The 288,358-nt window shown below is 45.9% G+C and overlaps 5 protein-coding genes and 1 long non-coding RNA gene across 12 annotated transcripts in view; 1 reads left to right on the top strand and 5 right to left on the bottom strand.

Moving 5' to 3' along the window:
* Positions 1 to 64,971, bottom strand: part of LOC135541322 (E3 ubiquitin-protein ligase RNF123) — a 268,130-nt gene extending 203,159 nt beyond the window's left edge. Inside the window, exons 1-27 of one of the 3 annotated variants that reach the window (XM_064967483.1) lie at positions 64,784 to 64,971; positions 63,569 to 63,712; positions 62,922 to 63,009; positions 57,031 to 57,110; positions 55,331 to 55,428; positions 54,877 to 54,931; positions 54,647 to 54,732; positions 53,898 to 53,984; positions 53,735 to 53,802; positions 53,319 to 53,559; positions 52,840 to 52,944; positions 49,521 to 49,646; positions 49,133 to 49,225; positions 44,714 to 44,787; positions 44,086 to 44,203; positions 43,355 to 43,445; positions 41,790 to 41,851; positions 41,392 to 41,463; positions 40,814 to 40,934; positions 38,482 to 38,583; positions 23,191 to 23,291; positions 22,250 to 22,442; positions 21,782 to 21,927; positions 12,591 to 12,674; positions 10,877 to 10,984; positions 1,910 to 2,087; positions 1,346 to 1,420 (exon numbers count right to left, since the gene is read on the bottom strand). In XM_064967483.1, coding sequence (XP_064823555.1) covers positions 1,346 to 1,420; positions 1,910 to 2,087; positions 10,877 to 10,984; positions 12,591 to 12,674; positions 21,782 to 21,927; positions 22,250 to 22,442; positions 23,191 to 23,291; positions 38,482 to 38,583; positions 40,814 to 40,934; positions 41,392 to 41,463; positions 41,790 to 41,851; positions 43,355 to 43,445; positions 44,086 to 44,203; positions 44,714 to 44,787; positions 49,133 to 49,225; positions 49,521 to 49,646; positions 52,840 to 52,944; positions 53,319 to 53,559; positions 53,735 to 53,802; positions 53,898 to 53,984; positions 54,647 to 54,732; positions 54,877 to 54,931; positions 55,331 to 55,428; positions 57,031 to 57,110; positions 62,922 to 63,009; positions 63,569 to 63,653 — 2,737 coding nt within the window. In that variant the 5' untranslated portion in view covers positions 63,654 to 63,712; positions 64,784 to 64,971. The other 2 variants (XM_064967484.1, XM_064967485.1) reach the window with 2 other exon arrangements.
* A 288-nt stretch (positions 64,972 to 65,259) lies between these two features.
* terf2ip (telomeric repeat binding factor 2, interacting protein) lies at positions 65,260 to 77,037 on the bottom strand. Of its 2 annotated transcripts, XM_064967481.1 has the most exons (8): positions 76,955 to 77,013; positions 73,129 to 75,094; positions 72,323 to 72,652; positions 69,111 to 69,864; positions 68,574 to 68,689; positions 67,963 to 68,295; positions 67,623 to 67,803; positions 65,260 to 67,280 (listed from the first exon to the last, which is right to left on the bottom strand). In XM_064967481.1, the coding sequence occupies exons 2-8, from the start codon at positions 73,159 to 73,161 to the stop codon at positions 67,144 to 67,146; spliced, it is 1,884 nt and encodes a 627-aa protein (XP_064823553.1). In that variant the 5' UTR covers positions 73,162 to 75,094; positions 76,955 to 77,013; the 3' UTR covers positions 65,260 to 67,143. The 2 variants fall into 2 exon arrangements, with proteins under 2 accessions (XP_064823553.1, XP_064823554.1); XM_064967482.1 differs by lacking the exon at positions 73,129 to 75,094 and having other exon boundaries at positions 76,955 to 77,037.
* A 28,830-nt stretch (positions 77,038 to 105,867) lies between these two features.
* lmcd1 (LIM and cysteine-rich domains 1) lies at positions 105,868 to 131,192 on the bottom strand. The gene is made up of 8 exons (XM_064967480.1): positions 131,026 to 131,192; positions 118,871 to 118,968; positions 117,833 to 117,953; positions 117,591 to 117,716; positions 111,492 to 111,641; positions 110,839 to 111,066; positions 108,460 to 108,675; positions 105,868 to 106,542 (listed from the first exon to the last, which is right to left on the bottom strand). Exons 1-8 carry the CDS (start codon positions 131,050 to 131,052, stop codon positions 106,405 to 106,407), a joined length of 1,104 nt encoding a protein of 367 aa, XP_064823552.1. The 5' UTR covers positions 131,053 to 131,192; the 3' UTR covers positions 105,868 to 106,404.
* A 1,355-nt stretch (positions 131,193 to 132,547) lies between these two features.
* gmppb (GDP-mannose pyrophosphorylase B) lies at positions 132,548 to 143,885 on the bottom strand. 2 transcript variants are annotated; one of them, XM_064967477.1, is made up of 9 exons: positions 143,699 to 143,885; positions 142,745 to 142,966; positions 140,765 to 140,845; positions 140,604 to 140,652; positions 139,464 to 139,606; positions 138,964 to 139,122; positions 138,030 to 138,236; positions 137,150 to 137,332; positions 132,548 to 134,811 (listed from the first exon to the last, which is right to left on the bottom strand). In XM_064967477.1, the coding sequence occupies exons 2-9, from the start codon at positions 142,871 to 142,873 to the stop codon at positions 134,680 to 134,682; spliced, it is 1,083 nt and encodes a 360-aa protein (XP_064823549.1). In that variant the 5' UTR covers positions 142,874 to 142,966; positions 143,699 to 143,885; the 3' UTR covers positions 132,548 to 134,679. The 2 variants fall into 2 exon arrangements, with proteins under 2 accessions (XP_064823549.1, XP_064823550.1); XM_064967478.1 differs by having other exon boundaries at positions 143,723 to 143,885.
* On the top strand, positions 137,278 to 139,794 carry LOC135541319 (uncharacterized). The gene is made up of 2 exons (XR_010455959.1): positions 137,278 to 137,359; positions 137,634 to 139,794. It is a non-coding gene; the product is annotated as an uncharacterized LOC135541319 (long non-coding RNA).
* Positions 143,886 to 149,482: 5,597 nt separating the features above from the next.
* LOC135541317 (inositol hexakisphosphate kinase 1-like) lies at positions 149,483 to 246,979 on the bottom strand. Of its 3 annotated transcripts, XM_064967476.1 has the most exons (7): positions 246,353 to 246,979; positions 203,630 to 204,090; positions 185,992 to 186,196; positions 182,402 to 182,583; positions 164,721 to 164,896; positions 158,347 to 159,208; positions 149,483 to 158,238 (listed from the first exon to the last, which is right to left on the bottom strand). In XM_064967476.1, exons 2-7 carry the CDS (start codon positions 203,886 to 203,888, stop codon positions 157,538 to 157,540), a joined length of 2,385 nt encoding a protein of 794 aa, XP_064823548.1. In that variant the 5' UTR covers positions 203,889 to 204,090; positions 246,353 to 246,979; the 3' UTR covers positions 149,483 to 157,537. The 3 variants fall into 3 exon arrangements, with proteins under 3 accessions (XP_064823548.1, XP_064823546.1, XP_064823547.1); XM_064967474.1 differs by having other exon boundaries at positions 149,483 to 159,208; XM_064967475.1 differs by lacking the exon at positions 246,353 to 246,979 and adding an exon at positions 239,374 to 239,705 and having other exon boundaries at positions 149,483 to 159,208.
* Positions 246,980 to 288,358: the final 41,379 nt, after the last annotated feature.

The following is a 288,358-nucleotide window of genomic DNA, read 5'->3' as shown; positions in this document are numbered from 1 at the left end:
GCTCAAAACAGACCCGTCTGCCTGGAGCTCAAAACAGACCCGTCTGCCTGGAGCTCAAAACAGACCGGTCTGCCTGGAGCTCCATTAAAAACAGACCCGTCTGCCTGGAGCTCCATTAAAAACAGACCCGTCTGCCTGGAGCTCCATTAAAAACAGACCCGTCTGCCTGGAGCTCCATTAAAAACAGACCGCTCTGCCTGGAGCTCCATTAAAAACAGACCGCTCTGCCTGGAGCTCCATTAAAAACAGACCCGTCTGCCTGGAGCTCCATTAAAAACAGACCCGTCTGCCTGGAGCTCCATTAAAAACAGACCCGTCTGCCTGGAGCTCCATTAAAAACAGACCGGTCTGCCTGGAGCTCAAAACAGACATTTCCTTTCTTTTACTCTTACTGCCTGGAGCTCAATTGTAAAAACTTGTAATTATCCATTCATAGTTAGAAATTAATCCTGGCGAAAAATAGCAGTACCGGAGGCTATATTAAGTCTATGTTTCCCATTAAAATAGCTTGTAACAGATGACTCTGTCCTCTTCTGTTACCGCGCAGCTTTGTCCTGCAGCTCCAGGTAATAGCAGAGACAGATATGTGTGGGAACCATAGGGCTAGGGTTCAAAAGCACTGCACTACGTAGGGAATAGGGTGCCATTTGGCATGTAGCCAGGCAGAATAATTCACATTGCTGCTCTACAAATGAATGTGTCTACTACAGTATGTAGTTGGGCGGGATCCTTCTTAAACCAGTTAGCTAATAAAAAGTACAGTATGTTGTCTCTCAGGTATCCTTCTTAAACCAGTTAGCTAATAAACAGGAAGTACAGTATTTATTTTTCTTACCTTTATTTAACCAGGCAAGTCAGTTAAGACCAAATTCTTATTTTCAATGACGGCCTAGGAACAGTGGGTTAACTGCCTGTTCAGGGGCAGAACGACAGATTTTGTACCTTGTCAGCTCGGGGATTCGAACTTGCAACCTTTCGGTTACTAGTCCAACGCTCTAACTATTAGGCTACACTGCCGTATGTAGTTGGAGGGATTCCTCTTAAACAGAAATAAATGAGGCTTTAGGTGAGGCGCTGACTAACGGAAGAGCAACTGCACAGATGAAAACCAGAACACACTCTTCTTATCCCTTCCTTGGTGTGCATTGATAAATAGGGCCATGCATTTTGACGAGAGCAGGCAAAACTCCAGGGCTGAGTAACTCAGAACCCAGATTTCTTCATGGTCAGGTCGATTCTCTTCAGTGACGTGGTTCAGGTATAACCCCGGGCCCCTACTAGTAAATGCCAGCGATGTATCATTCGTTTTATACTATGATGGCTATCTGTAATTGCTTCCACTCACCTGTTCCAACGATGCGAGGGTCTGCAAAGTGCTTAGCGAGGATAGCAGCGAGTTGAGTGAGGGTGTCCTCGTAGCCTGGGGAAAAGACAACAGTCAACAAACGTCTCCGGGTTGTTGTATTTCTGCATGCTCGTTAGGGCTCTAAGCCGGGTCGCTGTATTTCTGCATGCTCTTTAGGGTTCCTGAACAAGCATTTCTTGATAACTGCAGATGTGAAAATGGCCCTTAATAAAATATGATGAATAAATAATAGTGACTGTGTCAACAGGCAGGAGGCGATATTACTGGCACGAGATCACAACCTTTAATGTGTATGCAAATTCAGTTATCACAACAAAAACGGACAAAAAGGGTCTACAAGAAGTGGAAGAAAACCGAGCAGTTAAATTCCTAAAACTATCATCTGCACGGCATCTGTAGTCTTTAATAGGAGGCTCTGGACAAACGTCATGAAATATAATGGAATAAGGCTGCAGCCTTAAGTGTGTTGTGGTCATCTGACAAAGTAGCAGTTCATGGCCATAAAAAGCAGCCTTTAAAGCAGGCGGGCGGGCGGGCATTTACCTGGCAGTTGGTCCATGCAGTTGGAGGGGCTGAAGTAGTTCTTCAGAGAGCTATAGCTGTTCATGGCCACGTTGAGGTAGAACTCTGGGGCGAAGGCGAACAACGTTCCCGTGTTGTCAGCGTGCTGGATGGTGAGTATACACACCCTCAGAAGCCAGTACACATCCAGCATCTTATCCTGGAACACACACAGAGTGATACGTTTTAAACAAGCAGAACAACACCTTCAGTATAGTAGTAGTAGTAATTCATGTTGCTTTTCCTTGAACGAGCAGAACAACACCTTCAGTATAGTAGTAGTAGTAATTCATGTTGCTTTCCTTGAACGAGCAGAACAACACCTTCAGTATAGTAGTAGTAATTCATGTTGCTTTTCTTGAACGAGCAGAACAACACCTTCAGTATAGTAGTAGTAGTAATTCATGTTGCTTTTCTTGAACGAGCAGAACAACACCTTCAGTATAGTAGTAGTAGTAATTCATGTTGCTTTCCTTGAACGAGCAGAACAACACCTTCAGTATAGTAGTAGTAGTAATTCATGTTGCAGAACAACACCTTCAGTATAGTAGTAGTAGTAGTAATTCATGTTGCAGAACAACACCTTCAGTATAGTAGTAGTAGTAATTCATGTTGCAGAACAACACCTTCAGTATAGTAGTAGTAGTAATTCATGTTGCTTTTCCTTGAACGAGCAGAACAACACCTTCAGTATAGTAGTAGTAGTAATTCATGTTGCTTTTCTTGAACGAGCAGAACAACACCTTCAGTATAGTAGTAGTAGTAGTAATTCATGTTGCAGAACAACACCTTCAGTATAGTAGTAGTAGTAATTCATGTTGCTTTTCTTGAACGAGCAGAACAACACCTTCAGTATAGTAGTAGTAGTAATTCATGTTGCAGAACAACACCTTCAGTATAGTAGTAGTAGTAATTCATGTTGCAGAACAACACCTTCAGTATAGTAGCAGTAGTAATTCATGTTGCAGAACAACACCTTCAGTATAGTAGTAGTAGTAATTCATGTTGCTTTTCTTGAACGAGCAGAACAACACCTTCAGTATAGTAGTAGTAGTAATTCATGTTGCAGAACAACACCTTCAGTATAGTAGTAGTAGTAATTCATGTTGCAGAACAACACCTTCAGTATAGTAGTAGTAGTAATTCATGTTGCAGAACAACACCTTCAGTATAGTAGTAGTAGTAATTCATGTTGCAGAACAACACCTTCAGTATAGTAGTAGTAGTAATTCATGTTGCAGAACAACACCTTCAGTATAGTAGTAGTAGTAATTCATGTTGCAGAACAACACCTTCAGTATAGTAGTAGTAGTAATTCATGTTGCAGAACAACACCTTCAGTATAGTAGTAGTAGTAATTCATGTTGCAGAACAACACCTTCAGTATAGTAGTAGTAGTAATTCATGTTGCAGAACAACACCTTCAGTATAGTAGTAGTAGTAATTCATGTTGCAGAACAACACCTTCAGTATAGTAGTAGTAGTAATTCATGTTGCAGAACAACACCTTCAGTATAGTAGTAGTAATTCATGTTAACCTTCATGTAATTCATGTTGCAGAACAACACCTTCAGTATAGTAGTAGTAGTAATTCATGTTGCAGAACAACACCTTCAGTATAGTAGTAGTAGTAATTCATGTTGTAATTCAGAACAACACCTTCAGTATAGTAGTAGTAGTAATTCATGTTGCAGAACAACACCTTCAGTATAGTAGTAGTAGTAATTCATGTTGCAGAACAACACCTTCAGTATAGTAGTAGTAGTAATTCATGTTGCAGAACAACACCTTCAGTATAGTAGTAGTAGTAATTCATGTTGCAGAACAACACCTTCAGTATAGTAGTAGTAGTAATTCATGTTGCAGAACAACACCTTCAGTATAGTAGTAGTAGTAATTCATGTTGCAGAACAACACCTTCAGTATAGTAGTAGTAGTAATTCATGTTGCAGAACAACACCTTCAGTATAGTAGTAGTAGTAATTCATGTTGCAGAACAACACCTTCAGTATAGTAGTAGTAGTAATTCATGTTGCAGAACAACACCTTCAGTATAGTAGTAGTAGTAATTCATGTTGCAGAACAACACCTTCAGTATAGTAGTAGTAGTAATTCATGTTGCAGAACAACACCTTCAGTATAGTAGTAGTAGTAATTCATGTTGCAGAACAACACCTTCAGTATAGTAGTAGTAGTAATTCATGTTGCAGAACAACACCTTCAGTATAGTAGTAGTAGTAATTCATGTTGCAGAACAACACCTTCAGTATAGTAGTAGTAGTAATTCATGTTGCAGAACAACACCTTCAGTATAGTAGTAGTAGTAATTCATGTTGCAGAACAACACCTTAGTAATATGTAGTAGTAGTAATTCATGTTGCAGAACAACACCTTCAGTATAGTAGTAGTAGTAATTCATGTTGCAGAACAACACCTTCAGTATAGTAGTAGTAGTAATTCATGTTGCAGAACAACACCTTCAGTATAGTAGTAGTAGTAATTCATGTTGCAGAACAACACCTTCAGTATAGTAGTAGTAGTAATTCATGTTGCAGAACAACACTTCCTTCAGTATAGTAGTAGTAGTAATTCATGTTGCAGAACAACACCTTCAGTATAGTAGTAGTAGTAATTCATGTTGCAGAACAACACCTTCAGTATAGTAGTAGTAGTAATTCATGTTGCAGAACAACACCTTCAGTATAGTAGTAGTAGTAATTCATGTTGCAGAACAACACCTTCAGTATAGTAGTAGTAGTAATTCATGTTGCAGAACAACACCTTCAGTATAGTAGTAGTAGTAATTCATGTTGCAGAACAACACCTTCAGTATAGTAGTAGTAGTAATTCATGTTGCAGAACAACAAAGACTGGGTTCACAGGATGTTTTTCACATTTTTGTTTCAATGTCCCTCGGTTGAGGATGTTGGTCCCCCTTTTCATTCAAGCCTGGCAATGAATGAGAAGAAACTCCAGCCTTGATGCTTCAGTCTGAAAAGATGAGGGCTGAAATGTGCTGGGTAGCGTCTCTATCCTACCTGACAGTAGATGTGCTGGGTAGCGTCTCTATCCTACCTGACAGTAGACGTGCTGAGTAGCGTCTCTATCCTACCTGACAGTAGATGTGCTGGGTAGCCTCTCTATCCTACCTGACAGTAGATGTGCTGGGTAGCCTCTATCCTACCTGACAGTAGATGTGCTGGGTAGCGTCTCCTTCCTACCTGACAGTAGATGTGCTGGGTAGCGTCTCCATCCTACCTGACAGTAGATGTGCTGGGTAGCCTCTCTATCCTACCTGACAGTAGATGTGCTGGGTAGCCTCTCTATCCTACCTGACAGTAGATGTGCTGGGTAGCGTCTCTATCCTACCTGACAGTAGATGTGCTGGGTAGCGTCTCTATCCTACCTGACAGTAGATGTGCTGAGTAGCGTCTCTATCCTACCTGACAGTAGATGTGCTGGGTAGCCTCTCTATCCTACCTGACAGTAGATGTGCTGGGTAGCGTCTCTATCCTACCTGACAGTAGATGTGCTGGGTAGCGTCTCTATCCTACCAGACAGTAGATGTGCTGGGTAGCGTCTCCTTCCTACCTGACAGTAGATGTGCTGGGTAGCGTCTCTATCCTACCTGACAGTAGATGTGCTGGGTAGCGTCTCTATCCTACCTGACAGTAGATGTGCTGGGTAGCGTCTCTATCCTACCTGACAGTAGATGTGATGGGTAGCGTCTCTATCCTACCAGACAGTAGATGTGGTGGGTAGCGTCTCTATCCTACCTGACAGTAGATGTGCTGGGTAGCGTCTCATTCCTACCTGTCAGTAGATGTGATGGGTAGCGTCTCTATCCTACCTGACAGTAGATGTGCTGGGTAGCCTCTCTATCCTACCTGACAGTAGATGTGCTGAGTAGCGTCTCTATCCTACCTGACAGTAGATGTGCTGGGTAGCGTCTCTATCCTACCTGACAGTAGATGTGCTGGGTAGCGTCTCTATCCTACCTGACAGTAGATGTGCTGGGTAGCGTCTCTATCCTACCTGACAGTAGATGTGCTGGGTAGCGTCTCTATCCTACCTGACAGTAGATGTGCTGGGTAGCGTCTCTATCCTACCTGACAGTAGATGTGCTGGGTAGCGTCTCTATCCTACCTGACAGTAGATGTGCTGGGTAGCGTCTCTATCCTACCTGACAGTAGATGTGCTGGGTAGCGTCTCTATCATCCCTGACAGTAGATGTGCTGGGTAGCGTCTCTATCCTACCAGACAGTAGATGTGCTGGGTAGCCTCTCTATCCTACCTGACAGTAGATGTGCTGGGTAGTCTCTCTATCCTACCTGACTGTAGATGTGCTGGGTAGTCTCTCTATCCTACCTGACAGTAGATGTGATGGGTAGCCTCTCTATCCTACCTGACAGTAGATGTGCTGGGTAGCGTCTCTATCCTACCAGACAGTAGATGTGCTGGGTAGCGTCTCTATCCTACCTGACAGTAGATGTGCTGGGTAGCCTCTCTATCCTACCTGACAGTAGATGTGCTGGGTAGCGTCTCCATCCTACCTGACAGTAGATGTGCTGGGTAGCCTCTCTATCCTACCTGACAGTAGATGTGCTGGGTAGCGTCTCCATCCTACCTGACAGTAGATGTGCTGGGTAGCGTCTCTATCCTACGACAGTAGATGTGCTGGGTAGCGTCTCTATTCTACCTTACAGTAGATGTGCTGGGTAGCGTCTCCATCCTACCTGACAGTAGATGTGCTGGGTAGCGTCTCTATCCTACCTGACAGTAGATGTGCTAGTAGCGTCTCCATCCTACCTGATGATGTGCTGGGTAGCGTCTCTATCCTACCTGACAGTAGATGTGCTGGGTAGCGTCTCTATCCTACCAGACAGTAGATGTGCTGGGTAGCGTCTCTTTCCTACCAGACAGTAGATGTGCTGGGTAGCGTCTCTATCCTACCTGACAGTAGATGTGCTGGGTAGCGTCTCTATCCTACCTGACTGTAGATGTGCTGGGTAGCGTCTCTATCCTACCTGACAGTAGATGTGCTGGGTAGCGTCTCTATCCTACCTGACAGTAGATGTGCTGGGTAGCGTCTCTATCCTACCTGACAGTAGATGTGCTGGGTAGCGTCTCTATCCTACCTGACAGTAGATGTGATGGGTAGCGTCTCTATCCTACCAGACAGTAGATGTGGTGGGTAGCGTCTCTATCCTACCTGACAGTAGATGTGCTGGGTAGCGTCTCATTCCTACCTGTCAGTAGATGTGCTGGGTAGCGTCTCTATCCTACCTGACAGTAGATGTGCTGGGTAGCGTCTCTATCCTACCTGACAGTAGATGTGCTGGGTAGCGTCTCTATCCTACCTGACAGTAGATGTGCTGGGTAGCGTCTCTATCCTACCTGACAGTAGATGTGCTGGGTAGCGTCTCTATCCTACCTGACAGTAGATGTGGTGGGTAGCGTCTCTATCATCCCTGACAGTAGATGTGCTGGGTAGCGTCTCTATCCTACCAGACAGTAGATGTGCTGGGTAGCGTCTCTATCATCCCTGACAGTAGATGTGCTGGGTAGCGTCTCTATCCTACCTGACAGTAGATGTGCTGGGTAGCGTCTCTATCATCCCTGACAGTAGATGTGCTGGGTAGCGTCTCTATCCTACCAGACAGTAGATGTGCTGGGTAGCGTCTCTATCCTACCTGACAGTAGATGTGCTGGGTAGCGTCTCTATCCTACCTGACAGTAGATGTGCTGGGTAGCGTCTCTATCCTACCTGACAGTAGATGTGCTGGGTAGTCTCTTTATCCTACCTGACAGTAGATGTGCTGGGTAGCGTCTCTATCCTACCTGACAGTAGATGTGCTGAGTAGCGTCTCTATCCTACCAGACAGTAGATGTGCTGGGTAGCGTCTCTATCCTACCTGACAGTAGATGTGCTGGGTAGCGTCTCCATCATCCCTTACAGTAGATGTGCTGGGTAGCGTCTCCATCATCCCTTACAGTAGATGTGCTGGGTAGCGTCTCTATCATCCCTGACAGTAGATGTGCTGGGTAGCGTCTCCATCATCCCTTACAGTAGATGTGCTGGGTAGCGTCTCCATCATCCCTTACAGTAGATGTGCTGGGTAGCGTCTCTATCCTACCTGACAGTAGATGTGCTGGGTAGCGTCTCTATCCTACCAGACAGTAGATGTGCTGGGTAGCGTCTCTATCCTACCTGACAGTAGATGTGCTGGGTAGCGTCTCCATCATCCCTTACAGTAGATGTGCTGGGTAGCGTCTCCATCATCCCTTACAGTAGATGTGCTGGGTAGCGTCTCTATCATCCCTGACAGTAGATGTGCTGGGTAGCGTCTCCATCATCCCTTACAGTAGATGTGCTGGGTAGCGTCTCCATCATCCCTTACAGTAGATGTGCTGGGTAGCGTCTCTATCCTACCTGACAGTAGATGTGCTGGGTAGCGTCTCTATCCTACCTGACAGTAGATGTGCTGGGTAGCGTCTCTATCCTACCTGACAGTAGATGTGCTGGGTAGCGTCTCTATCCTACCTGACAGTAGATGTGCTGGGTAGCGTCTCTATCCTACCTGACAGTAGATGTGCTGAGTAGCGTCTCTATCCTACCTGACAGTAGATGTGCTGAGTAGCGTCTCTATCCTACCTGACAGTAGATGTGCTGGGTAGCGTCTCTATCCTACCTGACAGTAGATGTGCTGGGTAGCCTCTCTATCCTACCTGACAGTAGATGTGCTGGGTAGCGTCTCTATCCTACCTGACAGTAGATGTGCTGGGTAGCGTCTCTTTCCTACCTGACAGTAGATGTGCTGGGTAGCCTCTCTATCCTACCTGACAGTAGATGTGCTGGGTAGCGTCTCTATCCTACCTGACAGTAGATGTGCTGGGTAGCGTCTCTTTCCTACCTGACAGTAGATGTGCTGGGTAGCGTCTCTATCCTACCTGACAGTAGATGTGCTGGGTAGCGTCTCTATCCTACCTGACAGTAGATGTGCTGGGTAGCGTCTCTATCCTACCTGACAGTAGATGTGCTGGGTAGCGTCTCTATCCTACCTGACAGTAGATGTGCTGAGTAGCGTCTCTATCCTACCTGACAGTAGATGTGCTGGGTAGCGTCTCTATCCTACCTGACAGTAGATGTGCTGGGTAGCGTCTCTATCCTACCTGACAGTAGATGTGCTGGGTAGCGTCTCTATCCTACCTGACAGTAGATGTGCTGGGTAGCGTCTCTATCCTACCTGACAGTAGATGTGCTGGGTAGCGTCTCCATCATCCCTTACAGTAGATGTGCTGGGTAGCGTCTCCATCATCCCTTACAGTAGATGTGCTGGGTAGCGTCTCTATCATCCCTGACAGTAGATGTGCTGGGTAGCGTCTCCATCATCCCTTACAGTAGATGTGCTGGGTAGCGTCTCCATCATCCCTTACAGTAGATGTGCTGGGTAGCGTCTCTATCCTACCTGACAGTAGATGTGCTGGGTAGCGTCTCTATCCTACCTGACAGTAGATGTGCTGGGTAGCGTCTCTATCCTACCTGACAGTAGATGTGCTGGGTAGCGTCTCTATCCTACCTGACAGTAGATGTGCTGGGTAGCGTCTCTATCCTACCTGACAGTAGATGTGCTGAGTAGCGTCTCTATCCTACCTGACAGTAGATGTGCTGAGTAGCGTCTCTATCCTACCTGACAGTAGATGTGCTGGGTAGCGTCTCTATCCTACCTGACAGTAGATGTGCTGGGTAGCCTCTCTATCCTACCTGACAGTAGATGTGCTGGGTAGCGTCTCTATCCTACCTGACAGTAGATGTGCTGGGTAGCGTCTCTTTCCTACCTGACAGTAGATGTGCTGGGTAGCGTCTCTATCCTACCTGACAGTAGATGTGCTGGGTAGCGTCTCTATCCTACCTGACAGTAGATGTGCTGGGTAGCGTCTCTTTCCTACCTGACAGTAGATGTGCTGGGTAGCGTCTCTATCCTACCTGACAGTAGATGTGCTGGGTAGCGTCTCTATCCTACCTGACAGTAGATGTGCTGGGTAGCGTCTCTATCCTACCTGACAGTAGATGTGCTGGGTAGCGTCTCTATCCTACCTGACAGTAGATGTGCTGAGTAGCGTCTCTATCCTACCTGACAGTAGATGTGCTGGGTAGCGTCTCTATCCTACCTGACAGTAGATGTGCTGGGTAGCGTCTCTATCCTACCTGACAGTAGATGTGCTGGGTAGCGTCTCTATCCTACCTGACAGTAGATGTGCTGGGTAGCGTCTCTATCCTACCTGACAGTAGATGTGCTGGGTAGCGTCTCTATCCTACCTGACAGTAGATGTGCTGGGTAGCGTCTCTATCCTACCTGACAGTAGATGTGCTGGGTAGCCTCTCTATCCTACCTGACAGTAGATGTGCTGGGTAGCGTCTCTATCCTACCTGACAGTAGATGTGCTGGGTAGCGTCTCTATCCTACCTGACAGTAGATGTGCTGGGTAGCGTCTCTATCCTACCTGACAGTAGATGTGCTGGGTAGCGTCTCTATCCTACCTGACAGTAGATGTGCTGGGTAGCGTCTGTTTCCTACCTGACAGTAGATGTGCTGGGTAGCGTCTCTATCCTACCAGACAGTAGATGTGGTGGGTAGCGTCTCTATCCTACCTGACAGTAGATGTGCTGGGTAGCGTCTCTATCCTACCTGACAGTAGATGTGCTGGGTAGCGTCTCTATCCTACCAGACAGTAGATGTGCTAGGTAGCGTCTCTATCCTACCTGACAGTAGATGTGCTGGGTAGCGTCTCTATCCTACCTGACAGTAGATGTGCTGGGTAGCGTCTCTATCATACCTGACAGTAGATGTGCTGGGTAGCGTCTCTATCCTACCTGACAGTAGATGTGCTGGGTAGCGTCTCTATCCTACCTGACAGTAGATGTGCTGGGTAGCGTCTCTATCCTACCTTACAGTAGATGGTAGCGTTGATCCAGGCCAGTCTCCTACTCAGGTGATTCAGCTTCTCAGCAAATACCTTCTGGCTCTTCTGCAGCTCCTCCAAGATGTCTGGTCTCTAACATGGACAAGACAAGGTGTAACACAAATAACATGTCTAGTAAAAAAACAAATAACAAAATATTTATTCAACTTCAATAACGCTGTTCATCGCCGAAAGCAATAACAAAAGACTGTTCATTCAGACCTTAGTCGTACACAGACCTTAGTCGTACACAGACCTTAGTCGTACACAGACCTTAGTCGTACACAGACCTTAGTCGTACACAGACCTTAGTCGTACACATAAAGCCCAGCCCTAGCCACTGGTCATGTTTCCTACTGAGAGAAAAATATCACAGAACATTTAAATAGAAATAACAACTGCCACACTGGTGTCAGATGTACATATCATGACTATTATACTAAACATGATAGAAAATAACATTACACTAATGCAACTATTAGGTTGTACAATAATATAAATGGTTTTGTGTAGTTTATACTACTATTATACCAGTACTATTATAGAGTTCCTATTACATTAAAACATAGTAGATGGGGCGGCAGGGTAGCCTAGTGGTTAGAGTGTAGAGGCGGCAGGGTAGCCTAGTGGTTAGAGTGTAGAGGCGGCAGGGTAGCCTAGTGGTTAGAGCGTTGGACTGGTAACCGAAAGGTTGCAAGTTCAAACCCCCGAGCTGACAAGGTACAAATCTGTCGTTCTGCCCCTGAACAGGCAGTTAACACACTGTTCCTAGGCCGTCATTGAAAATAAGACTTTGTTCTTAACTGACTTGCCAAGTAAAATAAAGGTAAAATAAAAAAAAATAGCAGTAGTACTACATTATATACAGACTATGATTAAGGCCCAGTGTTTTTTGGTTGATCGTGTCACATGACCTGAATATTACCCTCTATTTAAAGCTTTTTTTTTTACAGAAATGAGAATTGCACCAAAATATGCAAGTTGACTGAAAAATTAAAAAAAGGTTAAAAATCACGTGACAAAACACATGCCCCTAACTACGATACATAACAGATTGATAACATGGACAGTGTATTTAGTCTGCTGGGCCCAGATTGATGATAACACAGACAGTGTATTTAGTCTGCTGGGCCCAGATTGATAACACACAGTGTATTTAGTCTGCTGGGCCCAGATTGATAACACAGACAGTGTATTTAGTCTGCTGGGCCCAGATTGATAACACACAGTGTATTTAGTCTGCTGGGCCCAGATTGATAACACAGACAGTGTATTTAGTCTGCTGGGCCCAGATTGATGATAACAGTGTATTTAGTCTGCTGGGCCCAGATTGATAACACAGACAGTGTATTTAATCTGCTGGGCCCAGATTGATGATTAAATACACTATATTGTCTGCTGGGCCCAGATTGATAACACAGACAGTGTATTTAGTCTGCTGGGCCCAGATTGATAACACAGACAGTGTATTTAGTCTGCTGGGGCAACGTGCTCTTTTCCTCTGTGTCCTTCAGAACAACAGCATATTCATGTACGACTATACTATTAAACTATTATACTCGTTAGATAAATCGATGATAATAGGTAGTATTATTTGTATTCTTCCGGTTGGGCAACGTGCCATCTTCTCCTCTATGATACTAAACAGACTGATAATAGCTCTATCACAGATGTAGAACAGTGAGTGGTGTGCATTTACTCTTGCTGGGCAGCGTGCTATCTTCTCCTCTGTGTCCTTCAGAGCCACAGCGTATTCATGGACGTCATCTGACACCACCACCATCTGTAGGGAAAGGTGTGGTACACAGATTAGTGATATATACAGAGCATTCGGGATGTATTGTGAACCCTTGATGTTTTCCACATTTTGTTTTGTTACAGCCTTATGTTATAAAATGGATTCCCGCTCAATCAATACACAATACCACATAACGACAAAGCAAAAACAGGTTTAGACATTTTTTTCCTAATGCACTACAAATTTTTAAAAAAGTAAAAAAAATTGAAATATAATTTTTACATAACTTTTCAGACCTTTTACTCAGAACTTTGTTGAAGCACCTTTGACAGGGATTACAGCCTCAAGTCTTCTTGAGTATGATGCTACAAGCTTGGTACACCTGTATTTATTAAATCAATTTTAGAATAAGGCTGTAACGTAACAAAATGTGGAAAAAAGGAAAGGGGTCTGAATACTTTCCGAAAGCACATCGACACAGTTTGGTGAATTCTTCTTAATCGCCATATTAGTACAGAACAGGAAATAGACATTACATATTTCACTGTTTATCATCATATATAATATATATAATAATATAAATAATATACATTATATATATATATATATAATGAATATTTTTTTTTATAAGTATTAAATTATAAGGGGCGGCAGGGTGGCCTAGTGGTTAGAGCGTTGGACTAGTAACCGCAAGGTTGCAAGTTCAAACCCCCGAGCTGACAAGGTACAAAATCTGTTGTTCTGCCCCTGAACAGGCAGTTAACCAACTGTTCCTGACTTGCCTAGTAAAATAAAAGGTAAAATAAAAAATAAATAAATAATAAATAAATACTACAATAATTAAAGTTTCTGATCTTGCGTGCAAATAGAGCTCAATATATCATTTCTATAAAGCCAATCAAATAGTCCTAACATTGAAAAACTCTAAGCTAAACAAAAATACTGTCAAGTGTTTGGTGAAAGTATTTGACATTTGACTCCAGTCTGGTGCTGTCGTCAACTCCTCTAACCTCCTCTAACTGTGGCATGGCATTCATGTCCACAGCGTATTCCTACAGGGCTGAAGACTGCAGTACATATAGAGTAGAAGAAGTGCACCAGACTAGATACAGGCTACAACAGCCAAGCACAATTCCGATAATTTGACACTATTTGTTTTCCTGACCAATCAAAATCCTATATTTTGAAAATCCCTCAAGATTCGGAGCCTGCCAGGAAGGGTTGGACCTGCGGACGCCAGAGCCCACAGATGAGAGACCATAGTATACAAGGAAATACTCAAAGCTGCTAATGAGAACCTTGACAACCTTGTACCGAGCCGGTATGGATTCTGGTGGGGTGCCCCCCCCACCCACGCAGTGGCAGTGCTGGCAACACTAGCTGCAGTAACCCACAGGGAGGAAGGGGGGGGGGTCACACTCTGACATTCAGAGGGGGCATATTAGTGGCCTTGGTGGAACAAAATCAAAAGGTCTGAGATGCTTGGGAATATGGTCTCTACGGGGGATCATGTGGGTGTATCTGATCTCCATCATCTAGCGCGTGACAATGGTTCATCAAATCTCTCCATTTCAGTCAATTATTTTATTTTTTGTGCTCAGTCTTGCAGGCCTTCTCATACAGCTGCAACTGTATATACATTCGTAAATCAAGACCTTTCTTGAGTTGAGCTTCGGGACGGTGCAGCTTTTGAGAATCTATGGTTGCTGTGTGAGGAAAGGGTTGAGTGTGTATGAGGGTGTGTTGCAGTGCATCTCCTCCTCATGGACTGCACCAGATTTGCCAGTTCTTGCTTTGAGAGGTTACCCCACTCTTCCACCAAGGCACCTGCAAGTTCCCAGACATGTCTGGGGGGGGAATGGCCCTAGCCCTCACCCTCTGATCCAACAGGTTCCAGACGTGCTCAATGGGATTGAGATCCGGGCTCTTCACTGGCCATGGCAGAACACTGACATTCCTGTCTTGCAGGAAATCACACAAAGAACGAGCAGTATGGCTGGTGGCATTGTCATGCTGGAGGGTCATGTCAGGATGAGCCTGCAGGAAGGGTACCACATGAGGGAGGAGAATGTCTTCCTTGTAATGCACAGCGTTTGCCTGCGATGACAACAAGCTCAGTCTGATGATGCTGTGACACACCGCCCCAGACCATGATGGACCCTCCACCTCCAAATCGATGGAGTACCGGTCAGCCTCGGTGTAATCCGGGGAAAAGGGCGAGTGCACGACTGCAAACTTGTCAGTCCTGTCTGGTCCAGCAACGGTGGGTTTGTGTTGTTGCCGGTGATGTCTGGTGAGGACCTGCCTTACAACAGTAAGTGACCTAAGTTCATACCTGTGACCTTAATTGCCTTCCATCTGTAAGCTGTTAGTGTCTTAACGACCGTTCCACGGGTGCATGTTCAATAATTGTATATAGTTCATTGAACAAGCATGGGGAAACAGTGTTTAAACCCTTTACAATGAAGATCTGTGAAGTTATTTGGATTTTTACAAATTATCTTTAAAGGGTCCTGAAAAAGGGAAGTTTCTTTTTTTGCTGAGTTTATATAGGGAATAGGGTCACATTGAGGACAGTGACAAGGCCAAGAGCAGAAAGACAAGTCAGCGGCAGAAATAACCTTCCCTTTTAACGTTGATAGATCGTCAACTTGTAAAGAAGAGAACCATTCTGAGGCAGGAAATTACACAAGACACGTTCATACCTACACAGTATATGCTGGTCCCAAAAGTAGTGCACTATACGGGGAAAAGGGCGATTGCACTACACAGGGAAAAGGGCGAGTGCGCTATACGGGGAAAAGGGCGAGTGCGCTATACGAGGAAAAGGGCGAGTGCGCTATACGGGGAAAAGGGCGAGTGCGCTATACGGGGAAAAGGGCGAGTGCGCTATACGGGGAAAAGGGCGAGTGCGCTATACAGGGAAAAGGGCGAGTGCGCTATACAGGGAAAAGGGCGAGTGCGCTATACAGGGAAAAGGGCGAGTGCGCTATACAGGGAAAAGGGCGAGTGCGCTATACAGGGAAAGGGCGAGTGCGCTATACAGGGAAAAGGGCGAGTGCGCTATACAGGGAAAAGGGCGAGTGCGCTATACAGGGAAAAGGGCGAGTGCGCTATACAGGGAAAAGGGCGAGTGCACTATACAGGGAAAAGGGCGAGTGCACTATACAGGGAAAAGGGCGAGTGCACTATACAGGGAAAAGGGCGAGTGCACTATACAGGAAAAAGGGCGAGTGCACTATACAGGGAAAAGGGCGAGTGCACTATACAGGGAAAAGGGCGAGTGCACTATACGGGGAAAAGGGCGAGTGCACTATACGGGGAAAAGGGCGAGTGCACTATACGGGGAAAAGGGCGAGTGCACTATACGAGGAAAAGGGCGAGTGCACTATACGAGGAAAAGGGCGAGTGCACTATACGAGGAAAAGGGCGAGTGCACTATACGAGGAAAAGGGCGAGTGCACTATACGAGGAAAAGGGCGAGTGCACTATACGAGGAAAAGGGCGAGTGCACTATACGAGGAAAAGGGCGAGTGCACTATACGAGGAAAAGGGGCGAGTGCACTATACGAGGAAAAGGGCGAGTGCACTATACGAGGAAAAGGGCGAGTGCACTATACGAGGAAAAGGGCGAGTGCACTATACGAGGAAAAGGGCGAGTGCACTATACGAGGAAAAGGGCGAGTGCACTATACGAGGAAAAGGGCGAGTGCACTATACGAGGAAAAGGGCGAGTGCACTATACGAGGAAAAGGGCGAGTGCACTATACGAGGAAAAGGGCGAGTGCACTATACGAGGAAAAGGGCGAGTGCACTATACGAGGAAAAGGGCGAGTGCACTATACGAGGAAAAGGGCGAGTGCACTATACGAGGAAAAGGGCGAGTGCACTATACGAGGAAAAGGGCGAGTGCACTATACGAGGAAAAGGGCGAGTGCACTATACGAGGAAAAGGGCGAGTGCACTATACGAGGAAAAGGGCGAGTGCACTATACGAGGAAAAGGGCGAGTGCACTATACGAGGAAAAGGGCGAGTGCACTATACGAGGAAAAGGGCGAGTGCACTATACGAGGAAAAGGGCGAGTGCACTATATGAGGAAAAGGGCGAGTGCACTATATGAGGAAAAGGGCGAGTGCACTATATGAGGAAAAGGGCGAGTGCACTATATGAGGAAAAGGGCGAGTGCACTATATGAGGAAAAGGGCGAGTGCACTATATAGGGAAATGGGCGCACATCCGGTGCCAAAACTTTCTTTAGTTAAAGGACAAAGGAGTTATCACGAAGTGAAGGGAGGAATGACCAGACAGGCTGGTATGACGACAACTAACCGTTATCTAAAGGACTCTCAGTCCAAGACAAACATTTCCTGCTCAACTGTGATCATCCCAAATGTTAACCTACTTCGTGCACTACGTTATAGGGTTCAGGTCTAAAATAAATTGGGCAACAAAAATTGTGATGAAAAAGGGTGTCAATTGGAACAAATCCCAAATATAAAACTTTGAAAGAAAAAGACAGTCCAGCACACTGCCGATATAAAAGCTGTTAAAGACAGATGTGCAAAGGCTTTAATAGAACCAGGGATATTGGCAACTGCAGTGCCAGATATCCTTTTCTCAAATGATCAGACAATAACAGGCGATACTAGGAGGGTGATTGTCCAAGGTCTTATACCTATATACTGAACGAGAGGGAGGTGTGTGTGTGTCTGCGCGCGCGTCTGCGTAATGTGGAGGAAGACAGGCAGAGCTGGCATTGATATAGCAGTTGTAAAATGTTTTTGCTGACACACACACTTTTCTTCCATGAAATATGTGCCAAAAGTATAGTATATACCTATATACTGAACGAGAGGGAGGTGTGCGCCTACTCTGCGCGCGTCTCTGCGCGCTGTCTCTGCGCGCCGTCTCTGCGCCCGTCTCTGCGCTACTCTGCGCGCGCCTACTCTGCGCGCCGTCTCTGCGCGCGCCTCTACGTAATGTGGAGGAAGACAGGCAGAGCTGGCATTGATATAGCAGTTGTAAAATGTTTTTGCTGACACACACACTTTTCTTCCATGAAATATGTGCCAAAAGTATTTTTTTTTTAATGCTTTGATCCTTTCTGACAATGAGAGGAAAGAAGACATTAAATGACGTCATGTATTTGGTTTGGGAACATGGGAACTCACTCCTGAAGAACGACACAGGAACGTGGTACAGCAGACAGACCACGGGATAGACCCCAACATGAAGAGGAGAGGACCACACGTGATCAGAACGACCACAACATTGTAGCAATAACAAGGAAAGCCAAAATAGCAACAGATTAGGGCTAAAGTCATTTAATAAGAGATCATACAAAATGTTCTCTCAGGATTCATTTGATGAAGACGTAAAACATGCATGTTGGTTTGATGTGTATGAGGAAGAGGATGCAGTTGTACACCAAGAAGTATTGGTAAAATGATTCACGGCAATTGTTGACCAGCATGCACCTGTTAGATTCTTAACAGAACTGTTAGAAGCCCCTGGGTTGACGTTGAATTGAAACATTGTATCGTTCAAAGAAATGATTCAAAACATGTAGCAAACTAGTCAGTCATGCTGAGCTGATTGGTTGATATACTCTACATTGAGAAATGGTGTTACTAAATGTAACAACACAAATAAAGTATATTAGCCAACCAAGATAACTGACATAAAACACAAAGGGGAAAGAAAAAGACTGAGTACCTTAAATGATATCATGGGGCAGAAAACCTCATCTCCATCGTTCATTGAAGTTGATTTTGTCAAGGGATAGATCATTTATAAAGAAAAACCGTATTCCATATTGCCAATCATTTCAATGACTAATTCACTGGTAAACTGGAAAAACACAGAAGTGAAATGACACCTCATAATTTTGTAACAAAGACCTATTAAATGATCGAGAAGGACTGCTGTTGTGAATTTGGTCAGGTTAATGTGGGAGAGGTGGGAAAACTATTGTTATCCATCAGGTATAAACAACCTTCACGGGGAACTAAGAATAGAACAAAGACCTATTAAATGATAGAGAAGGACTGCTGTTGTGAATTTGGTCAGGTTAGTGTGGGAGAGGTGGGAAAACTATTGTTATCCATCAGGTATAAACAACCCTCATGGGGAACTAAGAGTAGAACAGACTATTTGCTATATCTTTAACCAAAGCCTAAAGAGAGAGGGGGGGGGTGTACACAGGCTTGGTAGGAAGCTAAAGTAATTCCACAAACTAAAAATAGCAAAATCGCCCTTTGCTGGCTCTAAAAGCCACCCAATCGCCCTTTGCTGGCTCAAAAAGCCACCCAATCGCCCTTTGCTGGCTCAAAAAGCCACCCAATCGCCCTTTGCTGGCTCAAAAAGCCACCCAATCGCCCTTTGCTGGTTCTAAAAGCCACCCAATCGCCCTATGCTGGCTCTAAAAGCCACCCAATCGCCCTATGGTGGCTCTAAAAGCCACCCAATCGCCCTTTGCTGGCTCTAAAAGCCACCCAATCGCCCTATGCTGGCTCTAAAAGCCACCCAATCGCCCTATGCTGGCTCTAAAAGCCACCCAATCGCCCTATGGTGGCTCTAAAAGCCACCCAATCGCACTTTGCTGGCTCTAAAAGCCACCCAATCGCACTTTGCTGCGTGATAGAGAGAATTGTGTTTGAACAAATACAAATGCTATTTTTTATTTTTGAGAACAAGTTACGTACTGACTTTCAGTATGCATATAGAGAAGGGCACACAATTTCTACTGACTCAAGATGACTGATGATTGGTTAAAATAAATGGATAATAAGATAGTTGGAGCTGTATTGTAGGACGTCATAACTGACTTGACTAGTTAAATAAATAAAATGTTAAGATTTTAATGCAGCCTTGTCCTAATGAACGCCCCCAATAGCCTTGTCCTAATGAACGCCCCCAATAGCCTTGTCCTAATGAACGCCCCCAATAGCCTTGTCCTAATGAACGCCCCCAATAGCCTTGTCCTAATGAACGCCCCCAATAGCCTTGTCCTAATGAACGCCCCCAATAGCCTTGTCCTAATGAACGCCCCCAATAACCTTGTCCTAATGAACGGCCCAAATAACCTTGTCCTAATGAACGGCCCCAATAACCTTGTCCTATTGAATGGTCATATATTCCCTGTCCTGTTGAATGGTCCCCTGCCACCGTGTCCTATTGGTCATCTATTCCCTGTCCTGTTGAATGGTCCCCTGCCACCTTGTCCTATTGGTGCTTGCCTACGTAGCTGTGAGGGGAACGGCACCGCAGTACCTCCAGGCTCTGATCAGGCCCTACACCCAAACAAGGGCACTGCGTTCATCCACCTCTGGCCTGCTCGCCTCCCTACCACTGAGGAAGTACAGTTCCCGCTCAGCCCAGTCAAAACTGTTCGCTGCTCTGGCCCCCCAATGGTGGAACAAACTCCCTCACGACGCCAGGACAGCGGAGTCAATCACCACCTTCCGGAGACACCTGAAACCCCACCTCTTCAAGGAATACCTAGGATAGGATAAAGTAATCCTTCTCACCCCCCCTTAAATGATTTAGATGCACTATTGTAAAGTGGCTGTTCCACTGGATGTCAGAAGGTGAATTCACCAATTTGTAAGTCGCTCTGGATAAGAGCGTCTGCTAAATGACTTAAATGTAAATGTCATCTATTTCCTGTCCTGTTGGAATGGTCCCCAGCCACCTTGTCCTATTGGTCATCTATTCCCTGTCCTGTTGAATGGTCCCCTGCCACCTTGTCCTATTGGTCATCTATTCCCTGTCCTGTTGAATGGTCCCCTGCCACCTTGTCCTATTGGTCATCTATTCCCTGTCCTGTTGAATGGTCCCCTGCCACCTTGTTCTATTGGTCATCTATTCCCTGTCCTGTTGAATGGTCTCCAGTGGACACAATTACACCTCAACCTCTTACCTGGAGAGCATTTCAAATCTCAACACAGCGGCTCCATTACGGTTCCGTATTGACCTCAACAGATCCCTCAATTCCCTTTATAGTGCACTGCTTTAGACCAGACCCCCACGGTGCACTGCTTTAGACCAGACCCCCAGGGTGCACTGCTTTAGACCAGACCCCCAGGGTGCACTGCTTTAGACCAGACCCCCACGGTGCACTGCTTTAGACCAGACCCCCACGGTGCACTGCTTTAGACCAGACCCCCACAGTGCACTGCTTTAGACCAGACCCCCACGGTGCACTGCTTTAGACCAGACCCCCAGGGTGCACTGCTTTAGACCAGACCCCCAGGGTGCACTGCTTTAGACCAGACCCCCACGGTGCACTGCTTTAGACCAGACCCCCACGGTGCACTGCTTTAGACCAGACCCCCACGGTGCACTGCTTTAGACCAGACCCCCACGGTGCACTGCTTTAGACCAGACCCCACGGTGCACTGCTTTAGACCAGACCCCCACGGTGCACTGCTTTAGACCAGACCCCACGGTGCACTGCTTTAGACCAGACCCCCACGGTGCACTGCTTTAGACCAGACCCCCAGGGTGCACTGCTTTAGACCAGACCCCCAGGGTGCACTGCTTTAGACCAGACCCCCACGGTGCACTGCTTTAGACCAGACCCCCACGGTGCACTGCTTTAGACCAGACCCCCACGGTGCACTGCTTTAGACCAGCACCCCACGGTGCACCGCTTTAGACCAGACCCCCACGGTGCACTGCTTTAGACCAGACCCCCACGGTGCACTGCTTTAGACCAGACCACCACGGTGCACTGCTTTAGACCAGACCCCCACGGTGCACTGCTTTAGACCAGACCCCCACGGTGCACTGCTTTAGACCAGACCCCCACGGTCCACTGCTTTAGACCAGACCCCCACAGTGCACTGCTTTAGACCAGACCCCCACAGTGCACCGCTTTAGACCAGACCCCCACGGTGCACTGCTTTAGACCAGAACCCCATGGTGCACTGCTTTAGACCAGACCCCCACGGTGCACTGCTTTAGACCAGAACCCCACGGTGCACTGCTTTAGACCAGAACCCCACGGTGCACTGCTTTAGACCAGAACCCCACGGTGCACTGCTTTAGACCAGACCCCCACGGTTCACTGCTTTAGACCAGACCCCTACGGTTCACTGCTTTAGACCAGGTTCCCTTGCCCAGCAGACGGACGCCTCAGCCCCTTACCTTGCCCAGCTGTTGATGAACACTCAGGTTGTACATCATCACAATCCCATCCAAAATCTCCAGCAGGGACTTCTCTGTGATTGGATGGTCGGGCTCTTCCAACGGTCGCCCCAGCAACAGGCCGTCGTTACCATGGCTTCCCTCGACTTGAGGAGAGGAAGGGAAGAAAGGAAACATCATGTTCCTAACCTGGTGTTCTGTTCAGTACAATAACTAGACACCCAGGTAATAATAGGTCAAAAAGTACTAGACCATTTCTAGAGGTGAGGAATACATTTTCACACTCATCCGCAGATAATTGGCACCCCAGTCCATTTTCTGTACTTTAGCCTTGACATCTGTCGACATAAACTCTATATTTACAGTGGTGGTTGAAAGACAGAAAGCGAGAGGAGTGAAAGACGGGAGAAAGAGAGTTAAATGTTCTCAATACACCTCCATGTATATTCAAGGTAAAAAGCCACTCACTGTCCTCCTCCGTCCTCTGCTCCACGGCCAGGGTGCGAACTTTCACTTTCTCCGGGGGTGCCAGGGGTCGCCTGGGAGTCATGAGGCTGACAGCAGCAGTACTCAGGAAACGATTGGCTCGGCCCAGAGTGGGAGAACTGAGCCAGCTGGGTCTGGCCAGGGCACCACCCATAGCCACCGCTCCAAAAGGCCTCTGTAACAGGACAGATAGACATGAAGCGTTACAATACATAGAGACATGTTGGTAACACTGTATAATGACAGTAAGTCACGCATCACTGTATATGGGGGCGGCTGGAAGCCTCGTGGTTAGAGCGTTGGGCCAGTAACCGAAAGGTTGCTGGATCGAATCCCCGAGCTGACAAGGTAAAAATCGTTCTGCCCCTGAACATGCAGTTAACCCACTGTTCTTGTAAATAATAATTTGTTCTTAACTGACTTGCCTGGTTAAATAAAGGATGGATTAAAAATAATAATAATAATAATAAATAGACCTGTCAGCAACTAGTGTATCTGAAAGAGCTGAATCCACTCATTTGAAAGGGTGTCCACATACTTTTGACAATGTAGTGCATTACCTCAATTACTACCTGGTACCCCTGCACATTGACTCGGTGCCGGTGCTCCTTGTACATAGCCTCATTGTTATTTTATTGTGTCACTATTTCATATTTTTTCTTATTTGGTCATTATTAGAACTTTTTAACTCTGCAATATTGGGAAAGGGCTTGTAAATGAGCATTTCATGGTTCAAGTCTACACCTGTTATATTCGGCGCATGACCAATAACACGTGATTGATAACGCTGTACCCCAAAAAAAGGGAGGATTTAGACTTGAGAACAGCAATATGGGACAAGTCACAGTCAAATCAAAATGTATACAGTCTCGGTGGATGATATCCTAGAACATGAGTGTAGAGGATGACACCTTAGTCTGTACCTGAGCTGAGCCACTCTCCTCCTCCTCATCCAAATCATCCATAGAGGTAGCCTGGATCTCAGCCGGGTCCATGAGGATGTTGGCTTTGGAGGCCAGGTCATCTAGAAGCAGAAACAGACAAACACAGCACAACAATTACATCATAATACAACTTCCCAGTCTCCAGGCGGGCTGCGCCCCAGTCTCCAGGCGGGCTGCGCCCCAGTCTCCAGGCGGGCTGCGCCCCAGTCTCCAGGCGGGCTGCGCCCCAGTCTCCAGGCGGGCTGCGTCCCAGTCTCCAGGCGGGCTGCGTCCCAGTCTCCAGGCGGGCTGCGTCCCAGTCTCCAGGCGGGCTGCGCCCCAGTCTCCAGGCGGGCTGCTCCAGGCGGGCTGCGTCCCAGTCTCCAGGCGGGCTGCGCCCCAGTCTCCAGGCGGGCTGCGCCCCAGTCTCCAGGCGGGCTGCTCCAGGCGGGCTGCGTCCCAGTCTCCAGGCGGGCTGCGCCCCAGTCTCCAGGCGGGCTGCGTCCCAGTCTCCAGGCGGGCTGCGCCCCAGTCTCCAGGCGGGCTGCGCCCCAGTCTCCAGGCGGGCTGCGCCCCAGTCTCCAGGCGGGCTGCGCCCCAGTCTCCAGGCGGGCTGCGCCCCAGTCTCCAGGCGGGCTGCGCCCCAGTCTCCAGGCGGGCTGCGCCCCAGTCTCCAGGCGGGCTGCGCCCCAGTCTCCAGGCGGGCTGCGCCCCAGTCTCCAGGCGGGCTGCATCCCAGTCTCCAGGCGGGCTGCTCCCCAGTCTCCAGGCGGGCTGCGCCCCAGTCTCCAGGCGGGCTGCGTCCCAGTCTCCAGGCGGGCTGCGCCCCAGTCTCCAGGCGGGCTGCATCCCAGTCTCCAGGCGGGCTGCGCCCCAGTCTCCAGGCGGGCTGCGCCCCAGTCTCCAGGCGGGCTGCATCCCAGTCTCCAGGCGGGCTGCATCCCAGTCTCCAGGCGGGCTGCTCCCCAGTCTCCAGGCGGGCTGCGCCCCAGTCTCCAGGCGGGCTGCGCCCCAGTCTCCAGGCGGGCTGCTCCCCAGTCTCCAGGCGGGCTGCGCCCCAGTCTCCAGGCGGGCTGCATCCCAGTCTCCAGGCGGGCTGCGCCCCAGTCTCCAGGCGGGCTGCGCCCCAGTCTCCAGGCGGGCTGCGCCCCAGTCTCCAGGCGGGCTGCGCCCAGTCTCCAGGCGGGCTGCGCCCCAGTCTCCAGGCGGGCTGCGCCCCAGTCTCCAGGCGGGCTGCGCCCCAGTCTCCAGGCGGGCTGCATCCCAGTCTCCAGGCGGGCTGCTCCAGGCGGGCTGCGCCCCAGTCTCCAGGCGGGCTGCGCCCCAGTCTCCAGGCGGGCTGCGCCCCAGTCTCCAGGCGGGCTGCTCCAGGCGGGCTGCGCCCAGTCTCCAGGCGGGCTGCGCCCCAGTCTCCAGGCGGGCTGCGCCCCAGTCTCCAGGCGGGCTGCGCCCCAGTCTCCAGGCGGGCTGCGCCCCAGTCTCCAGGCGGGCTGCGCCCCAGTCTCCAGGCGGGCTGCGCCCCAGTCTCCAGGCGGGCTGCGCCCCAGTCTCCAGGCGGGCTGCGCCCCAGTCTCCAGGCGGGCTGCTCCAGGCGGGCTGCGCCCCAGTCTCCAGGCGGGCTGCGCCCCAGTCTCCAGGCGGGCTGCGCCCCAGTCTCCAGGCGGGCTGCATCCCAGTCTCCATACAGACTGTATCCTGTCACCATTATCTTTGGTTTCAAACCATTAGAATGTTTAAACCAGTTCTGACCACCAGGAGGCTACCCTCTCCTGCCAAGCACAACCAGTTCTGACCACCTGGAGGCTACCCTCTCCTGCCAAGCACAACCAGTTCTGACCACCTGGAGGCTACCCTCTCCTGCCAAGCACAACCAGTTCTGACCACCAGGAGGCGACCCTCTCCTGCCAAGCACAACCAGTTCTGACCACTAAAAAGAGGAAAACGGACTGAAAAAGGGACAAATTGAGTGTGTGAGGAGGCGGAGTGACCAAACAGAGAATTAGAAAGTACTGGAAGACCCACCGTGGACAACGAAATACAAATCAAATGTCATGTGAACACCTTACAGTGAAATGTTGAATACAACAGGTGTAGTAGACCTCACAGTGAAATGTTGAATACAACAGGTGTAGTAGACCTTACAGTGAAATGCTGAATACAACAGGTGTAGTAGACCTTACAGTGAAATGCTGAATACAACAGGTGTAGTAGACCTCACAGTGAAATGCTGAATACAACAGGTGTAGTAGACCTCACAGTGAAATGCTGAATACAACAGGTGTAGTAGACCTCACAGTGAAATGCTGAATACAACAGGTGTAGTAGACCTCACAGTGAAATGCTGAATACAACAGGTGTAGTAGACCTCACAGTGAAATGCTGAATACAACAGGTGTAGTAGACCTCACAGTGAAATGCAGAAGACAACAGGTGTAGTAGACCTCACAGTGAAATGCTGAATACAACAGGTGTAGACCTCACAGTGAAATGCTGAATACAACAGGTGTAGTAGACCTCACAGTGAAATGCTGAATACAACAGGTGTAGTAGACCTCACAGTGAAATGCTGAATACAACAGGTGTAGTAGACCTCACAGTGAAATGCTGAATACAACAGGTGTAGTAGACCTCACAGTGAAATGCTGAATACAACAGGTGTAGTAGACCTCACAGTGAAATGCTGAATACAACAGGTGTAGACCTTACAGTGAAATGCTGAATACAACAGGTGTAGTAGACCTCACAGTGAAATGCTGAATACAACAGGTGTAGTAGACCTCACAGTGACATGCTGAATACAACAGGTGTTGTAGACCTTACAGTGAAATGCTGAATACAACAGGTGTAGTAGACCTCACAGTGAAATGCTGAATACAACAGGTGTAGACCTTACAGTGAAATGCTGAATACAACAGGTGTAGACCTTACAGTGAAATGCTGAATACAACAGGTGTAGACCTTACAGTGAAATGCTGAATACAACAGGTGTAGTAGACCTCACAGTGAAATGCTGAATACAACAGGTGTAGTAGACCTCACAGTGAAATGCTGAATACAACAGGTGTAGTAGACCTCACAGTGAAATGCTGAATACAACAGGTGTAGACCTCACAGTGAAATGTTGAATACAACAGGTGTAGTAGACCTCACAGTGAAATGTTGAATACAACAGGCGTAGTAGACCTCACAGTGACATGCTGAATACAACAGGTGTAGTAGACCTTACAGTGAAATGCTGAATACAACAGGTGTAGACCTCACAGTGAAATGTTGAATACAACAGGTGTAGTAGACCTCACAGTGAAATGTTGAATACAACAGGCGTAGTAGACCTCACAGTGAAATGTTGAATACAACAGGTGTAGACCTCACAGTGAAATGTTGAATACAACAGGTGTAGACCTCACAGTGAAATGTTGAATACAACAGGTGTAGACCTCACAGTGAAATGTTGAATACAACAGGTGTAGACCTCACAGTGAAATGTTGAATACAACAGGTGTAGACCTCACAGTGAAATGTTGAATACAACAGGTGTAGACCTCACAGTGAAATGTTGAATACAACAGGTGTAGTAGACCTCACAGTGAAATGTTGAATACAACAGGTGTAGACCTCACAGTGAAATGCTGAATACAACAGGTGTAGTAGACCTTACAGTGACATGCTGAATACAACAGGTGTAGACCTCACAGTGACATGCTGAATACAACAGGCGTAGTAGACCTTACAGTGAAATGCTGAATACAACAGGTGTAGTAGACCTTACAGTGAAATGCTGAATACAACAGGTGTAGTAGACCTTACAGTGAAATGCTGAATACAACAGGTGTAGACCTCACAGTGAAATGCTGAATACAACAGGTGTAGTAGACCTTACAGTGAAATGCTGAATACAACAGGTGTAGTAGACCTTACAGTGAAATGCTGAATACAACAGGTGTAGACCTCACAGTGAAATGCTGAATACAACAGGCGTAGTAGACCTTACAGTGAAATGCTGAATACAACAGGTGTAGTAGACCTTACAGTGAAATGCTGAATACAACAGGTGTAGTAGACCTTACAGTGAAATGCTGAATACAACAGGTGTAGACCTCACAGTGAAATGCTGAATACAACAGGTGTAGTAGACCTCACAGTGACATGCTGAATACAACAGGCGTAGTAGACCTTACAGTGAAATGCTGAATACAACAGGTGTAGTAGACCTTACAGTGAACTGCTTACTTACAGGCTCTAACCAATAGTGCAAAAAAGGTATTAGGTGAACAATAGGTAAGTAAAGAAATAAAACAACAGTAGAAAGACAGTGAAAAATAATTGAGGGGCTATATACAGTAGAGAGGCTACATACAGTCGAGAGGCTACATACATTAGAGAGGCTACATACAGTAGAGAGGCTATATACAGTAGAGAGGCTCTATACAGTAGAGAGGCTCTATACAGTAGAGAGGCTATATACAGTAGAGAGGCTACATACAGTCGAGGCTACATACAGTAGAGAGGCTATATACAGTAGAGAGGCTACATACAGTCGAGAGGCTACATACAGTAGAGAGGCTACATACAGTAGAGAGGCTATATACAGTAGAGAGGCTACATACAGTAGAGAGGCTACATACAGTAGAGAGGCTACATACAGTAGAGAGGCTACACACAGTAGAGAGGCTACACACAGTAGAGAGGCTACATACAGTAGAGAGGCTACATACAGTAGAGAGGCTACATACAGTAGAGAGGCTACATACAGTAGAGAGGCTATATACAGTAGAGAGGCTACATACAGTAGAGAGGCTACCTACAGTAGAGAGGCTACCTACAGGCACCGGTTAGTCAGGCCAATTGAGGTTGTATGTCTTGAATGAATAGTTAAAGTGACTATGAATATATGATAAGCGTAAGAGAGGGGTTTAGGGGGGGAGCCATTTGATTACAGTCATTATTGTGACAGTCTAGTGATGTTGATAGGTTGATTGCTATGGTGATATAGAGACTTCATTACAGCGTCAGTGCTGACCTCTAAGTGTCTGGATATTGTGGCTTACACTTCTGATCGAACCAGAACCATCGTAAATATACAAGTCTATTAAAATCAGATCAGAGGACGTGTCCATGAATCTAGAACCGGTCACGTGTATTAGCAGGGCCAGGTTCCACCACCCAGTACTATGGAACAGAGGGGACACGTTGTTCATGGTCAGGTGGGGAGGCCACTGCTGCTGCCGTCGACGAATCCAGGTCCTAAACTACTCTAACTTCAAATCCATCACATGAGAGGGCTAAGTCCCAAAACGCACCCTATTTCCCTACACAGTGCACTACTTTTGACCAGAGCTCTCTAGCTATTGGTCAAAAGTAGTGCACTATGAAGGGAATATGGTGCCATTTGGTACTCAGCCCACGTCACAAACAATCCATCGCCAGCTTCTCCTCCTCCTCCACTACAGGGGTTGAGCTGCTCCTCCTCCACTACAGGGGTTGAGCTGCTCCTCCTCCTCTACAGGGGTTGAGCTGCTCCTCCTCCACTACAGGGGTTGAGCTGCTCCTCCTCCACTACAGGGGTTGAGCTGCTCCTCCTCCACTACAGGGGTTGAGCTGCTCCTCCTCCACTACAGGGGTTGAGCTGCTCCTCCTCCACTACAGGGGTTGAGCTGCTCCTCCTCCACTACAGGGGTTGAGCTGCTCCTCCTCCACTACAGGGGTTGAGCTGCTCCTCCTCCACTACAGGGGTTGAGCTGCTCCTCCTCCACTACAGGGGTTGAGCTGCTCCTCCTCCACTACAGGGGTTGAGCTGCTCCTCCTCCACTACAGGGGTTGAGCTGCTCCTCCTCCACTACAGGGGTTGAGCTGCTCCTCCCCCACTACAGGGGCTGAGCTGCTCCTCCCCCACTACAGGGGTTGAGCTGCTCCTCCTCCTCCACTACAGGGGTTGAGCTGCTCCTCCTCCTCCACTACAGGGGTTGAGCTGCTCCTCCTCCTCCACTACAGGGGTTGAGCTGCTCCTCCTCCTCCACTAAAGGGGTTGAGCTGCTCCTCCTCCTCCACTAAAGGGGTTGAGCTGCTCCTCCTCCACTACAGTGGTTGAGCTGCTCCTCCTCCACTAATATATAATAAATAATATATCCCATTTAGCAGACGCTTTTGTCCAAAGCGACTTACAAGTCGAACTACAGTGGTTGAGCTGCTCCTCCTCCACTACAGTGGTTGAGCTGCTCCTCCTCCACTACAGGGGTTGAGCTGCTCCTCCTCCACTACAGGGGTTGAGCTGCTCCTCCTCCTCTACAGGGGTTGAGCTGCTCCTCCTCCTCTACAGGGGTTGAGCTGCTCCTCCTCCTCTACAGGGGTTGAGCTGCTCCTCCTCCTCTACAGGGGTTGAGCTGCTCCTCCTCCACTACAGGGGTTGAGCTGCTCCTCCTCCACTACAGGGGTTGAGCTGCTCCTCCTCCACTACAGGGGTTGAGCTGCTCCTCCTCCACTACAGGGGTTGAGCTGCTCCTCCCCCACTACAGGGGCTGAGCTGCTCCTCCCCCACTACAGGGGTTGAGCTGCTCCTCCTCCTCCACTACAGGGGTTGAGCTGCTCCTCCTCCTCCACTACAGGGGTTGAGCTGCTCCTCCTCCTCCACTACAGGGGTTGAGCTGCTCCTCCTCCTCCACTACAGGGGTTGAGCTGCTCCTCCTCCTCCACTAAAGGGGTTGAGCTGCTCCTCCTCCTCCACTAAAGTGGTTGAGCTGCTCCTCCTCCACTACAGTGGTTGAGCTGCTCCTCCTCCACTACAGTGGTTGAGCTGCTCCTCCTCCACTACAGTGGTTGAGCTGCTCCTCCTCCACTACAGGGGTTGAGCTGCTTCTCCTCCTCCACTAAAGTGTTTGAGCTGCTCCTCCTCCTCCACTACAGGGGTTGAGCTGCTCCTCCTCCTCCTTCTCCTCCTCCACTAAAGCGGTTGAGCTGCTCCTCCTCCACTACAGGGGTTGAGCTGCTCCTCCTCCTCCTTCTCCTCCTCCACTAAAGCGGTTGAGCTGCTCCTTCTCCTCCTCCACTAAAGCAGTTGAGCTGCTCCTTCTCCTCCTCCACTAAAGCGGTTCAGCTCTAACTTCACTCCAACCCTGTTCCTGGAGAGCTAACATCCTGTAACTTGAATCCAACCCTGTTCCTGGAGAGTTTACGTCCAGTAACTTCACTCCAACCCTGTTCCTGGAAAGCTAACATCCTGTAACTTGAATCCAACCCTAATCTATCACAACTCATTTGAATAATTAGCTGGTTGATAAACTGAATCATCCTAGTTCCAGCTGTGGTTGAGTGGTAGGAGACCGGTCGGTAGAGTAAATACTGAGGGGAGCAGGATTTCAGATGAGATGGATGAAAGAGAAGTAGCAGTGTTTCTGAAGTATGACATGAGGTCTTAGATACATACCCAGTTAAGAGTCTTATAAAACACATGTAACAGTAGGAGTAGGCGTTTACACACACACAAACACGCGCCCCCACCCCCCCCCCCCCCACAGACTCCCGCCACACACACACACACGCAAGCACTAAAATAAGAGCACTTTATTGTCCATTGTACTTACAGTTCACAGAAATATGTATTTTTTTTAAATCAAGCTTTCCACAAGGCCTCACTCAGATTGAAGCTGTAAAAGCCACTGTTAGACTGCTCTATAGAGCTGGAAAAACAGGCATTTTGTGGGTGGGAAGGACAAAGAGTACAACTCCCTCTAGTGGTTCTCATAGGCAGCACACTATTCCCTATAGAGTACGACAGCATGAGTCATAATACCCATAAAACCTAGCGGTCACACAAGGAAAAGGTTCCAAATCGTTTTTCCACCATTCATGTGGATTTTAGAAACACTTCAAATAAGGGCTGTGTTTCGTGTACCCTGGCGTGACGCTTTGATAACAGTGTAAAATCGCTCTATGACAATATAGTCGCCTGTATTTACCTCCCAAAAATGTAACGCTAATTAGCTGCTAATGTGGCTATCATATAGAACTATAAATGCTTGTCTCAAGAATCACGTCACTCAACAGGGCCCATAATGATCTGGACGATGCTTCCTAAAGTAGCCATTTTAAATGCATGATTTAATTTATACAATTTATAAAAACAAGTCCAGCTTTCTCGTTAAATATCTAGCTAACTTGGAGAAGCTAGACGTTCTTGATCATGTTCGTTTGTGTATGTGGGTGAGGGGACGGGAGCCTACTTTCAAGTACTACTTGACTTGAAGCTACACTAGCTAGCGGTATTATTTTGGTCTGGCGTTTTGAGAGGTTTACTTTGAGACATTGACCTGTTCGCTGGTACCCTCTGGACAGCAGATCATTAGTATAGCCAGTAGACAAGGTTGTGTCATCTTATTTAGTCCTATCTGTTATGGAGGTTTTAAATGTATTGGGTATTCACACATTTATTTTTGAGGTAGAATTACTGTCGTCATGTTATTGATGTTTGTTTTTTTAGGTAGAATTACTGTCAATGTTATTGATGTTTGTTTTTTTAGGTAGAATTACTGTCATGTTATTGATGTTTGTTTTTTTAGGTAGAATTACTGTCATGTTATTGATGTTTGTTTTTTTAGGTAGAATTACTGTCATGTTATTGATGTTTGTTTTTTTAGGTAGAATTACTGTCATGTTATTGATGTTTGTTTTTTTAGGTAGAATTACTGTCATGTTATTGATGGTTTTTTTCGTCGCCTCTCAACTAGATCAGCTGTTTCAACCTGGAACACTATTCTCCTTATTTGGTCTGCTAGCATGTTAGCAGATAACATAGACTTCCTGAAAAACAGGAGTGTGTTTTCAAAAAGTATCTCAAATACATCCCCCCCGTGGTTACGTGGTTACTTAACCCAATACTTTTACCCGCTAGGCTGCCTTCCGCCCAGGACGCAGACATTCAAGCGGGACACTGAGAGCATCCCAAGTCTCCTGTGGTCCCAGTACTGGTTGATGTACAAGCCTACGTGACCACACATACTCTTCCATCATTCACACACAGCGGACACAGATCACCATAGTAACTATGATTACTAACCTGGGACACAGATCACCATAGTAACTATGATTACTAACCTGGGACACAGATCACCATAGTAACTATGATTACTAACCTGGGACACAGATCACCATAGTAACTATGATTACTAACCTGGGACACAGATCACCATAGTAACTATGATTACTAACCTGGGACATAGATCTATAGTTCATTATGGTGCTCTATGATTACTAACCTGGGACATAGATCTATAGTTCATTATGGTGCTCTATGATTACTAACCTGGGACATAGATCTATAGTTCATTATGGTGCTCTATGATTACTAACCTGGGACATAGATTTATAGTTCATGGCTCCCGAGTGGCGTAACAGTCTAAGGCACTGCATCTCAGTGCAAGAGGCATTACTACAGTCCCCGGTTCGAATACAGGCTGTATCACATCCGACCGTGATTGGGAGTGCCATAGGGCGGCGCACAATTGGCCCAGTGACATCCGGGTTTGGCTGATGTAGGCCATCATTGCAAATAACAATTTGTTCTTCCCCGACTTGCCTTGTGAAATAAAGGCTACATTTAAATAAAAATAATAAAAAAAACATGCAGCAACTGCAGCACAATCAATAGGAGGTGAACAGTGCCTGGTGCTGAAAATATAGCTACACTTGTTATGCAAGTTTTGCACACCAACAGATGGAGAAAACCTACACCAGTGCAGCAATGCAATCTTAATTTTAATGTGACTTTACAAAACAACAAGAGGGCTTAATTGGAGTCTATTTCCCAGAAGTTTCTGTCCATAACTGATGCAACACGAAAAAGCATTAAAGACCGAGTTAATGAGTACTTGAGGTCACGAAGAAAGTCTGGACATGGCCTGCTCTCCCTTTTGTAAGGAATTAGGCACTTTCTCATGTTTACTACAGTATGTACTGTAGGCTATGTTTATTTGTCACACTGCACAGTAGCCTAATTAACAAATGAAGGTGGCTTATGACTTCAAAATGCTTTCAGAACAAAAATGTAAAAGCATATTGTACAGTCCTGTATTTCATCATCTTTATGCTTCGTTAATAAAATTATAAAAATACTCTTTCAAATGCAGATGTTGATTTAGTTACGGATCGATAACAAATGACTAATGGAATAAATATCACTGATTTACATAAATATTGGAATAAAGTTGTCTAATGAAGGCAAACAATGTAGAATCCTGCAATCCTGTAGCCTACACCCGACCGTCACATTGTACAGCGCCATATTTTCCATTCCATCCACACGGAAACCCTGAGGGTTTCGTTTTTCTCTGAATAGAAACACCATAATATTAATCAAATTAATTAAACGAAATTTATTAAAATCAATCCCAAATACTATGTTGTTACAGAAAAGGTCTTAAAGTCTCTGGTAATGCCAATATGGAAGACTATCAAATGATTCTCAAAGATGCCCTCTGGTGGGCAAACTAGCACTAACTTGCATTAATAGAAAAAAATGGCTGACAAGTAAATAACGTGCCACAGAATGCTGCAGCAGCCCGTAAAATGTGCTGCAGTTTGACAACTATTAAAAGAAGGAACCACTGATTAAAGTCACCTTGTCTGAGAGAGATTTAAAAAGCTATCAAAACGTCACGCCAGGGAAAGCCTCCAACACAGATCTGGTTTGAAATGGTTACATTAAAAAAAATGGTGGGAAAAAAATGATTGGAACCAGTTCTGTGATTGCTAGGTTTTATGGGTATTACGACGTGTCCACTGTGGGGCTCTATATAGTGCTAAGTAATTAACCAAAATGTTATTTTTGTATAGAATTTTTTTACTAATTGACCAATGTTCTGTAAGTGCAATGCGAAGTGTCTCTTGAGATAAATCAAAACAACTGTGCCGATGTAGTAGGGCGTTATAGTTTCCAACAGGCCAATATTTGACAAAATTAGCATGTTTTCTGCGCTAAACTAACTACAATGACCATAATACATTGCGCGCCCACTTGTCCGGTCTGTGTGGGCGGAGTGGAAGTGGTGAATGCTATTTTACAGTAAACAAACTGACAGACTCAGTACGCTCATAGGGAGGGACAATCAACAAGCAGAGCACTTACACAAATGACTAATGATTGGCTGAGAGAAATTAATGCTAAAAAAAAAAATTGTGGGGGCTGTTTTGTTAGACTTCAATGTGGCATAACATTATTGATCGTAGTCTGCTGATGGAAAAAACGTATATGTTATGGCTTCACATCCAAAGCGTTTTGGGGCACTGTAAAGTCCATGGAGAATAAGAGCACCTCCTCCCCGCTGCCCACAACTGAGCCTAGGAAACACGGTCACCACCAATAAATCTACGACAGTCGATCATTTCAAACAGCATTATTCTACGACTGGCTACGCTTTCCACCTGGCTACCCCTACCCCGGCCAACAGCTCTGCACACACTGCAGGAACTTATCCAAGCCCCCCATGCTACTCCTTCACCCAAATCCAGACAGCTGATGATCTGAAAGAGCTGCAAAATCTGGATCTCTACAAATCAGCTGGGCTAGACAATCTGGACCCTCTCTTTCAAAAATTATTCGCTGAAATTGTTGCAACCCCTATTACTAGCCTGTTCAACCACTCTTTCGTATCGTCTGAGATCCCCAAAGATTGGAAAGCTGCCGCAGTCATCTCCCTCTTCAAAGGGGGAGGCACTCTAAAACCAAACTGTTATAAACCTATATCCATCCTGGCCTGCCTTTCTAAAATCTTCGAAAGCCAAGTTAACAAACAGATCACCGACCATTTTGAATCCCACCGAACCTTCTCCACTACGCAATCTGGTTTCCGAGCTGGTCATAGGTGCACCTCAGCCACGCTCAAGGTCCTAAACGATATCATAACCGCCACCAATAAGAGACAATACTGCGCAGCTGTATTCGTCGACCAAGCCATGGCTTTCGACTCTGTCAATCACCACATTCTAAATCGTCAGTCTCAATAGCCTTGGTTTCTCAAATGACTGCCTCGCCTGGTTCACCAACTACTTCTCAGATCGTTTTGACAAACTGAACTCTGAAGGCCTGTTGTCCGGACAGTAACTATGGGGTAACTATGGGGGTGACACAGGGTTCAATTCTCGCGCCGACTCTTTTCTCTGTTTATATCAATGATGTTGCTCAAGGTCCTAAACGATATCATAACCGCCATCAATAAGAGACAATACTGCGCAGCTGTATTCATCGACCAAGCCAAGGCTTTTGACTCTTGTCAATCACCACATTCTTATCGGCAGACTCAACAGTCTTGGTTCCTCAAGTGACTGACTCGCCTGGTTCACCAACTACTTCTCAGACAGAGTTCATTGTGTCAAATCGGAGGGCCTGTTGTCCGGACCTTTGGCAGTCTCTATGGGGGTGCCACAGGGTTCAATTCTCGGGCCAACTCTTTTCTCTGTATACATCAATGATGTCGCTCTTGCTGCTGGTGATTCTCTGATCCACCTCCATGCAGACAACACCATTCTGTTTTCCTCTGGCCCTTCTTTGGACACTGTCAATAAACCTAAAAATGGGCTTCAATGCCAAACACTCCTTCCGTGGCCTCCAACTGCTTTTAAATGCAAGTAACACTAAATGCATGCTCTTCAACCGTTTGCTGCCCGCACCCGCCCGACGAGCATCACTACTCTGAACTAGAGGTCGACCAATTAATCGGAATAGCTGATTAATTAGGGCCGATTTCAAGTTTTCATAACAATCGGAAATCTGTATTTTTGGACACCGATTTTGACAATTATTATTATTTTTTTACACCTTTATTTAATCTTTATTTAACTAGGCAAGTCAGTTAAGAACACATTCTTATTTTCAATGACGGTCTAGGAACGAACGGTGGGTTAACTGCCTATTTCAGGGGCAGAATGATAGATTTCACCTTGTCAGCCCGGGGGTTCCAATCTTGCAACCTTACAGTTAACTAGTCCAACGCAATAACGACCTGGCTCTCTCTCGTTACACTCCACAAGGAGACTGCCTGTTACGCGGATGCAGTAAGCCAAGGTAAGTTGCTAGCTAGCATTAAACTTCATATAAAAAACAATCATAATCACTAGTTAATTACACATGGTTGATGATATTACTAGATGTTATCTAGCGTGTCCTGCATTGCATATAATCTGACTGAGCATAAAAGCATACAAGTATCTGACTGAGCGGTAGTAGGCAGAAGCAGGCGCGTAAACATTCATTCAAACAGCACTTTCGTGCGTTTGCCAGCAGCTCTTCGTTGTGCTTCAAAAATTGCGCTGTTTATGACTTCAAGCCTATCAACTAGCTAGTTAGCGCGTGCTAATAGCGTTTCAAACGGCAGGAACTAATGGGGATCCATTATAAACCCCTGGAAGAGTAGCTGCTGCCTTGGCAGGAACTAATGGGGATCCATAATAAACCCCAGGAAGAGTAGCTGCTGCCTTGACAGGAACTAATGGGAATCCCTAATAAATACAAGTAGTGAGAGATAGCCCAATGCGTTTCTATGGGTTTATTTTGGACTTTAACTTGCCGCCTGTCTTCCTTCGGGACAACTCCTCCCATTTTTAGGGCGGAGACATGAGCATCTCGTCATTATATAGAGATATCTGGTGGGGGGGCAGACACAGCGACGAAGAGAAGAGAGAGAACATGCGATCGAGAGTGATAGCATAGGTTATGCTGCAGCAAATGTAGGTCTCTCTGTCACTAGAAAAAAAACAATTACCATGATGAGATGATACATGCATTGTGAACTGCACTCAATGTCCCCAACCTGAGCGTTAATGATTGATCATGCAAATAGCAGCCAGAAAGCCGTAGCCAGTAGTGAAGTCCGATTTAGTCATTGCATATTATTTAACAGTTCCTGTTACGCCATGCTGTTCATTTAAATTAATTAAAATAATCGGTTTCTCGCAATTATTTATACCCGGGAAAAGGGTTTGGGCTTTAAATCTCAGTAACAAGGTTCCCACTATTCAACCCTAAACAGTATATGAATAGAAAAGGTGTGTACAGCAGTAGTTGTTATCTAGGATGAGCCTTGACAATAATACAGTACACACACACACAAATTAGGTAAAACCGTATGTAAACATTATTCCAGTGACCAGTGTTCAATGACTATGTACATGGGACAGTAGTCTCTTAGGTGCAGGGTAGAGTACCGGGTGTTAGCTGAGCTGGCTAGTAACAGTGACTAAGGTTCAGGGCAGGGCCCTGGGCGGAGGCCGGCTAATGGTGACTACAGCCTGACGGGTAACAGCCTGACGGGTCTGGAGGCTTGATGCACCTGTACCATCTCCGTGATCATGCTATGACTCGGGTGGCGGGGGTCCTTGATCATCTTCTTGGACATAAAGACACTGGGTGCTGTAGATGTCCTGGAGGACAGGCAGTGTGCCCCCTGGTGATACGTTGGGCTGACCGCAACTCTAGAGAGCCCTGCGTTTGCGGACAGTGCAGTATCACAGGTAGGGATTCAGACTCAGGGTGTGAAAGGCTGAGCTGGAGTCAATGAACAGCATTCCTCCTGTACGGCGCGATGGAGTCGTCTGTGGTTCTGTTGGGGCGGTATGCATATTGTAGTGTGTCTAGGATGTCGGGTAAGATGCGGGAGGTGATCCTTAACTAGCCTCCCAAAGCACTTCAGGATGACAGAAGTGAGTGCTACGGGGCGATAGTCATTTAGTTCAGTTACCTTCGCTTTCTGGGATACAGGAACAATGGTGAACATCTTGAAGCAAGTGGGGAAATCAGACTGGGATAGGGAGAAACCCGAAACGACCTCAAAAAACACTAATAGTGCACTACTGTATGTGGCTTGGGCCAAAACAAGTTAATTTCATAGGGAATCGGGTACATTTCAGACTTGCCTCTATTCTCAAAGCCATTTCTGTATCACCCTGTGTCAGAGGGATTTGAGAACTTGTCTTGAGCTGATATAATTCCTGAAAGTGGGTGAACTAAACACATTTCCTTACAAACCAAGTACATCCATATCAAAAACACATTATTTTCAGCACGCTAGCTTTAGAACTCTTTTCAGAACTCTAGCTTTAGAACTCTAGCTTTAGAACTCTAGCTTTAGAACTCTAGCTTTAGAACTCTAGCTTTAGAACTCTAGCTTTAGAACTCTAGCTTTAGAACTCTAGCTTTAGAACTCTAGCTTTAGAACTCTAGCTTTAGAACTCTTTTGTCAGTCAATAGCATTCTTGTGGACATATTTCTCTGGATCAAAAGAAAAGTAGAAGACTGTTGTTACAAACCTTTGAGGGTTTTCTTCAGATGAGAGAGAAGGCCTCCAAGTCGCTGCAGGTCAAAGTAGTCCACCTTCCCATTGTAGAAGAGCTGAGGTGGAACATAGGCCTCTGGAGAGGGAGAGGAGGGGAAGAGAGGAGAGGAGAAAATAATTAGCATTACCATTGAGATGGTAGATGAAGACAGGGCTATTGTGGGTAATTACCCGTAAAGTAATTAAGATAATCATAAACTCAGTCCCCTGAGCAATAGGATGAGAGGGGGAAAAAAATGATAAAGGACACATGGCTTAGGAAAAGCTTTTCTGTGAAATATCTCCCATGTCCTAGTAATACCAGGGGACGAGATGCCCTTCATGTAGTTGGCTAAGAGTATAATGTGTACAGGGGAAAAGTGAGCAGAGCGTTTAGTACAGGACAGGGTTCGTACAGAGAGTGGCAAGTCAAATTCAAGACAAAGCTAACTAGCGTTAGGGCAATGATTAGAAGTATATGGTAACAGCTAGCATGCTAACACTAGTTTAACAACTTCCTTCAAACTTCCACAGAGGCTGAAGGGTTTCAATTGTTAAACAGCCACCACTAACATTGAGTGGCTGCTGCCAACAACTCCAGCCACTTTAATAATGGGAAAATTGATGTAAAAAAAATAGATCACTAGCCACTTTAAACAATGCCACTGTTATATGTTTTATATACCCTACATTACTCATCTCATATGTGTAATCTGTACTCTATCATCTACTGCTTCTTGCCATCTTTATGTAATACATGTATCACAAGCCACTTTAAACTATGCCACTTTATGTTTACATACCCTACATTACTCATCTCATATGTATATACTGTACTCGATACCATCTACTGCATCTTGCCTATGCCGTTCTGTACCATCACTCATTCCTATACGTTTATGTTCTTCATCCCTTTACACTTGTGTGTATAAGGTAGCTGTTGTGGAATTGTTAGGTTAGATTACTCGTTGGTTATTACTGCATTGTCGGGAACTAGAAGCACAAGCATTTCGCGACACTCGCATTAGCATCTGCTAACCATGTGTATGTGACAAATACAATTTGATTTTATTTGCCAAAAGCCTGACGTATCCCTTTAATAGAAGTAAATTGACATTGTATTCTAGCTCAGCCGTAAGGGTTTCCCCTAGACACACTGGTCCAAGATCAGCTTTGAGGGCTTTGAACGCTCCTCCAAATCATGCATTATCCCACTGTTGGTATAATAGAAGTAACTTGACATTGGGCTGTTGAATTCCCCCGCTCGAAGTTTGAAGTTGGGTCGTTCTTGAAATACAGTGGCATTTGGGTATGGCGTTTTGATTTTATATAAAAATTAAAAATAACTGTGGGTACATTTACCCATTCTAAATCAACTAATATGGTAGCTTAATGACTAAATCATTTCTACCATTATGATAACATTGTGTAACCAGTAGGAGTAGTAACGCCGACGATGGTAACGCCGACGATGGTAACGCCGACGATGGTAACGCCGACGATGGTAACGCCGACGTCACATTTTAGGAATATTTTCTGAAATGTAGGCCACAAATCTTCAAATCAATTTGGAGCACACTTCCCCATTCCAATTGCACATAACGGTAGGCAGGCTTCAGCGCGTCGCACACCACTTCGCAATGAGCTGGAGGCAGTAGACATCGTGAAAACACGTACTTGCCTCCTTTTAATATGCAATAAAACGTTCCGGAGTTAAGTTTACCTTGTTTCAAAGTAGCCTAGCCAAAATATAGACCAATTATTTTAAAGACTTCCATATGCCATTGTAAACCAAACGTTCTGATCTGTTGCATCAGACTAATTGTTTTATTTGTAGATGTAGCCTTGGCTAACGGATTGTATGAATTTGGAATATATCTCATCCCACAACTGTAGCAGATTTAGTTTGGAATAGGTCATTTCTTTCTCCCAGAGAACAGCAATCTGTCCAGTAGTATAGATAAACTTTTCTACTATGGGGGGGGGGGGGGTAGTAGATAGACATAAGCTAGTGACTTTGCTGTTCGTTTCTCGTCTTGTTGGCAAAAGTAAAATGTGGGGAGGTATTGTAACATCTTCAAATGCACATCTAAATTTGAGAAGAAGACGCTGTTTCATGTTCTGTTCATATGAATTACCAAAATGTCAAATGAGATCTCTGTCATTCTGAGCACTGTGGATGGACACCCTAATCAGGTTACGCACCCAATGCATATGGGTCTGGTAAATTACTCAAACGTACGGTAAATTTAAATGCTGCTGGTGAAATGGCCGGCGCCACATTTTCCTAACAAAAATCCTGGTCTGCCCCCCCCCCCCCCCCTCACCGTCGCTGCTGACGCAGCCAGGGTTCCTCATCTTCCCTTCGTCCCAGTAGCTCCTTACGGCCGTGATGAGCCGATGCAGGAAACACACCATGTATTCTGGAGGACACAGTGCTGTGGGGTGCTGAAACACACACACACACACAGGAAACACACACACAGGAAACACATCATGTATTCTGGAGGACACAGTGCTGTGGGGTGCTGAAACACACACACACACACACACACACACACACACACACACAGGAAACACACCATGTATTCTGGAGGACACAGTGCTGTTGGGTGCTGAAACACACACACAGGAAACACATCATGTATTCTGGAGGACACAGTGCTGTTGGGTGCTGAAACACACACACACAGGAAACACATGTATTCTGGAGGACACAGCGCTGTGGGGTGCTGAAACACACACACACACCTGAAACACACCATGTATTCTGGAGGACACAGCGCTGTGGGGTGCTGAAACACACACACACACCTGAAACACACCATGTATTCTGGAGGACACAGCGCTGTGGGGTGCTGAAACACACACAGCATCCGTGTAACACAGGAAACACATCTCTTACCCCTCTGTTGCTGGCGTTCTCCTGTAGAAACTTCCTGAACTTATTCAGGAATATGTACCGCGATGCTTCACCCTGTGAGAGACAGAAGCAGCGACGGTCAGTGAGAGAGTTGGAGACGTTTTATAAACAGAAGAAGTGGAACTGCATTATAAAAATCGGAGGACACCAGAAAACAACAGCAGTCAACGTTGAGTTTTCCCAGATATCCTGAACACGAGGTAACGTGTGTTCCTCTCCTCGTGAAGCCAACGGCCTCAATGGTGCATCTCCAACGAATAAGTGTGTCGACGTTGACATATTCTGTATCTACATTTTCAGCGGTTTAAAAACCAATTGGTTAAAAAAAAAAAAAAAAATGGGCAAAAATGAACGTAAAAAAAAAAAGAAAAGGGACGTACCGTTCCTTTGTCCTTGTTGTTAAGCATCAACTTCAGGATCTGAACCTGCAACTCCTCCACCACTGACAGGACAGAAGAGACCGCACAGCTGAGCCAGAGCATCATCATAATATTTATTTTTTTACATCAGCAGTTGTCAAAGAGCTTTCACAGAACCAGGCCTAGACCACAGAGAGCTTTCACAGAACCAGGCCTAGACCACAGAGAGCTTTCACAGAACCAGGCCTAGACCACAGAGAGCTTTCACAGAACCAGGCCTAGACCACAGAGAGCTTTCACAGAACCAGGCCTAGACCACAGAGAGCTTTCACAGAACCAGGCCTAGACCACAGAGAGCTTTCACAGAACCAGGCCTAGACCACAAAGAGCTTTCACAGAACCAGGCCTAGACCACAGAGAGCTTTCCCAGAACCAGGCCTAGACCACAAAGAGCTTTCACAGAACCAGGCCTAGACCACAGAGAGCTTTCCCAGAACCAGGCCTAGACCACAAAGAGCTTTCCCAGATCCAGGCCTAGACCACAAAGAGCTTTCACAGAACCAGGCCTAGACCACAAAGAGCTTTCACAGAACCAGGCCTAGACCACAAAGAGCTTTCACAGAACCAGGCCTAGACCAGAGAGCTTTCACAGAACCAGGCCTAGACCACAGAGAGCTTTCACAGAACCAGGCCTAGACCACAGAGAGCTTTCACAGAACCAGGCCTAGACCACAAAGAGCTTTCACAGAACCAGGCCTAGACCAAAGAGCTTTCACAGAACCAGGCCTAGACCACAAAGAGCTTTCACAGAACCAGGCCTAGACCAAAGAGCTTTCACAGAACCAGGCCTAGACCACAAAGAGCTTTCACAGAACCAGGCCTAGACCACAAAGAGCTTTCACAGAACCAGACCTAGACCACAGAGAGCTTTCACAGAACCAGGCCTAGACCACAGAGAGCTTTCACAGAACCAGGCCTAGACCACAAAGAGCTTTCACAGAACCAGGCCTAGACCACAGAGAGCTTTCACAGAACCAGGCCTAGACCACAGAGAGCTTTCACAGAACCAGGCCTAGACCACAAAGTGCTTTCACAGAACCAGGCCTGGACCACAGAGAGCTTTCACAGAACCAGGCCTTGACCACAGAGAGCTTTCACAGAACCAGGCCTAGACCACAGAGAGCTTTCACAGAACCAGGCCTAGACCACAAAGAGCTTTCACAGAACCAGGCCTAGACCACAAAGAGCTTTCACAGAACCAGGCCTAGACCAGAGAGCTTTCACAGAACCAGGCCTAGACCACAAAGAGCTTTCACAGAACCAGGCCTAGACCACAAAGAGCTTTCCCAGAACCAGGCCTAGACCACAAAGAGCTTTCACAGAACCAGGCCTGGACCACAAAGAGCTTTCACAGAACCAGGCCTGGACCACAAAGAGCAAGCAGAACAGGAACAGAAGCATACGAAAGGAGGGGAAAAAGAAGAAAGAAAACTCCCAAGGAAGAAAATGTAGAGAGAAACCCAACCCCTTCTGGCTGTAGACAGGGAGACAAATGTGATGGGGAATTTGTAGTGGACATGACTAACCCTCGATCCTCTTCTTAAGCCTCTGACAGCCTCTCTCGTAGGCCCGGCGCCTCAGCCTCTCCTCTGCACTCTCATCTTTAGACTCCTTTCCCTAGTCACACGAGAGGGGACCGATTGTACTGTATTGCATACAACCACAGTTGTTGTTATCAATTTGTTACACTCTTAGAAATAAGCAGTGCTACCTAGAACCATAAAGGATTCTTCAGTTGTCCCCGTGGGGAAAAACACCTCTGGAAAATAAAGATTTTTTTTTAGTTCCAAGTGGAACCCTTTCACTAACAGAGCGTTTCCCTAAACTCGGTCCTCAGGACCACAAGGGGTTTCACGTTTTTGGTTTGTGTCCCTAGCACTACACAGCTGATTCAATTAACCAACTAATCATCAAGCTTTGATCATTTGAATCAGCTGTGTAGTGCTAGGAGCACAAACCAAAAACGTGCACACCTTGGGTACCGAGGACCGAGTTTGGGAAACGCTGCATTGAGACAAGGTTCCAAAGGGCTCTACCTGGAAGCAAAGGGGTGATCTCCTATGGGGACAAGCAAACAACCCATCCTATGGGGACAAGCAAACAACCCATCCTATGGGGACAAACAAACACTTTTTTTGTAGATAGAAATGTTATGCGCTTCTGAAACAAAACAAAAAAAATGGTAGCCAAATCATGACATCCTTTTCAGAGCTGTGATAGGCTGCACCTCTCAGAGGAAAGCCGTGATAGGCTGTACCTCTTTGTCGAAGCGTGTGGGCCACCAGGTGGTGGGGATGAGTTCCTCTAGTCCCGCCTCCTTCACCCTGAGAGGAGTCTTAATGTAGAAGAACACCACTGAGCGCAAAACATCAAACGTGTTGAGAGTTAAAGACAATAAAGATTATATACACATGCTAACACACGCCCGTCAACACGCGCCAGACAACACGCTAACACGCGCCAGACAACACGCTAACATCCGCCCGACAAACACGCTAACACCCGCCCAACAAACACCCGCCTGACAAACACGCTAACACGCGCCCGACAAACACGCTAACACCCGCCCGACAAACACGCTAACACCCGCCCGACAACATCCTACACATACCAAGCAACGCAGCGTGCAAGATTAAACAGTTGAAGACTACACAGACAATCAAAATATACTGTAAACACATTTCACATGGGAAAGTGTTAGGGGTCCAAGGACAGAGCCATAGGGGACGTGTCGTATGGCAGAATCTTATCCTGACCAACTAAAGAGCATTTAAAATTGATGAAACTAACTACATTGTCTCAAACTCATGCATCGCAAGTACATGACCACTTAGTGTGATAATTATGAAGCATAATAAGCACTTCCTTAACCAATGAAAGGATATAGAACATTGCTGAGCAGATACTTCCTGGACTTCTCATGGCGCAGAATAGCTGTCGTCAAACGAAGGTAGTGAATCTGGAGAATGTCATAGAAGACAAATTACAAGTCATATGCAGAGTCACAATTACCATTACAATACATTGAATATACACACCACAAACCCACTCCCCAGGATCCACCCACTCCCCAGGATCCACCCCCTCTCACCCCCCCAGGACCCACCCACTCCCCAGGATCCACCCACTCCCACCCCCCCAGGACCCACCCACTCCCCAGGATCCACCCACTCCCACCCCCCAGGACCCACCCACTCCCCAAACCCACCCCCACAGGACCCACCCACTCCCCAGGACCCACCCACTCCCCAGGCCCCCAGGATCCACCCACTCCCCAGGATCCACCCACTCCCCAGGATCCACCCACTCCCCAGGCCCCCCAGGATCCACCCACTCCCCAGGATCCACCCACCCCCAGGACGCACCAACCCCCCAGGACCCACCCACTCCCACCCCCAGGACGCACCAACCCCCAGGACCCACCCACTCCCACCCCCAGGACGCACCAACCCCCAGGACCCACCCACTCCCACCCCCAGGACGCACCAACCCCCAGGACCCACCCACTCCCACCCCCAGGACGCACCAACCCCCCAGGACCCACCCACTCCCACCCCCAGGACGCACCAACCCCCCAGGACCCACCCACTCCCACCCCCAGGACGCACCAACCCCCCAGGACCCACCCACTCCCCAGGCCCCACCCACTCCCCAGGCCCCACCCACTCCCCAGGCCCCTCAGGACACACCAACCCCAGTAAATAACAGCGGAGCTGCTGGACATTTTTAACCACCTCTCTCAGATTGTAACCTCAACAAGCTCTCCTCTGCTAAATGTGACAAGGACGAAATGAAACAGATCCTACTCCTAAACACACACACACACACACACACTCTGCTCTGAACCATGACAAGGACAAACTGAGAGACACCCAACTCCTTCACAAACACAGCTGCTCCTTTGACGCATCTAAGGTTAAACATCAACGTCGTAAATTCTTTTTTTTAAATTTACGAGGTACTTTTTGAATTAACCAGCTATGTATATCACACCAAGGTGATATCTGATTGACTGTTTATCATCTCCTCCTCTGTGTCCTTCATGTGTTTCAAATGACACCCTATTCCCTACCGAGTGCACTACTTTGACTAGAGCAACATAGGGCACAGGTCCAAAGTTGTGAAAATTGAGGCCCTGGACAGAAGAGGCAGGCAGGATCAATGCTGTAGGATTGATTTGAGAAGGCCGACTGGAATATGTTCAAAAAGATTCATCCACCCAGGACTCATCCTTCCACATTGAGGAATATACCTCGCTAGTCACAGGCTTCAATAGGAAATGTGTTGATGATGTGCCCACAATAATAATCATCATCATGAACCGGACATACCCCAACCAAAAACCCTGGATGAACAGAGATATCCGTACCATGCTGAGAGGCAGCACTGCAGCATTCAGTGTCATCAGGGTTTGTTCTGCCGACTTGGTGGAGCGACGCGTTCAAGGCAAGCAGGTACGAGCTCCACAAATCCATTAGGGACGCATAGAGCCACGACAGACTCAAACTTGAATTGATGTTCGACAAACTCAGACTCCGCATTGCATGATGCAAGGACTACAGACTATCCATGACTCTTCTCATCTTTATTGAAGACTCATCTCTTCAGTAGGTCCTATGATTGACTGTAGTCTGGCCCAGGAGTGTGAAGGTGAACGGAAAGGCACTGGGAGCAACGAACTGCCCTTGCTGTCTCTGCCATGGCCGGTTCCCCTCTCTCCACTGGGATTCTCTGCCTCTAACCCTATTACAGGGGCTGAGTCACTGGCTTACTGGTGCTCTTCCATGCTTCCATGCATCTAATTATCTCTCAGAGGACCTGAGCCCGAGGACTATGCCTCAGGACGACCTGGCCTGATGACTCCTTGCTGTCCACAGTCCACCTGGCTGTGCTGCTGCTCCAGTTTCAACTGTTCTGCCTGTGGCTATAGAACCCTGACCTGTTCACCGACGTGCTACCTGTCTAAGACCTGCCGTTTTCAAATCTAGAGACAGCAGGAGCGGTAGAGATACTCTCAATGACCGGCTATGAAAAGCCAACTGACATTTACCTCTGAGGTGCTGACCTGTTGCACCCTCAACAACCACTGTGATTATTATTATCTGACCCTGCTGGTCATCTATGAACGTTTGAACATCTTGGTCATGTTCTGTTATAATCTCCACCCGGCACAGCCAGAAGAGGACTGGCCACTCTCTAGGTTTCTTCATAGAGGTTTTGGCCTTTCTAGGGATTTTTTCCTAGCCACCGTGCTTCTACACCTGCATTGCTTGCTGTTTGGGGTTTCAGGCTGTGTTTCTGTACAGCACTTTGAGATATCAGGTGGTGTAAGAAGGGCTTTATAAATACATTTGATGTCTCAATTGTCTCAATGCTTAACAGTCCTTTAACTTGTCTCCTCCCTTTCATCTACACTGATTGAAGTGGATTTAACAAGTGACATCAATAAGGGATCATAGCTTTTCACCTGGATATACCAGGTCAGACTAAGACATGGACCGAGCAGTTGTTCTTAAATGTTTTGCACACTCAGGGTATACCATGCGTATCCTGTACATTGGACTACTAAAACTAGGAACTAGTGTGACAGTGGACCCACACCTGAAAACTCTCCCTCTGCTGCTGTTATACTTTACCTTGCGAAAGTATTCGGCCCTGAAAGAACTGAAAACTGCTGTTCACAAATGCTCTCCATCCAACCTCACTGAGCTCGAGCTGTTTTGCAAGGAGGAATGGGAAAACATTTCAGTCTCTCGATGTGCAAAACTGATAGAGACATACCCCAAGCGACTTACAGCTGTAATCGCAGCAAAAGGTGGCGCTACAAAGTATTAACTTAAGGGGGCTGAATAATTTTGCACGCCCAATTTTTCAGTTTTTGATTTGTTAAAAAAGTTTGAAATATCCAATAAATGTCGTTCCACTTCATGATTGTGTCCCACTTGTTGTTGATTCTTCACAAAAAAATACAGTTTTATATCTTTATGTTTGAAGCCTGAAATGTGGCAAAAGGTCGCAAAGTTCAAGGGGGCCGAATACTTTCGCAAGGCACTGTACATAGCTTACAATTGGCTCATTCAACCCACCCTCCTCTCGTTTGTAACTATGTCCCCAGGTCATTGCTGTAAATGACAATGTCTTCTCAGTAAACTTACCTGGTAAAATAAGGGCTAAATAAATTTAAAAAATAAAAATTAAAAACATTGGACCCACAACAGAGAATTCTCCCTCTGCAGCTGTTACACATAGTGCCATTGTAAAAACACAAACATGACAGGATGGGACTCACCTGTGTGAGAATGCAGCCAAGGACTAATCTCAGTCTCTCAGACAGGAAATTACTACAGGGCTACGCCTCAAACACGTAAAAAAACAAAAAAAAACACACCCTTCTCCACTTGGCCTTATGGGGGATACCCTGCGGTCAGGGGAAGTTGGCAACGTTGAGCCCATCAGCCCTCATTTGTGATTGAGTTTGCGAGTGTACAATTATGTTCACGTCGAGGCCTGAAACGCCCCATAATTCAATTCGCGATGATTGTACATCCGCTAAGAGTCAGCCAAAAATTAAAACCTCCACGTCAATATGGAGAAGTCAACATACAAGTGTAAGTAAAAACTAAATGTAAATCAGTTATAGACGGTGCTACTAATGCATGATGGCACAAACACGTCTCGTAAAAAGTAATGGTGTTTTTGTTTGGTTAGCTAGCGCATAAAACTTTCCCTGTCATCACACTAATACGCTGTCATTTTGGATTTACCTGATATCGTCGGATGGCTAGCATTCGATGTCCGCGGATGCTTCGTCTTCGAGCCAAGATATGAAATGCAATCATAATTGAGAGCAGAGGATATAAACCACACACACAATCGCTACCGGTGGTACCATGACGACTGAAAACCACAACCGGTGGTACCATGACGACTGAAAACCACAACCGGTGGTACCATGACGACTGAAAACCACAACCGGTGGTACCATGACGACTGAAAACCACAACCGGTGGTACCATGACGACTGAAAACCACAACCGGTGGTACCATGACGACTGAAAACCACAACCGGTAGTACCATGACGACTGAAAACCACAACCATAGGACAAACGAGTGACATTTCAATACACGTCATGATATGTAAATCAGAAGTGTCCACTCAATTTGAGAGCTGAGGGGAGAGGGTGTGTCTTGTGTGTTTGGAATGCAGCCCAGGTATGCTATGGAGGGGGTGGGGGCCGGAGTCTAAGACAGGAAGTAAATCCACAGGTATGCTAGAGTACGGTCCGTGGGTGTGGCATCCTACCTGGAAGCCCAAGTCTGGGATGATGGGGGAGAATCTATAGGCCCTCAGCAGTGACATCATCAGCTGCTTCAGACACTCGTTCACCTCATAGTCCTGTACGGGCAGAGTCATTGCATTCAGAAAAAGATTACATTTTGCACATTAGGCCCCAATCCTACCTCGAGAGCCGCACGCATGACTGAGTTAATTGCACAAAATCGACCATTGCCATCAACGCATCATTTACACAAACATTTGAGTTAAGCGATAAAGATTTTCAAACTAGAATTGGCCAAATGCAGGTGCAGGAGATATGTTCAGCAAAGACTAGCTAGCGTTGGCTACATGCTAGGCCAGAGGCTCACCTCACCTTAGGGTTAGAGGTAAAGGGTAAAGGGTAGGTACTGACCTCCATGAGAAGCCAGAAGAGGTCCAGAAGCTGCTGGATGAGAGGGTGTTCGTCCACTGAGCCACCCCCCTCCAGAATACCCAGCAGGAAGTTCATCAGCACATCTTCTACTAGATACACCTTACACTGTGGAGACAGATATTCAACATGTCACACTGTGGAGACAGATATTCAACATGTCACACTGTGGAGACAGATATTCAACATGTCACACTGTGGAGACAGATATTCAACATGTCACACTGTGGAGACAGACCCTCAAACATATTACACACAAGACTAGAGACAATAATACACACAAGATAAATGATGACATGAACACCATTTGATTCCGATTGGAATACATTCAACTGACCACAATGAATCAAATGTCCAAATCATATTGTCCCAAAAAAGGACAAAATGTACACCAGTTTCTTTTGCAGTCATTTAGCGGTGGGAATGCACAAAACCCCAAAAAAATACAGAGAAAAAAAAACAACTAATCTGTGGAGGCACACTTAGAAGATGCTATATAAAACAGTCCACATTTACTGTTTCCTCTGCAAACATAACAAGTAATGAATAGAAACAAACTGACAAGCCAATAGTAGAACAGTTGATTAACCTAGTCGGCTTGTTGTTGTGCGTTCTATGCCAGAGAAATATCCCTCTCGAGGCGCGTTTCGAGTGTCATAGGGAAGGAAACACTCATTCAGACAAGACACAACAACTCATAATACCATCGTGGGAAAATAGCAGTTTTAATGGCATTGGTTAAAAAAAAAACTTTAAAAAGACAAGCCCAGATTTCCATTCTTACTTTATCAATTTCTCAACTCCTTAAAACCCAGAGTTTTTAGCAGCGGTATGGTTGAGTACATGACTGCCACAATTCGCATGAGTGCATAATATAGTTTAGCAAGAGTAGTGGCAGCCAGGGAAAGGATTGAGGGAAAATGGTGACATTAAGTGTTTATTTTTGTCTGTGAGAAGTACAGGCAGGGGACGCGTTACCCTACCGGGTGATGGGTTACCCCAAGTTACCCTAAAAAAGGTAGGCCTACAATTACATTCACTGTGTTTATGCATGTGTTTTCGGGACATAAAATAAATATAATGCTAACGAGTTAAAATATCACATTTGGGATCTAGTTAATGATTAACCCAATAGGGTAAATGCAGATAAATGGGCAACCCTATGCTTCAGCCAATTTATAACTGTATCAGTTGGGCTTCAGGTGATAATGCTTATTGCTTATCATATTGTTTATTTCACCTTTATTTAACCAGGTAGGCCAGTTGAGAACTAGTTCTCATTTACAACTGCGACCTGGACAAGATCAAGCAATGCAGTGCAACAAAAACAGAGTGACACAGGAATAAAAAAAAAACACAGTCAATAATACAATAGAAAGTCTATATACAGTGTGTGCAAATGAGGTAGGATAAGGGAGGTAAGGCAATACATAGGCCATAATGGCAAAGTAATTACAATTGAGCAATTAAACACTGGAGTGATAGATGTGCAGAAGATGGATGTGCAAGTAGAGATACTGGGGGTGCAAAGGTGCAAAATAAATCAAATAAATAACAGTATGGGGATGAGGTAGTTGGATGGGCCATTTACAGATGGGCTATGTACAGGTGCAGTGATCTGTGAGCTGCTCTGACAGCTGGTGCTTAAAGTTAGTGAGGGAGATAGGAGTCTCCATCTTCAGTGAATTTTGCAGTTTGATCCAGTCATTGGCAGCAGAGAACTGGAAGGAAAGGCGGCCAAAAGAAGAGTTGGCTTTGGGGATGACCAGTGAGATACACCTGCTGGAGTGCGTGCTACGGGTGGGTGCTGCTATGGTGACCAGTGAGCTGAGATAAGGCGGGGCTTTACCTAGAAAAGACTTATAGATGACCTGGAGCCAGTGGATTTTGCGATGAATATGAAGCGAGGGCCAGCCAACGAGAGCATACAGGTCGCAGTGGTGGGTAGCATATGGGGCTTTGGTGACAAAACGAATGGCACTGTGATAGACTGCATCCAGTTTGCAGAGTAGAGTGTTGGAGGCTAGTTTGTAAATGACATCGCCGAAGTCAAGGATTGGTAGGCTAGTCAGTTTTACTAGGGTATGTTTGGCAGCATGAGTGAAGGCTGCTTCATTGCGAAACAGGAAGCCGATTCTAGATTTAATTTTGGACTGGAGATGCTTAATGTGAGTCTGGAAGGAGAGTTTACAGTCAAACCAGACACCTAGGTATTTGTAGTTGTCCACATATTCTAAGTCAGAACCGTCCAGAGTGGTGATGCTGGACGGGCGGGCAGGTGCGGGCAGCAATCGGTTGAAGAGCATGCATTTAGTTTAACTTGCATTCAAGAGCAGTTGGAGACCACGGAAAGAGAGTTGTATGGCATTGAAGCTCATCTGGATGGTTGTTAACACAGTGTCCAAAAAAGGGCCAGAAGTATACAGAATGGTGTCATCTGCGTAGAGGTGGATCAGAGAATCACCAGCAGCAAGAGTGACACGCTCAACACGCCTGCTAGAATCTTGACTAGAACCAAAAAATGTGATCATATTTCTCCAGAGCTAGCCTCCCTACACTGGCTTCCTGTTAAGGCAAGGGCTGATTTCAAGACTTTGAATAGTGGTGTGGAGGTTGTGCTTTGGCAAAGTTTGTTTGGCCCTGTCCGGGGTATCGTCGGATGGGGCCACAGTGTCTCCCGACCCCTCCCGTCTCGGCCTCCAATATTTATGCTGCAATAGTTTGTGTTGGGGGGCTAGGGTCAGTCTGTTATATCTGGAGTACTTCTCCTGTCATTTCTGGTGTCCTGTGTGAATTCAAGTCTCCCCCTCCCCCCTGGCCTGATGACTCCTTGCTGTCCCCAGTCCACCTGGTCTTGCTGCTCCTCCAGTTTTCAACTCTAGAGACAGCAGGAGCGGTAGAGATACTCTGAATGATCGGCTATGAAAAGCCAACTGACATTTACTCCTGAGATGCTGACCTGTTGCACCTGCAACAGCCACTGTGATTATTATTATTTGACCCTGCTGGTCATCTATGAACATTTGAACATCTCGGCCATGTTCTGTTATGATCTCCACTCGGCACAGCCAGAAGAGGACTGGCGACCCCTCATAGCCTGGTTCCTCTCTAGGTTTCTTCCTAGGTTTTGGCCTTTCTAGGGAGTTTTTCCTAGCCACGGTGCTTCTACACCTGCATTGCTTGCTGTTTGGGGTTTTAGGCTGGGTTTCTGTACAGCACCTTGAGATATCAGCTGATCTAAGAAGGGCTTTATAAATCAATTTGATTGAAAAGTAGACAAGTTCAACGACTCTTCACTCACCATAAGTGGGGCAAAGTAGTTAAAGATGTGTGCCAGAGTCACTAGGGTGGTGGGTTCTCCATGTAGGCTCCAGCAGGCACTGTCTTTCTCCAGCACCTTCTCCTCCTGTTGGGAACGGACAAAGGGGAGAGAACGGTTGACATATGATGGCCAAACAATTCTGGAAACTTCCACAAATGTAAATGGTTTATCAAAAAAAATCCCGGTTATTGGATTCCCGGAGAAAGGAAAATAAGCAGGTAATCCTCTAACCGGGGATTTCATGAACATTATTTAGACACAAATGTATCGTAAGATATATTAATAAATTACCATTTTAAAACAGTATTCACTTATATAGTACTCATACTATCGCATTTGGTAAATACCCTGCACGATGAAGCAGAATTGAGCACTCTAAAACCTGCTGTTGAGCAATAAAATAGTGAATTGACCGCTTTGTTGATGTTTGAATCCAAGATAAACCCCTTCAATATTACCTGTGTGTCTAAGGTGGTAGACAGGACTGTCTTGATATAACCTAGCAGTTTGTGAGCCCTGAGCAGGTCTGCAGTTGGAGGGTTCTGGAGGGGCAGGTAGCCCTCTACAGGGTATCTGAGGGGGCGACTGCCGAAGTTGAACGCCACGGACTCTTTAAAGGACAAGCTGATAGCAGGGAAATAGGCCACACCTGGACCCATCTTAATGTTACTGAACGCTGTGCCCAGTGACTGGCCATTCCTGAGAGAGGGAATTGAAGAGAAGAGAATAAAAGCTACTTTAATATCCAATTTACAAAATAAATGAACATTACAATATCTCAAAACATGAGAATACGGTAAACGAGCAGATAAAAAATGTAAACAAAAAAAATAAAACATCACAATAATGTGATTAGAAAACAGTGATAACTTACAGACAGAATGTGATGGTTCCCTCGTCAAGGTCTATCAAACAGCTCACTATGTCTCCAGCTGCCCATGACTACAAAACAAGAAACATGTCAGGACATTACATTAGCTAGCACACGACCCCATAATAAAAACGTTAAGCTTGATGAACCATTGAGACCTTCTCACCTTGCCATAGTTAGTGGTCGTTACGTTCCACTTCCTGACTCGGTTTCCATCGTAAGCGTACGAGTCTGGAGTGTCACCCACACCTTCCTGATAAAGAGAGAGGACACACATGACAGTACCACTATACACCAACGGAGGATGCTGAGGGGAGGACGGCTCAGAAGAACGGATGGAACAGAGCGAATGGAATGCCATCAAACTCATGGAACAACGTGCAGGATTCCATTCCCTCCTCCCCAACTAAGGTACCACCAGCCTCCTGTGCTATACACACCCTCCTGATGAAAAACAAAACATATGCTGGACACAACATATCAAAAGTGTTGGTTTCATGACCTGAAATAGAGCCCAGAAATGTTCAATATGCACCGAAAGCTTATTTTGCTCAGTTTGTGCAAACATTTGTTTACATCCCTGTTCGTGAGCGTTTCTCCTTTGCCCATATAAATTCATCCACCTGACAGTTTTGACATATCAAGAAACTGAAGCATGATCATTACACAGGTGCACCTTGTGCTGGGGACAATAAAAGGCCACTATGAAATGTGCAGTTGTCACACAACGCCACCGATGTCGCAAGTAGAAGCGTGCAATTGGCATGCTGACTGCAGGAATGTCCACCAAACCTGTTGCCAGAGAATTGAATTGTCACAGGTTGTCCCAGTGCCCCTACTGTACCTCCAGGTTGTCATAGTGCACCACCCTATCAGTACCTCAGCATACGTTTCTGGTTATAAGAATGATCTTACCTCCTGGTTGAACCTGCAGTTCAGAGTGCACCATCCTATCTGCATCAGGCCCTGTGACGAGATCAGCACCTCGTACGCCCATTTCCCTGGAATCCATGGTACAGTAGTCAACGTTAGACATGCTTCTGTACCAACATGAAATGTGCCTGATTTAATTAAAAAAATATTAAGATCTGTACATTCAGTGAAAATATGATAGTGTAGAATTGTCTTGATTCTGAAGCATTTACCTCTGTATACACAGGTAGTAGCTCTAATGGAACTGAAATTGCTATGACCTATGACCTGGAAAGAAGAAGAAAAAAACAGTGACAACATATGGAGGGGGAGAAGAAAAAAAACAGAAACAGATTTTTTAGGTACAACATAAAAATTATTCTAGATCACTTCGAGTTGATTCTTAGAATGTATTCCAAAATTCTAGTAAACGTATTCCAAAATTCTAGTAAACATATTCCAAAATTCTAGTAAACGTATTCCAAAATTCTAGTAAACATATTCCAAAATTCTAGTAAACCCAACCATTTTATCATTTAGCAGACACTCTTATCCAGAGCAACTTACATTTTGAGAGCATACATTTTCATAAAGGTCCCCCCTGTGGGATTTCAGGAACCCATAACCCTGGCGTTGCAAGCACCATGCTCTACCCACTGAGCCCAACCCCAATGCTATGTTTCTCACCCCCAGCAGATCATCATCCACGAACAGGAGGCCCTCGAAGCCACTGGTGTGATCCAGGACCACGGTCAGAGGACCTAGACAACCATCCACTGGCTGATCTGGAGGACAAGGACAGGCTCTAGTATCAGTTTGGTGAGGGCCATGTACAGCACCAGTCAAAAGTTCTGACACATCTACCCATTCAAGGGTTATTCTTTAGTTTTTTTTAAACTATTTTCTACGTTGTAGAATAATAGTGAAGACACAAAATCTATGAAATAACTCAAATATTTTAACAAATCAAAATATATTTTAGATTATTCAAAGTAGCCACCCTTTGCATGGATGACAGCTTTGCACACTTGGCATTCTCTCAACCAGCTTCATGAGGTAGTCACCTGGAATGCATTTCAATTAACAGGTGTCTTTTTATAAATGTATTTGTGGAATTTCTTTCCTTATTAAACGCATTTGAGCCAAGCAGTTGCGTTGTGACAAGGTAGGGATGGTATACAGAAGATGGCACTATTTGGTAAAAGACCAGCTCAAATAAGCAAAGAGAAAGAACAGTCCATCATTACTTTAAGACATGAAGGTCAGGTAATGGGGAACATTTCAAAAACGTTCAAAGTTTCTTCAAGAGCAGTTGCAAAAACCATCCAGCGCTATGATGAAACCGGGTCACATGAGGACCGCCACAAGAAAGGAAGACCCAGAGTTACATCTACTGCAGAGGATAAATTCATTAGTTTACAGCCTTAAAAATTGGCAATTAACAGCACCACAGATAGCACCTCACAGAGATCAAGTAACAAACACATCTCAGCATCAACAGTGCAAGAAACATGAGCTGTCGTTTGGTCTGAGGAGTCTAAATTTGAGAATTTTGGTTCCAACCGCTGTGTCTTTCTGAGAGACAGAGTAGGTGAACAGATTATCTCCGCATCTATGGTTCCCACCGTGAAGCATGGAGGAGGAGGTGTGATGGTGCGTTGCTGGAGACACGGTCTGTGATTTATTTAGAATGCAAGGCACACTTAACCAGTATGGCTACCACATCATTCTGCAGTGATACGCCATCCCATCTGGTTTGCGCTTAGTGGGACTATCGTTTGTTTTTCAACCTGACAATGACCCAACACACCTCCAGGCTGTGTAAGGGCTATTTGACCAAGAAGGTGAGTGATGGAGTGCTGCATCAGATGACATGGCCTCCACAATCACCCAACCTCAACCCAAGAGATGGTTTGGGATGAATTGGACTGCAGAGTGAAGGACAAGCAGCCAACAAGTGCTCAGAATATGTGGGAACTCCTTCAAGACTGTTGGAAAAGCATTCCAAGTGAAGCTGGTTGAGAGAATGCAAAGCTGTCATTCAGGCAAATGGTGGCTACTTTGAAAAATCTAAAATATATTTGGATTTGTTTAACACTTGTTTTGGTTACTACATGTTTCCATATGTGTTCTTTTTTTTTTGGGGGGGGGGGGGTTAATTGCAATCCAATAACCAATTACTTCATAAATAAATGCCACCGGCTAGGGTGGAGAAGACAATAGTCTTTACACCATAAACACAAACTGATAGCTTTATGAACATATGGGTGTGGTGTCCTCAGTAGAATAGTGTGTGTGTGTGTGTGTGTGTGTGTGTGTGTGTGTGTGTGTGTGTGTGTGTGTGTGTGTGTGTGTGTGTGTGTGTGTGTATGTATATATACACACACCTCTGGTGTCCTCAGTAGGCTCTCCCTCAGTTAGCAGCCTCTCCAGATGAGCACCCAGGTCCTGGAAGCCCAGAGGTTTCCTAAGGATGGAAAAACAAACATCAGACAACATTCACCCCCTACTTGGCCTGATAGTGGTTTATTGTTGTTTTATCGGTTTGTGGTTGAATGTACTTATTTTATTTGTAAAGGAAGGTTCCGGAAAAGTGCATTTCTGACACGTTTCGTTGACAATATTTTGTTGGGTACAAGTACTTACTGTCAGTTGTTCTGTAAAAGTGTTAGAGAAACCTTTCCACAGAGACCCCTCCCCCCAGATGTTTCGTAGCCCTGAACTGGCACACCTGATTCAACTCGTCAAGGGTTTGATGGTAATATTTTCACATGTTAATTATCAAGTAATCTGTGAGAAAAAAAAAAGTTGTCCCACCTAATTTAACTTCTTGAAACTCCCCATCCCGGATCCGAGATCGTGACTAAAGCCTCAGGCTCATTTGCATAACGCAACGTTAACGATTTCTGAAAATCGCAAATAAAATGAAAATAATGCGCCTGCTCTCAAGCTTAGCCTTTTCTTAACAACACTGTCATCTCAGATTTTCAAAATATGCTTTTGAACCATAGCAATTCACTAATTTGTGTAAGAGTATGCTAAGCTAGCTTAGCATTTTGAGTAGCATTTAGCACGCAACATTTTCACAAAAACCAGATAACCAAATAAATAAAATAATTTACCTTTGAAGAGCTTCGGATGTTTTCAATGAGGAGACTCTCAGTTACATACCAAATGCGCAGTTTTTCCTGAAAGCGTCTGTGTGTAGGAGAAATCGCTCCGTTTTGTACATCACATTTGGCTACCGAAACGAAACGAAAATTCAGTCACCTACAACGTCAAACTTTTTCCGAATTAACTCCATAATATCGACCGAAACATGGCAAACGTTGTTTGGAATCAATCCTCAAGGTGTTTTTTCACATATCTCTTCATTGATATATCGTTCGTGGAAGCCTGCATTCTTCTCTGAATTCTGTGGAAAAATACTTGCAGCTGACTTTTGCGCACCAATTTCGGCACAGGACACCAGGCGGACACCTGGTAAATGTGGTCTCTTATGGTCAATCTTCCAATGATATGCCTACAAATACGTCACAATGCTGCAGACACCTTGGGGAAACGACAGAAAGGGCAGACTTACTCCTCTCGCATTCACAGACATATAAGGAGACAATGGAAAACAGCCTCAAAAATCCTGCTCATTTCCTGTATGCCGTCTCATCTTGGTTTTGCCTGAAGCTCACGTTCTAGGGCACGCACAGAAAATATCTTTGCAGTTCTGGACACGTCAGAGTGTTTTCTTTCCAAAGCTACCAATTATATACATAGTCGAGCATCTTTTTGTGACAAAATATTGCGCTTAAAACGGACACGTCTTTTTATCCAAAAATGATATAGCGCCCCTAGAGTTTCAAGAGGTTAAAACACTATAAACTTAGTAAGCGCATAGTCATGCTGGTGACTAGTGATTCGCAGGTCAGCTGTTTGGTCACCGTCACCCACCCTCAATTGCTAATAACCAATAAGCAATAATAATAAAGCACGAATATATGGTTTATGTAATAAAGTGAGAATCTGACGCCTACAGCCGACACGAACACCCAAATAGGCCGATAGAAAACGTGCTGTACGATCAGAGCCGGGGTTGCGGCCTCTCTTTTTAAAATCCTAATTTAGATAAACTTATGTTTCTGATTATAATTTCAGACATTTTGTTAGGCTGTGTTTGTCAACTTCTCTATAAATAGAAACATGCAGCTTCTCTTCGGTCTCTACTGCCTTATAAGACAAACTTCTTGGTCACCAGAATAATGTCGTTAAATCGATGAGTGCGTCATTCTAGTTGACGTCGGGAATGTTCTCTCTCATCTCTGCTTCTCTCATGCAGAAGAAGTTTAGAAATACAATAATTAATAAAACAGGAATGATTTTCTGTGCTAAATTTCCAAATGACATTAGTTTGACCAGTTAAGGAAATTTAAAACAGTGAAAACGACACGCGTTTCTGAAAAGATTTCATATTTTATATGGTTGAAAAACAAGTCATTTTATGATGCTGATAAAGATTGTACCTTTACAGACGGTCCCTAAATGTGATTGAAATACTATCAGCTTTAATGATACTGATAAAGATAGCACCTTTACAGACGGCCCCTAAATGTGATTGAAATACTATCAGCTTTAATGATACTGATAAAGATAACACCTTTACAGACGGCCCCTAACTGTGATTGAAATACTATCAGCTTTAATGATGCTGATAAAGATAATCACATTTAGGGACCGTCTGTAAAGGTGCTGAAATACTATCAGCTTTAATGATACTGATAAAGATAACACCTTTAAAAGACGGCCCCTAACTGTGATTGAAATACTATCAGCTTTAATGATACTGATAAAGATAACACCTTTAAAAGACGGCCCCTTACTGTGATTGAAATACTATCAGCTTTAATGATACTGATAAAGATAATCACATTTAGGGACCGTCTGTAAAGGTGCTGAAATACTATCAGCTTTAATGAAACTGATAAAGATAACACCTTTAAAAGACGGCCCCTAACCGCACATTCATTCTCTCAAAATGCTGAAAGAAATCATTTCTCCACCCCCGGACTCATTTTACATCAATAAATACTTAATTCTGCAGGAGTTCATATTATATTAGACTATGTGAGAGGTCATAGACCTACAGTCAGTGTCAATACTTCAGACAGTTTCCTATTCCAATTAACCCATCTGAACAGTAGGTCAGAGTTCAAATATGGCACGTCAAGGGGCGGCAGGGTAGCCTAGTGGTTAGAGTGGAGAGGTGGCAGGGTAGCCTAGTGGTTAGAGCGTTGGACTAGTAACCGGAAGGTTGCAAGTTCAAATCCCCGAGCTGACAAGGTACAAATCTGTCGTTCTGCCCCTGAACAGGCAGTTAACGCACTGTTCCCCGGTAGGATGTCATTGAAAATAAGAATTTGTTCTTAACTGGTTAAATAAAGGTAAAATAAATAAAATAAAAGTCCCCATCTTGCACCTTCACAATAATCACACATCAATCTCTTTTACCACTTCACCAAATTGTTCCCAAACATTATGTTCTGGCCCTTCACTTTGTATTCAGCTGACCATTTCACAGCTTTTCTCTTATTGAATTTGTGACATCATCTTCTTTAACCTTTATCTATGCAGGAACTACGAGGGACACTTGGCAAAAGGAGATCCAGAGAGCAAGATCCAAAAAAGCCATCCCAACGTTTCCTCATCAACAAGTAGTGTTAGAGGCAGTTCATCTTTCCTCCTGGTCTGTCTTCATACCCTATCTATAGAGCCGCGGCGTGTGGGGGGGAACCCGACACTGAGCCCCCTGGACTAGTGGGGAATGGGGACACATGGGTTCAAACAGTATCCGTTTTGTCCCCCAATTTATTTACTTATTTATTTTACTTGGGAGCGTTTGCTTTTGCTTGATAGCCTGATGGAACGAGGTAGCCGGTTCACACTCTTGGGACCATTTCCATTAGCTCCATTGCGCCAGAGTAAACTCAATTCAGCAAGGTTATTAAAAAAAAACAAAGACTTGAAAAGAAAACGAATACTATTTGAAGTTCGGTGGAGACGTGGATCAGTTGCTCCACGCCTCTATGATGTCACACACACACATCAACGTTACTTTCAACATCTAAAACTGTTGCTTCATCCTAACACATAGCACCACTAGGCTGCTTTGACAGCAAACTGGAAAAGGACTGGAGTCACATCACAAATGTCACTCTAATCCCTACACAGTGACCTGGGACCAGAAGTATCAAGTGTCTCTGAGTAGTAGTGCTGATTTAAGATCAGTTTTGCCTTTTAGAGCAGGGATTTTTTTCTACCATTGGAAGCGTTTTAAAATCGGGTCGCCTTTATCCGAACAGTTAAAATAATAATGATAATTGTATTATACATTTTCAGGATGGAAAAAAAACACTTCCGTGTGTAAACTTAAACAACTACAAAAAAAAAAAGTACGGAGAATTTGACCTAGGTGGGCCTCCCGAGTGGCGCAGTGGTCTAAGACACTGCATCGCTGTGCTACCTGTGCCACTAGAGATTCTGGGTCAGAGTCCAGGCTCTGTCGCAGCCGGCCGCGACCGGGAGACCCATGGGAGAGGCACACAATTGGCCTAGCATCGTCCGGGTTAGGGGGGGGTTTGGCAGTCAGGGATGTCCTTGTCCCATCGCGCTCTAGTGACTCCTGTGGCAGGCCGGGCGCAGTACACGCTGACACGGTTGCCCGGTGTTTCCTCCGACACATTGGTGTGACTGGCTTCCGGGTTAAGTGAGTATTGTGTCAAAGAAGCAGTGCAGCTTGGTTGGGTTGTTTCGGAGGACGCACGGCACTCGACCATCGTCTCTCCCGAGTCCGTACGGGAGTTGCAGCGATGAGACAAGACTAACTACCAAATGGAAACCACGGAATTGGGGAGGTAAAAAAAAATCAAAACATTTACAGAAATTAAACCGACCTGTGTGTGTTTTTTTATAATATAAACTTTGAGAACAAGCAATTACCAAAATAGAAGTTACACAGTCAGGGAGAATTGAAAACTCCAAAAACAATCAATTTAGCAGTATTGATTTTGTTATTATGTTTGAGCAAAAGCCTCCACTGAGAAATGTCTAACATTTCAGAAAACTGGCATAAAAATGCAAACATTTATTTCATGCCTCCAAAATAAGGGCCTTAAATTCTCTAGTTTAGCCGTGCTGACCGGGCCGAAAGTGTTCATTGCCACGTCCACCACCTCAACCCCTTTTTGATGCAGAAAGAAAACCCTGTAGATCACAACTAATTATATCACACGGACAGGAGGGGGGTGCCTGATCCTAGAACAGCACTCCTACGCTGAGATATGTCCCCTGATCCTAGAACAGCACTCCTACGCTGAGATATGGCCCCTGATCCTAGAACAGCACTCCTACGCTGAGATATGTCCCCTGATCCTAGAACAGCACTCCTACGCTGAGATATGTCCCCTGATCCTAGAACAGCACTCCTACGCTGAGATATGTCCCCTGATCCTAGAACAGCACTCCTACGCTGAGATATGTCCCCTGATCCTAGAACAGCACTCCTACGCTGAGATATGGCCCCTGATCCTAGAACAGCACTCCTACGCTGAGATATGTCCCCTGATCCTAGAACAGCACTCCTACGCTGAGATATGGCCCCTGATCCTAGAACAGCACTCCTACGCTGAGATATGGCCCCTGATCCTAGAACAGCACTCCTACGCTGAGATATGGCCCCTGATCCTAGAACAGCACTCCTACGCTGAGATATGGCCCCTGATCCTAGAACAGCACTCCAAAGCTGAGATATGTCCCCAGAGCCCACGGTCAAAAGGAGTGCACTACCTAGGGAATAGGCCGGGTGTCATTTGAGATGCAGACTGAGATTGCAGCCAGGAAGGGCACCATGCCACATGGTGTGGTAATATGGTTTGTTATTATGGGACATTGCAGCATCACTGAAATCTAAGGTCATAGAGAAATAAACACTGAATAGTATCTGTTGATGTAGCGTATTTTCTTACACACAAATAGAATCATAGACACCATAGATTTTATTTCTATAGCACATGCATCACAACCAAAAGTGTAAACACACTACAAGGGCCAGTTTCCCAGACACAGATTAAGCCTAATCCTAGACTAAAAAAAGCATGCTCAAGTGGGAATCTCCATTTAAATAGCTTTTTAGTCCAAGACTGGGCTTGATCTGTGTCCGGGGAAACCTCCCCTCTGAGAGTAGTAGACATTGGTAGAACAGAAGAGTTGTAGACAAGAGTCAGACAGATACCTGAGGGAAGCCAGTGGGGGGCGTGGAAGGTGAGAGGCAGGAAAGACATGGTGTAGGTAGTCACTCAGTAATTTCTCATTCACAAGACCTGAGAGAGAGAGACAGAATAACCTTTATCCTCCAAGTAAATGTACCAGGAATATGACCTGTTGAAAATGGTGCCGACCACAATAAACAAGACAGAATATGTTGATGTATAATAGAGCCACTCAGTGTTCTAACAATACCTGAGAAAGACAGAGACCAAGTCCAATGGGGAAAGAATGTGAGAACAAGATGGAGGTCTACTAGGCTGGTTCCAGAACAGTATCTGATCAGCTGTCTTGTCAACTCTAATGGTCATATTCACCTGAAAACAATGACCATAGGAGTTGGCATGACAACAAAAACAGATCTGGGACCAGGCTACTGTCTGTCCTTTCACTGTCTATCTATCCACCAATCCCTCCCTCCCCTCCTCTCATTTAAAAACCTCATTTTTCCTCCATCTGTTCCACTCCTCACCTGACTTGACTTTTGTCCTTCCATCCCTCCCTCCAACCTGTCCTCTCCTCCTCTCATTCCTGCGCCGCCTGTCCTCACCTGACTTGACCATCTCTCCCTCCCTTGTCCTCTCGCCACCCCCACCTGCTCCCCCATCTCCTCACCTGTGACTTTGGGCTTGTCTGTGTCGGAGGCCAGTCTGTAGTTTCGTCGGGTCAGAGCTGTGCTTCCTCCCCCCTTAGAACTCATTCTGCCTCAGTGGGTTGGTCAGGAGATGGGTTTACCTGCCGACGTTGACCCATGCACGGCTAGGAAAAGACCACCACACTCATAATGAACCACCTTGTCGCATACTGAGAAAAACATACATTGTGCGTCTCAAACGGCACCCTATTCCCTTTTAATTGCACTATGGACGGCGGGACTATGGGAAAAAGGAGTGCACTGTAATAGGGAGGCATTTGGGTCGTACCTACTGCATGCATAAACAATGCTCTCATAAAGAGGAGCTGCTGGGAACTACGCCTGGGTTGGGTGACACCGACTAAACATTTGCTCTACTCTAAGTTAGTTAACATCGTATTACCAATGCTATAGCTTTGCATGGAATGGAGTTGACAATTTTGTTATATTAACTCGGTAGCTACGTATGTGGAATTAAGAGCAGTAACGTTTCCTGTTAACCTGTACTACAATGCAATACAATTGTGTATTGGAGTGTATACAACGCGTACGTACACAGCAGGTGTGTAAGAGCAGAATAGGGCGTAGGCAGACACACCGTACAAGACAATACCAGTAACGTTCATTAACGTTCGCTTGCTAACTCGCAAGGCAAGCACATTTCAGCCTGAGGAGAGGCTACTGTTGCTAACTAGCAAGCTTGCTAACGTTAGCTAGCCAATGAGCCACGCTAAGTAACTGCCTGGTGCAACGTGAACAGGTAGCTAAACTAAAATGACTTTTACAGCGAAGATAACCAAATCACGACCGTAGTGCAAATAGATTACACATTGACTACCCACACATTAAAGTCATTGTACCTAGTTGCTAAGTTAGCCAGGTGTTGTATCCAGGGTTGCAAAACAACATTAGCTTGCTAGCTAGTTGCTAAGGATTGTGCTGTTGTGCACAACAAAAAATAACACTCACATCTCAATCAAATAAACGAGCTACAGTAGCTATGTGAATAACCCAACATGTCAAATGGAGTGACTGACTACGGCACTGATAAAGTACTTTAGCATATGATTATTTAACGATCTTGTTCTCGGTTATATTTGCAGTACACGATCAACCCTTGGTTACACGGGCAGTGACAGCCATCATTGGCTTGCTCGCGTTAGCTGCTAAGTAAACTGTCTGGTTTGACCACTTACCCGGTTCCCTTTCAACAACTCAAAAGACCTCAAAAAAAAAAAAAAAAAAAAAAAAAAACAACGTTAATTTAAATATCAATTATGCTTGTCCGGACAAAAATGTGCTGTTATGCAGCCAGACGATCACTCCCCCCCTTTTAAAATGTTTAACAATCCTATTATTGTCAAGCGATTCCAAGTCACGGAGTACCAGATGGTCCAAAATAGATCTCATTGCAGAACGCGAATGGGCTGATGAGATATATATTCCGTCGGGGTAGTAGATTGTGGTCCAAAAATGACACGGTGATGTGTTGTGTATGGTAGGTAGTATTGTTGCCATTTGTCATATATTTTGCACAAGCTACTAAATATTCTTAAAATACTGGTACTATTCGGCAACCCATATACCCAAAACTAATATGACCCATCTCCAACTAATTCACTCAAAATGCATATTATCACTAAATTGGCTACAGAAATCAAGCAAGTTAAGATTACTTATGAAGCGAATTACATCAGTTATTTTATTACATTGGCAGATTGTCACAAATCATCATATGCATACAGTATATTTCACATATGTAACATGTTTATTACTATTGCAAAAAAAAAAAAAATAGCACATTTTGAATTCCAAACAGACACATTACAAAAGTTAAAATATTACAAGTTAAAATGTGCCATCTCACATGGGACATGGCATTTCATAGCCCATAATGGACTGACTATAATGAGCCCAATGTTACTCCTTAGTCCAAGGACCTAACATGTTCTGTTAAAGGTGAAGTGGCCCTGGAAGCCAAAACAGTCCATCTAAACGTGAATCGATTCTCAATTGCGGTACGGTTCTAGAAAAATAAATCCCTCTACATTCACATCACGTCCAAAAATAATTTCACAATTTCAAAATACACACTTACACGGTTTTAACACAGTTGCATCCGGCCATATTTTATAGTGACAACACGTTTGTGGTGTCCATCGTTTACACACAGGAGATGAAGCTATCTAATTAGCACAGGTAGTCCACTCTGTCTTCCGTAAACAAGCTCTGTAACATGGAAATATGGCATTGTGGGAACACTAACCCTAAAACAGTGTGTATCAAAGCAACTTTTATTTTTTTTTAAGATAAGGTCCTTACGCTTCTGAAAACAGTACCATAAGTGATGCGTGTTAAATGTTCAGACCGAGGGTCGGGGGGAACTTAACAAAACTACCCCGTGACAGAAGATGCCTTCCTCCAATGATTAGTGTGCAATGTAATGGAACAGAATAAAGATTAAAAACATTTCCTGTAGCACAAACTGTACGGTTATATTAGCATCCACAATCAATCAATAAAAATAAACAACTTTTCATGTCAGAGACAAGAAAGAAAACGATTTAAAATTGTATAACACTTTGATAACTATTATTCTTGTCTTGACAAGTTCAGGTAGTCCTAGCCCTTACAATAGACTAAAGGAGCCCAATGTTATTCCTTATAGTCTAATGACTTTACGTGTTCTATTTAAAGACGAAGTGGCTCTGGAAAATGGCCAAATACTCCCAACTAAACATGAATCGATTCTCAATTTGCGGTACGGTTATAGAAAAATAAAAGTTCTCTACTTTACATATCACAGCAACATAACTTCTCAAATGCACAAATACACAAAAGAAACACTGTACTCCGTTTTAACCGGTTTCAACACAGTTGCAGCCGACAGTATTTTTCAGTGACAACACCGTGTGTCATCTTCCATTTACACACAGGTGTTCTGAGACGCTGATAACTAACTAGCACAGGTAGTCCACTCTGTCTTCCGTATGTTTTCCCTAAACTTGTGCTTAAATGGAGATACGACCGTGTGTGAACCCTATAAAAGGTGTGTATGAATTTAGCCTTCTTGCTGAAATGAAAGATAAAGTGCTTATGCTTCCAAAACCATACCGCAAAACGATGCTCGTAAAATGTTCAGACCGAGCGTCGGAACTATTAACGAAACTCTCCCGTACAGAACGCGCCTTCGTCCAACCACTCTTATTTTATAATACAATAGAACTGCCAGTCATGATCGAGGGCTAAGGTAATCCTGACTGTTTTTATCCATTTGGTTAATACAACACAGGAACGCTTTCAGTAGGAAACAACATTGTAACTATTGTTAGCCCAGAGGTACGATTGTTTATGGTGTGCTGGCAACATGAAATTTTGCGATTTAAAATGGTAATGTCAGACCCATATTGATCAGGCCACACCGACCAAACAGGAGCAATCATACCTCAAAGAATGTTGAAGAACGGTGGGTATCTTTTTTTTGGGGGGGGGGGGGGGACGTGTTGTTCAGAACTAAAGGTCACACAACGTTGCATACTATTGAACCCCCCCAGTGTCACTCTGAATAGAGGAAAGCCATCCTCTTGGCCACACCCTCTTCCCCAAACTTGTTCTGGAGTTCCGAAGGATCAGCCGAGAGCAGCAGGCGGTCGTCATGACGTTCCCATTGAGGGCCCTGATGAACCCCGTTCCCTACAATAATACAATATGACTTTAGTGTTCATGTGTAACAGTGAACAATAGGTGTCTTCTGTTCATTAACACCCCTCCCCCTCCCCCTCCCCCTCCATACCTACATAGCATACACAGTTAAGAGAAGCACAGGGTCAAACAGCAGTGAAGCGACCCTGGATAGAGCGCATGTTATGGGTTTACATGCCTTGCTCAATGTTTTTTCGGGGGGGGGGGTTTGAACCCAGCAGCCCTTCAGATCAAATCATCTTCATTTCTCTCCCCCCCCCCCCCCCCAATCACCAGTCTGGGACTCAAACCGGGCAACTCTACCGCCACCTCCTTAGTCACTGGGCTACCTACCTACGTTAGGCATCATCAGTGGGTCTGTCAGGGCAGCGGAGACATCTCCACTGTTTTTCAGGAGGGCCTTGGTGACAGCGACCAGCCCCCGTTTGGATTCCCTCATTAGGCTGAGGACCAGCCGCTTGGCCTCCTGGAGCTGGAGTTGGGTGAAGGGCTGGGAAGGCTCCTCTTCCTCCGCCTCAAATCGTATCAAAACAAATTTTACAGTACATTTTTACAGTAAAATAATACGAAGTAAAAGCAAACAAGAAACAGTAAAAGGGAAAATAACCACAAAAAAACACAATGTGTAATTAAAACAGCATCACTGAAGCTAATGGACTCTGCCCCTTCTTACCTGTTGGGAGTCACGCTCAAACAGGAACAGGTGAGGAACTGTCGAAGTGGACAGGATAGCAGGGTCTTTCGGGACATGGATACTCGTTGCAGGTGCATTTGGGACCGTTGGTGCATTTGGGGCCGACCCACTCATTGCGGGACCACTGGCTTCAGGTAGTTGGCCCTCAGGCTGGGTCTCTGAGCTCTTCTCTTGGGCTGCAGGCTGGGGCTGTATCTGAGCAGAGCTATTCTCCGTCTGGTGGGCAGCTACTGGTGTCTGAGTCTCCCGGCCTGGGACTGGTGCAGGGCCAGCAATCTCAGCCAGGTCTGGAGTATCATCGTCATCCCCTGACTAGGAAAAGGAAACAACTGTCAGTACAAGGAACCAAACCCGACAGTAACGTTTGTTTTCATTTTCTGTTGCAAAACCTTTGCTACATTGTGCACAAATGAATACAACCACTGACATTCTAATACAGGTCCATGTTCAATAGGCTAAACAATAAATACAGTCAGCTTTTGTATTCAGTATGAGTGAGGACAGGAGGTTTTCCCAATCTGTCCAGGGTTCTTCCTGACTCTTGGTCCTACATGTGTAATAACTAGCCTAGGTGTCACAGATTATCATACCTCATCTGACCCCTCGAATTCTCTCACTGCACTCTCGAGGATGCCCAGTTTTCGCTTGTTGGCCTTTTTCTTTCCCAGCTGCCCCTCTGTCGTGTTGGAGCTTGTTGCCTTCTCTCCTGAAGTAAGAACAAAATACATTTTATAACTACAGAGAGAGACAAAGAGAGAGAGAAAGAGAGAGAGACAGAGAGAAAGAGAGAGAGAAAGAGAGAAGGAGAGAGAGAAAGAGAGAAAGAGAGAGAGAAAGAGAGACAGAGAGAAAGAGAGAAAGAGAAAGAGAGAGAAAGAGAGAGAGAGAGAAAGAGAGAAAGAGAGAGAGACAGAGAGAGAGAAAGAGACAGAGAGAGAGAAAGAGACAGACAGGCAGACAGACAGAGACAGAGAGAGAGAAAGAAAGACAGAGAGACAGACAGACAGACAGACAGAGACAGAGAGAGAGACAGACAGACAGACAGAGAGAGACAGACAGACAGACAGGAGTCAGAGAGACAGACAGATCGAGAGAGAGGGGTAGTCTTATCAGTTGTTCAACCCTACCTGACGTAACAGCTGAATCCCTTTTCTCCAAGACCACCACCACTGCTCCACTATTTAACCTGGCTCTTTTAAGTGAGGGGCTGGCTGCTGCCTCCTCAGTCTGGGGATGGGTGTGTTTGCCCCCAGGAGGAGAAGGCTGGTGGAGTCTCTTAGAAGGGACCAGCTGGGGTGTTGTAGTGTCAGACTGGGCAGGGTCTGCTGGTGGCTCTAGCTGGGTCGAGGGATCTCTCTCTGGTTCCACAGTTGATTCCTCTGTTCCAGGTCCTTCAGGACAGCACTGAGCCTGGTCTTTCTGAGGGGACTTCTGTGGGAGTTGGAGACCAGTGTCTGATGATGATGATGATGCCCGAGGGAGTTTGGATTCAGAGGAAGTCTTTGAGGCGTCTGACTCTTGGGCCAACGGCTGTCGAGAGTCTTTCTGAAGTGAGGAAGTCTGTGGTGGGATGTCTTTCTCTCTCTCTTTCTCAAACGAGTTCCCTCCTTTCTCCTCCGAAGAAGCAGTAGCGACAGTTTTGTTCCTTCCCCTGCCGTCCCGAGGCTCAGGTTGTCTTTTAACGAGCTGTTTAAGGTAACGGTCCTTCATCGACTGCCAGCTGTGACAGGTCAGACCATTCTTCGCCATCTCCTGCCATACCTTGTTCCCATGCGACTCACGCTTGTGCTCACAGATGTACGTCATTATGGCCTTATCCTCCTCCAGAGTGTAGCCCATTCGTCCGATTCTCTGTTTCGCTGACCTGGTCTGGACGTTCGCCTGTACATAGGGAGAGAGTTGTTATTGTTATTGTAATGGTGAGATGTTAGCATGTCTTGGAGGTATGATATAACATGCTAACCTCCCCTGTTATTGTAATGGTGAGATGTTAGCATGTCTTGGGGTTATGATATAAAATGCTAACCTCCCCTGTTATTGTAATGGTGAGATGTTAGCATGTCTTGGAGGTATGATATAACATGCTAACCTCCCCTGTTATTGTAATGGTGAGATGTTAGCATGTCTTGGAGGTATGATATAACATGCTAACCTCCCCTGTTATTGTAATGGTGAGAGGTTAGCATGTCTTGGAGGTATGATATAACATGCTAACCTCCCCTGTTATTGTAATGGTGAGATGTTAGCATGTCTTGGAGGTATGATATAACATGCTAACCTCCCATGTTATTGTAATGAGAGGTTAGCATGTCTTGAGGGTATGATATAACATGCTAACCTCCCCTGTTATTGTAATGGTGAGATGTTAGCATGTCTTGAGGGTATGATATAACATGCTAACCTCCCCTGTTATTGTAATGGTGAGATGTTAGCATGTCTTGGAGGTATGATATAACATGCTAACCTCCCCTGTTATTGTAATGGTGAGATGTTAGCATGTCCTTGGTCGGGGTATGATATAAAATGCTAACCTCCCCTGTTATTGTAATGGTGAGAGGTTAGCATGTCTTGGAGGTATGATATAAAATGCTAACCTCCCCTGTTATTGTAATGGTGAGAGGTTAGCATGTCTTGGAGGTATGATATAACATGCTAACCTCCCCTGTTATTGTAATGGTGAGATGTTAGCATGTCTTGGAGGTATGATATAAAATGCTAACCTCCCCTGTTATTGTAATGGTGAGAGGTTAGCATGTCCTTGGAGGTATGATATAACATGCTAACCTCCCCTGTTATTGTAATGGTGAGATGTTAGCATGTCTTGGAGGTATGATATAACATGCTAACCTCCCCTGTTATTGTAATGGTGAGATGTTAGCATGTCTTGAGGGTATGATATAAAATGCTAACCTCCCCTGTTATTGTAATGGTGAGATGTTAGCATGTCTTGGAGGTATGATATAACATGCTAACCTCCCCTGTTATTGTAATGGTGAGATGTTAGCATGTCTTGGAGGTATGATATAACATGCTAACCTCCCCTGTTATTGTAATGGTGAGAGGTTAGCATGTCTTGGAGGTATGATATAACATGCTAACCTCCCCTGTTATTGTAATGGTGAGAGGTTAGCATGTCTTGAGGGTATTATATAACATGCTAACCTCCCCTGTTATTGTAATGGTGAGATGTTAGCATGTCTTGGAGGTATGATATAACATGCTAACCTCCCCTGTTATTGTAATGGTGAGAGGTTAGCATGTCTTGGTGGTATGATATAAAATGCTAACCTCCCCTGTTATTGTAATGGTGAGATGTTAGCATGTCTTGGAGGTATGATATAACATGCTAACCTCCCATGTTATTGTAATAGTGAGATGTTAGCAAGTCTTGAGGGTATTATATAAAATGCTAACCTCCCCTGTTATTGTAATGGTGAGATGTTAGCATGTCTTGAGGGTATGATATAACATGCTAACCTCCCCTGTTATTGTAATGGTGAGATGTTAGCATGTCTTGAGGGTATGATATAACATGCTAACCTCCCCTGTTATTGTAATGGTGAGAGGTTAGCATGTCTTGGAGGTATGATATAACATGCTAACCTCCCCTGTTATTGTAATGGTGAGATGTTAGCATGTCTTGGAGGTATGATATAAAATGCTAACCTCCCCTGTTATTGTAATGGTGAGATGTTAGCATGTCTTGAGGGTATGATATAAATGCTAACCTCCCCTGTTATTGTAATGGTGAGATGTTAGCATGTCTTGAGGGTATGATATAAATGCTAACCTCCCCTGTTATTGTAATGGTGAGATGTTAGCATGTCTTTGGTCTAACTTTGTCACTCATCATTATCGCCGATCCAGTCAGGACTATCCGTAACTATGGTAGCATCCACGTTAATGTATTAGTGTTTGGAAACATATTCTATTCTTTTTTTGTGTGTGTGACTCCAAAATGTCACAATACAGTATTTACAATGAATTTCTTTTGAAATACAACTTAAAAACAAACAGCAAAGTTTGTAGAGTCACCAGCTTGATGTAATCATTGTGTGCTAGGAATATGGGACCAAATACTACAATTTTGACGACTTTAATAGACATATAAGTGAATTTGTTCTAATACTTTTGGTCCCTTAAAATGGGGGGGGGGACTATGACCATGGATGGAAATACTATCAAATAAATCAGCACTTTAACCTCAGTAATTTTATCATCGAAGTACTGGAGTACAGAGCCAAAACAACACAAAATGTGTCACTGTCCCAATAGTTTTGGAGGCCCCTCCCCCTTGTTAAATAAATCCTGGGGAGAACCCTTCTCTATATCAAGTTACCTTTCCGTTGTCAGGCTTGAAGCGGTAATCCTCCACCTCCAGCTGCTGGTTCTTCTCCATGCAGTCCCGGATGTACTGGGTGGACACGTACCAGTGGGCTGCCGAACCCGCAACGGACCCCATCTCCTCTGGGTCAATCAGTAGGAAAGCCCCAGGCTCCTGGGCCCTGCACACCAGGCCTCCACCAGCCTTGATGACGGGCTGCAGTCGAACCTTGGTGGGACCGGGGCGTAGGAAGAATCTCATGGGTTCACCATCTACCGTCAGGAACAGGACAGGGGAGATGGGAGAGGACCTACCTCCTAATCTGGACGACATGGTTGAAGGAGCCTATGGAAGAAGAAAAAAAATACACATTAACTGCAGTTTCAATAATATGGATGAAGTTCGGATAAATAATAGCAAGTGCTCGACTTGTTTGAATAAGGAAGGATAAGAGCGTCTGCTAAATGACTTAAATGTAATGTAAATGTACAGTAAACATTGCTACGTGGAGAGAACTGCCTGCAAACGATGAAGTAGCTAGCTAACTTATCATCTCTATTTCAGAAACGGTAACACTGCTGTAAACATTTTTCAGTTTTGATATTGGGAATATTGCCTAGTTAAATAAATGTTAAATAAAACATTTAAAATATATATCCACACGGTAAGAGCGCCACCTAGTGGAAGGTATATACAAACAAAGTACAATATTGTAAATATTTTTCACAATTAGAGTTCAAAGCCATCTGGATGTAGAGTTAGAGAACATTTGATCTGAATAAATAACCAGAGTTGTAAAAGGATACATATTTAAAAAATACCCCACAACACCTGTCTGTAGACCTGTAGCTCATCAGGACAGTGATCTATTGAAAAAAAAAACACCCATAACTGAAAAGTCATGTAAAAAAAAAAATCTGTGCAATTCTAATGGGTCAATGACCTAACATGGTTTTACAGGTAGGCATATGTCATTGAGATAAAAAAACTATTGAAAATGAGATGTGTACGTAAAAAATAAAAACACATTTGTTCTATGTCATTTCACCAAGATATTGTTTAGATTGTTCTGAAATTGTTTCTGTAGTTAGAAACAGATAAGATTGGTATTTCTGAAACTTTATTTGGTGGAAATTAAATGTTATCATCTTGGGGAAATTAAGCTCACTGATCCAAATTGGCCATTTTAATTTATAGAATTCAGATCATATTTAGTCAACATAGTACCAAACATCCAATTCAGACCAAACTTCATCTGACTCGGGATGTGACAAATTGACATTTTTTCTTAACATTTAAACAGCAATTTATTTATTTTTTAATGATAAGAAAAATTGATAACATTTCATGTGAATTCACAATGCAACCGCACTGCTGCCAGCAACGGTTTGGGTCTCACGGTGTGTCCCTTTCAGATGGCTAAGCATTACTGAACCTGTCCTACCACTACTGAACCTGTCCTACCACTACTGAACCTGTCCTACCACTACTGAACCTGTCCTACCATGACTGAACCTGTCCTACCACGACTGAACCTGTTCTACATTACCGTACCTGTCCTATCACTATTGACCTGTCCTACCACTACTGAACCTGTCCTACCACTACTGAACCTGTCCTACCACTACTGAACCTGTCCTACCACTACTGAACCTGTCCTACCACTACTGAACCTGTCCTACCACTACTGACCTGTCCTACCACTACTGAACTTGTCCTACCACGACTGAACCTGTCCTACCACTACTGAACCTGTCCTACCACTACTGAACCTGTCCTACCACTACTGAACCTGTCCTACCACTACTGACCTGTCCTACCACTACTGAACCTGTCCTACCACTACTGAACCTGTCCTACCACTACTGTACCTGTCCTACCACTACTGAACCTGTCCTACCACTACTTAACCTGTCCTACCACTACTGAACCTGTCCTACATTACTGTACCTGAATTCTTCCACAAAGTTTGCATTCCTTCTCATTTAACTTCTCAAAGTATTGCATACAGGACTTCGCTGACTCCAAAATAATTGATTCCTCGACTCCATGCACATAGAAACACATTGTGCTTATTGTGGACAGATTTTGGCGAGCCGTGAGAGTGAAACCTCTCGCTTCGCTTCTTCCTCTCTGACGAAGTTGACTACAAATACTAAGTTGCCAATGACTTTGCAATTGTTACAAACAAGTGAAACAGTTTTTAAAAATATGTCTGCATTAAAAAGATACAAAGTACAGGCTTTTGGCCTATATATTTAAATCTTATTGAGTTATATTTTGCTAATTATAGGCTACTGTCAAATTTTGGTCTCAATATATTTCATGATGTGTAACGTGTGCAAATGTTGATGTGCTAAATCGTGACTTAGTGCGTTATAGGATAAGCATTACAATACTCCGCCTCAATATTTGCAGTCATAGGTGATAATACTGTATCTCTCGAGGAGCTGATCCATCCTCAGTATAGTGCAACGATTCTAATGCAAAGGTAACATCTGAGTGGAGAAAGCATTGCCGTTCTTTCCATCCTGTTAGTATCGACACATACTTCAACGACGTTCGCTCTCCACGGAGGTTTGGGAAATGCCCTTGTAGGAAAGTTCATCCACCTCTGGCCTGCTCGCCTCCCTACCACTGAGGAAGTACAGTTCCCGCTCAGCCCAGTCAAAACTGTTCGCTGCTCTGGCCCCCCAATGGTGGAACAAACTCCCTCACGACGCCAGGACAGCGGAGTCAATCACCACCTTCCGGAGACACCTGAAACCCCATCTCTTCAAGGAATACCTAGGATAGGATAAAGCAATCCTTCTCACCCCCCCCCTTAAATGATTTAGATGCACTATTGTAAAGTGGCTGTTCCACTGATGTCAGAAGGTGTATTCACCAATTTGTAAGTCGCTCTGGATAAGAGCGTCTGCTAAATGACTTAAATGTAAATGTATGTAAATGAAAGATGCATATTTAAAAACACTCGTAAACCTAAATTATATCGCTATTGGGAAGCCGGGCCCTGTGCGTTAGAGAAGAGACAAGTACCTGTGTGAAGCTAGCCACAATAAAGATAAGACACAATAGTGGAATTTGCATTTTGCCTTCAGGTCCCCCATTGAAAGTGATTCAAACGGATACAAATAGTGTAATCGTGCCATATTTGGACTAGATAATGGTAAACAAGGTTGGAATGCTGTTATATAAATTAAACAAAAGACAATCATTTTACACAAAAAAGTTTTGTTTTTTTAAATCAGTTTTGTTGATTGTTGATGTATTAGACTTCAGAATTGTAGTGGGGGCATACTTACATCGTAATTTTCGCATTTCGCTACACTCGCATTAACATCTGCTAACCATGTGTATGTGACAAATAAAAATTTGATTTGATTTAATTTAATGTTCAGCCTTCCCTGTGGATCTTGGGTCCATACTTACATCGTAATGTTCAGCCTTCCCTGTGGATCTTGGGTCCATACTTACATCGTAATGTTCAGCCTTCCCTGTGGATCTTGGGTCCATACTTACATTGTAACGTACAGCCTTCCCTGTGGATCTTGGGTCCATACTTACATCGTAATGTACAGCCTTCCCTGTGCATCTTGGGTCCATACTTACATCGTAACGTACAGCCTTCCCTGTGGATCTTGGGTCCATACTTACATCGTAATGTACAGCCTTCCCTGTGGATCTTGGGTCCATACTTACATTGTAACGTACAGCCTTCCCTGTGGATCTTGGGTCCATACTTACATTGTAACGTACAGCCTTCCCTGTGGATCTTGGGTCCATACTTACATCGTAACGTACAGCCTTCCCTGTGCATCTTGGGTCCATACTTACATCGTAATGTACAGCCTTCCCTGTGGATCTTGGGTCCATACTTACATCGTAATGTACAGCCTTCCCTGTGGATCTTGGGTCCATACTTACATTGTAACGTACAGCCTTCCCTGTGGATCTTGGGTCCATACTTACATCGTAATGTTCAGCCTTCCCTGTGGATCTTGGGTCCATACTTACATCGTAATGTACAGCCTTCCCTGTGGATCTTGGGTCCATACTTACATCGTAATGTACAGCCTTCCCTGTGCATCTTGGGTCCATACTTACATCGTAATGTACAGCCTTCCCTGTGGATCTTGGGTCCATACTTACATCGTAATGTACAGCCTTCCCTGTGCATCTTGGGTCCATACTTACATCGTAATGTACAGCCTTCCCTGTGCATCTTGGGTCCATACTTACATCGTAATGTACAGCCTTCCCTGTGCATCTTGGGTCCATACTTACATCGTAATGTACAGCCTTCCCTGTGGATCTTGGGTCCATGAAATGGGAGTAAAGTTACTAGCTAAGTGACAACTCTTCACAGTTGTTTTCTGTAGGTGTCATTGATTAGGCTGATAACCAATTTCATAGACCCGAGATCCATAGGTAAGACTGTAATTTGCCTACTGCACAGACAAGAAGGGTAACCTATAAATATATTTGGATACTGGAGCAGTAGCGTTAGGTCGCTAGCTAACGTTAGCTAACTAGTGGCTAGCTCGCAAACACTGAAAGTTGTAGATAGAAGCTGCAGTACGAAAAAACTGTTAATCATATCAAACAGCTAGAAATTAATTCGTACAAGTGTTGCAGAAAACCTACCTGATGTTTTCAAAGATTGATCATCCAACTCGGAAAATATCAACAACTTTCAAATATCACGTCCGAGGTGAAATGCGCATGCGTCATACTTTTCTTCTACATTGACGGACGGAACGTAACATGTCGCAGACCTGCTGTATGCTGACTACCGCCACCTTGCGTTAACTTAATGATTTCAACCACTAGATGGGGGCAAAAGTAAATCAAATCTCAGCCCATTTACTGACGATTATGGGTAGTATTCATGAAGTGTCTCAGAGTATGACGACTGATTCCACCCCCACTAACCTGTCAGAGATGTGATTACTAAGAGGGGATTTAATGTTTGTTTTGGTTAGGATGAGATACCCCCTGCTGACAGAGCAGGTAACACAACTCTCGACCCTGGATTTACCTTCACCAACAGTCTAAAGATGTTCTGACTCTCACACACACACACAGAACGCACGCACACACACACACACACACACACACACACACACACACACACACACACACACACACACACACAGAGCGCACGCACACACACACACACACACACACACAGAGCGCACGCACACACACACACAGAGCGCACGCACACACAGAGCGCACGCACACACACACACACACAGCGCACACACAGAGCGCACGCACACACACACACACACACACACACACACACACACACACACACACACACACACACACACACACACACACAAAGCGCACGCACACACACACACACACACACACACACACATAAACACACACACACACACACACACACACACAGAGCGCACGCACACACACACACACACACAGCGCACACACACAGCGCACACACACACACACAGAGAGAGAAGCACATGGACACACACGTGCGTGTTACATCATGAGGTGTCACATATACTGTTTCCCAATAGATCATGCCCACTGCCATAGCCTACCGAAGAGAATGACCACGTCCCAAATGGGGCCCGATTCCCTATATAGTACACACGTTTTGACCAGGGTCCATTGGACCATGTAGGGAAAGGGAGCAGCCATTGACTCCTTATGGAAAAAAATATTAAAACGAAATGTGAGTAACTAAAGTGTGAGTGAGTGTCTGGACATAATGAGAGATTTTTATTTAATTTAACTCAGTTAAGAACAAACTCTTATTTTACAATGACAGCCTACCGGGGAAACAGTGGGTTAACGGCCTTGTTCAGGGGGGAGAACGATATATTTTTACCTTGTCAGCTCGGGGATTAGAGCCAGCAACCTTTCGGTTACTTGACGAACACTCTAACCAATAGGCTACAAGTAGTACACTTTTTACTGAACCTGTAATCAAAATAGGATGAGGTTGAAATAATGACTCAAACATCAAGGGGCATCATATAGCAAGCAATTGGTTCCTTTAAGATGCCCTCTGTGTGTTTAATTGGTTCCTTTAAGATGCCCTCTGTGTGTTTAATTGGTCCCTTTAAGATGCCCTCTGTGTGTTTAATTGGTTCCTTTAAGATGCCCTCTGTGTCTTTAATTGGTTCCTTTAAGATGCCCTCTGTGTCTTTAATTGGTTCCTTTAAGATGCCCTCTGTGTCTTTAATTGGTTCCTTTAAGATGCCCTCTGTGTGTTTAATTGGTTCCTTTAAGATGCCCTCTGTGTCTTTAATTGGTTCCTTTAAGATGCCCTCTGTGTGTTTAATTGGTTCCTTTAAGATGCCCTCTGTGTGTTTAATTGGTCCCTTTAAGATGCCCTCTGTGTGTTTAATTGGTTCCTTTAAGATGCCCTCTGTGTGTTTAATTGGTTCCTTTAAGATGCCCTCTGTGTGTTTAATTGGTTCCTTTAAGATGCCCTCTGTGTGTTTAATTGGTTCCTTTAAGATGCCCTCTGTGTGTTTAATTGGTCCCTTTAAGATGCCCTCTGTGTGTTTAATTGGTTCCTTTAAGATGCCCTCTGTGTGTTTAATTGGTTCCTTTAAGATGCCCTCTGTGTGTTTAATTGGTTCCTTTAAGATGCCCTCTGTGTGTTTAATTGGTTCCTTTAAGATGCCCTCTGTGTGTTTAATTGGTTCCTTTAAGATGCCCTCTGTGTGTTTAATTGGTTCCTTTAAGATGCCCTCTGTGTGTTTAATTGGTTCCTTTAAGATGCCCTCTGTGTGTTTAACTGGTTCCTTTAAGATGCCCTCTGTGTGTTTAATTGGTTCCTTTAAGATGCCCTCTGTGTGTTTAATTGGTTCCTTTAAGATGCCCTCTGTGTGTTTAATTGGTTCCTTTAATTCGGCCCCCTTGAACTTTGCAACCTTTTGCCACATTTCAGGCTTCAAACATAAAGATAGAAAACTGTATTTGATTTGATTACACACAGGTGGATTGTATTTATCATCATTAGTCATTTAGGTCAACATTGGATCATTCAGAGATCCTCACTGAACTTCTGGAGAGAGTTTGCTGCACTGAAAGTAAAGGGGTTGAATAGTTTTGCACGCCCAATTTTTCAGTTTTTGATTTGTTAAAAAAGTTTGAAATATCCAATAAATGTCGTTCCACTTCATGATTGTGTTCCACTTGTTGTTGATTCTTCACAAAAAAATACAGTTTTATATCTTTATGTTTGAAGCCTGAAATGTGGCAAAAGGTTGCAAAGTTCAAGGGGGCCGAATACTTTCGCAAGGCACTGTATTTGCTTTTGCTACTATACTTATAGTATAGTATATTTATATTTAAAACCAAATACTTTTGGCCTTTTACTCAAGTAGTATTATACTGGGTGAATTTCACTTTTACTCGAGTCATTTTCTACTAAGGTATCTTGACTTCTCCTTAAGTTTGATGATTGGGTACTTTTTCCACCAATCCATTTAACTGTAGGGCACTCCCACATCAAATTAACAAATGTGCCTACCTGATTTACGGAACACACTGAACAGCTGGGAGTTGAAGCCAATTTCCTTGGTATTAAATACAGTCTGTGAACAAACTTAAAATGTATAAATCGATGGTTACTACATGATTCCATATGTGTTATTAAATAGTTTTGATGTCTTCACTTTTATTCTACAGTGTAGAAAATAGTAAAAATGTCAGAAAAACCCTTTAATGAGACAGTGAGTTCAACCTTTGACTGGTTCTGTATATTTGATCCTTCTCTACATACCTACCAGTCAGACTGACACCAGCCAGGAAACATCCCTACCAGTCTGACTGACACCAGCCAGGAAACATCCCTACCAGTCTGACTGACACCAGCCAGGAAACATACCTACCAGTCAGACTGTCACCAGCCAGGAAACATACCTACCCATCTCTTCAAACTTTTTAATTTTAATTCCTCAATCTCGTCTTCATTGTTCATTTTTCTCCCCTTCCCTACCTATAGAACCTATTGCCTCCAACAACAAACCCATTGTGATTGCTGGCCAGTTTCCCTAAATCCAGCTGGAGTAGCCATCTGGAGGATGAGTTCTGGTCTAGAATTCATAGTTCCATACTCTAAAGCAACAGCTGGCGTGGGATACAAATACCAGGTCTGTACTGTGGGCCTGTGAGGTTGTGACATGTTGCTGTTGGCTGCTGTGGTCTGAATGTTGGGTCTATCTGTCTCCACTGGCTTCAAGGAAAGACCACTTGCGATAAAGGGCTGATCAACCTTCCTTTCTTTCCTTCCAGTTCTCTGGTGTCAATGACTGGATCGAACTGCAAAAATCTTTGAAGCTGGAGACTCATATCTCCCCCACTAGCATTAAGCACCAGCTGTCAGAGCAGCTCACAGATCACAGCACCTGTACATAGCCCATCTGTAAACAACCCACCTATCTACCTCATCCTCGTACTGTATTTATTTATTTATCATTCTCCTTTGCACCACAGTATCTCTACTTGCACATTCATCTTCTGCACAAATACTATTCCGGTGTTTAATTGCTATATTGTAATTACTTCGCCACCATGGCCTATTTATTGCCTTATCTTACCTCATTTGCACTCACTGTATATAGACTTTTTGTTTTCTTTTGTTCTACTTTATTATTGACTGTATGTTTTGTTTATTCCATGTGTAACACTGTGTTGTTGTATGTGTCGAATTGCTACGCTTTATCTTGGCCAGGTCGCAGTTGCAAATGAGAACTTGTTCTCAACTCGCCTACCTGGTTAAATAAAGGTGAAATTAAAAATTAAAATAAAAATAAAAACCTCTGATCTGCTGTGTGCTGCTACAAGACTGTGTTAGCCCACTGAGCTAATCATTTCTCTTACCATCCTCTGAGAGTCCAGTGGTATGATATGACATCAGCAAGCTTCTCACCTGAGCTGGAAATAGATCATCAACAGGGAATAAAGAACATTCCGTCTCCATTATGCCATGCAGTTCACCCAAAATAGCAGCCAGCATAGTTCCATTTCAATCATATGAAATGCGATGATCGTTCATTTGTCTTGTTTTTTTTCAGGAAGTGAGCGAGGTCTGGTTACCGGTAATTGTGGATGATGTAATGACCGTAGAATGTAGAATGTGGAATAGTTTGGATAGAACGTAGAATAGGTTCTAAAAAGGGGGAATATCTGGGATTCTTACTGGGGCTATGTCAACACACACTGGTTATTGTTAGCCCCACGGGCATTCATCAAAACACTAGTATGAGATTAGGGTCTGAGGTAGCTTAACGCTTGCCAGCAACTCTGTGTGTGTGTGTGCGTGTGTGTGTGTGTGTGTGTGTGTGTGTGTGTGTGTGTGTGTGTGTGTGTGTGTGTGTGTGTGTGTGTGTGTGTGTGTGTGTGTGTGTGTGTGTGTGTGTGTGTGTGTGTGTGTGTGTTAAATCAAATCAAATGTTATTTGTTACATGCTTTATAAACAGGTGGAGACTTAAAGTGAAATGCTTAGTTTATGGGCCCTTCCTGGCAATGCAGAGAGAAAGAAAATAGAGAACTAATAGAAAAATAACATGAGGGATAAATCTACAATGAGTAACGATAACTAGGCTATATTACACGGGGTACCAGTACTGAGTTAATGTGCAAGGGTACCAGGTAATTTTGTTACGTTACAACCTTATTCTAAAATTGATTAAATTGTTTTTTCCCCCTCATCAATCTATACACAATACCCCATTATTGACAAAGCAAAAACAGGTCTTCAGAAATGTTTGCTATTTTTTTTATTTTATTAAAAAACAGAAATATCACTTTTACATAAGTATTCAGACCCTTTACTCAGTACTTTGTTGAAGCACCTTTGGCAGCGATTACAGCCTCGAGGCTTCTTGGGTGTGATGCTACAAGCTTGGCACACCTGTATTTGGGGAGTTTCTCCCATTCTTCTCTGCAGATCCTCTCAAGCTCTGTCAGGTTGGATGGGGAGTGTCTCTGCACAGCTATTTTCAGGTCTCTCCAGAGATGTTCGATCAGGCTCAAGTCCGGGCTCTGGCTGGTCCACTCAAAGACATTCAGAGATGTGTACTGTTTTGTCTTGGCTGTGTGCGTAGGGTCGTTGTCCTGTTGGAAGGTGAACCTTCACCCCAGTCTGAGGTTCTGAGTGATCTGGAGAAGGTTTTCATCAAGGATCTCTCTGTACTTTGCACCGTTCATCTTTCCCTCGATCCTGACTAGTCTCCCAGTCCCTGCCACTGAAAAACATCCCCACAGCATGATGCTGCCACCACCATGCTTCACTGTAGGGATGGTGCCAGGTATCCACCAGACCTGACGCTTGGCATTCAGGCCAAATAGTTCAGTCCTGGTTTCATCAGACCAGAGCATCTTGTTTCTAATGGTCTGAGAGTCTTTAGGTGCCTTTTGGAAAACTCCCAAGCAGGCTGTCATGTGCCTTTTACTGAGGAGTGGCCTCCGTCTGGCCAGTCTACCATAAAGGCCTGATTGGTGGAGTGCTGTAGAGATGGTTATCTTTCTGGAAAGTTCTCCCATGTCCACAGAGGAACTTTGGAGCTCTGTCAGAGTGATCATTGGGTTCTTGGTCACCTCCCAGATCAAGACCCTTCTCCCCCGATTGCTCTGTTTGGCCAGGCGGCCAGCTCTAGGAAGAGTCATGGTGCTTCCAAACTTCTTCCATTTAAGAATGATGGAGGCCACTGTGCTCTTGGGGACCTTCAATGCTACAGAAATGTTTTGGTACCCTTCCCCAGATCTGTGCCTTGACACAATCCTGTCTCGGAGCTCTACGGACAATTCCTTCAACCTCATGGCTGTGGAACCTTGTATAGACAGGTGTGGGCCTTTCCATATCATGTCCAATCAATTGAATTTACCACGGGTGGTCTCCAATCAAGTTGTAGAAACATCTCAAGGATGATCAATGGAAACAGGATGCCCCTGAGCTCAATTTTGAGTCTCATAGCAAAGGGTCTGAATACTTCTGTTTTTTTTTTTTTATACATTTGCCAAAAAATGTCAAATAAACTGTTGTCATTATCACTTTGTCATTATGGGGTATTGTGATGTCATTATGGGGTATTGTGATATCATTAGGGGGGTATTGTAATGTCATTATGGGGTATTGTGATGTCATTAGGGGGGTATTGTGATGTCATTATGGGGTATTGTGTGTAGATTGATGAGGGGGGGGGACAATTAATCAATTTTAGAATAAGGCTGTAACGTAACAAAATGTGGAAAAAGTCAAGGGGTCTGAATACTTTCCGGATGCACTGTAGGTAGGGCTAAAGTGACTTAGCAACAGGATAGATAATAAGCAGTAACAGAAATGTACAGTATTTGATGAGTCAAAATAGTTAGTGCAAAAAGGGTCAGTGCAGATAGTTCAATAGTTAACCAATAGCTACCCGGACTAACTATTTAGCAGTCTTATTGGTTCGGGATAGAAGCTGTTCAGCGTCTTGGTTCCAGACTTGGTGCAATGGTACCGCTTGGCATGCGGTAGCAGAGAGAACAGTCTATGACTTGGGTGGCTGGAGTACATGTTTAGGGCCTTCTTCTGACACCGCCTGGTATAGAGGTTCTGGATGGAAGGGAGCTTGGCACCAGTGATGTACTGGGCCGTACGCACCACCCTCTGTCGCTCCTTATGGTCGGATGCCGAGCAGTTGCCATACGAGGAGGTGATGAAGCCAGTCAAGATGCTCTTAATGTTTTATTTTTCCTTTGTTTAGCAAGGCAAGTCAGTTAAGAACTACATTCTTATTTACAATGACTGCCTACACCAGGCCTAACCTGGACGACGCTGGGCCAATTGTGCACCGCCCTGTGGGACTCCCAATCACGGCCGGTTGTGATACAGCCTGGATTCGAACCAGAGTGTCTGTAGTGCTCCACTCGGGAGCAGCTGGATAACATTTTGAGGATCTGAGGACCCATGCCGAATCTTTTCAGCCTCCGAAGGGGGAAGAGGTGTTGTCATGCCTTTAACACGACTGTGTTGGTGTGTGTGTGGACAGTGGACCATGATAATTCCATAGTAATGTGGACACAGAGGATTTTGAAGCTCCCGACCTACAGCACACCACTACAGCCCAGTCGATGTGGATGGGGGCGTGCTCCGTTTCCTCTAGTCCACGATCAGCAGCTTTGTCTTACAGACGTTGAGGGAGAGGTTGTTCTCCAGGCACCACACTGCCAGGTTCAGGGCCACCAGCCCAAATGCGGCAGGTAAGATGTCTATTCCAGCAGCCATGTTGGCAGATGGTCAGGGCTCCCACAGCGCCATTTTGCCACAACTTTGTAAGTATTGTTGGGGTATTGTCCATTTGGAAGACCCATTTGTGACCAAGCTTTAACTTCCTGACTAATGAATTGAGATGTTGCTTCAATATATCCACATAATTGTCTTTCCTCATGATGATATCTATTTTATGAAGTGCACCTGAAGTGATCTTTGTCCCCATAAGCAGTTGCAAACCGTAGTCTAGCTTTTTTATAGCGGTTTTGGAGCAGTGGCTTCTTCCTTGCTGATTGGCCTTTCAGGTTATGTCGAAATAGGACTCGTTTTACTGTGGATATAGATACTTTTGCACCTGTTTCCTCCAGCATCTTCACAGGGTCCTTAGCTGTTGTTCTGGGATTGAGTTGCACCATTTGCACCAAAGTACGTTCATCTCCAGGAGACATAACACGTCTCCTTCCTGAGCGGTATGACGGCTTCGTGGTCCCCTGGTGTTTGTACTTGCATACTAGTGTTTGTACAGATGAATGTGGTACCTTCAGGTGTTTGGAAATTACTCCCAAGGACGAACAGACTTGTGGAGGTCTACCATTTTTTTCTGAGGTCTTGGCTGATTTCTTTTGATTTTCCCATGATGTCAAGCAAAGAGGCACTGAGTTTGAAGGTAGGCCTTGAAATATAAATCAAAATCAAATCAAATCAAATTTATTTGTCACATACACATGGTTAGCAGATGTTAATGCGAGTGTAGCGAAATGCTTGTGCTTCTAGTTCCGACAATGCAGTAATAACCAACAAGTAATCTAACTAACAATTCCTAAACTACTGTCTTATACACAGTGTAAGGGGATAAAGAATATGTACATAAGGATATATGAATGAGTGATGGTACAGAGCAGCATAGGCAAGATACAGTAGATGGTATCGAGTACAGTATATACATATGAGATGAGTATGTAAACAAAGTGGCATAGTTAAAGTGGCTAGTGATACATGTATTACATAAGGATGCAGTCGATGATATAGAGTACAGTATATACGTATGCATATGAGAAGAATAATGTAGGGTAAGTAACATTATATAAGGTAGCATTGTTTAAAGTGGCTAGTGATGTATTTACATCATTTCCCATCAATTCCCATTATTAAAGTGGCTGGAGTTGAGTCAGTGTCAGTGTGTTGGCAGCAGCCACTCAATGTTAGTGGTGGCTGTTTAACAGTCTGATGGCCTTGAGATAGAAGCTGTTTTTCAGTCTCTCGGTCCCAGCTTTGATGCACCTGTACTGACCTCGCCTTCTGGATGATAGCGGGGTGAACAGGCAGTGGCTCGGGTGGTTGATGTCCTTGATGATCTTTATGGCCTTCCTGTAACATCGGGTGGTGTAAGTGTCCTGGAGGGCAGGTAGTTTGCCCCCGGTGATGCGTTGTGCAGACCTCACTACCCTCTGGAGAGCCTTACGGTTGAGGGCGGAGCAGTTGCCGTACCAGGCGGTGATACAGCCCGCCAGGATGCTCTCGATTGTGCATCTGTAGAAGTTTGTGAGTGCTTTTGGTGACAAGCCGAATTTCTTCAGCCTCCTGAGGTTGAAGAGGCGCTGCTGCGCCTTCTTCACGATGCTGTCTGTGTGAGTGGACCAATTCAGTTTGTCTGTGATGTGTATGCCGAGGAACTTAAAACTTGCTACTCTCTCCACTGCTGTTCCATCGGTGTGGATAGGAGGGTGTTCCCTCTGCTGTTTCCTGAAGTCCACAATCATCTCCTTAGTTTTGTTGACGTTGAGTGTGAGGTTATTTTCCTGACGCCACACTCCGAGGGCCCTCACCTCCTCCCTGTAGGCCGTCTCCTCGTTGTTGGTAATCAAGCCTACCACTGTTGTGTCGTCCGCAAACTTGATGATTGAGTTGGAGGCGTGAGTGGCCACGCAGTCGTGGGTGAACAGGGAGTACAGGAGAGGGCTCAGAACGCACCCTTGTGGGGCCCCAGTGTTGAGGATCAGCGGGGAGGAGATGTTGTTACCTACCCTCACCACCTGGGGGCGGCCCGTCAGGAAGTCCAGTACCCAGTTGCACAGGGCGGGGTCGAGACCCAGGGTCTCGAGCTTGATGACGAGCTTGGAGGGTACTATGGTGTTGAATGCCGAGCTGTAGTCGATGAACAGCATAGGTATTCCTCTTGTCCAGATGGGTTAGGGCAGTGTGCAGTGTGGTTGAGATTGCATCGTCTGTGGACCTATTTGGGAGGTAAGCAAATTGGAGTGGGTCTAGGGTGTCAGGTAGGGTGGAGGTGATATGGTCCTTGACTAGTCTCTCAAAGCACTTCATGATGACGGAAGTGAGTGCTACGGGGCGGTAGGCGTTTAGCTCAGTTACCTTAGCTTTCTTGGGAACAGGAACAATGGTGGCCCTCTTGAAGCATGTGGGAACAGCAGACTGGTATAGGGATTGATTGAATATGTCCGTAAACACACGAGCCAGCTGGTCTGCGCATGCTCTGAGGGCGCGGCTGGGGATGCCGTCTGGGCCTGCAGCCTTGCGAGGGTTACCACGTTTAAATGTTTTACTCACCTCGGCTGCAGTGAAGGAGAGACCACATGTTTCAGTTGCAGGCCGTGTCAGTGGCACTGTATTGTCCTCAAAGCGGGCAAAAAAGTTATTTAGTCTGCCTGGGAGCAAGACATCCTGGTCTGTGACTGGGCTGGATTTCTTCCTGTAGTCCGTTATTGACTGTAGACCCTGCCACATGCCTCTTGTGTCTGAGCCGTTGAATTGAGATTCTACTTTGTCTCTGTACTGACGCTTAGCTTGTTTGATAGCCTTACGGAGGGAATAGCTGCACTGTTTGTATTCAGTCATGTTACCAGACACCTTGCCCTGATTGAAAGCAGTGGTTCGCGCTTTCAGTTTCACGCGAATGCTGCCATCAATCCACGGTTTCTGGTTAGGGAATGTTTTAATCGTTGCTATGGGAACGACATCTTCAACGCACGTTCTAATGAACTCGCACACCGAATCAGCGTATTCGTCAATGTTGTTATCTGACGCAATACGAAACATGTCCCAGTCCAAGTGATGGAAGCAGTCTTGGAGTGTGGAGTCAGCTTGGTCGGACCAGCGTTGGACAGACCTCAGCGTGGGAGCTTCTTTTTTTAGTTTTTGTCTGTAGGCAGGTATCAGCAAAATGGAGTCGTGGTCAGCTTTTCCGAAAGGGGGGCGGAGCAGGGCCTTATATGCGTCGCGGAAGTTAGAGTAACAGTGATCCAAGGTTTTTCCACCCCTGGTTGCGCAATCGATATGCTGATAAAATTTAGGGAGTCTTGTTTTCAGATTAGACTTGTTAAAATCTCCAGCAACAATGAATGCAGCCTCCGGATAAATGGTTTCCAGTGTGCAAAGAGTTAAATAAAGTTCGTTCAGAGCCATCGATGTGTCTGCTTGGGGGGGGGGGATATATACGGCTGTGATTATAATCGAAGAGAATTCTCTTGGTAGATAATGCGGTCTACATTTGATTGTGAGGAATTCTAAATCAGGTGAACAGAAGGATTTGAGTTCCTGTATGTTTCTTTCATCGCACCATGCTTCGTTAGCCATAAGGCATACACCCCCACCCCTCTTCTTACCAGAAAGGTGTTTGTTTCTGTCGGTGCGATGCGTGGAGAAACCCGTTGGCTGCACCTCTTCGGATAGCGTCTCTCCAGTGAGCCATGTTTCCGTGAAGCACAGAACGTTACAGTCTCTGATGTCCCTCTGGAATGCTACCCTTGCTCGGATTTCATCAACCTTGTTGTCAAGAGACTGGACATTGGCAAGAAGAATGCTAGGAAGTGGGGCACGATGTGCCCGTCTCCGTAGTCTGATCAGAAGACCGCCCCGTTTCCCTCTTTTTCGGAGTCGTTTTTTTGGGTCGCTGCATGCGATCCATTCCGTTGTCCTGTTTGTAAGGCAGAACACAGGATCCGCGTCGCGAAAAACATATTCTTGGTCGTACTGATGGTGAGTTGACGCTGATCTTATATACAGTAGTTCTTCTCGACTGTATGTAATGAAACCTAAGATGACCTGGGGTACTAATGTAAGAAATAACACGTAAAAAAAGAAAAAACTGCATAGTTTCCTAGGAACGCGAAGCGAGGCGGCCATCTGTGTCGGCGCCGGAAGTAACAATATATCCACGGGTACACTTCCAATTGACTCAGATTATGTCAATTAGCCTATCAGAAGATTCTAAAGCCATGACATAATTTTCTGGAATTTTCCAAGCTGTTTAAAGGCACAGTCAACATAGTGTATGTAAACTTCTGACCCACTGAAATTGTGATACAGTGAATTATATAATTGAAATAATCTGTCTGTAAACAATAGTTGGTAAAAATGACTTGTGTCATACACAAAGTAGATGTCCTAACCGACTTGCCAAAAACTATAGTTTGTTAACAAGAAATTTATGGAGTGGTTGAAAAATGAGTTTTAATGACTCCAACCTAATTGTATGTAAACTTCTGACTTCAACTGTACGTACAGTCACTGTGAAGCCAGTGACCGAAGTGTTAAATTGTTATCGAATGAATCCTGGAACATATTTCAGAAAGTTGTTGGGGTTTGTGGGTTTGTATGTATGAAGTTTGGGTTTTAGGTGTCTTATTGCTTGCGAAGGGAATGGAATCCAAAAACTGTGAAATCAAACAAAAGATTCCTGCATGTTTATGATTAGCTGGTTGCTCTGGGCAGTGGCACAGAGTAAAATGGTTCATGTTCCAAGCCAGCAACACACGCACCAATTATGCACACACACACACACGCATATATGCGCACACACATGCACGAACGCACGCCGAGTACACACACACGTCTGCACACACTCACAGTTTGCTGACAGGTACCAGTTGATCTCATGCAGCAATCAAGTAGCACCGTTTTAATGTCTTGGGCGCTGTAGCCACAGAGTGATGTGGATATTTAGACTACGGGGGCCCAAGCAGGACATTATTGTGGCTGACGATAAAAGCAGACATCCTATTGGTGACAAGTGCCAGAAGGTTATGAGGTCTGGGGATAAATAAACCGCCTTCTAAAGTGAATGTCAAAACCTACAGAACAGGCTGAGTCCCCGATGTCTGTGTCCCAGAGTGCACTAATGACTTTAGGGCCCATATTGTCTCTGATCAAAAGAAGTGCACTCTATAGGGAATAGGGTGCCATAGGGCCCTGGTCTAAAGTAGTGCCCTATGTAAGGAATAGGGTGACATAGGGTTCTGGTCTAAAGTAGTGCACGATATAGGGAATAGGGTGCCATGGGGCTCTGGTCTAAAGTAGTGCACTATATAGGGAATAGGGTGCCATAGAGCTCTGGTCTAAAGTAGTGCACTATATAGGGAATAGGGTGCCATGGGGCTCTGGTCTAAAGTAGTGCACGATATAGGGAATAGGGTGCCATAGGGCTCTGGTCTAAAGTAGTGCACTATATAGGGAATAGGGTGCCATAGGGCTCTGGTCTAAAGTAGTGCACTATATAGGGAATATGGTATTATTTGGGACTCCAGTCAGCTTTACCAGAGAGTCTGAAATGCCCCTCATATGACTTAGATATATGTACAACTGTACATTCAAAATCAAATGTGTTTTTTGGGGGGTTGGAATTGAAGTGAGAGATTTTTTAACAACTCTTGGTTCAGTAAAAATTATTAACCAATATTTTCTATATTATATCTGGTACTATCCCCAAGGTTTGGAAAGCGGTCCATGTACTTCCCTAAGGAGGGGACCCTTGTGACCTAAATAAATATTGCCATATCTCTACACGTTTTTTGCCTTGTTAAAATTATTCTCAGCTAATATCTTTCTTATCTTTGAAATGTATTCTAAATGTCAAGGCTTTTGGGTAAATGGCGAAAAGGAGTCAGGCGCAGGAGAGTTGAGATGCGTGGACAAGGTATTTAATACATGAAAAAACACGGGTATAGAAACAATACAACGGTGCGTGAAATATACCGGTACCACGAATAAACTGGCGTTCATACAAAGCCCAGCAACAAAAGACCATCCGTCAGATACAGCCATCAACATAGAACACACACGGTCACAAGCATGGGGGAAACCAGAAGGTGAAATAATGAACATGTAATGCAACCAGGTGTGTAAAAAAAAACAAAGGCAAAACAAATGGAAAATGACAAGTGGATCGGTCATGGCTAGAAGGCCGGTGACGTCGACCGCCGAACGAAGCTCGAACAAGGAGAGGCAACGAAGTCGTGACACTAAATGTACATCAGTCGGGATTTATACCAGGTTCATAGCATTATCTCTACTGCATCCCAAGTTATAAATGATGTCGTTATAATTGTATGCATAAATGGCATCATTCTGCTGCCCTCTTCATTGACCTGTCAAAGGCTTTCGATGCTATTGATCACTCACTGCTAATACAGAGGCTTTCCTCAATTGGACTAGACCAGGCTGCATGGAACTGGTTTAAACATGAACTCAACATGTATCTACAGACGGTATTAAATCAGGTTTCTTGGATATTACGAAAGTGGTCCTGCAGGGGTCAATTTTGGGTCCCGTATCTTAAGGACAAAGCAAGCATTTCTGCAAATGTATAAAAAAAATTAAAAAACAGAAATATCTTATTTACATAAGTATTCATACCCTTTGCTGTGAGACTCGAAATTGAGCTCAAGTGCATCCTGTTTCCATTGATCATCCTTGAAATGTTTCGACAACTTGATCGGAGTCCATCTGTAGTAAATTCAATTGATTGGACATGATTTGGAAAGGCACACACCGGTCTATATAAGGTCCCACAGTTGACAGTGCATGTCAGAGCAAAAACCAAGCCATGCGGTTGAAGGAATTGTCCGTAGAGCTCCGAGACATGATTGTGTCGAGGCACAAATCTGGGGAAGGGTTCCCAAAAATGTCTGCAGCATTGAAGGTCCCCAAGAACACAGTGGCCTCCATCATTCTTAAATGGAAGAAGTTTGGAAGCACCATGACTCTTCCTAGAGCTGGTTGCCAGGCCAAACTGAGCAATCAGGGAGGTGACCAAGAACCCGATGGTCACTCTTCTCTTACAGAGCTCTGGAGTTCCTCTATGGAGATAGGATAACCTTCCAGAAAGACAACCATCTCTGCAGCACTTCACCAATCAGGCCTTTATGGTAGAGTGGCCAGACTGAAGCCACTCCTCAGTAAAAGGCACATGACAGCCCGCTTGGAGTTTGCCAAAGGCACCTAAAGACTCTCAGACCATTAGAAACAAGATGAATGGAGCAAAGTACAGAGAGATCATTAATGACAACCTGCTCCAGAGCGCTCAGGACCTCAGACTGGGGAGAAGGTTCACCTTCCAACAGGACAACAACCTTAAGCACACAGCCAAGACAACACAGGAGTGGCTTCGGGACAAGTCTCTGAATGTCCTTGAGTGGCCCAGCCAGAGCCTGGAATTGAACACGATCTAACATCTTTGGAAAGACCTGGAAATAGCTGTACAGCAACACTCCCCATCCAACCTGACAGAGCTTGAGACGATGTGCAGAGAAGAATGGGAGAAACTCCCCAAATACAGGTGTGTCGAGCTTGTAGCGCCATCGCTGCCACAGGTGCTTCAACAAAGTCTGAATACTGATGTAAATGTGATATTGAAGTGTGATGTGATGGTGTCCAGATTGATGGTGTCCAGATTGATGGTGTCCAGATTGATGGTGTCCCAGATTGATGGTGTCCAGATTGATGGTGTCCCAGATTGATGGTGTCCCAGATTGATGGTGTCCCAGATTGATGGTGTCCAGATTGATGGTGTCCAGATTGATGGTGTCCAGATTGATGGTGTCCCAGATTGATGGTGTCCCAGATTGATGGTGTCCCAGATTGATGGTGTCCAGATTGATGGTGTCCAGATTGATGGTGTCCAGATTGATGGTGTCCCAGATTGATGGTGTCCCAGATTGATGGTGTCCCAGATTGATGGTGTCCCAGATTGATGGTGTCCAGATTGATGGTGTCCCAGATTGATGGTGTCCCAGATTGATGGTGTCCCAGATTGATGGTGTCCAGATTGATGGTGTCCCAGATTGATGGTGTCCAGATTGATGGTGTCCAGATTGATGGTGTCCAGATTGATGGTGTCCCAGATTGATGGTGTCCCAGATTGATGGTGTCCAGATTGATGGTGTCCCAGATTGATGGTGTCCAGATTGATGGTGTCCAGATTGATGGTGTCCAGATTGATGGTGTCCAGATTGATGGTGTCCCTGCTTACTAATATCTGGGCGTCTGTGTAGATGAAAAGCTGTCGTTTAAAAAAAAGCTTATTGACAAGTTGAGAAGCTGAGAATAAAATCTATCTTCTATGGAAGTAGGTCCTGCCTACTTCGATAAATAGCAGAAAGCAGATTATTCAGTCGACGTTCCTGTCTGTCCTAGACAACATCATCTATATGAACGCAGCTGCTACTCCATTAGAGCTGTTAGATGCAGTTTGTCATAGCGCACTGCTCTATATTACAGGCGACAATACTAATCACTGCATTCTCTACCAGAAAGTTGGTTGGACCGCTTTGATATCTCCTGAGTGACGCAGCGGCCCTGCATCTCAGTGCAAGAGGCGTCACTACAGTCCCTGGTTCGAATCCAGGCTATAATCATACCCGTCTGTGATTGGGAGTCCCATAAGGCAGCGCACAATTGGCCCAGCGTCGTCCGGGTTGGGCTAGGGTAGGCCGTCATTGTAAATAAGAACTTGTTCTTAACTGACTTGCCTAGTTAAATAAAACTTGTACTTTTTTACACGTAGGTTGATATATTACTTGTTATCATTTAGAAAAAGGTATTTTTGTTAAAGTCCCACTGTACTTAAAACTTTAGACATATGAGTGATCAAATCACATTTATTTGTCACATACACATGGTTAGCAGATGCTCATGTGAGTGTAGCGAAATGCTTGTGCTTCTAGTTCCTGACAATGCAGTAATAACCAACGAGTAATCTAACCTAACAATTTCACAACAACTACTTTATACACACAAGTGTAAAGGGATAAAGAATATGTACATAAAGATATATGAATGAGTGATGGTACAGAACGGCATAGGCAAGATGGTATAGAGTACAGTATATACATATGAGATGAGTGATCACACCCAGTCTTAGGGAAATTCCTTTGGTCTCTGCTGAGGTAGGTAAATTAGGTAAATCAACATTTAGTTTCCTTGCACTTTATTTATGGAACAATCTTCAAAAATGTACTTAAATGTGATGTTTTGGGCCTCCTGGGTGGCGCAATGGTTAAGGGCGCTGTACTGCAGAGCCCAGGCTCTGTCGTAACTGGCCGCGAGGTCCGTGGGGCGACGTATGGCCAAGCGTCGTCCGGGTTAGGGAGGGCTTGGCCCGTAGGGATATCCTTGACTCATCGCGCACCAGCGACTCCCGTGGGCCGGGCGCAGTGTGCGCTAACCAAGGTTGCCAGGTGCACAGTGTTTCCTCCGACACATTGGTGCGGCTGGCTTCCGGGTTGGATGGCACTGTGTTAAGAAGCAGTGCGGCTTGGTTGGGTTGTGTATCGGAGGATGCATGACTTTCAACCTTAGTCTCTCCCGAGCCCGTACAGGAGTTGTAGCGATGAGACAAGATAGTGTTTTTTTATGATCGTGTTTTTCTTTCTACATTTTGTATTTATATTGATGTGTGCATTTTCTGTAATTTATTCTAATTCAAGCTAAGCTCAGCTGTAAAAGAGACCTTGGTCTCAGTACGACTCTCCTGATAGAATCTGATTTTATTGAATGCACAGTTTTAAGGAAATATGTTATTTTCAAAGGTTTGGTGTTAGCATTTGAAAGTCATTGAGTCCACATGTTCTGGAGTCCTGGTGCCTCAGAGGCAGATAAGATTGTGAAAGGAATTTGTTAACTTCTCTCAGACAAGACGCGAGACACTTTGAGATATCAGCTGATGTACGAAGGGCTATATAAATACATTTAATTTGATTTGATTGTGAGAGGAATTTTTTTACTTCTCTCAGACAAGACGTGGTGACAAACCAGACCAAGTCAAAGATGGTAGGAAGAGTTTTTTTGGGGGCACAGAGTTATTTTTGGTGCCCTCCATTCTGTAACCAAATAGGCCTAACCTACCCCTCCTAACATGTGTCTTTCAATTCAATTCAATTCAGACAACTTTATTGACATGGGAAACATATGTTTACATTTCTAAAGCAAGTGAAATAGATAATAAACAAAAGTGACATAAACAATAGCAAATTAACAGTAAACATGACACTTACAAAAGCTCCAAAAGAATAGACATTTCAAATGTCATAATATGTATATATACAGTGGTGTAACGATGTGGAAATAGTGAAAGTACCCTCTGAGGTGCCTTGCTGCACCAGGCACTGATGCAACCGGTCAGTCCTTGGTTCCAAATATTGGGAATGATGCCAGAGCTGAGGATGATGTTAGAGTTTAAGTATTGCCAATTGGAATTTGTGGTCTGTATATTTTATAATTTAATTTAGGATACCATCAACACCACAGGCCTTTTTGGGTTGGAGGGTTTTGTATTTTGTCCTGTTGTTCCTTCAATGTAATTGGAGAATCCAGTGGTTTAAGGTAGTCTTTATAGCGGATTCTAAGATTTGTGTTTGATTATGTATGTGTTTTTGCTGTTTGTTCTTTATTATAGGGTTAAAAAGATTGGAGAAGTAGTTTATCCATACAGTGGGGAGAACAAGTATTTGATACACTGCCGATTTTGCAGGTTTTCCTACTTACAAAGCATGTAGAGGTCTATAATTTTTATCATAGGTACACTTCAACTATGAGAGACGGAATCTAAAACTACCATCCAGACAATCACATTGTATGATTGTTAAGTAATTAATGTGCATTTTATTGCATGACATAAGTATTTGATCACCTACCAACCAGTAAGAATTCCGGCTCTCACAGACCTGTTAGTTTTTCTTTAAGAAGCCCTCCTGTTCTCCACTCATTACCTGTATTAACTGTATCATCTACTCCCCTTGTATATCCCCGTTTCTCTCTCTCCTTCATTCTCTCTCTCATTTACACTGTCATGTCTTTGGCATCATTAAACTGAAGACTTTGTTTTTCAAATCAATTCTCTGTAATTATTAATATATAACTAGGAAGTTGGGGCACCAAGGAAAATATTCAGATTACAAAGTTATACTTTTCCTAATATAAATTTCAGATATTTTAATATTTGATCAATTAGTCTTCTAATTAATGATTTATTCGTTACCTCATGTTAGTCTCATTCCAAACGTCATAAATTGTTCGTTATCTGCACGAACCCAGTCTTCACGGTGAGTCATCCATACATCAATTGTCTCAATCATTTATTTATTAACTAACTAAACAATCACAGAAATGCACAAACAAACAAAGTAGATATGGTTGCAAGGAAATGATAGGGGATTATGGTTTGGTAGACAGAAGGGAAGTGGGGGGTCGACTGAGAAAGGCGGGAAATACGCAAATTAATCACTACACACTTGATAATTCTAACAATTGAAATGATAATCCTTTGCACATGAACGCTCATTCGGGAATAATTGCAATCGATATACAGTATACATTTACTCTCAGTGTGTGGTTGTGATCTCTGTTGAAAAGTTTGTTACTGTTGGACAGTTTGTCCGCCCTCTCTCTCTCTGCTAGTGGTTAGAATGGATAGTTCAGAGTAACATTCAGCAATGTTGTTATAGAATAGATGTTTCGCCGTTTGTCGGTCCTCGCATTCACGGGTACATTCTGTTATAATCTCCTCCCGGCACAGCCAGAAGAGGACTGGCCACCCCTCATAGCCTGGTTCCTCTCTAGGTTTCTTCCTAGGTTTTGGCCTTTCTAGGGAGTTTTTCCGAGCCACAGTGCTTCTACACCTGCATTGCTTGCTGTTTGGGGTTTTAGGCTGGGTTTCTGTACAGCACTTTGTGACATCAGCTGATGTACGAAGGGCTTTTATAAATACATTTGATTTTGATTTGACATTTCTAGCTGCAGACTAGTAATTAGTATCAAAGTGTAGCTCTTATTCTGTCAGATCGATAGTCTCAGAGTTTAACCACGTGGTTAAAAGATTCAGCAATCTACTCAAACCTTAGTTTATACTCTGGTTTATGGTCTCTTCAAACCTTAGCTTATACTCTGGTTTATGGTCTCTCCTCAAACCTTAGCTTATACTCTGGTTTATGGTCTCTTCAAACCTTAGCTTATACTCTGGTTTATGGTCTCTTCAAACCTTAGCCCTTTCGTGGTAATCGAGGTAAGCTGGTCTGAAGGGAACTCCTCCCAAGGTGGGGGTTATATTCGTAACAGTAGAAAGGTGCTGTCCCATGATGCCAGATCAATGTCTGTGCTCATGGGGCGGGCCAATGATTTAGTTGAACTCGGAAGGGAATTGGAGTTTCCTTCATTAAACAGTTTGAAATCACATTACGTAATTTCACAAATAGTTTCATCTTTACTCATTCATTTTATACAACAATTAGAAGCAAGCCTCACAACTGAGACTCTTGTATAAACAGAGTTAGGGTAATGTATTTCCTGAGGTCACCAAATTGTACCAATCGGACCAGTTCATAGCTGGCTACTTCACCGACCGTTTACACATTCTCCAGAACATGAATATTGTTCAGTTCTCAAGTTCTGTGATGTGGAAGAAGTTTCATTGTTCTCTATAAAAAAAACTCACTCTTTCTTATACTCTGGCCATGAGGAGAGAACTCCTCTAAGAATTTATGACCTGCCTAACAGAGCCTGTTGGTAGGGGGAAGAGAGAGAGGTGGTGAGAGAGAGAGGAGGGTGGTGCAGAGAGAGGGGGATTGTAACGGTCGTCGTCTGATGAGGAAGAATCGGACCAAAGTGCAGCGTGGTAAATGTTCATGACTTTTATTAAACAAAAATAACAAAGTGGAAAATGAAACCGAAACAGTCCTGTCAGGTGCAGAACACTTAAACAGGAAACAACTACCCACAAAACATAGGAGGGGAAAAAGCTACCTAACGATAGTCAGCTGTCCCTGATTGAGAACCATACCCGGCCAAAACATAGAAATACAAAACATAGAAACAAGAACATAGAATGCCCACCGCAAATCACACCCTGACCAAACCAAATTTTAGACATAAAAAGCTCTCTAAGGTCAAGGCGTGACAGGGATGGTACTCGCTATCCCCAAAGAGGGCAACGTCATGACAACTTTCTCTCTCTCTCTGAGCGTGGAGACTGTGGAGAATGTAGACTGGGATTTATCATTGTTGATAGACAACATTACTGGTTAGGAGACTGAAGACTGGGATTAAACATGAGGAGACTGTAGACTGGGATTAACCAGTAATGTTGTCTATCAACAATGATAAACCACTGGATTCTTGGATGGAAAATTACTGAGAATAATAGCAAACAATATCTTCAATTTAAACCTACTAGAAAGTTTGTGCCCTCAGGCCTGAAGGGAAGCTAAAGTCATTCCGCTACCTAAGAATAGTAAAACCCCATTTACTGGCTCAAATAGCCGACCAATCAGCCTGTTACCAACCCTTAGTAAACATTTGGAAAAAATTGTGTTTGGCCAGATACAAAGCTATTTTACAGTATACAAATTGACGACAAACTTTAGGAAACGCTTATAGGGAAGAACATTAGACAAGCACATCGCTTACACAAATGACTGATGATTGGCTGAGAGAAATTGAAGATACAAATATTTTGGGGGCTGTTTTGTTAGACGTCAATGCGGCTTTTGACATTATCGATCATCAGTCTGCTGCTGGATAACAAGTTACCTGTCTAACAGAACACAGAGGGTGTTCTTTAATGGAAGCCTCTCCAACATAATCCAGGTAGAAAAAGGAATTCCACAGGGCACCTGTCTAGGTCCCTTACTTTTTTCAATCTTTACTAAGGACACGCCACTGGCTTTAAGTGTATCTATGTATGTGGATGGCACAACACTATACACGTCAGCTACTACAGCGACTGAAATGACTGCAACACTTATTAAAGAGCTGCAGTTAGTGTCAGAATGGGTGGCAAGGAATACGTTAGTCCTAAATATTTTGATAACTAAAAGCATTGTATTTGGGACAAATCATTCACTAAACCCTAAACCTCAACTAAATCTTGTAATAAATAACATGGAAATTGAGCAAGCTGAGGTAACTGAACTGCTTGGAGTAACCCTGGATTGTAAATTGTTATGGTCAAAACATATTGATACAACAGTATTTAGATGGGGAGAAGTCTGTCCATAATAAAGCGCTGCTCTGCCTTCTTAACAGCACTATCAACAAGGCAGGTCCTACAGGCCCTAGTTTCTACCTTCTTAACAACACTATCAACAAGGCAGGTCCTAAAGGCCCTAGTTTCTACCTTCTTAACAACACTATCAACAAGGCAGGTTCTACAGGCCCTTGTTATGTCGCACCTGGACTACTGTTCAGTCGTGTTGTCAGGTGACACAAAGAGGGACTTAGGAAAATATCTATTGGCTCAGAACATGGCAGCATGGCTGACTTCATCACTACTTGTATTTGTGAGAGGTATTGACATGATGAAAGCACCGAGCGGCCTGTTTAAATGACTAGCACACAACTCAGACACCCAAGCATACCACACAAGACATGCCACCAGAGGTCTCTTCACAGTCCCCAAGTCCAGAACAGACTATGGGAGGCGCACAGTACTACATACAGCCATGACTAAATGGAACTCTATTCCACATCAAGTAACTAATGCAAGTCATATCCCAGTTTACCTATTTGCCTATGGTCTTGCCTTGCGAACAGCTATTTAAATTATATGAGAAAAAAATATTCAATTTTATTTGCAACGGCAAGCCAGACAAAATTAAAACGGGTCTATTTATATAATGAATATGAATTCGGTGGGGCAGAAATGATTAAATATTAAAGCATTAGACCTTTCACGAAAGGCATCAGTCATACAAAAGTTATACGTAAATCCTAACTGGTTCTCAAGTAAATTGGTAGGAATGTCTCATCTTATGTTCAAGAATGGCCTTTTTCCCTTTATTCAGATTACACCTGCTCACTTTTGGTTGTTTGGAAAGGAAATCATCTCCAAAATATAGGGATTTATTTTTTAAAAGCCTTAGAAAGTTGGTTGTAATTTCAGTTTAATCCACCTGAAAAGACAGAACAAATAATACAACACATATTGTTGTTAAACTCAAATATACTAATTTAATACAGTCTCCTCCTGGTTAATACCAGTCTCCTCCTGGTTAATACCAGTCTCCTCCTGGTTAATACCAGTCTCCAGTCTCCTCCTGGTTAATACCAGTCTCCTCCTGGTTAATGCCAGTCTCCAGTCTCCTCCTGGTTAATACCAGTCTCCAGTCTCCTCCTGGTTAATACCAGTCTCCTCCTGGTTAATACCAGTCTCCAGTCTCCTCCTGGTTAATGCCAGTCTCTAGTCTCCTCCTGGTTAATACCAGTCTCCTCCTGGTTAATACCAGTCTCCAGTCTCCTCCTGGTTAATGCCAGTCTCCTCCTGGTTAATCCCAGTCTCCTCCTGGTTAATACCAGTCTCTAGTCTCCTCCTGGTTAATACCAGTCTGCAGTCTCCTCCTGGTTAATACCAGTCTCTAGTCTCCTCCTGGTTAATACCAGTCTCTAGTCTCCTCCTGGTTAATACCAGTCTCCTCCTGGTTAATACCAGTCTCCAGTCTCCTCCTTGTTAATACCAGTCTCCAGTCTCCTCCTTGTAATCCCAGTCTCCAGTCTCCTCCTGGTTAATACCAGTCTCCAGTCTCCTCCTGGTTAATACCAGTCTCCAGTCTCCTCCTTGTTAATCCCAGTCTCCAGTCTCCTCCTGGTTAATCCCTAGAACTAACGCTGCTGCAAATAGCAATACTGGGTGATTTGAAAATCCATAGTCAATCAATCAATAATGTAATTATTTTAGCAAAAATATATATTTTTAATTTACAATCTGTAGAAGCTATGAGAATTGAAAGGTTCAGGACTTTTGTGAAGCATCACCGAACAGTAAGTGTTCATTAGTAAATGTGTATAAAATGTGTAAACTGAAGGTAGAAGCCTGAGTGTGTCACGCCCTGGTCTTAGTATTTTGTGTTTATTTGGTCAGGCCAGGGTGTGGCATGGGTTTTTGTATGTGGTGTGTTTTGTATTGTTTTTTTCACATGTATTGGGATGGTAGCTTAGTGGGGTGTTCTAGGTGAATCTATGGCTGTCTGAAGTGGTTCTCAATCAGAGGCAGGTGTTGATCGTTGTCTCTGATTGGGAACCATATTTAGGCAGCCATATTCTTTGAGTGTTTTGTGGGTGATTGTCCTTATGTCCTGATGTCCTTGTTCTGTGTTAGTTTACACAAGTATAGGCTGTTTCGGTTTCTGTTACATTCATTACGTTTATTGTTTTGTAGTGTTTAGTGTGTTTGTCATTAAACATGAATCGTAATATACACACCGCATTTTGGTCCGACTCTCCTTCCCACAGCGAAAGCAGTAACAGAATCACCCACCACAACAGGACCAAGCGGCGTGTCAACAGGCAGGAGCAACAGGAGAAGCAACAGCGGCAGCAGGAGCAACAAAATGAGGAATGGACATGGGAGGATGTTTTGGATGGCAAGGGTTGCTACACATGGGAGGAGATACTGTCTGGAAGAGATCGCCTCCCATGGGAACAGGTGGAGGCACTTAGGAGAGCAGAGGCAGCCGGAGAGAGGAGCCGGCGTTATGAGGGAACACGGTTGGCAAGGAAGCCCGGGAGTCAGCCCCAAAAATTTATTGGGGGGGCTCACAGGGAGTATGGCGACGCTAGGTAGGAGACCTACGCCAACTTCCTGTGGTTACCGGGGGGCTAGAGAGACCGGGCAGGCACCGTGTTATGCTGTGGTGCGCAAGGTGTCCCCAGTGCGGGTGCATAGCCCGGTGCGGTATATTCCAGCTCCGCGTATCGGTCGGGCTCGATTGAGCGTCGAGCCAAATGCCATGAAGCCGGCTCTACGCATCTGGTCCCCAGTGCGTCTCCTTGGGCCGGCTTACATGGCACCAGCCTTGCACACGGTGTCCCCGGTTCGCCTACATAGCCCAGTGCGGGCTATTCCACCTTGCCGCACTGGCAGAGCAACCGGGAGTATTCAACCAGGTAAGGTTGGGCAGGCTCGGTGCTCAAGAGCTCCAGTGCGCCTGCACGGTCCGGTCTACCCAGTACCACCTCCACACACCAGCCCTCCGGTGCCAGCTCCTCGCACCAGGCTTCCTGTGCGTGTCCTCGGCCCAGTACCACCAGTGCCAGCACCACGCATCAGGCCTACAGTGCGCCTCGCCTCTCCAGCGCTGCCCGAGCCTTCCTCCACTCCTGCGCTGCCGGAGTCTCCCGCCTGTTCAGCGCAGCCAGAGCCTTCCTCCTCTCCTGCGCTGCCGGAGTCTCCCGCCTGTTCAGCGCAGCCAGAGCTGCCAGTCTGCATGGAGCAGCCAGAGCTGTCAGTCTGCATGGAGCAGCCAGAGCTGCCAGTCTGCATGGAGCAGCCAGAGCTGTCAGTCTGCATGGAGCAGCCAGAGCTGCCAGTCTGCATGGAGCAGCCAGAGCTGTCGGTCTGCATGGAGCAGCCAGAGCTGTCGGTCTGCATGGAGCAGCTAGAGCTGTCAGTCTGCAAGGAGCTGCCAGTCTGCAAGGAGCTGCCAGTCTGCAAGGAGCCGCCAGTCTGCAAGGAGCTGCCAAAGCTGCCAGTCTGCATGGAGCTGCCAGAGCTGCCAGTCTGCAAGAAGCCGCCAGAGCTGCCAGTCTGCAAGAAGCCGCCAGAGCTGCCAGTCTGCAAGAAGCCGCCAGAGCTGCCAGTCTGCATGGAGCAGCCAGAGCAGTCAGTCAGTATGGAGCAGCCAGAACCGCCAGGCAGCATGGAGCAGCCAGAAGCGCCAGTCAGCATGGAGCAGCCAGATCCGTCAGTCTGCCAGGATCCGCAAGTCGGCCAGACTCTTCCAGATCTGCCAGTCAGCCAGACTCTTCCAGATCCGCCAGTCAGCCAGACTCTTCCAGATCCGCCAGTCAGCCAGGATCCGCCAGTCAGCCAGACTCTTCCAAATCCGCCAGTCAGCCAGACTCTTCCAGATCTGCCAGTCGGCCAGACTCTTCCAGATCCGCCAGTCAGCCAGACTCTTCCAGATCCGCCAGTCAGCCAGGATCCGCCAGTCGGCCAGACTCTTCCAGATCCGCCAGTCAGCCAGGATCCGCCAGACAGCCAGACTCTTCCAGATCCGCCAGTCAGCCAGACTCTTCCAGATCCGCCAGTCAGCCAGACTCTTCCTGATCTGCCAGTCAGCCAGGATCTGCCAGACCCGCCAGCCAGCCAGGATCTTCCAGAGCCAACCACCTGCCTGAGCTTCCTCTCAGTGCTGAGCTTCCTCTCATTGCTGAGCTTCCTCTCAGTGCTGAGCTTCCTCTCAGTGCCGAGCTTCCTCTCAGTGCCGAGCTTCCCCTCAGTCCCGAGCTGCCCCTCAGTCCCGAGCTGCCCCTCAGTCCAGTGTGGTTCTGGGTGAGGACTACTAGGCCATGGTTGGCGGCGAGGGTGGACTATCCAAGGACACGAGGAGGAGGGACTAAGACTTTGATAGAGTGGGGTCCACGTCCCGCGCCGGAGCCGCCAACATGGACAGACGCCCACCCGGACCCTCCCCTATGGTTTTTGGTGTGCGTCCGGGAGTCCGCACCTTGGGGGGGGGGGTTCTGTCACGCCCTGGTCTTAGTATTTTGTGTCTTCTTCATTTATTTGGTCAGGCCAGGGTGTGGCATGGGTTTTTGTATGTGGTGTGTTTTGTATTGTTTTTTTTCACATGTATTGGGATGGTAGCTTAGTGGGGTGTTCTAGGTGAATCTATGGCTGTCTGAAGTGGTTCTCAATCAGAGGCAGGTGTTGATCGTTGTCTCTGATTGGGAACCATATTTAAGCAGCCATATTCTTTGGTGATTGTCCTTATGTCCTTAGTGTCCTCATGTCCTTGTTCTGTGTTAGTTTACACAAGTATAGGCTGTTTCGGTTTCTGTTAAGTTCATTACGTTTATTGTTTTGTAGTGTTTGTGTTTAGTGTGTTTGTCATTAAACATGAATCGTAATCTACACGCGGCATTTTGGTCCGACTCTCCTTCCCACAACGAAAGCCGTAACAGAGTGTTATTGTTTCTTAGTTTACTCCAATTGGGGGAAGGATGGTAAGGTTTGTGGGGACCAATAAAGGTATATTCTTTAAAAAGTATGTATGTATATATAGGTATGTGTATTTATATATATGGACATATACAGTATTTACCCCAAAAATATATGGGGGATTGGAAATGATGCAGACAATTACATTGATGGAAGCAACAATATTTCCCCAATATTAAGCTGATCCACTCCTTCATTTAAAAAACTCATGCGGTAAAATTTCATTGAAAGAAAAGACTGGGATTAACAAGGAGGAGACTGGAGACTGGGATTAACAAGGAGGAGACTAGAGACTGGGATTAACAAGGAGGAGACTGGAGGCTGGTATTAACCAGGAGGAGACTGGAGACTGGTATTAACCAGGAGGAGACTGGAGACTGGCATTAACCAGGAGGAGACTGGCATTAACCAGGAGGAGACTGGCATTAACCAGGAGGAGACTAGAGACTGGTATTAACCAGGAGGAGACTGGAGACTGGCATTAACAAGGAGGAGACTGGAGGCTGGTATTAACCAGGAGGAGACTGGAGACTGGTATTAACCAGGAGGAGACTGGAGACTGGCATTAACCAGGAGGAGACTGGCATTAACCAGGAGGAGACTGGAGACTGGTATTAACCATGAGGAGACTGGAGACTGGCATTAACCAAGAGGAGACTGGAGACTGGCATTAACCAGGAGGAGACTGGAGACTGGCATTAACCAGGAGGAGACTGGCATTAACCCGGAGGAGACTGTCATTAACCAGGAGGAGACTGGAGACTGGTATTAACCAGGAGGAGACTGGAGACTGGCATTAACCAGGAGGAGACTAGAGACTGGCATTAACCAGGAGGAGACTAGAGACTGGTATTAACCAGGAGGAGACTGGAGACTGGTATTAACCAGGAGGAGACTAGAGACTGGCATTAACCAGGAGGAGACTAGAGACTGGCATTAACCAGGAGGAGACTAGAGACTGGTATTAACCAGGAGGAGACTGGAGACTGGTATTAACCAGGAGGAGACTAGAGACTGGCATTAACCAGGAGGAGACTAGAGACTGGCATTAACCAGGAGGAGACTAGAGACTGGTATTAACCAGGAGGAGACTGGAGACTGGCATTAACCAGGAGGAGACTGGCATTAACCAGGAGGAGACTGGAGACTGGTATTAACCATGAGGAGACTGGAGACTGGCATTAACCAAGAGGAGACTGGAGACTGGCATTAACCAGGAGGAGACTGGAGACTGGCATTAACCAGGAGGAGACTGGCATTAACCCGGAGGAGACTGTCATTAACCAGGAGGAGACTGGAGACTGGTATTAACCAGGAGGAGACTGGAGACTGGCATTAACCAGGAGGAGACTAGAGACTGGCATTAACCAGGAGGAGACTAGAGACTGGTATTAACCAGGAGGAGACTGGAGACTGGTATTAACCAGGAGGAGACTAGAGACTGGCATTAACCAGGAGGAGACTAGAGACTGGCATTAACCAGGAGGAGACTAGAGACTGGTATTAACCAGGAGGAGACTGGAGACTGGTATTAACCAGGAGGAGACTAGAGACTGGCATTAACCAGGAGGAGACTAGAGACTGGCATTAACCAGGAGGAGACTAGAGACTGGTATTAACCAGTAGGAGACTGGAGACTGGCATTAACCAGGAGGAGACTAGAGACTGGCATTAACCAGGAGGAGACTAGAGACTGGCATTAACCAGGAGGAGACTGGCATTAACCAGGAGGAGACTGGCATTAACCAGGAGGAGACTAGAGACTGGCATTAACCAGGAGGAGACTGGCATTAACCAGGAGGAGACTGGTATTAACCAGGAAGAGTTTGTAGACTGGTATTAACCAGGAGGAGACTGGAGAGTTAAGCTTCTGATAAACTAACTCTACCTTGGATACACACATTAACACTGTCATAGATTGTCTTGTATACGCCCTGGATATACAGTACTCTACATCCTACTACTGAAGAGGTGAGCTGCTGATCAAACACATTCCACCCTAACTATTACACCATACAGACCGACTGTTTCTAAACCAGCTCCGTTGATGACATTACATACTGAACCAATAACTTTAGACCTCTTTGGGATTGAGTCTTGATTTCGTGTGTATATGTGTGCGTGCGTGCGAGTGAGACCAATATAAAGGACCATTAGCGAGTACTAAGAATTAGGATGGGATCAAAACAGTTTTATAACATCAAATATCTATAATGTATATGTAGGAAATGGATAACCGGACATGAACTACTAACTAGACAAACAAAATGGATAACTGTACTTAAATTAGTAACTCGACCAACAAAATGGTTAACTGTACATTAACTACTAACTAAAACAAAATGGATAACTACTTAAATTAGATTAAAATTAACAGAATCATCTACTTCAACAAGGCAGAAATGGTCAAATTGTTAGCATAAGAGCACAGATAACAGCCATTTTAAAAACAAACAAATTATCTTTATTTATTCTCTATAATCTAACAAGATAACAAGGCATTGAACTAATTTAACTAATAAAAAAATAAAAAAATCAGCATTACTATCATTACACTGTTATTACATTTTAAAATAATTATTGCATATACATATATTTATAATTACACGTTTAGGTCCAGGGGACCTAAACAGGGCTGGGGCAGGGTGTTTGGGGGCAGGAACAGGGGCTGTCCAGACTCTGTCCACACTGCCAGCAGCAGTAATGGTCCTGGTGCCACGCCCGACTGTCTATTCCCTTCTTGTAGTCCTCACAGAAGATCAGCTGCAGACAGGACGAGAAAAGGCAGAATATGTTTAAGGGTTCTTTATTGTGACTATTATTTTTATTTTATCTTTATTTAACTAGGCAAATCAGTTCAGAAAAAAATCTTATTTTCAATGACGGCCTAGGAACAGTGGGTTAACTAACTGCCTGTTCAGGGGCAGAACGACAGATTTTGTACCTTGTCAGCTTGGGGATTTGAACTTGCAACCTATAGATTACTAGTCCAACGCTCTAACCACTAGGCTACCCTGCCACCTCTACACTCTAACCACTAGGCTACCCTGCCGCCTCTACACTCTAACCACTAGGCTACCCTGCCACCTCTACACTCTAACCACTAGGCTACCTGCCACCCCTACACTCTAACCACTAGGCTACCTGCCACCTCTACACTCTAACCACTAGGCTACCTGCCACCCCTACACTCTAACCACTAGGCTACCTGCCACCCCTACACTCTAACCACTAGGCTACCGGCCACCTCTACACTCTCACCACTAGGGTACCCTGCCAACCCACCCTACTACCGAAATAGTGAACTAATTTAGACACAGCTCCCCATAGAATAAGAATGGATAGAATGGGCGTCCCTCCTTCTGTCTCTATGAGTCCCAGTCACCTCGTCACAGCTGGCAGTAGTGTCTTCCACACAGTAGCTCTCCTCCCCTCCTCCCCACCTTTCACCTCCCTCCTCCTTTCCTCTCCCTCCTCTCCTTTTGCCTCCCTCTTCTCCTTTCGCCTCCCTCCTCTCCCCTCCATCCTCCTCTCCTTTCGACTCCCTCCTCTCCCCTCCCTCCTCCCTCCTCCTCTCCTTTTGCCTCCCTCCTATCCCCTCCCTCCTCCTCTCCTTTCACCTCCCTCCTCCTCTCCTTTCGCCTCCCTCCTCTCCCCTCCCTCCTCCTCCTCTCCCTCCTCTCCCCTCCCTCCTCTTCCTCTCCTTTCGCCTCCCTCCTCTCCCCTCCCTCCTCCTCTCCTTTCGCCTCCCTCCTCTCCCCTCCCTCCTCCTCTCCTTTTGCCTCCTCTCCTCTCCTCCCCGCACCTCTCCTCTCCACTCCTCTCCGCTCCTATCCTCTCCTCTCCTCTCCCATCCTCTCCTCTCCCATCCTCTCCGCTCCTCTCCTCTCCTCTCCCATCCTCTCCTCTCCCATCCTCTCCGCTCCTCTCCTCTCCTCTCCCATCCTCTCCTCTCCTATCCTCTCCTCTCCTCCCCGCACCTCTCCGCTCCTCTCCTCTCCTCCCCTCCTCTCCCCCCTCCTCCTCCTCTCCTTTCGCCTCCCTCCTCTCCCCTCCCTCCTCCTCCTCTCCTTTCGCCTCCCTCCTCTCCCCTCCCTCCTCCTCTCCTTTCGCCTCCCTCCTCTCCTCTCCGTTCCTCTCCTCTCCGCTCCTCTCCTCTCCGCTCCTCTCCTCCCCCCACCTCTCCTCTCCTCTCCTCCCCGCACCTCTCCGCTCCTCTCCTCTCCCATCCTCTCCTCTCCTCTCCCATCCTCTCCTCTCCTATCCTCTCCTCTCCCATCCTCTCCTCTCCCATCCTCTCCGCTCCTCTCCTCTCCCATCCTCTCCTCTCCTATCCTCTCCTCTCCTCCCCGCACCTCTCCGCTCCTCTCCTATCCTCTCCTCTCCCATCCTCTCCTCTCCCATCCTCTCCGCTCCTCTCCTCTCTCATCCTCTCCGCTCCTCTCCTCTCCTCCACGCACCTCTCCGCTCCTCTCCTCTCCCAGCCTCTCCTCTCCTCTCCCATCCTCTCCTCTCCTCCCCTCCCTCCTCCTCCCCTCTCCTCTCCTCCCCTCTCCTCTCCTCTCCGCTCCTCTCCTCTCCCATCCTCTCCTCTCCTCCCCTCCCTCCTCCTCCCCTCTCCTCTCCTCCCTGCACCTCTCCGCTCCTCTCCGCTCCTCTCCTCTCCCAGCCTCTCCTCACCTCGTCACAGCCTGCACAACGGGGTCTGGTCCTCTGGCAGTAGTGTCTTCCACACAGCAGCTCTCCTTCCTTCCAGAAGTATACCAGATCAACCAGGGCCTCCCCACACTCTGAACACACAAAGCAGGTCGGGTGCCACTGCTTGTCATAGCCTGCCCCCTCTGCATACACAACAGGACTGTCCAGGGGGGCGAGCTCCCCGCAGCCACTGCAATGCTGTAGGAGAGAGGAGAAGTAGAGGGGATGGCGAGGTAGAGAGAGAGAGAGTAGACAGAGAGTAGACAGAGGGAGAAAGACAGAGAGAGAGACGTAGAGATTGTTGAGAGAGTAGACAGAGCGAGAGAGAGAAAGAGAGAGAGAGAGGCAGAGAGAGAGAGAGAGAGAGAGAGAGAGAGAGTAGACAGAGAAACAGAGAGAGTAGAGATAGTTGAGAGAGTAGCCAGAGAAGAGAGAGAAGAGAGAGAGAAGAGAGAGTAGAGAGTAGACAGAGAGAGTAGACAGAGAGAGAGAGAGAGAGAGAGAGAAGACAGAGAGAGAGAGAGAGAGAGAGAGAGAGAGGGAGTAGACAGAGAGAGTAGACAGAGAGAGTAGACAGAGAGAGTAGACAGAGAGAGAGACAGAGAGACAGAGAGAGTAGACAGAGAGTAGACAGAGAGAGAGAGAGAGAGAGAGACAGAGAGAGAGAGCGAGAGAGAGAGAAGACAGAGAGAGAGAGAAGGGGAATAAGAGGGAACAGAGGGAGAGAAAAACAAAACCATTGAGAACTGTGTGGAACAATTAAAGAACAAAATCTGAGCACCACGAAGACATGACACTGGTGATCCAGATGGAGCCACTCCAGCCCAGTCCTAGAGAGACATGGGGGGCTGGCTGGGTGTAAACCCACAAAACCAGTACACTGTTTCATCAACACAAAACAACGTGATGATACTGCATGGGCCTCTCTCAAAGTAATCAAGCTCACATCACCATAGCAACAGCACCAAGGTCAACCGTGAACCCAAACCATGGTGCATTTCTGTTATGATAGAAGCAATCAGATGCAGATGTTTGTTTCCCCCACCCTCTCCCACCCTCTCCCCCACCCTCTCCCCACCCTCTCCCCCACTCTCTCTCTCTAAACGGCTTTTCTAAACAGAGTAAAAGGTTTGTCTGTGTATCTGTATGATAACAAGCTCTCTCTCTCTCTGTCCGCCTCTCTCTCTCTCTCTGTCTGCCTCTCTCTCTCTCTCTGTCCGCATCTCTCTCTCTCTCTCTCTGTCCGCCTCTCTCTGTCCGCCTCTCTCTCTGTCCGCCTCTCTCTCTGTCCGCCTCTCTCTCTGTCCGCCTCTCTCTCTGTCCGCCTCTCTCTCTGTCCGCTCTCTCTCTCTCTGTCCACCTCTCTCTCTCTCTGTCTGTCCACCTCTCTCTCTCTGTCTGCCTCTCTCTCTCTCTCTCTCTGTCCGCCTCTCTCTCTCTCTCTCTCTCTCTCTCTGTCCGCCTCTCACTCTCTCTCTCTCTGTCCGCCTCTCATTTTGTAGCCTCTAGGGATTGACTAGTTAATTAGCTAACAGCGACCTAATCTGACAATGGAAAATGTCTAGTTCCCTAGTCCAAGTTCATTAAAAGGAAACAGTAGTTAAAATAATGAAAATGAGCCTTGTCAAAACAAGTTCTCTTAAAAGAAATGTCAAATTATACTTTTATATTGTATTGATGTTATACCGCACAAATGTCCCAGCCTTGTTATAAATAAGAATTAGTTCATTAAATGAACTGACTTGCCGAGTTAAATAAAAACGTATAATAGAAATACCTTTCATTGATACTTTATGTAGGAATGGAGGGATGAAAGACAAAAGTAAGATTGAAAGGCTTGGAGCAGGAGGCGGGGACAGGAGGCGGGGACGGGAGGCGGGGACGGGAGGCGGGGACGGGAGGCGGGGACAGGAGGCGGGGACAGAACAGACCTGGGTTTAAATACTATTAGAAATTCTTTCAAATATTTTATCTGCGCTTGACTGAGCTTGCCTGGTTTTAATGGACCTGTAGAATATTTTCTGAACGGCAAACCCCACCCATCTGGTATTCCAGGGATAAAACAAGTAGTTTGAAAGATTTCAAATAATATTTGAACCCAGGTCTGGGACAGACAGGAAATAAACAAATAAACATCCGGTCTCTCATTGGACATTTATTTAGTTCATTTCGCAGGTTGTTACCAAGTTTCTCAGTTTAAGTCTAAAGTGCAGTTAGCCAATACACCAGAATACTCCCATTAAAGTGGCATGTGAATGTATTTGTTTGTGGATGAATGAGTGTGTATAAGTTAATGTAGATGCAAATGTTTATATATATATTTTTTTTTTAAACTGTAATTACTCTGTAGCAAAGACTTACATATTTACTCTTCTTATAGTGGTCGTCTGTCCCGTTGGTGATGGTCGTGTTAGGGTCTGACTGGATAATGGGGGCCTTCCTAGGTCCCCCAGTCACAGCCCCGTTCTTCTGCCTATGTCCTTTGATGACGGGCGGAGGGTTAGCGCCTCCCTCCCCAGGCAGCGCCACCTCCCCTACTCCTAGAGCCTCCTCTTTGTAGCGCTTCATGAAGACAGACATGGCCTGGAGCTGGTGGAAGGAACAAGGCCAACGATGGGAAATAAACATTCAGGCTATATTTTGTTTTTAACCTTTATTTAACTAGGCAAGTCAGTTAAGAACAAATTCGTATTTTCAATGACGGCCGAGGAACAGTGGGTTAACTGCCTGTTCAGGGGCAGAACGACAGACTTGTACCTTGTCAGCTCAGGGATTTGATCTTGCTCTAACCACTAGGCTACCTGCCCTATATGGTGTAAATTTAACCACAACTATGTTTATACGTAGGTCTATTCATAAATAATCAAATGTAAAAAAAAAAAAAAAAATGAAGAATATGAATCAAGATTAGAATACTAGAAGAAGTGACCTGTCGATAATCTGGACAAAATTCCAAAATGGAGGCTTAAATACAAACATAAAGATGATTTATTTAGACGGCACCAAAATCTAACCTGGTCCTCTGACAGAGACCCGTGGCACAGGGAGGGGTCCTGATCGTAGACAGGTAGCTGTCTCATCAACTGCCTGCGCCGGTACGTCGCTCCCTCCGTCCCTGCTACTGGACGCTTCTCCTCCGGGATCAACGCCATGTACAGCATGGCCTAGAGAGGGAGAGGGAGAGAGAGAGAGAGAGAGGGAGAGGAGTTAACACAGCCCAGGAGAGAGTAAACTACATGAAACAACAAGGACTGAGGACTCAACTTCACAGCAACAACAGCAGCACCAGACCAGTGTGACAGAGCTAAATCAAATCAATATTTGATATTAGTATTTATATAGCCCTTCGTACATCAGCTGATATCTCAAAGTGCTGTACAGAAACCCAGCCTAAAACCCCAAACAGCAAGCAATGCAGGTGGAGAAGCACGGTGGCTAGGAAAAACTCCCTAGAAAGGTCAAAACCTAGGAAGAAACCTAGAGAGGAACCAGGCTATGAGGGGTGGGCCAGTCCTCTTCTGGCTGTGCCGGGTGGAGATTATAACAGAACATGGCCAAGATGTTCAAACGTTCATAGATGACCTCCTATGTAAAGCATAGACTCCAGAGAACTTACAATTGGTCTTTGAACAAAGTTTTATATTGTACGTGACTGTAGGCAGCAACACTACCTGGCTTTGGGACCTGGGATGTGTCCTTTTAAACCGGAGAAATACTTCACAGGCCCTGACTTGTTGGTCTGCGTCCCAAATGACACCTTATTCCCTATATAGTGCACTATTTTTATATATTTTTTTACCATAACCGCAAGTCAAATGTAGAGCACTATGTAGGGAATAGAGTGTCATTTGGGATGCTGAGGTAGTGCACTATTTAGGGAATAAGGTGCTTTTGGGACATGTTTCAGAGTGGTGGCCAAGCAGCCCTCATAGTGCTGGAAAATAGATCATCACTCCCTATTCTGACCTCCAGGCTTCTTCTGTCAGCACTCTGTGACCTAGCACAGTCATCCCTCCTTCTCTTCTACTGTCAGCACTCTGTGACCTAGCACCATCATCCCTCCTTCTCTTCTACTGTCAGCACTCTGTGACCTAGCACAATCATCCCTCCTTCTCTTCTACTGTCAGCACTCTGTGACCTAGCACAATCATCCCTCCTTCTCTTCTACTGTCAGCACTCTGTGACCTAGCACAATCATCAGCTGGGCGCTAGCTAGTAACTCTAACAGCCAATCATTCTTCATCTCTCCCCTAATAACAGACAAGTCATCAAACACTCCTCAGTAAATACTAAACTTCACACAATCAGAAAACGTCTTGGAAGAGGACACATCAGTCATAGTTGGTTTTCTTTGTAAGCACATCCAGGATGGGGCGGGGGGGGCTACAGCACTCTTTAAGGGGTAAACCCCTGCTCCCCACTCTCTGCCTGCCTCACACTCTACTATCCTGGGGTAAAGCTGACCTATCACCACTCTACAATCCTGGGGTGAAGCTGACCTATCACCACTCTACAATCCTGGGGTGAATCTGACCTATCACCACTCTACAATCCTGGGGTATGGCTGACCTATCACCACTCTACAATCCTGGGGTGAAGCTGACCTATCACCACTCTACAATCCTGGGGTATGGCTGACCTATCACCACTCTACAATCCTGGGGTGAAGCTGACCTATCACAACTCTACAATCCTGGGGTATGGCTGACCTATCACCACTCTACTATCCTGGGGTAAAGCTGACCTATCACCACTCTACAATCCTGGGGTGAAGCTGACCTATCACCACTCTACAATCCTGGGGTATGGCTGACCTATCACCACTCTACAATCCTGGGGTAAAGCTGACCTATCACCACTCTACAATCCTGGGGTAAAGCTGACCTATCACCACTCTACAATCCTGGGGTAAAGCTGACCTATCACCACTCTACAATCCTGGGGTAAAGCTGACCTATCACCACTCTACAATCCTGGGGTAAAGCTGACCTATCACCACTCTACAATCCTGGGGTAAAGCTGACCTATCACCACTCTACAATCCTGGGGTAAAGCTGACCTATCACCACTCTACAATCCTGGGGTAAAGCTGACCTATCACCACTCTACAATCCTGGGGTGAAGCTGACCTATCACCACTCTACAATCCTGGGGTATGGCTGACCTATCACCACTCTACAATCCTGGGGTAAAGCTGACCTATCACCACTCTACAATCCTGGGGTAAAGCTGACCTATCACCACTCTACAATCCTGGGGTAAAGCTGACCTATCACCACTCTACAATCCTGGGGTAAAGCTGACCTATCACCACTCTACAATCCTGGGGTAAAGCTGACCTATCACCACTCTACAATCCTGGGGTGAAGCTGACCTATCACCACTCTACAATCCTGGGGTAAAGCTGACCTATCACCACTCTACAATCCTGGGGTGAAGCTGACCTATCACCACTCTACAATCCTGGGGTGAAGCTGACCTATCACCACTCTACAATCCTGGGGTAAAGCTGACCTATCACCACTCTACAATCCTGGGGTGAAGCTGACCTATCACCACTCTACAATCCTGGGGTGAAGCTGACCTATCACCACTCTACAATCCTGGGGTGAAGCTGACCTATCACCACTCTACAATCCTGGGGTAAAGCTGACCTATCACCACTCTACAATCCTGGGGTGAAGCTGACCTATCACCACTCTACAATCCTGGGGTGAAGCTGACCTATCACCACTCTACAATCCTGGGGTAAAGCTGACCTATCACCACTCTACAATCCTGGGGTGAAGCTGACCTATCACCACTCTACAATCCTGGGGTAAAGCTGACCTATCACCACTCTACAATCCTGGGGTGAAGCTGACCTATCACCACTCTACAATCCTGGGGTAAAGCTGACCTATCACCACTCTACAATCCTGGGGTGAAGCTGACCTATCACCACTCTACAATCCTGTGGTGAAGCTGACCTATCACCACTCTACCGGCGTTCATGTCATTAGTGTGTCCTGATGAGGGCTTGAAAGCTAAACCAGTCACAGATAGACAGACAGGCTGTATCACACACACACACACACACACACTTGCACACAAATACATACACACATGCGCATGCCCTCCCCACAGGCAGGCTTCAATAAGCAGGATTCAGTAAGCAGGCTTCAGTAAGCAGGCTTCAGTAAGCAGGCTTCAGTAAGCAGGCTTCAGTAAGCAGGCTTCAGGAGGCAGGCTTCAGTAAGCAGGCTTCAGGAGGCAGGCTTCAGTAAGCAGGCTTCAGTAAGCAGGCTTCAGGAGGCAGGCTTCAGTAAGCAGGCTTCAGGAGGCAGGCTTCAGTAAGCAGGCTTCAGGAGGCAGGCTTCAGTAAGCAGGCTTCAGGAGGCAGGCTTCAGTAAGCAGGCTTCAGGAGGCAGGCTTCAGTAAGCAGGCTTCAGCAGGCAGGCTTCAGCAGGCAGGCTTCAGTAAGCAGGCATCAGCAGGCAGGCTTCAGGAGGCAGGCTTCAGTAAGCAGGCTTCAGGAGGCAGGCTTCAGTAAGCAGGCTTCAGCAGGCAGGCTTCAGCAGGCAGGCTTCAGGAGGCAGGCTTCAGTAAGCAGGCTTCAGGAGGCAGGCTTCAGTAAGCAGGCTTCAGGAGGCAGGCTTCAGTAAGCAGGCTTCAAGAGGCAGGCTTCAGTAAGCAGGCTTCAGGAGGCAGACTTCAGTAAGCAGGCTTCAGCAGGCAGACTTCAAGAGGCAGGCTTCAGTAAGCAGGCTTCAGTAAGCAGGCTTCAGACTGCACCACGGACATGGACTGAATAATGTTCCTAGTTGCATCATAAAACTCTGAAGTATTCTTATAGAGACCACAAATATTTACTAGCCCACTAACAGAGTAGATATATTTACTAGCCCACTAACAGAGTAGATATATTTACTAGCCCACTAACAGAGTAGATATATTTTCTAGCCCACCAACAGAGTAGATATATTTACTAGCCCACTAACAGAGTGGTCCACACCAAGTTAATTTGACGGGAACACATCTCTGCTGCGAAAATGTGCACACTGTTCTTCTGCAGATTTTAGAATATTTGCATGAAAATCTGTTGCCGATTGGATGGAAACCTAGCTACTGCGTCTAATTGGATGGAAACCTAGCTACTGCGTCTAACTGGATGGAAACCTAGCTACCGCGTCTAACTGGATGGAAACCTAGCTACTGCGTCTAACTGGATGGAAACCTAGCTACTGCGTCTAATTGGATGGAAACCTAGCTACTGCGTCTAATTGGATGGAAACCTAGCTACTGCGTCTAATTGGATGGAAACCTAGCTACTGCGTCTAATTGGATGGAAACCTAGCTACTGCATCTAATTGGATGGAAACCTAGCTACTGCATCTAATTGGATGGAAACCTAGCTACTGCGTCTAATTGGATGGAAACCTAGCTACTGCGTCTAATTGGATGGAAACCTAGCTACTGCGTCTAATTGGATGGAAACCTAGCTACTGCGTCTAATTGGATGGAAACCTAGCTACTGCGTCTAATTGGATGAAAACCTAGCTACTGCGTCTAATTGGATGGAAACCTAGCTACTGCGTCTACATTTACATACATTTACATTTAAGTCATTTAGCAGACGCTCTTATCCAGAGCGACTTACAAATTGGTGAATTCACCTTCTGACATCCAGTGGAACAGCCACTTTACAATAGTGCATCTAAATCATTTAAGGGGGGGGGTGAGAAGGATTACTTATCCTATCCTAGGTATTCCTTGAAGAGGTGGGGTTTCAGGTGTCTCCGGAAGGTGGTCTAATTGGATGGAAACCTAGCTACTGCATCTAATTGGATGGAAACCTAGCTACTGCATCTAATTGGATGGAAACCTAGCTACTGCGTCTAATTGGATGGAAACCTAGCTACTGCGTCTAATTGGATGGAAACCTAGCTACTGCGTCTAATTGGATGGAAACCTAGCTACTGCATCTAATTGGATGGAAACCTAGTTACTGCGTCTAATTGGATGGAAACCTAGCTACTGCTTCTAATTGGATGGAAACCTAGCTACTGCATCTAATTGGATGGAAACCTAGCTACTGCATCTAATTGGATGGAAACCTAGCTATGCATCTAATTGGATGGAAACCTAGCTACTGCGTCTAATTGGATGGAAACCTAGCTACTGCGTCTAATTGGATGGAAACCTAGCTACTGCGTCTAATTGGATGGAAACCTAGCTACTGCATCTGGTTAGAGGGGAATCACCCACCTGGTGTCCCAGGTCTAAATCAGTCCCTGATGAGAGGGGAATCACCCACCTGGTGTCCCCAGGTCTAAATCAGTCCCTGATTCAAGAAAAACAATGAAAAGAGGGCAATGGAACTGGCTTTGAGATCCAGATGTGAATTTGACGGGATCTGCACCTGGTAATTTGATATTTCAGGTGTGCAGAAGTTGTTCTGCTCAGTGGTCTGTTGTTTAGGTTAGAGGTGATGGAGCCAGTCAAGCAGGCGCCGGCTGTGGCACGTGGACCGAAACAACTCTGACTAAGGAGAAGAATGCCTGTAGACAAGCCTGGAACGAAGTTGACCTTAATTATATCATTATATATTATAAGCCTCTAGTTCTCTGTGCTGTTAAGTTTCCTATTATTTACTTTGACCAGGGTCCATAAGGTACCATTTAACCAGGGTCCATAAGGTGCCATTTAACCAGGGTCCATAAGGTAACATTTGACCAGGGTCCATAAGGTAACATTTGACCAGGGTTCATAAGGTACCATTTGACCAGGGTCCATAAGGTACCATTTAACCAGGGTCCATAAGGTAACATTTGACCAGGGTCCATAAGGTAACATTTGACCAGGGTCCATAAGGTGCCATTTGACCAGGGTCCATAAGGTACCATTTGACCAGGGTCCATAAGGTAACATTTGACCAGGGTCCATAAGGTGCCATTTGACCAGGGTTCATAAGGTACCATTTAACCAGGGTCCATAAGGTACCATTTGACCAGGGTCCATAAGGTAACATTTGACCAGGGTCCATAAGGTACCATTAGGTTGTATGTAATGGTATTGAACGTTTCCCTCCCTCCCAGTCGTAGGTGATGGTGTTGAACATCTCCCCCTCTCACCAGTTTCTGTGTGAGTCCTGGCGGGGCCCAGTCGTAGGTGATGGTGTTGAAGGTGGGGTCCTTCTTTGAGACGACAGAGTTGGTGACGACCATGTGGTTACGTTTGTACACCCGGATGCCCTTCACCTGTTACACAGAAATGGTCAGAATGTGTGATCCTTGATGATTCTAAATGCACTGTATCCAATCAGAATGGCTGAATAGGGTTTTTAAATGGTCTGATTAATCGCATAAAAGATCACCTTGGCGGTCAGGTGGGCATATTTGGAGTCGGCCAGGAGTCGGCCAATCTTGTGGTCATCGTCTAGGTCACAACTGGAGCCGTGGTCCTCCACACTGCAACCACACACTGTGCACACTTTCCTGGTGGGGATGACAAGTATGGTAAGATAGGTTATGGTAATGTAGGTTAATGTAAGGTAAGGTAAGGTAAAGCTGTGTTAAGTTAAAGCTGTGGTAAGGTTAAGCTGTGGTAAGGTAAAGCTGTGGTAAGGTTAAGCTGTGGTAAGGTTAAGCTGTGGTAAGGTTAAGCTGTGGTAAGGTTAAGCTGTGGTAAGGTTACGCTGTGGTAAGGTTAAGCTGTGGTAAGGTTAAGCTGTGGTAAGGTAAGGTTAAGCTGTGGTAAAGTTAGCTGTGGTAAGGTAGGGTAAAGTTGTGATAAGGTAAGGTTAAGTTGTGGTAAGGTAAGGTTAAGTTGTGGTAAGGTAAGGTTAAGCTGTGTTAAGGTTAAGCTGTGGTAAGGTTAAGCTGTGGTAAGGTAAGGTTAAGCTGTGGTAAAGTTAGCTGTGGTAAGGTAGGGTAAAGTTGTGATAAGGTAAGGTTAAGTTGTGGTAAGGTAAGGTTAAGTTGTGGTAAGGTAAGGTTAAGCTGTGGTAAGGTTACGCTGTGGTAAGGTTAAGCTGTGGTAAGGTTAAGCTGTGGTAAGGTGAAGCTGTGGTAAGGTAGGGTAAAGTTGTGGTAAGGTAAGGTTAAGCCGTGGTAAGGTTAAGCTGTGGTAAGGTTAAGCTGTGGTAAGGTGAAGATGTGGTAAGGTAGGGTAAAGTTGTGGTAAGGTAAGGTTAAGCTGTGGTAAGGTTAAGCTGTGGTAAGGTAAGGTTAAGGTCACCCTCTAGGTCACAGCTAGAACCATGCTCCTCCACACTGCAGCACCATTGGGTGCATGCCTTCCTGATTTCTGTGTTATTCTACATGCTGTCTGTATATTCTGTTTATCGTCATTAAAAAAACCTTCCTTAATATTCTGTGGTGTGTGTGTTTTTATATCGTTAGGGTTAAATTACCTCCAGGAATGTGGGATGAATCCAGAGCAGGTCCCTTTACATGACAGACACGTTGCGCCCCTCGCCACTGGAATCACTGGCTGCTGCCCTACACACATCTGGAAATAGAGGGGCAAGAAGGGCAATGAAAGGAAAGGAAAGGGAGGGGAAGGAAAGGAAGGAAGGAAGGAAGGAAGGAAGGAAGGAAGGAAGGAAGGAAGGAAGGAAGGAAAGGAAAGGAAAGGGAGGGGAAGGAAGGAAGGAAGGAAGGAAGGAAGGAAGGAAGGAAGGAAGGAAGGAAGGAAGGAAGGAAGGAAGGAAGGAAGGAAGGAAGGAAGGAAAGGAAAGGAAAGAGAGGAGGGAAGGAAGGAAGGACAGGAAAGGGAAGGAAGGAAGGAAAGGGGGGGAAGGAAAGGAAAGGGGGGAGGAAAGGAAAGGGGGAAGGAAGGAAGGAAAGGAAAGGGAAGGGGATGGAAGGAAAGGAAAGAAAAGGAAAGGGAGGGGAAGGAAGGAAGGAAACGAAAGGAAAGGGGGGGAAGGAAAGGAAAGGGGGGAAGGAAGGAAGGAAGGAAGGAAGGAAGGAAGGAAGGAAGGAAGGAAGGAAGGAAGGAAGGAAGGAAGGAAGGAAGGAAGGAAGGAGACAACGATTAGACAAGGAACACAGAGAGGTAAACACTCAACAGCCTCAGAGCCCTTTGGCTCTTTTCCCCCAAATCCAAACACACTGTATAATACCAAGGCTCTACACTGTATGATACCAAGGCTATAAACTGTATAATACCAAGGCTATAAACTGTATAATACCAAGGCTCGACACTGTATAATACCAAGGCTCTACACTGTATAATACCAAGGCTATAAACTGTATAACACCAAGGCTCTACACTGTATAATACCAAGGCTATAAACTGTATAATACCAAGGCTCGACACTGTATAACACCAAGGCTCTACACTGTATACTACCAAGGCTATAAACTGTATAATACCAAGGCTCTACACTGTATAACAACAAGGCTCTACACTGTATAACACCAAGGCTCTATACTGAATAACACCAAGGCTCTATACTGTATAACATCAAGTCTCTACACTGTATAATACCAAGGCTCTATACTGTATAACACCAAGGCTCTATACTGTATAACACCAAGGCTCTATACTGAATAACACAAAGGCTCTACACTGTATAACACAAAGGCTCTACACTGTATAACACCAAGGCTCTACACTGAATAACACCAAGGCTCTACACTGAATAACACCAAGGCTCTACACTGAATAACACCAAGGCTCTACACTGTATAACACCAAGGCTCTACACTGAATAACACCAAGGCTCTACACTGTATAACACCAAGGCTCTACACTGTAGAACACCAAGGCTCTACACTGAATAACACCAAGGCTCTACACTGTATAACACCAAGGCTCTATACTGTATAACACCAAGGCTCTACACTGTATAATACCAAGGCTCGACACTGAATAACACCAAGGCTCTACACTGTATAACACCAAGGCTCTACACTGTATAACACCAAGGCTCTACACTGTATAACACCAAGGCTCTACACTGTATAACACCAAGGCTCTACACTGTATAACATCAAGGCTCTACACTGAATAACACCAAGGCTCTACACTGTATAACACCAAGGCTCTACACTGAATAACACCAAGGCTCTACACTGTATAATACCAAGGCTCTCCTTTGTATAATACCAAAGCTCTACACTGTATAATACCAAAGCTCTACACTGTATAATACCAAGGCTCTACACTGTATAACACCAAGGCTCTACACTGAAAAACACCAAGACTCTACACTGTATAACATCAAGGCTCTACACTGAATAACACCAAGGCTCTACACTGTATAACACCAAGGCTCTACACTGAATAACACCAAGGCTCTACACTGTATAATACCAAGGCTCTCCTTTGTATAATACCAAAGCTCTACACTGTATAATACCAAGGCTCTACACTGTATAATATCAAGGCTCTACACTGTATAACACCAAGGCTCTACACTGTATAACACCAAGGATCTACACTGTATAACACCAAGGCTCTACACTGAATAACACCAAGGCTCTACACTGAATAACACCAAGGCTCTACACTGTATAACACCAAGGCTCTACACTGTATAACACCAAGGATCTACACTGTATAACACCAAGGATCTACACTGTATAACACCAAGGCTCTACACTGTATAACACCAAGGCTCTACACTGAATAACACCAAGGCTCTACACTGAATAACACCAAGGCTCTACACTGTATAACACCAAGGCTCTACACTGTATAACACCAAGGATCTACACTGTATAACACCAAGGCTCTACACTGTATAACACCAAGGCTCTACACTGTATAACACCAAGGCTCTACACTGTATAACACCAAGGCTCTACACTGTATAACACCAAGGCTCTACACTGTATAACACCAAGGCTCTACACTGTATAACACCAAGGCTCTACACTGTATAACACCAAGGCTCTACACTGTATAACACCAAGGCTCTTCCTGATCTGCCGTGTTCATTTGATCCCTCTTTTGCCAGAGAATGTTTTCCTCCTCAACAGGAAAAAGAATGTGACGGCCCATTCAGATCATGTGATGCTGCAGGACTGATTCTCTCCTGTGACCAAAGGGGTCACATTAAGATGCCACATCTGTAGATAGATGCACTGGCTACCACAACTGTAAAACATTCAATAAAAAAAAATCAAACAATGACACACAGACAGGGACACAGACAACATTTCTAGACAAACTAGACAAACCCTGCCTCAAGACACAGACAGTAACACACAAACCCTGCCTCAAGACACAGACAGTGACACACAAATACAGGTGTGCAGGACGAGCAGTGTAGTTATATCACCGTTTATAGATACGCTGCGATGGAACTTTCCCACGACAAGAATGATGTCATTGCTATAAAAAAAGAAGCTATTCATGACTGCTCACTGTTGAGACAATAAAATGTAGCGGATTACATCTTTAAATAAATCTAACAGATTAAATCTAACAGATTACATCTATCAGATTAAATCTAACAGTAACTTGAAACCATAGAGGAAAAACTGTCAAAAACTTTGTGTCCTGTGTTATCCTCCTGCAGCGTGTGTTCTGGGTGTGTTCTGGGTGTGTTCTGGGTGTGTGTGTGTGTGTGTGTGTGTGTGTGTGTGTGTGTGTGTGTGTGTGTGTGTGTGTGTGTGTGTGTGTGTGTGTGTGTGTGTGTGTGTGTGTGTGTGTTGGTGTGTGTGTGTTGGTGTGTGTGTGTTGGTGTGTGTGTGTGTGTGGTCTCTGTGTCTGAGCCAAGAGTCATAACAACCTCATGAATGAAGGGCTCAGAAAGATCACACTGTAACAAATTGGTGTCTTAAAGATGTTTATTTTAACTTGAGACCTGAGCCAAGGTTCTCTCTCTCTATATTGGAGAAAGCCTGAAGGGGCGGGGGGGTTCCTAGTCTGACAGAAAATACCATGGCCGCTATCCACAAAGCCGGTATCCACACAAAGCCGGTATCCACACAAAGCCGGTATCCACAAAGCCGGTATTCACACAAAGCCGGTATCCACACAAAGCCGGTATCCACACAAAGCCGGTATCCACAAAGCCAGTATCCACACAAAGCCGGTATTCACACAAAGCCGGTATCCACAAAGCCGGTATCCACAAAGCCGGTATCCACAAAGCCGGTATTCACACAAAGCCGGTATCCACACAAAGCCGGTATCCACACAAAGCCGGTATCCACAAAGCCGGTATCCACACAAAGCCGGTATCCACACAAAGCCGGTATCCACACAAAGCCGGTATCCACAAAGCCGGTATCCACACAAAGCCGGTATCCACACAAAGCCGGTATCCACAAAGCCGGTATCCACAAAGCCGGTATCCACACAAAGCCGGTATCCACAAAGCCTATTTAATTGATGTTATAAAGCCCTTTGGCATCACCAGTTGTCACAAAGTGCTTATACAGATACCCACATGGAATCTTATTCCCTATATAGTGCACTACTTTAGACCGGAACTCATCAAATCAAATTTTATTTTTCACATACACATGGTTAGCAGATGTTAATGAGAGTGTAGCGAAATGCTTGTGCTTCTAGTTCCGACAATGCAGTAATAACCAACGAGTAATCTAAACTAACAATTTCACAAAAACTACTTTATACACACAAGTGTAAAGGGAGGAAGAATATGTACATAAAGATATATGAATGAGTGATGGTACAGAACGGCATAGGCAAGATGCAGTAGATGGTATCGAGTACAGAATATACATATGAGATGAGTAATGTAGGATATGTAAACATTATGTTCAGTGGCATAGTTTAAAGTGGCTAGTGATGCATGTATTACATTAAGATGCAGTAGATGATATAGAGTACAGTATATACGTATACATATGAAATGAATAATGTAGGGTATGTAAACATTATATTAAGTGGCGAGTGATACATTTTTTACATCAATTTTTCCATTATTAAAGTGCCTGGAGTTGAGTCAGTGTGTTGGCAGCAGCCACTCAATGTTAGTGGTGGCTGTTTAACAGTCTGATGGCCTTAAGATAGAAGCTGTTTTTCAGTCTCTTGGTCCCCGCTTTAATGCACCTGTACTGACCTCGCCTTCTGGATGATAGCGGGGTGAACAGGCAGTGGCTCGGGTGGTAGATGTCCTTGATGATCTTTATGGCCTTCCTGTGTCATCGGGTGGTGTTGGAGTCCTGGAGGGCAGGTAATTTGCCCCCGGTGATGCGTTGTGCAGACCTCACTACCCTCTGGAGAGCCTTACGGTTGTGGGCGGAGCAGCTGCCGTACCAGGCGGTGATACAGCCCGACAGGATGCTCTCGATTGTGCATCTGTAGAAGTTTGTGAGTGCTTTTGGTGACAAGCCGTATTTCTTCAGCCTCCTGAGTTTCTTCACGATGCTGTCTGTGTGGGTGGACCAATTCAGTTTGTCGGTGATGTGTACGCCGAGGAACTTAAAACTTACTACCCTCCTGTCGATGTGGAAAGGGGGGTGCTACCTCTGCTGTTTCCTGAAGTCCACAATCATCTCCTTTGTTTTGTTGACATTGAGTGTGAGGTTATTTTCCTGGCACCACACTCCGAGGGCCCTCACCTCCTCCCTGTAGGCCGTCTGGGATAAGGATTGATTAAATATATCCGTAAACACACCAGCCAGCTGGTCTGCGCATGCTCTGAGGACGCGGCTAGGGATGCCGTCTGGGCCTGCAGCCTTGCGGGGGTTAACACGTTTAAATGTTTTACTCAAGTCGGCTGCAGTGAAGGAGAGTCCGCAGGTTTTGGTAGCGGGCAGTGTCAGTGGCATTGTATTGTCCTCAAAGTGAGCAAAGAAGTTGTTTAGTCTGTCTGGGAGCAAGACATCCTGGTCCGCGACGGGGCTGGTTTTCTTTTTGTAGTCCTTGATTGACTGTAGACCTTGCCACATACCTCTTGTGTCTTGAGCCGTTGAATTGCGACTCTACTTTGTCTCTATACTGACGCTTAGCTTGTTTGATTAGCTTGCGGAGGGAATAGCTACACTGTTTGTATTCGGTCATGTTTCCAGTCACCTTGCCCTGATTAAAAGCAGTGGTTGGCGCTTTCAGTTTCACGCGAATGCTGCCATCAATCCACGGTTTCTGGTTTGGGAATGGTTTAATAGTTGCTGTGGGTACGACATCGCCGATGCACTTGCTAATAAACTCGCTCATCGAATCAGCGTATCCGTCAATGTTGTCTGACGCAATGCGGAAACATATCGTGATCGAAGAAATCTTCAAGCGTGGAATCAGATTGGTCGGACCAGCGCTGAACAGACCTGAGCGCGGGAGCTTCCTGTTTTAGTTTCTGTCTATATATTCGTGGTCAGCTTTTCCGAAAGGAGGGCGGGAGAGGGCTTTGTATGCGTTGCGGAAGTTAGAATAACAATGATCCAGGGTTTTACCAGCCCTGGTAGCACAATGGATATGCTCTACGTAGGGAATAGGGTGCCGTTTGGGACTCAGATAGAGAGACGGCAGACTGAAACAAGAGGTAGCAACACTATAAGCAGCACTTCTGTTCTGGAGGGTGTGTGGGTTGAAAATACTCTATTGAATAGGTTAGACACACAGCATTAAAAACATTAGGGAAACTAAACTAACTCGAGGGCAACCGTGGTATCAAATCCCTTTTATAATCCACAGCTAACAGCCTCCCTATTCCTCTCAGGCTATTCCAGGCTAGTCCAGGCTATTCCAGGCTATTCCAGGCTAGTCCAGGCTGTAATGACACATCCCAAAATGGCAGCCTATTCCCTATACTGTATAGCGCACTACCAGAGCCCTATGGGAACAGCCCTGTGGCAACAGCCCTGTGGCAACAGCCCTGTGGCAACAGCCCTGTGGCAACAGCCCTGTGGGAACAGCCCTATGGGAACAGCCCTATGGGAACAGCCCTATTGGAACAGCCCTATTGGAACAGCCCTATGGGAACAGCCCTATGGGAACAGCCCTATGGGAACAGCCCTATGGGAACAGCCCTATGGGAACAGCCCTATTGGAACAGCCCTATTGAAACAGCCCTATGGGAACAGCCCTATGGGAACAGCCCTATTGGAACAGCCCTATGGCAACAGCCCTATTGGAACAGCCCTATTGGAACAGCCCTATGGGAACAGCCCTATTGGAACAGCCCTATTGGAACAGCCCTATGGGAACAGCCCTATTGGAACAGCCCTATGGCAACAGCCCTATGGGAACAGCCCTATTGGAACAGCCCTATGGCAACAGCCCTATTGGAACAGCCCTATTGGAACAGCCCTATGGGAACAGCCCTATTGGAACAGCCCTATTGGAACAGCCCTATTGGAACAGCCCTATGGGAACAGCCCTATTGGAACAGCCCTATTGGAACAGCCCTATGGGAACAGCCCTATTGGAACAGCCCTATTGGAACAGCCCTATGGGAACAGCCCTATTGGAACAGCCCTATGGGAACAGCCCTATGGCAACAGCCCTATGGCAACAGCCCTATGGCAACAGCCCTATTGGAACAGCCCTATTGGAACAGCCCTATGGGAACAGCCCTATTGGAACAGCCCTATTGGAACAGCCCTATTGGAACAGCCCTATGGGAACAGCCCTATGGCAACAGCCCTATGGCAACAGCCCTATGGCAACAGCCCTATGGGAACAGCCCTATGGGAACAGCCCTATGGCAACAGCCCTATGGCAACAGCCCTATGGCAACAGCCCTATGGCAACAGCACTATGGGAACAGCCCTATTGGAACAGCCCTATTGGAACAGCCCTATTGGAACAGCCCTATTGGAACAGCCCTATGGCAACAGCCCTATTGGAACAGCCCTATGGGAACAGCCCTATTGGAACAGCCCTATGGGAACAGCCCTATTGGAACAGCTCTATGGGAACAGCCCTATGGGAACAGCCCTATGGGAACAGCCCTATGGGAACAGCCCTATGGGAACAGCCCTATTGGAACAGCCCTATTGGAACAGCCCTATGGGAACAGCCCTATTGGAACAGCCCTATGGGAACAGCCCTATGGGAACAGCCCTATTGGAACAGCCCTATGGGAACAGCCCTATGGGAACAGCCCTATGGGAACAGCCCTATGGGAACAGCCCTATGGGAACAGCCCTATGGGAACAGCCCTATTGGAACAGCCCTATTGGAACAGCCCTATGGGAACAGCCCTATGGGAACAGCCCTATGGGAACAGCCCTATGGGAACAGCCCTATTGGAACAGCCCTATTGGAACAGCCCTATGGGAACAGCCCTATTGGAACAGCCCTATGGGAACAGCCCTATGGGAACAGCCCTATGGGAACAGCCCTATGGGAACAGCCCTATGGGAACAGCCCTATGGGAACAGCCCTATGGGAACAGCCCTATTGGAACAGCCCTATGGGAACAGCCCTATTGGAACAGCCCTATGGGAACAGCCCTATTGGAACAGCCCTATGGGAACAGCCCTATGGGAACAGCCCTATGGGAACAGCCCTATTGGAACAGCCCTATGGCAACAGCCCTATGGCAACAGCCCTATGGCAACAGCCCTATGGGAACAGCCCTATTGGAACAGCCCTATTGGAACAGCCCTATTGGAACAGCCCTATGGCAACAGCCCTATTGGAACAGCCCTATTGGAACAGCCCTATGGGAACAGCCCTATTGGAACAGCCCTATGGGAACAGCCCTATTGGAACAGCTCTATGGGAACAGCCCTATGGGAACAGCCCTATGGGAACAGCCCTATGGGAACAGCCCTATGGGAACAGCCCTATTGGAACAGCCCTATTGGAACAGCCCTATGGGAACAGCCCTATTGGAACAGCCCTATGGGAACAGCCCTATTGGAACAGCCCTATTGGAACAGCCCTATGGGAACAGCCCTATGGGAACAGCCCTATTGGAACAGCCCTATGGGAACAGCCCTATGGGAACAGCCCTATTGGAACAGCCCTATGGCAACAGCCCTATGGCAACAGCCCTATGGCAACAGCCCTATGGCAACAGCCCTATGGCAACAGCCCTATTGGAACAGCCCTATTGGAACAGCCCTATGGCAACAGCCCTATTGGAACAGCCCTATTGGAACAGCCCTATGGGAACAGCCCTATTGGAACAGCCCTATGGAAACAGCCCTATTGGAACAGCCCTATGGGAACAGCCCTATGGGAACAGCCCTATGGGAACAGCCCTATTGGAACAGCCCTATGGGAACAGCCCTATGGGAACAGCCCTATGGGAACAGCCCTATTGGAACAGCCCTATGGGAACAGCCCTATTGGAACAGCCCTATGGGAACAGCCCTATGGGAACAGCCCTATTGGAACAGCCCTATGGGAACAGCCCTATGGGAACAGCCCTATGGGAACAGCCCTATTGGAACAGCCCTATTGGAACAGCCCTATTGGAACAGCCCTGTGGGAACAGCCCTGTGGGAACAGCCCTATGGGAACAGCCCTATGGGAACAGCCCTATGGGAACAGCCCTATTGGAACAGCCCTGTGGGAACAGCCCTATGGGAACAGCCCTGTTGGAACAGCCCTGTGGGAACAGCCCTATGGGAACAGCCCTATGGGAACAGCCCTATGGGAACAGCCCTGTTGGAACAGCCCTATGGGAACAGCCCTATGGGAACAGCCCTGTGGGAACAGCCCTGTGGGAACAGCCCTGTGGGAACAGCCCTGTGGGAACAGCCCTGTGGGAACAGCCCTGTTGGAACAGCCCTGTTGGAACAGCCCTATTGGAACAGCCCTGTGGGAACAGCCCTGTTGGAACAGCCCTATGGGAACAGCCCTATGGGAACAGCCCTGTGGGAACAGCCCTGTGGGAACAGCCCTGTGGGAACAGCCCTGTGGGAACAGCCCTGTTGGAACAGCCCTGTTGGAACAGCCCTATTGGAACAGCCCTGTGGGAACAGCCCTGTTGGAACAGCCCTATGGGAACAGCCCTATGGGAACAGCCCTATGGGAACAGCCCTGTGGGAACAGCCCTGTGGGAACAGCCCTGTGGGAACAGCCCTGTTGGAACAGCCCTGTTGGAACAGCCCTATTGGAACAGCCCTGTTGGAACAGCCCTATGGGAACAGCCCTATGGGAACAGCCCTATGGGAACAGCCCTGTTGGAACAGCCCTGTGGGAACAGCCCTATGGGAACAGCCCTATGGGAACATCCCTATTGGAACAGCCCTATGGGAACAGCCCTATGGGAACAGCCCTATGGGAACAGCCCTATGGGAACAGCCCTATTGGAACAGCCCTATGGGAACAGCCCTATGGGAACAGCCCTATGGGAACAGCCCTATGGGAACAGCCCTATTGGAACAGCCCTATGGGAACAGCCCTATGGGAACAGCCCTATGGGAACAGCCCTATTGGAACAGCCCTATTGGAACAGCCCTATGGGAACAGCCCTATGGGAACAGCCCTATGGGAACAGCCCTATGGGTACAGCCCTATGGGAACAGCCCTATTGGAACAGCCCTATGGGAACAGCCCTATTGGAACAGCCCTGTGGGAACAGCCCTATGGGAACAGCCCTATGGGAACAGCCCTATGGGAACAGCCCTATGGGAACAGCCCTATGGGAACAGCCCTATGGGAACAGCCCTATGGGAACAGCCCTATGGGAACAGCCCTATGGGAACAGCCCTATGGGTCCTGGTCAAAAGGAGTTCACAATGAAGGGAATAGGATGCCGTTTGAGTTGCAGTAAGTGTCTGAACAGTGATGGAAGAGGTCTGATAACCGCTGGGCAAGTAGAAGTATGTTTCAAGTGAGTGTGAGCAACGCAGGCAGGGTGAGGCAGCCACTTCTGATTGGCAGACTGTTACGCACTAATGGGACCTCTAAAGTCAACAAGAATCTGAACGAGCATGATGTTCACACAGACAAAGTATTCAGACCCCTTGACTTTTTCCACATTTTGTTACGTTACAGCCTTATTGTAAAATGTATTCAATTGTCCCCCCCACCCCGCATCAATCTACACAACATACCCAATAATGACAAAGCGAAAACAGATTTTTAGTATTGTTTAAGAAAAATGTATTACAAATAAAAAAAACTGAAATATCACATTTATGTAAGTCAAGGGGTCTGAATACTTTCCGACTGCACTGTTTCTCCTAAACTCCACAATAGGTAAGGGTTAACATTTATGAAAGACTACACTTACACGGTCTTGATGTTTCAGACTACACTGCCTCAGTGTTTCAGAAAAACAAACCATTTCACAGATAGTGTGCTCAGAGAGAAACACCTGAAACCAATAAATGTGTTTCTAATTATGATCTCTTATTATAATGATTATGTCACTACAAAAGAAGTGTGCCATTGTATTCTATGAATCTACAATCCTCTGTATAGTCAGTGGGATGTGTCAACGTGAAGAGAGTGAAGTGGTCGTTGACCTGGCCCTCTTCAGTTTAGTTGGTATTCGACACATACGCACTTCAGTTTCCCACTCAGCACACTATTTGTCTTTTCTCTACACACTAATGTGGTTGCAATGAAAGACCTTCATTTTTTATGTTTCCATGGCAACTCTATTTATGGCTAAATAGCGAGCATAGTTGATTGACTGGGTCATTGTTGCTCTATAAATCACACTTCTTTAAAATGATATCCTGTAGCCATAGGGCTCTGGTTAAAAGTAGTGCACTACATCGGGTATCGTGGTGTCATTAGGGAGGTAGCCTACAATACACAGGGAGGGAAAGTATTATTGGCTGTGATCCTCTGCAGCACAACAACGGGTAAATTCAGGATAAACCATAAGGGACGGTCAAACTATTTCAGAGATGATTTAGAAAAAGGTTGTGGCTTAGTTTTGGTATTTATTTCCATGGTCTGTTCTCCATCTCTGTAGAATCTCACCATGGGACAGGTGATTGTTGAAGGGCCATTTTCAATATCAAACTAACATGACATCTTTTCTACACGTTAAAATGTCTTTCACCTCCTTCCAGTAAGAGTATGTACGCAGTATGCAGCTTCGTGGGCGACCCCCTTGAATAAATTCACATAGAAATTTGAGTCATAGATCAGTTATTCTCATTGACAGCGAGTCTAGGAAGAGGTAGATCTGTTCTATGTGCTCTACTTCTACGATTCTCGTCCTTAAACACCGTTGTTTTTGGGTGTTACTGGTCAGTCTAATTTAAATCAAATCAAATGTATTTATATAGCCCTTCGTACATCAGCTGATATCTCAAAGTGCTGTAACAGAAACCCAGCCTAAAACCCCAAACAGCAAGCAATGCAGGTGTAGAAGCACGGTGGCTAGGAAAAACTCCCTAGAAAGGCCAAAACCTAGGAAGAAACCTAGAGAGGAACCAGGCTATTAATTTAGCCTGTGCACCGGTATGCATTCTAATGAGAAATCCTTTCATCCCCAAACACACACAGCTGAGTGTTAACATGTTACACTGTAACAGAGTACAGCAGTAGCAAACACGACAGGAAATACAGAAGCTTATACATTCATTCATTTTCTGCTGATATGCTACAAATTTTGTTACTTGTTTTGGTTGAAAATGTAAAAAAAAAAAAAAAAAAACAGAAGTTAAATTAACTCCAAATCTGAGACACACAATAACGTATTCACAAGTGTGTTTTACTCACCTTCTCAATTCCCGAGGTCAAATCCATAGTGCTCAAGTTGAAGGCCTGAGATACAATTTCAAAGTGAAAGGTATTGGATAGCTCTCTCCTTTTCAGAGGACTGTGGACTCTCTGCTCCACATGAGTCGAACAGACAGCTTAAATTACTGGCTGGAGGGATTCCCTGGAACACTCATGCCAACCAATCACAGCAAATAAAATAAAAAAAATAAAAAAATCCCACAACCAATAGAATTTAAGTGGTATTTTCCTTTTTCTCCTCCGCCCCCTTTGCTCTCGCTTTCCTACAAATTGTGAACACCCATCCTCTGGAACAGAGAGACATGACGTCACCGAAGAGTGAGAACGCGATATCGGCCCCGAGGAATGTGCTGCTCACATAGGACCTGTCCCAAACAGTGCCCTGCTCCCTACATAGGAATAGGCCGTCATTTGGGATGTAGACATCGTGGTGATCTCTTAGTTAAAAAGTTGGAGACGTTTCCTGTACTGTTAAACCAAACGGCTTTATTTGGCCTTTTTTGAACGGCAGAGTGGAACCTGGTGATTCAGGCGTACGTAGTACAAACCCACGCGCTGAAGTTAGAATGCGGGGGACGAGAACGAGACAGTCAACCATACTTACTTTGGAATGTGGTAAGAATAATGAATCATTTCCACCGTGTCTTTAAAAACCGATGTGTGACGGGGCCAACGTTGCTTATACACGCAACAGAATATAAACATTGGAATGAAATAGGACGCAATGTAAAGTAGAATTAGGGTTTTAAGACAAAACATTTTTTTTTTTTAATTACTAGATCTACAGTCAATCCTGAAATCACACATACTTCAGAGAACATTAACTGAAATGGCATCTTTATCCTTTAGTACACGTTTATCATCAGAGCCCTATGGGTCCCCGGTCAAATTAAGGGCCCTACATAGTAAATAGGTTGTCATTTCAGGAACAACCTTTGTAAATGTTTATCAAATACTGTCACCTATAGAGGTAAAAAAATACAATACAATAAAAACTCCCTTCATGACATAACTTAGCGTTTCCTGAATAATTAATTTTACCTTTATTTAACTAGTCAGTTAAGAACCAATTCTTATTTTCAATGACGGCCTAGGAACAGTGGGTGTACTGCCTGTTCAGGGGCAGAATGACAGATTTGTACCCTGTCAGCTCAGGGGATTTGAACTTGCCACCTTCTGGTTACTAGTCCAATGCTCTAACCACTAGGCTACCCTGCCACCCCTCCACTCTAACCACTAGGCTACCCTGCCACCCCTACACTCTAACCACTAGGCGACCCTGCCACCCCAAATAAATGATATCATTGAGAAACTAGAAAGTTATTTTCCATGGAACAAAATGTTCCGGGCTTGCTTCAGCTGGACAAAAGTATTCTCATACTCGAAGAATTGCAGAATCAATTTCAGTTATTGATTAATAACCAATAATTGGTTATTGAAGTCCCATTAATGACCCATTCATACAGAATACTATCCAGAAATACAACAGCCATAACGTAGGTAAGGTAGAGATGTGTTTGAGAGACATTTCTCACTTTTATTGAGCTTGTTCATCAATAAATCTCAAACAATATTACATACATTAGACAATTGTGATAGAAAAATTAGGGGAAAAACAAAAAACAAGTTCAATTCATTATATTAATATGATAAAACTACTTAATTAAAAAGGAGTTCACTTGATTGTGACATCATCAGTAGTTACTGTTTGATTGATTGACAGGTCCACTAATCGCTTCCATGGTGATTGACACATCACTAATCGGTTGGACAAGGGATACATTGAAGAAAAATCTTTACGTCAACCGAGTCGCAAAATTCCGCTAACTTCTGCAAAAATTCCATGGGTTTTCATCAAAATCCTGGCTGGATTTCCTAGTTATTCCCTTGTAATTCCAGGAATATTCTAAACAAGGATTTCTAGAAAACAGGCAAATTTGAGGAAAGTTAACGGGAATATTCAAACCTACCGCTCACCTTTAGAAGAGAAAGATGTATATTTTACAATCTGGACGTTTAACTCTCTATCTCAGTACTCTAGTGGTCTTGGGGGAAAATACAATGGGATCAGTCACTGACAAAACAATTCCTCTTAAAAAAAAGAAAGACAGGCAATAATATGTTTAGGGTTTGAATGATTCTCAAAAGTGCTTCCTTGATTCCTCACATCCTTTCCCCTCAGAAACAAAGCAGGAGACAGGATGCGAAGAAGGACTTAAGAGTATCCTGTGATTATGAAATTAAATGGAACGGCTCACAAAGGGGATAGTTTTACAGACACTGTTGCGTCTAAATGATCAGCTTAACCAGAATCCTTAAGATCTAAACAAATCTATTGACCAATGAGGGTCCAAATCAAATCAACAGTAGAGCCAGTAGACTGGCAGCAGAAGAAAAGGTTGGAATCAGAGCATAAACATCCCAAATGGCACCATATTCCTTATTTAGTGCACTACTGTCAACCAGAGCCCCCAGTCAAATGTAGTGTACTAAATAGGGAATAGGGCCCTTAAGGCTCTGGTCAGAAGTAGGCCATTACATAGGGAATAGGGTGCCATTTCAGACCCTGACTATCTATTTCTACCACCATACTGGCAGGTAGCCAACCCAGAATCAACCCCTAAAACAGCCAACCCAGAATCAACCCAACCCAGACCAGAATCAACCCCTAAAACAGACCAACCCAGAACCCACCCCTAAACAGCCAGACCAGCCCAGAACCCACCCCTAAACAGCCAGACCAGCCCAGAACCCACCCCTAACCAGCCAGCCCAGCCCAGAATCCACCCCTAACCAGCCAGCCCAGAATCCACCCCTAACCAGACAGCCCAGAATCCACCCCTAACCAGACAGCCCAGAATCAACCCCTAAAACAGCCAGCCCAGCCCAGAATCCACCCCTAACCAGCCAGAATCCACCCCTAACCAGCCAGAATCCACCCCTAACCAGCCAGAATCCACCCCTAACCAGCCAGAATCAACCCCTAACCAGCCAGAATCAACCCCTAACCAGCCAGAATCCACCCCTAACCAGCCAGAATCCACCCCTAACCAGCCAGAATCCACCCCTAACCAGCCAGAATCAACCCCTAACCAGCCAGAATCAACCCCTAACCAGCCAGAATCAACCCCTAGTGTACATATAAGAGGATTGGATAGGGGTCAGCAATATGGCAAAAATTGATCCTTTATTTATACAGGTTTGCCTCATTGAAGCACAAACATGTATTTTGAAAAAGAGAAGTGTTTAAAAACACCCCCTAACCCACCAGAAGGCAAGGTGATGCTACTATAATACTGCGTGGACCTCAACTAACCAACTGTTTCAGATCTACTTAAGAGTCTAGGGTGGAGGAGCTAGGAATTGATTCTAGACCAGGCCATAGCTAGCTAGTTGTCCTTGGTTTAAAATGTAAGCCCCCACGACCCAGATCCTGGCCTGGGTACTAGTCTGTTTCTGCCTTCATTCCACTCCTCCGTGCTAAACATATAGCATATGACAGAGGACAAGGGGTAGAATGTCAGCAGAATCGGAACGGCACCCAGGTACTACTAGAAACCCATCTCTGTGGCACTTCAAGCGCTTGAGGCCCGGTTCTAAGAAAGCGCTGGTGGCCTGTCTGTTGTTCTAGAACTACATGATGATGCGCGGTTCAGGCACTGAGTCGGTGATGGACTTGTGAGGAAGTACGTTGGCACCGTTGAGGTAGAGCTCATCGTTCACAATAACATCCTCCCCGAGGACGGTCACATTCTCCATACGCACCTGACAGACAGAGGGAGAGAGAGAGACAGACAGAGGGAGAGAGAGTTAGAGAGAGCTTGATAAAGCCCAAGGACACATTCTGTATACATGTGAAATACAGACATTTTTTCAAAAACGTTATTTCAAATGTTTGCGCTGATGTGCGTTTGATGATTTTGGCTTGGCGTTTGGGACTAATCATTGCTCAAAGACCTCGGTCACACACCGGACATTATGTGAAATACTTTCAGTGAGGGAAAAGAGCACACAGTCAGGGACAGATACAAATATGATCACGACAGGGAGAAACCCAACAAAAATGTTGTTAGTTTCACTGGATATTTTCTCCGAGATCAAAACAGACCCTGAGTCACACAGGCTGCGTTTACACAGGCCGCCCAGATTCAGCTCTTATGCAAACAATTGGCTAAAGGATCAGAATTGGGCTGCCTGTGTAAAACGCAGCCATACTGTGTTTATGTGAAGTATATTGGAAAGTATGACTTGGAATTCTGTAGCCTTTTGGGACAATTCCGTTGTGTCATATCCTGTGTACCAGACCAACGGAATCAAGCACACCAAGTATTTGTGATGTCACACCTCCATATTACTCAGACAGGGTTGTGTGTCACCATCAGTGAAGTTAATGAAGCAGTGCAGCATAGCGTCCCCCCCCCCCCCCATAAAATAACACATTCCATATCACAGCTATTCTATTAATATACACGAATGTTCAAAAGAAAATGTCCTTTTTTTGAAAGAAAAGCTCATCTTTTTTTGTCCATTAAAATAAAATAAAATAGATCAGAAATACAGTGTAGACATTGTTAATGTTGTAAATGACTATTGTAGCTGGAAACGGCAGATTTTTAATGGAATATCTATATAGGTGTAGAGAAGCCCATTATCAGCAACCATCACTCCTGTGTTCCAATGACACATTGTGTTAGTTAATCCAAGTTTATCATTTTAAAAGGCTAATTGATCATTAGAAACCCCTTTTGCAATTATGTTGGCACAGCTGAAAACCGTTCTGATTAAAGAAGCAATAAAACTGGCCTTCTTTAGACTAATTGAGTATCTGGAGCATCAGCATTTGTGGGTTCGATTACAGGCTCAAAATGGCCAGAAACAAAACTTTCTTCTGAAACTCATCAGTCCATTCTTGTTCTGAGAAATGAAGGCTATTCCATGCGCGAAATTGCCAAGAAACTGAAGATCTCATACAACGCTGTGTACTACTCCCTTCACAGAACAGCGCAAACTGGCTCTAACCAGAATAGAAATAGGAGTGGGAGGCCCCGGTGCACAACTGAGAAAGAGGACAAGTACATTACAGTGTCTAGTTTGAGAAACAGACGCCTCACAAGTCGTCACCTGGCGTCTGAATAGATTTAGATGGGCAAAAGAACACAGACACTGGACAGAGGAACATTGCTTGTCTATGTTCTTTTGCCCATCTAAATCTATTCCGATGATCCAGATACTCAACTAGTTTAAAGAAGGCCAGTTTTACTGCTTCTTTAAATCAGAACAACAGTTTTCAGCTGTGTTAACGTTTCCAGCTACTATAGTCATTTACAACATTAACAATGTCCACACTTTATTTTGGATCAATTTGATGTTATTTTGAAATGGACAGAAATATTTGCTTTTCTTTAAAAAACAAGGACATTTCTAAGAACGGTAGTATATATATATAAAAATAACATCAAATTGATTTAAAAAAACTCATTAAAAAAAGCCAGACTAACTAAACTGAGCACAGAGATATATATATACACACACAATCTTTCCCTCAGCCATTACATGCGGAAACGGTCAGAAAAGTTGGGGGACTGGGGCACAGTGAGTGTGACGTCGCTCTTCTTCAGCAGTTTGTAGCGACCAAGACTCATATATATATATATATATTCTAAATCAACAGAAATGTACTCACCAAGGCCTTTTTTACATCAGCAGTTGTGTGAGTGTGTTGCTTGGGGATACCACGTGTGTGTGTGTGTGTTGCTTGGGGATACCACGTGTGTGTTGCTTGGGGATACCACGTGTGTGTTGCTTGGGGATACCACGTGTGTGTGTGTGTGTGTGTGTTGCTTGGGGATACCGTGTGTGTGTGTGTGTTGCTTGGGGATACCACGTGTGTGTGTGTGTGTGTGTTGCTTGGGGATACCACGTGTGTGTGTGTGTTGCTTGGGAATACCACGTGTGTGTGTGTGTGTGTGTGAAGATTGAGTCTAGTTAATGAAGTAGTGAACAGTCCTCTACTCTTAAAATAATATTGCTGTGGTATTATTACACATAACTATATTCAACAGGGTCTAATCACCCACTGTGTGTGTGTCTCCTCTCTACTCACCCACTGTCCTACGGAGGAGCTCCACCCTACGATGCAGGACTCGAGCCAAGAGTGTGATCTGACCCTTGACCCCTTCAGTACCGTACACCTTTTAATCCTGACCCCGTCCTCCAGCACCACCCCCGCCCCGATGGTCACGTTGGGCCCGATGGTGCAGTTCTCCCCTATCTGGGCTGTGGGATCCTGGACCAGAACACGGAGCAATGCCAGGTTAGAATATGGCATGTACATATAAAGCGGATCTTGGATCAGGTCCATTTTGTTCATATAATCGTATTCATTATGGATCTAAAGGCTAAACTGATCCTAGATCAGCACACCGATGACAAAGGGCCTGGTTATATCTGATCTTCTGACAAGGCTCCCTCTGGTGGGATGTGTCTGTAACTGCAGGAACATACCACATGTGTAACTTATTTATACAGTAATTGATGGAATGGACTAAAATCCTACACCCAGTGAATGTCTATATTTTGTGGCTTAGTCCAGACACAAACCCTAGGACCTCATGACCTGAAAGGTGTCAGCTAAATGGAGGAGCCGCCACCAAGCCAATCAGAGGGCAGCTAACTGGATGAGCCGCCACCAAGCCAAATCAGAGGGCAGCTAAATGATGGAGCCGCCACCAAGCCAATCAGAGGGCAGCTAAATGAAGGAGCCACCACCAAGCCAATCAGAGGGCAGCTAAATGGAGGAGCCAACACCAAGCCAATCAGAGGGCAGCTAAATCAAGGAGCCGCCACCAAGCCAACCAGAGGGCAGCTAAATGAAGGAGCCACCACCAAGCTAATCAGAGGGCTACTGCTAATGTTTTTTTTTTCAGATCTGCCTGCCTTGTTGAACGGAGATATATGATCCGGTGTCAGACTGGTTGACTCACCACCAGCACGTTACCCAGGAACCCAGGCCCAGTCTTCAGTCTGTCAGGTGTGTGTTGTCGTACAGACTGCAGGTACATACACATCCCCGTCAGGAAGTCCTTAGGCTGACCAATGTCCATCCAGAACCCCTGTAGCTCCATTGCGTAGAGATGGTTCTCCTCAGCCATGAACGGGAAGATCTCTTTCTCAATAGAGGTGGGCCTGAGCTGGAAGAATACAATATACATGGAGTGTAAAAAAGACTAAACAAACATGAACACCTGCTCTTTCCATGACATAGACTGGCCAGATTAAAGTTATGGTCCCCTACTGATGTCCTGTGTTGATGTCAGAAGGATTTTTAAGCCATTTACATTTACATTTAAGTCATTTAGCAGACGCTCTTATCCAGAGCCTTGAGACATGGATTGTGTATGTGGTACCATTCCGAGGGTGAATGGGCAAAACAAAAAAATTTTAAAGTGCCTTTGAATGGGTTACGGTAGTAGGTGCCAGGCGCACCGGTTTGAGTGTTTCAAGAACTGCAACGCTGCTGGGATTTTAACGCTAAACAGTCTCCCGTGTGTATCAAGAATGGTCCACCACCCAAAAGGACATCCAACCAACTTGACACAACTGTGGGGAAGCATTGGAGTCAACATGGGCCAGCATCCCTGTGGAAACGCTTTCGACACCTTGTAGAGTCCATGCCCCCGACGAATCGAGGCGTTCCTAATGTCTTGTACACAAAGTGTACGTACCACAATCCACTTTAGCACACCATTTTATCCAACGTGACTTACAGTAGTGAGTGGACACATTTTCAGAACATCGGCTTAAGGTTACAAAATAGATTCTAAATCCACGAAGAAGAAAAAAAACGGTTTTCTTTACTCGCTGTGTCGAAACATCATATTATGTGATAAAATGAAGAGGTTTCACATCTGCACTAACCTTGATCCTCTTGAGCATGGTTGGGCTAAAGACGTACATCCCAGCGTTGATCTTGTTGGAGACGAACACCTGGGGTTTCTCCACAAATCGGTGGATGCGTCCGCTCTCTACCTCGTACATCACCACGCCATACTTCGACGGCTCCTCTACCTTGGTCACCTAGGAACAGACACCAGCGCTCGTTTGAGACGGACTACATATCAGTCTACCAATCACCTTGCATCCCCAACAACAACTCATAAGAGGTCTCGTCTTTCAGGGGATCTCAAGCTGATCCCCTGAAACAGTTTGACAGTGTTGATTGGCCTGCTCTAACAGCAGAGGTCCCTCTAAACACTCCTGATAGGTTTATAAGCAACGTTGTAGTATTTCCACCTTGCCGTCCGATTGGCTGGGTGGTATTTTTCACCATGTGGCTTAAACCCAGCCAATCCTCTCAGATCGACAGGAGTATCTAGAGTGTAGGAGCCACAGGGCCAACAGTAACAGTCTCCACTTACCACAATGGTCCCCTCTCTGCCATGGTGCTTGTGGAACTTTAACATGTCCTCGAAGGGGAAGTCACAGATTACGTCACTGTTGAGGACGAAGAATGGCTCGTCGTTGTCCGTTAGCAGCTCTCTGGCCAGAGCAAGAGGCCCGGCTGGGGGGGGGGGGTAAACACACACTGAGTTAACAATTCTATTAACTTTGTTAAATATCCGTAAGGATAAAAGGACCAAAACTGGAGGTGTACAGCTCAATTCTATTCAATCAACTTGATCTTTATGCCAATGAAAGGATCTATTGCTGCTGGGTTGAAAATGGCCATATTTATTTATCCTTTTTTTTTTAAATAAGAAAAATCAAGTCAATTGATCAATAATATAATAATTATTTTGGCAAAAAGGTTTATTTTATTTATAATCTGTAGAAATGAGAATAGAAAGGTTCAGAACTTGTGAAAGATAACAGCACACTTTAAAAATATATGGCAAACCGAAATCCAATATGGATGGTGTTATGAGATAGATGGGAGAAGTTGAACGGAGCTGAATGTTGGGAACAATAACAACTAATAAACAGGATAACTCATTTAAAACAGTCTGTCCATAAAACATATCGGTTCATTACTTTTGTGAAATAAATAGATAGGTAGAGAGGTTGAAGTTAGAGGAAGGACAGGAGTAAAAAAATTAATAATAAAACTATTGTGAAATAGACTGGGCCCATAAAATCTATAAGCAGGAAATAGAAGCCTACGAGTGTTTGTTCACTAGTTAACTCCAATTAAGGAATTAAGGGGGGGGGGGTAGGGTTAGAAAGTAATAAAGGAAAATATATATTTTTTTAAAGATGTGTGTGTGTGTGGTGTATGTATGTGTGTGGTGTATGTATGTGTGTGGTGTATATTTATGCGAAAAAATGTATGGGGGACTGGAAATGATCCAGACAATTATATTGATGGAAGCTACAATATATCTGCAATATTAAAGCTGATCTACCCCCCCCCAAAACAACAACAAATGATTCAAATAAGATACCGCTCCGACAGCAAGCGAACAGCCCTGCACGCAGACAAACGGTCTGGTGAGATTTCTCCCTAACTTGTAGGAGCAGACTAATGACTGCATACGCCCCAGTTGATCAGCAGGTTGTACCTGTTCCAAGGGGTTCCTTCTCATGTGACAGGGAGATTCTAATACCAAGCTGTAAAACAGAAAACAGTACATGTGTGTCAAGTGCTTAGTACTTTGTTTAGACAAAAAGCTCAAATACAAAAACAATACATACATTGACAGTAGGGGGAAAAAAGCCTTACCCTCTCTTCCTGAACCCTCATCTCTCGCTCCAACAGATCGGACATGTAACTGACAGCCAGGATCACATGGTTAACTCCAGCCTGTCGACAGTCAGACACAGAATAAACAACGTACACTTTCCTTTCCTGGATACAATACGTTTCATGCTGCTGAGTGTACAGTAAGGAATAAGAAGGCCTACTCTGTGTACACTGTACTGGAGTAGGTAGGTACGGCCATTTACACTGTACTGGAGTAGGTACAGTTGAAGTCGGAAGTTTACATACACCTTAGCCAAATACATTTGAACTCAGTTTTGCACAATTCCTGACATTTAATCCTAGTAAAAATTCTCTGTCTGGTCAGTTAGGATCATCACTTTATTTTAAGAATGTGAAATGTCAGAATAATAGTAGAGAGAAGGATTTATTTCATATTTTACTTTCATCACAATCCCAGTGGATCAGAAGTTTACATACACTCAATTAGTATTTGGTAGCATTGACTTTAAATTGTTTAACTTGCGTCAAACATTTTGGGTAGCCTTCCACAAGCTTCTCACAATATGTTGGGTGAATTCTGGCCCATTACTCCTGACAGAGCTGGTGTAACTGAGTCATGTTGTAGGCCTCCTTGCTCGCACACACCTTTTCAGTTCTGCCTACAAATTCTTTAGGATTGAGGTCAGGGCTTTGTGATGCCAACTCCAATACCTTGACTTTGTTGTCCAGAAGCCATTTTGCCACAACTTTGGAAGTATGCTTGGACCCCAATTGTCCACTTGGAAGATATTTTTGCACCTGTTTCCTCCAGCATCTTCACAAGGTCCTTTGCGGTTGTTCTGGGATTGATTTGCACTTTTCGCACCAAAGTATGTTCATCTCTAGGAGACAGAACGCTTCTACTTCCTGAGTGGTATGACTGCTGTGGGGTCCCATGGTGTTTATACTTGTGTACTATTGTTTGTATACTTGCGTACACATTTTTTTTCTGAGGTCTTGGCTGATTTCTTTTGATTTTCCCATGATGTCAAGTAAAGAGGCACTGAGTTTGAAGGTAGGCCTTGAAATATATCCACAGGTACACTTCCTATTGACTCAAATTATGTCAATCAGCCTATCAGAAGATTCTAAAGCCATGACTGGAATGTTCCAAGCTGTTTAAAGGCACAGTCAACTTAGTGTATGTAAACTTCTGACCCACTGGAATTGTGATACAGTACATTACAAGTAAAATAATCTGTCTGGAAACAATTGTTGGAAAAATGACTTGTGTCATGCACAAAGTATATGTCCTAACCGACTTGGCAAAACTATAGTTTGCTAACAAGACATTTGTGAAGTTGTTGAAAAACAAGTTTTAATGACTCCAACCTAAGTGCATGTAAACTTCTGACTTCAACTGTAGATATCAAATCAAATGTATTTATATAGCCCTTCTTACATCAGCTGATATCTCAAAGTGCCGTACAGAAACCCAGATACAGCCATTTACACTGTACTGGAGTAGGTAGGTACGGTCACTATACATGTGAATGTTACAGAATTATAATCTGCCAGATAGAGCATGGATTTATGATCTATGAATGTACATGATTGGCAGGTTGTACAAATCACTAGTCAGACTTGAGGCCCAACAGCAGTCAGAGCAATAGACTCACTAGTCAGCCTTAAGGCCCAACAGCAGCCAGAGCAATACACTCACTAGTCAACCTTGAGAATTAATTCTAGCAGGTCTTGTTTAAACTACTAACAAAATAGCACTCCAGCTTGTTGTCAATGAGGTGTTCTCCAATGTTCAATTGTGTAAACAATTACACTATTTTTTCTTATATTTTTTTATTTTCTACATTTGGTTAATACATTGACATCCTGTCATTGTGCATACTGTACTCGGTACAGCCGATCCATCTAGACTATGCATCTGAATGTTACAATTAATAGATTACACATCAATGATACATTTTATATTCACGATGACAGGTTGTAGGAGTCACTAACCTTGACCAGGGCTTCAACTTGATGCAGAAGGATGGGTTTGTTGGCAAACTCCACCAGTGGTTTAGGCACACTGAGGGTTAAAGGTCTTAGTCGAGTCCCATAGCCACCGACTAGGATCAGAGCTTTCATCTTGGCCCAGTACGAGATGGGGTCATCAATGGGTTAAAGTGATCAGGATGGCAGCGAGCATCAAGTCCTGGGAGATTGAGGTTATAGTGGTGCCTAGATACAATAATCAAAACGTGTGACATGAGTGAATCCTCCATGACTGCACTAGAACAGTCATACACATGCAACAATGGATTCAGAGGTGTAGCTGTAAAGAAGTGTGTTCAAAAACAATTGCTGTTTAGATTGAAATAAAATGACTAAACCATGGCTGAAAATGTGTAATCGTTTGTTAGTAAGCGATTGTCCTTGATGGTACAATGTAAATAACCTTACAACATACTAGAAACCATGTATTGTTCCTGAATACACCCCAGCCAGCTAACTACGTGCACCTTCTGCCTTCCTCAGTCCTAGTAGCAAGTTAGCTGATTAGCTAACTAACTGTCTGGCTGGACAAATACACCGTGATAACAACAAAATATGTTCAGCTGATACGAGTAAACAAATCACAGTGGTTTCAATTCACAGGAAGCTTATTTAGTTAACTACTCAAGTTAGATAGTTAAGTTAGCGCCTTGTCTTGGTTAGCTAGCTATCGAATGAATGAAATATGAAACCAGCAAATTAAATAACCATCAAGTATCATTTTAGAGATGAGGCACTTCAAACGATCTCTTTGAAAAGAAAAACTATACATCTTTAGCTAGTTAAACTTCATACATCTACCTAGCTAAACGTACAGTAAGTAACGTTAGCTGCCTAGCCACCAATCGTTAAGTTGGCTCGCTAGCTGGATGGTAGCTAAATCAACAACAAAGTACTAAAAGACAAAACAAAACTCACTCAAAAAGTTAATAAATCCTTTACCAACGTGTTGCTTCAAAACGTCGAGAAATAGCTAGAACTGACTGTGCATCAATATGACACGTAACCACTAAACAACGTGTAAAAACGGGGTTTTAAATCCTTGAATGACAAGATACACTTTAAAACAATCTTTCCGGGCGGATCTAGACCACAATGCCTTTCGACTACAACTCGTGACGTAAAAGGGACGTTGGAATTAAAATATGCACCTTCACATTTGCCATTGGGGCTAAAAAACAACAACATAATTGTGGATATAATATGAATTTATTTAAGACTATACGAGTGCATAGAATTATCAGGATCTCTAAAATGCGGGTTTTATTTTGCGTTTTATTAGCAACCATAGCCGATAATAGAACGTCTCAAATCCTTATTTGGCCGCGCCCCTTTGTATCTTAACCAATCACAGAAAAACAACGTGGCTAGGAAGTGCTGTCAAAATGCCACTTTATTTATTTATATATATATTCGTGTCTTACAATATTTATATATATAAGTGAATGGACGTGATAACTAACATCTAAAATCTGGATAACATAAAGTGGCCCCAATATGTGAGTAAACGACAGTGATTGGGAACCCCAAAATGGCACAACACACGGCAGGTGCTCAACTGTCATAATGGGCGCGTTGTGAGTGTTAACATAGAGGAGGAGAGAGGCCCAACTGTCCCTCCAGGACGTGGCATTGTTTCGCTCACCGAGCAAATAATTTTTTGTGTGGAGGTCAATGAAGAGTGTCGAATTTGGACAACAACAAAAATGAATGGCTTACTTGCTATGTGAGGTTTATTTGATCGAATAGAAGCGTCATGCTTAAGTTCTTACGAGTGTATTGATATATAAGTAGGACACTTAACATCCTGGCAACTTTGAGAGAAAAAACTATTTATATCGGAGTTGTCTTGATGTATATGCATGTCATGAGGCGTGTAGTGGAGCATCTCTCTCCATTGAATACAGGCGGCTGACGTCAACAACCCTCATCGAATATTCAAAAAATGATTACAATAATGGGATGTATTTAATTTTTTATTAAACAAGGCAAGTCAGTTAAGAACAAATTATTATTTACAATGACGGCCTACTATCCACCAATCCAAAGAAAGGATTGGTGGGAGCAAGACAGCCCACCGTGCTGCTTTGTGGACGACTCTCATTCGTAGAGTGGAGAGACGTGTAACTTGTCAGTATACAGCCCCACAGTGGAAGTGTCATAAAACCTAGCGGTCAAACAGGGAACATTTTCCATTGTTTTTCCACCATTCATTTTTCACAAAGGGGATTTTAGAAACCCTTAAAATAAGGGCTGTGTTGTGTAGACTTACTGCTCCAGTTTCAACTGTTCTGCCTGTGGCTATGGAACCCTGACTTGTTCACCGATGTGCTACCTGTCCCAGTTCTGCTGTTTTCAACTCTCGAGGCAGCAGGAGCGGTAGAGATACTCTGAATGATCGGCTATGAAAAGCCAACTGACATTTACTCCTGAGGTGTTGACCTGTTGCACCCTCGACAACCACTGTGATTATTATTATTTGACCCTACTGGTCATCTATGAACATTTGAACATCTTGGCCATGTACTGTTATAATCTCCACCCGGCACAGCCAGAAGAGGACTGGCCACCCCTCATAGCCTAGTTCCTCTCTAGGTTTCTTCCTAGGTTTTGGCCTTTCTAGGGAGTTTTCCTAGCCATTGTGCTTCTACACCTGCATTGCTTGCTGTTTGGGGTTTTAAGCACTTTGTGACATCAGCTGATGTAAGAAGGGCTTTATAAATACATTTGATTACATTTACATTTAAGTCATTTAGCAGACGCTCTTATCCAGAGCGACTTACAAATTGGTGAATTCACCTTCTGACATCAGTGGAACAGCCACTTTACAATAGTGCATCTAAATGCTTGATTGAAATAAACATGTTTCCAACCACCATATCACATCCTCACAAACTGAAATCATATGTGTGTGGATTGCACAATCAATTAGTGAGCGAGAGCCTCATATTTCCCATTCGTTTGTATATCCACTGCTAGCTAACATGAATACAAAGTTTGTTCCTGTTTCAGTCACGTTTGCGTGGGTCAAACAAAAACAACCTAATGATTGGTTGACAATAGAACCTCCCACAATCCAGGCGATGGCTTCAGGATGAAGTTGCTGAAGAGCCACTGCAGAAACTTGCAGTTGACTTTTGTAAAATTCATGCAATCTACAATTTTTATCCTCATAAAGCAAAACACTTTGAAATCAAATCCAATTGAATTTTTCACATATGCCGAATACAAAAGGTTTAGACCTTACCGTGAAATGCTTACTTACAAGCCCTTAACCAACAATGCAGTTAAGAAAAATATGTTTAAAAAATATTAATAATAAAAAAATAAAGTTTAAAAAGTAACACAAAATAATAACGAGGCTATATACACAGGGGGAAGTAATCCGCTTGAACGTGATTTCCAAATTGCCAGATGTTTTGTTTTCGAGATGATCGATCTCTGTCGAGGGAGGAGCTGGTTTTTACATAGTGTGTATTTATTTATTTTGAACATATTTCCATTTGTTGGCTATGTCAATTTTTCTCAAAATACTTACTTTTATGTTTGCTAGCTGGACAGGCTTAGCTCTAGCTCTGCTGATCACTTCTGCCAAATCACGTTATCCGTATCTAAGGTAGTAGACAGCTATAGCAGACAGCTGGTGATACCCGACAAAGTCATGTTAGGATATATGAGTTACTTTTAGAGCTTTTGTGCCGAACCCGCTGCAGGGTTTCAGGTGCCACGTTTATGGTCATGTCACAGCAGTGTGTAGGAGGGAGATTCCAAGATGTGGGAAGAGTGCAGGAGGGCATGGGACAAAGGGATGTGTAGTTTCGGTGGAAAAAGTTATCCGTGTCAACTGTAGGGGTGCCTATGTTGCTGGGGATCAGAGGTGTCCGTTGCGAGAGAGGCAGGTTGAGGTGGCCAAGCTCAGAATAGCACAGAATGTGTCGTATGCTGAGACACTGAAGAAAGCAGAAGATGGATCCCTGTGAGTAGTTGATCTGTGCCAGTGCAGAGGGATAGGCCAACCAGTGTCATAAAGACTCTACAAAACATTATAAACACCTGCTCTTATGATCCCTCACAAGTTAAATCCACTTCAATCAGTGTATATGAAGGGGAGGAGACAGGCTACAGAATGATTTTTAAGCCTTGAGACAATTGAGACATGCATTGTGTATGTGGTGCCATTCAGAGGGTGAACGGGCAAGACAAAATAATTAAGTGCCTTTGAACAGGATATGGTAGTCGGTGCCAGGCGTACCGGTTTGCGATATAACAAAGTATTGAGATAAACTTTTGTTATTGACCAAATACTTATTTTCCACCATAATTTGCAAATAAATTAATTAAAAATCCTACAATGTTATTTTCTGTTTTTTTTTCTCATTTTGTCTGTCATAGTTGAAGTGTACCTATGATGAAAATTACAGGCCTCTCATCTTTTTAAGTGGGAGAACTTGCACAATTGGTGGCTGACTAAATACTTTTTTTGCCCCACTGTATCTGATGTTAGCAAGTTATTGATTTCATTAACCTTATTTCTAAGGCTGCATATATTTAAATTGGCTATTTCCAACCCTTTCCTGGGTAGCTTATCAGAGACTTAATATGGGAAAGAGCAAACAAAGCAAGATAAAAAAAAACATTCAGCAGTCCATTAATCAATTGGTGTGTGTGTACTGTGGGGTTGAAGCTTAGAACCCATAGGCTTGGCTCTCTCATCCCTTCCAGTCTTTTGGGAGGATGGGCAATGAGTCTGTCATAGCGGATGTAAGCAATGTCCCCATGTGCTTTGGCAGCTTTCATGGCTAGGATCAGTTCTTTCATCTTCAGGTGCACAGCTTCAGGATTGTCCTCGAGAGGAACGTTGATCTTCCTCAAGTTCTTGGCTGTTTCCAGAACCCCTATCTTGTTCTTGACCACTACCGGCCTGGGCCTGTCATCTGGGCCGGTAATTATGTCAATCATTTGCATATCGTTATGGGAAAAGGGTTTATTGGATAAATGTGGCAACTCTTGTCTTGCTGCAAAACATTTTTTTTTTCAGGGCTTGTTTACAAAAGGCCACCAGTGAACCCAGTGATTTTTACAGTCTCACTCGTGAACCACTTCCTGGGCTAATTGTACTGAGAGCAATTTATTGATCTGGACACTATTGCCATGTCTTTTACTGGCTTCTTGGGGGAGTAACTTTACATCTGATTGATCTTAAAATTGGTCAGTAATATTGAACACAACATAATGGGATAATGTATTAAATTATACAGCTTTACAATACAGTAATCGACATGTATTGTTTTGTAGTGCAGAGAAGTGAGCTATCTAGCTACATGTTTTCATTTCAAAAGCTAAATGTTTTGGAAAATAAATATTTTTAATTATTACAAACAATGTAATATTTTTTTTAGAACAATACATAGTGTTGTATGAACTGAACAGACACCAATCATTTCTCAATAAACATTTAAAATATAAAAACATTTTAGATTTTTTTTATAGAGTTCTTATGTTGCAGTCCTCACTACAACAAATAAATACGTTTTTTCTTGAAACACTATATTGAAACACTAGATTCCCATTCATTCCTATGGAGGCTGTTCCTTATGAGTATCATAACGGCGGACGGGGGACTTCAGAACAGCGCCCTGTCAGTCATCTGGTGAATACACGTATATAATGAGTTGGGGAGTAGTGAAATAGCTGTAGGTAGTTCAACTAGTAATTTAATTAGATTTTGCCGTAGCTTGGTGGGCTTGAACTAAATTCAAACGTTGGTAGTGTTTTAAGTAGTTCAAAATTTTTAAGTATGCAAACATTTCCTTTCTTGATCGGCAATCAGACCTGCCTGATTCTCACTTTGCGTTTAATAGGCGAAATCACACATTCTGTTTACATCGGACTCCAGAGTGATCTGCAATTTGAAGTCCATGACTTTTCAGATTTAGGTATAATTTTTTCACGAAGTAGATTTGAAAAAAAAAAAAGTTGCTCATTACATCCAAAATAACTTTAGTTATTTTAACTGTGTTTAACTTCTTTCAGCGTGGTGAACTATATTTCCTTCCGAGTATTTTTTCATAATAGCAAATGGTGCATAAATGCATTCCTACAAAACTAAAACAGTACCCATGTAATGTTGACACTTTCAAATCACTTGATTAGGGTGGTTGAGTCAAATAGGGACAAGTACAGTATGTAACAGTCCACTAATTATGAATGTTTCGAAGCCTGTGGATGCAACTTTTGTCTGGTTCCTCTGAACCTTTCTTTCTTTCTTGCAGCTGCCACCTCTGCTTGCTCTGAGGATATATAGGCTAGAGTATGTTCTACTTCGTGTGTATGCAACCTTTTTAGATAGTAGGTACTATAGTCTCTCCCCTTTAGTTTTTTTTTTAGTACCTTGATTTAACTGGTCAGTTAGAACAAATTCTTATTTACAATGTCAGCCTTACATGGGAAACAGTGGGTTTAACTGCCTTGTTCAGGGGCAGAACAACAGATTTTTTAAAAACCTTGTCAGCTCGGGGATTCAATCCAGCAACCTTTCGGTTACTGGCCCAACGGTCGAACCACAAGGCTTCCTGCCGGCCCTAGGGCAGACAGGTTGCCTCCCACATGAACAATGTTCTAGCACACACGAGTGCGGTTACCCTAGGTCTGGCATTTTCCCTGATACTAGATAATATAAATAAAATACAAATAAGCAAAACAGACAACACAGAAACATTTATTTCTTAAATAAATGGTTTTATAGCTCACATTCAAAGTTGTCATAAAGATGTCATATTATAATTCGTAAAAAAATATCCATCCATGCAACAACAACAAAGGGAAAAATATACTTTTGGGGGTAATATATATATTGTTTCTTCTACAAGTAATTTTTCAGATCTATGTAAAGACAAATAACATCCACCACAGAGGAGGACACTTCTCCTTCCTAGATCCCTTTGTATAGACTCCTATGGATTCTTCTTCCCCTCTTGTATTACTTTTACATTATTATTCCTTTATTATCTTTGGGTGAGTTCAAATTGGCACCCTATTCCCTTCATAGTGCCATACTTTTAACCGAAGACCCATAGGGCTCAGGTCAAAAGTTGTGCACTACTATATAGCGGGAATAGGGTGCCATTTCGATTGGATACTTTGTCTCTGACACAGCACACGTTTCGTGGTTTGTATCGCTGCGGTGTAGACTTATTAAATTAACACAAATGCCCACTTTTAAAAAAAGGTTCAAACAAACAAACTATTTCCCTTTTTTTGGACGATAGTAAGCTGCTTTGAAAATATATTTATTTTGGCATCTTTGAAATAGTTTTTTTCCCCTTCCATCTAAAAACTACTTTGTCCCTCCAAAGCATTTTTTTTCTGGGTTAATCAACCTGAAAAATGTATTTTTGGACAATAACACATTACAAAGCCCTGCCAAGTAGACTGATAAAGAGGCCACCCTTCCCCACAGGTTGAAATCCCATTATCATATTTTTCCATATAAATTAGTTTGAAGAAAAGGTCTTGAATAAATAAGAATGAATTTGGAACTCTGGGGCTAAGAAAACAACCATTTTTAACAGTTGTGACGAGAAGTGTGACTTTTGCGGGAGAATACATTTTCTCCACAATGCCAAATAGAAAACACACCATAGAATTGGTTCTAGAATCAGAATAGAATCAGCATGCATGTAGTTGATAGATAGAACTCTAAACCAATAGAAAACCAGTAATTCTACAGTGTCTGTTTTTCAACATTGGATTGCATGTGTTGAAATTGAGTTTTTTACAGTTCTGGCCACATCCAAGTCAGTTCATGTACTTGTGTAGCAGTAGATAATATTAGTTATACGTAAAGATACGATATTATAGCATCCTAGTGCTTTGTAGTCAGAGTAGAGTAGCAAAGTGTTCCTGGTAACTTTCCCCAAAAATGCTGATAAGCAGGAACCAGCCTATTTCATCCTCTGAGTCTGGGATTCTTCTAACTGGGATGTGGAAAACCTGGGAATTTTGAAACCCTGTCAAAGATATTAAACTAAAGACAAGACCTGCAACCGTGCCAGAGCAGAGAAGAAAAAATAATCCACATCTAAAAATGATGTATCAAAGTGACTTAAAGCTACAGTGCACCATTGTTCAACCAATCTACACAGAGAGAGACATCCTAACCAACTGAGTGACACTAGACTAACAGACTATGGTGAGTGGGCTAGGGAACAGAGGGAGGAGGACACAGGAGAGGAAGAGGGTGAGAGTGGTGAAGGAGTGGAGTCTCTCTGCTATCATTCTGCTACATGTGCTAAGATGGAGGACAAGGGTTCACTGTGTATCGGTGGTGAGAGAGTAGCAGACCTGGGTTCAAATATTAAAAATCTTTCAAATGCGTTTTCTTTAGCCTGCTTGCCTGGAGGGCCAGGTCATAGGCGGGATTTGCAGTTTTGAGACTATTCTATTGGTTACATTTTGCAAGGCAAAAGGGTGCAATTTCAGACATACCCTGGGTTTTTTATTTAATGTTCAATTAAAACCCTGCTAAAAAGTATTTGAAATGATTTGAAACCTGTTTGAAGCCAGGTCTCTAGTCTGCCCCTTGACGTGACTTAACCGCCCTCAAAAGAAAACGAGTACTATAAAAATAAGAAAGAATCAGGCTTTCAATACACCTTCTACAGCGCAAATTTAAAAAAAGATCATAAAATGAGAGAAAGGCTTAGTTTGTAAAACAGAGAGGGGGGGCATCAATGTGTCTGAATTAAAGGATATGTGTTATACAGTGTCCCAATGGTATACCTGGACTGGGACGGGCCTAATTACCAGACTCTGGTATCGGGAGGAAAAAATAAACAATACTAATATTATATCCACCTCATTTTCAAACGCTTTTTAAACACGGAAGCCAAACGATGAAACTATGGATACAACTTCTTCAACATGATCATAATTTATATCATAATAAAAAAAAATATTTTGTAAAATCCCTGTATTACCATGTTCCTGATAGCTGATATTACCTTTTACTGTTCTGCTAATGTGCCTGGACCTTTCAGACTAAACTGTCCGAGAACAAACCCCAAACGGTTTCCTAATCAGACAGGCTAGATGCAGTTATTTCCAAATCAATATGCATTAAAAAAAAAACAAAAAAAACAACGGAAGGCTTTTGAATTGTTATTCAAAATGACATAGGCTATTCAGTGCAGTTCATAGCCAAAACTAGTTTTCCCCACTCACTTGAAACTGGCTATTCACTGCAGTATTAAGCCTTACACACTGAGCTTATGAATTATTGGCTAATATGCATACGCTTCTAATTTAGGGTCCAGGCTACATCTGGAGTCTTATCGGTCTTCATTGTTGTGTGGCGCAACGACGCGCCTGTCCTCTCCGCTGCCACGGCGATTCCTCTAAAAAACACTCGGAGTCCCGGGTAAAAGCCTGACAACAAAAGCTTGTTGCTCACGTATTTCCTTTAGCGTACTGATAGCCTACTGGAGGAGAGATTGCACCCTTGCTTGCTGCATGTAAAACAGCATTAACGGGCGGAGTGTAGTGAAAACTGCATACTTTCCTATAGTAGAATCTCAACACAGGGCTTCATCCTGACAAAATAGGTCTAACACCATACGAGTGGCCGGTTAATGTACCTTTCTGGACCTTCTCAACTGTGAAGAAGACCCAGACGGTTACGTAAAAATGACATTGGCTGCTATTTCGGCAGGAAGCGTGAGCGGTTATTCAAACGAGCCTACATCACTACAACCTATGGACAAAAAACATAAATAAAAAATAAAATGGTGTACTCACTAGATAACAATAATAGATTCCTCATTGCACTGTTGTTGTTGTAGCCCAGGGTAGAATAATGTTATGGTCTAACGATGTAGGACTGATCAATAGTGAAGCTTTACAAGTCGGGGACCACAGCGTAGCGCGCACCACCGCTAACTAGCTAGCCATTTCACATCCGTTACAAGAGCACAGCCTGGAGGAAGGAACCTATACATCTACCGTTTCATCATCATGTTAATTTATTTTTCTTTGCACTTTGGCAGGTTAATAATATCTAGCTAATGTAACGGATGTGAAACGGCTAGCTTAGTTAGCGGTGCGCGCTAAATAGCGTTTTAAATCGGTGACGTCACTTGCTCTGAGACCTTGAAGTAGTAGTTCCCCTTGCTCTGCAAGGGCCGTGGCTTTTGTGGAGCGATGGGTCACGACGCTTCCAGGGTGACTGTTGTTGATGTGTGCAGAGGGTCCCTGGTTCGGGCGAGGGGATGGGTATGGGCGAGGGGACGGTTTAAAATGATACTGTTACACTAACATGTTGGTTCTTCCTTCAACTACAATTCACTAGCCTCTCTCTACCAGAAGTACCTGTGTGCAACAGGCTGTAGGCTACGCAAGCCTCTCCGCAATACGCGTGAAATGCCAGGAAAAGCTGTAGGCTACAAAAGCGACGGGACATTTATTTCCTTCTGTTTTTATTCTATTTGGGGAAAGAAATAGCCTTGGATCTTGCTAATTGCTGAATGTAAAAACAGGCATATAAAATGATGGTGAGGAAAGTTAAAGAGAGATCTTGGCATTGGTGGGATCAGTTTTGGCCACGTGATAATTTTCATGTCCTGATGCATTGCAAATACTTGCACAGGACAAACAGAGATGAGAACAGTGAAATGGAAACCACTTGAGCAATGAGGTAATGACATGCTGTAAAATATGTGCAGGCTAAACAGCGTTTGTTGTTGAAATGCTACATTTAAATACGAGTGACTACATAGTTTTTTCCATTAGGCGGACATGTACATTGAAGTCGTCTACTATTTGCGGTTCCCACTATGACAAACACACCCTGAAAGCACTGAATGGTCGTGTCACCACTTTATTAATAGCGGCTTGCAGTAGGATACGTCGATCAGTTGATTGACAGGTGTAGGACTGTAAAACGATAAAACAAACTTCCCTCTAGCGTGGATGCTCACCAACGTTTTATAGTTATGTAGCCTATAGTTTATTATTATAGTTATTGGCTTGGTGGATGGCCCGGGCCTTAACTCTGCCACAACAGAACTAGCCTACCAGCAGGTCTAGCTAGCGTTATTATCACAACAGAACGAGCCTACCGGCAGATCAAGCTAACGCCATTATCACAACAGAACTAGCCTACCGGTAGATCGAGCTAACGTTATTAACACAACAGAACTATGCTACCGGTAGGTCAAGCTAACGTCATTATCACAACAGAACTAACCCACCGGTAGGTCAAGCTAACGTCATTATCACAACAGAACTCGCCTACCGGTAGGTCAAGCTAACGTTATTATCACAACAGAACTCGCCTACCGGTAGGTCAAGCTAACGTCATTATCACAACAGAACTAGCCTACCGGTAGGTCAAGCTAACGTCATTATCACAACAGAACTAGCCTACCGGTAGGTCAAGCTAACGTCATTATCACAACAGAACTAGCCTACCGGTAGGTCTAGCTAACGTTAGCAAACTCAAATTCAATAATATAACATTACACTTACACTTGTTTTCTTGACTTTTATTCTCTTTGACTCAAATAAATTACTCTGGCAAGTTTGCCACTGGCGCACAGCAGTAGGGAAATAAAGTGGAAGTCGAATGAATCACTTCTGTTGTTTGGCTGTGCCCATGGCAACGTTCGAAAATGAGTTGGATACCTTTAAAAGAAACGGTCGGGTGGCTCTATTTAGAACAGAATAAGCAAGATACTAACCATAGAAAGCAACATAATAATAAAACTGTGACCTGTGAATAAATTAGATAACCATTTTGGGAGACACAGAGCTGTGCTGTATTTCAATTGAAGCCTGAAGGCTGGGGCCTAGTCCCTATGTAAATGCACTGGCTTTGACCAGGGATACATAACCCATAGGGCTCTGGAGCCTTAAAAGTAGTGCACTACATTAGGGAATAGGGTGCAAATTTCAGAGGTACCCTGGGTTTTATTTATTTTTCAACCTCTTTATCAAGGAGGGAAAATCTAAAGAGGGAAAATCATTTATTAACCCTTGCTTTCTTTACAGTAACGCTTTCATGACAAACATCAGCCTGTAAGCAAAGTTGCTCATCTATTAAACCCCTGATAGGACTACAGCTGTACGGAGACTAGGGACTACAGCTGTACGGAGACTAGGGACTACAGCTGTACGGAGACTAGGGACTACAGCTGTACGGAGACTAGGGACTACAGCTGTACGGAGACTAGGGACTACAGCTGTACGGAGACTAGGGACTACAGCTGTACGGAGACTAGGGACTACAGCTGTACGGAGACTAGGGACTACAGCTGTACGGAGACTAGGGACTACAGCTGTACGGAGACTAGGGACTACAGCTGTACGGAGACTAGGGACTACAGCTGTACGGAGACTAGGGACTACAGCTGTACGGAGACTAGGGACTACAGCTGTACGGAGACTAGGGACTACAGCTGTACGGAGACTTGGGACTACAGCTGTACGGAGACTTGGGACTACAGCTGTACGGAGACTTGGGACTACAGCTGTACGGAGACTAGGGACTACAGCTGTACGGAGACTAGGGACTACAGCTGTATGGAGACTTCCCTTCCCCAAGACCCCCCCCCCCCCGCACTGTCCCTTAACACATATTGACGTATACACAATTCAGTCTCTGTACCAGTCCCACAGCAGAGACAGTCTCTGTACCAGTCCCACAGCAGAGACAGTCTCTGTACCAGTCCCACAGCAGAGACAGGGGCTATATCCCAAATGGCACCCATCCACTTTGTAGTGCACTACTTTTGACCAGAGCCCTATGGGTTTCCCTGTGGGCCCAGATCAAAAGTAGTGCAAGAGAAAATTGGAATAGGATGCCATTTGGGCCCGAAACAGGACCTGGACTTGCCCTGAGCAGTGTCTTCACTACCTTCAAAACCAAATCCATCTTGTGCCTTTTCTTCAATGCAATACTTCAGTTGGCCACTCAGTGGCGACAAAACCCACAAGGCAGACATTGCCCTTTTTATGTTTCCCTCAGAGGAATGGCAGCCATTTCTGTCCAGGAGGATTGATACGATACACACACGGCTGTAGACGCTCCCTTTAAGTTTGTGTCTCTAATTCTAGGAGCACAACAGTCAGAAAGGAGTGACATTTACAGTCTAAGGTCACGGCCTTTCACCTTTACTGTCAGACAGTAGCATAGACATACCCGGGCCTTGCATCCATTCCATCACTGCTCCATCAGGTCCTCCTTACTACAGATCACTGCTCCATCAGGTCCTTCTTACTACAGATCACTGCTCCATCAGGTCCTCCTTACTACAGATCACTGCTCCATCAGGTCCTTCTTACTACAGATCACTGCTCCACCATGTCCTCATTACAGATCACTGCTCCAACCAGGTCCTTACTACAGATCATTGCTCCATCAGGTCCGTATTACAGATAATTGCTCCATCAGATCCTTACCATTACAGATCATTGCTCCACCAGGTCCTCATTACAGATCATTGCTCCACCAGGTCCTTAATACAGATCATTGCTCCATCAGGTCCTTATTACAGATAATTGCTCCACCAGATCCTTCTCATTACAGATCATTGCTCCATCAGATCCTTCTCATTACAGATCATTGCTCCACCAGGTCCTCATTACAGATAATTGCTCCACCAGGTCATCATTACAGATCATTGCTCCATCACGTCCTTATTACACATAATTGCTCCATCAGGTCCTAATCACAGACCATTGCTCCATCAGGTCCTAATTTCAGATTATTGCTCGATCAGGTCCTTCTTATTACAGATCACTGTTCCATCAGGTCCTCATTACAGATCACTGCTCCACCAGGTCCTCATCACAGATAATTTCTCCATCAAGTCATCCTTGTTACAGATTACTGCTCCATCAGGTCCTCATTACAGACTACTGCTCCATCAGATCCTCATTACAGACCATTGCTCCATTTTGTCCCCATTACAGATCACTGCTCCATCAGGTCCTTATTATTACAGATCATTGCTCCACCAGATCCTTCTCATTACAGATAATTGCTCCATCAGGTCCTTATTACAGATCACTGTTCCATCAGGTCCTCATTACAGATCATTGCTCCATCATGTCCTTATTACAGATCACTGCTCCACCAGGTCCTCATTACAGATCATTGCTTCATCATGTCCTTATTACAGACCACTGCTCCACCAGGTCCTCATTACAGATCATTGCTCCATCAGGTCCTCGTTACAGATCATTGCTCCATCAGGCCCTCCTTGTTACAGATCATTGCTCCATCGAGTCCTTCTTATTACAGATTACTGCTCCATCAGGTTTCTTATTACAGATCATTGTTCCATCAGATCCTCATAACAGATCACTGCTCCATCAGGTTTCTTATTACAGATAATGTGCTTTTCTTGCTCCAAAACAGAGTCATTGAGGACAGGGTAGCGGGTAGTAGCACTGAGGGAGAGGAGGACATCTGAAGATGTGTTAGTCTTCTCCTGAACCACCATCATCGGTACATCCCAAATGGCACCCTATTCCCTACATAGTACACTACTTTTGATCAGATCCTTATAGGAGTAAGGCTTCCCTTTTTTGGATGCACCCTGGGTTTTATTAAAAAAAGAAATAATAATAATAATAATTAAAGAGAAAGAAGACGTGTTAACACCCTATGGGCCCTGTTCAAAAGTAGTGTACTACATAGTGAATAGGGGGTACCATCCATTTGAGACAAGACCAATTAGTCAGTCCCAGGTTCGGCTACTACAGGTTCTCCTCTCGGAGGCCCTCTAGGATCTTGATGAGGCTCTCTAATCCAAACACGTAGCCCCGATCCGGCCCGTCGTGCACCGTCTGGTCGTCGCGGAAACCTTTGAAGGTGCTGTGGGCAAAGTCTATCATGCGGACGTCCACACTGATGCTCGGGCTGGAGGGGAGTGGTAGTGGTGGAGGGGGCGTGTGGGGGTCTGAGGGCTGGGGTGGAAGGGGCTGGAGAGGCTCCTGGTGGAGCGGCTGTGGAGGGGTTGGGACGTGCGTGGGGGGGTAGTCTGGTGGAGGTGGTATTGCCTGGGGCAGCTGGAGAGGGGCTTCTGTCAGTCCATGGGCCCCTTGGTAGACTCCGCCTTGGAGCCCCACTCCTGACCCTGGTCCTTGGACACCTTGGAGCCCCAGTCCTAAGCCTGGTCCTTGGACACCTTGGAGCCCCACTCCTAAGCCTGGTCCTTGGACACCTTGGAGCCCCAGTCCTAAGCCTGGTCCTTGGACACCTTGGAGCCCCAGTCCTAAGCCTGGTCCTTGGACACCTTGGAGCCCCACTCCTGACCCTGGTCCTTGGAGCCCCACTCCTGACCCTGGTCCTTGGAGCCCCACTCCTGACCCTGGTCCTTGGAGCCCCACTCCTGACCCTGGTCCTTGGAGCCCCACTCCTGACCCTGGTCCTTGGAGCCCCACTCCTGACCCTGGTCCTTGGAGCCCCACTCCTGACCCTGGTCCTTGGACACCTTGGAGCCCCACTCCTAAGCCTGGTCCTTGGACACCTTGGAGCCCCAGTTCTAAGCCCGGTCCTTGGACACCTTGGAGCCCCACTCCTGACCCTGGTCCTTGGAGCCCCACTCCTGACCCTGGTCCCTGGACACCTTGGAGCCCCAGTCCTAAGCCCGGTCCTTGGACACCTTGTAGCCCCACTCCTATCCCCGGTCCTTGGAGCCCCACTCCTGACCCTGGTCCTTGGACACCTTGGAGCCCCACTCCTATCCCCGGTCCTTGGAGCCCCACTCCTGACCCTGGTCCTTGGACACCTTGGAGCCCCACTCCTGACCCTGGTCCTTGGACACCTTGGAGCCCCACTCCTATCCCCGGTCCTTGGAGCCCCACTCCTGACCCTGGTCCTTGGACACCTTGGAGCCCCACTCCTGACCCTGGTCCTTGGACACCTTGGAGCCCCACTCCTATCCCTGGTTCTTGGATACCTTGGTGGACTCCACCTTGGAGCCCCACTCCTATCCCTGGTCCTTGGACACTTTGGATTCCTAGCCCTGGGTTGACTGCCACCCCCTTCTCTGAGGGCAGCTCAGCTGCTGGTTGTGGTGCTGGTGTTTTTTGGTTTTCCAAGGGCTCTGCTGGGGCCTGTGGTGGTGATGCTGCTTTCTGCTGCCAGGTCTCCTGTGGTGCTTTCTGCCAGACGTAGGCCAGCTCAGGCTCCTTCCCCTCATAGATGATTAGCAGGGAGGATGAGTAGAAGCGGTAGGTGGTCTGTCTCTCCAGAATGGCCTTCAGGCTGCGTAACTTACACAGCATGGGCTCAAACAGGTCCTTCCTTAGCGACGCCCCGTTGTGCAGGTATTGGTGGAGGGCGTGGCGGAAGCCCTCAATGGACAGGCTGCGGCCGTAGTACTTGTTCCTGCACAGATAGTGGCCCGTATCCATCTGGTACACCTGGACCATAGAACACAGAGATTAGAGGATACACCTGGACCATAGAACACAGAGATTAGAGGATACACCTGGACCATAGAACACAGAGATTAGGGGATACACCTGGACCATAGAGCAGAGATTAGAGGATACACCTGGACAATAGAACACAGAGATCAGAGGATACACCTGGACCATAGAACACAGAGATTAGAGGTTACACCTGGACCATAGAGAGAACAGAGGTTAAACCTGGACCATACGACACAGGGATACGAGGTGATACCTGGACCATACAACACGGGGATACGAGATGACACCTGGACCATACAACACGAGGTGATACCTGGACCGTACAACACGGGGATACCTGGACCATACAACACGGGGATACGAGATGACACCTGGACCATACAACACGAGGTGATACCTGGACCATACAACACGGGGATACCTGGACCATACAACACGGGGATACGAGATGACACCTGGACCATACAACACAGGGATACGAGGTGATACCTGGACCATACAACACGGGGATACGAGATGACTCCTGGACCATACAACACGAGGTGATACCTGGACCATACAACACGAGATGATACCTGGACTATACAACACGGGGATACGAGATGACACCTGGACCATACAACACGGGGATACGAGGTGACACCTGGACCATACAACAAGGGGATACGAGGTGATACCTGGACCATACAACACGAGATGATACCTGGACCATACAACACGGGGATACGAGGTGACACCTGGACCATACAACACGGGGATACGAGGTGATACCTGGACCATACAACACGAGATGATACCTGGACCATACAAAACGAGATGATACCTGGACCATACAACACGAGGTGATACCTGGACCATACAACACGAGATGATACCTGGACCATACAACACGAGATGATACCTGGACCATACAACACGAGATACGAGGTGATACCTGGACCATACAACACGAGATACGAGGTGATACCTGGACCATACAACACGGGATATGAGGTGATACCTGGACCATAAAACACGAGATACGAGGTGATACCTGGACCATACAACACGGGATACGAGGTGATACCTGGACCATACAACACGGGGATACGAGGTGATACCTGGACCATACAACACGGGATACGAGGTGATACCTGGACCATACAACACAGGGATACGAGGTGATACCTGGACCATACAACACAGGGATACGAGGTGATACCTGGACCATACAACACAGGGATACGAGATGACACCTGGACCATACAACACGGGATACGAGGTGATACCTGGACCATACAACACGAGATGATACCTGGACCATACAACACGAGATGATACCTGGACCATACAACACGAGATGATACCTGGACCATACAACACGGGGATACGAGATGACACCTGGACCATACAACACGAGGTGATACCTGGACCATACAACACAGGGATACGAGATGACACCTGGACCATACAACACGGGGATACGAGATGACACCTGGACCATACAACACGGGGATACGAGATGACACCTGGACCATACAACACGAGATGATACCTGGACCATACAACACGGGGATACGAGATGACACCTGGACCATACAACATGGGATACGAGGTGACACCTGGACCTTACAACACAGGGATACGAGATGACACCTGGACCATACAACACGAGGTGATACCTGGACCATACAACACGAGATGATACCTGGACCATACAACACGAGATGATACCTGGACCATACAACACGGGGATACGAGGTGATACCTGGACCATACAACACGGGGATACGAGATGATACCTGGACCATACAACACAGGGATACGAGGTGACACCTGGACCATACAACACAGGGATACGAGATGATACCTGGACCATACAACACAGGGATACGAGATGACACCTAGACCATGCAACACGAGGTGATACCTGGACCATACAACACGAGGTGATACCTGGACCATACAACACAAGGTGATACCTGGACCATACAACACAAGGTGATACCTGGACCATACAACACGAGATGATACCTGGACCATACAACACGGGGATACGAGGTGATACCTGGACCATACAACACGGGGATACGAGGTGATACCTGGACCATACGAGATGACACCTGGACCATACAACACGAGGTGATACCTGGACCGTACAACACGAGGTGATACCTGGACCGTACAACACGAGGTGATACCTGGACCATACAACACGAGGTGATACCTGGACCATACAACACGGGGATACGAGATGATACCTGGACCATACAACACAAGGTGATACCTGGACCATACAACACGAGATGATACCTGGACCATACAACACGAGGTGATACCTGGACCGTTCAACACGGGATGACACCTGGACCATACAACACGAGATGACACCTGGACCATACAACACGAGATGACACCTGGACCATACAACACGAGATGACACCTGGACCATACAACACGAGATGACACCTGGACCATACAACACGAGGTGATACCTGGACCATACAACACGGGGATACGAGATGACACCTGGACCATACAACACAGGGATACTAGGTGATACCTGGACCATACAACACGAGGTGATACCTGGACCATACAACACGAGGTTACACCCTGACCATGGAGAGAACTGAGTACACACCTGGACCATAGAGAGACTAGAGGATACACCTGGACCATAGAGAGACTAGAGGATACACCTGGACCATAGAGAGAACAGAGGATACACCTGGACCATAGAGAGAACAGAGGATAAACCTGGACCATAGAGAGAACAGAGGTTACACCTGGACCATGAAGAGAACAGAGGATACACCTGGACCATGAAGAGAACCAGAGGTTACACCTGGACCATAGAGAGAACAGAGGTTACACCTGGACCATAGAGAGAACAGAGGTTACACCTGGACCATAGAGAGAACAGAGGTTACACCTGGACCATAGAGAGAACAGAGGTTACACCTGGACCATAGAGAGAACAGAGGTAACACCTGGACCATGAAGAGAACCAGAGGTTACACCTGGACCATGAAGAGAACCAGAGGTTACACCTGGACCATGAAGAGAACAGAGGATACACCTGGACCATGAAGAGAACCAGAGGTTACACCTGGACCATGAAGAGAACCAGAGGATACACCTGGACCATGAAGAGAACCAGAGGATACACCTGGACCATGAAGAGAACCAGAGGATACACCTGGACCATGAAGAGAACCAGAGGTTACACCTGGACCATAGAGAGAACAGAGGTTACACCTGGACCATAGAGAGAACAGAGGTTACACCTGGACCATAGAGAGAACAGAGGTTACACCTGGACCATAGAGAGAACAGAGGTTACACCTGGACCATAGAGAGAACAGAGGATACACCTGGACCATAGAGAGAACAGAGGTTACACCTGGACCATGAAGAGAACCAGAGGTTACACCTGGACCATAGAGAGAACAGAGGTTACACCTGGACCATGAAGAGAACCAGAGGTTACACCTGGACCATAGAGAGAACAGAGGATACACCTGGACCATAGAGAGAACAGAGGATACACCTGGACCATAGAGAGAACAGTGGTTACACCTGGACCATAGAGAGAACCAGAGGTTACACCTGGACCATAGAGAGGAGGTTACACCTGGACCATAGAGAGAACAGAGGTTACACCTGGACCATAGAGAGAACAGAGGCTACACCTGGACCATAGAGAGAACAGAGGCTACACCTGGACCATGAAGAGAAACAGAGGTTACACCTGGACCATGAAGAGAACCAGAGGATACACCTGGACCATAGAGAGAACAGAGGTTACACCTGGACCATAGAGAGAACAGAGGCTACACCTGGACCATGAAGAGAAACAGAGGTAACACCTGGACCATGAAGAGAACCAGAGGTTACACCTGGACCATAGAGAGAACAGAGGTTACACCTGGACCATGAAGAGAACAGAGGATACACCTGGACCATAGAGAGAACCAGAGGATACACCTGGACCATGAAGAGAACCAGAGGTTACACCTGGACCATGAAGAGAACCAGAGGTTACACCTGGACCATAGAGAGAACAGAGGATACACCTGGACCATGAAGAGAACCAGAGGTTACACCTGGACCATGAAGAGAACCAGAGGTTACACCTGGACCATGAAGAGAACCAGAGGTTACACCTGGACCATAGAGAGAACAGAGGATACACCTGGACCATGAAGAGAACCAGAGGTTACACCTGGACCATGAAGAGAACCAGAGGTTACACCTGGACAATAGAAACACAGCGAAAAGAGGCTACACCTGGTACTACACAACACACAGAGGCTCCTTCCCAAATTAAACCCTATTCCCTACATAGTGCTCCGGCCAATAGTAGTAGTACAAAATGTAGGGACTAGGATGTCATTGTGATGCAGGCAGAGAGTGCAGAGGTTAGACATGTAAACATTAAAACAGAACGTGGTGCGTCATTCCGATTTATGTCAGAGAGAGAACCAAACCCACACGTAATGGAGGAGGCCTTGTGAAGCTGGACGTTGGGATCAAAGCTGGGGCTATTGTCCCTGCTCGTGTACCAGCGCTACATTGTAAAACAAGACAACCACGCCGTCCGTCCCTCCTGTAATTCATGGTGTACCTCTCAACGTGTGTGTTGGGATCGACGAAACGTAAGGTGAATTTCAGTTCCAACCGAAACAGACAATAAAGTTTCTAGTATTGTCCCAGTTCTCTCTTTTATTTGAAACTTGATAACATATTCAGTATCTCTTCTGTCCTGCTCAGCTCACCGCTGTGGGATTTCTGTGTCAGCACAGGTGTGTTAGTCGGATCAATATGAAGAGATACTGAGTACGGGATCTATGGTGCGGTAGCTACTGTGTAAAGCCATCTACCTACCTCATCCCCATATTGTTTTTATTTACTTTTCTGCTCTTTTACACACCAGTATCACTACTTACACACCATCATCTGCTCATTTATCACTCCAGTGGTTTAATCTGCTACCCCACTGCCGCCCCGGGTAGCCTAGTGGTTAGAGCGTTGGACTAGTAACCGGAAGGTTGCAAGTTCAAACCCCCGAGCTGACAAGGTACAAATCTGTCGTTCTGCCCCTGAACAGGCAGTTAACCCACTGTTCCTCGGCCATCATTGAAAATAAGAATTTGTTCTTAACTGACTTGCCTAGTTAAATAAAGGTAAAATAAAATTGTAACTATTGTTGTGTCAAACTGCTTTGCTTTATCTTGGTCCAGGTCGCAGTTGTAAATGAGAACTTGTTCTCAACTTGCTTACCTGGTTAAATAAAGGTGAAATAAACAAATAAATAAACTGAAACCCAAACGGAACATACAACTGTAGAATGAATCAGTGTATTGGGCATGCATTCTAAGTGGTAGTCTATGCTGATATGTTTTCTGTTGTCTTGGCAACATCTCCCGTTGCAAAAAAAGAGAGCTTTAAAAACTTTCAGGTGAAATAAAAGTTTGAAAAACAAAACAACAACAAAACAAAAAAACTCTGGGCTCACCTGCATCCCACAGACACGAACCCCCAGGGTGGCGGAGGTGCTCTGCTCGCACTTCTGCATCTGCCTGGCTGCTTTCTCCTCCGAGGCATCGTCCCCATGCTGCCGCGTGCCCATCTTCAGGTCCAGGATGCACGGGTAGCTGAAGAGGTGAACCACGTTCTCCAGGAGCAGAAACTCTGGGAGAGGTGAGAGGTCAAGGAGACAACACTATTCCAAGGTTAATTATCTAGACGTTTAGAAGTCACTCAAGGAATTCTCTCTCTTCGGGACTCACACCCTGCCTGTGACTACGAATCAGTGGCAACCTCGGTCCAAGAGGACAATTCCTCTTCAAGGTCAAGACCTTGGATTATTGAGTGGGAGACCATGGGTCAGATCCCACCAGTAACACAGGGGAGGTGTCAGATTTAAAAGGAAGTCAAAGTGTCACTTAATTTGATTCAATAGTACTCTTGTAACAGTTTAGTTGGTATAACACCGCATAGTTGAGTTGGTATAACACAGCATAGTTTAGTTGGTATAACACAGCATAGTTGAGTTGGTATAACACAGCATAGTTGAGTTGGTATAACACAGCAAAGTTGAGTTGGTATAACACAGCATAGTTGAGTTGGTATAACACAGCATAGTTGAGTTGGTATAACACAGCATAGTTTAGTTGGTATAACACAGCAAAGTTGAGTTGGTATAACACAGCATAGTTGAGTTGGTATAACACAGCATAGTTTAGTTGGTATAACACAGTATAGTTTAGTTGGTATAACACAGCAGTCTTCCACTACACTGTATCACAGCCAACAGTCGTCCACTACACTGTATCACAGCCAACAGTCGTCCACTACACTATATCACAGCCAACAGTCGTCCACTACACTATATCACAGCCAACAGTCGTCCACTACACTGTATCACAGCCAACAGTCTTCCACTACACTATATCACAGCCAACAGTCGTCCACTACACTGTATCACAGCCAACAGTCGTCCACTACACTGTATCACAGCCAACAGTCGTCCACTACACTACATCACAGCCAACAGTCGTCCACTACACTGTATCACAGCCAACAGTCGTCCACTACACTATATCACAGCCAACAGTCGTCCACTACACTACATCACAGCCAACAGTCGTCCACTACACTGTATCACAGCCAACAGTCGTCCACTACACTGTATCACAGCCAACAGTCGTCCACTACACTATATCACAGCCAACAGTCGTCCACTACACTGTATCACAGCCAACAGTCTTCCACTACATCAAAGCCAACAGTCGTCCACTACACTGTATCACAGCCAACAGTCATCCACTACATCACAGCCAACAGTCGTCCACTACACTGTATCACAGCCAACAGTCATCCACTACACTATATCACAGCCAACAGTCATCCACTACACTATATCACAGCCAACAGTCTTCTACTATATCACAGCCAACAGTCTTCTACTACATCACAGCCAACAGTCGTCCACTACACTGTATCACAGCCAACAGTCATCCACTACACTATATCACAGCCAACAGTCTTCTACTACATCACAGCCAACAGTCGTCCACTACACTGTATCACAGCCAACAGTCTTCTACTACATCACAGCCAACAGTCGTCCACTACACTATATCACAGCCAACAGTCTTCTACTACATCACAGCCAACAGTCGTCCACTACACTGTATCACAGCCAACAGTCATCCACTACACTATATCACAGCCAACAGTCGTCCACTACACTGTATCACAGCCAACAGTCTTCCACTACACTATATCACAGCCAACAGTCGTCCACTACACTATATCACAGCCAACAGTCTTCTACTACATCACAGCCAACAGTCGTCCACTACACTATATCACAGCCAACAGTCGTCCACTACACTGTATCACAGCCAACAGTCTTCCACTACACTGTATCACAGCCAACAGTCTTCCACTATATCACAGCCAACAGTCATCCACTACACTATATCACAGCCAACAGTCGTCCACTACACTGTATCACAGCCAACAGTCTTCTGCTACACTATATCACAGCCAACAGTCATCCACTACACTATATCACAGCCAACAGTCTTCTACTACATCACAGCCAACAGTCTTCTACTACATCACAGCCAACAGTCTTCTACTATATCACAGCCAACAGTCGTCCACTACACTGTATCACAGCCAACAGTCATCCACTACACTATATCACAGCCAACAGTCATCCACTACACTGTATCACAGCCAACAGTCTTCTACTACATCACAGCCAACAGTCGTCCACTACACTATATCACAGCCAACAGTCGTCCACTACACTGTATCACAGCCAACAGTCGTCCACTCTACTGTATCACAGCCAACAGTCGTCCACTACACTATATCACAGCCAACAGTCGTCCACTACACTATATCACAGCCAACAGTCGTCCACTACACTATATCACAGCCAACAGTCTTCTACTACATCACAGCCAACAGTCGTCCACTACACTATATCACAGCCAACAGTCGTCCACTACACTGTATCACAGCCAACAGTCTTCTACTACATCACAGCCAACAGTCGTCCACTACACTATATCACAGCCAACAGTCGTCCACTACACTATATCACAGCCAACAGTCGTCCACTACACTATATCACAGCCAACAGTCGTCCACTACACTACATCACAGCCAACAGTCGTCCACTACACTATATCACAGCCAACAGTCGTCCACTACACTACATCACAGCCAACAGTCGTCCACTACACTATATCACAGCCAACAGTCGTCCACTACACTACATCACAGCCAACAGTCGTCCACTACACTATATCACAGCCAACAGTCGTCCACTCTACTGTATCACAGCCAACAGTCTTCTACTACATCACAGCCAACAGTCATCCACTACACTATATCACAGCCTTGTGCTACTCTGTGGTAAGCTGTTCTGGTCTAGAATTGTTCAGTATTCTTTAAACCCCAGGCATGTGTCATCATAGTGATCATTCTATAGGTCTAAATTAAACTTCATTGGTGATTGGGCCAGAGGACTACAGCTGGATCATTCTATAGGTCTAAATTAAACATCATTGGGCCAGAGGACTACATCTGGATCGACAAAACATATGGCCTGGTAAGACGTGGACATTCAACTCGACTTTCAACCACTTTTGAGGACTGAAAAAAAAACAAAAAAACAATTCAGACAGTCAATCCCTTTAGGTTTTCTTAACGTTTGAACCCAAATGAAACTGTTTAACATGCAGGAGTCAAGTCTCAGTAAAATATAATTGTAATCTTTTTCCTCTCAGTGTGCAAAAAAATAACTGAAAGGAGCAAGAAGAATGTGTGAGCACAGTGGAAAGTCCAATCTGCCCCCCCCCCCGCCCCCACCCACCCCCGCCGTCTCTAGTTTCTGCTGGCTCTGTACATGTGAGAGAGAGACGCAGGACACTGTTCTCCTTTAACATGGGGGCTCACGTCAGCTAAGAATTTCAAACAAAAAGGACCGACAGTCAGGTACACAGTGAACTTGAACTAAGCGCCTTAATCAACCGCTCATTCACTCGTAGGCCATCGTAGATATCAAATCAAATTTATTTTATATAGCCCTTCGTACATCAGCTGATATCTCAAAGTGCTGTACAGAAACCCAGCCTAAAACCCCAAACAGCAAGCAATGCAGGTGTAGAAGCACAGTGGCTAGGAAAAACTCCCTAGAATACAGATACAACTGGACAACTTCCAAAAATGGCACCCTATTCCCCTACATAGTGCACTACTTTTGACCAGGGCCCATAGAGCTCTATGTAGGGAAATAGGGTGCATTTTGAGACAAACACACAGAGACTAAAGTTGAGGAATTCCCCAGATTGTTAAGTACAACATGATATTATCTTCTGATAATATTTGGCTCCTGTGGTGAGGTGGTCGGTGTTTTATATGGTCAGTGAAGAACATGACACTACTTTGACAGTTGGGAAAGAAGGGTGCAGCTCTCAATGAGTGCCCTTGGTGTGATTTCTACATTTCGGGAAGCACTTCAAACTCCAGGCTTGTGTCCCAAATGGAACCCTATATAGAGACCAGCGTTCCATTTGGGACAGAGGTTGGTCTGAGCCTCGTCTTTTCCCACGGCCTACTTTGACAGGTTAGATCACCAGAGAACTCCCAGGGTCCGTTAAGGACAGGAGGGTTGTAACACTACTCCTGACCAACGCCTTGTTCAGGTAATGGAGTCAGATAGATTGTGTTTGTTCAACTTGACCAGGTCATTGGTCAACTCCCCTGTCAGCACTTTCCCTCTGTTTATCCTTCCATGCGTCTGTCCTGACCTTTTCCCCTCATCCTGTCTGGTTCAGGTGAGTATCCTGACCTTTTCTCCTCATCCTGTCTGGTTCAGGTGAGTATCCTGACCTTTTCCCCTCATCCTGTCTGGTTCAGGTGAGTATCCTGACCTTTTCCCCTCATCCTGTCTGGTTCAGGTGAGTATCCTGACCTTTTCCCCTCATCCTGTCTGGTTCAGGTGAGTATCCAGATCTTTTCCCCTCATCCTGTCTGGTTCAGGTGAGTATCCTGACCTTTTCCCCTCATCCTGTCTGGTTCAGGTGAGTATCCTGACCTTTCCCCCTCATCCTGTCTGGTTCAGGTGAGTATCCTGACCTTTTCTCCTCATCCTGTCTGGTTCAGGTGAGTATCCTGACCTTTTCTCCTCATCCTGTCTGGTTCAGGTGAGTATCCTGACCTTTTCCCCTCATCCTGTCTGGTTCAGGTGAGTATCCTGATCTTTTCCCCTCCTCCTGTCTGGTTCAGGTGAGTATCCTGACCTTTTCCCCTCCTCCTGTCTGGTTCAGGTGAGTATCCTGACCTTTTCTCATCATCCTGTCTGGTTCAGGTGAGTATCCTGATCTTTTCCCCTCATCCTGTCTGGTTCAGGTGAGTATCCTGACCTTTTCCCCTCATCCTGTCTGGTTCAGGTGAGTATCCTGATCTTTTCTCCTCATCCTGTCTGGTTCAGGTGAGTATCCTGATCTTTTCCCCTCATCCTGTCTGGTTCAGGTGAGTATCCTGACCTTTTCTCCTCATCCTGTCTGGTTCAGGTGAGTATCCTGACCTTTTCCCCTCATCCTGTCTGGTTCAGGTGAGTATCCTGACCTTTTCTCCTCATCCTGTCTGGTTCAGGTGAGTATCCTGACCTTTTCTCCTCATCCTGTCTGGTTCAGGTGAGTATCCTGATCTTTTCTCCTCATCCTGTCTGGTTCAGGTGAGTATCCTGACCTTTTCCCCTCATCCTGTCTGGTTCAGGTGAGTATCCTGACCTTTTCCCCTCATCCTGTCTGGTTCAGGTATGTATCCTGACCTTTTCTCCTCATCCTGTCTGGTTCAGGTGAGTATCCTGACCTTTTCTCCTCATCCTGTCTGGTTCAGGTGAGTATCCTGACCTTTTCCCCTCATCCTGTCTGGTTCAGGTGAGTATCCTGACCTTTTCCCCTCATCCTGTCTGGTTCAGGTGAGTATCCTGACCTTTTCTCCTCATCCTGTCTGGTTCAGGTGAGTATCCTGACCTTTTCCCTCATCCTGTCTGGTTCAGGTGAGTATCCTGGAGGTGAGTATCCTGATCTTTCCCTCATCCTGTCTGGTTTTCCCCTCCTCCTGTCTGGTTCAGGTGAGTATCCTGACCTGGTTTTCCTGACCTTTTCCTCCTGTCTGGTTCAGGTGAGTATCCTGACCTTTTCTCATCATCCTGTCTGGTTCAGGTGAGTATCCTGATCTTTTCCCCTCATCCTGTCTGGTTCAGGTGAGTATCCTGATCTTTTCTCCCGTCTAGTTCAGGTGAGTATCCTGGTCTTTTCTCCTCATCCTGTCTGGTTCAGGTGAGTATCCTGGTCTTTTCTCCTCATCCTGTCTGGTTCAGGTGAGTATCCTGACCTTTTCTCCTCATCCTGTCTGGTTCAGGTGAGTATCCTGACCTTTTCCCCTCATCCTGTCTGGTTCAGGTGAGTATCCTGACCTGGTTTTTCTCCTCATCCTGTCTGGTTCAGGTGAGTATCCTGACCTTTTCTCCTCATCCTGTCTGGTTCAGGTGAGTATCCTGATCTTTTTTCTCCTCATCCTGTCTGGTTCAGGTGAGTATCCTGACCTTTTCCCCTCATCCTGTCTGGTTCAGGTGAGTATCCTGACCTTTTCCCCTCATCCTGTCTGGTTCAGGTATGTATCCTGACCTTTTCTCCAGGTGAGTATCCTGACCTTTTTTCCTGGTCCTCATCCTGTCTGGTTCATCCTGACCTTTTCCCTCATCCTGTCTGGTTCAGGTGAGTATCCTGACCTTTTTCATCCTCCAGGTGAGTATCATCCTGTCTGGTTCAGGTGAGTATCCTGACCTTTTCCCCTCATCCTGTCTGGTTCAGGTGAGTATCCTGACCTTTTTTCCCCTCATCCTGTCTGGTTCAGGTGAGTATCCTGACCTTTTCCCCTCATCCTGTCTGGTTCAGGTGAGTATCCTGACCTTTTCCCCTCATCCTGTCTGGTTCAGGTGAGTATCCTGACCTTTTCCCCTCATCCTGTCTGGTTCAGGTGAGTATCCTGACCTTTTCCCCTCATCCTGTCTGGTTCAGGTGAGTATCCTGACCTTTTCCCCTCATCCTGTCTGGTTCAGGTGAGTATCCTGACCTTTTCCCCTCATCCTGTCTGGTTCAGGTGAGTATCCTGACCTTTTCTCCTCATCCTGTCTGGTTCAGGTGAGTATCCTGACCTTTTCTCCTCATCCTGTCTGGTTCAGGTGAGTATCCTGATCCTGATCCTGTCTGGTTTTTCCCCTCCTCCTGTCTGGTTCAGGTGAGTATCCTGACCTTTTCTCCTCATCCTGTCTGGTTCAGGTGAGTATCCTGACCTTTTTTCCTGTCCTCATCCTGTCTGGTTCAGGTGAGTATCCTGACCTTTTCCCTCATCCTGTCTGGTTCAGGTGAGTATCCTCTTTTCCCCTCATCCTGTCTGGTTCAGGTGAGTATCCTGACCTTTTCCCCTCATCCTGTCTGGTTCAGGTGAGTATCCTGACCTTTTCCCCTCATCCTGTCTGGTTCAGGTGAGTATCCTGACCTTTTCCCCTCATCCTGTCTGGTTCAGGTGAGTATCCAGGTGAGACCTTTTCCCCTCATCCTGTCTGGTTCAGGTGAGTATCCTGACCTTTTCCTCCCTCCTGTCTGGTTCAGGTGAGTATCCAGGTGATCTTTTCCCTCATCCTGTCTGGTTCAGGTGAGTATCCTGACCTTTTCCCCTCATCCTGTCTGGTTCAGGTGAGTATCCTGACCTTTTCCCCTCATCCTGTCTGGTTCAGGTGAGTATTTCCCCTCATCCTGTCTGGTTCAGGTGAGTATCCTGACCTTTTCCCCTCCTCCTGTCTGGTTCAGGTGAGTATCCTGACCTTTTCCCCTCATCCTGTCTGGTTCAGGTGAGTATCCTGACCTTTTCCCCTCATCCTGTCTGGTTCAGGTGAGTATCCTGACCTTTTCCCCTCATCCTGTCTGGTTCAGGTGAGTATCCCCTTTTCCCTCATCCTGTCTGGTTCAGGTGAGTATCCTGACCTTTTCCCCTCATCCTGTCTGGTTCAGGTGAGTATCCTGACCCTCCCTCCTGTCTGGTTCAGGTGAGTATCCTGACCTTTTCCCCTCATCCTGTCTGGTTCAGGTGAGTATCCTGACCTTTTCCCCTCATCCTGTCTAGTTCAGGTGAGTATCCTGATCTTTTCCCTCATCCTGTCTGGTTCAGGTGAGTATCCTGATCTTTTCTCCTCATCCTGTCTGGTTCAGGTGAGTATCCTGATCTTTTCTCCCGTCTAGTTCAGGTGAGTATCCTGGTCTTTTCCCCTCATCCTGTCTGGTTCAGGTGAGTATCCTGACCTTTTCCCCTCATCCTGTCTGGTTCAGGTGAGTATCCTGACCTTTTCCCTCATCCTGTCTGGTTCAGGTGAGTATCCTGATCTTTTCTCCTCATCCTGTCTGGTTCAGGTGAGTATCCTGATCTTTTCCCTCATCCTGTCTGGTTCAGGTGAGTATCCTGACCTTTTCCTCATCCTGTCTGGTTCAGGTGAGTATCCTGACCTTTTCCCTCATCCTGTCTGGTTCAGGTGAGTATCCTGACCTTTTCCTCCTCATCCTGTCTGGTTCAGGTGAGTATCCTGACTTCATCTGGTTCAGGTGAGTATCCTGACCTCCTCATCCTGTCTGGTTCAGGTGAGTATCCTGTCTGGTTCAGGTTTGACTTTTTCCCTCATCCTGTCTGGTTCAGGTGAGTATCCTCTTTTTCCTCATCCTGTCTGGTTCAGGTGAGTATCCTGACCTTTTCCCCTCATCCTGTCTGGTTCAGGTGAGTATCCTGACCTTTTCCCCTCATCCTGTCTGGTTCAGGTGAGTATCCTGACCTTTTCCCCTCATCCTGTCTGGTTCAGGTGAGTATCCTGACCTTTTCCCCTCATCCTGTCTGGTTCAGGTGAGTATCCTGACCTTTTCTCCTCATCCTGTCTGGTTCAGGTGAGTATCCTGACCTTTTCCCCTCATCCTGTCTGGTTCAGGTGAGTATCTGGTTCAGGTGAGATCCTTTTCCCTCATCCTGTCTGGTTCAGGTGAGTATCCTGACCTTTTCTCCTCATTCTGGTTCAGGTGAGTATCCTGACCTTTCTCCATCCTGTCTGGTTCAGGTGAGTATCCTGACCTTTTCCCCTCATCCTGTCTGGTTCAGGTGAGTATCCTGACCTTTTCCCCTCATCCTGTCTGGTTCAGGTGAGTATCCTGACCTTTTCTCCTCATCCTGTCTGGTTCAGGTGAGTATCCTGATCTTTTTTCCTGTCCTCATCCTGTCTGGTTCAGGTGAGTATCCTGACCTTTTCCCCTCATCCTGTCTGGTTCAGGTGAGTATCCTGATCTTTTCTCCTCATCCTGTCTGGTTCAGGTGAGTATCCTGACCTTTTCCCCTCATCCTGTCTGGTTCAGGTGAGTATCTTTTTTTCCTCCTCATCCTGTCTGGTTCAGGTGAGTATCCTGATCTTTTCCCTCATCCTGTCTGGTTCAGGTGAGTATCCTGACCTTTTCCCCTCATCCTGTCTGGTTCAGGTGAGTATCCTGATCTTTTCTCCTCATCCTGTCTGGTTCAGGTGAGTATCCTGACCTTTTCTCCTCATCCTGTCTGGTTCAGGTGAGTATCCTGACCTTTTTTCCTCATCCTGTCTGGTTCAGGTGAGTAGATCTTTTCTCCTATCCTGTCTGGTTCAGGTGAGTATCCTGATCTTTTCTCCTCATCCTGTCTGGTTCAGGTGAGTATCCTGACCTTTTCCCCTCATCCTGTCTGGTTCAGGTGTATCCTGACCTTTTCCCCTCATCCTGTCTGGTTCAGGTGAGTATCCTGACCTTTTCCCCTCATCCTGTCTGGTTCAGGTGAGTATCCTGACCTTTTCTCCTCATCCTGTCTGGTTCAGGTGAGTATCCTGACCTTTTCCCTCATCCTGTCTGGTTCAGGTGAGTATCCTGACCTTTTCCCCTCATCCTGTCTGGTTCAGGTGAGTATCCTGACCTTTTCTCCTCATCCTGTCTGGTTCAGGTGAGTATCCTGACCTTTTCTCCTCATCCTGTCTGGTTCAGGTGAGTATCCTGACCTTTTCCCCTCATCCTGTCTGGTTCAGGTGAGTATCCTGACCTTTTCCCTCATCCTGTCTGGTTCAGGTGAGTATCCTGACCTTTTCCCTCATCCTGTCTGGTTCAGGTGAGTATCCTGTCTGGTTCAGGTGAGTATCCTGACCTTTTCCCCTCATCCTGTCTGGTTCAGGTGAGTATCACCTTTTCCCTCATCCTGTCTGGTTCAGGTGAGTATCCTGACCTTTTCTCCTCATCCTGTCTGGTTCAGGTGAGTATCCTGACCCCCTCATCCTGTCTGGTTCAGGTGAGTATCCTGACCTTTTCCCTCATCCTGTCTGGTTCAGGTGAGTATCCTGACCTTTTCCCTCATCCTGTCTGGTTCAGGTGAGTATCCTGACCTTTTCCCCTCATCCTGTCTGGTTCAGGTGAGTATTTCTTTTCTCCTCATCCTGTCTGGTTCAGGTGAGTATCCTGACCTTTTCTCCTCATCCTGTCTGGTTCAGGTGAGTATCCTGACCTTTTCCCTCATCCTGTCTGGTTCAGGTGAGTATCCTGACCTTTTCTCCTCATCCTGTCTGGTTCAGGTGAGTATCCTGACCTTTTCTCCTCATCCTGTCTGGTTCTTTTCCCCTCATCCTGTCTGGTTCAGGTGAGTATCCTGACCTTTTCCCTCATCCTGTCTGGTTCAGGTGAGTATCCTGACCTTTTCCCCTCATCCTGTCTGGTTCAGGTGAGTATCCTGACCTTTTCCCTCATCCTGTCTGGTTCAGGTGAGTATCCTGACCTTTTCCCCTCATCCTGTCTGGTTCAGGTGAGTATCCTGACCTTTTCCCCTCATCCTGTCTGGTTCAGGTGAGTATCCTGACCTTTTCCCCTCATCCTGTCTGGTTCAGGTGAGTATCCTGACCTTTTCCCCTCATCCTGTCTGGTTCAGGTGAGTATCCTGACCTTTTTCATCCTGTCCCTCATCCTGTCTGGTTCAGGTGAGTATCCTGACCTTTTCCCCTCATCCTGTCTGGTTCAGGTGAGTATCCTGACCTTTTCTCCTCATCCTGTCTGGTTCAGGTGAGTATCCTGATCCTGTCTGGTTCAGGTGAGTATCCTGACCTTTTCCCTCATCCTGTCTGGTTCAGGTGAGTATCCTGACCTTTTTCTCCCTGGTTCATCCTGTCTGGTTCAGGTGAGTATCCTGACCTTTTCTCCTCATCCTGTCTGGTTCAGGTGAGTATCCTGACCTTTTCCCCTCATCCTGTCTGGTTCAGGTGAGTATCCTGACCTTTTCTCCTCATCCTGTCTGGTTCAGGTGAGTATCCTGACCTTTTCCCCTCATCCTGTCTGGTTCAGGTGAGTATCCTGACCTTTTCCCCTATCCTGACCTTTTCCCCTCATCCTGTCTGGTTCAGGTGAGTATCCTGACCTTTTTTCCTGTCTGGTTCAGGTGAGTATCCTGACCTTTTCCCCTCATCCTGTCTGGTTCAGGTGAGTATCCTGGTCTTTTCCCCTCATCCTGTCTGGTTCAGGTGAGTATCCTGACCTTTTTTCCTGTCCTCATCCTGTCTGGTTCAGGTGAGTATCCTGACCTTTTCCCTCATCCTGTCTGGTTCAGGTGAGTATCCTGACCTTTTCCCCTCATCCTGTCTGGTTCAGGTGAGTATCCTGACCTTTTCCCCTCATCCTGTCTGGTTCAGGTGAGTATCCATCCTGTCTGGTTCAGGTGAGTATCCTGACCTTTTCTCCTCATCCTGTCTGGTTCAGGTGAGTATCCTGATCTTTTCCCCTCATCCTGTCTGGTTCAGGTGAGTATCCTGACCTTTTCCCCTCATCCTGTCTGGTTCAGGTGAGTATCCTGACCTTTTCCTCATCCTGTCTGGTTCAGGTGAGTATCCTGACCTTTTCCCCTCATCCTGTCTGGTTCAGGTTATCCCCTTTTCATCCTGTCTGGTTCAGGTGAGTATCCTGACCTTTTCTCCTCATCCTGTCTGGTTCAGGTGAGTATCCTGACCTTTTCTCCTCATCCTGTCTGGTTCAGGTGAGTATCCTGACCTTTTCCCTCATCCTGTCTGGTTCAGGTGAGTATCCTGACCTTTTCCCCTCATCCTGTCTGGTTCAGGTGAGTATCCTGACCTTTTCCCCTCATCCTGTCTGGTTCAGGTGAGTATCCTGACCTTTTCTCCTCATCCTGTCTGGTTCAGGTGAGTATCCTGTCTTTTCTCCTCTACCTGTCTGGTTCAGGTGAGTATCCTGACCTTTTCCCCTCATCCTGTCTGGTTCAGGTGAGTATCCTGATCTTTTCCTCATCCTGTCTGGTTCAGGTGAGTATCCTCATCCTGTCTGGTTCAGGTGAGTATCCTGACCTTTTCCCCTCATCCTGTCTGGTTCAGGTGAGTATCCTGTCTGGTTCAGGTGAGTATCCTGACCTTTTCCCCTCATCCTGTCTGGTTCAGGTGAGTATCCTGATCTTTTCCCTCATCCTGTCTGGTTCAGGTGAGTATCCTGACTTTTTTCATCCTGTCTGGTTCATCCTGACCTTTTCCCCTCATCTGGTTCAGGTGAGTATCCTGACCTTTTCTCCTCATCCTGTCTGGTTCAGGTGAGTTTTCCCCTCATCCTGTCTGGTTCAGGTGAGTATCCTGACCTTTTCCCCTCATCCTGTCTGGTTCAGGTGAGTATCCTGACCTTTTCCCCTCATCCTGTCTGGTTCAGGTGAGTATCCTGACCTTTTCCCCTCATCCTGTCTGGTTCAGGTGAGTATCCTGACCTTTTCCCCTCATCCTGTCTGGTTCAGGTGAGTATCCTGACCTTTTCCCTCATCCTGTCTGGTTCAGGTGAGTATCCTGACCTTTTCCCCTCATCCTGTCTGGTTCAGGTGAGTATCCTGACCTTTTCCCCTCATCCTGTCTGGTTCAGGTGAGTATCCTGACCTTTTCTCCTCATCCTGTCTGGTTCAGGTGAGTATCCTGACCTTTTCCCTCATCCCTGTCTGGTTCAGGTGAGTATCCTGACCTTTTCCCCTCATCCTGTCTGGTTCAGGTGTAGACCTTTTCCCCTCATCCTGTCTGGTTCAGGTGAGTATCCTTTTCTCCTCATCCTGTCTGGTTCAGGTGAGTATCCTGACCTTTTCCCCTCATCCTGTCTGGTTCAGGTGAGTATCCTGGACCTTTTCCCCTCATCCTGTCTGGTTCAGGTGAGTATCCTGACCTTTTCCCCTCATCCTGTCTGGTTCAGGTGAGTATCCCTTTTCCCCTCATCCTGTCTGGTTCAGGTGAGTATCCTGACCTTTTCCCCTCATCCTGTCTGGTTCAGGTGAGTATCCTGATCTTTTCCCCTCATCCTGTCTGGTTCAGGTGAGTATCCTGACCTTTTCCCCTCATCCTGTCTGGTTCAGGTGAGTATCCTGACCTTTTCCCCTCATCCCTGGTTCATCCTGTCTGGTTCAGGTGAGTATCCTGATCTTTTCCCCTCATCCTGTCTGGTTCAGGTGAGTATCCTGACCTTTTCCCCTCATCCTGTCTGGTTCAGGTGAGTATCCTGACCTTTTCCCCTCATCCTGTCTGGTTCAGGTGAGTATCCTGATCTTTTCTCCTCATCCTGTCTGGTTCAGGTGAGTATCCTGACCTTTTCCCCTCATCCTGTCTGGTTCAGGTGTAGACCTTTTCCCCTCATCCTGTCTGGTTCAGGTGAGTATCCTCTTTTCCCCTCATCCTGTCTGGTTCAGGTGAGTATCCTGACCTTTTCCCCTCATCCTGTCTGGTTCAGGTGAGTATCCACCTTTTCCCCTCATCCTGTCTGGTTCAGGTGAGTATCCTGACCTTTTCCCCTCATCCTGTCTGGTTCAGGTGAGTATCCTGGTCTTTTTTCATCCTGTCTGGTTCAGGTGAGTATCCATCCTGTCTGGTTCAGGTGAGTATCCTGACCTTTTCCCCTCATCCTGTCTGGTTCAGGTGAGTATCCTGACCTTTTCCCCTCATCCTGTCTGGTTCAGGTGAGTATCCTGACCTTTTCTCCTCATCCTGTCTGGTTCAGGTGAGTATCCTGATCTTTTCCCCTCATCCTGTCTGGTTCAGGTGAGTATCCTGACCTTTTCCCCTCATCCTGTCTGGTTCAGGTGAGTATCCTGACCTTTTCCCCTCATCCTGTCTGGTTCAGGTGAGTATCCTGACCTTTTCCCCTCATCCTGTCTGGTTCAGGTGAGTATCCTGACCTTTTCCTCATCCTGTCTGGTTCAGGTGAGTATCCTGACCTTTTCCCCTCATCCTGTCTGGTTCAGGTGAGTATCCTGACCTTTTCCCCTCATCCTGTCTGGTTCAGGTGAGTATCCTGACCTTTTCTCCTCATCCTGTCTGGTTCAGGTGAGTATCCTGACCTTTTCCCCTCATCCTGTCTGGTTCAGGTGAGTATCCTGACCTTTTCCCTCATCCTGTCTGGTTCAGGTGAGTATCCTGACCTTTTCCCCTCATCCTGTCTGGTTCAGGTGAGTATCCTGACCTTTTCTCCTCATCCTGTCTGGTTCAGGTGATCCTGTCATCCTGTCTGGTTCAGGTGAGTATCCTGACCTTTTCCCCTCATCCTGTCCAGGTGAGTATCCCTTTTCCCCTCATCCTGTCTGGTTCAGGTGAGTATCCTGACCTTTTCCCCTCATCCTGTCTGGTTCAGGTGAGTATTCCCCTCATCCTGTCTGGTTCAGGTGAGTATCCTGATCTTTTCCCCTCATCCTGTCTGGTTCAGGTGAGTATCCTGACCTTTTCCCCTCATCCTGTCTGGTTCAGGTGAGTATCCTGACCTTTTCCCCTCATCCTGTCTGGTTCAGGTGAGTATCCTGACCTTTTCCCCTCATCCTGTCTGGTTCAGGAGTATCCAGGTGACCTTTTCCCTCATCCTGTCTGGTTCAGGTGAGTATCCTGACCTTTTCCCCTCATCCTGTCTGGTTCAGGTGAGTATCCTCCTTTTCCCTCATCCTGTCTGGTTCAGGTGAGTATTTCTTTTTCCCTCATCCTGTCTGGTTCAGGTGAGTATCCTGACCTTTTCCCTCATCCTGTCTGGTTCAGGTGAGTATCCTGACCTTTTCTCCTCATCCTGTCTGGTTCAGGTGAGTATCCTGACCTTTTCCCCTCATCCTGTCTGGTTCAGGTGAGTATCCTGACCTTTTCCCCTCATCCTGTCTGGTTCAGGTGAGTATCCCTTTTCTCCTCATCCTGTCTGGTTCAGGTGTAGACCTTTTCTCCTCATCCTGTCTGGTTCAGGTGACCTTTTCCCCTCATCCTGTCTGGTTCAGGTGAGTATCCTGACCTTTTCCCTCATCATGGTCTTTTCTCCTCATCCTGTCCTGACCTTTTCCCCTCATCCTGTCTGGTTCAGGTGAGTATCCTGACCTTTTCCCCTCATCCTGTCTGGTTCAGGTGAGTATCCTGACCTTTTCCCTCATCCTGTCTGGTTCAGGTGAGTATCCTGACCTTTTCCCCTCATCCTGTCTGGTTCAGGTGAGTATCCTGACCTTTTCCCCTCATCCTGTCTGGTTCAGGTGAGTCATCCTGACCTTTTCCCCTCATCCTGTCTGGTTCAGGTGAGTATCCTGATCTTTTCCCCTCATCCTGTCTGGTTCAGGTGAGTATCCTGACCTTTTCCCCTCATCCTGTCTGGTTCAGGTGAGTATCCTGACCTTTTCCCTCATCCTGTCTGGTTCAGGTGAGTATCCTGACCTTTTCCCCTCATCCTGTCTGGTTCAGGTGAGTATCCTGATCCTGTCTGGTTCAGGTGAGTATCCTGACCCCTCATCCTGTCTGGTTCAGGTGAGTATCCTGACCTTTTCCCCTCATCCTGTCTGGTTCAGGTGAGTATCCTGACCTTTTCTCCTCATCCTGTCTGGTTCAGGTGAGTATCCTGACCTTTTCCCCTCATCCTGTCTGGTTCAGGTGAGACCTTTTCTCCTCATCCTGACCTTTTCCCCTCATCCTGTCTGGTTCAGGTGAGTATCATCATCCTGTCTGGTTCAGGTGAGTATCCTGACCTTTTCCCTCATCCTGTCTGGTTCAGGTGAGTATCCTGACCTCATCCTGTCTGGTTCCTCTTTTCCCTCATCCTGTCTGGTTCAGGTGAGTATCCTGACCTTTTCTCCTCATCCTGTCTGGTTCAGGTGAGTATCCTGACCTTTTCCCCTCATCCTGTCTGGTTCAGGTGAGTATCCTGACCTTTTCCCCTCATCCTGTCTAGTTCAGGTGAGTATCCTGACCTTTTTCTCCTCATCCTGTCTGGTTCAGGTGAGTATCCTGACCTTTTTCCTGTCCTCATCCTGTCTGGTTCAGGTGAGTATCCTGACCTTTTCCCCTCATCCTGTCTGGTTCAGGTGAGTATCCTGACCTTTTCTCCTCATCCTGTCTGGTTCAGGTGAGTATCCTGACCTTTTCTCCCGTCTGGTTCAGGTGAGTATCCTGACCTTTTCCCCTCATCCTGTCTGGTTCAGGTGAGTATCCTGACCTTTTCCCCTCATCCTGTCTGGTTCAGGTGAGTATCCTGACCTTTTCCCCTCATCCTGTCTGGTTCAGGTGAGTATCCTGACCTTTTCTCCTCATCCTGTCTGGTTCAGGTGAGTATCCTGACCTTTTCCCCTCATCCTGTCTGGTTCAGGTGAGTATCCTGACCTTTTCCCCTCATCCTGTCTGGTTCAGGTGAGTATCCTGACCTTTTCTCCTCATCCTGTCTGGTTCAGGTGAGTATCCTGACCTTTTCCCCTCATCCTGTCTGGTTCAGGTGGTATCCTGACCTTTTCTCCTCATCCTGTCTGGTTCAGGTGAGTATCCTGACCTTTTCCCCTCATCCTGTCTGGTTCAGGTGAGTATCCTGACCTTTTCCCCTCATCCTGTCTGGTTCAGGTGAGTATCCTGACCTTTTCCCCTCATCCTGTCTGGTTCAGGTGAGTATCCTGACCTTTTCCCCTCATCCTGTCTGGTTCAGGTGAGTATCCTGACCTTTTCCCCTCATCCTGTCTGGTTCAGGTGAGTATCCTGACCTTTCCCCCTCATCCTGTCTGGTTCAGGTGAGTATCCTGACCTTTCTCCTCATCCTGTCTGGTTCAGGTGAGTATCCTGACCTTTTCCCCTCATCCTGTCATCCTGTCTGGTTCAGGTGAGTATCCTGACCTTTTCCCCTCATCCTGTCTGGTTCAGGTGAGTATCCTGATCTTTCCCCCTCCTCCTGTCTGGTTCAGGTATGTATCCTGACCTTTCCCCCTCATCCTGTCTGGTTCAGGTGAGTATCCTGATCTTTCCCCCTCCTCCTGTCTGGTTCAGGTATGTATCCTGACCTTTTCTCCTCATCCTGTCTGGTTCAGGTGAGTATCCTGATCTTTTCCCCTCATCCTGTCTAGTTCAGGTGAGTATCCAGACCTTTTCCCCTCCTCCTGTCTGGTTCAGGTAAGTGTGAATAGAGAAATAAATTAACTAATCAATGAGGGAAATGATCCGTTTCAGTTCCAGGTACCTAATCAAGGAAAGTTGAACTTAACCCAGTTAGCACTTACCCTCCTGTTTATCGACCATCTAACCCCGTCTATCTATCTGGTTAGGTAACAACATGGAAACAGGAGACTGATGGATCATCATTGATTGGTTGAGGCAGTCCCAGACACCTCAACATGAGGACCGTAATGATCAATAAGGAAAACATCACCTCGTTATCCGGAGCATTGAGCATCCTGTTCCCCTGAATAAGTAGAAATATCTTCCTGGTACGTGCTTCTGCTGAGCTTCCAAACGGCTGTCTGATTTGTGTTACTATACCAACTAAAGAACCCAGCAGCTATAACAAGGCATTGATAGATCAATAGATGGCTAAATGGGTTTTGATGCCGAGTGGCGCAGCGGTCTAAGGCACTGCATCTCAGTGCTAGAGGCGCCGCTACAGTCCCTGGTTCGAATCCAGGCTGTATCACAACCGGCCGTGATTGGGAGTCCCGTAGGGCGGCGCACAATTGGCCCAGTATCGTCCGGGTTTGGCCCGGGGGGGGGGGGGGTAGGCCGTCCTCCATTGTAAAATAAGAATGTGTTCTTAACGGACTTGTCTCGTTAAATAAAAGGGATACTGTAGAGCTTCCTGTCCTTGGACTCCGATCTCATGCGGCTGAGCTGCTGCCTGTGACAGCGGAGGCTCCAGGGGTTGTGGCTGATCTTCTCTGAGCCCAGGCCGCTGTTGTTATCCAGCATCTGGAAGGGAATATCACTGTAGATCTGGAGCTCTAGACGAGGACTCTTCAGCTCCTGGAGACTGGAGGGAGAGGAGACAGGGACAACAGGGTTAACACAAGAGAGACCGCTGGTTAAACTAAAGCATGTCCCCGTGTGGATCTGGAGCTCTAGACGAGGACTCTTCAGCTCCTGGAGACTGGAGGGAGAGGAGACAGGGACAACAGGGTTAACACAAGAGAGACCGCTGGTTAAACTAAAGCATGTCCGTGTGGATCTGGAGCTCTAGACGAGGACTCTTCAGCTCCTGGAGACTGGAGGGAGAGGAGACAGGGACAACAGGGTTAACACAAGTGAGACCGCTGGTTAGACTAAAGCATGTCCGTGTGGATCTGGAGCCGCAGGTAAACTAACAGGTAAACTACAGCACAACATGTCAGTGTGGATCTGGAGCCGAAGGTCAACTAACAGGTCAACTAACAGGTCAACTACAGCACAACATGTCAAGTGTGGATCAAGAGCTCCAGGGGCCTCATGTAGAAACAATACGCATCTACAAAAATAGGCCCCCAAAAGATGCATGTGCCAGTTTTCACTCAAAAGTTGTCATTTCTAAAAACTGAATAGATGTGAGAATGTGCTTGACTTCCTGGTAACTTTAAACCATGTGTCCGCTTGGTTTCTAGTGGTTGAAGCATTCCATTGCAAACAGGCAGATTAGATTAGTATTTTGTGCAGACGGGGGATATATGATGGCATGCCTAATCATAACAACGACAAAAACAACAGGTAAATATAATAACAAGATGTAATTAATTGCAAAAAAAAAAAAAAGTTTGAAATATGAATCTATTTCCTATTTAATTTCAGAATAAATTACTCATGGTTCATGCTGGTGAAGTAGCCTACAGGCAGACCTACAACATCCACATTTCATTGGACCCATTTTACAGTAGTAAATAGATCCCATATAGATCCCGTAAACTCAACGTGTAAATGTCGGACCCGTGTTTCATGAGCTGAAATAATAGATCCCAGAAATGTTCAACACTCAAAAAAAAAAGCTAATTTCTCTCAAATGTTCAGTAGGGAATGTGTTTACATCTCTGTTAGCGACCATTTTATCCTTTGCCAAGATAATCCATCCACCTGACAGGTGTGGCATATCAAGAAGCTGATTAAAACAGCATGATCATTACACAGGTGCACCTTGTGCTGGGGACTATAAAAGGGCACTAAAATGCCACAGATGTCTCAAGTTTTGAGAGCGTGAAATTGGCATGCTGACTGCAGGAATGTCCACCTCAGCTGTTGCCAGATAATTTAATATTAATTTCTCTCAGCAGGCCCGTCCTACACGGCGTCTCAGCAGGCTTGTCCTACTCGACGTCTCTGCAGGCCTACAGTAGGTCTTTCGTACATGTCTCTCCCTTCTGTGTGTAAGTCCTGAACAACACACGGGAACACAGGTTAACAACTAACGCAGGCCACCGAAACACAAACCCAGGGGCATCACAACATATTCAACTTAGTTATAGCCAACCTACATTATTTTAGTCTATCATATGAACAAATCAAGCAACTGGGTCCTACTCACTTCTCAGTGCTGTCGCTCTCGTGTGGTAGCCTCTCCTCTTTGATCTCAGAGGTAGACACACCATTCCCTATCCCCACTGCTCTACTCACTTCTCAGTGCTGTCGCTCTCGTGTGGTAGCCTCTCCTCTTTGATCTCAGAGGTAGACACACACCATTCCCTATCCCCACTGCTCTACTCACTTCTCAGTGCTGTCGCTCTCGTGTGGTAGCCTCTCCTCTTTGATCTCAGAGGTAGACACACACCATTCCCTATCCCCACTGCTCTACTCACTTCTCAGTGCTGTCGCTCTCGTGTGGTAGCCTCTCCTCTTTGATCTCAGAGGTAGACACACACCATTCCCTATCCCCACTGCTCTACTCACTTCTCAGTGCTGTCGCTCTCGTGTGGTAGCCTCTCCTCCTTGATCTCAGAGGTAGACACACCATTCCCTATCCCCACTGCTCTACTCACTTCTCAGTGCTGTCGCTCTCGTGTGGTAGCCTCTCCTCTTTGATCTCAGAGGTAGACACACACCATTCCCTATCCCCACTGCTCTACTCACTTCTCAGTGCTGTCGCTCTCGTGTGGTAGCCTCTCCTCTTTGATCTCAGAGGTAGACACACACCATTCCCTATCCCCACTGCTCTACTCACTTCTCAGTGCTGTCGCTCTCGTGTGGTAGCCTCTCCTCTTTGATCTCAGAGGTAGACACACCATTCCCTATCCCCACTGCTCTACTCACTTCTCAGTGCTGTCGCTCTCGTGTGGTAGCCTCTCCTCTTTGATCTCAGAGGTAGACACACACCATTCCCTATCCCCACTGCTCTACTCACTTCTCAGTGCTGTCGCTCTCGTGTGGTAGCCTCTCCTCTATGATCTCAGAGGTAGACACACCATTCCCTATCCCCACTGCTCTACTCACTTCTCAGTGCTGTCGCTCTCGTGTGGTAGCCTCTCCTCTGATCTCAGAGGTAGACACACACCATTCCCTATCCCCACTGCTCTACTCACTTCTCAGTGCTGTCGCTCTCGTGTGGTAGCCTCTCCTCTTTGATCTCAGAGGTAGACACACACCATTCCCTATCCCCACTGCTCTACTCACTTCTCAGTGCTGTCGCTCTCGTGTGGTAGCCTCTCCTCTTTGATCTCAGAGGTAGACACACACCATTCCCTATCCCCACTGCTCTACTCACTTCTCAGTGCTGTCGCTCTCGTGTGGTAGCCTCTCCTCTTTGATCTCAGAGGTAGACACACCATTCCCTATCCCCACTGCTCTACTCACTTCTCAGTGCTGTCGCTCTCGTGTGGTAGCCTCTCCTCTTTGATCTCAGAGGTAGACACACACCATTCCCTATCCCCACTGCTCTACTCACTTCTCAGTGCTGTCGCTCTCGTGTGGTAGCCTCTCCTCCTTGATCTCAGAGGTAGACACACACCATTCCCTATCCCCACTGCTCTACTCACTTCTCAGTGCTGTCGCTCTCGTGTGGTAGCCTCTCCTCTTTGATCTCAGAGGTAGACACACACCATTCCCTATCCCCACTGCTCTACTCACTTCTCAGTGCTGTCGCTCTCGTGTGGTAGCCTCTCCTCTTTGATCTCAGAGGTAGACACACCATTCCCTATCCCCACTGCTCTACTCACTTCTCAGTGCTGTCGCTCTCGTGTGGTAGCCTCTCCTCTGATCTCAGAGGTAGACACACACCATTCCCTATCCCCACTGCTCTACTCACTTCTCAGTGCTGTCGCTCTCGTGTGGTAGCCTCTCCTCTTTGATCTCAGAGGTAGACACACACCATTCCCTATCCCCACTGCTCTACTCACTTCTCAGTGCTGTCGCTCTCGTGTGGTAGCCTCTCCTCCTTGATCTCAGAGGTAGACACACCATTCCCTATCCCCACTGCTCTACTCACTTCTCAGTGCTGTCGCTCTCGTGTGGTAGCCTCTCCTCCTTGATCTCGGAGGTGGAGCGGAGGAGGCTGCGCCGGGAGTGTTTCCTCCGGGGTTGGTCCCTCTCCGGTAGGTCCTCGTGGTCCAGGATCTCGCTCTCCACATAGGGGTACGCCACCAAGTTGATGTATCCGTCAATATCCCCCTCAAAACATACCAACACCATGCCTAGAGGAGAGGGCAGAAGATGCACTTGGGTGGGTGATTTACACAATTACATTTGAAATATTTCTGGATACATTAACAATGTTTACATTTAAAACAAAACATTGAATAGGATTATAGAGTATGGAAAATCTTATGAAAATATAAAATGTGTACGGAATAAAAACAAGCCTGCGTTAAATATTTTGATGATAATAAGGGTCTCCCACGGGAGAAAGACAGATGAGACATAATGTGCTGTCAGAAACCTGAAGCTACAGGAAAATACCACCAGTGTGTAAGATAAGCAGGGAAAGGGAAACGATATGGGTTCAGGTTTATAGGAGATAGAGGTGAATGTCATCTCATCTGGCCAGGCAGTCTGTCACAACGTCAGGGTTAGGGAGAGGTTGAGAGGGAACAGGAGAGAGAGAAATAGGACTCATCTATCTCCTCTTTGATTCATTCTAGAGTGGTAGAGAATGTGTAGGTGAAAGATTACAGTAGAGAGACTGGCAGGGTGGGGCCAGAGTGGGTAAATGATGCTAGCCACTCAGAGAGACGGAGGCGGGCGAGGTAGGGAAAGGTAGGGTGGGGCCAGAGTGGGTAAATGATGCTAGCCACTCAGAGAGACGGAGGCGGGCGAGGTAGGGAAAGGTAGGGTGGGGCCAGAGTGGGTAAATGATGCTAGCCACTCAGAGAGACGGAGGCGGGCGAGGTAGGGTGGGGCCAGAGTGGGTAAATGATGCTAGCCACTCAGAGAGACGGAGGCGGGCGAGGTAGGGAAAGGTAGGGTGGGGCCAGAGTGGGTAAATGATGCTAGCCACTCAGAGAGACGGAGGCGGGCGAGGTAGGGAAAGGTAGGGTGGGGGCATTTCCTGAAACTTTCTGAAGAGACAATGAGAATGCCCTGTGTGTGTGTGCGGTACGAGCGTCGACCACTTTGTGTAGCCGTTAGCAATGATGCTAATGAAAACAGTCTTCTGGTTGATGGAAAGGCTTTCCCAAAAACCTTCTCTATTAAATGGTAACTACAATGTAGCCTTGTCAGTTTTACAAACTCTCCCAACACAGCTAGGGCAGGGAAGGATGGGGTGGAGTAGGGAAGGGTGGCGGACGGCAGGGCGGGGGACGGCAGGGCGGGGGACGGCAGGGCGGAGGACGGCAGGGCGGAGGACGGCAGGGCGGACGGCAGGGCGGGGGACGGCAGGGCGGGGGACGGCAGGGCGGCGGACGGCAGGGCGGCGGACGGCAGGGCGGGGGACGGCAGGGGAAGTATCAGGTTGATAGATGATGGATAATGGATAGATAGATGATGAATGATGGATGGATGGACGGTTAGACAGCAGCTAAGGTTTTAGACTCTCAAATCCGGCCTAGATGATGTCACCAGCCGACCAGGATTCAACACCGCATAGCAAATGGAGACAGGGCTGATGTCAGGGGAGGACCAGGTGTGCTTACGTGTGTAAGTGAGACAGCCAGAGAGCGTAAGAGGAGAAAACGTGATTATGTGAGCAACAGCAGTGTAACTGTACTCCTGAAACAGACAGCTAATTCTGTCAGGGATCAGTTTAATGACCATTAAATATTCAGCCTGTGTGTGTGTGTGTGTGTGTGTGTGTGTGTGTGTGTGTGTGTGTGTGTGTTCAGAGCTCTTACACACAGACTGGTTCAATCCCAGGTGAGCCCCTGGCATGAGCACATATTCAAAAATCTTCACCTTTTACAACATAACAAAGAAGAAGACATGGGCCGATGGGACCTGATCCCAGATCAGCACTACAACATAACAAACGAGAAGACATGGACCAAAGGGGACCTTATCCCAGATCAGCACTACAACATAACAAACGAGAAGACATGGACCAAAGGGGACCTTATCCCAGATCAGCACTACAACATAACAAACTAGAAGACATGGACCGAAGGGGACCTTATCCCAGATCAGCACTACAACATAACAAACGAGAAGACATGGACCAAAGGGACCTGATCCCAGATCAGCACTACAACATAACAAACGAGAAGACATGGACCAAAGGGGACCTTATCCCAGATCAGCACTACAACATGACAACATGACATGGACAGATGGGACCTGATCCCAGATCAGCACTACAACATAACAAACGAGAAGACATGGACCGAAGGGACCTGATCCCAGATCAGCACTACAACATAACAAACGAGAAGACATGGACCGATGGGACCTGATCCCAGATCAGCACTACAACATAACAAACGAGAAGACATGGACCGATGGGACCTTATCCCAGATCAGCACTACAACATAACAAACGAGAAGACATGGACCGAAGGGACCTTATCCCAGATCAGCACTACAACATAACAAACGAGAAGACATGGACCGAAGGGACCTGATCCCAGATCAGCACTACAACATAACAAACGAGAAGACATGGACCGATGGGACCTGATCCCAGATCAGCACTACAACATAACAAACGAGAAGACATGGACCGATGAGACCTTATCCCAGATCAGCACTACAACATAACAAACGAGAAGACATGGACCGATGGGACCTTATCCCAGATCAGCACTACAACATAACAAATGAGAAGACATGGACCGATGGGACCTGATCCCAGATCAGCACTACAACATAACAAACGAGAAGACATGGACCAAAGGGACCTTATCCCAGATCAGCACTACAACATAACAAACGAGAAGACATGGACCGATGGGACCTGATCCCAGATCAGCACTACAACATAACAAACGAGAAGACATGGACCGATGGGACCTTATCCCAGATCGGCACTACAACATAACAAACGAGAAGACATGGACCGATGGGACCTTATCCCAGATCAGCACTACAACATAACAAACGAGAAGACATGGACCGAAGGGACCTTATCCCAGATCAGCACTACAACATAACAAACGAGAAGACATGGACCAAAGGGACCTTATCCCAGATCAGCACTACAACATAACAAACGAGAAGACATGGACCGATGGGACCTGATCCCAGATCCTATTTAGAGACTTTTTATGAATATGGGCCCATCCTCTCTTTCATGCAACAGCAGCTAACTGAGCTCAGCAGCACTGAATAGGGCCATGTTGATCCAACTCAGGGGTTCCCATAGGGCCATGTTGATCCAACTCAGGGGTTCCCATAGGGCCATGTCGATCCAACTCAGGGGTTCCCATGTCGATCCAACTCAGGGGTTCCCATAGGGCCATGTCGATCCAACTCAGGGGTTCCCATGTCAATCCAACTCAGGGGTTCCCATGTCGATCCAACTCAGGGTTTCCCATGTCGATCCAACTCAGGGTTTCCCATGTCGATCCAACTCAGGGGTTCCCATAGGGCCATGTTGATCCAACTCAGGGGTTCCCATAGGGCCATGTCGATCCAACTCAGGGGTTCCCATGTCGATCCAACTCAGGGGTTCCCATGTCGATCCAACTCAGGGGTTCCCATGTCGATCCAACTCAGGGGTTCCCATGTTGATCCAACTCAGGGGTTCCCATAGGGCCATGTCGATCCAACTCAGGGTTTCCCATGTCGATCCAACTCAGGGGTTCCCATAGGGCCATGTCGATCCAACTCAGGGTTTCCCATGTCGATCCAACTCAGGGGTTCCCATAGGGCCATGTCGATCCAACTCAGGGTTTCCCATGTCGATCCAACTCAGGGGTTCCCATAGGGCCATGTCGATCCAACTCAGGGGTTCCCATGTTGATCCAACTCAGGGGTTCCCATGTCGATCCAACTCAGGGGTTCCCATAGGGCCATGTCGATCCAACTCAGGGGTTCCCATAGGGCCATGTCGATCCAACTCAGGGGTTCCCATGTCGATCCAACTCAGGGGTTCCCATGTCGATCCAACTCAGGGGTTCCCATAGGGCCATGTCGATCCAACTCAGGGGTTCCCATGTTGATCCAACTCAGGGGTTCCCATGTCGATCCAACTCAGGGGTTCCCATAGGGCCATGTCGATCCAACTCAGGGGTTCCCATGTTGATCCAACTCAGGGGTTCCCATGTCGATCCAACTCAGGGGTTCCCATGTCGATCCAACTCAGGGGTTCCCATGTCGATCCAACTCAGGGGTTCCCATGTCGATCCAACTCAGGGGTTCCCATAGGGCCATGTCGATCCAACTCAGGGGTTCCCATGTCGATCCAACTCAGGGGTTCCCATGTCGATCCAACTCAGGGGTTCCCATAGGGCCATGTCGATCCAACTCAGGGGTTCCCATAGGGCCATGTCGATCCAACTCAGGGGTTCCCATGTCGATCCAACTCAGGGGTTCCCATGTCGATCCAACTCAGGGGTTCCCATGTCGATCCAACTCAGGGGTTCCCATGTCGATCCAACTCAGGGGTTCCCATGTCGATCCAACTCAGGGGTTCCCATGTCGATCCAACTCAGGGGTTCCCATGTCGATCCAACTCAGGGGTTCCCATAGGGCCATGTCGATCCAACTCAGGGGTACTCATGCTTTTCCTTATTCCGCAATATATTAATTTTTCCCCCTCATAAATCTACACACAATACCCCATGACAAAGCAAGTGTTTGCAAATTCATTAAATATAAACAGAAGTATTCAGACCCTTTGCTGTGAGACTCGAAATTGAGCTCAGGTACATCCTGTTTCCATTGGTCATCCTTGAGATGTTTCAACAACTTGATTGAGTCCACCTGTGGTAAATTCAATTGATTGGACATGATTTGGAAAGGCACAAATAATTATATTTAATGTCACACAGTTGATAGCGCATGTCAGAGCAAAAGCCAAGCCATGAGGTCGAAGGAATTGTCCGTAGAGCTCCGAGAAGGGATTGTGTCGAGGCACAGATCTGGGGAAAGGTACCAAAAAAATGTCTGCAGCATTGAAGAACCCCAAGAACACAGTGGCCTCCATCATTCTTAAATGGAAGAAGTTTGGAACCACCAAGACTCTTCGTAGATCTGGCCGCCTGGCCAAACTGAGCAATCGGGGACAAGGGAGTTGGTCAGGGAGGTGACCAAGAACGCGATGGTCACTCTGACAGAGCACCACAGTTCCTCTGTGGAGATGGGAGAACTTTCCAGAAGGACAACCATCTCTGCAGCATTCAATCAAATCAGGCCTTTAGAGTGGCCAAATAGAAGCCACTCCTCAGTAAAAGGCACGTGACAGCCCGCTTGGAGTTTGCCACAAGGCACCAAGACTCTCAGACCATGAAAAAGAAGATTCATGGTCTGATGAAACCAAGATTGAATTCTTTGGCCTGAATGCCAAGCATCACATCTGGAGGAAACTCCTACAGGTGTGCCAAGCTTGTAGCATCATACCCAAGAAGACTCTAGGCTGTAATCACTGCAAAAGGTGCTTCAACAAAGTTCTGAGTAAAGGGTCTGAATATTTGTGTGATATTTCAGTTGATTTAAAATTTAAAAAATGTGCAAACATTTCTATAAACCTGGTTTTGCTTTGTCATTATGGGGTATCGTGAGTAGATTGAGGCTGGAACGTTTCCAAATACACTGCCGATAACGGCCAATGTTTACCTTTTTTTATTTGGGGCTTTGGCAGTCAATTGTAAAACATTCTAACAGTATTTCTGATTGTCTTCTCAACTCACCATCACATACTTTAAAATGTCGGGCTGTGACAGTCAATTGTAAAACATTCTAACAGTATTTCTGATTGTCTTCTCAACTCACCATCACATACTTTAAAATGTCGGGCTGTGACAGTCAATTGTAAAACATTCTAACAGTATTTCTGATTGTCTTCTCAACTCACCATCACATACTTTAAAATGTCGGAGTCTGACACATCTTATCTCACCTGCACTAATGAGATGGGTGTGTTTGACCCATGTCAGGGGGCGTGGTTGATAGCGCACACCTCATCTCTACTGTCAAATCCAACCTGGATGGATATTTGGCTTTAATGCAGACGAGAGCACTGAATCCAGCTTCACACAGATTTGAGCTGGAGAAGGGTACTAATGAGTTTTATGGGGCTTTCAAGACAACTAGGCAAGTCGGGGAAACACTAGGTCAAATCATGATGTCATTATTATTATTTATTTTTTACCTTTATTTAACTAGGCAAGTCAGTTAACCCACTGTTCCTAGGCCGTCATTGAAAATAAGAATTTGTTCTTAACCTCTTGAAACTCTGGGGGGGCTATTTCATTTTTGGATGAAAAACGTTCCCGTTTTAAACAAGATATTTTGTCACAAAAAGATGCTCGACTATGTATATAATTGATAGCTTTGGAAAGAAAACACTCTGAATTTTCCAGAACTGCAACAATATTGTCTGTGGGTGCCCTAGAACGGGAGCTACAGGCAGAACCAAGATGAAACGGCAACCAGGAAACCAGCAGGATTTTTGAGGCTCCGTTTATATGGCTGTGAATGCAAGAGGAATGAGCCTGCCCTTTCTGTCGTTTCCCCAAGGTGTCTGCAGCATTGTGACGTATTTGTAGGCATATCATTGGAAGATTGACCATAAGAGACTACATTTTCCAGGTGTCCGCCCGGTGTCCTCCGTCGAAATTGGTGGGTCTTTTTCAGCTGCTGGTATTTTTCCATGCGATTCTGAGGGGAAAGCAGGCTTCCACGAACTGCATATCAATGAAGAGATATGTGAAAAAACACCTTGAGGATTGATTCTAAACAACGTTTGCCATGTTTCGGTCGATATTATGGAGTTAATTCGGAAAAAGTTTGACGTTTTGGTGACTGAATTTTCGGTTTGTTTCGGTAGCCAAATGTGATGTACAAAACGGAGCGATTTCTCCTACACAAAGATTCTTTCAGGAAAAACGGAACATTTGCTATGTAACTGAGAGTCTCCTCATTGAAAACATCCGAAGTTCTTCAAAGGTAAATGATTTTATTTATTTGGTTATCTGGTTTTTGTGAAAATGTTGCGTGCTAAATGCTACTCAAAATGCTAAGCTAGCTTAGCATACTCTTACACAAATTAGTGATTTGCTATGGTTCAAAAGCATATTTTGAAAATCTGAGATGACAGTGTTGTTAAGAAAAGGCTAAGCTTGAGAGCAGGCGCATTATTTTCATTTTATTTGCGATTTTCAGAAATCGTTAACGTTGCGTTATGCTAATGAGCCTGAGGCTTTATTCATGATCCCGGATCCGGGATGGGGAGTATCAAGAGGTTAACTGCCTGTTCAGGGGCAGAATGACAGATTTGTACCGTGTCAGCTCGGGGATTTGAACTTGCAACCTTTCGATTACTAGTCCAACGCTCTAATCACTTGGCTACCCTGCCGCCTTCAATTCGGAACTCTAGAAAAAGTCCAGAGTTCCTGAGTTGGATGACCATTCAAAATGATTTCCCCCAGTCGGAAGTAGTCCGTTGTGATACAGCCTGGAATCGAACCAGGGTCTGTAGTGACGCCTCTAGCACTGAGATGCAGTGCTTTAGACCACTGCATTTAGCCTACGGTCCTATCCAGAGCCACTTACAGGAACAATTAGGGTTAAGTGCCTTGCTCAAGGGCACATACAGATTTTTCATTTATTCGGCTTGGGGATTCAAACCAAAAACCCATCGCTCTTAACTGCTAGGCTACCTACCAAACTCAATAGGACCACGTTGGCCTAACTCAATAGGACCACGTTGGCCTAACTCAATAGGACCACGTTGGCCTAACTCAATAGGACCACGTTGGCCTAACTCAATAGGACCACGTTGGCCTAACTCAATAGGACCACGTTGGCCTAACTCAATAGGACCACGTTGGCCTAACTCAATAGGACCACGTTGGCCTAACTCAATAGGACCACGTTGGCCTAACTCAATAGGACCACGTTGACAAGGTTTTCCATTTGCACCGGCAGTTACCTCATCAGCTGATTACTCATTTTCAGCCAGCTACTTTTCCACTTCATATTAACTAGGTTACTTTTAATTTAAAAGTTTAAAAGTCGCTAGACCGATTGCCCGGAGGAAGTTGAAAAAAACCAGACGAGATGAATATAGTTAAGTAAAAATAAAAATATATTTTAAAAAATATACAAAAACTATATCAAACAATTAGGCCAGTCCCATCAGAACTGGATCAATAGCCTCCAGATGGAATGTTTTACACACTGTCCTCCCAATCTCAGAGTATAATTATTGTAGACCTGCATTGACAAGCACAAGCAGTTTTTAAAATCTTTTTTTTTTTTAGATAATTTTAGAAATTCATTGCCAGTTAGTGAGTTATTTGTCCAGTTGTAGCTCATTTTTGGTCAGCAATGAAAATCCTGGGAAAGTGATGTGTGCATCACCTGTGTGTGCCTGTGGCCCATAGCCAGAGGAGAGAGACATTACACAGCAGGTACAGTGCCTTGCGAAAGTATTCGGCCCCCTTGAACTTTGCGACCTTTTGCCACATTTCAGGCTTCTAACATAAAGATATAAAACTGTATTTTTTTGCGAAGAATCGAGGTAGCGAACTAAGATATTTATCTATTTGTAAGGTAAAAAATATTCCATGTTCAGGGGAGACCTTGACCTTTTATAGGAGTAACTTTAGGACATGGCACATGACATTGACCATAATTCACACTGATAGTTAACTAGCGAGAACCAGCCAAACTACACAATTGGAATTGGCTATCTTGTGAGTCTGTTGTGTTTTCATTATTTTACAGTGCCTTGCGAAAGTATTCGGCCCCCTTGAACTTTGCGACCTTTTGCCACATTTCAGGCTTCAAACATAGATATAAAACTGTATTTGTTTGTGAAAAATTATTCAGCCCCTTTACTTTCAGTGCAGCAAACTCTCTCCAGAAGTTCAGTGAGGATCTCTGAATGATCCAATGTTGACCTAAATGACTAATGATGATAAATACAATCCACCTGTGTGTAATCAAGTCTCTGTATAAATGCACCTGCACTGTGATAGTCTCAGAGGTCCGTTAAAAGCGCAGAGAGCATCATGAAGAACAAGGAACACACCAGGCAGGTCCGAGATACTGTTGTGAAGAAGTTAAAAGCCGGATTTGGATACAAAAAGATTTCCCAAGCTTTAAACATCCCAAGGAGCACTGTGCAGGCGATATTGAAATGGAAGGAGTATCAGACCACTGCAAATCTACCAAGACCTGGCCGTCCCTCTAAACTTTCAGCTCAAACAAGGAGAAGACTGATCAGAGATGCAGCCAAGAGGCCCATGATCACTCTGGATGAACTGCAGAGATCTACAGCTGAGGTGGGAGACTCTGTCCATAGGACAACAATCGGTCGTATATTGCACAAATCTGGCCTTTATGGAAGAGTGGCAAGAAGAAAGCTATTTCTTAAAGATATCCATAAAAAGTGTCGTTTAAAGTTTGCCATAAGCCACCTGGGAGACACACCAAACATGTGGAAGAAGGTGCTCTGGTCAGATGAAACCAAAATTGAACTTTTTGGCAACAATGCAAAACGTTATGTTTGGCGTAAAAGCAACACAGCTCATCACCCTGAACACACCATACCCACTGTCAACCATGGTGGTGGCAGCATCATGGTTTGGGCCTGCTTTTCTTCAGCAGGGACAGGGAAGATGGTTAAAATTGATGGGAAGATGGATGGAGCCAAATACAGGACCATTCTGGAAGAAAACCTGATGGAGTCTGCAAAAGACCTGAGACTGGGACGGAGATTTGTCTTCCAACAAGACAATGATCCAAAACATAAAGAAAAATCTACAATGGAATGGTTCAAAAATAAACATATCCAGGTGTTAGAATGGCCAAGTCAAAGTGCAGACCTGAATCCAATCGAGAATCTGTGGAAAGAACTGAAAACTGCTGTTCACAAATGCTCTCCATCCAACCTCACTGAGCTCGAGCTGTTTTGCAAGGATGAATGGGAAAAAAATTCAGTCTCTCGATGTGCAAAACTGATAGAGACATACCCCAAGCGACTTACAGCTGTAATCGCAGCAAAAGGTGGCGCTACAAAGTATTACCTTAAGGGGGCTGAAAAATTTTGCACGCCCAATTTTTCCGTTTTTGATTTGTTAAAAAAGTTTGAAATATCCAATAAATGTCGTTCCACTTCATGATTGTGTCCCACTTGTTGTTGATTCTTCACAAAAAAATACAGTTTTATATCTTTATGTTTGAAGCCTGAAATGTGGCAAAAGGTCCCAAAGTTCAAGGGGGCCGAATACTTTCACAAGGCACTGTAAAATAATGAAAACACAACAGACTCACAAGATAGCCAATTCCAATTGTGTAGTTTGGCTGTTTCTCGCTAGTTAACTATCAGTGTGAATTATGGTCAATGTCATGTGCCATGTCCTAAAGTAACTCCTATAAAAGGTCAAGGTCTCCCCTGAACATGGAATATTTTTTACCTTACAAATAGATAAATATCTTAGTTCGCTACCTCGCCCATCTTAGCCATTTGATCCCTGGTTCATTGAATGGGGGAATTATTTTATAGAAGAAAAAAACGATTTGGTTGTAATTGCAATGTTGCAGGGTGGCCAACCATCCTCCAGGAGAGATACTGGGTGTGCAGGACAGCCAACCATCCTCCAGGAGAGTTACTGGGTGTGCAGGACGGCCAACCATCCTCCAGGAGAGTTACTGGGGGTGCAGAACGGCCATCCATCCTCCTGGAGAGTTACTGGGGGTGCAGAACGGCCAACCATCCTCCAGGAGAGTTACTGGGTGTGCAGGATGGCCAACCATCCTCCAGGAGAGATACTAGGTGTGCTGGACGGCCAACCATCCTCCAGGAGAGATACTGGGTGTGCAGGACGGCCAACCATCCTCCAGGAGAGTTACTGGGTGTGCAGGACGGCCAACCATCCTCCTGGAGAGTTACTGGGTGTGCAGGATGGCCAACCATCCTCCTGGAGAGTTACTGGGGGTGCAGAACGGCCATCCATCCTCCAGGAGAGTTACTGGGTGTGCAGGACGGCCAACCATCCTCCAGGAGAGATACTGGGTGTGCAGGACGGCCAACCATCCTCCAGGAGAGATACTGGGTGTGCAGGACGGCCAACCATCCTCCAGGAGAGTTACTGGGTGTGCAGGACGGCCAACCATCCTCCTGGAGAGTTACTGGGTGTGCAGGACGGCCAACCATCCTCCTGGAGAGTTACTGGGGGTGCCAAACGGCCATCCATCCTCCAGGAGAGTTACTGGGGGTGCCAAACGGCCATCCATCCTCCAGGAGAGTTACTGGGTGTGCAGGATGGCCAACCATCCTCCAGGAGAGATACTGGGTGTGCAGAATGGCCAACCATCCTCCAGGAGAGATACTGGGTGTGCAGAATGGCCAACCATCCTCCAGGAGAGATACTGGGTGTGCAGAATGGCCAACCATCCTCCTGGAGAGATACTGGGTGTGCAGGACGGCCAACCATACTCCAGGAGAGATACTGGGTGTGCAGGACGCCCAACCATCCTCCAGGAGAGTTACTGGGTGTGCAGGATGGCCAACCATCCTCCTGGATAGTCCAGGAGAGATACTGGGTGTGCAGGATGGCCAACCACCCTCCTGGATAGTCCAGGAGAGATACTGGGTGTGCAGGATGGCCAACCACCCTCCTGGATAGTCCAGGAGAGATACTGGGTGTGCAGGACGGCCAACCATCCTCCAGGAGAGTTACTGGGTGTGCAGGACGGCCAACCATCCTCCTGGAGAGTTACTGGGGGTGCAAAACGGCCATCCATCCTCCAGGAGAGTTACTGGGTGTGCAGGATGGCCAACCATCCTCCAGGAGAGATACTGGGTGTGCAGGACGGCCAACCATACTCCAGGAGAGATACCGGGTGTGCAGGACGCCCAACCATCCTCCAGGAGAGTTACTGGGTGTGCAGGATGGCCAACCATCCTCCTGGATAGTCCAGGAGAGATACTGGGTGTGCAGGATGGCCAACCACCCTCCTGGATAGTCCAGGAGAGATACTGGGTGTGCAGGATGGCCAACCATCCTCCTGGATAGTCCAGGAGAGATACTGGGTGTGCAGGATGGACAACCATCCTCCTGGATAGTCCAGGAGAGATACTGGGTGTGCAAGCTTTTACTCCAGTCCTGCTCTAACACCCCCACATTGTAAAACAACAGTTTTTCGAGAGGCTGACTCTGGTATGTTTGAGCAGGATTGGATCAAAAGCCTGCACACCCAGTAATCTCTCCAGGAGGATGGTTGGTCATCCTGCACACCCAGTATCTCTCCAGGTGTAGGATTGGCCATCCTGCACACCCAGTAATCTCTCCAGGAGGATGGTTGGTCATCCTGCACACCCAGTATCTCTCCAGGTGTAGGATTGGCCATCCTGCACACCCAGTATCTCTCCAGATGGAGAGATATGTTGGATTTCAATATATGTCAGTATAGTAAGCAAGACAAAAAAAAAAAAAAAAAAAAAATCTCTCTCAATGGAAATATTTCTACAAGGGGGAAAAAAAATAGTTAGACCTATTCAACAAATATCCACCTAGAGCAACAATAAAGTCTGTGAATAAAGCCTCCTACGAGGACATCATGTAATACCGTACCCTTTCTCCTCCTGACGGATACCAGGTATCCATATGTATGTTAGAGTGTGACCTCAAGTCGTCTGTCAGGAAATAGAACAGTAACATTCTCCTAAAATTAACCGCTGAGAGACACGGTCCAGATCGCTCACTGCCTCCTCCTACAGGAACCACAGATGAGAGCCAACACCACAGACCACAGCCAGACCAGAACCAGCACCACAGACCACAGCCAGACCAGAACCACAGACCACAGCCAGACCAGACCACAGCCAACACCACAGACCACAGCCAGACCACAGCCAACACCACAGACAGACCACAGCCAGAGCCAACACCACAGACCACAGCCAGACCACAGCCAGAGCCAACACCACAGACCACAGCCAGACCACAGCCAACACCACAGACCACAGCCAGACCAGACCACAGCCAACACCACAGACCACAGCCAGACCAGAACCAGCACCACAGACCACAGCCAGACCAGAACCACAGACCACAGCCAGAACAGACCACAGCCAACACCACAGACCACAGCCAGACCACAGCCAACACCACAGACCACAGCCAGACCACAGCCAACACCACAGACAGACCACAGCCAGAGCCAACACCACAGACCACAGCCAGACCACAGCCAGAGCCAACACCACAGACCACAGCCAGACCACAGCCAGAGCCAACACCACAGACCACAGTCAGACGACAGGCCAACACCACAGCTATTTCCACTGCAGTGCTTTTAATAGCTGTCTAACTCAAAATGATTGATTAGACCAAATGATGCCATCCCAAACACAGATGGCTGGCTGGGGAGGCAGGCGTGCTGCTCTACGTGCGTTATAACACTGTGATTTACTCAGGATTTAGAAAACACGGACACACTGTAAATTAAGAAAAATATCCTCATAAGTTAGTCACACCTTGCACGTAGAGTATATTACATTCAACAATATACTGAAAGATTAGCCAAATCAAAGACGGTATATTTTCAATATTTAGAATAAATAAATAAATTAAAAACATGTAAGAAAAGTGTTATTGAAATCAAAATACTACTCATTATTAAGAACAAAACGGTAAAGCTATTTATGACACAAATGTCTGCTTTGTAGCACCTACAGATTAAACATCATGGAGTCTTAAAAGGAAGCCTGGGTAAATGTATTATGCAAATTTTGATCAATTATTTCTCAATTATGCTTCAACAAACAAAATGTAGAATATATATACACATATCAACAATCCCTGCTCCAAGTCTATGGATTAATTTTGTGAATATCCCAAAGAATCATGGTCCCTTTTTGTTCTAGTTAGCTCTGTCCTCTCGTAGATACATAGACAGCGTGGCTAATGTTAACGTCTTCCTGATATTATAGTTATAACATCCTGTCTCCTCTCTCAGATAGAGAACTCTGTGTCCTGTCAGACCTGCCAAGAAAAGGCCACACCCACACAGTGACAACAGGAGAATCAGATCAAAGCCTATGAGAACTCTTGACCTGTCCTACTTTTGGCAGGGTGTGACATTAATATAATAATATATATATATATCCCATTTAGCAGACGCTTTTGTCCAAAGCGACTTACAAGTCGGCTGGGGCCACTACTTTTACATATGGGTGGCCCCAGCAGGAATCGAACCCACGACGCTTGGCGTTGCAAGCGCCATGCTCTACCGACTGAGCCACACAGGACCATTGTTTTTCCCAGGAGACTTAGTGACAGTGTGCATCAAGGTCCGCAGGGTCTGTCTCTCTCTGTCTCTCTGAAGGCTGCAGGGGAAAGCCTCCGAGTGGGTGACGAGGACTGAATCCTACAGGAAACTAGGCTTTCTGTGTGACACGTCAAGAGAACACACTCAGGAACAATGTTGGTTGAGAATCAGACCTCGTTGTCTTCTGTCTGCAACGTTTAGGAGTGGAGGGACCCTAGGAGTCGAGGGACCCTAGGAGGGGTAGGAGTGGAGGGACCCTAGGAGTGGTAGGAGTGGAGGGACCCTAGGAGGGGTAGGAGTGGAGGGACCCTAGGAGGGGTAGGAGTGGAGGGACCCTAGGAGTGGTAGGAGTGGAGGGACCCTAGGAGGGGTAGGAGTGGAGGGACCCTAGGAGGGGTAGGAGTCGAGGGACCCTAGGAGTGGTAGGAGTCGAGGGACCCTAGGAGTGGTAGGAGTGGAGGGACCCTAGGAGTGGTAGGAGTGGAGGGACCCTAGGAGTGGTAGGAGTGGAGGGACCCTAGGAGGGGTAGGAGTGGAGGGACCCTAGGAGGGGTAGGAGTGGAGGGACCCTAGGAGGGGTAGGAGTGGAGGGACCCTAGGAGGGGTAGGGTGGAGGGACCCTAGGAGGGGTAGGAGTGGAGGGACCCTAGGAGGGGTAGGAGTGGAGGGACCCTAGGAGGGGTAGGAGTGGAGGAACCCTAGGAGGGGTAGGTGTGGAGGGACCCTAGGAGGGGAGGGACCCTAGGAGTGGAGGGACCCTAGGAGTGGAGGGACCCTAGGAGGGATAGGAGTGGAGGGACCCTAGGAGGGGTAGGAGTGGAGGGACCCTAGGAGGGGTAGGAGTGGAGGGACCCTAGGAGGGGTAGGAGTGGAGGGACCCTAGGAGGGGTAGGAGTGGAGGAACCCTAGGAGGGGTAGGTGTGGAGGGACCCTAGGAGGGGAGGGACCCTAGGAGTGGAGGGACCCTAGGAGTGGAGGGACCCTAGGAGGGATAGGAGTGGAGGGACCCTAGGAGGGATAGGAGTGGAGGGACCCTAGGAGGGGTAGGAGTGGAGGGACCCTAGGAGGGATAGGAGTGGAGGGACCCTAGGAGGGATAGGAGTGGAGGGACCCTAGGAGGGATAGGAGTGGAGGGACCCTAGGAGGGATAGGAGTGGAGGGACCCTAGGAGGGATAGGAGTGGAGGGACCCTAGGAGGGGTAGGAGTGGAGGGACCCTAGGAGGGGTAGGAGTGGAGGGACCCTAGGAGGGGTAGGAGTGGAGGGACCCTAGGAGGGGTAGGTGTGGAGGGACCCTAGGAGGGGTAGGAGTGGAGGGACCCTAGGAGGGGTAGGTGTGGAGGGACCCTAGGAGGGGAGGGACCCTAGGAGTGGAGGGACCCTAGGAGGGATAGGAGTGGAGGGACCCTAGGAGGGATAGGAGTGGAGGGACCCTAGGAGGGATAGGAGTGGAGGGACCCTAGGAGGGGTAGGAGTGGAGGGACCCTAGGAGGGGTAGGAGTGGAGGGACCCTAGGAGGGGTAGGAGTGGAGGGACCCTAGGAGGGGTAGGAGTGGAGGGACCCTAGGAGGGGTAGGAGTGGAGGAACCCTAGGAGGGGTAGGAGTGGAGGAACCCTAGGAGGGGTAGGTGTGGAGGGACCCTAGGAGGGGAGGGACCCTAGGAGTGGAGGGACCCTAGGAGGGATAGGAGTGGAGGGACCCTAGGAGGGATAGGAGTGGAGGGACCCTAGGAGGGATAGGAGTGGAGGGACCCTAGGAGGGGTAGGAGTGGAGGGACCCTAGGAGGGATAGGAGTGGAGGGACCCTAGGAGGGATAGGAGTGGAGGGACCCTAGGAGGGATAGGAGTGGAGGGACCCTAGGAGGGGTAGGAGTGGAGGGACCCTAGGAGGGATAGGAGTGGAGGGACCCTAGGAGGGGTAGGAGTGGAGGACCCTAGGAGGGATAGGAGTGGAGGGACCCAAGGAGGGGTAGGTGTGGAGGGACCCTAGGAGGGGAGGGACCCTGGGAGTGGAGGGACCCTAGGAGGGGTAGGAGTGGAGGGACCCTAGGAGGGGTAGGAGTGGAGGGACCCTAGTGGAGGGGTAGGAGTGGAGGGACCCTAGGAGGGGTAGGAGTGGAGAGACCCTAGAAGTGGAGGGACCCTAGGAGGGGTAGGAGTGGAGGGACCCTAGGAGGGGTAGGAGTGGAGGGACCCTAGGAGGGATAGGAGTGGAGGGACCCTAGGAGGGGTAGGAGTGGAGGGACCCTAGGAGGGATAGGAGTGGAGGGACCCTAGGAGGGATAGGAGTGGAGGGACCCTAGGAGGGGTAGGAGAGGAGGGACCCTAGGAGGGGTAGGAGTGGAGGAACCCTAGGAGGGGTAGGTGTGGAGGGACCCTAGGAGGGGAGGGACCCTAGGAGTGGAGGGACCCTAGGAGGGATAGGAGTGGAGGGACCCTAGGAGGGATAGGAGTGGAGGGACCCTAGGAGGGATAGGAGTGGAGGGACCCTAGAAGTGGAGGGACCCTAGGAGGGGTAGGAGTGGAGGGACCCTAGGAGGGATAGGAGTGGAGGGACCCTAGGAGGGATAGGAGTGGAGGGACCCTAGGAGGGATAGGAGTGGAGGGACCCTAGGAGGGGTAGGAGTGGAGGGACCCTAGGAGGGATAGGAGTGGAGGGACCCTAGGAGGGGTAGGAGTGGAGGGACCCTAGGAGGGATAGGAGTGGAGGGACCCTAGGAGGGGTAGGAGTGGAGGGACCCTAGGAGGGGTAGGAGTGGAGGGACCCTAGGAGGGGTAGGAGTGTCGCCATCTGACAGTAATACCTTTGCCAGTGTGATTTTGGTTGTTTTGCGTGGCACAACACTCCCTGAACTGTTGCACAGCGGCACCTCGGTCAGCATGTGATGAACCACAGTGCTTTTCATGGCACGAGGCAGGAGCGCTCCGGTTCTCTCTCTCAACTCACTTTCATCATCCGAACAGAGGGACATTCATTTGACATTGGAACATTCCTCCCACCTTTGTACTGGGTCAGAATGAATGAATGGATGGACGGATGAATAGATGGGATGAACAGATGAATGAATTGATGAACAGATGAATGAATGGATGGACGGACGAACAGATGGATGAACGGATGGCTGAATGGATGGATGGATGATTGACGTGTGTTTAACTAAGAGCATGTCAGGTAACATTACACTACCAGTGCTTGGTTCTGACGTGTGTGTGTGTGTGTGTGTGTGTGTGTGTGTCTGTTCCTCCTCTTACCTTTGTACTCTGCTGTAAACTCCTTCATCTCAGGAGGCAGCGACTCGTAGAACCGTTGCTCGCGGCTGATGAGGGGTTTACACACCGTGTGGTCGTCGTAACGCATCATACTGGTGTGCCCTCCCACCTGGTGTACGAAGGGCTCTAGTGGTACCCCTCCACACCGCCGTCCCCCCTGGCCCAGCCCCCCGAGGCCTAACCCTGCCTGACTCGCTCCGTGCTTCCCCATTGCTGCTTCCATGGTGTGGGGAAGGCACATGGCGTTGGAGGGCCTGGTGGGGGTGGCGGGGGCATGGGCGAGCAGGCCGGGCGAGCGTGGGGTGCAGGGAGGCAGCTGGGAACGCACGCTGCCGCCGGGAGGGGGAGGAGCCAGCCCGCCAACCGCAACCCAATCGGACCAATCAGATCCCGGCTCCTCGATGAAGAGCACCGGGCGATGACGTCACACCTACGACAGCCACCTGAGAGATGTGAGGCAGGGTGGGGAAAGAAAGACGGAGAGAGAAGAGAACAACGTCAGGCAGAATTGTTCCTTATTCAGGCCTTATTAGGGGTGTGACGTTTAAACACATTTGGGATCGTTGACATTTATCACTCACGAGAGAGAGAGGGAGAGCGCGAGAGAGAGGGAGGGAGAGCGTGAGAGAGAGGGAGGGAGAGCGCGAGAGAGAGGGAGGGAGAGCGCGAGAGAGAGGGAGGGAGAGCGCGAGAGAGAGGGAGGGAGAGTGCGAGAGAGAGGGAGGGAGAGTGAGAGAGAGGGAGGGAGAGCGCGAGAGAGAGGGAGGGAGAGCGCGAGAGAGAGGGAGGGAGAGCGCGAGAGAGAGAGGGAGGGAGAGCGCGAGAAATCGAGAGGGTTAATTGAGTGCGTGAACTAGTCGTAAGCAGAACAGCATTTGAAGTATTTCCCATCCCAGGGCTCCGACAGCATCCAAACTGATTCACTATATAGTGCACTACTTTGACAAGAGCCCATAAGACACTATATAGGGAATAGGGTGACATTTGGGAACGCAGCCATACATTCCCCCCCAACAACAACAACACAAGAACAGCACACACGTCAAGGCCACATGACCTGGAAAATATAATTCCTCATAAAGTCCAACTACCTCGTAAAATATAATTCTAATAATGCTGGGGTGCTTAAATTTGTCCTGTTACACACTTGTACAAGTGTTTTGAATGAAAATGTCTTTCTTGCGTATCGTAACTCTCCCTGAGCCAAGTGCAGGGAGTGGGGTCACGGCCAGGGTCACCAATGTCCACTGCCCCCAATTATGGTTTCAGTTCCTTGCTCAAGGGCACAGCGACAGATTGATTTATTTATTTTCAGCTCTTCGGCCCCGGGATTCAAACCAACGACCTTTCGGTTACTGGCCCTATATTAATATGTATAAGTCTCAGTGTAGGTCTCGGCTTAGCTACTCTCTGTAAGTAGGGGGATGTTTGAGTTACAGATACACTTTAAAACAACAACTTTAGGACATAGGAGTCTGCAGTGTCTCAGTGTAGGCCAAGCATTATGAGAGAGACACACCATTGTAAATACAACCCATATCTATGCTTATTTATTTTATCTTGTGTCCTTTACCATTTGTACATTGTTAAAACACTGTATGTATATATATATATATATACATTGTTAAAACACTGTATGTATGTATGTATGTATGTATGTATGTATGTATGTATGTATGTATGTATGTATGTATATATATATATATATATATATATATATATATATGTATATATATAATGACATTTGTAATGTCTTTATTGTTTTGAAACTTCTGTCTGTGTGATGTCTACTGTTAATTTTTATTGTTTATTTCACTTTATATATTACCTACCTCACTTGCTTTGGCAATGTTAACACATGTTTCCCATGCCAATAAAGCCCTTGAATTGAATTGACACACCTGAAATCTTACAGCGGAAAAATTAAATGTATGGATCTGTAGGTTAATCTGCAGAGAGCCAATCGGGACTCCTTGTCCACGTAACAGAACAAACAGATAGCTCCATCTGACTCACCGGCCTACTGGATTATTAATCTGACAGGTGATGTCTTTTCCATTCAACAATAGAAGCTTTCCCAAATATAGGCTAATCAATTGTTAAAACAGCACAGGGGTCTGTTTTCCAGAGAGCATGTTGACTGGCTGCATCGCTGCCTGGTGTGACAAATGCTCGGCATCCGACTGCAAGGCGCTACAGAGGGTAGTGCACACGACCTACGACCCCAGTACATAGCTGGGGCCAAGCTTCCTGCCACCCAGCACCTCTTTACCAGGCGGTTTCAGAGGAAGTCACAAAACATTTCAAAGACTCCAGCCACCCAAGTCATATACTGTTTACTCTGCTACTTAACAGCAAGCAGTACCAGTGCACCAAGTCTGGAACCAACAGGAACCTGAACAAGCCATAAAACCTCTTCGAGATCGGGCTACTTTTTTCAACATTCTGTTAAAAATCGCGCAACATTTCAACGTCCTGCTGCTCATGCCAGGAATATAGTATATGCATATGATTAGTATGTGTGCATAGAAAACACTCTGAAGTTTCTAGAACTGGTTCAATGGTGTCTGTGACTATAACAGAACGAGTTCCGTGGTCAAAATCGCCAGAAAACCTGGTCACTAAATCGACGGAGAAAAAAATCAATCCGCCAGTCCATGTATTGTCTATTGGAAGGAAAACTACTTAAGGCTGAGAATACAGTTCCTATAGCTTCCACACGATGTCGCCAGTGTTGTGATTTCGATTCAACTAAATCGTTGGTCATCTGAGTAATAGCCACATCCGGTTGTCAAGTCCACAGCTGTAAACAATGGAACCGGAAAAGTTGGCTACGTTTCCCAAACTTGTGCCTATGGAATACAGATCGCTCCGTGATCAATTTGATCGTTTATTAACGTTTAGTAATACCTAAAGTTGGATTACAGAAGTAGTTTGAAGTGTTTTGTCAAAGTTTATAGACAACTTTTTTAATTGTAAAAAAATAACGTCGCGTTTAAAAAAATGTGTTTTTCCTGGATATGACGGTCTTCATAAATGGACATTTTGGGTACACAAGGACCGATTTAATCGAAAATAAATACCCAATTGTGATGTTTATGGGACATATAGGAGTGCCAACAAAGAATCTCGTCAAAGGTAATGAATGTTTTATATTTTATTTCTGCGTTTTTTGTAGCGCCGGCTATGCTAATTCCTTTGTTTACGTCCCCTTCTGGTATTTCGGGGTGTTGCCTGCTATCAGATAATAGCTTCTCAAGCTTTCGCCGAAAAGCATTTTACAAATCTGACTCGTTGGCTAGATTCACAACGAGTGTAGCTTGAATTGAGTACCCTGCATGTGAATTTTAATGAAAGTTTGAGTTTTAACGAGTGCTATTAGCATTTGGCATAGCGCATTTGCATTTATTGTTGGCAGGGGGTGCGGTTGCGTCCCAGGTGGGCCAGAGAGGTTAAGACTGCTAAACAGCTTGCTAAACAGCTAGCTAAACAGCTAGCTAAACAGCTAGCTAAACAGAGAATGCCGCCAACTGGCCCATAGTACTGACAACTGGCCCATAGTAGTGAGATAATGAGAAATGTGTGGGTGGGTGGGGGGGGGTACAGGGTGGGTACAGTGTGGCTGGGTTTACAGTGTGGTTGGGTAGTGTGGGTGGGTGGGTACAGGGTGGGTGGGTAAGGTGTGGGTACAGTGTGGCTGGGTTTACAGTGTGGTTGGGTAGTGTGGGTGGGTGGGTACAGGGTGAGTGGGTAAGGTGTGGGTACAGTGTGGGTAGGTAGCTGGCCGCTAGACTAACTTACCAACCTAAACACAGGGTTAATTTAGTGACTATCAGTGGCTGACATAAGAGGAAACCCTGCTGACACACAACCACGTTTAGAAATTGCACCTTGTGTATTCTACTATTCTATCCGTCAACAGATGTTGAAATCAAGTGGCCGACCTGAAAAAGAACATTCTTATTCCCCCCGAATGAGAACGAATAGCCAATTCCTTATACAAATACATATTTTTATGCTCCTTGCATATTTATAAAAACACAGACAAGACAGCTAGCACATAAAGTCTGTGGCTAAAATGATGCTAGCAGAACGTGGTACCGCGACCGCGACAAACTGAAACATACGTCTTCCTCAATCATGTTGATTGATACTCCCGTCTTAGTACGGTCTGCTCTGTTATACATTGTGAGAGTTAAGACATAAAAAGGGTACAAAAAGGTTTAAATGGATACTTGGGGATTTCAGCAATGGACCCCTTTACCTCCCCGGAGTCAGATTAACTAAACATGTTTAATGTCTCTGCGTGCAGTTTCTATATATATTTATATATTTTTCTGCTTATCTAAGCATAGGCTACCTCTCGAGCTGTCTGTATCCTCCTGACTGGCAGTGCTAAAAAAAAATAATGAACATGAAATGCTTTTCAGCAGTATTCAGTAGATTTAGTTATTGCTTTGCCCTTCTTAATGTCTACCACCCTGAAGTCTATCTACGGCTCTGGCCGGTCAACAACAGTGACATCATTTTGTCCGGTTTGACCTCGGCCCTTTCGGCTTAATTTGCATCACCTTGGAGGCATGTGAGCCTTTGGCGGTCGGCGACAGCAATGCGGAAAGTCTGGACTAAATTTACAACATTAAAAGGACTAATGTCAGAGTGCGATGGATTTAACACGGACCACAAATAGACACTGACAGCTTCTGTCAGTTTACATTATACTACTACTACTATAGATATATACATTCTACTTATAGAACTGTATCCTGCCTACATACATATATTTTATTGATTTATTTAACTAGGTGAGTCAGTTAAGAACACATTTTTATTCTCCGTGCATGCAGACAATGCAGAAAAAATAAACAATTAAAACATTTTTTTTTTATCAATCTTGACAGCGTCTGTTTAGGACTCATAGAACTGTACAGGCTACATGGTCCATTAGTAAAGCACTATGCATTTCTCCATGCAGACACCTCTCAGTCAATTCACATTGTACTTATAAACAACCATCGCTATGGCGAAACGTATACCATGTATGCATTTGTTTGTGCATGCAAAACACTGGGACGAAATAGAAGTGTTTTAAAAATAGGCAGGGTGGCATAATTCCCATTTCATGCTAGGGCCACCCTGGTAGATCGGAGATGATGACAGCGAATCTAGAGATACTAAAGGAAAGTGGTAAGTGACCACGTGACAGTCTTGTTGTAGACCACTGGGCGCATTCCAAATGGCACCCTATTCCCTTTTTTAGAACACTACTTTTGAACAGGGCAGTCTGGTTAACGTAGGGAACAGGATGCCATTTGTGACAGAACCACAAACAGGTGAGGAAGGAGATAAAACACTGGCTGTCTGCTTCAGAAGGGTTAACAGAGAGAGACTGTGCATCACAGTGACTCCATTACACCCTGGGTTGGAAAGTAGGTCCCGAATGCTCACCAGGCATGAAAGCAGAAGACATATTTTAAAATGACTGTTCTTATTGGACAAGTTCAGGCAGCAGGGCCCCTACAGACACACTTCAGGCAGCAGGGCCCCTACAGACACACTTCAGGCAGCAGGGCCCCTACAGACACACTTCAGGCAGCAGGGCCCCTACAGACACACTTCAGGCAGCAGGGGCCCAAAAGACAGTTTAGGTAGTAGGGGCCCTACAGACAGTTTAGGTAGTAGGGGCCCTACAGACACACTTCAGGCAGTAGGGGCCCGACAGACATAGTTCAGGCAGTAGGAGCCCGACAGACATAGTTCAGGCAGTAGGGGCACGACAGATATACAGTTGAAGTCAGAAGTTTACATACACTTAGGTTGGAGTCATTAAAACTCGTTTTTCAACCACTCCACAAATTTCTTGTTAAAAAAACTATAGTTTTGCCAAGTCGGTTAGGGCATCTACTTTGAGCATGATACAAGTTATTTTTCCAACAATTGTTTCCCTATAGATGATTTCACTTATAATACACTGTATCACAATTCCAGTGGGTCAGAAGTGTACATACACTAAATTTACTGTGCCTTTAAACAGCTTGGAAAATTCCAGAAAATGTAATGGCTTTAGAAGCTTCTGATAGGCTAATTGACATAATGTGAGTCAATTGGAGGTGTACCTGTAGATGTATTTCAAGGCCTCCCTTCAAACTCAGTGCCTCTTTGCTTGACATCATTGGAAAATCAAAAGAAATCAGCCAAGACCTCAGAAAAGAATTGTAGACCTCCACAAGTCTGTTCGTCCATGGGAGCAATTTCCAAACGCCTGAAGGTACCACGTTCATCTATAGGACCATGTAAAGATGCTGGAGGAAACAGGTACAAAAGTATCTATATGCACAGTAAAACGAATCCTATATCGACATAACCCGAAAGGCCGCTCATCAACGAAGAAGCCACTGCTCCAAAACCACAAATAAAAAAGCCAGACTACGGTTTGCAACTGCACATGGGGACAAAGATCATACTTTTGGAGAAATGTTCTCTGGTCTGTTGAAACAAAAATAGAAATGTCTGGCCATAATGACCATTGTTATGTTCGGAGGAAAAAGGGGAGGCTTGCAAGCTGAAGAACACCATCCTAACCGTGAAGCACGGGGGTGGCAGCATCATGCTGTGGGGGTGCTTTGCTGCAGGAGGGACTGGTGCACTTCACAAAATAGAGGGCTTCATGAGGTAGGAACATTATGTGGATATATTGAAGCAACATCTCAAGACATCAGTCAGGATGTTAAAGCTTGCTCGCAAATGGGTCTTCCAAATGGACAATGACCCCAGGCATACTTCCAAAGTTGTGGAAAAAAATGGCTTAAGGACAACAAAGTCAAGGTATTGGAGTGGACATCACAAAGCCCTGAACTCAATCCTATAGAAAATTTAGGGGCAGAACTGAAAAAGCGTGTGCGAGCAAGGAGGCCTACAACCCTGACTCAGTTACACCAGCTCTGTCAGGAGGAATGGGCCAAAATTCACCCAACTTATTGTGGGAAGCTTGCGGAAAGGCTACCCAAAACGTTTGACCAAAGTTAAACAATTTAAAGTCAATGCTACCGAATATTAATTGAGTGTACGTAAACTTCTGACCCACTGGGAATGTGATGAAAGAAAAAGCTGAAATCATCCTCGACTATTATTCTGACATTTCACATCCTTAAAATAAAGTGGTGATCCTAACTGACCTAAGACAGGGAATTTTTACTAGGATTAAATGTCAGGAATTGTGAAAAAACTGAGTTTAAATGTATTTGGCTAAGGCGTATGTAAACTTCTGACTTCAACTGTAGTTCATATAGTAGGGGCCTGCCGATAAACTGTAGTTCATATAGTAGGGGCCTGCCGATAAATTGTAGTTCATATAGTAGGGGCCTGCAGATAAATTGTAGTTCCAGTTCAGATATTCCCAAACTCGGGGACGAGCAACACCATCGGGGGTACGCCAAGTAAACTCGAGGACTAGCAACACCGTCGGGGACGAGCAACACCGTCGGGGGTATGCCAAGTAAACTCGGGGACGAGCAACACCATCGGGGGTATGCCGTCGGGGGAATGCCGTCGGGGACGAGCAACACCGTCGGGGGAATGCCGTCGGGGACGAGCAACACCGTCGGGGGTATGCCAAGTAAACTCAGGGACGAGCAACACCGTCGGGGGTATGCTAAGTAAACTCAGGGACGAGCAACACCGTTGGGGGTATGCCGTCGGGGACGAGCAACACCGTCGGGGGTAAGCCGTCGGGGACGAGCAACACCGTCGGGGGTAAGCCAAGTAAACTCAGGGACGAGCAACACTGTCGGGGGTACGCCAAGTAAACTCGAGGACGAGCAACACCGTCGAGGGTATGCCAAGTAAACTCAGGGACGAGCAACACCGTCGGGGGTACGCCAAGTAAACTCAGGGACGAGCAACACCGTCGGGGGTATGCCAAGTAAACTCAGGGACGAGCAACACCGTCGGGGGTAAGCCGCCGGGGACGAGCAACACCGTCGGGGGTAAGCCGTCGGGGACGAGCAACACCGTCGGGGGTAAGCCAAGTAAACTCCGGGACGAGCAACACCGTCGGGGGTATGCCAAGTAAACTCAGGGACGAGCAACACCGTCGGGGGTAAGCCGCCGGGGACGAGCAACACCGTCGGGGGTAAGCCGCCGGGGACGAGCAACACCGTCGGGGGTAAGCCGCCGGGGACGAGCAACACCATCGGGGGTATGCCAAGTAAATGTGATTCACATTTTTTTTGTATTCACATTTTCAAACAGTACATTTATATTTTCTAATGGGGCTATACATTTTGGTGAGGTTTCCCCCCCCCCTCACCTGAGTAGCCTCGTTTCACTGCCGAATATGAAATTAAACCATCTAGTGTTTAATAACGAAATAACAACACAATGTCAAATAGTTAACCTCTTACACTTATGGTGGCGCTATTTCATTTCTGGAAGAAAAACGTTCCCGTTTTAAACAAGATATTTTGTCACAAAAAGATGCTCGACTATGCATATAATTGCTACTGTTCGAAAGAAAACACTCTGACGTGTCCAGAAATACAAATATCTTCTCTGTGCGTGCCCTTTAACGTGAGCTTCAGGCAAAACCAAGATGACTTGGCATCCAGGAAATGACAAGGATTTTTGAGGCTCTGTCTTTCATGATCTCCTTATATGGCTGTGAACGCAAGAGGAATGAGTCTGCCCTTTCTGTCGTTTCCCCAAGGTGTCTGCAGCATTGTGACGTATTTGTAGGCAGATCGTTGGAAGATTGACCATAAGAGACCACATTTACCACGTGTCCGCCCGGTGTCCTGCGCCGAAATTGGTGCGCAAAAGTCACCTGCCAGTATTTTTCCATGGGGCACAGAGAGAGAAGCAAGCTTCCACGAACTGCATGTCAATGAAGAGATATGTGAAAAAACACCTTGAGGATTGATTCCAAACAACGTTTGCCATGTTTCGGTCGATATTATGTAGTTAATCCGGAAAAAGTTTCACGTTGTAGGTGACTGCATTTTCGGTTCGTTTCGGTAGCCAGGCGCAATGTAGAAAACGGAACGATTTCTCCTACACACAGACGCTTTCAGGAAACACTGCGCATTTGGTATGTGGCTGGGAGTCTCCTCATTGAAAACATCAGAAGCTCTTCAAAGGTAAATGATTTTATTTATTTGGTTATCTGGCTTTTGTGAAAATGTTGCGTGCTACATGCTACACAAAATGCTATGCTAGCTTTGCATACTCTTACACAAATTAGTCAATTTCTATGGTTCAAAAGCATATTTTGAAAATCTGAGATGACAGTGTTGTTAAGAAAAGGCTAAGCTTGAGAGCAAACGCATTATTTTAATTTTATTTGCGATTTTCAGAAATCGTTAACGTTGCGTTATGCTAATGAGCCTGAGGCTTAGTCACAAACCCGGATCCGGTTTGGGGAGTTTCAAGAAGTTAACATCCAATCACATTAACCGTTACTCTCGCGGGAAACCTTCACTCTTGCAGACATTTAGAAATGAAACATGACAATTTGAAAAATAAGCCAAGGGAGTTTTTGAGAGAATAAAGACAACTTTCGAGTAGTAAGACATGTATAAAAGCAACAGATACCATTGATAATAAGGGACTAGAAGTGTCTTATATGGTGAGCTACCAAGTGGCGAGGACAGGCAAGCCCAATACTATTGTGGAGGACTTAATTCTTCCTGCTGCCGTGGATATGGCTGGGACAATGCTGGGGGAAAAGGCCAAAAAAACTACACAGACAACGCCTTCATCAAACAACACTGTTTCACGACACATCATTGACCTGGCAAGAAACAATTACTGCTTCGCATACAAGCCAGTGAATTATATGCGTTACAGCTGGATGAGTCAACAGACGTGGCGGGCCTGGCACAGCTCCTGGTATATGTCCGTTACGTTTATGGGGGGGGTCAATTAAGGAAGACATCCTCTTCTGCAAACCAGGACAACATGAGAGGATATTTGTTTAAGTACTGGACATCTTTGTGACATCAAGTGGACTTTGGTTGTTTTGGTATGTTGGCATCTGTACTGATGGCGCAAAAGTCATGACAGGGAGACATAGGGGAGTGGTAACGCGTGCAAGCAGTTGCTCCCCAACACCACTTGGGTCAACTGCAGCATCCACCTAGAGGCTCTTGCTGCCAAGGGAATGCCTGACAGCTTGAAAGACATTTTGGACACTACAGTGAAAATGGTAAAGTTGGTTAAAGCAAGGCCCCTGAACTCTCGTGTATATTCTGCTTTATGTAATGGTATGGGCAGCGACCATGTGACACTTTTACAACATACAGAAGTGCGCTGGTTATCAAGGAGTATTAACCCGCTTTGTTTTTTGAGAGACAAGTTTAACGTTTTCTTTACTGACCATAATTTTCACTTGTCTGACCGCTTGCAAGATGACGAGTTCCTCCCACGACTGGCCTATCTGGGTGATGTTATTTCTTGCCTGAATGATTTGAATCTAGGATTACAGGGACTCTCCTTAACTTCTTGAAACTCCCCATCCCGGATCCGGGTTTGTGACTAAAGCCTCAGGCTCATTAGCATAACGCAACGTTAACGATTTCTGAAAATCGCAAATAAAATGAAAATAATGCGTCTGCCCTCAAGCTTAGCCTTTTCTTAACAACACTGTCATCTCAGATTTTCAAAATATGCTTTTGAACCATAGAAATTGACTAATTTGTGTAAGAGTATGCAAAGCTAGCATAGCATTTTGAGTAGCATTTAGCACGCAACATTTTCACAAAAACCAGATAACCAAATAAATAAAATCATTTACCTTTGAAGAGCTTCTGATGTTTTCAATGAGGAGACTCTCAGTTACATACCAAATGCGCAGTTTTTCCTGAAAGCGTCTGTGTGTAGGAGAAATCGTTCCGTTTTCTACATTGCGTCTGGCTACCGAAACGAACCGAAAATTCAGTCACCTACAACGTAAAACTTTTTCCGGATTAACTACATAATATTGACCGAAACATGGCAAACGTTGTTTGGAATCAATCCTCAAGGTGTTTTTTCACATATCTCTTCATTGATATGCAGTTCGTGGAAGCTTGCTTTCCTCTCTGTATCGCATGGAAAAATACTGGCAGGTGACTTTTGCGCACCAATTTCGGCGCAGGACACCGGGCGGACACCTGGTAAATGTGGTCTCTTATGGTCAATCTTCCAACGATCTGCCCACAAATACGTCACAATGCTGCAGACACCTTGGGGAAACGACAGAAAGGGTTGACTCACTCCTCTCGCATTCACAGCCATATAAGGAGACAATGGAAAACAGAGCCTCAAAAATCCTTGTCATTTCCTGGATGCCATCTCATCTTGGTTTTGCCTGAAGCTCACGTTCTAGGGCACGCACAGAGAATATCTTGGTATTTCTGGACACGTCAGAGTGATTTCTTTCGAATGGTATCAATTATATGCATAGTCGAGCATCTTTTTGTGACAAAATATCTTGTTTAAAACGGGAACGTTTTTCATCCAAAAATGAAATAGCGCCCCCATAGATGTAAGAGGTTAACTATATTCAATGTGCAGGACAAAATTGAGGCTTTGATTAAGAAGTTGGAGCTCTTTTTCTGTCTGCATTAACAAGGACAACACACAGGTCTTTCCATCATTGTACGATTTTTTTGTGTGCAAATGAACTGAAGCTTACGGACAATGTCAAATGTGATATAGCGAAGCACGAGTGAGCTGGGTGCGCAATTACACAGGTACTTTCCCGAAACGGATGCCTCCAGTCCACTTACTGATATCTGAACAAGAGAGCCTCATTGAAATTGCAACAAGCGGTTCTGTGAAAATTGAATTTAAATCAGAAGCCACTGCCAGATTTCTGGATTGGGCTGCACTCAGAGTATCCTGCCTTGGCAAATCGCACTGTTAAGACACTGATGCCCTTTGCAACCATGTACGTATGAAGAGAGTGGATTCTCGGCCCTCACTAGCATGAAAACTAAATACAGGCACAGACTGTGTGTGGAAATGTATCTAAGACTGAGACTCTCTCCAATACAACCCAACATTGCAGAGTTATGTGCATCCTTTCAACCACACCCTTCTCATTAACCTGTGGTGAGTTATTCACAATTGTTCGATGAACAAATAAGGTTTTATATGTAAGATGGTTAAATAAAGAGCAAAATGAATGATTATTATTATTTGTGCTCTGGTCCTATAAGAGGTCTTTATCACTTCCCCCAAGCCGCGTTGTGACAAAACTCATTCTTATGTTAAATAAATGTATCGTATTGTGTGTGTGTGGCAGGCTTACAATGATGGCAAAAAAAAAACATATTTGAGAGTGCGCTGACCCTGGTGCTAGAGGGGGTACAGCTGGAGGTTGAATGTTTGAAGGGGGTACGGGACTATAAAACGTTTGGGAACCACTGGTCTACAGCTTATCATGAGGTTTACTAACTCAGGCGTACAAAAATGTCAGACTTCCTGAACAGACCGGCTCACCCCTTCTCCCTTTTGTCTTACCGGAGTCTGCCGTCCGGTCTTAACGACGCAAAGAAAACCTCACTGTATATTATCAATGTCCTCATTCAGCCACAACTCTGAGAAACATAGGCTATTACAGTTTTTCAGGTCCCGTTGATAGAATATTCTAGATTGAGGTTCATCCAGGTTGTTCTGAATGCACGTTCACCAATAAAACACAAAAAAAGGGCAATGGCGGTCTATTTGCTCGCCGACAGTCTCGTCAAGATGCCGCCTCACCGGTCTCCTTTACCTCCGCGTCCTCTTCCCGATTCCCGGGGGATTACGGCCTGGTCCGCAGAACGTACAGAGCTTCGTTGATTCATTGAAATAGGAATGTTGATCCAAATCGAGGTTATTGATCGCTGTTCTAAAATGTCCAGAAGCTGTTTTTCGGGCCCTGGAAATATATATATATTTTTTCTAATAGCAGGATTGGTCAGGAGCTGGTAAGACAGTTGCTGTGGCGCTGCATCTTCTTCAGCTGACAGTGACATCATAAAAATTCACCCATAAAATGATATCAGCAAATCTAGATTCCAGAGATATCACGGTGATGCCGTCCATCCAGCAGTGGAGGTCTATGTGTTGCTGACGTCTTTGCACCAGGTTTCCATGTGAGACAACAGATTGTCGACTCAACATGAGCAGCTTGGCCCCAGTGTCCAGTCTTCCCACCGTAATCACTCTCTTCCCTACACACTGCCAAATATGTATCCTAAATGGCACCCTTTTCCCTTATAAAAGGGACTTTGGACCAGAGCCCTGGTCAAAAGTAGTGCACTGTAAAAAGGGAACCATTATAAAGGTGCAACCAAGGAGTACTAATTATTTGCCAAGAGCACTCAGTGTTAATATCAACAGGAAATAGAGCTTATCAAAAAAGGTGAAAATGTAAATCTGTAACACAACTCGATTTACATGTGTTTAATTATATATTTTTGCTTCAAAATATTCAAAAATGTTTTGACAGAAATCGGCTGCTGAGAGAGAGACTTGAGTTGTCTTTAAATGAGACACCCTGATTACACTAATAACACCACATAACAACCCCCTGTCCCCCTCGTCTCACCCCTTGACACGAGAGGCACCCTACAGGCCACCCCCCCCCCCTCGTCTCACCCCTTGACACGAGACACACCCTACAGGCCACCCCCCCCTCGTCTCACCCCTTGACACAAGAGACACCTTACAGCCCCCCCCCCCCAGATACAAGACACACCCTACAGGCCACCCCCCAACACAAGAGACACCTTACAGGCCACCCCCCTCGTCTCACCCCTTGACACAAGAGACACCTTACATGCCCCCCCCCCAGACACAAGAGACACCCTACAGGCCACCCCTTCCCAACACAAGAGACACCTTACAGCCCACCCCCCCAGACTCCCACTGTCAAGGGTTGTGACCTAAAAGTAGAGAGCTGTGAGAAACTCTCTCACGTTCCAACTCCGCTGGACTTGGACCATAACACCAGGGGGAGAAGGACAGAAACAGTTCTTATGTCTGAGAGGCAGAGGGAACAACTATTAGTGCGTTGAACACACGCAACACACGCACTAAGGATGAGCATTTAAAATTCTATTTCACTATTCAAATAATATCATGACATTCTTTTCGAATATCCGGATAGTCAAAATAAAAATAATTGTTATCGACTCTCGACCAATCAGAATGACGTGGCATTGGCAGGAGGTAAACAGCACATGGCAGGAGGTAAACAGCAGGCGTTTCTCTGGTAGTTTGGCTAGCAGCAAAAGACAGTAGTCTGATTTGCCATGATAGAACTGATTCTGTTACAATAAGGTTTCCTGGTAAGTGCATTTATCGGTGTCAGGTATAGCGGAAGCTCTGTTAGGTCAGCACCTGCCATTGCTATTTGAAGTGTGGGGGATACCGATGTCAGGGCAGACGGGAGAGCTGAATGCTCAAATCACAGTAATAAAAACTACATTCTTTAAAGAAAATGATCTTTTTTTTTTTTTGAGAAAATGTAATGAACAGACTCAAGTAATCGAAATACTAACATCCATTCAGATATTCGATGAACAGTGCCAATCCCTAGGTCGCGCACGAAAAACACTCTCAAAATGTGCACGCACACACACGACACAAACTTGTCAGAGCCACTGTGACAGAGATAACAGCCAGTGACCATGACCACTAGATAACATTTTAAAAAACAATGGCTAAGATCAGGGATGTGACAAGTGGACAATTTTGCTTAAAAGTTTAAACTGTAATTTATTTAGAGGTTTTTAAAATCGGTTTTCAGTTAAAATACAATTTTTTTTTTTAAGAATACAAATTCCTCGTCGATTCCCAACATAGAACAATGGTCCTATTACCTATGAGGGACAGCTCGGACCGGACAATGAAGTCATATCTACCAACCCTTCACAGTCACAGAACGCAGCTACAGTAACATGTCAATAGCAGCTATTGATCACTTTTCAAACAATTAAAACTACAGCATCAAAAATGAGTTTACAGAAAATAGAGTTCTGCACCAGCATAGAATGTTCTGTTGTTTCCCTGACAACAATTGCTGATTGATGTGCTGCGGATGTGCTTTCTTTCTTTATAAATGTCTTGCAGCAGGCAGCCTGCACACAGCCACTCGAGAACTCTGGGGGCCGAATGATGGAAGATATTGCTGCCTCGGAAGCAGGTCTACTTTACAGACAAGTAAAATGTTGTTCATATCTCCAGAGGATGCCTTGGCGTGGCCTACCCTAACAGACAGACAAACATCCAGTAACCAAGGCGCTTTCAAAGGGCCACATACCATCATAATCCGAAAGGTGCCATCGGTACAGGTAGCCCAGCTATATTTTCATAATATGAGACAGAAAACACCCCCACCCACTCAGCAACGAAGAGTAGCCCGTGCAAGCAAGACTGGCCTGTAGATACCTCTGTATCCCGGTAACATTGGTCCCATGAATAAACTAGGATATTCTAAAGGCAACAGACTGAACACACACCTGCATCATTAGCAAAGAGAAAGAGCAGACAGGCCAGCACGAGGGAAAGAGAGGAGGGGCAGGCATGCCAGCGTGAGAGAGAGGAGGGCCAGGCAGGCCAGCACAAGGGAGAGAGAGGAGGGGCAGACAGGCCAGCGCGAGAGAGACTGTATACACTGTGTGTGTGTGTGTGTGTGTGTGTGTGTGTGTGTGTGTGTATGTATGTATGTATGTATGTATGTATGTATGTATGTATGTATGTATGTATGTATGTATGTATGTATGTATGTATGTATGTATGTATGTATGTATGTATGTATGTATGTATGTATGTATATATATATATATATATATATATATATATATATATATAATATGACATTTGTAATGTCTTTATTGTTTTGAAACTTCTGTATGTGTAATGTTTACTGTTAATTTTTATTGTTTTTCACTTGATATATTATCTACCTCACTTGCTTTGGCAATGTTAACAAATGTTTCCCATGCCAATAAAGCCCTTGAATTGAATTGAGAGAGGAGTGGCAGGCAGGCCAGCACGAGGGAGAGAGAGGAGGGGCAGGCAGGCCAGCAGGAGGGAGAGAGAGGGGCAGGCAGGCCAGCACAAGGGAGAGAGAGGAGGGGCAGGCAGGCCAGCAGGAGGGAGAGAGAGGGGCAGGCAGGCCAGCAGGAGGGAGAGAGAGGGGCAGGCAGAACTACGCACATTTGTCTAAGTAATCTGCATCTCGCAATGTCTTGTCTGGCATGCCTTGCAAATTCACCACAGTAGCCTCTTCTTCTCTAGTTTATTTAAATTACAGGAATTTCTCCAGGCCTTTATAGTCATATACAGTGCATTTGGAAAGTATTCAGACCCCTTGACATTTCCACATTGTGTTATATTCCAGCCTTATTCTAAAATGGATTAAATCAATCTAAAACACACTACCCACATTATGAAAAGGCAAAAACATTATTTTAGCCAATGTATTAAACATTTAAAAAAACTAAAATATTACATTTACATATGTATGAAGCCCCGTTGGCAGCAATTACAGCCTCGAGTCTTCTTGGGTATGACGCTACAAGCTTGGCACACCTGTATTTGGAGAGTTTCTCCCATTCTTCTCTGCAGATCCTCTCAAGCTCTGTCAGGTTGGATGGAGAGCGTCACTGAACAGCTATTTTCAGGTCTCTCTAGAGATGTTCGATCGGGTTCAAGTCCGAGCTCTGGCTGGGCCACTCAAGGACATTTAGAGACTTGTCCCGAAGCCACTCGTGTTATTTTGCCTGTGTGTTTAGGGTCGCTCTGGAGCAGGTTTTCATCAAGGATCTTTCTGTACTTTGCTCCATTCATCTTTCCCTCAATCTTGACTAGTCTCCCAGTCCCTGTGGCTAAAAAACATCCCACAGCATTATGCTGCCACCACCATGCTTCACCATAGGGATGGCGCCAAGTTTCCTCCAGACATGACGCTTGGCATTCAGGCCAAAGAGTTTAATCTTGGTTTCATCAGACCAGAGAATTTTTTACCGAGGAGTGGCTTAGGTCTGGCCACTCTACCATAAAGGCCTGATTGGTGGAGTGCGGCAGAGATGGTTGTCCACAGAGGAACTCTGGAGTTCTGTCAGAGTGACCATCAAGTTCTTGGTCACCTCCCTGACCAAGGTCTTTCTCCCCCGATTGTGCAGTTTGGCCCAGGCAGTCAGCTTGAGGAAGAGTCTTGGTGTTTCCAAACTTCTTCCATTTAAGAATGATGGAGGCCACTGTGTTCTTGGGGACCTTCAATTCTGCAGAAATATTTTGTTACCCTTCCCCAGATCTGTGCCTCGACACAATCCTGTCTCTTGAGTTCTACGGAAAACTCCCTTCGACCTCAAGCCTTGGTTTTTGCTCTGACATGCACTGTCAACTGTGGTACCGTTATATAGACAGGTGTGTGCCTTTCCAAATCATGTCCAATCAATTAAATTTACCACGGGTGGACTCAAATCAAGTTGTAGAAACATCTCAGGGATGAATCTTGTTTGTTTACTTTTAAGAATGATGGATGGCACTTTTATTTTTAATACATCTGAAAAAATGTCTAAGAACCTGTTATCGCTTTGTCATTATGGGGTAGTGTGTGTAGATTGATGAAAAAACTAACATTCAATCAATTTTAGTATAAAGCTGTAACATAAAATATGGAAAAAGTCATAGGGTCTGAATAATTTTCAAATACACTGGTCTAGTTAGGCTATACACAGAAAATAATATGTTTTGCGACACATGCACTGCGATTAAAATTATGGGGTGGGAGGGATGTTTTTGGGTGAAGGATCCCAACTTTGTTAAAAGGTTTAAACATATACACCCCTGGCTAAGATCCTGAAAAAACAGTGACAGGATGAAATCCCTCCAAATGTCTTGTTTGTCTTGACGGAGGCTTCCAGAGTGTAGCCTAGCGACGGAGGCTTCCAGAGTGTAGCCTAGCGACGGAGGCTTCCAGAGTGTAGCCTAGCGACGGAGGCTTCCAGAGTGTAGCCTAGCGACGGAGGCTTCCAGAGTGTAGCCTAGCGACGGAGGCTTCCAGAGTGTAGCCTAGCGACGGAGGCTTCCAGAGTGTAGCCTAGCGACGGAGGCTTCCAGAGTGTAGCCTAGCGACGGAGGCTTCCAGAGTGTAGTCTAGCGACGGAGGCTTCCAGAGTGTAGTCTAGCGACAGAGGCTTTGAGAGTGTAGTCTAGCGACAGAGGCTTTCAGAGTGTAGTGGTAGAGCTCTCTAGATTGAAGGAAAGGCTTTGTTTATGTTCCAAATGGCACTCTATTCCCTAGTACATAGAGCACTACGTTTGACTTGATCCCTATGGGTCTTATAGCACCCTATTCCCTAAATTTGGGATGCATACAGCCTATGTCCACACATACAGCCCAGCCAGGAGATCTCCTCTTGTAAAAATATAAATGCTCAGACAGCAACTCAATAAAGAAGTGGACTTCAATAGCACATATAATATTGTTTAAACACTTGTCTTCCAAGAGTTGCCCCTCTGGGATGAATAAAGTTCAGGCTATTGGATTGAACTGACATATTCTCTTTTAAAGTTCTCTCCTCTGGTCAGTATTGTGTTTCCACCAGAGATGTCTTCTTCTCTGCTCAGTATTGTTTTCCACCAGGTCAGTATTGTTTTCCACCAGAGATGTCTTCTTCTCCTCTGGTCAGTATTGTTTTCCACCAGAGATGTCTTCTCCTCTGGTCAGTATTGTTTTCCACCAGAGATGTCTTCTTCTCCTCTGGTCAGTATTGTTTTCCACCAGAGATGTCTTCTTCTCCTCTGGTCAGTATTGTTTTCCACCAGAGATGTCTTCTCCTCTGGTCAGTATTGTTTTCCACCAGAGATGTCTTCTTCTTCTCTGCTCAGTATTGTTTTCCACCAGGTCAGTATTGTTTTCCACCAGAGATGTCTTCTTCTCCTCTGGTCAGTATTGTTTTCCACCAGAGATGTCTTCTTCTCCTCTGGTCAGTATTGTTTTCCACCAGAGATGTTTTCCACCAGAGATGTCTTCTTCTTCTCTGGTCAGTATTATTGTTTTCCACCAGAGATGTCTTCTTCTTCTCTGCTCAGTATTGTTTTCCACCAGGTCAGTATTGTTTTCCACCAGAGATGTCTTCTTCTCCTCTGGTCAGTATTGTTTTCCACCAGAGATGTCTTCTTCTCCTCTGGTCAGTATTGTTTTCCACCAGAGATGTCTTCTCCTCTGGTCAGTATTGTTTTCCACCAGAGATGTCTTCTTCTCCTCTGGTCAGTATTGTTTTCCACCAGAGATGTCTTCTCCTCTGGTCAGTATTGTTTTCCACCAGAGATGTCTTCTTCTCCTCTGGTCAGTATTGTGTTTCCACCAGAGATGTCTTCTTCTCCTCTGGTCAGTATTGTTTTCCACCAGAGATGTCTTCTCCTCTGGTCAGTATTGTTTTCCACCAGAGATGTCTTCTTCTCCTCTGGTCAGTATTGTTTTCCACCAGAGATGTCTTCTTCTCCTCTGGTCAGTATTGTTTTCCACCAGAGATGTCTTCTTCTCCTCTGGTCAGTATTGTTTTCCACCAGAGATGTCTTCTTCTCCTCTGGTCAGTATTGTTTTCCACCAGAGATGTCTTCTTCTCCTCTGGTCAGTATTGTTTTCTCCTCTGGTCAGTATTGTTTCCACCAGAGATGTCTTCTTCTCCTCTAGTCAGTATTGTTTTCCACCAGAGATGTCTTCTTCTCCTCAGGTCAGTATTGTGTTTCCACCAGAGATGTCTTCTTCTCCTCTAGTCAGTATTGTTTTCCACCAGGTCAGTATTGTGTTTCCACCAGAGATGTCTTCTCCTCCTCTGGTCAGTATTGTGTTTCCACCAGAGATGTCTTCTTCTCCTCTAGTCAGTATTGTTTTTCCACCAGAGATGTCTTCTCCTCTGGTCAGTATTGTGTTTCCAACAGAGATGTCTTCTTCTCCTCAGGTCAGTATTGTGTTTCCACCAGAGATGTCTTCTTCTCCTCTAGTCAGTATTGTTTTCCACCAGGTCAGTATTGTGTTTCCACCAGAGATGTCTTCTCCTCTGGTCAGTATTGTTTTCCACCAGAGATGTCTTCTTCTCCTCTAGTCAGTATTGTTTTCCACCAGAGATGTCTTCTTCTCCTCTGGTCAGTATTGTGTTTCCACCAGAGATGTCTTCTCCTCTAGTCAGTATTGTTTTCCACCAGAGATGTCTTCTTCTCCTCTAGTCAGTATTGTGTTTCCACCAGAGATGTCTTCTCCTCTGGTCAGTATTGTGTTTCCACCAGAGATGTCTTCTTCTCCTCTGGTCAGTATTGTGTTTCCACCAGAGATGTCTTCTTCTCCTCTAGTCAGTATTGTTTTTCCACCAGAGATGTCTTCTCCTCTAGTCAGTATTGTTTTCCACCAGAGATGTCTTCTTCTCCTCTGGTCAGTATTGTGTTTCCACCAGAGATGTCTTCTTCTCCTCTAGTCAGTATTGTTTTCCACCAGAGATGTCTTCTTCTCCTCTGGTCAGTATTGTTTTCCACCAGAGATGTCTTCTTCTCCTCTAGTCAGTATTGTTTTTCCACCAGAGATGTCTTCTTCACCTGTAGACTGTAAAGGTTGTCGCCAGGGTCACAGGGGTAGACACCGACAGAGCATGTGTCCAAAATGGCACCCTATTCCCTATAGGTCCTTGTCGAAATGAGTGCACTATAATAGGGAATAGGGTGCTATTTGGTACGTATCCAGAGACTGGCCACTTAAAGGTTTATAGAGGAAGCTCATTAGTTAGAGCTATGGTCAATACTATTTACTGAGCATGGTACTGGCAATCCTAACACACTGCTCTGAGGAGGGAATCAAAGAAACCAGAGTAAGGGCACTACACTATGAGGACAGGATCAGGGGGTAATAGAGAGAGCAGAGGGGAATGAGTGAGAGACTGTTATGAGAAGGAGGAGAAGGGAGGAAGAATAAAAGAGAGAGCAAGCGGGAGAGAAGGAATTGAGTCTGTTTATGTTAGGAGAAGAGGAATAGAGAAGCAGAGAAATACTGTTTATATCAGGAGAAGGGAATGGGGAGGACTGCTGTAGCAGGATTACCACAGGGCTCTCAGAGAGAGCAGAGATGAGTCATCAGACAGACAGTCGAGCAGAAGAACATGGAGGAGAGAAGGTTGGGAGAAGAATAAGAGGAGAGGAGTGTACCCACTGTACACTGTATTGCCATGCAGTTGAGACATAAGATACCTTTGAATGGAAATAGCCCCTTGTTCCAGCCTATATGATGAGCTAGCGTTTTGAATTGAGTCCTACATCCACGCAGCTCTGGTGAACAGGCTAGCTAGCGTTTGATTAGCTAGCGTTTTGAATTGAGTCCTACGTCCACGCAGCTCTGGTGAACAGGCTAGCTAGTATTTGATTAGCTAGCGTTTTGAATTGAGTTCTATGTCCACGCAGCTCTGGTGAACTGTGCTGAGCTTCATAAGAGAGATTAGGTAACATTACGGCCACAAGCAATATCATCGTTGAATACATTTCCGGTGACCATCAGCTAGTACCCCCCTCTGAGTATGGTGAAGTTATTTATTACACTTTGGATAGTTTATGAATACACCCATTCACTACAAACATACAGAAGTCCTTCCAAACTCAGTTCCTGGGGAGGAAGGAAATTTGAGATGGATCAACAACAGTGTAGTTACTCCACAATACTAACCTACACTGAACCATTATATAAATGAAACATGCAACAATTTCAAAGATTTTATTAAGTTACAATTCATATAAAAGAACTCAGTCAATGTAAATAAATTCATTAGGCCCTAATCTATGAATTTCACATGACTGGGAATACAGATATGCATCCATTGGTCACAGCTACCTTTAAAAAAAGGTAGGGTCAGAAAACCAGCCTATTTAGGTGACCACCATTTTGCCTCATGAATTAAGCGCAGACAAAATCCTAGAGGAAAACCTAGTTCAGTCTGCATTCCACCAGACACGGGGAGATGAATTCACCTTTCAGCAGGACAATACCCTAAAACACAAGGTCAAATCCACACTGGAGTTCATTACCATGACAACAGTGAACGTTCCATAATTAACCATTCCGACCTTGGGCTGTTATTTCTGATTTTAAAACATAAATATGTCCAGTGAAAGCAGATATGCAATTAATTTACACCAAAAAGATGTGGATACACATTGTCCTGAACGCTAATCAATATAAAAGATCTTAAATTCTCTGATCCGATTTCCTTGTTTACAGCAGGTCATTTCATAGAGAACTGTCAGAGGCATCAACATTGGGAGAATGAAAGCGCGAACACCGGTGCCCGTTCTAAAAACCTGGCTGTGGACTGTGGTATTGTCAGCAACCAATCGTCGTGTCGGAGATATAAAATAAATGGATATTCCTTTCGCACACAACGGAATGGAGCATTTAAATACAGCCTGTAGTGTACAGATCATTACAGCCTGTAGTGTACAGATCATTACAGCCTGTAGTGTACAGATCATTACATTTAAATACATCCTGTAGTGTACAGATCATTACATTTAAATACAGCCTGTAGCGTACAGATAATTACAGCCTGTAGTGTACAGATCATTACATTTAATACATCCTATAGTGTACAGATCATTACATTTAATACAGCCTGTAGTGTACAGATCATTACATTTAATACAGCCTGTAGTGTACAGATCATTACATTTAATACAGCCTGTAGTGTACAGATCATTACATTTAATACATCCTGTAGTGTACAGATCATTACATTTAAATACATCCTGTAGTGTACAGATCATTACATTTAATACATCCTGTAGTGTACAGATCATTACATTTAATACATCCTGTAGTGTACAGATCATTACATTTAAATACATCCTGTAGTGTACAGATCATGACATTTAATACAGCCTGTAGTGTACAGATCATGACATTTAATACAGCCTGTAGTGTACAGATCATGACATTTAATACAGCCTGTAGTGTACAGATCATTACATTTAATACAGCCTGTAGTGTACAGATCATGACATTTAATACAGCCTGTAGTGTACAGATCATGACATTTAATACATCCTGTAGTGTACAGATCATGACATTTAATACATCCTATAGTGTACAGATCATGACATTTAATACATCCTGTAGTGTACAGATCATTACATTTAAATACATCCTGTAGTGTACAGATCATTACATTTAATACATCCTGTAGTGTACAGATCATGACATTTAATACATCCTGTAGTGTACAGATCATTACATTTAATACATCCTGTAGTGTACAGATCATTACATTTAATACATCCTGTAGTGTACAGATCATTACATTTAATACAGCCTGTACCGATCATTACATTTAAGAGCTTGAGCAATGATATTAGTTTTTAATAAAAAACACAATTACAATGAAGGCTTGTTGTGTAACTAAAAGATGACCGAGATTGATAACAGCTGCGTGAAGCCTAGCCCTATTTGCATTGGTGTGTGTGTGTGTGTGTGTGTGTGTGTGTGTGTGTGTGTGATATCTTGTCTGCATGAGTGGTTGACAGAGGAATGTGGACAATGTGTTCCTGCATTAGGCACGGGTCGGAAGCAGCTGGGTAAGAGAAAAAGCGAAACTACTGGAGATTCGTGGAAAAGACATCACCCAGTCTGTCCACGACAGTACCATGAGCTGATTGGGCCTTCTCTCAACGAAACTTTCCTTGATTCCTCACATCTGCTCTCCTCATCATCATCACCTCCTCCTCCTCTTGAAAAAGAAGGAGACATTCCTCTCCTCCAATACATTTTAAAGAAGGAGGTGGCGAGAAGAGAGGACCCGAGGAATTGAGGAAAGAGTCATTGAAACAGATCCATGAACGTGATCAGACAGGGACCACAGAGGCGTCACTACAGTCCCTGGTTTGAATCCGGGCTGTATCACAACCAGCCGTGATCGGGTGTCCCATAGGGCTGCACACAATTGTCTCAGCATCGTCCAGTTAAAAGGGATGGTTTGGCCGGCTTAGGTCGTCGTTGTAAAATAAGAATTTTAAGAGTTCTTAACTGACTTGCCTAGTTAAATAAATAAATACAAATATGCGTCTCTCCCACAGTCCACAGAGTAAACAACGCTAGTCTCAAGAGTGTTGTCAACACAGTACGCACACACTTCAGGGGTCAACACAGTACACACACACACACGTCTCAGGGGTAAACACAGTACACCCACACACACACACACGTCTCAGGGGTCAACACAGTACACACACGTCTCAGGGGTGTTGGTCAGTAAACGGTGTTCTCAGGGGTGTTTAAGGACTAAAATAGACATATGTGTGTGGCTGTGGCCACATCTGACTCTGGATGGAATCACTTTGTCAAGAGACAAATATTTGCTCATACTAACACTGAATGAGAAACACTGACCTCAGACCACTAGGTCAGGCCTGGCGGTAGGGTCAGGCCTGGCGGTAGGGTCAGGCCTGGCGGTAGGGTCAGGCCCCCCACTGTCCCACCATGTAGGTCTATCTGAAATCTAGTCATCCATAGCATCATGGTATAAACAGACATGTGGTGAGTCAAGTCAAGTGGGGTTTTGGAATGGATTATTACAGACCACTAGGCCTCATCAACAACAACAACAACAACATGAAAGGGAGAAGAGCAAAGGCTTTGTTTCGTTCACACAAACAAAAGCATTAATGTGTGCCTCTTAAGATTTTCCGTCCGATGTGGTTGGATCCTCGTGTGGCTGCTAAGCTCCATCTAAGCACTTACATCATCGCGGGTCAGGACGGATGACAGAGGAAGCCTCCATGTCATTAGACTGCAACATAGAGATGAAATGATACCACACCTCCCAACCTTGCAATAGCATCTTCTTTGACAGCATTGGGAAGCGCAATTGACCTCAAACTTTAAAATAGTCAATTTTGTAGGGCAACACAGCCCCCCTAAGTGACTCCTATTGTCTTCTCAGGAATTTTGTCACCCTTCTGTGTAGCAGAGGTCATGTTGTGATCTTGTAGGTCTGATATCTGATTGGATGTTGACCAATAGCATAGCGGTTGAGTTAACAACTCATATTTTGAATCCAACAAGTCCAACAACTGTTCGCTGCTCTGGCCCCCCAATGGTGGAACAAACTCCCTCACGACGCCAGGACAGCGGAGTCAATCACCACCTTCCGGAGACACCTGAAACCCCACCTCTTTAAGGAATACCTAGGATAGGATAAAGTAATCCTTCTCACCCCCCCCCCCCTTAAATGATTTAGATGCACTATTGTAAAGTGGCTGTTCCACTGGATGTCAGAAGGTGAATTCACCAATTTGTAAGTCGCTCTGGATAAGAGCGTCTGCTAAATTACTTAAATGTAAATGTAAATGGTGAGAGACTGTCATTCTCCCCATCTCCCCCAAGAACTATGGACCATGTCTCTCTCTCCCCCCTCTCTGACCATGACAAGATACTTCACTTAAAAACACCCACACCAGTAGAATGCTGACCCATGATGTTGCACAACGATTGTTTTAATTAAAGTATGATATATTTGGTCTTGATGTGACAAACCCGAAGCACCTGCTTTGTGCAAATTCAATGACGTGTCATTTCCTATTAAATTACCTGCCACTGATATTTTTAGACTACGGGCTGGGTTTCAGGGCTGGGTTTCACGGGCTGGGTTTCATTTAAAATGGTACCATCCAACAGAGTGGCATTGTTTATTCATCAGAAACACCTGCAAAGTTCACGAGTTATAGCTGAGCAATATAATAGATCATCTTTGGCTACAGCAAAGATGGTGTATAAATGAAGATGGTGTACTCAGGACGTTCACCATTGAAAAGAAAATCCATTCCGGTCTACTTAAGGGGGTGTGTCTCCCATACACTCCAATGCATTAGCAGCTGGATCTGCTCTACTTTGTTAATGGATTGTCATTGAATCAGAAAAAGAAAAAAAAAGTGATTGGGGTGTCGAGCTTCTTCTTCAGTCTCTGGCAGCCTGCGTCATTCTTCGGAGGTGGAAACTAAACAACAACTTCCCTTATAGAACAGGAATTGACACTCCCGAGTGGCGCAGCTACAGAAACTACAGTCCATGGTTCGAATCCAGGCTGTACCACAACCGTGATTGGGAGTCCCTTAGGGCAGTGCACAATTGGCAAAAGCGTCGTCAGGGTTTGGCCGTGGTAGGCCGTTAATTGTTACTAAGAATTTGTTCTTAACTGACTTGCCTAGTTAAATAAAGTTTAAATTAAAAATAACAACTACGTTGAAATAGGGGTGATATTTCTCTCTGGTGAGGACCTTTAATGTTTTGTTAATGTCAGTGTTGTCTTGTAACTTAATATTTATGCCGTATGTGAATCCATTCATTTTACAATGACATGAAATATACATGCCTTTAGAATACAAATGTTCAAATCTTTATTGAGAGTCAATTCCTGTAACTCAACTATAGTCTCTTGCATTGCTTTGTTTGTTTATTTCACCTCTATTTAACCAGGTAGGTCAGTTGAGATAGAGTTCTCATTTACAACTGCGACCTGGACCAAGATAAAACAAAGCAGTGCGACACAAACAACAACACAGAGTTACACATGGAATAAACAAGCCAATAACACAATAAAACAAGTCAATGACACAGTAGAAAAAAAATAATGTCTATATACAGTGTGTGCAAATGGCATGAGGAGGTAAGGCAATAAATAGGCCATAGGAGCGAATAATTACAATTTAGCAGATTAACACTGGAGTGATAAATGAGCAGATGATGATGTGCAAGTAGAGATACTGGTGTGCAAAAGAGCAGAAAAGTAAATAAAAACCATTTGGGGATGAGGTAGGTAGATTGGGTGGGCTGTTTACAGATGGACTATGATCAGTGAGATATACCTGCTGGAACGTGTGCTACGGGTGGGTGTGGTTATCGTGACCAGTGAACTGAGATAAGGCGGTGCTTTATGGAGTCAGATAAACATTTTTGATAGACTTTGTTTACTGTTAATTGCATTATGGGTAGTACGTGAGTATGACCCCACAACAAATCAGACATTTTTTTCTTTAGTTCTTCTTCTATGAGTGTATTGGAATTCATAAATAGTCCCATCGAAATAACGAATTCAAAATGGTTAAAGTACTCCGTGGCAAAACAAAAACAGGCTTTGAGCCAAGTGTGCCCTCTATCCAACTCTATGGACTACAGTAACATCCAGGTCAAGATTATCAGCTATTTCTATCAGTAGTCCGTTAGAGACACAGGCACGCCATACAAAAGGCCACAGTGAGCCTCAGACCAGCCAAGGACTTCCAGGAAAACCATGTCTGCAAGATAAGGTCGGTACCGTTCCACAAATTTCTTAGAATTTCCTGTAAATTTTGCAACCCTACTCCAGTTGCCTCAGTATTCTAGCACAGATAGACATCACATAGGGTATGGTATATAGACGACGATATATCAATGATTGATTCTACCACGTAACAGTTCACAGCCTTTCCACCATAGAAATGGAATAAAAGGGATTATCCCTCCTTACTGGCCAGCGGGGCGGATCCCTCCTCACTGGCCAGCGGGGCGGATCCCTCCTCACTGGCCAGCGGGGCGGATCCCTCCTCACTGGCCAGCGGGGCGGATGCCTCCTCACTGGCCAGCGGGGCGGATGCCTCCTCACTGGCCATCGGGGCGGATGCCTCCTCACTGGCCATCGGGGCGGATGCCTCCTCACTGGCCATCGGGGCGGATGCCTCCTCACTGGCCATCGGGGCGGATGCCTCCTCACTGGCCATCGGGGCGGATGCCTCCTCACTGGCCATCGGGGCGGATGCCTCCTCACTGGCCATCGGGGCGGATGCCTCCTCACTGGCCATCGGGGCGGATGCCTCCTCACTGGCCATCGGGCGGATGCCTCCTCACTGGCCATCGGGGCGGATGCCTCCTCACTGGCCATCGGGGCGGATGCCTCCTCACTGGCCATCGGGCGGATGCCTCCTCACTGGCCATCGGGCGGATGCCTCCTCACTGGCCATCGGGGCGGATGCCTCCTCACTGGCCATCGGGGCGGATGCCTCCTCACTGGCCATCGGGGCGGATGCCTCCTCACTGGCCATCGGGGCGGATGCCTCCTCACTGGCCATCGGGGCGGATGCCTCCTCACTGGCCATCGGGGCGGATGCCTCCTCACTGGCCATCGGGGCGGATGCCTCCTCACTGGCCATCGGGCGGATGCCTCCTCACTGGCCATCGGGCGGATGCCTCCTCACTGGCCATCGGGCGGATGCCTCCTCACTGGCCATCGGGGCGGATGCCTCCTACTGGCCATCGGGGCGGATCCCTTTTTACTGGCCATCGGGGCGGATCCCTCTTTACTGGCCATCGGGGCGGATCCTCTTTACTGGCCATCGGGCGGATCCTCCTTACTGGCCATCGGGGCGGATCCCTCTTTACTGGCCATCGGGGCGGATCCCTCTTTACTGGCCATCGGGGCGGATCCCTCTTTACTGGCCATCGGGGCGGATCCCTCTTTACTGGCCATCGGGGAAATTCAACATTTCCCCTGTGAGAGATTTTGGCTAACCAAAACCCTCCATTCAAGCTACAGCACGCAGAGCGTAACAGGCATGGGAGGAAATGAATGTAGATCTTATTTGAATGTGTGAAGCTCGGAGTAGCCGTTATGTATTGTAGCAGAGATATTTCTCTATTTCATTTTCAATACATTTGCAAAACTCTATAGAAACATGTTTTTAGTTTTGGCATTATGGGTGGGGTATTGTGTGTGTAGATGGGTGAAAGAAAACAATTCTATTGAATCCCTTTGAATTCAGACTAACAAAACGTGGAATAAGTAAAGGAGTATGAATACTTTCCAGAGACAGACACACACTGAGTGGACAAAACATTAGGAACACCTTCCTCATACTGAGTGTCCCCCCCCTCTTTTGTCCTCAGAACAGCCTCAATTTGTTGCAGCATGGACTCTACAAGGTGTTGAAGGCGTTCCACAGGGATGTTGGCCCATGTTGATGCCAACACTTCCCACAGTTGTGTCAAGTTGGTTGGATGTCATTTGGGTGGTGGACCATTCTTGATACACACAGGAAACTGTTGAGTGTGAAAAACCCCAGCAGCGTTACAGTTCTTGACACGTTCAAACCAGTGCGCCTGGCACCTACTACCATACCCTGTTCAAAGGCACTTAAATATTTCGTCTTGCCCATTCACCCTCTGAATGGCACACATACACAATCCATGTATCAACTGTCTCAAGGCTTAAAAATCCTTCTTTATCCTGTCTCCTCCCCTTCATCTTCACTGATTGAAGTGGCCACCAGCTGGGCGACCCTGGTTTAAAGAGTTTAAAACCTACTTTTCCAGGCTGTTTCGGCTTCATAGTAACAAGGTCTACCAACGTAATTATATCAAGAAGTATATCATCAACACAGATCTAGCCTACAGCGACACTGTGAGACATTGAAAATGACTTTTAATTTGCTTGATTCCCCAAATGGCACCCAATTCCCTATGGGGACTGGTCTAAAGTAGTGCACCCTATACCCTATGGGGCCTGGTCTAAAGTAATGCACCCTATGGGGCCTGGTCTAAAGTAATGCACCCTATGGGGCCTGGTCTAAAGTAATGCACCCTATGGGGCCTGGTCTAAAGTAGTGCACCCTATGGGGCCTGGTCTAAAGTAGTGCACCCTATGGGGCCTGGTCTAAAGTAGCGCACCCTATGGGGCCTGGTCTAAAGTAGCGCACCCTATGGGGCCTGGTCTAAAGTAGCGCACCCTATGGGGCCTGGTCTAAAGTAGCGCACCCTATGGGGCCTGGTCTAAAGTAGCGCACCCTATGGGGCCTGGTCTAAAGTAGCGCACCCTATGGGGCCTGGTCTAAAGTAGCGCACCCTATGGGGCCTGGTCTAAAGTAGCGCACCCTATGGGGCCTGGTCTAAAGTAGTGCACCCTATGGGGCCTGGTCTAAAGTAGTGCACCCTATGGGGCCTGGTCTAAAGTAGTGCACCCTATGGGGCCTGGTCTAAAGTAGTGCACCCTATGGGGCCTGGTCTAAAGTAATGCACCCTATGGGGCCTGGTCTAAAGTAATGCACCCTATGGGGCCTGGTCTAAAGTAATGCACCCTATGGGGCCTGGTCTAAAGTAATGCACCCTATGGGGCCTGGTCTAAAGTAATGCACCCTATGGGGCCTGGTCTAAAGTAATGCACCCTATGGGGCCTGGTCTAAAGTAATGCACCCTATGGGGCCTGGTCTAAAGTAATGCACCCTATGGGGCCTGGTCTAAAGTAGTGCACCCTATACCCTATTGGGCCTAGTCAAAAGTAATGCACCCTATACCCTATGGGGCCTGGTCTAAAGTAATGTACCCTATGGGGCCTGGTTAAAAGTAGTGCACTGTATAGGGAATAAGCCAAAAAGACATGAGCTCCAACCTCAGCTGGGAACTGGGGTGAGTGGGTGGGTGGGAGTTGCAAAGTGCAAGGATGAGACTAAATACAGACAAATAGATATAAATGGTAAATAACATGGTAAAAACGTGGTTTAAATGACATCTTTCTAACTGCAAGCAAATCATCAGAGCATATTCCACCAAAAAGAGCAGGACCCAATACGTACCAACCATATCAGAGTAGGAATGCTGATCTAGGATCAGGATCTATACAACAACAACAAAAATAAGTCTGAACTGATCCTAGATCAGAACTCCTACTCAGACAATGAATACAAACCGATAACTATGCTGATCCTAGATCAGAACTCCTACTCAGACAATGAATACAAACCGATAACTATGCTGATCCTAGATCAGAACTCCTACTCAGACAATGAATACAAACCGATAACTATGCTGATCCTAGATCAGAACTCCTACTCAGACAATGAATACAAACCGATAACTATGCTGATCCTAGATCAGAACTCCTACTCAGACAATGAATACAAGCCCATAACTATACGCTCAGCCAGTTTAAATCAAACAAACAAATACTTACCCTTGCAAGTACATTAGTATTCTATATAGCCTCTATGAGCAACAGAGTCCCCAAATCCAGTATAAAATCAAGAAAGAGTACAGGTATTATATAGAGTCATTATTGGATGGAACTCCGTTCCATCTCCTATTGTTCAAGTGAACAGCAAACCTGTTTAAAAAAATAAAAACAGATGAAGCAACACTTCACCACACACAACGCCTCTCCCCTATTTGACCTAGATAAGTTTGTGTGTATTGATATGTAGGCTACGTGTGCCTTTAAAAAAAAAATGGATTTAGCTCTGTCCTTGAGCTATTCTTGTCTATTAAAATGTTCTGTATTATGTCACGATTCATGTGGAGCCCAGGAAGAGTAGCTGTTGCTTTAGGAACAGCTATTCTAATCAAATATCACAATACCAAAGACTGTGTTATATACAAAGAGACTTATGAAGACACACAGCCTCAGACACAGACAGACTGAACTTAGCTTCTCTACATCAAAGAGAAATAAGTTCAAATGTCAAGATTTCACAGAAACAAAAACACACACACACACACACACAATTAGGCAACTACACACACACTAGGCAACCGCACACACACACACACTAGGCAACCGCACACACACACACACACTAGGCAACCGCACACACACACACACACTAGGCAACCGCACACACACACACACACTAGGCAACCGCACACACACACCAGGCAACCGCACACACACACTAGGCAACCGCACACACGCGCACACACACACTAGGCAACCGCGCGCACGGCAACCGCACGCACGGCAATCGTGCAATTAATAACTTCACCCTGCTCAAAGGGATATTCAATTGTTGCTTTTTTTTTCTTCAATAGGGGCCCTTCTTTGCTAGGCATTGGAAAAACTTCCTAGTCTTTGTGGTTGAATCTGTGTTTGAAATTCACTGCTCGACTGAGGGACCTTAGAGATCATTGTACGTGTGGGGTACAGAGATGAGGTAGTCATTCAAAAATCATGTTAAACACTATTATTGATTACAGAGTGAGTATGTAACTTCTTAAGCACGTTTTTACTCTTTAAATTATTTAGGCTTGCATTAACAAAGGGGTTGAATACTTATTGACTAAAGACAGTTCAGCTTTTCATTTTTAATTATGTTGTACAATAAGAAAAAACGTACAGAAAACATAATTCCACTGACTTTATGGAGTAATGTGTGTAGTTGGCCAGTGACAAAAAAAATCTCAATGTAGTCCATTTTAAATTCAGGCTGTAGCAACAAACATGTGGGAAAAGTCAAGGGGTGTGAATACGGTCTGTAGTCAAAATGTTGATTTTAATTAACAGAATACTCCATGACATGAATAATAGATGGTAGTATTGTCAAACGTGTCGACAAGGGTGATGCAACTTATCAGTGAAAATAACCCTGGGGTGGGTAGGAGGAGGCACAAGGCAGGACTAGACAGCTGTTGATCCCCAATGCCCTTCCTTATGAACAGTTCTCACTGAACAAAAAAAGACTGCACTTACACAGGCATTTTCTTTTATGGGCTTAGGTGGTGGGCGTAGCAGCGGGCGTGACAGAGATTACATTTACATTACATTTTAGAGGATCTAGGATCAATGGAGACAATCAGGTTGTTTTTTAGTTAAAAAAAAAAAAATCATGCATCTTTTGAAACATTCACAAATAGTAATGGCCTCTAATCCTTCCAGCTACCTACTGGACCATATTCCAACTAAACTACTGAAAGAGCTACTTCCTGTGCTTGGCCCTCATATGCAGAGCATAATAATTGTCTCCCTATCTACCAGATATGCACCAAACGTACTAAAAGTGGCAGCAACAAAGCCTCTCCTGAAATAATATTTAGTGGAAAAAAAAATGTCAATTGGCCTTTATCGAATTTCTCATTCCTCTCAAAAATTTAAGAAAAAGTTGTTGCTAGGCAACTCACTGCCTTTCTGAAGACAGATAATGTCTACTAAACGCTCCAATCATCATAGCACTGAGATCGCACTCGTAAAGGTGGTAAATTACCTTTTAAATGGCCTCAGACCAAGGCTTTGTGTTTGTCCTCCTGCTCCTAGACCTTAGTGCCGCTTTCTACACCATCGATCACCACATTCTTTTGGAGAGATTGGAAACCCTAATTGGTCGACATGGACATGTTCTTGCCTGGTCGAGATCATATCATTCAGAAAGATGTCAGTTCATCTCTGTGGATGGTTTGTCCTCTGGCAAATCAATGGTAAGTTTCGGTGTTCCTCAAGGTTCCGTTCTAGGACCACTATTATTTTCACTATATACGCTACCTCTTTGTGGTCATTCGGAAATACAATGTCAACTTTCACTGCCATACAGACGAAACACAGCTGTACATTTCAATGAAACATAGTGAAGCACCTATATTGCCTACCCTGGAAGCCTGTGTTTCAGACATAAGGAAGTGGATGGTTGCAAATGTTATTAAGTTTAAATTTGGACAAAAACAGAGATGCTAATTCCAGGTCTCAAGAAACAAAAAGATCTGCTGTTTGACAATGATAGTTGTACAGTCGGCTCAAATAAAACTGAAGGATCTCTGCTGACAAACATCAAAAATATTTAAAGACCAGCATTTTTCCAGCTTTGTAACATAGCAAAAATCAGACACTTTTTGGCTAATATTTTCTGGCAGAAAAACTAATCCATGCATTTGTCACTTCTAGATTAGACTACTGTAATGCTTTACTCTCAGGCTACCCGGATAAAAAAATAAATCATCTTCAGTTAGTGCTAAACAAGGCTGCTAGAATCTAGACGAGAACCAAAACATTTGATCATATTACTCCAGTGCTAGCCTCTCTACAGTGGCTTCCTGTTAATCAAGGCCAGTGCTGATTTCAAGTTGTTACTGCTACCCTACAAATCATTACATGGACTTGCTCCGACCAGACGATTTGGTTCTGCCGTACATACCTACATGTACGCTACGGTCACAAGACGCAGGCCTCCTTAATGTTCCTAGAATTTCTGAGCCAACAGCTGGAGGCAGAGCTTTCTCCTAAGAAATACATTTTTATGGAATGGTCTGCCTATCCATATGAGAGACGCAGACTCGGTTTCAAGTCTTTACTGAAGACTCATCTCTTCAGTAGGTCCTATGATTGAGCGTGGTCCTGCCCAGGGCACCGAAAGTGAACGACAAGTCAATGGAGTGACCAACTACCCTTGCCGTCTCTGCCTGGCCGGTTCCCTTATCTCCACTGGGATTCTTTATCTCTGACCATATTACGGGGGCTGAGTCACTAGAATGCTCACGCTCTCCAATGCCGTCCCCTGGGAGGGGTGAATCACGTCGTACCAGGCTTTCTCAACCTAAGTGGATTGAGTCACTGGCGTGATCTTCATTCCTGTCCACTGACTTGGCTGTCCCCATCCCCAGTCCACCTGGTCGTGCTGCTGATCCAGTTTCTGTTGTTAGGCTGCAGCTATGGAATCCTAACCACCTTGTCCCAGACCTGCTTTTACGACCCCCCCCCCCCCCGGCACCTGCTGTCTCGACCTCTGAATGCTCGGCTATGAAAAGCCATCTGACATTAACTCTGCCCTCTTGCACCCTCTACAACCACTGTGATTATTACATCACCCTGCTGGTCTTCTTTGAACATCTTGAAAAACGATCTGGCCTTAGTGGCCATGTACTCTTATGATCTCCACCTGGCACACAGAACCTGGTTCCTCTAGGTTTCTTTCTAGGTTCCAGGCATTCAAGGAAGTTTTTTTTCCCTAGCCACTGTGCTTCGACATCTGCATTGCTTGCTCTCTGGTGTTTTAGGCTGGGTTTCTGTATAAGTACTTTGTGACATCTGCTGATGTAAAAAAGGGCTTAATAAATAAAAAATGTGATGGTTTGAGGCCTCAAATAAATAAATAAAAATTAAAAAGCAAGCATATTTCCTGCAATTACACACATTTTACCATGCAGCTGAGAGAAAATGTGGCAGTTCATTTCCTACGATTTGATGCATTTTGCCAAGGATAAATCTGGTTTTATTTTGCTCAAACAATAACAAAATTAGTACTGCTAAATTAATTATTTGGGGAAATTTCAATTCTCCCCGTCTAGTTTTTAATTTATTTTGGTGACTGTTAGTTCTCAAAGATACTATAATTTAAAAATATATATTAGATCCATTATCTTTTCTACATAGTTTATATCTGGTTTAGTTGGGGGGGTTTTTTGGTTGGTATTTTTACACTTGGACGATCCGAGAAAATGCTTCGCCGGCCAACCCAAGGATTACAACGGCAGACAAATCCCTGTTAAAGGAGACAGCACTTCTTCTCTAGTCGCAATAAACTCGGCTACTGCAAGAACATCAGCCAATCATTCACACAACAACAACACACTTCCTTCATATATAGATTTATCTTTACTACGTCACATTATTTCCCCATGACAACCACGATAATCTGACACTGTTTTTGCTTGACCACATTACCATAACAATAAAAGGCATGCTCCGACGGCCGGTGTCAGTGTAACGGATATGAAACATACCCTAGCCTACAATGAATAGGATTCCAAGCTACAACCTCAAGTCTATCCCAAACACCATGGAATTATAACGGAGCTTAAAATAAAAAATAAAAAAATCATGGTTAAGAGAAGATTCACACCACTGTGGCTCAAACTAGGGATAAAGAAACTATCAACTACTATCAACTTGAAAAGACAAGGCTGAAGAAAAGTAGGTGCATAACAGTCTACTCTTTACCTGCTCATTCTGACATCTTGATGAGAGAAGTACAGTAGTATCCAGCCTTAGTGTTTTCCTTCTCTTCCTGTTGTCTCAGTCAGAGCTTGCTAGCCATGTTGTGCTAGTCCTATATGAGAGACTGACTGGCTGGCACTCAGCTCAAAGATACCTAGGGCTCAAAGAGGGAGGGATTAAAGCCGTTAAGTGTTTGGCATAAACTTCCTTCCTGTTCAGTTGGTTTTTTTGCCACTATTTTCCAGGGAATCATAGAAGTACAGTCATACTTCACCCTCTGGTTCAAGCCCCACTCCAAATCAGTTCAAAACTCAAAACACTGCTTTGTAGCGACAGTCCCCTCTAAAATTGAGGGCATGCTTCAGGACCCAACAGAACAGAAAGGCAACAGCTGAGAGAGAGAATGAGCGCGAGAGAGAGAGGAGAGAGAGAGGAGAGAGAGAGAGAGGAGGAGCGGGAGAGAGAGAGCAAGAGGAGGAGCGGGAGAGAGAGAGAGAGGAGGAGCGGGAGAGAGAGAGAGAGGAGGAGCGGGAGAGAGAGAGAGAGAGAGAGAGAGAGAGAGAGAGAGAGAGAGAGGGAGGGAGGGAGAGGAGGAGCGGGAGAGAGGAGGAGTGGGAGAGAGAGAGAGAGAGAGAGAGAGAGAGGAGGAGCGGGAGAGAGAGAGAGAGAGAGCAAGAGGTGACCCTAATAAGCCTCTTTAGTGTGGTGACAGAGCAGGTCCAGGACAGGATTCCTTCTTTTCACTCTGTCAATTAGGTTCATATTGTGGAGTAACTACAATGTTGGACCTGGACCTAACCAACTGGCAAGTGTCTTCACTGACATCTCAACATGTCCCTGTCTGAGTCTGTAACACCAACATGTTTCAAGCAGACCACCATCGTCCCTGTGCCCAAGAACACTAAGGTAACCTGCCTAAATGACTACCGACCCGTAGCACTCACATCTGCAGCCATGACGGAAGTGCTTTGAAAGGCTGGTTATGGCTCACATCAACACCATAATCCCACTAAACTTAGACCCACACCGATTTGCATACCGCCCCAAACAGATCCAGATGACGCAATCTCTTTTGCACTCCACACTGCCCTTTCCCACCTGAACAAAAGGAATACCTACGTGAGAATGCAGTTCATTGACGACAGCACAGCTTTCAACACCATAACGCTCTCAAAGCTCATCACTCAGCTGAGAACCCTGGGACGAAACACCTCCCTCTGCAACTGGATCCTGGACTTCCTGATGGGCCGCCCCCAGGTGGTAAGAGTAGGTAACAACACACCTGCCACGCTGATCCTCAACACAAGGGCCCTTCAGGTCGGGCTGGGCGATATGGCCAAAACATCATATCACGGTATTGAATTTTTTTTAAATTATATATATACTATACTATATATATATATATATATATATACTATACTATACTATACTATACTATATATATATATATATATATATATATATATATAGTTTTTATCACAGTATGACGGTATTTTATGTTTTTAAATTAGAACATTTCTAAATGTGCTTTGTAAGTAGTGCATGATCTTAGGGTGGCAACACATACATTAAGTAACTTCAAAATGAGTCTTTCTCCATTCTGAATGTTTTATACTGTTCAATTCAACTTCAACCCAAAATATTTTTGGGGGTATTTTCATATATTTTCTGCATTTGTTGCACTCATTTGAGATAATTGTCACACTGCCATACAGGGCTGCATGAATAAACCTTATTTTGAACCAAACGTTGCAATCGCGTTTTGACTTATGATTCCGAGCAAAACACTTGGGTGAAATGTTGGAATCATGGAAATAGAATGATTATTCTAATTCTATAGTTAGAATATGATAGTGGGCACTTTGAATAGTGTTGTTTGACATAAAAACGAATGAAAATGCCAGGGAGGAGTTATTGTGATTTATTTTTTTAGGAAACAAACACTTATGGTAGGAACCAAAGTATTCATAATTGTTTCCTAGGGGACCCTATAATCTTTGGCTACATTGTCTGTTCTCTTAGCTACCTCATGTAGCTAACATATTAATGCTTCTGGTATTCCTCTTTGATTTAGAAGATACTGTTGCACAAACAACATGCTGATTTTGGTCTATACCATCACTGGTAGTATCAGGCTGTATAACTAATTATATGTTTGCTCTGACTCCGTACATTAGCTAGCTACCTAGCGATTAGCAGCTAACAAGATTTAGGCCCCAACTTGCTAAGAAAAAGACAAACGAGCTGTGTGCTGATGTAAGAATCACAAACTAATGGTGTAATTATAGTACACTAGTGGATTTATATGAAGAAACAAAGTGAAAACAGCAATGTTGCCATCAACATTGTTGCATGCGCTGCATTGACCATGCAGACTGAAAGCAGCATGGAGAGAGAGCGAGAGATGACTCATGTAGCGAAGTAAACTATAAAAACGGATGTTACACACGATGTATCACTTTTTTTTTTAAATCAAACATTCAAATACCGTTATAGAAGGTAAGTAAAAACCCAAACTGGTCCATGCATTAATACCGGTATATCGTAAAATACGGTATACCGCCCCAGCCCTACCCTCAGGGGTGCATGCTCAGTCCCCCCTTGTACTCCCTATTCACTCATGATGGCACGACTCCAACACCACCATCAAGGTTTGCCGATGACAAGAGTGGTAAGCCTAATCACCGACAACGATGAGACAGCCTATAGGGAGGTCAGAGACCTCAAATAACCGGTGCCCCCGCACATAGACTCTGTACTGGTACCCCCTGTATATAGCCTCGCTATTGTTATTATACTGCTGCTGTTAAACTATTTGTTACTTTTATTTACTTAATACTTTTCTTCAAGCATTGTTGAGTTAGGGCTTGTAAGCAATTCACTGTAAGGCCTGTTGTATTCGGCGCATTTGACTAATAGGATTTGATGTTGTTGATCCATCCTCAGTTCTCTCCCATCACAGCAATTAAAACTCTGTTTTAAAGTCACCAGTGGCCTCATGGTGAAATTCCTGAGCGGTTTCCTTCCTCTCTGGCAACTGAGTTAGGAAGGACGCCTGTATCTTTGTAGTGACTGGGTGGATTGACACATCATCCAAAGTGTCATTAGTATCTTCACCATGCTCAAAAGGGATATTCAATGGCTGTTGTTTTTTTTTTTACACATCTGCCAATAGGTGCCTTTCTTTGCGAGACATTGGAAAACCTCCCTAGTCTTTGTGGTTGAATCTGTGTTTGAAATTCACTGCTCAACTTAGGGACCTTAAAGGTCAATTGTTTGTGTGGGGTACAGAGATAAGGTAGTCATTCAAAAATCATGTTAAACACTATTATTGCACAGAGAGTGAGTCCATACAACTTATTATGTGACTTGTTAAGCAAATGTTTACTCCTGAACATATTCAGGCTTACCATAACAAAGAGGGTTGAACACTTATTGACTAAAGACAGTTCAGCTTTTCATTCTGTATTATTTGGTAAAAATATCAAAATACATCATTCCACTTCAACATTATGGGCTTTTTGTGTGCAGTAGGCCATTAACCAAAACATTTTTTTTTATCAATTTGAAATTCAAGCAACAAAATGTGGAAAAAGTCATGGGGTGTGAAGGTACTGTATGTAAAAGAGAAATGGAAAAGGGAGGAGAATATGGTAATTTCTGTGTAGGAGTGGGAAACCGGTTTTATTTAAGTAGGCAAGTCAGCTAAGAACAAATTCTTATTTACAATGACGGCCTACCCCGGCCAAACCTGAACAACGCTGGGTCAATTGCACGCCACCCTATGGGACTTCCGATCACGGCCAGATGTGATACAGCCCCGGATTCCAAACCAGGGACTGTAGTGACACCTCTTGCACTGAAATGCAGTGCCTTAGACCGCTGTGCCACTCGGGAGACCTTATTCCAATCACTATGGAAATTAAGAACATCATTGACTTGGAGGGAATTTAGATTGATAAAGAAACACATCATATTTTTCTCTCATCTGCAGAAAGACATCAGAGTAGTGGAATGGGGTGTTGAACATCATGTGGATACAATGAGGCAAACCATTACCACATATTTTGTGAATGCCCTAAGCTTGTTTCATACTGGCAGGACGTGCATAGAAGCATGGAAGACATATTAAAGGTTGATGTCCCATGCAGAGGTGAGGTTCTGTATTCAAGGGCCTACTGGTTAGAGACTTGGGCCACTAACTGAAAGGTTGCTGGTTAAAATCCCCGAGCTGACAAGGTAAAAAAAATATGTCGTTCTGCCCCTGAACAAAGCAGTTAAACCCACTGTTTCCCTGTAGGCTGTAATTGTAAATAATAATTTGTTCTTTAACGGACTTGCCTAGTTAAACAAAAGGTTACATTTTTTATTTGTTTATTCAGGGAACAAGCTTGATTGGTAATACTCCTAATCGCAAGTAAGAAAGCCCTTATAACGGTTAGAATCAAAGGCGTCCGTGGTAGATGAGTGGATAACATGTGATCTATGTGATGGAGAGGCTGACCTTTTCTCTGAGACTACAGGGGAAAAAAATGGATTCATAGTGACTGTCAAACTGGATTGAGTAATATAGCATCGTTAAGGTCTGATTTTGTTTAATGGTCAAAGTGGAAAAATCTGTCTCTGTAATACAATCCATCTGTTCACCTGTTAATAGTTACTGTATAAAAAAAACTGGAGAGAAAAATATTGGAAACTTTAAAACAAAGACCTTTGATCTATGACACTGCATTCCTGAGACTCACTGAATGTCTTATTTTTGGGGTTTTATGCTTTTTAACTTTTGTGCCCTCTTTGTCTTGATGCTTTTCATTGTAGACATCTTGCATATTCACACTTAAAAATGGAGGCAACTATATGTACATTCTATATTTGGACTTGGTGATGTGGAGTGGCCCTGAGGGGCTGTGTTGCATGAGTGGACTTTCTCATGGACAACTGAACTATGGCTTGGTGTGAGAGAAGTCTCAATGAAATGTAACTTGTGTCTGAATCTTATTCCCCCCCCCAAATAAAAACAGAATTTCAACAACAACAAATATTTAGACTCGAGGTGAAGGATTTGAATGAACATGTGTAATAGCTGGGTGGAGGTAGGCCTATTGAATGGGCATGTAAGTTAACTGCTGGGGAAGCTTGATAGAATAGCTTTATAAAAAACAACTTTAAAAAATGCTTAATCAACATCTTCTCACACTCACAGACATGTCATGACTTACAACATGCAAGTCTGCAAATGTATATTGCTTTTGCTGACCGAATGTTTATGATGAGGTTGTTGTTGTCTTTCTACCAGCATAAAATGTTGTTTCTTCTGTGGCGTGTGATTTCTCTACATGGGATTATGCTTTTGAAGAAAGAGAGCTGTGCAGAGTGACAGACACCAATACTGTTAAAACAACAATGTCCCTCCCCAAGACACCAACCATAATGGGTTAGGCCCCTAGCCTTTAGCGATATCCTTCAACAACAGCTATGTCTAATAACATGGCTACGCAATGCCACTCAAACCCCCCCATCTCAACACCACTGTCAACTCCAGGGAGGTCAGCCAGCACACAGGAGCCAGAGAAACGGGCTAGGTGGGTGACCTCTAGAGGGGAACGTATAGGGACGCTGCATGTGGAAAGAATAACATTTGTCACAGAGACACATTCAACAGGTGACCCATGCTAATTGATGGGGCACAGCCCGTCAGTAGGGCAGGCAGCAACTCTAGGATGTCCCGGTGGGACAGGCCACAGAATGACACAGGACCAACTGGCTTTTCAAAAGCCACAGCTGGATTTGCTCCTAATATGTGATCACATAAATCATTCAACTGATATCCCCCTACCACATTCATAGATGCTAACTACACACCTTTATTGTGTTCCCACAGCCATATCTCCATGTTACTATGGAAGACTGACAGAAGACATATGCAACCACCTGCCTATGAGTATGGCCAGTCCTCTTCTGGCTGTGCCGGGTGGAGATTATAACAGAACATAACCAAGATGTTCAAACGTTCATAGATGACCAGCAGGGTCAAATAATAATAATCACAGTGGTTGTAGAGTGTGCAGCAGGTCAGCACCTCAGGAGTAAATATGTCAGTTGGCTTTTCATAGCTATCTCGCATGCTCCGAACACCCGAGTAAACGCAACTGGGGAGTTAATTGTAGTTTGTCAACTGGAGGCACATACTGCTTGTGGAAATGTGCAAAACTGCTTTAAAACGTTAAAAACACCACGTCGGAATTGTAGTTGACATGGAGCCAAATGTGGGTGAACGTAACCGCTGTAAACACTACACATATGGAGTAGGATTTTCGATAACTAATATCCCTTTACCACAACCTCAGAGGCACTAAATACATGGGTAGAAAATGGGAAGGATAAGCACATTAATGAATATATGATAGGCCTATATGTAAACAAATATCTGGGAGTACGTACAGACTGAGCGTTATTTTGACAATACAATCCTTCATATTTAAATATACGAGGCAGATTAAGTCACACTTGCTCCTCCAGTGTTACATATGACCATAGGTTGTCACAGCTGAATACCGACGTAACATGTTTTCATTGCACGATGGAGGCTTTGAGTGTGAGCAATTGTTTACTGCCCTAACACTAAAAACGGTTGATGTTTTTTCAAAAAGGTTCTATCACATAAGGATAGCTACAGCAAACATTATAACATTCATGTTTATATCAGTCATTGCAGTATCAACAACCAACCCTGGCAAAGATCCAGATTGTAACGTTAACTGATTACATTGTGCGATGAGTATGACGTTAGCTTGCCAGTTAGCCCACCAAAACACGTACATTAGGTATGCTTAATCCAATAAAGACTTTAGCTCAGCTAGATAAACATATTTGGCTATATTAGGTAGCTAAAAAAACGTTTTTTGGCAATGCTCGCCAACTAGTTTTACAACTACGCTAACATTACACATTATACCAAGGTTAGCTAACGTTGTTTACTTACCGGGTTTGTGAATCCTCAGTTTGACAGATGAAAGCAAAACCCAAATCGGAGGGCAAACAGGACAGACCCCTGCCTAGTGAGCCCGAACCGAAATAAACCTTAGCTAGCTAACGCGTTAGCAGATAACTTGTAGCCTGTGTGATTTTAGCTAGTTACTGTTGACTTAAATCGATGTAGTTAATGTTCGCTACAAGTCAACATGGCTAACTAGCTAGGAAGTGCTTGCAACCTGAGAAAGGGTATTCAGGTGGTAGGTACTCTGTAAACCTTAGCTAATGCTAGCTAAATGTCTGACTAAAACACACGATAACAAGCTAGCTAGTTAGCAGCGACTCGGTTTAGCACAATAGCTAATTCGGGTCTCTCAGTTCAGGCAACAATATATATATGTGTGTGTGTCACTCTCCCGTCTAATAACGGCATGCTTCGCATCCAAAACAGTTCGGTACGGCATATATTATGACGACATTTTGTGACGGTTTTGGTCTTCGGTAACGGTTTTTGTCGGATGTTCGTGCACACGACATCATTTTCTTCTTCTTCTTCTGCAGTCAAGCCGAAGTTCGATAGCCTTAGTCAACGCCCCTTCGTCGGTGATTGGTTCAATTGTAAGGCTGACGCTAGCAAATACATTTTTATAACTAATACAAATGTTCACATGTGTCGTTTAGAGCGGTAGCTAATGAAGCATATAGTGGGCGGAACAAGTAAGGAGGTGGGGCAAAGCCAAGCACGAGATCCTATTGGCGCGTTGTATGATCTATTTGCATATTTCCGTTAGGGAACGCCTCATCTGTATAGTAAGCTATGCACAAACTCTATTTGACTTTGCACTCCTAAACATCGCAATTTTTTTTTACTTTGGGAAAACGTTAATTCTATAAAACTTAATGGATTGTGTTTGTAGTTTTGGGAACAGAAAAATGTTTTGGGAACAGAAAAATATAAGGAGATCTGGGCCCAGATTCACAAAACCTTTTAAAGAAGAAATAACTGGCTTTTTTTTCTTAACTATAGACTCATTAAGAATGAAATTAAGCAAAATTGCTATTCCTCAAAAAGGTTATTGGAAAATGTATTGAGCTATTTCTCATGTTTCTCCTTAAGCAAAAAGTTAAGAAAAAAAATAATTATTGAAAATAAAGTTAATGGAAATGTTCTTAAATCCAAGATAGATAACCAACCCCTTGTCCTAAACTCTGGGCAGTGAGAGAATAAGGTCATGAAAGCAACAGTACATGTTTAATTCACTCACAAACTTAATCTGAAAGTTTCGGTATTGATGACTTTAAACCCAAGAACATGTTTTAGACCAATAATCTCAGAAGGAAATAATCTAACATGATTGTCAATGCTAGCTAGATAGCTAGCTAAATTAGTTGCCTAGCAACAAACATCTTAAGAAGATTCCGAAGAAGATATTTGTGAAGTTTCCAAGAAAATCATAAAATCTTAAAAGATATTGTTGAGGAATTGCACTTACTATCTTACGAACTTCTTGTTTTGTTTTTTTCTTAAAAAGCTTCTTATGTTTTTGTGTGAATCTGGGCCCAGATGTTTAAATCGATGAGAAAATTTGCAGAATGTCGGCCCAGTTTCACCTAGTTCCATCCTCACCCACAAACCCGCGACTGGACTCCATTCAGCCCTAAGTGTTTGGCGGAAGTAGATGCGGAGTTCGAATTAAGTAGCACGTCGAGTAAATTTGGTGAAGACGAATGTTCTGAATGGACAACAGTAATATCGAAAACTGGAACAAAAACTAAATTGTCTAAAATTGGAGTGAAGGATACGTGTGTAAGTGACAATGAATCGTTTCTTGTTGGGATGCGTTTGTTGAGTAAGGATGCATATGTGGGAAAACCATTTGAGGTGTCGAAATTGTGACGTCTGGGCTTGGAAATGTCTGTCAAAGTGATCAGAGTGACCAGGAGTGGTCTTATTTTGATTAGTTGTATTTCTGAAGAACAGAGGAATATTGCAGTCGGTTTCAAAAGAATCCGGACAACAAAAGTTTTGAACTTCGGAGTAGAGCGCCCGTCAAAGGAGTCATCTCAGGGATGTTCAGGTTGAATCCCTGATGAGAATTCCTTGTGTGGTTGGTGCCCGGCCTCTGACCCGCTGGGTGAATGGAGGAAATTAAGAAAGTCTGTTGGTCTTGGTTATGTAAGATAAGCCATAAAAGCTTTGTCCCCAAACCACTGCTTGCGTAAGAATTGTAAAGGATTTGGCCATGTTTCAAGTGTGTGCAGATGTTTTATTTAAATTGAACCTTTATTTAAGTAGGCAAGTCAGTTAAGAACAAGTTCTCATTTACAATGACGGCCTTTCCCGGCCAAACCAGGATGCCAAACCCGCTGCCCTATGGGACTCCCAATACAGCCTGGATTTGAAGTGAGATGCAGTGCCTTAGACCGCTGTGCCACTTGGGAGCCCAATGAATAAAGTATACTGAAAAAGGTGTGTAGAAGGACGACAGTGTTGTGGTGGGGATCACGATCCTGAGTTCCTGGAGTGCCCTGAAAGGGGGAAGGAAATTGAGTTAGCAAAAGTTAGAGCGATCAATCAAATCTCCTATGCGGGGCGATCAAAATAATTGCCAAAACAAGTGACGCTAGTAAAAAGATGGTAGTGGTTTTTATTGCGTTCATTGCCACAGTCTTTACAAACATTTTGTCACAGAAGGATAATCATGAGCTTCCCGAAATTGGTTTCCACTGAAGTCAAAGTTCAGCAGGAATATCCAGCTAGCTAAAATGAGGCAAACGTTTGAGCAGAGTTGTAACGATTCTCGTGTTGTGAAGGAGAAGCGGACCAAAATGCAGCGTGGTATTCTTGAGACATGTTTAATAAAGGAAAAAAACGAACAATACAAAAACAACAAAACGGACCGTGAAAATCTATACAGCCTATCTTTTTTTTTTATAAAAAATAATTTATTACCTTCAATACCATTCATTCTTTACAACTCATAATTTTCATACATACTCCAATAATGGTATTTTAATTTTAACAAAACAAAAACCCCAAACAAAACCTCAGGGGAGCATCTTCCCTCCCCGTCACCCTACAAAATACCTTTCCCTATCTCCCCGTCCCTAATCTATCCCCTTACAAATCTAAATGACACCCAGCCCTAAACCCCCTTCCACCTCTCCCGAGCAGCATGCTGCCCCCACTTCCTCTCCTCCCTCTTCATCCTGCCCCTCAAATCTCCTTCCACCCTCCTCACTATCCCTTCCACCCCCCAATCTCTCCCTGTCTTCACCATGTTCTGCCTGGCTTCCCACAGCCCCCATTTAAAGAGACTCATGAGAAGCCAGAGCAGAAACCTGTCCCTATCCGTCCCTCTCGCTCTCCCTACACCTCTCTCTAACCTGGCCCACGTCAATACAAAATCCCCCCTTACCAAACTTAACAACACCCGTGCCCTAGCCCATACTACTCTGGCAAAGGCACAGTCCCAAAATACATGGCGCACAGTCTCCTCCCTGCCACAAGAGGATCTTGGACAGGTGGGGGATTGCACCAAACTATACCGGTACATGATGGAACGTACCGGCAAGCACTTATGGAGGCTCAACCAATTCAGGTCCTTGAGCCTGTTGTCCAGACCCCGCGCCTGTACTCCCTCCCAGACCACTTCCTCGTACAGGTGCCTGTGATCTAAACCTACTCGGGCAACTTCAACCTCAGGATGCGCACGCAGCCACTTGGCCGCATGACCAAAGTGCCACGGCAGCTGTTCCGCCCGAGGACCCGTGTTAGACCACACCATTACGCTTCTCGCCTGATACGAGAAGAACACCCGCAAGAGGTAACCGGACGGTTATATCAATGGATGAGCAAGCTCCGTTAACAAGAAAGAAACAAAAATTGCGTCCAGCTTGAGGGGGAAATGTGGTACCCCCCTACCTCCCTCCCCGATGGGACAGAGCATGCGTGCCCTGGCGACCCACTCGCACCTGCCACTCCACATGAACTGAAACACAAGCCTCACTAGAGGCCTCCTCAGACAAGCCGGCAATGGGTAGATGTACGCCAAATACAAAAGAGATGGCAACACATCCACCTTTAGGACCAGGACTTTGCCCATAAAAGACAAATACCTAGCCTTCCACATTGCTAGCTTCCTCTGTACCACTGCGATACGCAGGGTAGCCTAGTGGTTAGAGCATTGGACTGGTAACCGGAAGGTTGCAAGTTCAAGCCCCCGAGCTGACAAGGTACAAATCTGTCGTTCTGCCCCTGAACAGGCAGTTAACCCACTGTTCCTAGGCCGTCATTGAAAAATAAGAATTTGTTCTTAACTGACTTGCCTAGTAAAATAAAGGTAAAAAAAAAAAAAAAATTTTTACAGTTTAGCGTCGCTGAGCCGGAGGTCTCAAAATGGACCCCGAGAATCCTCAGGGCCCCCTCACAGAGAGATAACCCCCCGGGCACATCCGTTCTACCGCGCCATCTTCCGAAAAACTTGACGGAAGACTTTGCATGGTTCAGAACCGCTCCCGACGCTCGGGTGAAATCCCCAATGATGGCAAGGGACCTTGTCAGGCACGAGTCCTTGCACAGCAGCAAGGAAGTGTCGTCGGCGTACTGCGTCATCTTAACACGCAGCCCACCACTTCCAGGGATCAACAAGCCTTCCACCCCTGTGTCTGCCCTAATGGCAGCCCCCAGAGGCTCCATGTACAGAACGAAGAGGAGAGCCGAGAGTGGGCACCCCTGCCTGACCCCAGACGAGAGGTCAAAAACATCACCCAAGTGACTATTTACACTAACTCGGCACCCCGCTCCGACATATAATGTACAAATCCATCCTATGAACTTCTCCCCAAATCCTAATCGACCTAACACTGAATAAAAAGGATCTATTCACGCGATCAAAGGCGTTCCCATCCTCCTAAGAGCGCTCTCAACCTCTTCTAGTGAAATCTGGGCCTCCATCACTTCTCTAATGTCCTCCGGCAACCGCCTGGACAAGTGTTCTAAAAACACATTTCCCTGCTCTACATCTATTTCCCTTTCCTTAAATAAACCTTGTAAATGATCAGTTGTCACCCTGACCATATCCTCTGGTTCTCTAACTATACCATTTTCTTCCCTAACGCCATGCATTACCTTCCTACTCTGTCTGGCCCTAACCGACTTAAAGAACATTGCAGAACAAGTCTCATTATGTTCTAGAAAGCCACTATGTCCACGCTCCAGGAAAGCTTGAGCCTTCCGCTCCTGCAACTCCCTGAGCTGCGCCTTTAGGGTTGCGGATCTCTCCCAGTCAAACGACCCGCCGAGGTTACCTGCCTCGTATTCGAGTTCAATTAACCTTTGGATACGATCCACCTCCCTCCTCTCCTCCCTTTTTTCCCTCTTGCAATACCCTATTATAAAAGCCCTAATCCTCACCTTAACTAATTCCCACCACTCTAACACCCCCTCGCACATGGACCGGAGGCCTTCAAGCCTCCAAAAGAAACCATAAAACCCATCAACAAAAGCCTGCTCCTCTAGCACATCCCGATCTAACTTCCAGTACCCCCTACCAAAGAGGCAGACTGGCGACCCCACCTGCAGGAGCACCCCGTCGTGATCCGAAAAGAAAACAGGCAACAGCCGCCCAGACAACTTTCCCAAAGACCTGGGTACAAAAATATAGTCGAGCCTCCGCTCAACCCCCCTGGAGTTGCGCCATGTAGGACCGGCCATTTTCGGAGTAGTGTGCAGACCACCATCTACCAGACCATGGCAAGCCATTAGCCCGGTAATGGCGGCTGCACTGCTATCCGCCCCTATTCCTAAATCTGTATTAAAATCCCCCCTATCACTAATTTCCTATTTGTGACACACAGGGGCGTCAGACAGTCCACCATCTCCCTCCTGTCTGCCACCACCTGTGGCCCATACACCACCACTAATCTAAATTTACAATCCCTTATCGTGACATCAACCCCTATAACCCTCCCCTGCATCACCACAAAAGACCCCTCCACTTTTACCTCCCTGTGCCCACACAAAATCCCTACCCCGATGAGTGCACCCCCCCAATACCCCAAACCGACTCCCCCTTGTCCCACTCCCTCTTAAACCTACTAACATCCCCTCCATCCCTCAGGTGAACCTCCTGTAAAAAACAAAAATCAAACCCCACACCCTCCAAATAACTAAAAACCGCCCTCCTCTTAACAAAATCCCTTTAAACCCCTTACATTTAAACTAACAAAAGTAAAATTAGACCCCATGAAAGAATAAAATAAAAACATGTAATACACTCAAATTCTAAACCCAGACAGAAAAAAAAAAAAAAAAACAGGAGACTCACCCGATGCTCCCCTGCTCCATATCTACCGGTGAGAACACCATCCGTACTCCCGACATCCCCCCCCTCTTCCTCCATCTCACCAACCCAGGATGCAGGAATAGTGTTTGGCTCCGGGGTGCCCTGCACCCTGGGTCTACCCCCACAATCCTCCCCCTCCCCAGTACTGCAGCTGGATTGGAAAAAAAAAATCGGGGAGGCTGAGTCCCCAAACAAAAAACTCCCCACCTCCTCCTGTACCCAGTCCTGAACCTTGTTAGGTGTGTCCCCACCCAACAGAAGTTGAGGGCCTGGGGAAACCAACAGCAACTCAGAGGTTTCTCCCACCCCCATCACTCTCTTGGCCATCCCCTCCATCTCACTCTCACTGTCGGCCAATCGCACCCTCCTCTTCATTCTGTTCTTTGGTGATGGCAGTAGTGGAGAGATACCATCCTCCCCCCCGCCAGCTCCTCCACCATACCCCTCATCTCTTCCACCAGGGCACTTTCCCCCCAGTCCACTTGCTCTTCCACCGTCTCCTTCTCCAACACTCCTCCCTCGCTTTCTTCTCTCTCATGCTCCTCCACTCGGTTGCCTTCTTCTGCCACTTTCCTGTTTCTCCTACTCCCGTGCCTTCCGTTTCCTTCTCTCTTCCATCTGCCGCTTCTTGCTCCTCCTCCTTCCTTGCGGCCTTCCCCTCTGGACCTGTACTCTGGTCATGAGGCGTGCTTCCTTTCCCTCCTCTTCTTCCCCCATCCCCCGCTCCTGCTCCCCCCCCAGCCGCAGACGCATATGACCTCTGACGAGCCGGGCACCCCCGCCACAGGTGTGCTGACGAGCCACACCCGTGGCACGCCTTAGGCTTGTCACAATCCCTCGACTCGTGTTCCTCAGATCCACAAAATCTGCATTTTCTTGTGCTGCACGAAGCGAATATGTGGCCGTAGGCCATACAGCGCCTGCAAAATGGGGGCTGGCGTGCATAAAACAACGTCCCTCTGTCAGCCCCTAGGGAGAACATAGCAGGAGGATGGAGGTAGCCACCATGTCCCTTTGGGTCCTCCCTGAGGAGGGCCTGGAAGCCTCTCCTCCCATTCCAAAACCCAAGGGAGTCTTTGAGGTGCCTTGCTGAGGAGACGTTATCCATGTATCTCCCTAGAAAGGCCCTCACCTCTTCGTCCTTAACGTATGGATTGTAAATGTTGACAGTTACAACCCTAAAGTTGTTCTTCGCCAGGCTTGTTATTTCGTAGTGGCACATCGGCCTCTCACCTTCCACTGCTCTTGCCCTTCTCAGGATATCATCATGTTTTTCCTCTGTATATAGTGTCACGTCGTATGCTCCCTCCAACGAGTTGCCTTGGAAACAAAACACGTCCTTCACCGTCAGCTTTAGAATCCCCATCAATATTATCCTTCCAAAAGTTTCCCGTCCTAAAGGCTCCAACTCATTTTCCTTCCAAGCAAAACGAATCGTGTTGGCCTGCCCAATCCCAGGGACCGACCGTGTTGATGTATTTTGCACCATCTCCGCAAGGAGAATGGCGCTCGTTCTCTTCTCTTCCAAAACAAGGAAAAAAAGAAAACCGAAGTGACGGAGCCTATCTGGTGCAAAGTAACACAGAGACAGGAACAATCACCCACAAACACACAGTGAGACCCAGGCTACTTAAATATGGTTCCCAATCATAGACAATGACTAACACCTGCCTCTGATTGAGAACCATATCAGGCCAGACATAGAAATAGACAAACAAGACATCCAACATAGAATGCCCACTCAGATCACACCCTGACCAACCAAAACATAGAAACATACAAAGTAAACTATGGTCAGGGTGTGACAAGAGTTGAGTAGCTATGCCAGACCTACTCAACTCTGCTCAAACACTTGCAGCATTATATCTTGCTCATCTATGGTAGTCTCGGGTTAATGATATTAGATATGTTTTTCTTTGATCTTGTGTTTGGTTTGGATATGTGTACTAAATAGCCCTCTACTTTTTATTTTATTTTACAAAACACCATCAAATGGGGACTCCAGTTGTTTTTGTCTGTCACCCAGCACTGCCTGTTCACCAGCTCACAGCACTTACTGGTCATCGTCCATCTCCTGCACTGAGCTGCCTGTTCACCAGCCCACAGCACTTACTGGTCCTCGTCCATCTCCTGCACTGAGCTGCCTGTTCACCAGCCCACAGCACTTACTGGTCCTTGTCCATCTCCTGCACTGAGCTGCCTGTTCAACAGCCCACGCACTTACTGGTCATCGTCCATCTCCTGCACTGAGCTGCCTGTTCACCAGCCCACAGCACTTACTGGTCCTCATCCATCTCCTGCACTGAGCTGCCTGTTCACCAGCCCACAGCACTTACTGGTCTGCAGTGCAGTTGTAAATGAGAACTAGTTCTCAACTAGCCTACCTGGTTAAATAAATGTGAAAAAAATAAAATGGAAAACCATTTCCATGCAGGCCCCTGTCCTGGGCCCCATCTCAAAGACCTACTGGCTTGCTCCTCACCTACTCCACAGAGCAGCAGTAGCAGCAGGGCTGTGAGCTCCTCACCCACTCCACAGAGCAGCAGTAGAAGCAGGGCTGTGAGCTCCTCACCCACTCCACAGAGCAGCAGTAGCAGCAGGGCTGTGAGCTCCTCACCCACTCCACAGAGCAGCAGTAGAAGCAGGGCTGTGAGCTCCTCACCCACTCCACAGAGCAGCAAGGCTGTGAGCTCCTCACCCACTCCACAGAGCAGCAGCAGTAGTAGCAGGGCTGTGAGCTCCTCACCCACTCCACAGAGCAGCAGTAGAAGCAGGGCTATGAGCTCCTCACCCACTCCACAGAGCAGCAGTAGAAGCAGGGCTGTGAGCTCCTCACCCACTCCACAGAGCAGCAGTAGAAGCAGGGCTGTGAGCTCCTCACCCACTCCACAGAGCAGCAGTAGAAGCAGGGCTGTGAGCTCCTCACCCACTCTACAGAGCAGCAGTAGAAGCAGGGCTATGAGCTCCTCACCCACTCCACAGAGCAGCAGTAGGAGCAGGGCTGTGAGCTCCTCAACAACTCCACAGAACAGCAGTAGAAGCAGGGCTGTGAGCTCCGCACCCACTCCACAGAGCAGCAGTAGAAGCAGGGCTGTGAGCTCCTCACCCACTCCACAGAGCAGCAGTAGAAGCAGGGCTGTGAGCTCCTCACCCACTCCACAGAGCAGCAGTAGAAGCAGGGCTGTGAGCTCCTCACCCACTCCACAGAGCAGCAGCAGTAGCAGCAAGGCTGTGAGCTCCTCACCCACTCCACAGAGCAGCAGGGCTGTGAGCTCCTCACTCACTCCACAGAGCAGCAGTAGAAGCAGGGCTGTGAGCTCCTCACCCACTCCACAGAGCAGCAGTAGCAGCAGGGCTGTGAGCTCCTCACCCACTCCACAGAGCAGCAGCAGTAGCAGCAGGGCTGTGAGCTCCTCACCCACTCCACAGAGCAGCAGTAGAAGCAGGGCTGTGAGCTCCTCACCCACTCCACAGAGCAGCAGTAGTAGCAGGGCTGTGAGCTCCTCACCCACTTCACAGAGCAGCAGTAGTAGCAGGGCTGTGAGCTCCTCACCCACTCCACAGAGCAGCAGTAGAAGCAGGGCTGTGAGCTCCTCACCCACTTCACAGAGCAGCAGTAGTAGCAGCAGGGCTGTGAGCTCCTCACCCACTCCACAGAGCAGCAGTAGAAGCAGGGCTGTGAGCTCCTCACCCACTCCACAGAGCAGCAGTAGCAGCAGGGCTGTGAGCTCCGCACCCACTCCACAGAGCAGCAGTAGCAGCAGGGCTGTGAGCTCCTCACCCACTCCACAGAGCAGCAGTAGAAGCAGGGCTGTGAGCTCCTCACCCACTCCACAGAGCAGCAGTAGAAGCAGGGCTGTGAGCTCCTCACCCACTCCACAGAGCAGCAGTAGCAGCAGGGCTGTGAGCTCCGCACCCACTCCACAGAGCAGCAGTAGCAGCAGGGCTGTGAGCTCCTCACCCACTCCACAGAACAGCAGTAGAAGCAGGGCTGTGAGCTCCTCACCCACTCCACAGAACAGCAGTAGCAGCAGGGCTGTGAGCTCCTCACCCACTCCACAGAGCAGCAGGGCTATGAGCTCCTCACCCACTCCACAGAGCAGCAGTAGAAGCAGGGCTGTGAGCTCCTCACCCACTCCACAGAGCAGCAGTAGCAGCAGGGCTGTGAGCTCCGCACCCACTCCACAGAGCAGCAGTAGAAGCAGGGCTGTGAGCTCCTCACCCACTCCACAGAGCAGCAGTAGAAGCAGGGCTGTGAGCTCCTCACCCACTCCACAGAGCAGCAGTAGAAGCAGGGCTGTGAGCTCCTCACCCACTCCACAGAGCAGCAGGGCTGTGAGCTCCTCACCCACTCCACAGAGCAGCAGGGCTATGAGCTCCTCACCCACTCCACAGAGCAGCAGTAGAAGCAGGGCTGTGAGCTCCTCACCCACTCCACAGAGCAGCAGTAGAAGCAGGGCTGTGAGCTCCTCACCCACTCCACAGAGCAGCAGTAGAAGCAGGGCTGTGAGCTCCTCACCCACTCCACAGAGCAGCAGTAGAAGCAGGGCTGTGAGCTCCTCACCCACTCCACAGAGCAGCAGTAGTAGCAGGGCTGTGAGCTCCTCAGCGATGCCACAGAGCAGCAGTAGTAGCAGCAGGGCTGTGAGAAGTGGAGGAAAGAGCTGCAGACTCAGCCCTTGACACATCACTGGCAAAGACATCGCAAACGATTGAAGACGGATCTCAAAAATCTGGAGAACGTCACGCACCGGAGCCAGCAGCTTGTCCCGGAGGAAAATCATTTGAAACTCTCCTCATTTACTCTGATCCCATTCCCCCTCTTCTGTTGACCTCTTTCCTCCTCCCCATGCATACTGCTCTCATCAGACACTCTTTTAATCCCCCCCCCCACCCTCCCTCTTCTCTAATCCCCCCCCAGCATCTGTAGCTGATTTCATACATACACTATCGCCAAAACTCTGGGAGGAATTTGATCACCAGTTGCACGAGTTCATTCATGACTTCAAGAAGAGGACAAGGACCAAACGACTGGGACTACAGTGAAATGAACAACTTGTTCTGTTGTTCAGACATCTCAAGAGTCAGGCGAGACTGAAGCGGCAGGGTAGCCTAGTGGTTAGAGTGTAGAGGTGGCAGGGTAGCCTAGTGGTTAGAGTGTAGAGGTGGCAGGTAGCCTAGTGGTTAGAGTGTAGAGGTGGCAGGGTAGCCTAGTGGTTAGAGTGTAGAGGTGGCAGGGTAGCCTAGTGGTTAGAGTGTAGAGGTGGCAGGGTAGCCTAGTGGTTAGAGTGTAGAGGTGGCAGGGTAGCCTAGTGGTTAGAGTGTAGAGGAGGCAGGGTAGCCTAGTGGTTAGAGTGTAGAGGTGGCAGGGTAGCCTAGTGGTTAGAGTGTAGAGGTGGCAGGTAGCCTAGTGGTTAGAGTGTAGAGGTGGCAGGTAGCCTAGTGGTTAGAGTGTAGAGGTGGCAGGGTAGCCTAGTGGTTAGAGTGTAGAGGAGGCAGGTAGCCTAGTGGTTAGAGTGTAGAGGTGGCAGGGTAGCCTAGTGGTTAGAGTGTAGAGGTGGCAGGGTAGCCTAGTGGTTAGAGTGTAGAGGTGGCAGGTAGCCTAGTGGTTAGAGTGTAGAGGTGGCAGGGTAGCCTAGTGGTTAGAGTGTAGAGGTGGCAGGTAGCCTAGTGGTTAGAGTGTAGAGGGGGCAGGGTAGCCTAGTGGTTAGAGTGTAGAGGCGGCAGGGTAGCCTAGTGGTTAGAGTGTAGAGGGGGCAGGGTAGCCTAGTGGTTAGAGTGTAGAGGCGGCAGGGTAGCCTAGTGGTTAGAGTGTAGAGGTGGCAGGGTAGCCTAGTGGTTAGAGTGTAGAGGCGGCAGGGTAGCCTAGTGGTTAGAGTGTAGAGGTGGCAGGGTAGCCTAGTGGTTAGAGTGTAGAGGCGGCAGGGTAGCCTAGTGGTTAGAGTGTAGAGGTGGCAGGGTAGCCTAGTGGTTAGAGTGTAGAGGCGGCAGGGTAGCCTAGTGGTTAGAGTGTAGAGGTGGCAGGGTAGCCTAGTGGTTAGAGTGTATAGGTGGCAGGGTCACCTAGTGGTTAGAGTTCTCCTTGCGGAGATGGTGCAAAATTCATCAACACGGTCGGTCCCTGGGATTGGGCTGGCCAACACGATTCGGTTTGCTTGGAAGGAAAAGGAGTTGGAGCCTTTAGTACGGGAAACTTTTGGAAGGACAATATTGATGGGGATTCTTAAGCTGACGGTGAAGGACGTGTTTTGTTTCCAAGGCAACTCGTTGGAGGGAGCATACGACGTGTCACTATATACAGAGGAGAAACACGATGATATCCTGAGAAGGGCAAGAGCAGTGGGAGGTGAGAGGCCGATGAGCCACTATGAAATAACAAGCCTGGCGAAGAATAACTTTAGGGTTGTAACTGTCAACATTTACAACCCATACGTTAAGGACGAAGAGGTGAGGGCCTTTCTAGGGAGATACATGGATAACGTCTCCTCAGCAAGGCACCTCAAAGACTCCCTTGGGTTTTGGAATGGGAGGAGAGGCTTCCAGGCACTCCTCAGGGAGGACCCAAAGGGACATGGTGGCTACCTCCATCCTCCTGCTATGTTCTCCCTAGGGGCTGACAGGGGGACGTACAGGTCCAGAGGGGAAGGCCGCAAGGAAGGAGGAGGAGCAAGAAGCGGCGGATGGAAGAGAGAAGGAAACGGAAGGCACGGGAGTAGTGGAAACAGGAAAAGTGGCAGAAGAAGGCAACCGAGTGGAGGAGCATGAGAGAGAAGAAAGCGAGGGAGGAGTGTTGGAGAAGGAGACGGTGGAAGAGCAAGTGGACTGGGGGGAAAGTGCCCTGGTGGAAGAGATGAGGGGTATGGTGGAGGAGCTGGCGGGGGGGGAGGGTGGTATCTCTCCACTACCGCCATCACCAAAGAAGAGAATGAAGAGGAGGGTGCGATTGGCCGACAGTGAAAGGGAGGGGATGGCCAAGAGAGTGATGGGGGTGGGAGAAACCTCTGGGTTGCTGTTGGTTTCCCCAGGCCCTCAACTTCTGTTGGGTGGGGACACACCTAACAAGACTCAGGACTGGGTACAGGAGGAGGTGGGGAGTTTTTTGTTTGGGAACTCAGCCTCCCCGATTTTTTTCCAATCCAGCTGCAGTACTGGGGAGGGGGAGGATTGTGGGAGTAGACCCAGGGTGCAGGGCACCCCGGAGCCAAACACTATTCCTGCATCCTGGGTTGGTGAGATGGAGGAAGAGGGGTGGTTGTCGGGAGGACAGATGGTGTTCTCACCAGTAGATATGGAGCAGGGGAGCATCGGGTGAGTCTCCTGTTTTTGTTTTTTTTTCTGTCTGGGTTTAGAATTTGAGTGTATTACATGTTTTTATTTTATTCTTTCATGGGGTCTAATTTTACTTTTGTTAGTTTAAATGTAAGGGGTTTAAGGGATTTTGTTAAGAGGAGGGCGGTTTTTAGTTATTTGGAGGGTGTGGGGTTTGATTTTTGTTTTTTACAGGAGGTTCACCTGAGGGATGGAGGGGATGTTAGTACGTTTAAGAGGGAGTGGGACAAGGGGGAGTCGGTTTGGGGTATTGGGGGGGTGCACTCATCGGGGGTAGGGATTTTGTGTGGGCACAGGGAGGTAAAAGTGGAGGATTCTTTTGTGGTAATGCAGGGGAGGGTTATAGGGGTGGATGTCACGATAAGGGATTGTAAATTTAGATTAGTGGTGGTGTATGGGCCACAGGTGGTGGCAGACAGGAGGGAGATGGTGGACTGTCTGACGCCCCTGTGTGTCACAAATAGGAAATTAGTGATAGGTGGGATTTTAATACAGATTTAGGAATAGGGGGGGGATAGCAGTGCAGGCGCCATTGCCGGGCTAATGGCTTGCCATGGTCTGGTAGATGGTGGTCTGCACACTACTCCGAAAATGGCCGGTCCTACATGGCGCAACTCCAGGGGGGTTGAGTGGAGGCTCAACTATATTTTTGTACCCAGGTCTTTGGGTAAGTTTTCTGGGCGGCTGTTGCCTGTTTTCTTTTCGGATCACGACGGGGTGCTCCTGCAGGTGGGGTCGCCAGTCTGCCTCTTTGGTAGGGGGTACTGGAAGTTAGATCGGGATGTACTGGAGGAGCAGGCTTTTGTTGAAGGGTTTTATGGTTTCTTTTTGAGGCTTGAAGGCCTCCGGTCCATGTGCGAGGGGGTGTTAGAGTGGTGGGAATTAGTTAAAGTGAGGATTAGGGCTTTTATAATAGGATATTGCAAGGGGAAAAAAAGGGAGGAGAGGAGGGAGGTGGATCGTATCCAAAGGTTAAATGAACTCGAATACGAGGCAGGCAACCTCGGCGGGTCGTTTGACTGGGAGAGATCCGCAACCCTAAAGGCGCAGCTCAGGGAGTTGCAGGAGCGGAAGGCTCGAGCTTTCCTGGAGCGTGCGCATAGTGGCTTTCTAGAACACAATGAGACTTGTTCTGCTATGTTCTTTAAGTCGGTTACGGCCAGACAGAGTAGGAAGGTAATGCATGGCGTTAGGGAAGACAATGGTATTATAGTTAGAGAACCAGAGGATATGGTCAGGGTGACAACTGATCATTTACAAGGTTTATTTAAGGAAAGGGAAATAGATGTAGAGCAGAGAAATGTGTTTTTAGAACACTTGTCCAGGCGGTTGCCGGAGAACATAAGAGAAGTGATGGAGGCCCAGATTTCACTAGAAGAGGTTGAGAGCGCTCTTAGGAGGATGGGAAAAGGGAAGGTGCCTGGGATGGATGGGCTGCCGGCTGAGTTTTATCTCAAGTTTGGGGTATACTTGGACCAGTGGTCCTCGAAGTCTTGAAGGCCATCCTTGAGACGGGGGTCCCGGGGGGATCAATGGCTGTTGGTGTGCTATCACTTTTATATAAGAAGGGGGAAGCAACAGACCTTGGCAACAAGCTACTTGCAAAGGTTTTAGCAGACCGGTTGCGCACAGCCCTTCCCTACGTCGTCCATGAGGATCAGACGTGCGGGGTAGAGGGCCGTTCTATTAGATGGAACCTACAGTTAATCAGGGACTCCATCGCTTGGGTTGAAGATAGAGGGCGGCCTTTAATGGTAGCAGCGCTAGATCAGGCTAAAGCTTTTGATCGCGTGAATAGATCCTTTTTATTCAGACTGTTAGGTCGATTAGGATTTGGGGAGAAGTTCATAGGATGGATTCGTACATTATATGTCGGAGCGGGGTGCCGAGTTAGTGTAAATAGTCACTTGGGTTATGTTTTTGACCTCTCATCTGGGGTCAGGCAGAGGTGCCCACTCTCGGCTCTCCTCTTCGTTCTGTACATGGAGCCTCTGGGGGCTGCCATTAGGGCAGACACAGGGGTGGAAGGCTTGTTGATCCCTGGAAGTGGTGGGCTGCGTTTTAAGATGACGCAGTACCCCGACGACACTTCCTTGCTGCTGTGTAAGGACTCGTGCCTGACAAGGTCCCTTGCCATCTTTGGGGATTTCGCCCGAGCGTCGGGAGCAGTTCTGAACCATGCAAAGTCTTCCGTCAAGTTTTTCGGAAGATGGCGCGGTAGAACGGATGTGCCTGAGGGGTTATCTCTCTGTGAGGGGGCCCTGAGGATTCTCGGGGTCCATTTTGAGACCTCCGGCTCAGCGACGCTAAACTGGAACATGCATATCGCAGTGGTACAGAGGAAGCTAGCAATGTGGAAGGCTAGGTATTTGTCATTTATGGGCAAAGTCCTGGTCCTAAAGGTGGATGTGTTGCCGTCTCTTTTGTTTTTGGCGTACATCTACACATTGCCGGCTTGTCTGAGGAGGCCTCTAGTGAGGCTTGTGTTTCAGTTCATGTGGAGTGGCAGGAGCGAGTGGGTCGCCAGGGCACGCATGCTCTGTCCCATCGGGGAGGGAGGTAGGGTGTTACCACATTTCCCCCTCAAGCTGGACGCAATTTTTGTTTCTTTCTTGTTAACGGAGCTTGCTCATCCAGTGATACACCCGTCCGGTTACCTCCTGCGGGTGTTCTTCTCGTATCAGGCGAGAAGCGTAATGGTGTGGTCTAACACGGGTACTCGGGCGGAATAGCTGCCGTGGCACTTTGGTCATGCGGCCAAGTGGCTGCGTGCGCACCCTGAGGTTGAAGTTGCCCGAGTAGATTTAGATCACAGGCACCTGTACGAGGAGGTCAGAAAGGCAGGGAGTCCAGCGCCTGGAGTGGGCATCTCGGAAGTGGTCTGGGAGGGGGTGCAGGCGCGGGGTCTGGACAACAGGCTCAAGGCCCTGAATTGGTTGGGCCTCCATAAGTGCTTGCCGGTACGTTCCATCATGTACCGGTATAGTTTGGTGCAATCCCCCACCTGTCCAAGATCCTCTTGTGGCAGGGAGGAGACTGTGCGCCATGTCTTTTGGGACTGTGCCTTTGCCGGAGTAGTATGGGCTAGGGCACGGGTGTTGTTAGGTTTGGTAAGGGGGGATTTTGTATTGACGTGAGCCAGGTTAGCGAGAGGTGTAGGGAGAGCGAGAGGGACGGATAGGGACAGGTTTCTGCTCTGGCTTTTCATTAGTCTCTTTAAAAGGGGGCTGTGGGAAGCCAGGCAGAACATGGTGAAGACAGGGAGAGATTGGGGGGTGGAAGGGATAGTGAGGAGGGTGGAAGGAGATTTGAGGGGGAGGATGAAGAGGGAGGAGAGGAAGTGGGGGCAGCATGCTGCTCGGGAGAGGTGGAAGGGGGGTTTAGGGCTGGGTGTTATTTAGATTTGTAAGGGGATAGATTAGGGACGGGGAGATAGGGAAAGGTAGTTTGAAGGTTGACGGGGAGGGAAGATGCTCCCCTGAGGTTTTGTTTGGGGTTGTTGTATAGTTAAATTAAAATACCATTATTGGAGTATGTATGAAAATTATGAGTTGTAAAGAATGAATGGTATTGAAGGTAATAAATTATTTTGTATAAATTTTTTTTTTTTTAAATAGGGCTGTTTTCGGTTTTCGTAGGTTTGTTTTTTTATTCGTTTATCATGTATAGTTTCCGTATTTAATAAAATGAATCAAAACTACGCTGCATTTTGGTCCGCTCCTCCTTCCCACAACGAAAGCCGTGACAGAATCACCCACCACAACAGGACCAAGCGGCGTGGTAACAGGCAAAAGCAACAGCAGGAGCAACAAAAGAAGGAATGGACATGGGAGGACGAATTAGACGGAGAAGGACCCTGGGCTCAGCCTGGAGAATATTGCCGTCCCAAGGAAGAACTGGAGGCGGACAAAGAGGAGAGGCGCCGGTATGAGGACGCAGCACGGCGAAGCGGATGGAAGCCCGAGAGTCAGCCCCAAACATTTCTTGGGGGGGCCTCAGGGAGAGTGTGGCAGAGTCAGGAGTCGGATCTGAGCCCACTCTCCCTGTTTATCGTGAGGAGCCAAGGAGGAGACCAGAACCAGAGCCGGTGTTGGAGGTGAGCGAAACAGAGACTGTGAAGGAGTTAATGGGGTTAATGGGGAAATTGGAGGAGAGAGTAATGAGGGAGTTGCTTTGTTGGTGCTTTAAATATGGAAATATGGAATTCGCCCGACGGAGCATGTCGGGGATTTGATGACACCTGGGTCAGCGCTCCATACTCGTCCTGAGGTGCGTGCAAGTCGGCTGGTGAAGGTGGTGCCAGCCTCACGCACCAGGCCTCCTGTGCACCTCCCTAGCCTTGCATGTCCTGTGCCAGCATTGCTCTCAAGATCTCCAGTACGCCTTCACGGTCTAGCCCATCCTGTGCCACCTCCACACACCAGCCCTTTGATGGCATCTCCCCGCACCAGGCTTCCTGTGTGTGTCCTCGGCCCAGTACCACCAGTGCCAGCACCACGCATCAGGTCTACAGTGTGCCTCGCCTCTCCAGCGCTGCCGGAGCCTTCCTCCTCTCCTGCACTGCCGGAGTCTCCCGCTTGTTCAGCACTGCCCGAGCCTTTCTCCTTTCCTGCGCTGCCGGAGTCTCCCGCCTGTTCAGCGCAGTCAGAGCCTTCCTCCTCTCCTGCGCTGCTGGAGTCTCCCGCCTGTTTAGCGCTGCCAGAGCCTTCCGCCTCTACAGCGTTGCCGGAGTCTCCTGCCTGTTTAGCGCAGCCAGAGCTGCCACCCTGCATGGAGCAGCCAGAGCTGTCAGTCTGCATGGAGCAGCCAGAGCTGTCAGTCTTCATGGAACAGCCAGAGCTACCAGTCTGCATGGAGCAGCCGGAGCTGCCAGTCTGCATGGAGCTGCCAGTCTGCAAGGAGCTGCCAGTCTGTAAGGAGCTGCCAGTCTGCAAGGAGCTGTCAGTCTGCAAGGAGCTGTCAGTCTGCAAGGAGCTGCCAGTCTGCAAGGAGCTGCCAGTCTGCAAGGAGCTGCCACAGCTGCCAGTCTGCATGGAGCAGCCAGAGCTGCCAGTCAGCCAGACTCTTCCAGATCCGCCAGTCAGCCAGACTCTTCCAGATCCACCAGTCAGCCAGACTCTTCCAGATCCGCCAGTCAGACAAACTCCTCAGATCTGCCAGTCAGCCAGACTCTTCTAGATCTACCAGTCAGCCAGACTCTTCCAGATCTGCCAGTCAACCAGACTCTTCCAGATCTGCCAGTCAGCCAGAATCTTCCAGATCTGCCAGTCAGCCAGACTCTTCCAGATCCGCCAGTCAGCCAGACTCTTCCAGATCTTCCAGTCAGCCAGACTCTTCCAGATCTGCCAGTCAACCAGACTCTTCTAGATCTACCAGTCAGCCAGACTCATCCAGATCTGCCAGTCAACCAGACTCTTCCAGATCTGCCAGTCAGCCAGACTCTTCCAGATCTTCCAGTCAGCCAGACTCTTCCAGATCTGCCAGTCAGTCAGACTCTTCCAGATCTACCAGTCAGCCAGAATCTTCCAGATCTGCCAGTCAGCCAGACTCTTCCAGATCCGCCAGTCAGCCAGACTCTTCCAGATCCGCCAGTCAACCAGACTCTTCCAGATCCGCCAGTCAACCAGACTCTTCCAGATCCGCCAGTCAGCCAGACTCTTCCAGATCCGCCAGTCAACCAGACTCTTCCAGATCCGCCAGTCAGCCAGACTCTCCCAGATCCGCCAGTCAGCCAGACTCTTCCAGATCCGCCAGTCAGCCAGACTCTTCCAGATCTGCCAGTCAGCCAGACTCTTCCAGATCTGCCAGTCAGCCAGGATCTGCCAGAGCCTTTCTCCTCTCCTGCGCTGCCGGAGTCTCCCGCCTGTCCGGCACTGCTGCCGGAGTCTGAAGAGCCCCTCTGTCCCGAGCTGCCCCTCTGTCCCGTGTTGTTAAGTAGGGTTCCCGTGGCTGGGAGGTCACGGAAGCGGACAAGGTGGGGGAAGACTGCGGTGAAGTGGGGGCCACGTCCAGCACCAGAACCGCCACCGCGGACAGATGCCCACCCAGACCCTCCCCGATAGGTTCAGGTTTTGCGGTCGGAGTCCGCACCTTGGGAGGGGGGGGTACTGTCACGCCCTGGCCATAGTTTACTTTGTATGTTTCTATGTTTTGATTGGTGTGGGTGTGATCTGAGTGGGCATTCTATGTTGGATGTCTTGTTTGTCTATTTCTGTGTTTGGCCTGATATGGTTCTCAATCAGGGGCAGGTGTTAGTCATTGTCTCTGATTGGGAACCATATTTAGGTAGCCTGGGTTTCACTGAGTGTTTGTGGGTGATTGTTCCGTCTCTGTGTTTTGCACCATATGGGGCTGTTTTTGGTTTTCGTAGGTTTGTTATTTTGTTAGTTTATCGTGTATAGTTTCCGTATTTAATAAAATGAAACAAAACTACGCTGCATTTTGGTCCGCTCCTCCTTCCCACAACGAAAGCCGTGACAATGCCCCTGGCTATCGGTAAATAAATGTAAAAAATGTTTTTAAAAGATGCCGCCTGGTTTGCTTAATGTAAGGAATTTGAAATGGTTTATACTTTTACTTTTGATACTTAAGCACATTTGAGCAATTTACTTTGCTGCATGAGGCAAATGGTGGTCACACCAGATTCTGAAAGTGGTTTTCTGATCCAAGCCCCTACATTTTTTGAAAGGTATCTGTGACCAACAGATACATCTCTGTATTCCCTGTCATGTGAAATCCATAGATTAGGACCTAATGAATTCATATGAACTGTAACCAGGAAAATTTATACTGAGAAAACGCTGTAGATAGCTCATCCAACTACCTACCTCAACCCCATACTTGTTTTTGTTTTTCTGCTCTTTTGCACACCAGCATTTCTACTTGCACGTCCTCATCTGCACATCTATCACTCCAGTGTTAATTGCTAAATTGTAATTATTTCGCCACTATTGGCCTATTTATTGCCTTACCTCCTTACTTCATTTGCACACACTGTATATATATTTTTCTATTGTGTTATTGACTGAACGGTTGTTTATGTGTAACTCTGTGTTGTTGTTTTTGTCGCACTGCTTTGCTTTATCTTGGCCAGGTCACAGTTGTAAATGAGAAGAAGAAAAAGGTAGGGTCAGAAAACCAGCCTATCTGGTGACCACCATTTTGCCTCATGAATTAAAGCACAGACAAAATCCTAGAGGAAAACCTAGTTCAGTCTGCATTCCACCAGACACGGGGAGATGAATTCACCTTTCAGCAGGACAATACCCTAAAACACAAGGTCAAATCCACACTGGAGTTCATTACCATGACGACAGTGAACGTTCCATAGCGGTGGATAAGTGATAATTAACCATTCTGCACTAGTGTTGAAATGAAAGCCAGTCAGGCTGAAGAAGTCGCCTACCTTAAATTGTTTTTGCTTGAATACAAGGCTTTGGGCTAAAAACGCAACAACAAAAAAACATGTCCTGCTTCAGTACGAGCCGATAAGTCACATTTAGGTAGCTTGTCAATGACAAAGCAAAATAAAAAGACAATATTTAAAAAAAGAACTACCAGGATGTTGAGCGTCTCCGTTACCTTGATAGTATGTTAACACAGTTGAGCGTCTCCGTTATCTAATCTGTGTATGCCTGGTCCTGTATGCAAGCAACAATCTTGTTAGTATGTAAATTAATTTACCTTGATAGTATGTTAACACAGTCCAATGTGTTTCCGTGGCTGTTATAGTTTACATGTTGTTGTTTTTCTCCCAGCAGGACTTTTAATAAAACACACAAAAAAAACACAAAACTTTTAATAAAACACAAGACGGTGTGGTTCACTGCGTCAAGCAGTATGACCAATATACAATATGGCCGGGGTCCGACGTTTGCTAAATCAGCTCACAAAATATCTGATTAAGTTTATGCTAAACAATGCTGATCCTGGTGCCAGATTCATGTTAGGTGAATTTCTATAGCCAGTGATGAGAAACAGATCCTTCCACTGTAAACTAGCTGATGAACTTTACGATTCAGTAACGACACATGTCTAAGACAAAACAGTCACCTTGTAAAGGTTCGAACTCTGCTTGCATTGGAAAAGGAAGTCTCTTCAAACTGTGAAATCTGGTTGAAAGGAGGGTAAATTGGCAAGTAAAATGAGTATATTTAAGGACCGCGTTAAGTTAGCGTGTGTCGGTGTATATTTAGCAGCTGTGGGCGTGATCTTGACATGTGCAGAGCCGCTTGCAGGCGTTTGTTTAGCACATGTTGAATTTTGCAAATTTTGCGTTTTACTTTACACACGTAGCATTTAAAAAAATCGCAATATTTGGTTAAAAACTTTAACGCTATTAGATGTTTGGACCATATCCAGCATCCCTAACGTGTGGGAGAGGGTTGTCTGCTAAGTATTTAACAGTATGCGAAAAATAACATTTAATTTCACCTACATCACAAATGCCATCTAGTGATTTAAGTTTAGGAGTGAAGTTGGGGAATTATAGCAAAAAAAAAAAAAAGACTGGTACACGGACTAGGAAATTGTGACTTTCTAGCTTAATTAACTTTTTTGTTAACATTTTGTATCAAAACATGTTTGTTTGCTATCTGTCGATTTGTGTAGGAGATAAGCGTTGTCGCCAGGGGGCGACGGTGGCCATTTTTAGAGCAGAATAACCCCCTGCACCCTATATAAGTCTATGGGGATGTCAGAGTACAGCTTTTTGATCCAGAAGGTGCAGCCTTTCACCTGGTAGCCAGTCCCCAGCGGAGACCCTATTCCCTGCTGCTGGGGGAAGAGGGCCAGGGGTGAGGTCGCCGACTGTGACCTGTTACGAAGCATTTGTGAATTTACATTTTATGTTGTATTGGGTATTAACTACATAAAAATGTAGCGTAGTTTTCTTTGATAAAATCAATTTTATATTTAAATGTAGGAACTGGGTTTTACGGTTTGAACTCTTACCCCATAACCATCCCACCGGCCATCTAGATATATGAAGGTTTGTGTTTTTTCTGTAGGGAAGCTAATCATCCATCATGTATGACCTTCCTGAGAGTGTGTATGTTATGGTTTTCGTCTGGTGGAAGAGAAGCGGACCAAAATGCAGCGTGGTGGTTATTCATGTTCTTTAATAAATGGACTTGACATGAAATAACTAACAAAAACAATGCATGACCGTGAAAACCTATATAGCCTATCTGGTGAACACAAACACAGAGACAGGAACAATCACCCACGAAACACTCAAAGAATATGGCTGCCTAAATATGGTTCCCAATCAGAGACAACGATAAACACCTGCCTCTAATTGAGAACCACTCCAGACAGCCATAGACTATGCTAGATACCCCCACTAAGCCACACACTCAATACCTAACAAAACCCCAAGACAAAACACACAACAATTTTCCCATGTCACACCCCGGCCTGACCAAATAAATGCAGACAAACACAATATATTTTGACCAGGGCGTGACAGTGTAAACTAAAAAAATATATTACCATATCATTTTTGTACATTCTCTATAGTTATGTACTTAAATGTATCAATTAACTAATGTTACACATTTGGGCAAACTCCTGGCAGACCTGATACAAACTATAGTGTGGTAATGTAATGCTTCACTGAATCAGTCAAACTATAGTGTGGTAATGTACTTCTTCACTGAATCAGTCAAACTATAGTGTGGTAATGTAATGCTTCACTGAATCAGTCAAACTATAGTGTGGTAATGTCATGATTCACTGAATCAGTCAAACTATAGTGTAGGAATGTACTTCTTCACTGAATCAGTCAAACTATAATGTGGTAATGTCATGATTCACTGAATCAGTCAAACTATAGTGTGGTAATGTACTTCTTCACTGAATCAGTCAAACTATAGTGTGGTAATGTACTTCTTCAGTGAATCAGTCAAACTATAGTGTAGGAATGTACTTCTTCACTGAATCAGTCAAACTATAGTGTGGTAATGTCATGATTCACTGAATCAGTCAAACTATAGTGTGGTAATGTCATGCTTCACTGAATCAGTCAAACTATAGTGTGGTAATGTAATGCTTCACTGAATCAGTCAAACTATAGTGTGGTAACGTACTTCTTCACTGAATCAGTCAAACTATAGTGTGGTAATGTCATTGTTACGAATCCCTTTTTGGCCTGACAGTCTAGGGGGGATGGTAATGAGACTCGTAACATAACTCATGCAAATTATTATTGTGACAAAGGAAAAGTGTGAACGAAATAAGCACGACAACTGAAATCTACCGTCAAACTCTAGGTTTATTTATAAACACACGGTAATGGGGGGGAGCAGGAAAAGGGGCTGAGCTGGACCCAAGGAAAGAAACAATAAGTATTCAAAAACACCCCTAAGCTAGACTAGCCTACTTTAACAACAGCTAACTAACTAACCAAAAATACAGTGGGTGGTCCGCCCAGTTCTAACTAGTGTATTTAACAAAGTTCACCTACGGGTAGTGTATGCCCATGGGCGACTTGTCTTGGTTTCCCCCTTTTCCACCAGCAATCAAACACAAACACCATAACCAAAAACAATACTCACAGGTGATGACAAAGTGCTATGAGGTGCTTAAACAAAAGAGAGGTTACGACACAAAGCGAGAGTGAAACACAGAGACCTACAGACATGGCATTTACAGAGAGATTGAGCTGAGCTGAGCTGAGCTGAGCTGGGCTCTAGAACAAACAAATGGGGTTTTTAAACCATGGGGAAGGAACTGTGATAGGTCAGGAAATAGGAGGAGGTGTGTCTTCTGATTGATGATTGATTGTTGACTGATTGGGGAGTGATGATTTTCACCTGTGAGGGGAGAAGGAGAGAAAAGAAACACACACACAGGATTCACACACACACAGGATAACTGTATCCGTAACACTCCCACCCTTAAAAGAGCAACCCTAGGGGTTGCGACTACAGTATTTCAATGAATACTCCCAACAAAACAACAACCTTGCAAAACATACAGAAATCATTTTCACACACGAGACAAAGCATCTGCCAACACATTATCAGAACCCTTTTTGTGGTGGATCTCCAAATTATAATTTTGTACAATCAGCGCCCAACGCATAAGGCGCTGGTTCTGGTTGTACATTCGGTGGAGAAAAACTAAGAGGTTATGGTCAGTATATACAATCACGGGTAGGGCACTGGAACCAATATATACTTCAAAGTATTGCAGAGCCAACAACAAAGCAAGAGCTTCTTGTTCTATTGTTGCATAGTTTGTTTGACATTTATTAAATTTACGTGAAAAATAACAAACGGGATGATCCACTCCACTCTTGTCCTGCTGCAGTAGAACAGCACCAGCACCTCTGGCACTAGCATCTACCTCAAGTTTGAACGGTTGTTCAAAATCAGGAGCAGCAAGTACAGGTGTACTACATAAGAGTGCTTTCGCTGATTCAAAAGCTCTCTTACAATCAGGGGACCACACAAATGATCTAGCCGGACTAAGCAAATCGGTCAATGGAGCAACTACCGCAGAGAAATTTTTACAGAAGCTACGGTAGTAGCCAACCATCCCTAAAAAGCGGCGTAGCTCTCGTCTGGTGGTAGGTGCAGGGAATGCAGTTATAGCCAAGACCTTGGCATCAACAGGGCGCACCTGTCCATGCTTCTCAGAGGTATCACACAATCCAACCTCTTGATCAACCTCTTTGAACAGAACAGTGTTCGACAAATCTATCTCATCACCCTCTTGTCGTGCCTGAGCACGAGTGACAGCACAAGCGGGGAACACGTGGATAATTCTGTGCCAGCTCATTCGAGAGAGAGTGGTCACTTTTATCCAATACTTCCAATACGGGTACTACCTTTCCTCCGGCAATATCGTTACCCATTATAGAGGTCACACCTTTCACTGGCAACATAGGACGTACCCCCACTCTGAATATTCCACTGATTAACTCAGTGTACTTTCACAAAGTGCAATGGCATTGGGACAAAACCCATTTCAATACCCTACACTAACACACTGGAACCACAGTATGTATCGTCAGACAAGGGCAACACATCAGACAATATAAACGACTGCGCCGCACCAGTATCTCTAAGGATTTTAACCGGTCGTTGAGACGCTTCGTCATTCGTTAGGGACACAAACCCCTCGAAAATGAATGGTTCATAACTGCGGTCGGGGACTGAGACTTTCAAACTACAGTTACCCTGAGGCACCTGTTTTGTTGCAGACCTCACAACCGTACGAATTAGAGCAACACCTGTTGGTGGCTTGACATGAAGAGGCATCCCTTGTTTGCGTTTAAGCAGGAAGCAATCATTAATCATATGTCCTACTTTATGACAATAGAAACATGGACGCTCATTCTTCTGGCGTGCTTGACATACTACTGCTGGCCGACTAGGACTAAAGGTAGGAAACTCAGTGGCTCTACTCTCAGTTTGAGCCGAAAACACACTCTTGTGCGTCAACACAAACTCGTCTGCCAACACAGACGCTTCTGCCAGGGAGGATACTTTCTGTTCGTTTAGGTAAACTACAATGCGTTCGGGTAAGCAATTTTTAAACTCTTCCAACAAGATTAACTCCCGGAGAGAGTTGAAATCAGTTACCTTACTAGCAGCATGCCATTTATCAAACAGATTTCCCTTGTCTCTAGCAAATTCCACATAAGTCTTACTAGAAGACTTTCTATGAGACCTAAATCTCTGTCAGTATGCCTCAGGCACAAGCTCATAGGCACGAAGAACAGTAGCTTTGACCACTTCATTATTCAAACTGTCCTCCAGAGGTAGCGCTGACAAAACCTCTTGGGCTTTACCAGTTAATTTACACTGAAGTAATAGGCACCAAACCTCTTCAGGCCATTTCAATGCTATGGCTATACGCTCAAATACACAAAAATAGGAGTCAACCTCTGACTCTCTGAACAAAGGTACTAAGGCAATCTGCCTACTAATGTCAAACATGTTTGAGGACACAGCAGGTGAGGACGGCTCACAAACAGGCACAGTAGGACCGGAGGCTAGCCTTGCTGTCTCTGCCTCAAGTTCCATCTGGCGCATTTTGAACTCCAACTGCCTTTGTTCTCTGTCTGCCTCAATTTTACACATCTCCAAATGCCGTTGTTCTCGTTCTTTTTCTGCCTCTATTTTACACATCTCCAACTGGAGAGTCTCTCGCCTAATTTGGGCTCTCTCTTCCACCTCCAGTTGGAACTGTGCTAAACAGACATCCCTCCTGGCATCACCATTTGACAGTGGGGAGAGTGGATCAAAACGGGACAATGTGGCTGGTGTTTTAGCCTCTCCCTCATTATCAGACACCAATGGTCTTACAGGAGCAGCAACATCCGCTACAGGGGTAGTAGGCTCAGGCAGCGGTAACACAAGCACCTGCTCTTCCAACAATACATTTAATACTATCCGTTTCACCTCCGCCTTAACTAAACTCTGCGGAATCGATACTGAATAATGGTCAGCCAAGGTCATTAAATCAACTCTACGACATTTGTCAAAAACCTCCCACGAAGGGTTATCCAAAAAAGATTTCAAATCAAAAGTAGTCATTTTTACACTACTTCACAAGTGCCAAAGGAAATAGCAAACACTAATGCTACTTCAGCTATGACGCTCAACACTGAACTATACCACTACAACAATCTACATGAGCGGCATGGGTGTCAGTTATGACAGATCCCGGATGAGCCCCCACTTATGTTACGAATCCCTTTTTGGCCCGACAGTCTAGGGGGGATGGTAATGAGACTCATAACATAACTCATGCAAATTATTATTGTGACAAAGGAAAAGTGTGAACGAAATAAGCACGACAACTGAAATCTACCGTCAAACTCTAGGTTTATTTATAAACACACGGTAATGGGGGGGAGCAGGAAAAGGGGCTGAGCTGGACCCAAGGAAAGAAACAATAAGTATTCAAAAACACCCCTAAGCTAGACTAGCCTACTTTAACAACAGCTAACTAACTAACCAAAAATACAGTGGGTGGTCCGCCCAGTTCTAACTAGCGTATTTAACAAAGTGTCAGGATTTGGCCAGGGTTGTATTTAAACCCTTAGTTTCCCTCAGTTCTGTGCTCTGTGTTTGTATGTTAGCACCCAGCCCTAGTGTTCTGTGTATTCTTGTCGATTCCGGTGGATGCTCTTGTGGAATTCTGTTTTTGTTTTTGAGTATCTCTTGAGGCTTTTTTGTGCTATTCCTACCACCTTTTGGATTTGCCTTTTTTTGGATTGAAGGACTTCTCCTTTTTACTTTATTAAATACACCGTCTTAAGTACTGCTGTGTCTGCCTCATCTTCTGGGTTCTGCTGACTATTCGTGGCTCAGTTGGTTAAGTGACTGTTTCTCACTCCGGAGACCCAGGTTCGTAACCGGGTCCTGACAGAAACACAGAGCCAAAAATGAACCCCGAGGCAGCCAGTTCCCAGGACCTTTTTGCCATGCTCTCCCACCACCAGGAGACTGTCCAACGCCACAAAGCCGCCCTGGTTCAGCAAGAGGCCTTAATGGCTAGACATTCTCATCTTCTGTCGGAGATGCTGACTTCCATAAAGCAAATATCTGATCGTCTTACCCCGGCAACAGTTCCCGTCCCAGTACCTCAGATTCACGTACCCATGGCAGTTAACCCCCTGGCTGAACCTCGTCTTCCACCTCCCCAACGCTTCTCAGGTGATCCAAGTGCTTGTAAAGGGTTTCTCACCCAATGTTCTCTCTCCTTTGAGCTACAACCCTCGTCGTTTCCCACCGACCGGTCTAAGATCGCTTATATCATCACCCTGCTGTCGGAAAAAGCCCTGGCCTGGGCTACTGCTGTGTGGGATGCCCATAGTTCCTGCTGTGCCAGCTACTCTGCCTTTGCTGAGGAATTCAAACGAGTGTTTCAAGGCCCAAGCAGTGGTTCTGACTCAGCCAAACAGCTCCTGACTCTCCACCAAGGTTGGCGCAGCGTGACGGACTATGCCATCCAGTTCCGCATGGTGGCAGCAGCAAGTGGCTGGAACAACGAGGCGCTCACGGTGTGCTTTCTGAAAGGCCTTTCCGACATTATCCAAGATGAACTGGCCACTCGGGAACCACTGGACAATCTCGAGTCCCTGATCAAGTTGGCCTCACGCATTGACCAGCGTCTGAGAGAGAGAGAACTCAACCGTAGACCTCTAGCCCCTATCAGTCCCAGCTCCGAGTCCCCACCTTTATCCTCGCTGGCTCCATCGGAACCCATGCAGATTGGACGCATCTCCCAGGCTGAGAGAGACCGCCGGATGAGGAGCGACGCTGTCTATATTGCGGCAAACCGGGCCATTTCCGTTCCACGTGTCCCGGGCTCCAGGGAAACGCTCTGTCCCGTACAGACCGGGGGAACTGTAACGGGAAACATAACCTCCTCCCATCCGTCCAACTCCCGTCTGCTCATTCCAGTCACCCTCTCCTGGGACAACCACAAGCTTCACCTTCAAGCCTTGGTAGACTCTGGAGCCGCAGGTAACTTCATGGATGGTGTCTGGGCGAAGGAGAATGGCGTTCCCTCTGAACCTCTAAGTGAACCCATGAGGGTCACTACATTGGATGGAAGCCCTTTGGGATCTGGACTTGTCACTCATGTCACTACCTCCTTGCGACTTTCAGTTTCACAACAACAGGAATTGATGAACTTTCATTTGATCTCCTGTTCCGAGTTCCCTCTCGTCCTTGGATACCCCTGGCTTCACAGCCATAACCCTCACATCGACTGGTCTGTGGGCACTATCAAGCAGTGGGGTCCTACGTGCCAAGCTACTTGTATTTTCCAGAATTCCCCGAGTTCTACTCCCGAGTCTTTAGAATCCATCGACCTGACCCGAGTTCCCGAGTGTTACCATGACCTCAAACTGGTGTTTAGCAAACAGAGGGCCACCATGCTACCACCCCATAGACCTTACGATTGCCCCATCGACCTGTTTCCGGGCACTTGCCCCCCCAGGGGTCGGATCTTTTCCCTATCTCCACCCGAACGAGCTGCTATGGATACCTACATCAAGGACGCTCTGGAAGCAGGCCTCATGCGTCCATCCACCTCCCCGGCGGGAGCAGGGTTTTTCTTTGTGGCCAAGAAAGACGGTGGATTACGTCCTTGCATCGACTACCGGGGACTCAATGCCATAACCGTCCGTAACCGTTACCCGCTACCCCTTATGGCCACAGCCTTCGAGCTGCTCCAGGAAGCAGTTGTTTTCACTAAGCTTGACCTGCGGAACGCATACCATCTTGTGCGGATCAGACCTGGTGACGAGTGGAAGACCGCTTTCAACACGCCTACTGGTCACTGTGAATACTTGGTGATGCCCTTCGGCCTGACCAACGCCCCAGCGGTGTTCCAAGCGCTCATAAACGATGTGCTTAGGGATATGCTTAACATATTTGTGTTCGTTTACTTGGATGACATCCTCATCTTTTCGAGCTCCCTTCAAGAACACACTAAGCATGTCAGACAAGTACTCAAACGCCTCCTGGACAGCCATCTGTACGTTAAGCCGGAAAAATGTGAATTCCATTCATCCCGAGTACAATTCCTGGGATTTGTAGTGGAACCCGGTCGAGTCCAAATGGACCCCAGGAAGGTAGGGGCGGTAGCGGATTGGCCCACCCCCAAATCCGTTAAGGAAGTTCAGCGTTTCCTGGGCTTCACAAACTTTTACCGCAAGTTCATCAAGAACTTCAGCTTGGTGGCAGCCCCTCTCTCAGCTTTAACCAAGGGTGGCAATGCAAGGTTTTTGTGGGGAAGAGAAGCTGAGACGGCCTTCCAAGGACTCAAGCAGCGCGTTCTCTCTGCTCCCATCCTGATACTACCGACTACGGATGAACCATTTGTGGTGGAGGTAGATGCATCAGAGGTTGGTGTTGGAGCTGTCCTGTCTCAGAGGGGTGAAGACAAGAAGCTTCATCCGTGCGCTTTCTTCTCACACCGGCTTACCCCGACTGAGAGGAACTACGATGTGGGGGATCGTGAACTCCTAGCGGTTAAGATGGCATTGAAGGAATGGAGACACTGGCTCGAGGGGGCTTCTCACCCGTTTCAAGTGCTTACGGACCACAAAAATCTGGAGTATATCCAGCAGGCGAAGCGGTTGAACTCTAGACAAGCTAGATGGTCTCTTTTCTTCAATCGATTCCAGTTTATCCTCACCTATCGGCCCGGGTCGAAGAATCTCAAACCGGATGCCCTGTCCCGAGTCTACGCTCCTGCCATTCGAGATGACACGGACATGCCTGTCCTTCCTGCTGCTAAGATTGTGGCTCCGATCTCGTGGCAAGTTGAGGATACCGTGAGACATGCTCAAGCTAGCGAACCGGACCCGAAAGGAGGTCCTGCCAATCGGTTGTTTGTCCCCAAGGCAGTGAGGACTCAGGTCCTTCTGTGGGGGCACTCCTCTCGCCTCACCTGTCATCCGGGCGTAGGTCGCCCCTTGGAGTTCATCCAGCGTAAGTTCTGGTGGCCTACCATAAGAGAAGACGTTGCCACTTTCGTCAATGCCTGTCCCGTGTGCTGCCAGGGCAAATCTTCTCACCTCCGCCCTCAAGGACTCCTTCACCCTTTACCTGTTCCCCACAGACCCTGGTCCCATATCTCATTGGACTTTATTACTGGACTTCCTCCATCCCATGGCAATACTACTATCCTAGTCATAATCGACAGGTTTTCAAAGGCGGCCAGGTTCGTCCCTCTGACTAAGTTACCTTCTGCCAAGGAAACGGCTGAGTTGGTAATTAATCATGTGTTCCGAGTCTTCGGCATTCCTCAAGATATGGTTTCTGACAGAGGTCCCCAGTTCGCCTCAAGGTTTTGGAAGGCCTTCTGCCAACTCATGGGGGCTTCTGCCAGTCTATCTTCAGGGTACCATCCGGAGTCCAACGGCCAAACAGAGAGGATGAATCAAGAGCTGGAAACCACCCTCCGATGTATGACTCGTGACAACCCGTCCACATGGTCATCCTTTATTGTTTGGGCCGAATACGCGCACAACACCTTGCGCTCCTCCTCCACTGGTATGTCCCCGCACGAGTGTCAGTTTGGCTATGCTCCTCCATTGTTCCCGGACCAGGAGGCAGAAGTCAGAGTGCCTTCAGCCTTGAAGTTCGTCAGACGCTGTCGGTTTATGTGGAGGAAGACCCGTCTTAATCTTATGCGTTCCTCACAGAGGTACCAACAACAAGCCAACAGACGTCGCCGTCCCGGGCCTACCCTGCGCCCCGGCCAGAGAGTCTGGCTCTCCACTAGAGACTTACCTCTACGGGTGGAGTCTCGCAAGCTGTCCCAAAAATACATCGGTCCCTTCAAGGTTGCCAGGAGAGTTAACCCAGTTTCTTATCGCCTACACTTACCCAGATCCCTTAAGATTAATCCCACATTTCACATTTCATTGTTAAAACCTGTTGTTTTTTCTCCCCTTGTCCCGGCAGACAGACCTCCCCCCGCCTCGTGTCATTGGAGGCCAGCCGGCTTATACCGTCCATCGGATACTGGATTCCCGCCGGGTGCAGCGGTCCTGGCAGTATCTGGTGGACTGGGAAGGCTACGGTCCCGAGGAGCGCTCCTGGGTTCCTGCCAAAGACATCCTGGACCCTGACCTCATTCGTCAGTTCAGGGCCCTCCACCCTGAGAGAGCTGGTAGGAACGTCAGGAGCCGTTCCTAGGGGGGATTCTGTCAGGATTTGGCCAGGGTTGTTCCGGGTTTTGGTCACTAGATGCCCCCATTGTGCTTTTTGACCTTATGTTTTTTCCCTTGTTCCCCATTATTATTTGCACCTGTGCATCGTTTTCCCCTGATTGTATTTAAACCCTTAGTTTCCCTCAGTTCTGTGCTCTGTGTTTGTATGTTAGCACCCAGCCCTAGTGTTCTGTGTATTCTTGTCGATTCCGGTGGATGCTCTTGCGGAATTCTGTTTTTGTTTTTGAGTATCTCTTGAGGCTTTTTTGTGCTATTCCTACCACCTTTTGGATTTGCCATTTTTTGTATTGAAGGACTTCTCCTTTTTACTTTATTAAATACACCGTCTTAAGTACTGCTGTGTCTGCCTCATCTTCTGGGTTCTGCTGACTATTCGTGGCTCAGTTGGTTAAGTGACTGTTTCTCACTCCGGAGACCCAGATTCGTAACCGGGTCCTGACACAAAGTTCACCTACGGGTAGTGTATGCCCATGGGCGACTTGTCTTGGTTTCCCCCTTTTCCACCAGCAAACAAACACCATAACCAAAAACAATACTCACAGGTGATGACAAAGTGCTATGAGGTGCTTAAACAAAAGAGTGGTTACGACACAAAGCGAGAGTGAAACACAGAGACCTACAGACATGGCATTTACAGAGAGATTGAGCTGAGCTGAGCTGGGCTCTAGAACAAACAAATGGGGTTTTTAAACCATGGGGAAGGAACTGTGATAGGTCAGGAAATAGGAGGAGGTGTGTCTTCTGATTGTTGACTGATTGGGGAGTGATGATTTTCACCTGTGAGGGGAGAAGGAGAGAAAAGAAACACACACACAGGATACACACACACACAGGATAACTGTATCCATAACAGTCATGATTCACTGAATCAGTCAAACTATAGTGTAGGAATGTAATGCTTCACTGAATCAGTCAAACTATAGTGTGGTAATGTAATGCTTCACTGAATCAGTCAAACTATAGTGTAGGAATGTACTTCTTCACTGAATCAGTCAAACTATAGTGCAGGAATGTACTTCTTCACTGAATCAGCCAAAACTGGAAGCAAAACATTTATTAAAAAATGCATGTTTTTTTTAGTCTGTATTATCTTTTAACAGATATAATGTTATATTCTCCTACATTAGTTTCAGATTTCCACAAACTTCAAAGTGTTTCTTTTCAAATGGTATCAACAATATGCATATCCTTGCTTCAGGTCCTGAGCTACAGGCAGTTAGATTTGGGTATGTCATTTTAGGGGCAAATTGAAAAAAAGGCTCCGATCCTTAAGAGGATATATATATATATTATTAACTGTACATAGAAAACAACTACATATACTGAACAAAAATATAAACTCAACAATTATCAAGATTCTACTGAGTTTTTTTATTTTATTTAACCAGGCAAGTCAGTTAAGAACAAATTCTTATTTTCAATGACGGCCTAGGAACAGTGGGTTAACTGCCTTGTTCAGGGGCAGAACGACAGATTTGTACCTTGTTTGCTCGGGGGATTGAACTTGCGGTTACTAGTCCAACGCTCTAACCACTAGGCTACCCTGCCGCCTCTACACTCTAACCACTAGGCTACCCTGCCGCCTTCCACACTCTAACCACTAGAATACCTGCCACATCTACACTCTAACCACTAGGCTACCCTGCCGCCTTCCACACTCTAACCACTAGAATACCTGCCACATCTACACTCTAACCACTAGGCTACCTGCCGCCTTCCACACTCTAACCACTAGAATACCTGCCACATCTACACTCTAACCACTAGGCTACCCTGCCACCTCTACACTCTAACCACTAGGCTACCCTGCCGCCTCTACACTCTAACCACTAGGCTACCCTGCCGCCCCTACACTCTAACCACTAGGCTACCCTGCCACCTCTACACTCTAACCATTATGCTACCCTGCCACCTCTATACTCTAACCACTAGGCTACCCTCCCACCCCTACACTCTAACCACTAGGCTACCCTGCCGCCTCTACACTCTAACCATTATGCTACCCTGCCACCTCTACACTCTAACCATTATGCTACCCTGCCGCCTCAACACTCTAACCACTAGGCTACCCTGCCTCCCCTACACTCTAACCACTAGGCTACCCTGCCTCCCCTACACTCTAACCACTAGGCTACCCTGCCGCCCGAGTTATAGTTCATATAAGGAAATCAGTCAATTAAAATAAATTCATTAGGCCCTAATCTATGGATTTCACATGACTGGGAACACAGATAAGCATCTGTGGATCCCAGATACCTTTAATAAACTAAGTAGGGGGCGTGGATCAGAAAACCAGTCAGTATCTGGTGTGACCACCATTTGTCTCATGCAGCGCAACACATCTCCTTCACATAGAGTTGATCAGGCTGTTGATTGTGGCCTGTGGAATGTTGTCCTACTCCTCTTCAATGGTTGTGCGAAGTTGCTGGATGTTGACAGGAACTGGAACACGCTGTCGTACACTTAGATCCAGAGCATCCCAAACATGCTCAATGGGTGACAGGTCTGGTGAGTATGCAGGCCATGGAAGAACTGGGACAGATCCGTACAACATGAGGTTGTGCATTATCATGAAATGACACGACATTGGGCCTCAAGATCTGGTCACGGTATCGCTGTGCATTCAAATTGTCATTGATAAAATGCAATTGTGTTTGTTGTACGTAGCTTATGCTTGCCCATACAATACCATCGCCACCATTTGGCACTCTGTTCACAACTTTGACATCAGCAAAACGCTCACCCACACAATGCCATAAACGTAGTCTGCGGTTGTTTGGACTTACTGCCAAATTCTCTTAAAACAAGGTTAGTGTAACGGTTTTCATGCGGTGAAGGAGAGTCGGACCAAAATGCAGCGTGTAGATTGCGATCCATGTTTAATGAAAACGTAAAACACGAATCAATACAAATACTACAAAACAAAAAGAACGTAACGAAAACCGAAACAGCCTATACTAGTGTAAACTAACATAGAGACAGGATCAAGTACACTAAGGACAATCACCCACGAAACACACAAAGAATATGGCTGCTTAAATATGGTTCCCAATCAGAGACAACGATAATCACCTGACTCTGATTGAGAACCGCCTCAGGCAGCCATAGACTAACGCTAGACATCCCACAAAACCCCAAGACAAAAACACACCACAATAACCCATGTCACATCCTGGCCTGACCGAATAAATGAATAAATATAATATATTTAGACCAGGGCGTGACAGTTAGAGGCGGCTTATGGTAGAGAAATTAACATAATATTCTCTGATAACAGCTCTGGTAGACATTCCTGCAGTCAACATGTCAATTGCACGCTGCTTTAAAACTTGAGACAACTGTGGCATTGTGTTGTGTGACAAAACTGCACATTTTAAAGTGGCCTTTTATTGTCCCCGGCACAAGGTGCACCTATGTACTGATCATGCTGTTTAATCAGCTACTTGATATGCCACACCTGTCAGGTGGATGGATTATCTTGGCTCACTAACAGGGATGTAAACAAATAACATAATATGCTGGAACATTTCTAGGATCTTTTATTTCAGCTGACTTTGCATGTTACATTCATATTGTTGTTCAGTGTAGATATTAACTACATAGATATTAACTCTACATGGATATTAACTACATAGATATTAACTACATAGATATCAACTACATAGATATTAACTACATGGATATTAACTACATGGATATTAACTACATGGATATTAACTACATAGATATTAACTACATAAATATTAACTACATAGATATTAGCTACAGTTGAAGTCAGAAGTTTGCATAGACCTTAGCCAAAAACATTTAAACTCAGTTTTGCACAATTCCTGACATTTAATCCTAGTAAAAATGTCCTGTTTTAGGTCAGTTAGGATCACCACTTGATTTTAAGAATGTGAAATGTCAGAATAAAAGTAGAGAGAATTATTTCAGCTTTCATTTATTTCATCACATTCCCAGTGGGTCAGAAGTTTACATACACTCAATTAGTATTTGGTAGCATTGCCTTTAAATTGTTTAACTTGGGTCAAACGTTTTGGGTAGCCTTCCACAAGCTTCCCACAATTGGTTGGGTGAATTTTGGCCCATTCCTCCTGACAGAGCTGCTGTAACTGAGTCAGGTTTGTCGGCCTCCTTGCTCGCACACGCTTTTTCAGTTCTGCTCACAAATGTTCTATAGGATTGAGTTCAGGGCTTTGTGATGTCCACTCCAATACCTTGACTTTGTTGTCCTTAAGCCATTTTGCCACAACTTTGGAAGTATGCTTGGGGTCATTGTCCATTTAGAAGACCCATTTGCGAGCAAGCTTTAACTTCCTGACTGATGTCTTGAGATGTTGCTTCAATATATCCGCCAAATTTTCCCTTCCTCATAATGCCATCTATTTTGTGAAGTGCACCAGTCCCTCCTGCAGCAAAGCACCCCCACCACCCACAACATGATGCTGCCACCCCCGTGCTTCATGTTTGGGATGGTGTTCTTTGGCTTGCAAGCATCCCCCTTTTTCCTCCAAACATAACAATGGTCATTATGGCCAAACAGTTCTATTTTTGTTTCATCAGACCAGAGAATATTTCTCCAAAAAGTACGATCTTTGTCCCCATGTGCAGTTGCAAACCGTAGTCTGGCTTTTATTATGGCGGTTTTGGAGCAGTGGCTTCTTCCTTGCTGAGCGGCCTTTCAGGTTATGTTGATATAGGACTCATTTTACTGTGGTTATAGATACTTTTGCACCTGTTTCCTCCATCATTTTCACTGGGTCTTTGCTGTTGTTCTGGGATTGATTTGCGCTTTTCGCACCAAAGTGCGTTCATCTCTAGGAGACAGAACGCGTCTCCTTCCTGAGCGGTATGATGGCTGCGTCGTCCCATGGTGTTTGTACTTACGTACTATTGTTTGTACAGATGAATAAGGTACCTTCAGGCGTTTGGTAATTGCTCCCAAGGATGAACCAGACTTATGGAGGTCTATAATTTTTTTTCTGAGTTCATGGCTGATTTATTTTGATTTTCCCATGATGTCAAGCAAAGAGGCACTGAGTTTGAAGGTAGGCCTTGAAATACATCCACAGGTACACCTCCAATTGACTCACATTATGTCAATTAGCCTATCAGAAGCTTCTAAAGCCATGACATAATTTTCTGGAATTTTCCAAGCTGTTTAAAGACACAGTCAACTTAATGTATGTTAGCTTCTGACCCACTGGAATTGTGATACAGTGAATTCTAAGTGAAATAATCTGTCTGTAAATAATTATTGGACAAGTTACTTGTGTCATACACAAAGTAGATGTCCTAACCGACTTGCCAAAACTATAGTTTGTTAACAAGAAATTTGTGGAGTGGTTGAAAAACGAGTTTTAATGACTCCAACCTAAGTGCATGTAAAGTTCCGACTTCAACTGTACATAGATTTTAACTGCCTAGATATTCACTGTACATAGATATTAACTGCCTAGATATTCACTGTAAATAGATTTTAACTGCCTAGATATTCACTGTACATAGATTTTAACTGCCTAGATATTCACTGTACATAGATATTAACTGCCTAGATATACACTGTACATAGATATTAACTGCCTAGATATTCACTGTACATAGATTTTAACTGCCTAGATATTCACTGTAAATAGATTTTAACTGCCTAGATATTCACTGTACATAGATATTAACTGCCTAGATATTCACTGTACATAGATATTAACATTTTAACATTTAAGTCATTTAGCAGACGCTCTTATCCAGAGCGACTTACAAATTGGTGAATTCACCTTCTGACATCCAGTGGAACAGCCACTTTACAATAGTGCATCTAAATCATTAAGGGGGGGGTGGTGAGAAGGATTACTTATCCTATCCTAGGTATTCCTTGAAGAGGTGGGGTTTCAGGTGTCTCCGGAAGGTGGTGATTGACTCCGCTGTCCTGGCGTCGTGAGGGAGTTTGTTCCACCATTGGGGGGCCAGAGCAGCGAACAGTTTTGACTGGGCTGAGCGGGAACTGTACTTCCTCAATGGTAGGGAGGCGAGCAGGCCAGAGGTGGATGAACGCAGTGCCCTTGCTTGGGTGTAGGGCCTGATCAGAGCCTGGAGGTACTGCGGTGCCGTTCCCCTCACAGCTCCGTAGGCAAGCACCATGGTCTTGTAGCGGATGCGAGCTTCAACTGGAAGCCAGTGGAGAGAGCGGAGGAGCGGGGTGACGTGAGAGAACTTGGGAAGGTTGAACACCAGACGGGCTGCGGCGTTCTGGATGAGTTGTAGGGGTTTAATGGCACAGGCAGGGAGCCCAGCCAACAGCGAGTTGCAGTAATCCAGACGGGAGATGACAAGTGCCTGGATTAGGACCTGCGCCGCTTCCTGTGTGAGGCAGGGTCGTACTCTGCGGATGTTGTAGAGCATGAACCTACAACCTACAACCTTCAACTGTACATAGATTTTAACTGCCTAGATATTCACTGTACATAGATTTTAACTGCCTAGATATTCACTGTAAATAGATTTTAACTGCCTCCACAGAGTCCACACATCAGATGGGATGTGAATGTACAGAAACATAATATCATTATTCTGGGTGAAAAATTCAGGAGAATTTATAATTGTTTGAAATCAGTCCTCTAACGTCATATGAGGAAACTGTTGGTTGACTATTTATTCTGAGTGGAGCCGCTCGACTCTGTCCGGGATATCTTTAATATTTAATCATATTTAACTTTAGGCATCAGCTGTCAGAGCAGCTAACCGATCGTTGCAGCTGTACACAGCCAATCTGTAGATAGCTCATCCAACTACCTACCTCATCCCCATACTTGTTTTTGTTTTTCTGCTCTTTTGCACACCAGCATTTCTACTTGCACGTCCTCATCTGCACATCTATCACTCCAGTGTTAATTGCTAAATTGTAATTATTTTGCCACTATTGGCCTATTTATTGCCTTACCTCCTTACTTCATTTGCACACACTGTATACAGATATTTCTATTGTGTTATTGACTGAACAGTTGTTTATGTGTAACTCTGTGTTGTTGTTTTTGTCGCACTGCTTTGCTTTATCTTGGCCAGGTCACAGTTGTAAATAAGAACTTGTTCTCAACTGGCCTACCTGGTTAAATAAAGGTGAAATAAACAAAAAATAAAATGTAAAAAATCATGCATTTGCATGGAAAAGGTGGTCTGCAAGGTTTGTTCTTAGTAGTTGTGAGAAAGTCCATAAAGGTTGCATGATGCATTAGATGACCAAAAGTATGTGGACACCTGCTCGTCGAACATCTCATTCCAAAACCATGGGTATTAATATGGAGTTGGTCCCCCCTTGGCTGCTATAACAGCCTCCACTTTTCTGGGAAGGCTTTCCACTAGATGTGGGAACATTGCTGCTATAACAGCCTCCACTCTTCTGGGAAGGCTTTCCACTAGATGTGGGAACATTGCTGCTATAACAGCCTCCACTCTACTGGGAAGGCTTTCCACTAGATGTGGGAACATTGCTGCGGGGACTTGCTCCCATTCAGCCACAAGCTCATTAGTGAGGTCAGACACAGATGTTGGGCGATCAGGCCTGGCTCATAGTCAGCGTTCCAATTCATCCCAAAGGTGTTCGATGGGGTTGAAGTCAGGGCTCTGTCCAGGCCAGTCAAGTTCTTCCACACCGATCTCAACAAACCATTTCTGTATGGACCTCGCTTTGTGCACCGGGACATTGTCATGCTGAAACAGGAAAGGGACTTCTCCAAACCATTGCCACCAAGATGGAAGCACAGAATCATCTGGAATGTCTTTGTATGCTGTGGTGTTAAGATTTTCCTTCACTGGAACTAAGGGGCCCGAACCATGAAAAACAGCCCCAGACCATTATTCCTAATCCACCAAACTTTACAGTTGGCACTATACATTGGGGCAGGTAGTGTTCTCCTGGCATCCACCAAACCCAGATGTGTCTGTCGGACTGCCAGATGGAGAAGCATTTCCACTGCTCCAGAGTCCAATGGCGGCACATGGTGATCTTAGGCTTGTGTGCGGCTGCTCGGCCATGGAAACACATTTCATGAAGGTCCCGACAAAGTTATTGTGCTGATGTTGCTTCCTGAGGCATTTTGGAACTCTGTAGTGAGTATTGCAACCGAGGATAGACGATTTTTAGGCGCTATAGCACTCGGCGGTCCTGTTCTGTGAGCTTGTATGGCCTACCACTTCGCGGCTGAGCCGTTTTTGCTCCTAAACGTTTCCACTTCACAACAACAGCACTTACAGTTGACTGGGCCAGCTCTAGCAGGGCAGAAATTTGATGAACTGGGCTTGTTGGAAAGGTGATACCCTATGACTGTGCCACCTTGACAGTCACTGAGCTCTTTAGTTAGGCCATTTTTACTGGTAATGTTTGTCTATGGAGATTGCATGGCTGTGTGCTCGATGTTATACACCTGTCAGTAACGGGTGTGGCTCATATCGAATTCACTAATATGAAGGGTTTGTCCACATACTGTTGTTCATATCATGCCTCACGGATGCCACATGACCCGAGTCGCCAACAATGTTGTTTCCCTCCTCATCTGGGTTCTCAATTAATACTTACAAAAGTAAGCGTGAACTGCCCTCTCTGTGACTCATGTAGAGAGCCCTGTGTTTTGGTTTATCATGTCACATGACCAGGATTCGAACCAGGGCCCTATACATGAGTCGCAGAGAGGGCCGTACAGACTTACTTTTGTAAGGACCCAGGTGAGGAGGGACACAATTGTGTTATTATGTAACTCGTTTAAGCCACTGTCAGACAAAAAAATGTATACATACAAATCCTATACACCCCTTGATTATTCTACCTTTATTTAACGAGGCAAGTCAGTGAAGAACAAATTCTTATTTTCAATGACAGCCTAGAAACAGTGGGTTTTACTGCCTTGTTCAGGGGCAGAAGGAAAGATTTTTACCTTGTCAGCTCAGAGGATTTGATCTAGCAGTCTTTCAGTTACTGGCCCAACGCTCTAACCACTAGTCTACCTGCCACCCCATTATGGCTTAAACCAGGGGTCTTTAACCTTTTCTAGCATGAGAGCTACTTTAAAACAATGAAACATGTCGCAAGCTTTTTTCCAGCTTTCAAATAGGAACATTCTTCTCCTCTCCTCTGCAAGTCTTCCTCTGGTCCTTACTGTACAATAGAAAGTAGTGCACTATGTTGTCAAGTCTTCCTCTGGTCCTTACTGTACAATAGAAAGTAGTGCACTATGTTGTCAAGCATTCCTCTGGTCCTTACTGTACAATAGAAAGTAGTGCACTATGTTGTCAAGTCTTCCTCTGGTCCTTACTGTACAATAGAAAGTAGTGCACTATGTTGTCAAGTCCTCTCCTGGTCCTTGCTGTACAATAGAAAGTAGTGCACTATGTTGTCAAGTCTTCCTCTGGTCCTTACTGTACAATAGAAAGTAGTGCACTATGTTGTCAAGTCTTCCTCTGGTCCTTACTGTACAATAGAAAGTAGTGCACTATGTTGTCAAGTCTTCCTCTGGTCCTTACTGTACAATAGAAAGTAGTGCACTATGTTGTCAAGTCTTCCTCTGGTCCTTACTGTACAATAGAAAGTAGTGCACTATGTTGTCAAGTCTTCCTCTGGTCCTTACTGTACAATAGAATG

This window comes from Oncorhynchus masou, chromosome 6 (assembly GCF_036934945.1).
Source record: "Oncorhynchus masou masou isolate Uvic2021 chromosome 6, UVic_Omas_1.1, whole genome shotgun sequence".
Classification (NCBI taxonomy): domain Eukaryota; kingdom Metazoa; phylum Chordata; class Actinopteri; order Salmoniformes; family Salmonidae; genus Oncorhynchus; species Oncorhynchus masou.
The sequence above is the reverse complement of the archived record's forward strand: the minus strand, read 5'-3'. Positions and strand labels throughout refer to the sequence as shown.

Coding starts and splice junctions, on each gene's coding strand:
- LOC135541317 (XM_064967474.1), bottom strand. CDS start 203,888: ATGTGCCTTCCCCACACCATGGAAGCAGCAATGGGGAAGCACGGAGCG. Junction 164,897..182,401: donor CAAGGACAGGAAGCTCTACA/GTATCCCTTTTA, acceptor CACCTCTCCCAG/AGTTTCTGCTCCTGGAGAAC. Junction 159,209..164,720: donor TTCGTGTCTGTGGGATGCAG/GTGAGCCCAGAG, acceptor TCTATGGTCCAG/GTGTACCAGATGGATACGGG.
- gmppb (XM_064967477.1), bottom strand. CDS start 142,873: ATGAAAGCTCTGATCCTAGTCGGTGGCTATGGGACTCGACTAAGACCT. Junction 140,653..140,764: donor TGAGGGTTCAGGAAGAGAGG/GTAAGGCTTTTT, acceptor TCTGTTTTACAG/CTTGGTATTAGAATCTCCCT. Junction 138,237..138,963: donor CCATGCTCAAGAGGATCAAG/GTTAGTGCAGAT, acceptor GTATTCTTCCAG/CTCAGGCCCACCTCTATTGA.
- terf2ip (XM_064967481.1), bottom strand. CDS start 73,161: ATGAGCTACAGGTCTACAGACAGGTGTTGTGGG. Junction 68,690..69,110: donor GGATTCAGCTGTTACGTCAG/GTAGGGTTGAAC, acceptor TTCTTACTTCAG/GAGAGAAGGCAACAAGCTCC. Junction 67,281..67,622: donor ACTGATGATGCCTAACGTAG/GTAGGTAGCCCA, acceptor GTATTATTGTAG/GGAACGGGGTTCATCAGGGC.
- lmcd1 (XM_064967480.1), bottom strand. CDS start 131,052: ATGGATTTGACCTCGGGAATTGAGAAG. Junction 118,969..131,025: donor TGACCTCGGGAATTGAGAAG/GTGAGTAAAACA, acceptor CTCTATTTCCAG/ATGTGTGTAGGGCAGCAGCC. Junction 117,717..117,832: donor ATGCCCACCTGACCGCCAAG/GTGATCTTTTAT, acceptor TCTGTGTAACAG/GTGAAGGGCATCCGGGTGTA.